The sequence below is a fragment of the Leucopleurus acutus genome (genome assembly GCF_964270905.1).
Source record: "Leucopleurus acutus genome assembly, chromosome: 10".
Taxonomy (NCBI): Eukaryota; Metazoa; Chordata; class Mammalia; order Artiodactyla; family Delphinidae; genus Leucopleurus; species Leucopleurus acutus.
The window spans coordinates 5,718,659-5,987,506 of record NC_139153.1 but is presented as its reverse complement, the minus strand read 5'-3'; the positions used below and the strand labels follow the sequence as shown (position 1 = coordinate 5,987,506).

The 268,848-nt window shown below is 41.8% G+C and overlaps 2 protein-coding genes across 2 annotated transcripts; one reads left to right on the top strand and one right to left on the bottom strand.

The window, feature by feature from the left end:
* Positions 1-54,496: 54,496 nt before the first annotated feature.
* On the top strand, positions 54,497-205,894 carry SYN2 (synapsin II; the record flags this gene model as incomplete). The annotated part of the gene is made up of 13 exons (XM_082848859.1): positions 54,497-54,885; positions 161,082-161,139; positions 162,413-162,504; positions 164,707-164,863; positions 169,598-169,687; positions 179,538-179,600; positions 180,230-180,372; positions 184,557-184,631; positions 185,062-185,164; positions 186,324-186,473; positions 199,314-199,374; positions 202,990-203,221; positions 205,759-205,894. 13 exons carry the CDS (start codon positions 54,497-54,499, stop codon positions 205,892-205,894), a joined length of 1,749 nt encoding a protein of 582 aa, XP_082704985.1.
* On the bottom strand, positions 171,282-177,376 carry TIMP4 (TIMP metallopeptidase inhibitor 4; the record flags this gene model as incomplete). Its single annotated transcript, XM_082847666.1, has 5 exons — positions 171,282-172,047; positions 172,705-172,829; positions 175,417-175,531; positions 175,944-176,041; positions 177,238-177,376. The coding sequence occupies 5 exons, from the start codon at positions 177,374-177,376 to the stop codon at positions 171,850-171,852; spliced, it is 675 nt and encodes a 224-aa protein (XP_082703792.1). The 3' UTR covers positions 171,282-171,849.
* Positions 205,895-268,848: the final 62,954 nt, after the last annotated feature.

Here is a 268,848-nt window from a genome sequence, read left to right as displayed (position 1 = left end):
TGATGAGGTGAAATTCATATATAACCTAAAATTGTACGCTTTACAATTCAGTGGCATTTACTGCATTCGCAACGTGTGTAACCATGTCTCTATGCAGCTCGAAAACTGCAGAAGATTTTGAAGGTTTAGGAAAACACAAATAAGATTAAAATCACCCCCAATCCCACCATCCAGAGATTATTACTGGTAAGAGTTTGCTGTGCCTTCTTGCCATTAAAGCCCTTTTCAGATCCGATAATGGGTATTAAAGCGTTCCATAAATGGTAAAAGCAAAAACAACAACAACAACAAAAAGCCTGCACCAAGGTTCTCTGATATTTGTATTTAATTTTAAGCATGGGGAGGAGTATTTGCCCCTTCGTTTTGTGGACTGGGCTCACAAAAGGGCACATTAAATGCAGTTTCTGGTGGAAACGGGACCCCAGGTGAAGAGCTCACTTCTTTGTGTATAACTAGAGAAACTTGTTCCAGGTCACAGGGCCATTCAGGATGTAGTTTGAGTCCCCAGACAGAGACTTTTCAGATACTCTTCCCTTCTTCCCTGATGCTCATGTCCTCTCAACAATAACAGAAGTAGTAATAGCTAAATTTGGGTAACGGTGATGCACTCACATGCATTTTTCACTGAGTTCCCTCTACTGCCTTGTGGGAGGATGTGATTGCCTTCATTTTACAGATGAAGCAGCTAAGCGTTAGAGAAAGCAACGTGCTTGGGATCACATCAGCTTGTGGCAAAACTGGAATGAAGAATCTGGCTCCATGTCCTACGACTCCACTCGGTCCTTGAAGGGTTTTGAGCAGGGACTTGTCAGGCTCAAACGTTAGCCTGGATCAGAGTGGGGAAAGAGAGGCAGGGAGACCAGTTAGGAAGCTGTTACCATAGTTTCATTGTGAATTAAGTTGCCTGGCCTGGGGTGATAGAGGCAGGGATGGGATTAATTCAATTTGAAAAATGATTATTGGAATTCAAACTCTGAGGTAAGTCAAGATGACTAGGAATGAAGCTTTGCAGGCACTCAGGGTCTATGGAGGAAACAGACAAGCAAACCCAGAATATAACATGCAGTGGTGAAGCTGGGTACTCAGTGCCCTGCAGGACCTATGATGAGGGAGCGTCAATCAGTTCTGGTTGTGCAGGGAGAGACCAGAGGAGATTTTGCAGTGATGGCATTTGAGCCAGGCCTTAAAGGATGGGTAGGAGATTATCAAGCAGAAGACAGATGGGAGATTCTACCAAGGAAGGATCGATCGATAGGACAATAATAATAGGTGACAATTGTTTATTTTCTATTCCAAGCATTCTCTATACTTATCTATTCTCTTCATTCCAAAGACCCCTGAGGCAGGTTCTCTTAGACTATCATCTTTCACAAGAGGAAACAGACCACCGAAGAGGAGAAGCAGATTTCCCCAGTCCCACAGTTAGGAGCGTGGCGAAGTCAGGATTTGAACCCAGGGCTCCTGAGCTCCAAAGGCCGAGCTCTTTACCACCTTGTTTCAGAGCCTTCTAAAGTGGGCAGCTTGTGGGCTTCCCTGGTGGCGCAGTGGTTGAGAGTCCGCCTGCCGATGCAGGGGACGCGGGTTCGTGTCCCGGTCTGGGAATATCCCACATGTCGTGGAGCGGCTGGGCCCGTGAGCCATGGCCGCTGAGCCTGCGCGTCCGGAGCCTGTGCTCTGTGACGGGAGAGGCCACAGCAGTGAGAGGCCCGCGTACCGCAAAAAAAGAAAAAAAAAAAGAAAAAGAAATAAAGTGGGCACCTTGTGAGGCAAGGGAAGGGAATGGGAAACCAGCTGGTTTTACTCCATCAACCAAGGTTGAGGAGCAGCTGCCATGGCCACCACAAGGCCAGAAAGAGGACGGCAGAAGGGGGACACAGTGCGGCTCAGTCTCCTTCTGGGAACACAGGCATTTTGGTTCATTCTGACTAAACATTACCCTTGCCCAGATGGCCAGAATCGGAGATGCACTCACCGTGGAATTACACTGACACCTTTCACCTAAAGATAGTGAATAAATCTCTGCAGGCGTACTTCTTTTCTTTTTTTTTCTTTCCTCCCTTGAGGAAATAATTCAGCTTATTTTATTTCCCCCTCTCTTTGCAAAAGTAATCCATACTCATAAAAATGTAAACATTACAAAAATCTGGATACCATCCGCCAGAGATCGCCACTGGTAATCTTTGGTACATATTCCTCAACATAATTTTCTATGAATATATTAACATTAAAAACATTTTAAAATGGAAGCACATGATAGATACTCTTTTGCAATTTGCTTTTTTTCATTTAAAATATCACAGACAGCTTTCCATACCAGAATATGTAGATCTATCTCATTCCACTTATTAGCAAAAGTTTCTAAAATATGGATATGCCATCCTTTGCTTAAACATTTTTATGTTGATAGATATAGATTATTGCCATTTTTTTGTACATGCAAACAATGCTACAGTGAACATCCTTTTACATAGAGCTTTGGAATATATGCAAGTATTGCTAAAAAGGAGATTCCTAGAAGGGGACTTGCTGGGTCAAAGTGTCAGGACATTGCTAAAGTCCCCTCCAAAAAATTGTCCCAATTTCCACTCCCACCAATGGAGTTCAGCCCTGGATATAAATAAAGATTCTGCAACGTTTCTCCGTTTTTTTCCCTTGCAGGCTTTCACACGTAATTATCAGTAATTTTCGTTTTCATAAACACTTTCCTTCCTGATAATGCAAAAGCACCAACTGGAAAGTTCCATCACGTTCCTGTGTGCATTTCGCCTCTCCCCAGAAAGAGGCAGAAGCAATGTAGCAAGAACACATTTGTATCCTTCATCAGAATTCTCCCTGCTCCTAGCAGCTCATCCACTTCCTTTTAAGTTACCGTGGCTTGCTAAGTTAGAAGCTATTAAGAAGCTCCAGTGTTCTATATAATCGCCTTAGGGTTCTATTGGAACTCTCATACCAATGAAATAAAAGCATTAGGAGCCATTTTAAAATATAGATAAATGCCACTTGACTGCACGTTGGATCTCATTTTTCTGATTTATCCCGCTGTTGGCTTTGTGCTCCTTAACAATGACCAAGTCAGGCTAGGTTTCACCAAGAGAATGTTCACCTATTCCATTTTCTAAACAACCCTGTGAAATCTCTGAAACTTTTATGCCTTAGTTTTTCTTCTAATCAGTGTTTAAGTAAAAGGCATAAAGTGTTTGGGAAAAGAAACTTCAGGTACTGTGATCCTTACAATTAACCAAATTTTCAGTTGACCTGCTAACGGACGTAAAGGAGAAAAGTCTTGATCTGTCTCATCAGAGGTGGGTCACCTGCCACATCTGTCCATTCTCAGCTGACGGATGTGTCAAAACTGGGCCAGATTGAGAGCATCTTTAATACATTTTTAGTCTCTCATCGGGGCGCTGAGAGACCACCTGAGTTTGAATCAGGGCCCCAGGAATTAATAGCTGTGTGACCTTGAGCAAGACAGCTGAAGATCTCTATGCCTTCTTTTCCTCATTTGTAGGATGGTCATGCAAATAATACCTACCTTTTAGCATCGTTGGGACAGCCAATGAAATAGTATCCAGAAAGTGCCTGCCACAGAGCAAGCTCTCAGTAAATGTTCTCCGTCGTGTTGGATTCTGAAGAGACAATGTACAAGAGGAATTAAGAAGCGTAAGAATACCTAGTATCTTCATGGCACTTAGCATTTCGCACAAAGAACTTTTCCAGACATGGTTTTATTTAATTGTTAAAACAAACCCTGGGAAATTAGCGTTTACTAGTCCAATTTTACAAATGGATAAATTGAAGTGTAGAATAATGAAGTCATTTGCTTGAAGTCCCAATAGAGTGCCAAATCTAATTCTTTTCCTCTTGTACCATAAAAATAACACAAACCGTTTATTTTCCCAAGGGATTCATTCATTCATTCATTCTCCCATTGAAATCTTCCTCTTCCTCAGTTCAAATATCACCGCCTTCTAATCAGAAGTAACTGTTCTGTCCTCCATGCCCACATGTAACCCTTTGCTTATAGCTCTCCAGCCCTGGTCTTAAATACGAAATGTGTCCATCAAGAACAGTTATAAAAGGCTTGGGGACTCTCCGAGGTCAGGGGCCATATCTTATTCATATTTCTATCCTTTAGTACCTAGCACAGTGCCTGAAACAAAATTTCTGCAATTGAGAACATCATAGACATGTATACAAACCAATTACAGTGAAATACAGAGATGGTCTGTACCATACCTGTGGTAAGACAGCTCTTCAAGGATTCTGGGAAAGCTTCTTGGCACTGTGTTTTCCAACGAAGTTCTGGAAGATCACACTCTTACAGTACTAAAGAAATGAATGAATAATAGTAGAATTTCAGGGAACAGAACAGGTGTCTCATCTGAGAGGTAGTATAATACAGTGGTCAAGAGTATGGACCCTGGATCCAGACTGCCTGGTTTGAATCCTAGCTCAGCCACATATTATCTGTGTGACCTTGGGCAAGTAGCTCAGTGCCTCAGTTTTCACATGTATAAAATGGGGATAATAGTAGTGCTTACTTCACTGGGTTGTCACAATGACTAAACTCGTCAACATACATAAAGTGCTTAGAAAAATACTTGACATGTAGTGAATACTATGTATGCATTTGCCATTATTATCATCATCATCATCATCATATGCTGTCCCTGAATTTCAAGCAAGTCAGCAACTGTCTACTTTATCTCTTTGTAAAACTGGCCCTGAATTTTGGGAGAAATTGAATTGGCAAAGAACCCAGTTAGAGAAGAAAGAATTCATTACTATATACCTAGTCTATCTCTAGCCACCAAAGTCTGCAATCTGGATTTGGCGTAGAGCTGCATGTCTCAAAGTGGGTTTCATTGAATTATTATTTGGGGTTATTTGAAAAAAAATTCCATAGTCACCTAAGTTTGGGAAATCAGATTAAGTAGAGATAAATAGACTTCTTTGCTGTGGGATTTCTCAGAGCATTAATATATTAATATGCACTGTGTAGTCAAGACATGGAAGCAACCTAAATGTCCATTGACAGATGAATGGATAAAGAAGATGTGGGATATATATACAATGGAATACTACTCAGCCATAAAAAAGAAAGAAATAATGACATGTGCAGCAACATGGATGGACCTAGAGATTATCATACTAAGTGAAATAAGTCAGAAAGAGAAAGACAAATACCATATGATATTGCTTATATGTGGAATCTTAAAAAATGATACAAATGAACTTATTTACAAAACAGAAATAGACTCACTGACATAGGAAACAAACTTAATGGTTACCAAAGGGGAAAGGGGGAGGGATAAATTAGGAATTTGGGATTAAAAGATACACACTGCTATATATAAGATAGACAAACAACAAGAACCTACTGTATAGTGCAGGGAACTATATTCAATATCTTGTAATAACCTATAATGCAAAAGAATCTGAAAAAGATGGATATATAATTTGCCCAGCACCAATTGTTGAAAAGATTGTCATTTCTCCACTGAGTTGCCTTTGCACTTTTGTGAAAAATCAATTGGTTATATTTTATGTGTATTTCTGGACACTCTTTTTTGTTCCATTGATCTATATGTCTGTTCCTTCTCTAGTACCACTAAAAAGTTGTCTTGATTAATGGAGATTTACAATATTTTAAAACTGGGGACTTCTCTGGAGGTGCTTTCACTGCAGGGGGCATGGGTTTGATCCCTGGTCGGGGAACTAAGATCCTGAATGCCACGCAGCACGGCCAAAAAAATAAAATAAAATAAAAATAAAATTGGATAGTGTGTTTTCTTCCATTTTATTCTTCTTTTTCAAAATTGGTTTGTAGTCTAGTTCCTTTGCCTTTCCCTATATTTTAGAATCAGCTTGTCTTTTTTTTTTTTTTTTCTTCTTCAAAAATCCCACTGGGATTTTTACTGGGATTATGTTAAATCTATAGATCAATATGGGAAGAATTGACTTCTTTATTCTGTTGGATCTTCTGATCCATTAACATGGTATGTCAGTCTCTCTGTTTATTCAGTTTTCTTTTGTAGTTTCTTTCTTTTAACACCGTAAATATTTTCTGGCCCTTAAACAGAAAGCTGGGGATTTATTTATCCTGTTCTACTGCCCACATCTGGGATCAAGAAAGAGAAAAATAAACAAGTTTGCCCCACCTCTTTGGGACCACTTCTGCTATAATCAGAGAGGAATTTTCCCCTCTCAGAGTTTTAGTCACCTGTGAGTCCCTTTTGCCAATGACATCACTGCCACTGCCGTGCAATTGCTTGGGGATGAGTACACACGAGCTGAGAAAAGAAAAAAAAAAAAGAAGTTAAAATTCCCAGGAGATTTCCCTCACTTTCTCTGAACACCAGGACTCTCTTATCCTGCTCCCAGAACCATAACTAGAGGACTTCTCTCTGTCCACGTGGATGTCCACTTGCAGGCTGAGGCTATACTGAGACCAGCCTGGGAGATACTGGAGTTAAAAAAAAAAGTAATATTTCAGCTTAGTGGTACTTCGAATTCTAGTCTCCTTTCCTAATTTGACTGCTAGTGTTTACTTTTCAGAGACCTCAAATATCTGTGCCAAGCATCATGCCTAAGTTTTACAGCTGTATTCAGTGGGTGAAAGAGGGTAGAATGTGTCTAATCCATCTTACCCAGAACAAAATCTCCTCTGATATTATTTAGGTGGTGAACTTAGGCCCCAAGAGATTAAGGAAACATCTTTGATGTTACACAGAAAGTGATGAAGACAGGATTTGAAACCAAGTCTGTGTGAATTCAGTCTATACAGTCTGCATGTTACAGACTGCATGTTTTGTTTTTAAAGCCAGGTTTATTGAGGTATGATACAATTATAGTAAAAGTCACCTTTTTTTGGGTGTACTGTTCAATGAGTTGTGATAAATATATGATTGTTTAACCAACACTGCAAATAATATATAGAATATTTCCATCACTCCAAAAAGCTCCACCGTGCTCCTTTCTAGTTAATTTCCTGCTCGTATCCCCAGCTCTTGGCAATGACTGACATGGTTTCTGTCTCCCTAGTTTTGTCTTTTTGAGAATGTTCCATCATGCTAAAAAACAGAATCACACGGAATGTAGTTTTTTGTCTCTTGCTTCTTTCATTGAACATTAATACTTTTGAGATTCATCCATGTGGTGTATGTATGAGTATTTTGTTCCTTTTTATTGCTGAGTAGTATCCTGATATATGGCTATACCACAATTTGTTTATCCATTGCCCTGCTGATGGAATTTGGATTCGTTTCTGGTTTTAGAAAATTATGAATGAAGGCTACATTCTTAGTCACTATACTATATGTCCTAGAACAACAACATAATTAAATTTAAAAGGAACCTTCAAGATGGACTGGCTTAGTTGACTCCAATAATCTTAAGGTCAGTTTTCATTTATTTACTAGGCACCAGATCCTGTGCTAGGCATTGTAGGTACACTGTCTTATTTAACCTAAAGCATACAACGTTTCTGTGTTTACAATGGTTAAATAACTTCCCAACCCTCTCACCACTAAGGACCCATTTTTATGAGTTTCTTGTGATGTATCCATTCAACACATATTTTATGAGTGTGTGTGTGTGCCAAGCACTGGCTGGACCCTGGGTCTTATAACAGAGAAAAAAATTAGAATTAAAATGTACTATAAAATACAAAATGTAAAAATTAAAATTTATAATGTACTACAGCCACATCCTGTGGAAACTTGAAATAACTTCTATCACAAACTGCATTTATTAAGTGTAACTCCGTTTCTTTATCTGTAGAACCCTTGGGGTAAGAGGATGGACACAGGATTAGCAAACAAACAACTTCTGCTCCCACCCTTATGCTTTAAGAGGTGCATCCATTTGGCTTCTTTCTCTACACATAACAGGTCTGGATACAAAGTAGCTTAAAATAAATTCAGCGGTTAAGTAGGCTTCAGGTATAGGACAGGGCTCTCGTTCCATTTTTCTCTTCTCCTCTAGGTTCTAGCCTCCTCTAGCTTGGCTTCTCGGTTTCAAGATGGTTGCTGGTTATCAACTGAACCAGCATGCTTCCTCACTCCACCTCTGGTGGGACAGATCAAAACTCTCTCTACCCTCCTTATTCCTTTCAGCCTGACTGGGTCACATGCCCACCCCTGGACCAATAACAGTTGATGAGAGAACAACATGCACTGATTGGCTTGAGCCTGGGTACCTGAACCAATCACTGGAAGGTGGATTGTCTCATCTCCTACATGGTCTCCTAGAGCTGAGCGTGGTATCAGCTTCCCCCTTCCCTGGGGGAGAAGTAAATCCCCTGGACAGAAACAAGGTCTGCTAGTAAGGATCCAGCCATTCCACTTCTGGATATACACCAAAGAAAATTAAAACAGGATATTGAAGATACAGATGCACTGCCATGTTTATTGCAGCTGTATTCACAATAGCCAAGATATGAAAACAGCTTAAGTGCCTGTCAACAGATGAATGGATAAAGATGATGCTGTTTATATATATCACACACAATGGAAAAAGGAAAATCCTGCCATTTGCAACGACACAGATGGACTTTGAGGACATTACGCTAAGTGAGATAAGTCAAACAGAGAAAGACAAATACTGTATGATATCACTTGTATGTGGAATCTAAAAAAGCCAAGCTCATAAAAACAGAGAGTAGGGCTTCCCTGGTGGTGCTGTGGTTAAGAATCGCCTGCCAATGCAGGGGACACGGGTTCAAGCCCTGGTCCTGGAAGATCCCACATGCCGCGGAGCAACTAAGCCTGTGCGTCACAACTACTGAGGCTGCGCTCTAGAGTCTGCGAGCCACAACTACTGAGCCCACGTGCCACAACTACTGAAGCCCGTGCGCCTAGAGCCCGTGCTCCACAGCAAGAGAAGCCACCGCAGTGAGAAGCCCGTGCACTGTGATGAAGAATAGCCCCCGCTCGCCGCAGCTAGAAAAACCCCACGGGCAGCAATGAAGACCCAAAGCGCCCAAAAAAAAAAAGCCTTTTGACTTTTTAAGATATTTTTCTTTCCATTTACAAAAGTAATTTATGTTTATTATACAACAGTACTGAGCAGCGAATAGAAGAAAATTACAATCATTTAGTACCTACCACACAGAGATAATCACTGCTGACATTTTATGCGAGCCTTCTAGTCTTTTATGAATAAATAACTATCAATATATCTATTTATGTAAGTATATATGTGCATTTATATATAATTATATGTCTTATAGGTTTTCTTTTACCAATAAGGGACCATAGTGTACAAATTGTTTTTTTTTTTTAAAGAGTAACGCTTTTTCTGATTAAAAAGCAACACATGTTCATGGGGAGATGTGGAAAATATAGAAAATTAGAAAGAAGAAAATAAAAGTCATCTGTAATGCTACTTTCCGTACTAGTGACCGTTCTGTAATCTGGTATTTTTAAGTTAGGGCTCAAATGGAGCTCTTGAATATTTACATGATCCTCATCTTTTTTATTGCAATCTAATTGATATATAACATTACATTAGTTTTAGGTGTATGACATAATCATTTCATATATGTATATATTGCAAAATGATTACCCGAATAAATTTAGTCGACATCCATCCCCACACAAAGTTACACAGTTTTGTTCCTTGTGATGAGGACCATTAAGATCTACTGTCTTAGCAGCTTTCAAATATAATACACAGTATTATGAACTCTAGTCACCATGCTGTATGTTACAGCTCTAGGACTTATTCGTCTTATATCCGGAAGTTTGTACCTTTCGATCTCCTTCATTCATTTTGTTCACCCACACACACAAGATCCCAGTGTTGACCCCACTACTTCCTATATAACCAAAGGCAAATTCCTAATCGTCTCTCTAAGCCTCAGTTTCCTTATCTGGAAAACAGGAATTACAAGCGTGCCTACCTCACAGGGATGTTGTGAGCAACGCAGGTCAGGCGCTTGCTTTAGAGCTTGGTACGCTGTAAGCAGTCAAGTGTGTTAGTCGTTACAAATACAATTATTAGCCATCATTATAAGAGGAGAACATATTTAAAATAATAACTGCTTTGGTTCCTCTTAGTATTGTTATTTCCTCCTTGACCCCTTCCCAACACACTTCACCTCGGCACTGAGCCATCAGCTAAGCAGTACTTTTCAAACTGTATCTTGTGTCAGCAAAGCCTAGAGGGACGTTCCAGCAGATTACTGAGCGGTACCCACCCCCCACCCCAAGATTCCCACTTGTACGTCAGGGGTGAGGCCCCAGAACTTGTACCTGCAACAAATTTCCTGGTGATACACTTACTGCTAATCACTTTCAGGGGTGGGTTAGGTTATTCCGGGACAGATTATCCCAGGGAGGGGATACGTTGGCAGAGGAAAGAGCGTTCTGAGCTCCTGGGTTTTGAGTCCCCAAAGCCTAGACTTTCAAGAGAATGAAAAGAACTCAGGGCATATTCAACACATTTGAGAGAAAAATTTAAGGCCTCTTGTCCTCAGAACTACAGAATGACTCTCTGTGCTAGAGAGGAGGAGAGAGACAGACAGGGCATGAGGAGGTGGTGAGGTGGGTGTGCGCCTGAAAGGACCCCATGGAGAGGCGCTGAGCCAGGCTCTGCCCACCACCCAGCTTCTACCTGCGTGAATGCTGGCCCTCACCTGCCAGCAGGAGCCCTGGGGCTACCCAGCCTCTGTTTTAAGGGCTCTGCTGTCTTGCTGGTAAGGAGTGAAGGCCTCCTTCAACAGCACCCAGCAGGGTCCTGCGGGAGTAATGCCCACCTCGGTCCCAAGACTTGGCTGGGTCCCATCCAGCTGCCTTGTCCAGGGCACATGGTAACTATGGCAACTACTCCCCTTTCCGCATCTAAGGAAGGACACTCCTGATCCTTCTCACATGGAGGGTGGAGGCCTTGATCTGAATGCCCAACATCCACGTGTAACTCCATAAACTTGCCTCCTTAGATTTCTTCTTCCAGGCCTGTGGCCTGAATGGGGGCAGGCGCTAGGATGATTCCGTTCCAGTCTAATCATATTAACAGGTGCTGCTGATTTGAGTTCCCCTCCACCATGGCACATAAACGAGCCATAAATATGATCACTACTTGCTCACAGGTGGATTGAGCTTTGGGAGGGCAGGGACTGTGAAAAGGAAGGGAGAGAAATGCTACATTTTATTGAGCATCTACTATGGACCATCTCCGTGTCAGGTGATTTCACATATGTATCTCATTAAATCCCCATCACACTCTGACAGGTATGAATGATATAATCTCATTTAACAGAGGAGGCCATGGGGATTCCAAAGGTGGAAGTAATAGGTACAGGGTCACACTCTGAATAATGGAAAACTCACATACTATGAAAACTGTTTACCTGTCAGGGTAGTTTTCACTCCCAAGTGTCTCCCACCCTTCAGGGCAGTGATAGCCTCTCTTCCTATGTGCCCTGACTGTGCACTGCATCACACACAGCCCAGGTGTTCTCCTGGCAAAAGAGGGTGGCTGCCATGCTTGGCAACGTGACCAGGACCAGTTAGCAGCGACAAGAGCTGGACGGGAGCTGTAGAAGAAAGTCACTCACTAGCCTCATGTGTTCTTGGGCAAGGGACAGCTCCTCAGTTTCCACAGCTAAAAGATGGGATGAGATTGTGTGCCTTGTAGGGTTGTTGTTGTGAGGGCCAAAGGAGATGGCATTTGAAAAACAGAATTTCTGACAGCTGGGGAAGGAGTGGGTGGACTCAGAAAAATTTGCATTCTTTTGAGTCCTTTTCCTGGGGATGCAGCCTGATATTCTGAATCTGAGTCTCATCATGAGATTGGGAGGATTAAATGAGAAATTTTAAATGAAAGTGTTTGGTCTACAGTACCAGTAGACCCTTAACAAAGTGAATTCACTGGTCCTTTTTCTCCTTGATCCCTACGTGATCAGTAGAGGATGGATGGATGGATGAATGAATGGATAGATGGATGGATGCAATGGCACTTTACCTATCCTACAGGTTATCCCAGGACACTGTACCTGCCTGAATTTACATCATCTGTTTTTTGCACTCACAGAAACCCCCTCAAAGGTGGATATGATTTTTCCTGTTCTAAAGATAAGGAAACCCCAAAACGAGACTCAGTGAGGTTGAGTGATTTGTCCAGGATTCATCTACTGGGAAGTAGCAAAGTGAGTTTCAAACCTAAGTCTGTTTTTGTTTGAGAAAACGGGGCGAGTAAAGGGTGAGAAAAAATAACATTCTCCGTGGATTTCCAGAGGTAGAGACTGAATAGAAATGAACAGAACTGAATTTACCATACATTGCCTTCTGCATTCTTCACGTTTACATGGCTATTAATGGTCTCTGGATGTTACAACCTTTTTCATTTTTAAAAATTAAAGTATAATTTACTTACAGTAAAATTCATCCTGTCTAGTGTACAGTTCTGCAAGTTTTGACAAATGTATACAGTTGTATAATCACCAACACAATCAAGATACGGAACAGTTCTATCCCCCCCAACCCCCACATTCCCCAGCCCCTCAACTCCCGGCAACTACTAATCTGTTTTCTGAACTTACAATTTTGCCATTGCAAGAATGTCATATAAATGGAATTACATAGGATTTGGCCTTTTGAGTATGGCTTATTTCATTTGGTGTATCTGCACAGTATATCTTCAAATGTTTCCTAGGCACATCCCTTGGTTATAATTCTCACAAAGTTTTTTTTTTTCCTTCCTTAGGATGCAGGAAAAAAAACAACTCTGTAATTTTCCAAAGGAAATTTCTCTTTAAACAGTGGGAAAAGGGGTGGAGGAGGAAGGAGGATTTGAGTTGTTTTCTCTTTAAATCTTCTATGCCTTAGGAAACACAGCAGACAGGCTAGTTAACTTTTCATAATGTCAAAGACAAAAACCCACATAACCCTAGGTCATTAGTCACTCCTGATTAAACCTTCAGGAGACTCTTAGGAGTTGGGGTGGCAACTAAAGAGCAATGAGTCTTGATTTTAAGCGAAATAAGGACTAAACCCCATAAATAAGGTTTTGCTTGGAAGCTAGAGGTGAGCAGAGCAGATGGGAGACGACAAGGATAAAGATGTGGACTTTCACTGGCCAGCAGACATGGAGACCAAGGAGGAAGCTCTGTATCTACCTATCCGTCCATCAACCCATTCATCATCCATCTCTCCATCCATCAACTCAACAATTATTTTCCGAGCACGTGTTATACGAGTGAACAGAAAGGGTCCTCCTCAAGGGGTCACAGGTAGGACTGCCAGATGCTGTATAACTTCAGGGGCCACTCTCTACATCATTGTTTCTTGTGAGTTGTACAATGTATAACCCATGCAGCTATGCCACAGTCTAGAGAGGAAGGCAAACCAGTAAACAGGCCATTGTGGTACTGTATTTAAGGCAAGTAGGGAGGGAGACTGTGGGAGCAGAGAGGAGGGGTATGTAAGTCATTGGACATGGAGGTGGATTTCACATAAGGCTTCTTGGAGAAAGGGATATCTAAACTGAGCCCTGTGGAAAAATGGGAGTTAGCCAGGTGAAGATGCGGGAGGAAAAGGTCCAAGCAGAGGGAACAGCATGTGAAGAGTGCTAGAGGCAACAAAAAGCTTGGTACGTTCAGGGATCTGTGAGTAGTTTATGCAGTCTGAATAAGGCAGGGCGGAGGGCAAGGAATATGGCAGGTGAGTTTAGAGAGGTCAGGCAGGGGCCACATCACAGTGGGTTTTGTAGGGCCAGCTAAGGAGCATGGACTTTATCCTGAGGCCAGGGAGAACCAGTTGAAGGAAGGATGTCATGTGGTCGGAGCTGCTCTTTAGAATAATCATTCTGGTTGCCGTGTGGAAGATGCGTTGGAAGGGGACCAGACGGGAAGCATGGAGTTTAGTTAGGAGGCTGAAACATCATGCAGGTGCAAGATGCGAGGGCCCAGAATAAGGTCATGGTAATGGGTTTGGAAAGAAGGGAGTGGAGATGAAATATGACAGGAGGTAGAACTGTCAGAATTTGGTGATTGGTTAGAAAACAGAGGCAATAGAGAGGCTAGGAATGAAGGGTGAGCCCAGGTTGCTGGCTTGAACTTTGAGTAGACAGTGGGGCATTACTGAGCTGAACAGGCGAGTGAGGATTGTGGGTAAGATGATGAGTTGAGTTTGAGGTGCCTGTGGGACCCACAGGTGTTGATGAAGGTAACATATATCCTGATGTTCAGGAGGGTGACCCCACAGTCATTGGAGGTGATCATCCAGGGACCTTGTAACATGTGAGAGGAAAAGAAGACCTAAACTAGAACTCCAAGAAGCACGGAATCTAAGGGACATACTGAGGTCAAGGACAGGAGATGAGGAGAGCGACCCTGCTTTTTTTCTTCCTGTGCCTCATGGGTTGCCAAGTTTGGCTTCAGCCAAAGTAGAGCGAGGTCAGGAGATCCGTGAAAATATTTTCATGATCTGTGAAAATATATGACCCAACTATAGGCACAGAGCCTGGAAAATAGAGGTATTCATCTGATGTTGGTTGAGAAACATGATTGAATGAATACATTAAGAAGTGTGACTATAAAGCACCAAGACTTTAAAAACAATATACCAGTGTTTACACATCCAAAACCATACTGCTCCCTGCAAAGCAATCTCCTTAATGAATATTTACCTCCATTTAGGAAAAGGCTTTTAAAGTATACTAGCAAAGACAGATAACACATAGAAAAAGATCTATCAATATGTATTTGACTACATGAAAGTAAAAACCATGATGCTAAAGAATCATTAAAGATTGAAAATCAAGTGACAAATTAGGGAAAGCAACAAGAGACACAAAGGGTTGCCTCCTCACTGGATAAGCATTCCTTACAAAAAAGAAAAAAGGAAAAGCTAAATACTTCAATATGAAAATAAGCCAAAGTTACAAATGGGCAACACATAAAAACAAATACAAATAAACCTATTAAAAATTCCATCTTACTAATAATTAAAACATTCATCTTAAAATAAGATAACATTTTCACTTACCAACTTGGCGATGAATTTCGAAAGTTTTAAAAATATACATACTCTTTGATCCAGAGATTCTACGTCTAAAAATTTGTATGAAGGAAATAATCAGAGATATGCAAAAAGTAGATGAATAGGAGAATTTATTGCATCATAATTTTAATAGCAACAAAATTGGAAACAACTAAACAATAACAGGACATGACAAATAATTTATGTTTTTGTTTTTCATCTTTTCTATTTTCTACTTTCTACAGTATAGATAAATGGCCTTTGCGATTCAGAAAACAAATAAACGTTGCTTTTTCTGAAAAGGGAAAAAGAAGTCACCCTGGCTACAAATATTTTTTTGGAAGGTTGCCACTACTCAAAATCTTCCAGAGCCCCGTCTCTGGCAGTCTTAAGAGCTAGGTCCTGAGACCCACAGGAAATTGATTATATTACTCTGTAGTCATCATTTCATTTTGGATCCAAAAAAAGCCGTTATTTGGTTCCATCACCCACCTAATTCAACTGCATCTATATCAAATGACTCTAGGATCTGGTGAAAAATCACTCACCCAAAGTATGAAAATTTTCCCTTCGTGAAGAAATGGCAAAGGAATGCTGTTTGAAGTTTTGGAATATATGTATTTTGGAATACATATATGCTTATCACGGAGCTCAGCATATGGAGCTCAATAAATAGTAGCAGTTGTTATCCCCATTTTCTTATTTGGTTTTATTGATTTCCGCAGCTGTCTAGGAGGCCAGATGGGTGAATTCTCCAGCCGATGCTTTTTTTTTTTTTTACCATCTTTATTGGAGTATAATTGCTTTACAATGGTGTGTTAGTTTCTGCTGTATAACAAAGTGAATCAGTTATATATAAAATGTTCCCATATCTCTTCCCTCTTGTGTCTCCCTCCCTCCCACCCTCCCTATCCCACCCCTCTAGGTGGTCACAAAGCACCGATCTGATCTCCCTGTGCTATGCGGCTGCTTCCCACTAGCTATCTATTTTACATTTGGTAGTGTATATATGTCCATGCCGCTCTCTCACTTTGTCCCTGCTTACTCTTCCCCCTCCCCATATCCTCAAGTCCATTCTCTAGTAGGTCTGTGTCTTTATTCCTGTCTTACCCCTAGGTTCTTCATGACTTTTATTTCTTAAATTCCATATATATGTGTTAGCATACAGTATTTGTCTTTCTCTTTCTGATTTACTTCACTCTGTATGACAGACTCTAGGTCCATCCACCTCATTACAAATAGCTCAATTTCGTTTCTTTTTATGGCTGAGTAATATTCCATTGTATATATGTGCCACATCTTTTTTTTAACATCTTTATTGGGGTATAATTGCTTTACAATGGTGTGTTAGTTTCTGCTTTATAACAAAGTGAATCAGTTATACATATGTTCCCATATCTCTTCCCTCTTGCATCTTCCTCCCTCCCTCCCTATCCCACCCCTCCAGGTGGTCACAAGCACGGAGCTGATCTCCCTGTGCTATGCGGCTGCTTCCCACTAGCTATCTACCTTATGTTTTGTAGTGTATATATGTCCATGCCTCTCTCTCGCCTTGTCAAGCTCACTCTTCCCCCTCCCCATATCCTCAAGTCCGTTCTCCAGTAGGTCTGTGTCTTTATTCCTGTCTTACCCCTAGGTTCTTCATGACATTTTTTTTTCTTAAATTCCATATATATGTGTTAGCATATGGTATTTGTCTTTCTCTTTCTGACTTACTTCACTCTGTATGACAGACTCTAGGTCTATCCACCTCATTACAAACAGCTCAATTTCATTTCTTTTAATGGCTGAGTAATATTCCATTGTATATATGTGCCACATCTTCTTTATTCATTCATCCGATGATGGGCACTTAGGTTGTTTCCATCTCCGGGCTATTGTAAATAGAGCTGCAATGAATATTTTGGTACATGACTCTTTTTGAATTATGGTTTTCTCAGGGTATATGCCCAGTAGTGGGATTGCTGGGTCATATGGTAGTTCTATTTGTAGTTTTTTAAGAAACCTCCATACTGTTCTCCATAGTGGCTGTACCAATTCACATTCCCACCAGCAGTGCAAGAGTGTTCCCTTTTCTCCACACCCTCTCCAGCATTCATTGTTTCTAGATTTTTTGATGATGGCCATTCTGACTGGTGTGAGATGATATCTCATTGTAGTTTTGATTTGCATTTCCCTAATGATTAATGATGTTGAACATTCTTTCATGTGTTTGTTGGCAGTCTGTATATCTTCTTTGGAGAAATGTCTATATAGGTCTTCTGTCCATTTTTGGATTGGGTTGTTTGTTTTTTTGTTATTGAGCTGCATGAGCTGCTTGTAAATTTTGGAAATTAATCCTTTGTCAGTTGCTTCATTTGCAAATATTTTCTCCCATTCTGAGGGTTGTCTTTTGGTCTTGTTTATGGTTTCCTTTGCTGTGCAAAAGCTTTGAAGTTTCATTAGGTCCCATTTGTGTATTTTTGTTTTTATTTCCATTTCTCTAGGAGGTGGGTCAAAAAGGATCTTGCTGTGATTTATGTCATAGAGTATTCTGCCTATGTTTTCCTCTAAGAATTTGATAGTTTCTGGCCTTACATTTATGTCTTTAATCCATTTTGAGCTTATTTTTGTGTATGGTGTTAGGGAGTGATCTAATCTCATACTTTTACATGTAGCTGTCCAGTTTTCCCAGCACCACTTATTGAAGAGGCTGTCCTTTCTCCACTGTACATTCCTTCCTCCTTTATCAAAGATAAGGTGATCATATGTGCGTGGGTTTATCTCTGGGCTTTCTATCCTGTTCCATTGATCTATCTTTCTGTTTTTCTGCCAGTACCATACTGTCTTGATTACTGTAGCTTTGTAGTATCGTCTGAAGTCAGGGAGCCTGATTCCTCCAGCTCTGTTTTTCGTTCTCAAGATTGCTTTGGCTATTCGGGGTCTTTTGTGTTTCCATACAAATTGTGAAATTTTTTGTTCTAGTTCTGTGAAAAATGCCAGTGGTAGTTTGATAGGGATTGCATTGAATCTGTAGATTGCTTTGGGTAGTAGAGTCATTTTCACAATGGTGATTCTTCCAATCCAAGAACATGGTATATCTCTCCATCTAGTTGTACCGTCTTTAATTTCTTTCATCAGTGTTTTATAATTTTCTGCATACAGGTCTTTTGTCTCCTTAGGTAGGTTTATTCCTAGATATTTTATTCTTTTTGTTGCAATGGTAAATGAGAGTGTTTTCTTGATTTCACTTTCAGACTTTTCATCATTAGTGTATAGGAATGCCAGAGATTTCTGTGCATTAATTTTGTATCCTGCTACTTTAGCAAATTCATTGATTAGCTCTAGTAGTTTTCTGGTAGCATCTTTAGGATTCTTTATGTATAGTATCATGTCATCTGCAAACAGTGACAGTTTTACTTCTTCTTTTCCAATTTGGATTCCTTTTATTTCCTTTTCTTCTCTGATTGCTGTGGCTAAAACTTCCAAAACTATGTTGAATAAGAGTGGTGAGAGTGGGCAACCTTGTCTTGTTCCTGATCTTAGTGGAAATGCTTTCAGTTTTTCACCATTGAGGACGATGTTGGCTGTGGGTTTGTCATTCATATATGGTCTTTAAGATAAAACGCTGGGTTTGGGGCTGTGCCTTGGTCTGCCCTCCACTGCCGCCTAGGGGTGGGGAGGGGAAGTGCTGCCTCTCCTGCCTGGTGGTAGCTTCTGGAGAAGACGGTGGATTGCATAGTGTCACCTCTAGAGGGAGCTCAAGCTTGTCTTCCCCGACTCCGAAACTGGGTCTGGATGGAGATGAGAAGATAAAGTGAATCAAAACACAGACCTTGGAGTGAGACAGACCTCCTTTGACTCCAAGCTCTATCACTCACAGCTCCGTGACTTTGCTCAGTCACTCTCTCTCTGAGTTTCATCCTCTGTTAAAACGGGGATAAAATAATGGCTATTTCATACGGGTGTTTCGAATTGAGACAGCAAAAATAACCACCTAAAATAAGGTCTGATCCATTGCAGGTGCTCCACAGATGGCATCTCTAGATTCAAAGCATGTGATTAGTACATACTGCTAGGGGGGTGTAAAGAGATCATTAAAAGCACTGGTTGCAGGGAAAACATCCTTAGATTTTTCTTTCCTTGAAATTTCAGGATTGCACTTCTCTCTCTTCTTTTCAGTGAATCCAGGGCTGGGCTGTCTCCTCTGCAGGCAAACTCTGGCCCCTTGGAAGACCTATCCATGTTTCAGAGAGTGGCAAAGAGGGGTGGAGTGGATGACTCAGGACAACAGCTCTGCACAGAGTCAGATGATCCAGGATCAGAGCGTGGGGCGGGAAAAAGAGAAGCAGGGATAGCAAAGAGTTTTCCTTTTGCACACTCAGTCTGATTTTGGGAGTAGGTGAAAGAGAAGGAGTCTGGGATTGCAGTCAAGAACGAATGTTGTGATCAGTTAGCAGTGTCTGCTGTAGTTGTGGGATAGGAGACTGAGGGCACTTATCCACCTATCTGCCCCTCAGTGGTCTGACAAGTGCTATTCAATCACAGACCAAGGACCAGGGCTGATCTGTGGGCTGTTTGAAACTGGTCAGCAACAAGGTAAGAACTGAAATTGAGAGTAAATGTTCAAAAAAGCTTTGTAGCAATTTGGCAGGGTAATTTTATCAAATCTATTGAATTTATTGAACCTAATAATAAAACATTTAGGCTTTTACTTGCATTTTTTTCCTTACTTTTTTTCTAGTAGTTCACTTTTATTGTATTTTATAAAATTATCTGTCCATGACAGATTGGAGGAAGTGGTCCTTCACCAAGGAGACTTTGAGAAGCACTTGCTGAGAGCTTCAGGAAAAAAGGGGGAAAAGAGGTCCTTTCTGTTCCACGCTTATTAGAATAGGAGAAAAGAAGGTAACGAGGAGCAGGTACTGCTGAGATTTCCACAGCCGTCCCTCAGGAACCTGTAGTGGTAAGCAGCTGGTGGAGAGTTCAGAAGTTTGCGGTCTTGGCTGCCTTTGCCTAAGAGAATGATCCAGAAACCAAATACTCCCATTTGTTTTTTTGCCTTTTGTCCTCCCAAAGGTTGATTGCTTTTGGGAAAACTGAGGCAGCTCAACAAATACGACATAAGTTCTCACAAAAAGTTTTCAAGGTGGAATTGTTGGAGTGCATACAGGCTCCCGTGGAGACTCTGGGAAGAGCACGCACACATGCGAGGGTCTTTGCAGCCCACTTGCGTGGCTGGTCCAGGGATGCATGTATGTCGGGCGAATGACACGGTGCATGTGCAGAGGCTGCCTACTGGCTCAGTCCTGCATCCTTAGAGCTAAGGGTACGTTTACCGCCTCTGTTCAACCTAACTGTAGATTTGGGCAATCCGATTTCTGTAGCAGCTGACCACTGTAGGGAATGACAATTCCCAGGAAATCATTTATATGGAAATCATGAAATAAGAAGCCTCTGGTAGGGGAAGGCAGAGAAAAGCCGAAGGCTTAGCAGAGGATTGTAATCATGTAGGCAGCTGATGCACAGGAAGGATGGGTGGGCAGATGACAGCCCTGCCCCTCACCCGGGAGCTCTTTCAACTCACCCAGAAGCAAGAGAATCTTCCCTGCAGCCGAGGCTTTGCACAGTGGCTCCAGAGGCTCCAGTCTCAACGGGTGTGGGACCAGTATTGTAGAGGCCACCTGTTGTGATCCGGAGCCTGGAAGAGAGTCAGATAGATCTGGGTCCAAACCCTGATCACTGCTTACTAACTGTGCCAGCTTGACAGTGCCTCACCTTTGAGCTGCACAGTTTCCCCATCTTTAACGTGGGATGGTATTGGAATCCTCTTAGGGTACTCGTGGTCTAAGCCGACAAACACTGAGGGACAAATACTGAGGGCTCACGGGGCATTCCCTGACCACAGGGGTCCCTAACCCTCAGGCTGCGGACTGGTAACGGTCCACGGCTTCTTAGGAACCTGGCCGCTCAGCAGGAAGTAAGTGGCGGGCCACTGAGCAAAGCTTCATCTGCCACTCCCCATCTCTTGTATTACCACCTGAACCTTCCCCCCTACCCCGTGGAAAAATTGTCTTCCATGCAACTGGTCCCTGGTGCCAGAGACCGGCACCAGGGACCAGTTGGGGACTGCTGCCCTAGCACATTCTCATCGGTGGGCTCTGAAGAGCTGAGCTGGGTCGAATGTGAGAGGCCATTTGGTCCAGCTAGCTCTCTTATGTTTTCAGGGGGGCACCGAGGCCCAGAGAGGGGCTTGGACTTGCCTGAGACTAATTTGCCAATTACTACCAGGATTGGGTCCAGACCCAGGTTTTTTGACTTGCCAGCTTGCTAAAAAAAAATTCAAAACTGCTTTGTCATCCATGTTCAAAAGTGTTCCAAAGCCAAAAGGGTTTCCTAGTTTTTAGCTTACTTATGTGAGTAGCCCGGGTTCCAGCTCAAGCCTGAGTGGGGATTCATGTCAGAATCCTGGCTCACTGGAAGGCCAGTGCCTCCTGGGAAAGAGCTCATCCTAAGGGGAGAGGGCGCCTAGGATAAGGAGCTTGGCTGGCCAGCAAATTCCGATCTTCAGATGGGGCCATGGGCACACATGGTGGTTCCCACTTGGCTTTGGCTCAGACACCTGTGTCAAGGTCCTTGCGAAGGAGAGGATTGTAAGTAATCTGTTTTACTAACAATTCTATAACGTTTTCAGCGTGATCCACACTGATCTGTGACACTTCAAACAGAGGGTAGCAGGAAAGGAGGTGAGAAGCATTCGCTCCACTTGGCTGCTACACACAGGGCAGCTTGACCACCTGGAGGCTTCAGTTGTGGGAGGAGATGGTGTCGTGCAGAAGAGGGGAGATAGGGAGAGAGAGCAGGTGGAAGCCTGTTAGCGTGGAGATGAGTCTATTCAGGTTGTAGTGGACGCGGCTCGTTGTCTATCCAAAACCGTTTCCTCTTTGCCAGCTGAATTAACATCGCGTTCAAAGAGGCAATGAATCTGGCCCAGATGATGGATTTCTAATAAGTTCATACCCCGCTTTCCCAGGTTCCCTTGAAGTTAAGGAATGACCATGTGCCCTAGTTCTGGTCAATGCACCCTAAGGGGCAATCCGCTCTGGATACTTCTGAGAACGTATTCAGGACATAAACACGAGATGCCCTGGTCCCTTTCCTTTTACTTCCTGCCAGGAATGTGATTTGATGGCTGGAGCTGCAGCAGCCATTTATTTAGAATCTCCATAAATGGTTGAGGCAAAACAAAGGAAAACAAAACACTCTCCTATTTGCTTATGCCACAAAGGTCAGGTTTTCTGTCCTTTGGGGCAAAAAGCATTCCTAACTTGATAAGTGAACACAAGAAAAGAATACCTGCTGTGGGTTGCCAGGAATGTTTAACTTGATAGGAAAGCAGGTTCTACAGAGAGCTCTGTTGTTCTGCATGGCGATTTGGGTTCTAGCAGAGTACTTAGGTAATGAGCTCTGAAGGAAGAAAGATAAATAAGAGCCATAGTTATTGGAAAGGAAGCAGCAAAAATGTGATCATTTGTAGATATAATTGTGTATGTGAAAAATTCTAAAGAATCTACACAAAATGATTAAATTAATAAGTGAATTTAGCAAGGTCACTGGATACAAGGTCAATGTACAAAAATCATTTTATTTCTAAATGCTAGCAACAAACAAATCAAAAAGGAAAAAATTTTAAATCTATATATAATGGCATAAAAGATATCAAATACCTAGGAATAAATTGAATGAAAGATATATAATACCTTAAACCCTACAAAACATTATTGAGAAAAAGAACATCTTAAAAAAATGAAGGGATATTTCATTCAAAAGACTCTCTACTGTGAAGATGGCAATTGTCACCACGTTTATTCACAATTTTAATGCAATCCCAACGACAAACAAACAAAATCCCAACACGTATTTTGGTGGAGATTGACAAGCTTGGCAAAGAGCTAAGAATAGCCAAAACAATTTTGAAGAAGAATAAAGCTGTCTTAATTATTATAGCTTTGTGTTACTATCGGATGTGAAGATGCAACAAAAAACTATAGTAATTAGGACAGTGTGGTATTGGCCCAAGGACAGACAGAGTGACAGAATGGGATAGAGAGGCAATTGTGAATTTCACAATTATGAAGAATAAAAGAAAATAAACACGAAAAGTTATATATTGTATACTTAGATTTATATAAAGTTCAAAACAGGCAAAGTGATTCATGGTATTAAATCAGGATAGTAGTTACCTTGGGGTGGCAGGAAGGGATTGGAACTGAGCAGGAAGTCACTTGGGTCTGATCATATTCTGTTTGTTGATCTCTGTTATCCTTCTATAAAATGTTCACAATTTAAAATATTAACGAGGGCCTTCCCTGGTGGCACAGTGGTTGGGAGTCCGCCTGCCGATGCAGGGGACACGGGTTTGTGCCCCGGTCCGGGAGGATCCCACATGCCGCGGAGCGGCTGGGCCGGTGAGCCACGGCCGCTGAGCCTGCGCGTCCGGAGCCTGTGCTCCGCAACGGGAGAGGCCACAACAGTGAGAGGCCCGCGAACCGCAAAAATATATATATATATATTAACGATTGTGGGCTCAGAAATCAGACTGGTTGGCTCTTATTGTCTGTGTCCTTGGAGAAGATACCAATGTCTGTGTCTCAGTTTCTTCACGTGTAAATTGGAATGAAAAAAGGCAAATCAGTTAAGACCTATAAACCCTTCAAAACCGTCTCTGGCAAACGGTAAGTACTCTATCAATACTGGGTACTTTATTCCAATAATAATGATAGTGGAACCCAAGCCTGCCGACAGCTAGGGAAAGAACTGGTGAAGGATCTGTGTTTGGGTTTTGTAGCCAAAATGATAGAAAGTCAAGATGGTCCCTCAAATTATTTGCTTGCGTGCTTGCTAGCTAAATAGTTTCCAAACCAACTTGAATCCCAGCCAACAAAAGAGCTTGAAATCCACCATGGAGTCCATTTATTCCCTAGCTTGTTAGCTAGCTCTGAACTTTGAAGAGGTTTCCTCATTAGCGTGCAAGTTAAAAAAAAAAAAAAAGAAAGAAAAAAAGAATTCAGATCCTTTGTTCGCCAATTTGTCAGCTAGCTAAAAGCCTACAATTGAAGACTGCTCCCAGCTTTTTGCTTACAGTTGCCCTCCCAAGGCGTTCCTGGTTGTGAGTCGCCAAAGGGCCTGACTCCTGGTGATTCTAGGCCTTTGCTTGCAGACAGGCTGGAAAGCCCTCACCTTGCCTTTCTCCTGGCCATCTGCCTGTAACCCTGGTCTCTAATGGAAGGAAAGTTTTGTCCCCCTGTGAAAGGGTTTTCAGGCTTCAGAGATCAGATAGGGGGGTAGATAATGCTGTATCCCGGAATCACCTTGGTAGAGGACAGAGAACCATGGTATGCCCTGCGGTGGAGAGAGCATAAAATAAGAACCAGCAACGATGCTGCTCTTTAGAACAAAAATCTGCCAGCTGGTTCAAAACGTCTCTGGATCCCTTTTTTTTTTTTTAAAGACAGGAAATTAAATGACCACACCTGTAGTTGTTTCTGCATGAAGCCTTTAGAACAGAGGGCTTGTCTTTCCAGATCCCTGGGGCAAATTAAAACAGCAGAAAGCTCTGATGAAAAACTAAAGACAAGGACTCAGAACAACCTCACTCGCTCTGTTATTGGCGCCCTGCAAAGCCGGGTATATTCATCCCTCCTTTGGGGCCCTGCAGGATCGCGGAGCCAGTCCCTTTCCTCGCTGGAGAGCAGGCATTTGGAGAGATGGATATGGGTACGAGGAACAGCTGGGCTCCGTGTCTCCATGGCTTAGTGGAGGTGAATAATTATCACCATGCAGAGTCAGAGAAAGAATATTTCTTTCTTTGTTTAAAGGCCAAAGTAGACAGTGATCTATGAGGTCCAGCTATACAGGGTGAGAAGGAAAATATAAAGTGGGTAAGAGCTAGGGTGTGGTTTAAACCTTCAGACCACAGCTCTGTCACTTACTAGCTGTGTGAACTTGGGGCTTGTGAACTTGAATCTCCTTGCCTATTCAGAGGGTCCAACAGTACCTATTTGATAGCGCGGTGGTGAGGATTAAATGAGATAATGCGTGGAGAGTACCTAGCCTAGAGTCTGGCGCACGGCGGGCCCTCGATAAATGATAGCTTTTATTTGTTATTATTCATGTCAAGTGGTACCACTCATGGCTTCTGAAATTACAGTTAGTCTCTTTTGACATCCCTTCTCTATTTGAGTCTTCCAAATGAATTTTGTGGTTGGAATATTTGTCTGTCTCCAGTGGTCTAGCGTTCTAGTTAATCAGGCCATGGACATCTGTCCCTTGGAGACGTTTTGCTGGGATAATTGGTACGAAATTGAGTTAGGGGCTGCTGCCCTTTTCTCAAGGCTGACAGATCGTGACTCCCATTTCGGCGCCAGGGCAGCCTGGCTTTTGTCTCCATCTTCAAAAAGCTGTCAGTGTGGGTGTGAGGTGAGCTCAGGCCTCAGCAGCTGCTCACGACACTTGGAGGGTTGCCAGCAAGAGAGGGGGTGGCCCACGCCCACGTTTGTCTGCCCGCAGCTGGGAGACTCAAGGCAGGGAGCTCGTGCCTAGACTGTAGGCTGCTCGCACCACTGGCCTGGCCCACTTGGTGCTGACCAATTACAGATTCTGACCCCAGCCTTATGCTACCTTTTTGTGCCCTATTTCTAGGGTCCCCCCTATAATAATAATATTAGTAATAATATCAATTACCATTTTGTATACTCTTCTCACAAGATACTTAGCTTGCATTTGCAGCAACATGGATGGATATCATATGACATCACTTATATGTGGAATCTAAAATAGGACACAAATGAACTTATCTACGAAACAGAAACAGACTCACAGACGTAGAGGACAGACCTGTGGTTGCCAAGGGAGAGGGGGGTGGGGGACGGAAGGACTGGGATACAAACTAGCATATATACGATGGGATTAGCAGATACAAACTAGTATATATAGGATGGATAAACAACAAGGTCCTGCTGTAGAGCACAGGGAAGTATATTCAATATCCTGTGATAAACCATAATGGAAAAGAATATAAAAAAGAATGCATACATGTATAACTGAATCACTTTGCTGTATAGCAGACATTAACAACATTGTAAATCAACAATACGTCAATCTTAAAAAAAGAAAAAAAATGGCTTGGCCATTTATTAGCTCTGTGAACTCAAACTATATGACTTACCTGAACCAGTGGTTCTCAATTTTGCTGTAGGGTAGAATCATCTGGGGAGGTTTTAAAAATTCCAATGCCCAGGCCACACCCCCACTAAGTACATCAGAATCTATGGGGGCAGGACTCGGGCATCAGCATTTTTAGTTGACACCAAAGAACAGCTGCCTGAGGACCAGTGAGCTCACTCTCCAGGCTCGCCCTTCCACTCAGTGTGGTCCTCAGGCTGCGGTGCGGACAACCCCTGGGCACTTGCTAGCACTCCTGGACCCCAGGCCCCAACCGAGACCTACTGAATAAGAGTCCCTGGGTGATTCTCCTGCCCATTAAAATGCTCAGAAGATGCACTGATCCAAAACTCGCTTTTCTTATCAGTAAAGTAATAGTAACACCCACTGTGTTTCTCGAACTTACCTGCTCACAAGAGTCCTCGGAACACCTGATGAAAATGCAGAATCATTAGGCCTTACCTCAGTCCCACTGGATCAGAATGTCCAGGGCGAGAGTTTGTGAATCTATAATTATACCATGTTCCCTCCTGGTGATTCTTATAACCAGGCACGTTTGGGAAACACTGAGTTTTTGGTTTTTTTAAATTTATTTTTGGCTGCGTCGGGTCTCAATTGTGGCACGCAGGCTCTTCACCATGGCACGCGAGCTTCACTCTAGTTGTGGCGCGTGGGCTTAGCTGCTCCGCAGCATGTGGAATCTTAGTTCCCCAGCCAGGGATCCAACCGCGTCCCCTGCATTGGAAGGCAGACTGTTAACCACTGGACCACCAGGGAAGTCCCAAGGGAAACACTGAGCTCTAATCCTCAAGGGATTATCATCAGGATTAAGTGAGAAAATAAAGCTCTTTTTGTTATTGTCATACATCGAGGGGGTTAACTATTATGTGACACGATACTAGCTGTTCTGTGCAAACTCTGAATGAGTGTCTACATTTTACAGAGAAAGAAACAGTTATACTTTTCAGCTCTTATGAAAAATTTGTTTCTTGGTTGGTCAAAGGTCACTGGCACCCACCTCCACCCCCTAGGTCAGCGTCTTGCACGTGACCTAGGCTGCTTCAGTTTTGTGGCTCCACCATTTCAACCCAAGACCTCTGCATTGACCAGGGTGTGGGCGGAGAGGAGCAAAGAGAACTCACATGAGCTCTTGGGTGCCTAGCCCTGGCAGTGACATATGTCACCTCTGCTGAAGCCTGCCGGCCAGAACTGGCCACATGGCCCCGTATAGTTGCAAGAGTGTAGTCTCCCTGTGCACCCAGAAAGAGGAAAAGGAAAACCAGAACCTGGTGAGCACAAGTAATGTCTATCCCAGGCAGGCTAATCATTTGGTATCCCTTCAAACCATTATCCTTCAAACATTTGCTAAAAGGGTATTTAGAGAAGAGGCTGAATGTTGTTGCGTGTTAAGAATGAAAAAAAATGAGTCCTCTTGGCAGTATTTAGTCTCTCTGTTGTCTAAGCAAAACAGCTCTCGATTCAAACTCACATCTCCATTCAGTGGCACAAAGGCCAGAATTAATCTGAACCTCCTTCCTAAAAGATGAGTTAGGGACCCATAATTATTGGACCATGTTTCTTAGGTGTCTTATCACGTGTCTAAGTGGTTCATCAGAGAATCGTTCCCAACCACTCACAGTACTCTCCGTGGAAGGAATTCTAAGGATGGAGCAGTAGAGATGGTTAACTGCCTACCCAACATCCAGTCTCCTTTTCTTCTTTCTGAAGATAGGATATCAGTGAGAGCGAGCTACTTACCCAGTTACAATTTTCCTTCTTTTCCTTAATAACAGGACTCTGTTGGGAGTAACAATGTGCCCACATGAAAAACTATTTCTCAGTCTCCCCTGAAGATAAGAATGGCCAGATGACGGTACTGAAGTGGGACTTCAAGGAAAGCTCTTTCCAGGATGTTGACTGTGCTGAGTCAACAAGGTTACCTCTTATAATCTTACCCTTTCCTACTACTTGGAGTATAGATGTGATGGCTAGAAATGCAGCATCACTCTTGTCACCATGAGGTGATTTTGATGATGGAAGCCATTAGACTTCCATCTGAGCTATCACAACTGCCCTGAACTTGATGACTGAGCTATCGCAACTGCCCTGAACTACCCATTTCCAGACTTCTTTTATGTAAGAGAAAGAGAAGAGAAAATAAAAATGTGTTTAAGCCAGTGGAGTTGGGTCTCTGATATAGCTGATGTTATAGTCTGTCCTCAGCTCCAGGCTTGTCACAGGGGAAAAGAGGTGGAGAAGGAGAAGTAGAGATAAAAGGTGGCAAGAATGGATAGAGGAGACAAGGACCTGTATCCTAGGAACACAAGGGAAGCGTTGGATTGTGAAGGGAAGGGGAAGCAATGGGGGAGGGGAGGAAATTAGAGGTGATGGATGTAGGCTGGTTAGGGGTTAGAAGTGCTGATTCAGGCTCAGACAGTGCTGAGGTTAAATCCTGTCTTCACTTATTACTAGCTCATGACCTTGGGCTCATAGTAGGTGTTCAATATGATATAATAATAGCATTAACAGTAGAGTTATGTAACACATTTGATCTGATATGTCAGGTTCTCTTCTAGGTGCTTTACATATTTTAACTCCTTGGATCCTCACAACAACCCTGAAAGGTAAATGCTATTATTATCCCCATTTTCTAAATGAGCAAACTGTGGCACAGAGACTGTAGGTCACTTGACCCAGGTCACAGCTGGTAAGTGTGAGAGCCATGATTTCAACCATCTCTGCTCAAAACTATGTGCTGCTAAGAATTCCTCCACTCAGCAAACTGAGTGGGTCCTCAAAGTCGACTCCTAAATCCACTTGCTTTAATCCTAAGTGACACGTACAAGTGACTGCTCTGTTGACAGACAGCAGAGTTGATGACCTTCTGCTCTGGCATATGCTTGCCCTAGTTCATAATAATGCAGGATTATAGGCTGAGATTTCAAATGTTGTTGAGCTTCCATATTATGACTATAATGACTAATATTGGCATTAATTGAGCATGTACTAAGTATCTGATACCACCCAAGAAACTTTCACTTATGTTGTTACGTAGAATTCACAAATTAGTCCTATGAGACAAGTAATACTATTTCATTTAGCAGATGAAGAATTGGGGACCCAGAGAGCTAAGCAACTTGCTCAAGTTGGGTAGTTAATTGGGGGAACGGGGACTCAGACTCAGGAGTAGCTGAAGGCACAGCTGGCACACTTCCACTGGGTGACATTCTGCTGGGGGTGGCAGGTGGGAAAGGCTGGGCGGAGAGTGTGAGGAAGGAGGGCTGAGGACAGAGGAGGCAGGAGGAGGTGAAGAGGCTCGGACGGTCAGGAAGGGCCTGACGGGACGTTGCTTGAAACATGGGGAATAGGCCTTTTGTGCTGTGCTTCACTAATCTCCAGTCGCCTCTCTCTCAGCGTAACTGCAACTGTGGAGTTTCATTTCTAAGCTTCTTGATCTTTAGCAGCAAGTTGGTGTAGAGAAAAATCAGAGGATTTGGAGGATGGATACCTGCTTTCTTTCTTCAGTGTTATCAATCATCTGCTATGTGTCCTTGGAAGTCATTTCACTTCTGATCTTCACTTTTTCCTGAAACAAGGGTAAGATTATCCAGGGCAAGGTGTTGGGAGGATCAAATGAGGCAATGTATTTGGTTTCTAAGCATTGTCTATTTGTTTAATTAAATATTGTACTTATTGGGACTTGCCTGGTGGTGCATTGGTTAAGAATCCGCCTGCCAATGCAGGAGACACGGGTTCGGTTCGATACCTGGTCCGGGAAGATCCCACACACCGCGGAGCAACTAAGCCCGCTAAGCCACAACTCCTGAGCCTGCTCGCCTAGAGCCCGTGCTCTGCGACAAGAAGCCACCGCAATGAGAAGCCCGTGCACTGCAACGAAGAGTAGCCCCCGTTCGCCGCAACTAGAGAAAGCCCACGTGCAGCAACAAAGACCCAGCACAGCCAAAAATAAAATTTAAATTTAAAAAATTCTCATTCTTTTAAAAAATAATAATAAATAAATATTGCACTTATTATAAATGTAATATTTGTCAATAGTGGAAAAATTAGGAGACACAGAGAAGCAAGAAGAAAAAAGACTGTAGCTATCCCTTGTGGTAGGCACCATCGGCTGGCTAAACCCATGCCAACCAGTCCCTGGGGTCTTCCCAGCTTCCCTTGCAGCTGGGGTGGCCATATGACCCATTTCTGGCCAATGAGATAAAAGTGGAAGGCTTTGGCTTTTCTGGCTCAGAGGAGCAGATGGAGCTCGTGCCATCCCTTCTCCCTTTTGAATGTGGGATGTAACGTGTGGTGTTGCAACCATCTTGAGACCATGGAGGAAGGCTGAGGGAACAGTACAGATGCTGACCCTGACAGTGTTGGGCTGCTGGGCCAACGCCAGCAGCTACCCACCTCCATACTTCTTATCTTGTGAGAAGAATAAACCCTTGTTATTTTAAGCCACTGTTAGTTGGGTTTTCTGTAACTTCCATCATAACTATTACATTAATGTACTCTCATCACCCAGGGATCATAAATGGTGACATCTCAGTTTGCATCTTTTCAGATCTTTCCCGATGAATATGCAGCAGGAAAATAATTTGAGACATTAAGATGTTTCCTCCTAACACATGCTACCTTGTACCTTGTGTTCTACACCCACCATTTGGGCATTTTTCAGGCACTACCCATGAGGGACAATAAAGTGTTTACAGAAACAAAAAGCCAAATTCTTGGCGACCCCTAGGGTGACTTGAAAACTTACAGCAGGCACAAAATCTGGAAGCCAGAGTACTTTTGGGTCACAAGAGCCAGGATTTTGAGGGAAAACAAAAAGTTTATCTTCAGATTTGCAATAGCCTGACTTAGTATATAAAAGAGCAAACCTGGGAGCCTCAGAGCACTGTGTTTGGAAGATAAGCCCCAGAATGAAGAAGAATGCAGGTCTGAAGAAAGAGATAAGAGTTGGAATATCTGGAGAGAAAAGGGAACATTGGAAGGATGAGACCAGAGCTGACACCTTACCTCGGTGCTGAGAAGGGGCTCAGAGTTCCGCCCCACACCTGAGACTGGGAGAGGGCCTTAGGGATCCTAAATAAGTTTAGTGAGAACAGGAAAACAGGAGGCACTTAAGCCTCTCTTCCCAGAATGTAAGTCCATTAAAGTCCATGTCAAACCTGGTACCTTGAGGGGCAAAGCAGCCATTGCTTGGGTGGGGGTGGTGAGGCTGAGGGCACCATTTCAGATGTGGGAAAGAATCTAAGAATGGTCCCCATGGACCCCTGTGAAGGGCACTAAACGGGCTGAGAATAAATTGGGACCAGGTAGACCAGGAGTGCATAGATTTCTCAACTAACAGTCAGGACAAGACCACAGACATTAGTAGCAGATGCCAGAGCTTCATGATGGGGACCAGAAAAGATGAACTGCAGAGGCCAAGAGAAGAACAGAGGGTAGCATAGGACCAGATGCCACTCCTCTGGATTCCAGGACAATGCATCTGTCCATGGAAGAACTAGAGGAGCAGGGGAGGAGGGAGAAATGGGAAGGATCTTGAACTGACCATCTTAAATCACGAAGTGTCTGAGTTACTTTGAATCGCAAGATTAAGTTTTCTGTAATCAGCAAGAATGTGGGATAGTAGGCAAAGCTAAGTTTACAGAAATAAAGTTTGTGGGGTTTTTGGGGGGGTGTGGCTCCCAAGTATGTATTCGGTAAATTTCAGCTCACCACCATGCATACATACATTTATAATATATATGCAATTTTTTCCAATGTGGAAGAATATTGAACATGCTGTTTTGTCAATTTCTGTTCCCCCAATAGATTGTGAACATTTTTCCATGTCTACAAATATTAATTTGAAATAGTGATACTTAAACTTTTTTTCTGAAAGCTTTGAGAATCTGAAAATAATGATGTACCTAGAAAAATGCATATATGCATCCACACATAATGTCTGTATGTATTTAGGGGCACCTGTTTACGAACACAAGTTGAAGAATCTCTTGCCTGCAATATAATTTTCAATAACTGAATAGTATACCTTATATAGCCACCCTGCGTTATGTTTCATCAACTTCCTATTGTTGCACATTGAGACTCCAGTTTTCCTCTATTATAGATGATCTTTATGATAAATTCCTAGAAGTAGAATTTCTAGTTATGTTAGGAATGTTTCCACTGTAGGTAACAGAACAGTCAAATGACAATGGTTTGTTTTTCTCCCATTATAAAAGATTCAGAGGAAGCAGCCTGGTGCAGACTCAATAATGCCATCGAGGACCCGTACTTTTGCTCTATTTCTGCTCTGCTCTGCTTAGCTTTTTGTCTTGTCACCTCATGGTTACAAAATGGCTGCTGCAGTACCATTGTCATGTCCTTGTTTAAGACAGGATGGAGAGGGGCAAAGGCAATGCTTTTTATCAGGAAAGCCGACTTTTGCTTAAGTCTCAATAGCCAACACTAGATCACATGTCTGTAGGTCTCTAAGGGAGGCTGAAAAAGTAAATATTCCATTTTTCCAGATGTTTTAGTGGAGGCAGTTAAGGGAAAAGAGTGTTGATGGTTAGTTTTAAGTTAATCAGCATGCCACGCAGGGCCAAAGTTTCTGAATATTTTAAAGAAGTTGATCTACAGAGGCAACATACTTGAAAGGGTTTTATAAACCAACCAAATATTCTGTACAAATGTGAGCTAATTTATTAGAAGTGGTGCTGTGTTGTCTTAGAGGATTGAATACGTAGTATTATTGCTAATCTCCGGGCAGCTGCCTTGCTAATTGGCCACCTCTGTTCAGAAATACGTTGTTAAAAAGCTCTTTTGTTTTTGGAAACAGCCTTTCCATACCCAGTGACAAAATTACTTGTTTAGACCCTGTTTTGATGCTTCAGTCACCTCCTACTGGGATGTCAGGGAAACAACGTTAGGCATGGGGTCCAAAGACCTGAGTTTATTTCTTAGCTCTGCCATCTGACCACAAGGAAGACATTTCTCCAGGCCTTGGATTCCTTACTTGTAGCATGTGAGTAATAATGTCTACTCTACAGCATTGCTAGAGGGGCAAGATGAGGTTTTGGGTGAGGAAGTGCTGTGGAGTGGAATATACATTTTGGTTATCTTTGCTGTTTAGCCCTCATTCTTATGGGCCATTTTCAGACCTGTTGAATCAAGGCCAAAGCCTGTGGTTTGCTGATAAACAAACTCTCCAAGGGGAAAAAAATTAACTTGATATTTAGTGTTTGGTGATATCCATGGTATAAATACTCTCACCATGGCCAATTTCAAACTATCAGTGGTTTAAAACCAGCTGCAAAATTCCCAGTTATTTAACAAATCCTCTTGTTAGCTGGTACAAGCCAGCTTCAGCACGCGGCTGACCCAGAGCACAGAATCAGCCACCTTGTAGCCAGATGTGCTGGCAGGGCCAGAGTCAGCATCTGGATCCACCTGGCAGGTGTAGTTACCAGTCAGCTCTCATTTTATCTCCTCCCCATCTCCACTATCTCTTTTCACACATACCCCTGGATTTGTGAAAGGTGTCTGTAAACTCCAGAGCGAGTTTGCATGCAAGTTGTTTGATGAATTGATTTCAAGTAGTGAACAGTTCTAAGCCCCCAAAGAAAGGATCAGAGTTACACATGGAAAGAAGTTACCGAGAACTAATCCTGTACGTGCCATTTATTTGGTTGATAAGTGACAGAACCCCAAGTCAAACTGATTTAAGAAATGAGGAAAGTTTATCGGCTCACATCAACATGAGGTTCAGGGCTGCTGGCTTCCGGCAAGGCTAAATCCAGGTGCTCAAACAATGTCACCAGGATCTCAGGCAGGCTTTCCCCAGGTGGTGGCAAAACGGTCATTTAGTTTAGCAACTTAGTTTAGCATTTAGTTTTTAGTTTAGCAACTCTGGTGAAAAGAGCACTTCTTTCCTGACAGAGCCTGTCAAACTCCCAGGAATTGCTGATTTGCCCAGTTGGGGTCATGTGCTAGTTGCCGCGTCAGCCACAGTTAACCAGAGAAGGTAGAACTCTCAATGGCAGGCCTGAGTCATGGGCTCATTCCTGGAGCTGGAGATGTGGTCTGCTGGTCTAAACCACATGGGCTGGGAATGTTGGAGGGTGTGCTTCCCCAAAAGAACCGTGGAATTCTGTTACTAGAAGAAGCAGGATCTGTGCTTGGCAGATCAAAATAGCAAACGTCCACTACAAATCTTATGTGCTTCCTGTCCTCCTGGGGAGATCTGTGTGGCATGAAAGACAGAAGTTCCAAATATAGCTCAGATCTTCCTGGGCTCCATCAGCCTGTGATTCCCAAGGAGGTCTTATTAACATTAATACTCAAATTTTTTCATTTTGAAAAACTGCTTTTAAAGACAGCCTCTATGATGTTTCTGAAAGTCCCTCTGGGGTATATACACGTGGCCTCACAAATCCATGTGGGCTACTGCTCCAGCAAAGCTGCCCAGCCAGTGCCCCACTGTTCACTGCTATACTCCAGGGCCATAAGGATGAAAGGGTGTGGACCCTGCTCCCCGAGCCCCGACCCAGGGAGGAGTTGAGGTGAATAAGCACTGTACCGGGAACAAGTACTATAGACAAGGTATTTTACCTGTCTTATCTCCTTTAATCCTCTCCCCTACCCTTTGAGGTATGTATTACAACCTGCCCTTGAGGATAAAAATGGTGGCTAAAAGCTACGTCCAGACTAACTCAGCTAGTAAGAGGGGGAGGTGGGATTGGATGATCAGGTCTTTTGATTTTTAGTCTTGCTGTCTTTCTCATTTTCCTATTTATTTCTGGCCAGAATCAAATCTAACTCAATTGGATATCACCTCCAACCCTAAAACATTGCTTCCCTCACAAGAGATGCTCAATTAAAGTTGAATGAATATAAGAACCTGTACTTGTTCCTCAGAGGTCACTGGTCTGATGGGGTGAGTTCATTGGTGTAGGGCACGGTTACGGGCTGAGTTGTATCCTCCAAAATTCACGTGTTGAAGTCCTGGCTCCCAGCCCTCAGAAACTGACTGTATTTGGAGATATGATCTTTCAAGAGGTAATTAAATTAAAATCAGGTCGTATGGGTGGGCCCTAATCCAACGTGACTGGTGTCCTTATAAGACGGGATTAGGATCCAGACATGCACAGAGGGAAGACCAGGTGAGGACAAAGGGAGAAGACAGCCATCTACAAGCCAAGTGGAGAGGCTTCAGGAGAAACCAACCCTTCAGACGCCTTGATCTTGCACTTCTAGCCTCTAGAATTATCAGAAAATACATTTCCATTGTTTAAGTCACCCAGTCTCTTGTACTTTGTTATGGCAGCCTAGCAAACTAATACAGCCAGGAATATCTTTGCAGAAGAGAAGTCAGAACTAAACACTCTTGAGATGGGAAATTGTCTAGGTAATAATACATGCACGTGCAAAAGGCATAAATTCTCCCTCCTGCCTCTGCCCCTCCCCCAACCCACCTGGTTTCCCTCCTGGGAGGTGAATGGTTACCAATCTCTCATGTTTCCTCCCAGAGTTATTCATTCTTTCTCCCTTCGCAAACAGACACAACTGTATATCTAAATAATTTTTCTCACCTTATACACGCTGTTCTGCACCTTGGTTTTTTGTTTAATTAAACATTCTAAAGATCCTGCAAGAATGACTTTAACAAAGCATGTTTGGAAAGTCAGAGAAATACCCTGATGAATCACCAGCGTGATTAAAAACTAAAAGCGATGCATTAAAACAGCTTTGCCACCCTGTCAGATATTTTAAGCCCGCTGCCTTCTGCGGAGCAGGGAGACAGGCCCCAGAAGCCTCTGAGGGGGCACTGACTGAATCATTAGCAGCTGGAGAGGAGCCTGGCTGCTCAGGAGGGCAAACCTTTGGTTTCTCGCCCCTGCCTTAGGCCTCCTCTCTGCCCTTCTCTCCCCCATACACAAAGTAGGTCAGCTTGAGAGATGCTTCCCTGAGCAGGTGGGAGAATGTCTGTGCTGAGTGGGAGGCCAGAGCTCTGGGCCCATATTGGGATGCCATCTGTAATTGTAGACACTCAGAGCTGCGAGAGATCTTAAAGATCTAATTCCTTCAGTTTACACATGGGGAAGCTGAGCCCAGAGCAAGAAAAAAAAAAAAAGGAACTTTGCTAATTGCTAAGGTCACTAGCTAGGTGGGGACAGAGCAAGGGACAGAATGTCAACGTCCTCCCTCTGACACCAGTGCTCTCTTCATGTTGCCACAATGTCCTGTTGGATCTGTAATCTTTGTCTAGATGTCCAGATTTTACTGTATCTTCTTTGTCATGCCCTATCTCCCCTCTGCCATTAAAAATAAGAGACCAGGGAATTCCCTGGTGGTCCAGTGGCTGGGACTCCGCGCTTACACAGTCTAGGGCCCAGGTTCGATCCCTGGTCGGGGAACTAAGATCCCACAAGTCTCACAGCCAAAAAGAAAAAGAGACCAGATCCTGAAGCCAGACTGCTTGAGTTTCAATACAGGTTCCAATCACTAGCTGGGTGATATGGGGCAAGTTAATTAGCGTTTTTTTGTGCCTCAATTTCTTCTTGTATCAGATGGAGATTATCAGGGTATCTACCCCTGAGGGTTGTTGACAGGGTGGCCTTGTCGCATGGCTCCCAGAAGCACCATTCACAGCTCAGTCCATAATGTAGATGATATATGAGTGGTACTACCTGGAGTTGTGCAGTGCACAGACTGGGCGGCAGTACACAGGAAGTGGCAGTGATGAGTTAAATGAAATTGTGCTTGTCATTCCTTTAGCATACTAAAAGAAAATTAAATGTTGGCTATTATTACCATCATTGTCATTTTTATTGTCATCATGAAGAACCAATTGTCTTGTCTTTAGAAGCAGAAAGGAATGGGAGAACTGAGGAGAAAAGTCATATTTTCATGTTTCATTTCTATTATGAAGGTAATAGGCATTCGGAACAGAAAACCTGGAAAACACATATAAAAACAAACCAAACAGACTTCCCTGGTGGTGCAGTGGTTAAGAATCCACCTGCCAATGCAGGGGACACGGGTTCAATCCCTGGTCCTGGAAGATCCCACATGCCGCTGAGCAACTAAGCCCGTGCGCCACAACTACTGAGCCTGCACTCTAGAGCCCATGAGCCACAACTACTGGAGCCCACATGCCTAGAGCCCGTGCTCTGCAACAAGAGTAGCCACCGCAATAAGCCCGTGCGCTGAAACGAAGAGTAGCCTCCCCTCGCCGCAACTAGAGAAAGCCCGCATGCAGCAACGAAGACCCAACGCAGCCAAACATAAATAAATTAATTAAAAAAACAAACAAACCAAACAACAAAAATAAAATAATTCCACCAACCAGAAATAACCTCTTTTGACATATGGTGTATGTTCCAGATTGTTTTTTTCCCACCTGTTTTTCACTTACCGATACATTGAGGGAACAATTTCCCATGGCAATAAATGTTCATCTACAATGTCAGCTTCAATGACAGGACAACCTAGCGGTTAAGAACATGGACTCTGGATCTAGGTGGCCTGTGTTCAAATGTCAGCTCTACCACTTACTAGCTCTGTGACTTTGGGCAAGATAATTAACCTCTCTGTGCTTGAGTTTTTCCATCTGTAAAGTGGAGTTAATAATAATATCTACCTTGTGCAGAGTGTTTGTCATATTACTATTTTTAGATCAGTCCATTTTGTGAAAATACTGTAATTTGCAAAGCTGGTCCCCCATTGTTGGCCTTTTAGATGATTTCCAATTTTTCCCTGTCATAGATAATGTGGCCAGAAATATTCACAACCATGTATCTTTGGACATATCTCTGGTTATTTTATTAAATTCCTGCAAATGGATTTGCCGATGTATAGAGGATATACTTGCCAAATTATCCAGAGTTTGTACCAGTTTACGTTCTGGCAGCATTTGGAAGGATTGAAGAGCAGTGTGAGTCTCTGGGGTCCTGGAAACAAAACGGGGGACTCTGGGGACGCAACTTAGGACTAAGACATGTACTTTAGCTGTCAGTAGACCCATGTAGCTCCCTGGAGATGCCATGTCTGCCCGTGCAGCCTGATACCATGTTTCCCACCTTCATGATTATTTTCCATATCGAAGAACCATATATATCATAATGTTTAATATCAAAAAAGACTTACTTAAAAAATACGTTTACTTTAAAAGAGAACTTTAAATCATGACTATCAATGTAAAACCAGAATCACTCAAGTAGAAAGAAAGTAACTGTAAAAATAAATATGACAGAAGCAAAAGATTACTAAATTGTAGCTAGACGCTGTTGCCTGGAAAGGCTCTGAGCTACAGGCCCTGCACTTTACTTTGCTGAAGGGGGATTAGCAAATTAGTAGGAGCCAGAGGGGTATTAAGATTTACTAACACCAAGCTGACGCTTTCTCTTTGGTATAGTCAGAAGGATCAAAGGAGCGTTGAAAAATGATTTTAGTGGGAGTGGAGGGGGACGTGTGATCTTATGTTGAAGGACCTGTGAATTTACCTCCTAAAATTGCCCTATAACCATTTTCTTCAGTTTAGGAAACAGGAGCCAGAATTGCCTCACTGAGGGCCAGCTTCCCAGGTGTGAAAGAACTCTTACTGCACGTGTCCATGTAATCTTCTCAATAACCCCATCAACAGGGTGCTGTAAGTAATTATCACCTCCATTTTACAGTGGATGAAACTGATGCATAGGATGGTTAATATCATGTCCACGATTGCTATAGTTAATCGACAGTAAGGCTGGAATTTGGAGCTCAGGTGTTTTGGCTCCAGAGTTTAAACTCCTAAATAATATTTTATACTGGCAATGGATGGTCCTATGACTAGTTATCAGCTGCATCCCTGGTTGCATCTCATTCTCAGAGCTGAAAAGGTATATTTAGACCATGGGACTCACCTTGGACCCCTTTAACCCTGTTTGTAACTGGCTTCTCACTCTGCTAGATTGACCCTGCTTTGACCTTGATTTAACCTTGACCTTTCTTTGTTACCTGGACTGGTGACTGAGACTCTGCAACCTTCTGCTGGCACTGATGGCTATAGGCCTTCTTGCACCAGGAGTGCTTGGGTCTACAGGTGAGTATTACATGGGCACGAGCTTTGTGGGGACTACAATGCAGAGGTGAGTGAGTTTGCCAAGGCTCGCAGAGTGAGTTACTGGCAAAGCCTGGACTAGAACCCAGATCTGCTGAGTCCTGCTTGGTCCACCACATCCTGCAACTTTCTTAATTACATAAACAATTTGTCTTCATAACAACTGTCTTACTTGCTTTTCCCAGCAATCTTGAGAGACAGGTAGGTATTGTTGTGAATGATTCACAAATGAGAAAGCTGAGGCTGTGCCCACGTCACATAGCTAATAAGTGGCAGAGCCCGTTCCGTACCTCAGAGGAAATTCTGCTGGAAAGGGGCGTGATTAGGACTAGAACACAGTCCTGTCCGGCTTTAAGTCCAGATCTCTTTCTACAAAATACCCCGTATCCATTTCTGCCTCTTCAGTTTCCCAGGTCCTCTCTCTCATTTCCTAAGACTTTTTTTTTTTTTGCGGTACGCGGGCCTCTCACTGCTGTGGCCTCTCCTGTTGCGGAGCACAGGCTCAGGACGCGCAGGCTCAGCGGCCATGGCTCACGGGCCCAGCCGCTCTGCGGCATGTGGGATCTTCCTGGACCGGGGCACGAACCTGTGTCCCCTGTATCGGCAGGCGGACTCCCAACCACTGCGCCACCAGGGAAGCCCTCCTAAGACTTTTAATTCTGTCTCTTTTCTCATTGGGATGGTGGTGCTGAGTGTGGGTGATTCATACTGAAGTGTGAATGACTATACCTAGGGTCAGATGTTTCTCCGTCTAGGTGTGTCTGCACTTAGAGAGATTGCTCTCAACTGCAGCTGAGGGTTCTTTCCTATATTTGTAATCTATTGCTATATAAAAAATTACCCTAAGACCTGGTGGCTTGATGCAACACCAATCATTTATCATCTCTCGTAAGCACTGTGAGTCAGGAACCCAGACAGGGCAGAACGGTGAAGTCTTGACTGTTCCACAATGTCTTGGTCCTCTGCTGCAGGACTCAAAGGCTGGGGGCAGAAGGAAGACTCATTCACTCACACGCCTGGTGGCTGGGGCCGGCTGTCAGCTGGAACACCCCCTCATGGCCTCTCCATCTGGCCTGAACTTCCTCTCAACTTGGTAACTGAGTTCCCGGGGCACATAACCCAAAAGAGAGTCAGACAGAACTCATTGCCTTTTATGATCTAGTCTTGGAGTTCGTGCAGTGTCGCTTCTGCCTCATCCCTCTGGCTGAGGGAGTACCAAAGGTCTACCCACTTCTCAATGCAGGAATGTCAATGTCACAGTATAAGAAGAACACGTGGGATGGACATGTACTGGTGTAGCTGTCTTTGGGAAGTACCATCTGGCACAACTTTCTAACAGTGGGATCTCACACACAGGTCAGGTAGGTTTGTGGGAACAGACCTTGGGTGTGGGCTTGGGGGAGGGTCCTCTCCTTGTGGCTCCCATCAGATCCCATTGTTCCCTGGGGTCTCTTTGCTCTAGCTTCCTGCATGTGTAATTCTGCTTTCCTCTGCTCTACATTTACACTGCAGTTAGTTTGTGATCCATTTTTCTCAAAAGGTTCAGACCGCCCTCACGACTGATAGGCAGGGGCATGATCTTGCCTGACAAGAGGACCTGACATTGAAAATAAATAGGAATAAAAAATGCTGATCTGCTTCTGTGCCATTGGATGGAGCCCAGGCCAACAATGAATAGAAAGTTTCCTGCTTTGGAGCAGGCCTTCCCTGGTCCCCAAGGAGGAATTTAAAGGCTGAAGATGGACTGAGCTCCAGCTAAGGGATTGTGTGAATTGCAGGGCGGGGGTTATCAAGATCTGTCCCGCAAAGTGGTGGCAGTTCCAGAATTCCTATATTGGCAGGGGGGTGCTTTATGGGCAGCAAACCTGGTTAGCAGAAGGGATTGGAAATTCCACTGGCATAACATTTTATGTATATTTGAGAAAGCGTTAGCTGTCTATTTCAAAGATTTGCGGAGGGGAGCTGTCTTAGTTTGGATTTGACCACGAGCAGACCCTAAGATAAAGATTCAAGAATGGAGAAATGTGGGCTTCTCTGGTGGCACAGTGGTTAAAAATACGCCTGCCAATGCAGGGGACACGGGTTCGAGCCCTGGTCCGGGAAGATCCCACGTGCCGTGGAGCAACTAAGCCCGTGCACCACAACTACTGAGCCTGCGCTCTAGAGTCCGGGAGCCACAACTCCTGAAGCCCTTGCGCCTAGAGCCCGCGCTCGGCAACAAGAGAAGCCACCGCAATGAGAAGCCCGCGCACCACAACGAAGAGTAGTCCCCTCTCGCCGCAACTAGAGAAAGCCTGCACGCAGCAACGAAGACCCAACGCAGCCAATAATAATAAATAAAATAAATAAATTTATTTAAAAAAACTGGTTCTAGAACAAGAAATTTCAGATAAAGTAGACTTTAGAACAAGAAATACTTATAAGGGATAAAAAAGGGCATAATAATAAAAGGGTCAATTCATCAAGAAGGCAACAATCCTAAAGATGTATGCACTTAAAATAGAGCTTCAAAATATATGAAACAAAAACTCACAGAACTGAAGTCAGTTACAATTCCAGTTGGAGTTCTCAACACTCCTCTTTCAGTAGTAGAAGAAATAGGACCCTAGAAAACAGTAAAGTTACAGAATACATAAACAAACCTAAACTCAGCCACTAAGCTGTCACACCCACTCTCTTCTAGCACACGCAAGGTGCCCTTCATGCACTTACTGTATATCAGACATTGCCCTAAGCATTTTTTGTGCATATCCTCTTTGAACCTCAGAAAATCTACGATTGTTCCCTTTTCACAGATGAGAAAATTGATGGTCATAGAATGAAGTTAATTGCCAAAGTCACACAGCTAGGACAAAGCAGTTCTGGAACTTGAACACCAAAGCTTGTGTGACTGATCACCCCACTATACTCCCCCACCCTTGCTTCTAATTTTAAAGTCCTCAGTTATCAACTTTGTTACTTGTTTTCCCACGTATGCCTTTGATGTCCACAGTGGTCCTTTCAGCTAGTACCAAGAATCTTATTATTATTTTAAAATAATTTTTGTTTGCTCTTTTCTTTTTTTTTTTTTTTTGAGCTTGGATGCTTTAAAAAAAACAAAACTGGGTAATATAGCCAAATGGTACAAAATTTAGAGGTACGAAAGAGCATCCAGGTATTTCCCTGTTACCCAGTCTCTTATTATGATGAAGTCTAGGAGTCATTTGTATTTTCTTTCTTTCATGTCTGTTACCTATTTTGCTGTAGGATTATTGGATTTTTTTTCCTTATTGATACATAGAAGCTTTTAATATATTAAGGGAATTAGTCCTATGCCTGTGGTATGAATTGTTAATATTTTCCCAGTTTGTCTTTTGCCTTTTGAAAATGCAGAGGTTTTTTCCATGGAGAAACATTATGGCAGTTGAATTTGTCAATTTTTATATCTTATGAGTGGGATATGTCATTCTTAGACAGCTATTAATTACCCCAAGTTTATAAAACAAAGTTCCCTACTTTTTCTTCTATTAATGTTATGGGTTTTTGCTGTACATTTTTTGCTGTAATGAGTGAGATATGGCTCCAATTTAAGTTTTTCCCATAATAGCAAACCAGTCATTCCAACAATATTTATTGGATAATCTTGTTCCTCGCTGATTTGAAATGCCGCATTTATTCTATATTAGATCTCTTGACATATTTAGGTTTATTTCTGAGCTTTATATTATTGATCTATTTGTCTTTCCATGCCCAGGTACCACACTGTTTAATTTACTGCAGCTTAGTACCATGTTTTAATATCTGGGAGAGTCAGTCCCTCTCTTTCTGCTCTTCCTTTTCAGAATTCACCTAGCTATTCCTGATTGTTTATTTTTCCATGTGAATTTCAGAATCCATTTGTCTAGTTCCCTCCCCACCCCTGCCACCCCAAAATCTGTTGGTATTTTTTCTATTGGAATTGCATTAAATTTACAGATTAATTTAAAGAGAGATGACATCTTTAGGAGTTGAGTCTTCCTACCCAAGAAAAAGATATACCTTTCTTTTTTAAAGTGTTCTTTGATGTCCCTCAGTAATGTTAATGTTCTTCAAATAGAATTTGCATACATCTTGTTAGATTTACTGATGGATAATGTATCTTTTTTATTGCTATTATAAATATTTTTCCCTTCCCTCATATTTCCTAACTGGATATTGTTTTGGCAACAATTGTAACAACAATATTCCAACATTGTTGGAATAACTGACAACAATACTCCACTCTGGCAGTATTGCCTCAAGTTGTCTTGGGAAACTTCACATCTGACTTGACTTGGGTTCCAGTTGCTGCCATCAGCCTGCAGGCAAGACCCAGACCCCTTGGGATAAAGATGGAGTCTGAGGGTTCTAGCAGGAGGAATGCCCTATCCATACAGCTAAGCACCTCTAGGATGGGTGCCATGTATACTAAAATAGGTTGATGATGTTATGCATGTCATAAACAACTACAAATCTGTATGAATCCAATGCCTTTTTATCCTCTATGAGGTGTCCGCCTACACCAGGGCAGAAGATGGCAAAGTAAAGCTTATGTTGCTTCAGTCTGAGACTCTTTGGATAGACTTATCTTTGGTGTCCTGACAGTTGATCAACTTGAGGAAACTGAGGCAGCATTCAGTATTATACTTTTCTTTCTTTTTTTTTTTTGCGGTATGCGGGCCTCTCACTGCTGTGGCCTCTCCCGTTGCGGAGCACAGGCTCCGGACGCGCAGGCCCAGAAGCCATGGCTCACGGGCCCAGCCGCTCCGCGGCATGTGGGATCCTCCCTGACCGGGGCACAGACCCGTGTCCCCTGCATCGGCAGGCAGACTCTCAACCACTGCGCCACCAGGGAAGCCCTAGTATTATACTTTTTAAGATGAGACTCCATTTTTTTCTCAAATCACAAAAGGCGATAGGGTGTCAGGCGTCCTCCCAGAGAAACTGAATCTTGGGCTGGTATTGGAACTCGTCAATATTCGTTAGCATTCTTGACCATCACTAATATTTAATGAGCACCTATTATCTATGTGCCATCTTGTGCTGGGCGTTGAGTACACAGAAATGAATAAAGTCACAAATCCTGCCCTAGAGGAGCCATCCAGTGGGGAAGATAGGCAGAAAATCACTATAATGAATAAGGACAAATATTCAATAGACTTGTGTTCAACATGCCATGGGAATGCAGAGGAGGAGGCTCTGGAATTTATTTGGGATTAGAGGTATTGGCTTTTGAGCTAGGCCTTAAAAGATAAGGAGTAGTTAGCTAGTTTGGCAAGAGTAGCAGATGGTACTAGTGCCCTGTAAGGCTCTACTTGAGAGCTAGCTCTGTTGGTGGGATGGGCCTGGCTCTTGCACAGGGCAGGATGCCAGGGTGTCGGGGAGGGATGGTGGTGGTAGTTAATGCTCCCAGGAGCAGTCCTCAACCAATCTGGAATGGAATTTGGTGGATAAATGCCCCAGTTTCTCACCCACTGAGTGGGACAGCTCCGAGACGTGTTCTACAATATCTACCAGGGTTGCTCAGTGGGATTGGGCTCCAGCTGCTCAAAGGGATAACTTGCTTCCTAATGCACATTTTCCTGGCTTCCTTCCCTTCCTGGGTCCCGCTTGTCCATGTTCCCACTTGTGCTTCCTAGGTCACCTCTTAAGCAAACTATTTGTGCTCGAATCCTAGTCTCAGGGTCTGCCTCTGGAAAACTGACCCCACACAGCGAAGCATGGGCAGAGTGCATTCCTGGAAGAGGAAACAGCATGAGAAAGGCCCAGAGGTATGACAGAGCATGCCTTGTTTGGGGACCAGAAAGAAGTTGAATATGGCTGCAGAGCCATTCAAGGAAGACCAGGAGATGAGCTAGTCAGGTGGTGTGGAGAATCACGGATATCAAGTGGCTTCCCCCTTGGTGGAGAAAGGGGTGTGGGATTAGAATGGAATTTTTTAGAAGTCTCCCCTGCCCATCTGGTGGTGGGCAGGGGAACTGTCTGGGGAGCAGAGAGGAAGAAGACCCTCCTCTCCTCTCCTCTCCCCTCCCTGATGCTTTTGCCCGAGGGTTGGGGCTCCCAGCTCCCGCTCTGGCGCTCAGCACACTCCACTCTAGCCAGCCAACACGGGCGAGCCTCCACCCTCCCGGCTGAGACGGTAGATGCCTCCCCCGCCCGCCGGGCTGAGCGGTCGCCAGGGCTGCAGCTGCCGGGACCAGAGGTGGGCGGGGCGCGGGGCGCGGCCCGCAGCCCGCACGCGCCATTACCAGGCCTGGGATGGCAGTCTATCCCCAGCGGCGGCACAGACGGAATTTTCCTTTTCGCAGCTGCGCCTTCCCACCGGCTCCACTCTCGATGTGGGGCTCATCCGAGGCCTCCTACTCCGGCGGTCCTTGATATTCTCATCCAGTTGTTGGCTCCCGTCAATGGAGGAATCGGGATGCGTTCTCAGAGGATGCTGTGGGGGACCAGGTGCCTTTCCTGTCTGCCTGGATATAGAGACGAGGCGTTTTGGGGTAGCAGATTGTCATAAGCAGTCCTGTGCCTTGTTTTCTTTTCCTTCTGTCTTTCCTTTTATTCTTTCCTTTTTCTTTCTTTTTCCCTTCCTTTCTCCTGCCAGGCCCTGGACTAGGCATTCAGGATTCAGAAATGACTCAGTTGAAATTCTTGCCCTCAGAAAGATCCCAGTCTAAAGAGGGAAACAGAGCACGATGACCCAATAATTACAGTATGGTGTGCTGAGCACTATGATTGAGTTATTTATGTATTTCAAATACTTGTTGAATGAAGAAAGAAAGAAAAAATGAATGAATGTTAGGGCATGGAGACAGGAGTTGCAGTCAGGGAGGGCTTCACAGAGATGGTGGTGCCTGAGCTCATCCGGAAGGGCTGGTTATAGTCACTAGCACCATGCTAGGCAGGCCCTTTCTGCGAGAATCCTCGTGACAATACTATGACGTAGACAGCCCTACTTTACGGAGGAAGAAAACCTCAGAGAGATTGGATAAATTGTCTGAGATCATAAAGCTGCAAGTGGTACAGACAGGATTCCAAAAGAGCTCTGTCTATTGCAGAGCCTGTGGTTTTTCCACCATGCCACGCTAGAAGGCGTGGGGAAGGGTATCCCAAGCAGACAGAACAGCTTGAGCAAAGGCTTGGAGGCACACTAGGGATGACATGGGGCTGATTTTCTGGAACCCACGGCTGCCACGCTCTCTTAAACTCTAGCACTTTCCAAAGCACTCACTATGGCTTGTGAGAAAAGCAAGTGGCAAGTGAGTGTTCAACACTTCCTCCTAGAGCTGGAAATTACAGTTTGCATCTCAGCTCTTCTATGACAGGCTGTATGATCTTGCGAAAGTCCCTTCCCCTCTCTGAGCCTCTGTTTCCTCATTTGTTTAAATGAGCATGTGATTCCTACCTTGTAGAGCTGTTATAAGAATTCAAGGCAACGTGTGAAGCGTTGAATTACAATCAATCTGTTCAAGGTGCCTTTAGGACACCCAGGGCTGGCTTTTGTTGGAGGGGTTGGCTGAATCACCAGGCAAAGGGACTTTTAGATAATTGGATGGGGGATGCCTTCCATTTTCCGAGAAATGAGGGTGCTGGCAGACAGCCTACTGCTAGTCTGCTTCAAATGGACCACATGCTATTTTGGAGATGAGAAAAGACAGTGGCAGTGTAGGGAGAAGATAAAAACCAAGAAATAGTAGTACTGACCCACTCCTGATCAGGAACAGAAGACAGGCAAGCCAGCCAGGTGTCTTCAGCCCTCGAGAGGGCCTCTAGTGCTGGCAGAGTCCTGAAGATGTACAGAGTGAAGGGGAGGGGTTGGAGAGAGAGTACTGATGGACTTTCAGGCTGAATCACACTCATTAAAACGACAGTCAAGTGTTGACCTTGGATTATGACTCTATTTTTCTCCAATCCCTGGAGCTGGCTGTTTTCAAGAGAAGAAGAAGTGGGGCCATCTGCTCAGAGCTGGCCCTGGCACCGAGGAACCTTTCCCTGGGGGACAGCCACGCAGGAACTCATACAATGTGTTGGAGGTGGGAAAGGTTCTTCTCAATGTACGGATATTTACGTTAAGGAGTAATGCCATCAATGCCTCATGCCATTTCACCAAAAGAGATGTCTTTTTCTTTTTAGCCCAGATCCTCAGGTTCTCAGCAGAGATATTATAACCATACCTTCTAAATAAAATCTTCACATAGAGTCTGAGTCTATGAATCTCATCCTGACCTCTTCAGAAAATGGGAGACTCAAAAAAAATTGACTGCAGAATATTACATAGCTCTTGAGCTATTAAGTGGTGAGCCAGGGATTCAAATATTAGTCTGTCTCCAAATCAGAACATAAGTTTCATTACATTTCTTTTTAAAAAATAATTGCTATCATGGATATGCACTTACCATGTGCCAGACACTGTACTGGGCAGTATTTTTACATGATCTCAATATTCTTCAATAACTCTGCAAAGAATGATTAACCCCACTTTACAGATAAATAAACTGAGTCTCATTAATGAAATTGCATGAGGCTGCCTTGCTAATAGGTGGCTGAAGCAGAGGATAAACCTGCATGGGTCTGACACTAAAGATCTAATTGATCCACAGTCTGGGAGTGGTCAGCAGGATGGGGAGTCAAGGGCTGCTCACTTTCTGTAAACAGCTAATTTACTGGCATCTTGTAAATATCTCTTCCTACCACCTGGAAGGCACCTCCCTGAAGAGGAACTGTACCAGAGGTAGAAGGAAGGGGTTGCCTTCTGCACCGACTTGTACAGAGAGCTCAGCTCCTTCCCTGCAGTGGGATTAAATGCTAAGTGGAAGGGATGCTCTTTTATTTATCCATGAAGTGGTGTGCAGATGCTGCTAAAAAGCAACCTCTGATGAATCCTCTGAGCTTCCCAGGCAGGGAAACCCACTCTGTGCTGCTCCTGCGCACATGACAGAAATGTTCCTCTATCACCATGGCAACAGCCAATACACCAGCATCCCACAAGAGGCCAGAGCTGCTCTGTGGGGAGCTGTGGTCCAAGCTTGGTGGGAGTAGGAGTGGGGTGCATGGGGGAGGGGTGTCTCATCAGCTAGATTCTTCTTGCTTGAGGCTAGCTTGTTGCTGGGGCAGGAATGTTTATACAGGATTCCAAGCCTCCTGTGTCTGAAGGAATCTGGGCAAAGGGAGATGGCAGGAAAGCTGAGGAGGGCCCAGGGGGCATATTACATTTTCCATGGCTTCCAATAAATGTGTTTATTAGGCAAGCTGCTGATGGATGACACCTTTCTAAGGAGGCTGTCAGTACACCCTAGTGCAGAATTTCATGGGCTTTGCGGACAACGAGACCTGACTTCTAGCTCTGTAACTTTTTAGTTCAAAGATCTCATGTTAGTTGGTGTACCCTCTCTGAAGTCTAATTGCTTCATTGGTAAAAGGGGGATATTTAACACCTCCCTTGTGGGAGATTAAATGAGATGACACACGGACAGTTTCTGGCAACTGGTCAGCATCTAATCAGTTGTAGCTATTATGATGTCCCCAATACTGTCAGAGAAATGGAGACTTGGCAAGGGGACCATCTCTGACTCCCTTAAGTCAGGGGTATTGGAATTAGAAGTCATGCCACCTGTGTTTCTTCTGGGTGCCCCGGCTTCTCTCTCTTCCTAAAGCCATCTCAGTGTTCAGTGTTCGCCCCTGTGTTCCCTGGCTCAGCCCGGTGACGTCAGGTGCTTATTTCTCCCTGCGGGGCCCCACCCAGAGAATCCCACAACACCAGACCTTGAGGATCGCCCAGCTTAGCTCCCTCTCCCTCATCTTCCAGGCCAGGAAATGGAAGCCTGGAGACAGAAGTGAAGTGTCTTTTCAAGGTCATCCAGAAAGGTAGAAGCCAATAGTTGAAGTGGTTGTTGCATTTATTTTGGGCAGGTATGACTAAGCCTGGGAGTAGCGGCAGAGGTCGACCTCGTGCCTTCTATGAATTCTCTTGGGTGTGTAACGTGGGGATACACATGTATGAGGAGAGTCCTTTTTTTTATTTAGTTGTGCTACTGGCAAGTTCTGTGATTCCCCTGGCATCAGAAATATTAATAGCTAACATTTGCACAGTGCTTTATGGCTGATAAAATACACTCATATACTTGATCTTATTTAGCTCTTGAAATAGTCCTTCCAGGTCGTTATGATAATTATCACCATTGTTTTACAGATCAGGAAACTGAGGCTGAACGTGACTTGTTCAGAGCGACACAGTTACCACTAGGCAGATTTAGGAGTTGAACTTATATTTGTGTGATTCGTGAGTATAGCTAAGTGGCCCAGCTGATGTGCCACATTCGGAGAATTCAAAGCTCAGGACATAGCCATCTTCTGTGCAGAGTGGAGGAGGAGGGCATCCCCAGGGCTGATGGTCACCAAGGCCCACCTGAATAGAGATGGCAAACCCTCAATTCAACCGGGTTCTCCAAACGGCAGGTAACAAGGTAGTATGGGAGCAATAATGATGGCTCTTCCAGGAAAGCTTTGTCGCCTTCAAAGTGTTCTCATATTATCTCATGAGAGGCCCGAGGAAGACCTAATACCCCCGCTTTACATAAGAGGCCCAGGGAGCCAAGCAACTTGTTGCAAATCTGCAAAGCCAACGAGTGACGGAGCCAGGACAAGAACCCACAGTTCCTCAACCCCAAACTCCTTCTACTTCTTTTTAGGGCAGCTGGGTCTGAAGGGGGTCCCTGATCCCGAGGCATGAGCAAGGGACAAGGTTGGCATGTTCCAGCAAACTTCCTTGTTTGGGAGGAACCAAGACAGTGTGCCGAGGTTTCCCTTTAAGCTTTGTGTTTGAGCTCTGCCTGTAAAAGGCACTTCAATTGCTCCTCCGACCTGTACCCAGCCTGGCTCCCTGTGAGCCTTCTCTGCCGCACTGTTGCTCAAGGGGAAGAGAGAAATCAGAGGGCGCGGTAAAGCATGTAAATTGGTTCCCGAGTTTAGCAGGATTCTTTCATCTGCAGTCGCCAGGTGTTTACTTGTGTTTACAATTCAGTGGGAAGATAAAGATTACACAAGGAAGGACCTCAAAGAGTCCCAGGCTTCCAGAACTGGAAGAGACTTCCGAGATTCTGATAGAATCAGAATAGTCCGTCAGGGCTTAGTCAGTCACTGAATGATTAGCACAGGGAGATCAGCTAGACAGGGGGGATAGGGAGGGTGGGAGGGAGATGTGAGAGGGAGGGGATATGGGGAGATATATATATATATGTACAGCTGATTCATTTTGTTATACGGCAGAAACTAAGACACAATTGTAAAGCAATTATACTCCAATAAAGATGTTAAAAAAAAAAAAGAAAGAAAGAAAGATGGGAGAGATCCCCCGTCCCCACTTCTTCACTGATTGTTCTGGGAGAAATGCCTTCTACCTGGAGATGGGGAATGGCTGGTTGGTCTCAGAGGGAGATAGGTAGAAAAGGCCCTAACTGCACCAGAATTTTATATTTTATAGCATTTCCCAATCCTGCTCCCTCTTCAATTCCAGAGAAAAGGCAGGATATAAGATAGATGAAGAGGGCTATATTCTCCCTGCATCTGGAACCTAGATCCACAGGTAAGGATACGGGAAAGATTTTCATTACAGCTCATTGAAAACCCAAGCCCATTTATAATACAGTGTCTTTGCACGCTAAAGATACTTCCTGGCAAGGACTCAGTGGAACACGGAGGATATTGTTTTAATCGGCTGTGATTTACATTTGTGCCAACTAACAAAAATCTTCTGATTATATTGAGCTGATTAATAACCACCCATGCCCAATCATAAGAAAATATTCTGTTCTTCCATAAGAGTAATATTCTTATTAAAACCTACCAGAAAATACTTATAAATTAGTGGAATATTTGATAAATATTTTTAATGGTCTTGTGGGCCTCCATTGTATCAGTGAAGGAATCTATAGGTAAGCAGTTCTCTGGGAACGTTCTGATCTATTACCCAAGACTGGGATACTTCCTGTGTGTTGAATGTTACATCAGGCTTTGCAGATCATTGTGAGAGAAGCAGCAGACAGAATTCCTCACTGTGAGGTGCTTGCCCTCTAAAACTATAGCTGGACAGACACCAACAAAATAAACACACACACAAGTACAGCCTCTCGGAACCCCTCTTACAAATATTGGAGTGCATTCTACATGCCAGGTGCTATTCTAAGGCTTAAGGAGTATAGTGATAATACAGGGAGGGTCTTTGCTTTCAAGGAATAGATCTATACATTCTTATGACTTATCCAACCCAACTTCCCTGACTTTGCTCTTGCCATCTCCTCCGTCTTGACTGTCTCCCCTATGCTGTCCTGGTTTTCTGAATTCCACCCATTTTACACGGCCTGGGCTCTACCGCTCCTGTGAACTCTCCTCCTACCCCAGAAATCTCTTCTTCCTCTGCCTCCTTTAATCCTCACTGCCTGCTCCACTTTCTGGTCACACACAGACGCTCTGCTATTGCTAATTATGTGTTCACGTGTTTCTGAGTTGTCTTCTTATGGGCAGAACTTGGATTTTCTTCATCTTGAATCTCCTTTACCCTCCAGTGCCTAGCATGATGCCTTGTGTGTATTAGGTACTCAAAACATGTTTGTTAATTGGTTGATTTTTAAATATTATACGTGCTCTACAAGCTTAATGGTTAGGGGGGAATTAGTGAAATTATAAAAAAAGACAACCCACTCATTCAAAAAACTTAATGTGATACAGTGTCTGAAATCCCATCAGTAGAGATTCATGCCTTTGGAAAAGATTCCTCTCATTTTCTAAAAAATACTCAGTTTAATACATTAAACTGAGTTTATTTACTTAAGTTATTAGTGACATCAGTTTTATTCTCCAATAAACACAAGAACTGAGTTGGGTAAGAGTAGAGCTGGATTCTTAAACAGCAGAGTCCTTGCTATGTATCAGGCACTGTGCTTGGTGTTGGGGTCCAAAGATGACTGAGACACAACCCCATCATTGAAAAGCTTATATTCTAGTCACCAGAATATTTTATTATCATTTCTTCAGGGGCTATGACGAAACCAAGCACAGGCATTGAAACAGCCCACCCTGGAGGACTGAGGGGAGGCTTCCTGGAGGAGTCATCAAGGAACATTCCGCAGGCCTTCTCTGTCTGACTGCTTTCCCTCTTCTCTGATTGTAAACCGTTTCAGATGCCTCAAGACCCATCTCAAATATCACATCTTCTGAGAAGGTATCCCTAAGCCTCACAGGCAGAATGAATCCCTCGCTCTCTGGTGCTCCTAAAACACCTCGCCCATCTTATTGTGGTGATTGTTTCTTTGTCTGTCCTCCCCACTCTCCCCCTCTAGCCCACATAGACGGTGAACTAGCAAACAGGGGACACTTTCCATTCATGTCAGTCTATCCAGCTCTAACCATGCCTGGCACATGGGAGATGGGAGGACCACTGTATAACTATCGTTGACCGAAGACCTCTTGGACATCACTGGGTCTCTGGCTCAGGGCTGGTTTGTCCATCTCCAGTGCCCAAGCTGAGTGCCAGCTGGGATGTAGGAAGCAAGAACTGCCTGCCAACATTAGTGACAAGCTGCTCATTGATTCCATTCAGCCCAATAAATACTTACTGAGAACTAGTTCCAATAAGAATAAGAATCTTGGGCTTCCCTGGTGGCGCAGTGGTTGAGAGTCCGCCTGCCGATGCAGGGGACATGGGTTCGTGCCGCGGTCCGGGAAGATCCCACATGCCACGGAGCGGCTGGGCCCGTGAGCCATGGCCGCTGGGCCTGCGCTTCCGGAGCTTGTGCTCTGCAACGGCAGAGGCCACAACAGTGAGAGGCCCGTGTACGGCAAAAAAAAAAAAAAAAAAAAAAAAGCATGAGAATCTTGCCACCACTACTAGAATGCCTACTGTTTGCCAGGTGCTTTACATACATGCTCTCACTTACTCTGTGTAACAACTTTGAAAAGTGTTATCTCCTTTTACTGGCTCAGGAAAAGAGGCTCAGAGGGCTGATTTGCCCAAGGTCACGTATCACGCAGAGTGGTCTGAATGTAAGGTATATCTGCTGAGCCCTGCTGCAATTCAACATAGGGATTAAAAGTATATCTCCTGAGAGGTGAAAACAAAGGTTCATGGGGCATACAAGATTCAGGGAGTGCCCATGGGAAGGTGGTAATCAGAAAGCCTTCATGGAGGTCGAGGCAGATCTGGCCAATGAATGAACTGGAAAAAACAAACAGAAAGATCTTAAAGAGGTGACCTTCTTGTTACTACATAGGATACACCAATGCCTGTAAGCAAGAACGCAGAAGGGGTGGCAGAGCCTTAGATATCCCACTCAGGGGTCCTGCATAGGGGGATCTCCAGACTTACACATGTTTCCTCTCTCTTGTGCAAGAGATGGGGGAGAGGAGTAGGTGCTCTGAGGTGAGCCATCCCTAAGGTTCAGGTGCTGAAAGCGCATCCCACACATCCTTCCAAGACAGGTGGAGAGGGTCTGCGTCCCACCCCCTTTCTCCCCAAAGTAGAGGAGACGACCCTTCGCTTCCCCACTAGGTCTTGTCTTGTCACCTTAGGGTAGGGGGGAATGTCTTTCTCTCCCAGCATTGAGGAAGGGATAGTTCTTTTTCATCTCACTATAGGGTGTGTGTGTGTGTGTGTGTGCGTGTGTGCATGTCCGCGCGCGCGAGGGGAATGGCTTCGTTCACACCTCAGGGTGGGGAGGTTGACACCTTTCTTTCCTTCAAAGGGAGTGGGGACAGTTTCCCGGACACGGTTCTTTTCTCCCCCAGTCAAAAAGGTGGTAGGTGCTCTGAGCTCTCTTGTCCCTATTCTTGGGGAGCAGGACTAGCTTCCACGCCCTCCCCAGAGAGCCACGCTCAGGTCTCAGGAGGCCTGGTGCTCCCCAGACCGCGTGTCCCCAGCCCCCGAAGGCCCGCTGCTCACAGCCGGCTGAACAGGCTTTGAGTCTGGGGCGGCGCCGGCTCTGCGGCGCGGGGCGGGGCAACCTGTGCCCCCGCCCCCGGCTCCGCCCTCTCCCTGGCGCTGAGCCTCGCACCTCCCCGCCCGCCCGGCCCAGTTGGCCGCGGCTGTCTGCTTGGCTTGCGCGCCTCGGACCGAGCCTCTACCGCCTCAGCCGCCTCAGCCGCCTCAGCCCCCGCCGCCGCTTCCGTCTCGTCCTCCGCGCCTCCCGGCTCCGCCGCCCCGCGCGCCCTCAGCCCTTCAAGCCAGATGATGAACTTCCTGCGGCGCCGACTGTCCGACAGCAGCTTCATCGCCAACCTGCCCAATGGCTACATGACTGACCTGCAGCGGCCGGAGCCCCAGCAGCCGCCGCCGCCGCCGCCCCCCGGCCCGGGCGCGGCCTCGGCCTCGTCTGCGCCCCCGGTCGCCTCGCCGGGCCCCGAGCGGAGGCCGCCGCCCGCCCCGGCGCCCGCGCCGCAGCCCGCGCCGCAGCCGGCCCCGGCGCCGTCGGTGGGCAGCAGCTTCTTCAGCTCGCTCTCCCAGGCGGTGAAGCAAACGGCAGCCTCGGCCGGGCTGGTGGACGCGCCCGCGCCCGCGCCCGCCGCCGCCAGGAAGGCCAAGGTGCTGCTGGTCGTCGACGAGCCGCACACCGACTGGTAGGTGCCCGGCCGGCGCCGCCCGGGGCTCGGGGCCGCTCCGAGGATGCTCCGGCTCTCAGGGAGGTGTCAGAGCAACGAAAACGAGGGTCTGGGGTCCCGCCGCGAGGAGAGGGGGTCCAGCGGGCGTGTGTGTGTCGAGGGCGGGGGGAGGCACTGGTCAGCCTGGAAAGGTGAAGCCTGCGGTAAAATAGTCCCTCAGGTGACTCAAATCCCCCAGCACACAAATGCTGGAGCTACTTTATCCAACAGGGAAGAGTCTTGAGAAATAGAGTCTTTTTTTTTTTTTTTTTTGAGGGAGGGGTGGAGGGAACAGACTTTTCTGCCTCGATACATCAAAGCTGACGTGAAAAGGGTCCCAGATCCCCCGAGGGACGTGAAGGCCAACAAGAAAGGTTCTGCCTTATGGGCCCCGGGGCGAATCAGGAATGGAAATGGGTAGTTGGGGGCGGGGAAGCGAGAGGGCGAGGGGGTATTTTTTCGCCTGGTCCGATTAAGGCTGGTGGGAGCCAGGTGTACATGGACTTGTTCCCGTGCAGCATGGTGAACTCGTTTAAGAGTAATACAATTCTTGTATTTTCTGCAGCCCCAAATATTCTTGTATTTCCCCAAATCTCCAATTTGTGGATTAAAAAAACATTTGGGGGGGTGGGTATGTGTTTTGGGGTGGAAGTGATGTTACTTTTTCCAGCTGGAAGGATGATGACCGAGGTATTCTGTATCATTAAATATTCTGGATCATTAAAGGGACACAAATAAAGAGATGTGCCTTAATGCAGAAGATGGGAAACTTAAAAATTTCTTTTTTGTTGTTTTAAGGGATATTCCAACTTGGAATGCTGAAGGCTGAGGGAATATGTGACCTCTGGTCGATAAAAGCATGAATGAGGTCTGTTTAAGACAAATTAGTTAAAAGAGGCTCTGTTTTATGGAGGAGGAAGTTGACCCAGGGGATGGTTAGGGTGGGAGGTGATAGTGGAATTGACTGGTGAAGGGCTTGAAGAAGTGAAGAGGTGAGGAAAAGGGGTTGCTTTTTCTTCTGGAACATGGCAAGGTTTTTTTTGTTTTTTGGGTTTTTTTCTCCTCTCCTCACAAGAGTTGGGGTTGGAGACTAGACCTAAGTCTTTCCTCCCAAGAGGGAGGCACAGAGGGACCACAGAGCTATTTATCTCCATTTCCTCTTCTGGCTGCTTCCCTGGTTTTCTCTCTCTATCATTTTCTCACTGGGAGACCCGGACGGAGAGAGTGCTGGCGTGGCTGTGATAAAAGTGAAATGTAGATGTGGAGATGCCCTCCTGCTGACTTGTGTAGTTGGCTTTTTCTTAGGACAGCAGAGTAGAAAACCTGAAGGGACCTTTGTAAGGAAATGACACAGACACACGCAAGAGTGTACTGGGGAAGGTAAGAGAGTATATGATGGTGCCATTGGCAGTCCCCTAGGAGAATTACTCTAACTCAGTTCAAATCAACAAGTGCTTATTAAATGGGAAGGGAAGGTAGCTAAGCTTTATTGAGCATCTGTTATATGCCAAACCCTGTACTAGGTGCACTAATATATATCTTATTGAATTTTCACCACCAAACTGAGGCTTAGAGAAAGTAAGTAATGTGTTCACAGTCAAATGGTAGAACCAGAATTTGAACTTAGGCCTACTTGACTCCACTTTTGCCACTCCATTATGTTATATTGCCTCATTATTATTATTATGTTATTAGCAATATTAATAATTGGCCCCCTCTAGGGGCTAGGCAGTGTATGGGCCTGAACTCACTCAGATTTGGGAGACAAAATGAAAACATGAAACAGTTAACAAAAAGGAATCTAGAATCATTAGTTGAGACTGGTGTTTCAGGCTTTCAATAAATGGTGTGATTAGAGTTATTGAGAGTAAGGGTCAGAGTTATTGGAGAAAGCTTCACAAAGGATGAGTCTTGAAGAAAGACCAGGAAAAGGAGGGGAGAAATGAGAATGAAATTGGTGCTTCATTTTTTTATGCAAGAATCTTGACCCTCCTGTACGTGGTCCTGATCTCCTTTCCTGTTGAAGGCATTTGTTCTGGGTGTAATTACTAGTTAGGTACCCGCAGGTAGGAAGACACTCATTTGTATGGGTATGTGTTTATAACTGCTTCTGTGGCTTGGGACTTGAAACTCTCCTTGGATAGTATTATTCTCTAGGAAGACTGCCTGCCTGGCACGAACGAACCACAGAACTTGCCTTGCCCAGGAGACTAGACTTCGGATGGAAGAAATAGAAGCCACTTTACTGTAGGCTGACTCCCAACTGTTTTCTGATTTTCTCTAAAGTAATAACATTGATTTATTAAAACTCATAAACCCAGTTTGAGTCTAGTGCTTGACAGCAGTTCTGTGCTTCTGTGTTTCTGTGCTTAATGGCAGTTCTCAGAATTTTGCAGAGTCTGTCTTCTTTTAAGGTGTCTGTATTTGTTAAAAACATCGCAGTTAAGTATTGGTGAGTGGCTTTATTGAAAGGTCTCTATGAGTTAAGGCGCAGATGCCTGTTTATGACAAGCTCAGTGACTTAAAAAGGTGCTTTTTGCTCTAAAGACTGATTTTAATAGATTAGTCTCACAGTTTTACCTACCTAGATAGTATTCTGTGAGCAGGTGTCATACATGCCTGATATTATTTTCCTGGTGCTTGCATAGGAAGTCAGAGTATAGCCTCCGAGTAAAATTTAAGAATATTGGTCCCATTTGAATTATGGAATGCTAAAATACGGAGGGTTTTAACAAGTATTTAAATAATTGGAGATTTAAAGGAGGGCTTAAAATAGGCAGCGTCTTAGAGCAGCCTTGATACACAGCAGATTCTTTTGAATTTCTGTAGTGTAATTGTGGGCAATGGAATCTGGGGATCATATCACTGACCAGGTTGATGGGAAAATCGGAGGATGTTCCTCTCTTTCTTTTGCTTGAAATGTGTTTTCATTGGTTGCCTGAGCTCTTTAGGTTAATTGCACATTTGCACATTAACGGATCACTGAAAAATATTTCTGTTCCACTAAAACGTGATATCAAGCTCATTATATACCTTTTTAGTTAATTATTACTGATATATATATATATATATATATATATATATATATATATATATATGCCTGAAATGCATGTCTTCTTTCAAGGTTCGTACCTAAATTAGAAGTGCAGTTAATATTGCATTTTAACGATGTTTGTGCTTAAACAAGGAACAAGCGTCCATTTGCATATGTTGTTTTTTCTGTGTTTTACCTTCTCACTGGTTATGAGGTAAGTTTTCTCTCAGATTCTCCCCTGCCTCTGTTCCAGTGATTCCAATTCCAGTGATCAAGTGAGCTTTTTCAACCTCGAATGTCTCAATGTTTGAATTTGAAAATCAGTATAACAGGCATTCTAGAGATTATCTAGAGTATCTAGAGATTGCAGATTTGATAAGTCCACAGATGTTTATTGCACACCTCTGTATAGAGTATATATGCTAAGAAAAATGAGACATAGTATCTCTCTTCTAAGATCTTTCCATCTGGCTGGATAGACAAGATAAATACATTAAAAAAAAGTTTACTAAAAACTTCCCTTTGTATTTGAACTATGGTCCTTGGATCAGCAGAATAGGCATCAACCAGGAGCTTTTTGAACTGCAGATTATCGGGTCCCACCTGACGCCTACTGAATCACACTTTGCATTTGAATAAGATCTCCAGGTGATTCACATGCATATTAAATTTAAGATGCACTGAACTAAAGGGTATGTGATTAGTGCTAAAGATGTGGCAACAACACCAAGTACTATCACTTTTTGAGCAACTGCTATATGTCACATGTGATACCGAGTTCTTTAGAAATATCATTTAATCCCTACCACAACAATGTATTGTACTGTAGACGTTTAAAAGAGGGAGAGATGGATGTGGGCTAGAATAGGAAGGGAATGCTTCATGGAAATAGTGAGATTTGAACTGAGCCTTGAAGAATTTAAATCAAAAGAGATAGGTTGGCTCAGTCCAGACAGTGGATGGTATAAGGAAAGTGCACTGGTAGAAAAGAGGGAGACAACCAAGAGACTCGGTTGATGCATTATCTGGGAAGCGCCGGTTCCCATTCTTTTCTGGTCAGTCTTTGGGCATTTCATTAAGAATAGGGGAAGCGCAGAAGTCTGGGCCAGTGCTTGTGTGTAGTTCTAGAAAAATATTTGAATTGAAACTTGGGGGGAAAGCTCCAGTGAGGTTTGAGGCTTCTCTCTGCCAAATATTTTATCTACATGTCCTGTTTCTAACACAAACATACTGATTACGTTGAATTTCATTGTTCATAGCAACAGTAGCTTATAGCTTAGAATTCTAGGTTATTAGAGCTGGAAGGTAATCCGGGTTACTTTATAAATGGGGGACATTTTTAAAATAAATTTATTTTTTTGGCTGCGTTGGGCGTTCATTGCTGCGCGCGGGCTTTCTCTAGTTGCGGTGAGCGGGGGCTACTCTTCGTTTCGGTGCACGGACTTCTCATTGCGGTGGCTTCTTATGTTGTGGAGCACAGGCTGTAGGTGTGCGGGCTTCAGTAGTTGTGGCACACAGGCTCAGTAGTTGTGGTGCAGGGGCTTAGTTGCTCCACGGCATGTGGGATCTTCCAGGACCAGGGCTCGAACCCGTGTCCCCTACATTGGCAGGTGGATTCTTAATGACTGTGCCAGCAGGGAAGTCCCATAAATGGGGGAAATCTTGTTCTGAAGAAGCAAAGTGGCTTGTTCAAATTTACTCAGAACTAGGATCTAGAATTTCAGTCTTTCTTCTAAGCCCAGAGAAAAGGAACAATTTGCCCAAGGTCAAATAAGAAGTTAGTGAGAGAATGGAAACCAGAATTCGCATCTTCTGACTCTTAAGTTACTCTATGAGTAGATTCTTTAAATTTAACCTTTTTTCTCCTTGAAAATTCTGTTTTTGTCTGCTGCCTTTTTTTTTTTTTCTGTACGCGGGCCTCCCACTGTTGTGGCCTCTCCCGTTGCGGAGCACAGGCTCTGGACGCACAGGCTCAGCGGCCATGGCTCACGGGCCCAGCCGCTCCGCGGCATGTGGGATCTTCCCGGACCGGGGCACGAACCCGTGTCCCCTGTATCAGCAGGCGGACTCTCAACCACTGCGCCACCAGGGAAGCCCGTGTCTGCTGCTTTTAAAGAGCCACTTACAACTGTGGAGTTGTAAGTGCTTAAAAAAGAACCACATGAGCATATTGCACTATATCCCCACTAGCAGTTTCACTGTCTTATTTGTGTTATTGTTGTTTCAGCAAAGGTCATTGTAAAATGGTTGAAGGAGACTCTTAATTAGAGACCTAGTCATCAAACTCCAACAATATAATAAAGTTAGTAGGACTGTGCTACTATGATGACCTTGCTTTCAGGGACCCATTTTTACCTTAGTGTCCCTGTCTGCCTAAGATTGTTTACTGTCTTTCTGTACCCAAGTTGAGGTCTATGGTAACATTAGCCTTTTCAATATCTTGCTAAGCAAAATGTAATGGAGGCCTAATTAGCAAGTTTTCCAGAATTGCCTACTTTCCCTCATATTTACAAAACAGTTTTAACGGGGATATGTTCAGTGCAGTGGAGCATCTAAACACAAGCCAGGTGCTGGGGATATAAGGTTAAGTTGGGCATAGGCCTTGTCCCCTGGGATCTTCCAGTCGAGTAGGGGAGACGACAGACGTTTAAGTAGGATTTTAGTACACTGTGGTAATTAGTATGCATAGGATGCTGTGGGAGCAGAGAGGAATGAAGATGTTGGGGTTAGAAATGTTTGTACCATTAAAAATGTGCCACTGTGTATTCTTTGATAAACCATTTTGCCTCTTTGGAGTTTGATTTTCTAAACTCTGTCAAATGAGAGGATTGAAACATTCTCTCAGATCCTTTACAGCACTACATTATTTCCATGTTACAGTTTTTGTGCCATTTTCTTTCAAAAGCTTTAGCTCTATGATTTATTCTATGTGGTAATGCTTGTAAATCTTTGGAAGGGGAGGCATAGGTCAGTACATGGCTAAACATGTCCTTGGATGAAAAGCTCATCTTCGAGTACTCTCCATTCAGTACCCCTTTCTTACAGTGTTGCTACCATGTGGTATCCTGAAAAAAAGGGGCTAATCCTATAATGCCCACTGTGTATGTTTCCTACTCAGTAATGGGAATTGTGGACTTGTGGTTGAATTCCTGTCTCCCTGATAGCTCTAAGAACTTTTGTATACATATGTTGAAGTGTTGGCTAACAGCATTTATTTCCTGATCCCTGCCGTGTGCACTGTGTTGTACAGTTTGCACAACATATTCATACCCAATGTCTCATTTTATCTTCATAATGATGAACAAACAGACTCATAAAAGTAGTCGCTTTCCAAATATTAAATAGCTATTAAGCTCTCCAGCTTGCCCTTTTCTGATGTGCATGAACACCCCACGCTTGCTCTTCCTTTCTGGAGAACAGCTATTGTGCTCTCTGCTTCTTCCCCTCTCTCAGCCTAGGCGCTAAGATGTCTTTTGTTTACTGGGGCCTTTCTCAGATTTTAGAGTCTGTTCTTTCCTTTTTCTTTCTGTCTAGGACCATTCTTCCATTCCATTCCTCCCAAGCACAGCTTTAATTCCTTTCCAGGATATATACCTCTCATCTATTTCTCCGCTCAAGGGGTCTAACAACTTTATGCGGTAACTTTAGCCCGATTTAATCCTACAAAAAGAGGCTTGGCCTTTGTTGGGGGGGGGGGAAATTGAAGTCCCCTTTCTCTATTGTGGACTTGAATCCTTAGAGGGCCCTAATATTACAATAGCACAGCTGAAAACTGTTTTCTTTTACACTTCCAGGTTTCAGTGATATAGAATGAGTTTTTTGTTGTTCTTGTTGGACCCTGTGATGTGACTCAGGGACACATATGGATATAATTCCCTCTGCAGTCCCTGTCACCCCCTGAGGAATAGCCAATGATGAGAATTTAAGTTCTAGAGAGTCCTATGTTTACTAACATTTTAACTGCGGGGCAAAAGGGTAGCAGTGAAAGATTGATCTGCTAATCAGTTAGCAAAGAGCTAGTAACTCCAGTGTGTTAGTTTCCATGAAGGCTACAAAGTAAGTGAAATACTTGGAATCAGACAATTATATAATACATGCTTTCACTTTTGAGAACTTGTAGGGAATCTCAAGGAAGACAAAATTAGCATTATCTAGTGGAAAGAGCATCGCAAACATTTAAAATATCTGGGTTAAGCCTCTACTCTGCTGTGTAACTTTGTGTCACCATAGGCAGTTTAACACTTTAAGCCTCTTTTTCTCTTTCAAAAATTAGGGATTTGAGCTAAATCATTTATCTTCAGAGTCCTTTAGAAACCACTTTAGAAGTCAAGTGATTTGTAAAGGTTAGATCGTTTGACGGTATAAAGACTTGTTCAGAGAAGGAAGAAATCACTGTGGGCTGGTGAAGTCAGAAAATATTTCACAGAAGGGGCTAGGTCTGAGCTAGGCTTTCAAGGCTGAGTGAGATTTAGATTGGTGAGGAAGGAGAGAGGCATTTCAGTTAAAAGGAAGAGAAAGAGCAAAATCATAAACAACAGTGAGTAAAATGTGTGCAAGGGAGCTTTAGGCTAGTCAGCACACAGGTTTCAGGGCAGGGAAAAGAGGGAGAGAGGTTTGGATAAGCGGGGTGGGAGAAATGATGGCAATAATATCTAATGTGTCGAGTATACAATGTGCTAGGTAGGTGTTCTAAGTAGATGTATTAACTGATTTACTAAGTTATGAAATAGATTACTGTTATTAACCAAATTTTGCAAATGAAGAAACGCATAGTGAATTCAGGATTTGAATCCAGGTAGTGCAGCTCCGAGACCACGCTCTTATCCACCATGCTCTATAATCACTAGGTAACAGTGTTCCAAATTTCTCCTTGCCACTTAACACCTTGGTGTTTCTTTTCCTCAGCAACACGGACACCTGTTTTACCTCGAGCAGTTTCTTGTTTTTTGTGAACTTGTTTCTTCCTCTATAAAGAGGAGATAAAGTATTTCTCATTCTTATGAGAACGTAAACTCTCAAAATGCCTAATGTGACTGGGACCTGGGAAATGTTCAATAAAAGTTCCACCACGACAAGCAGATCTTCATAGCAACTTTGAGGCAACAGCTTACCATGTGAGTCTTTATAGGAGCCTTCAAGTCAAGTAAAGTCATTTGTAGGCAGGTTTCTGTGACACTAAAAGTATTTTTGAAAAATAGGGCAAGCCTAAATGAATATTCCTTCATTTTGGTTTTGGAGTAGTTTGTTGCACATAGTTTAGAAAACAATGATTACTAATGTTTTGAAACAGTCTTGGGGGAAGATGTTTTTGAGATGGCTTATTTGTAGAAACTTTATACTTTGAGCACTGTCACATCCATTGTCTCATTTAATCCTCCATACGACAGTATTTGTGGGGCAGTAATTAATGTTATTTTCATTTACATATGAAGGAATTAAGATGGGGAGGTTACCCAAGGTCACATACTCAGGAAGTGACAAAGTTAGGACTCCCACCCAGGTCTCTGCCTTTGGATCTTCTGTATTTTGCTGTGGGCTTCCTAGACTGAGTTGCAGGTGCCATAGAGCTAGATGGTGAGCTAATTTAGTTGGAAGCTTGTATTAAGTGAACAATAATGTTAGTTCTTCCAGCCATTTATTAAACTTTGTTTTCCATGGGTGTTTAGTTTAATGATTTCCCTTTAGTGCTACCTTGGGATTCTCTTGCAGAAACTGCTAGATTTGACACAAAAAGCCAGTGAACAGAGCCATGGAAGGTGGTCACAGGAAGGATGGGACTGGTATTTATCTTCTCTGGCAAGACTGGAACCAGAAGACCTCAAGAAACATCGTGGTGTTTTGGACAGCACAGGAGATTTGGAGTCAGAAGGTCTGGGTTTAATTCAGCCATAGCAAGCTTCTGTTCTTCCCTGAATCTCAGTTTCCTCATCCTTAAAGTTGGAGTAATAAAAGCTGCCCTACTTTCTTCATAGGATTGTTGTGAGGTCAGATTGCAAACTGTAACATACACAACAGATTTAAATATATATGGACTGAAACTGTAGCAACAGGTGGGACTGAGAGTAGATATGAGGAAGAATTCCCCACTTAATTTCCTCTTAAGTTTTGTCATGGGCAGTTTTTCTAGTTAATTAGGAGTAGAAATTTGAGGGAGACAATAGGTTTTTCCCTAGTATCAGGGCTGCTGATTCTAGTTAGAACTGTGGAACTGGTGAATTTTGTTTTTTCACTTTTCTGTGTCTTCTCCCCCCACTGATGCCTTTCACTCTGTGTCCATGGACTCCTGTGACCTGGGACCCATTCCAGAGGTGAACATATTTTCTAAAACAAAATTGGGACATGAGGTCTTGTTTTTCAGTATAAGAAATAGTCTGAGAGATTTTTAGATGCTGCAATATGGGAATTGGGGGGAAATTTTAGTGGTTGGTGGTTGGAACCTTCTTGAAATCCAGAGGTTCCTGGGAATTGGCCAGATTGTTGTTGGCATCCTTATTTCCTAGCTTTTTATTTTCATCAGGCTGAGTTAATCTTTGCTCAGTGTGAGTTGTTAATGGCTGTTGGCAATCCCTTTTCACAGGTTTTTGCATTTTCATAGAAGAAGCTGGAAAATAGAAAATCTTCTCTGACCCTAAGTAATGAATAGTACAGTTTTAGCATTAAGATTGGGGGAAAAAGAGAATCATTCTTTATTGCCCCACACCCACATGAAAAGTCTACTCTTTAAAAGAAAAAACTTGGCAAAGAGGGATGAGATTGGTTTTCCTGTAGCCACCAGATGACTTACTTACACACTCAGATCAGGTTGAAAAATGCACTGAACTGAACTTTCATCCTGGAAGGAAACTGTAGCATGTGTGATTCTGTAATTAGGTCACATGTTTAAGTAAAACTTTATAATTTAGTATATACTTCCACTTGCATGTATCATCTAATTTAATTGTCACCTTAACCTTGTGAGGTAAGTTGGTATAGTTGCCTGTTTTGATTAGGAAACCAAGGCTCAGAGAGAGTGTGGTTTGCTTAGAGTTACTACATGAAATAGGTAGAGCTGTATGTAAAATCTAGATTCTTCTTTCTCTGTACCCTTTTCTCCTTACTCAGTGCCCCTTTTCTCTCTGCAGCTAAACTTTCCAAGCTCTGCGTTAATCAATTATGATCCTTTTGCCTCAAAGCACCAAGAACAGATAAGAAATTGCTTAAGCTGGAAAGTGCCTGTATGGTCTGTGACAGGTGCTGCGTAGGTTGGTTGAAAAATAACTTAAAGATTGTCTCCTTTCCCTATGTGTTTTTTGTTAATGCTTATAATACTCTGATGACTTAGAGTCCTTCTGGTGCCTCTGGTGTATTTCAGACTGATTTTAAGTTGTCAGGAGAGGGGATTTTCACTCCAGAGCTCAATTCCTTTAAAGCTTCTTATTATCCTTTTGTACCTGGAAACTTATTTCTTAGCCAGAGCTCAGGGTGGCATCAGACTTAAGTTCCTACTAAAAAGACTGTTCCCCGCCGATCAATTTTCTTCTGCCTTTTTTTTTTTTTCCCACATAGCCGGTCCCTCTCGCTACAGCCCCCTCCCTCTTCCCCTTAATTCCAACTATAGTTATTTGCAAGATTCTGGGAGTCAAAGGGCAGTGAGTTTGGGGTAGAGAAAGCATCTGAAGCTCCTGTCCCTTCTGACTGCTCATGTTCCCTGAATATCGTGGAAGCACCCTGCTGCTGTGTCCACTTAGCAGAACCTGTGCCTTTCTCCAGACCCTTCAAGAGCAAAGGTCTGGGTGGTGGCCTTGAGGGAAGAAAGACTTCCCAGAGATTCTTCAATGAGTTGATTTGGTTTTTCCCATAGTTAGAGCTTAAAAACAGGCATAGAGATCAGCCTTTTGTTTTGTTTTGGGTTTTTTGGCCTCACGCTTGTGGGATCTTAGTTCCCTGACCAGGGATGGAACCCTGGGCCCTCGGCAGTGAAAGCGCAAAGTCCTAACCACTGGACTGCCAGGGAATTCCCACCTTTGTTTGTTTTTACTGGTCTACTTCCTTTCTCCTTCTTGGGGATTATTTTGAGGTTTCCCATTTATCTCATTAATTCCTTCATGAAGTATTCCATGGGAACTAGTGCTATAGTGCTGAACACAAGAGACGTTGTCCTGTCTTCACAAAGCTTATGGTTTATTTGGGAAGATAGTCAATTAAACAAGCAGTGTAATGAAGTATGATTTATTATTATATCAACATGATTAAACGAAGTTTTAAATAGAACATGTTTGTCTCATAATTTCACCATAGCAATAGAGCAGCTGCTGTCACATTTTTATGTTCTCTTCCAATATTTGTCCAAATGCAGACATATTTTTACATAGTTGTGATTGTTGTCTAGCTATAATTTCATATTTTGTTTTTTCTACTTGTAAATAATGTTTACATATTGTCATTTAGTCTTAATAGTTATATATTTTAATAACTGTTGTACCATGATTTATTCAATTATGTTTCTATTAGAGAACTGTTGACTTCCAATATTCCAACATTATTACGTAGTACTACCATAGGCATTCTCAGTTTTCAGGAAATGAACTATTTGATCAGAGATTATGATAATACGACTCTTAGCGTGGGATCTCTTGGCTCAAACCTCAATGAAGAGCGCAATTAGTTGCCAGAATTAATGAGAATTGCAGGACACATTGATCCCTGACACTTCGAATGCCTTTGGGACACTGGGCTATGGCTTTCTGAGGGTTGCTTAAAAAAAAATTATGATGATATATGTAGCTTTTGATAGATACTGCTATATTGCTTCCTATAAAAGGTTTTTCCAGTTTGCAGTCCATCAGCTATATTCACTTCACTTTTCAGCATGCAGTATTATCTTTTTAAGTGTTGATATGATAGGTATGAAAGCAGTATTTGGCTATTTTACCATGTATTTCTATGAGTACACATGAGTTGAATGTTTTCCCTAATGTTTGTTTATAAATATAGTATGTGAAATGATTGCTCTGTTTTTTTGGCATTTTATTGGTTGATTTGCTAATTTGACAGTTTGATTTTGAATGGGATATTCATTGTCAATGAAGAGGAATGGATAACTGCGTAGAATGTCTTCTTGGGGATTTGCTCTAATTTGACAAAAAACTTCTGTGATTGTGACGTTAAGGGTCAGATTCTTTGAGCTAGAGTCAGTACTCTGTGTAGGACTGACACCTGTGGGGTCTGCACTGGGCTGTGAGTTCCTTCAGGGCAAGGGCCATGTTTTACTCTTTGGCTCAGCATTTAGCAGCCTGGCCAATGATAGGCCTCAAAAAATTGTTGAAGGAATATGACTTTCTTGGGACAATCTCCTTCTCTAAATATCATTCTCACATCTTCACCATTTAAAATTCATTCTTTGGTTCTTTCTAATCTTGGAGGCCTCTAGGAATTTATAAATACCTGTAAAGGATACCTCCTGGAATTTATAAATACTTCTAGGATTTATAAATACCATCAATGCCGTGGTGGTCTCAGGCAACATATCGGAGATTATAACCACAGTACGAGAGCAATACTCTATAGGGATGGAATAAAAAATAGATACCTGGTGATGGAGGAGTGGAGAGGGGGTGAGAGAGATGCTCAGAAGAGTAGTAGGAAGTTGTCAAGAATAAACCTCATCTATTGCAGAGAATCCCAGGAATATGAGAACAGGAATGTAATCTTAGCGGTCGCCTGAGCTTTGGTGTCCTTATGTGTAAATGTGGATGAGAATGCATACTTTCCAGGGTTGTTGTGAGACTTTATTTAAATAAAGTAGGTTATAAAAGTGCTTTGTAAACTCTAAAGTGCTATGTGGATAAAAAAATCATTGTTATCATCACCATCATGTAGGTAACCAAGGAGCAGAGGGATAAAGTTACTTTTATTTTTTGCCAGGAGCTAGATTTAGTCTTCATATTTTGCAGTCAATCTTTATCATTTGAAGATGAAATAGAAGTTTCTAAAGTATTATTTTCCCACCAAGGAAATAGTGAGGAAGGATGGAGGATGTGGTTGGGTAGCTTTAGGGACTGAATAGACTTTGTTAAGCTTTTTATCACTTTACCAAATGATTAGTTTCTTTCTGCCCAAGTCCTTTTCCTAGAGAATGAAGCACAGCAAAAAGAAGAGTAAAAACAACATGAACATGGCAAAAGCATGGGCTGTGTTCAGAGGCAGTAAGTGATTTGATTGAGGCAGTGGGTTACGATATGGAGGAATCATGAGCTGATCCTGGAATAGTAGATTAGGATCCAATAAGGACAACCTTGAATGCAAAACTCAGAGGTAGTCAGTGGGGAATAGTGAAGGTTTTGGAACAGGGGAATGATTTGATCAATGCTGTGCTTAGGAAGGTTTATCTGGGGACACTGTAGAAAGTGGGGAGGAGGAAGAACTTGTGCAGGGCTGGAGACCAATTTAGAGGCATGTTTTCGTTTTCCATCTATGAGAGACTGGAGGCTTCTAATAGGACCATGGCCGTGGAAAAGAAGGAGTAGATACAAGGATGTCAGAGAGTATAGTCCCAGGCTGAAGGAGCTCTGGGATCTTGTGACCTTCAGTCTGTTATATCTCTCAGAGGTTTGTTTTCCCTGTAAACTTTTTAAAAGTTGAAGTATAAAAGTGCACAAATACTAATAGTTCAGTGAGTTTTTACAAAGTATAAAGTATGACCCAAGTCGAGATATATCCAGCACCTGCTAAGCTTATATCCCCCTTCAGTCATTACTTCTCCTTCCCCAACAGGTAACCGCTATTTTGGCTTGCTTCAATATATGTTAATTTTGCCTGGTTTTGAGCTTTCTATAAATAGAATCAGTACAAACTCTTTTATGTCTGGCTTCTTTTGTTTGACATCATGTTTATGCGATTTTTCTGTTTTCTGGTATGGAGAATTAGTTCATTCTTTTTCAGTGCTCATTTGTATTTCGTTGTATGAATATATCACAATTTATTTATGCATTCTGCTGTTGATGGATGCTCAAGTTGTTCCCAGTTTGGGAACAACTATGAATAATACTGCTATGAACAGTTCCTTTACATGTCTTCTGGTGAATATAAGCTCTTGTTTCCTACCCAGGAGTAGAATCTGCTGGGTTATAGGGCATATGCAAGTTCAGCTTTAGTAGATACTACCAAGTACTTTATAGAGTTTTACAGAGTTTACCAATTTACACTGCTGTTAGCAGAGTTTAAGAGTTCCTCACCAATACTTGTGTCTTAGTTAGGTTGGGCTGCTATAATAAATACCATAGGTTGGGTGGCTTAATGAACAGTTACTTATTTCTAACAGTTCTGGAGGCTAAAACTCCCAGATCAGGGTGCCAGCATGATCAAGTTCTGTTGAAAGTCCTCTCCCTCGCTTGTAGATGCCGTCTGTCTTTATCCCCACATGGCAGAGAGAGAGAGAGCTCTGGTCTCTTCAACTCCTTATGAGAGCACCAATTCCATCATAGGGGCTCCATCCTTACAAGCTTATCTAAATCTGATTATCTCCCAAACTCCCCACCTCCAAATACCATCACATTAAGGATTAGGGCTTCAACATATGGATTTTGGCAAGGGACAAAAAGATTCAGTCCATAATAACTCAGTATTATAGTATTTTAAATTTCAAAGGCTTTCATGTTATAAGAAACTTGAACAGAGAGGGCTATATCTAGCATAAAGGAAGAAAGGAGCTACATTCTTCCCTCTGTATCCACAGGGGATTGGTTCCAGCCCCCCTGCCCCCCAGCAAAGTCCATGGATGCTCAACTCCCTTGTATAAAATGGTGAAGTATTTACATATAACCTATGCACATCCTTCTGTATACCTTAAATCATCTCTAGATTACATATAATACCTAGCACAATATAAATGCTATGTAAATAGCTGCTGCATGGTAAATTCAAGTTTTGCTTTTTGGAGATTTCTGGAATTTTTTTCCCAAATATTTTTGACCCCCAGTTGGTTGAATCTGCAGATGCAGAATCTCAGATACAGCGGGCTGACTGTACTGGTTATTGAAGGCCTGCCACATACCAGATACTGCCTAGGTGCCTTTTCCTTACATTGTCTCATTTAATGAAGATAATACTCCTGTAAACTGTGTGATCAGTGTTATCACATTGATTTTACAGGCCAGAAAACTGAGACTCACAGGTTCGGCAGCTCATATCTGCTGTCTAGAATGCAATCTAGATCTGCTTGAATCCAAACAATGACATCACATAAAACTGCAGTTTGTCAGCGCGGTGTTTTCGGCTTTTTGGTGGTTAGAGGAGGCTCTTCTTGGGGACCCTGAAGTCCCATCATATAGGTAGCCCCCTTCTGAGACTTAGTACTTAGCTGACGCTGTAAACAGCAGCCTCCCAACCAGGCACCTCCCCCGCCTTGTGCCCTCTCTGCTTCCCCACTGAATCACTCAGCAGCCGGTCATTAAGACTGTCTCAAGGTAGATATTATACTGGCACATCCTCTGCTCCAGCTGGCAGGATGACGGAAAAAGCTCCCATGGAATTTTTAACCCTAGCCAAGCCTCTTATTTCTCTCTCTTACCAGCTTTCTTCCTGTAGCTTTTGTCCCCCTCAAGACTAGGAAGACAGGAATGACATCACAGAAAGAGCTAGAAGGCAGGAGACCTAGGTCCTGACCCTAACACTAAATTGTATGCTTTTGAATATCACATCTACCTGCTCTTGACCTGGGTTTTTTGTTTTTTTGGTGTTTTTTGCTTTTTTTAATTTGTCAATTTGTAAAGGTTTTTTTTTCTCTATTATTTATTTATTTTTAAAATTTATTTTATTTATTTGGCTGCATTGGGTCTACGTTGCTGTGGGGGGGGGGCTTCTCATTGCAGTGGCTTCTCTTGTTGCGGAGCACGGGCTCTAGGCGTGCGGGCTTCAGTAGTTGTGGCTTGTGGGCTCTAGAGCGCAGGCTTAGCAGTTGTGGCACACGGGCTTACTTACTCCTCGGCACATGGGATCTTCCTGGACCAGGGCTCAAACCCATGTCCCCTGCATTGGCAGGTGGATTCTTAACCACTGCGCCACCAGGGAAGCCACGGGTTTTCTAATTTGTAGAAAGAGGGCATTCATTGGACTGGGGTTAGTGGTTACATGGGCTGTCCTTAAGGTTTACTGTGGGAAGACTCAAGCAGAAGATACTTTGAATCCTCTGTATATTATTATAAACAGAGCAGCTCTGGTTTTATTTGTTGTGTATGTATTGAGCTTCCTCCTGAGATTTTAAAGTGAAAGATTATATGACAAGTATATGCTTGAAATACACTAGACTAGGTGAGATCTACTAAGTCAATGTATTACTTTGTGAAAACCTTGTGAAAGATTATGAGTGACAAAACTGAAATGAGCAAAATTTTCACCCTTTACATTTTAAAAAAATATGTATACAAGGCTTCATCTTTCCTCTGTGGTCATGCTTTCCTCTGACCACTGTGAGGGAATGGAGGGGGTATAATGAATTTTGCCTAGGATAGGAGGTTGGGGAAGGATTCACCAAAGAGGAGGCATCTGAGCTGGACTTAAGAGAAGAGTAGAGTTTCACTAGGTGGATTAGGAGATTGGGGAGATAAGGCATTTCAGGTAGAGAAATAAGGCAGGAAGGCATGAAAAAACATTGCTATTTTGGAAATACTGTGTTCTTGGTATAGATATTGTATATGATGGAAGAAGAAGGAGGAAAGCTAGGCGACAAGGCCTCTTTGTAAAGGGACTTGAACATTTGAGGGCTAATGAAGAAGTGTACGTATCATTTGAATTAGCCCTGCTTCATTCATTTGGGGCTCCTTTAGACTCAGGATCCCTGATCCACACAGCAGTGTTTCTGCATAGGAGCTATGGCAGTGGTGATGCTCACATACTCAGAAGTGACTCTGAATAGAGGGAACCTTGGTGGCCTGGGTCTACATTAATTTCTTCGTCTTAATTGGCTCAGAGTGCTGGATATATATGTGTAATACTTGTGTAAAATGAAAGGGTAGAGGGGTGGGGGAGGCTCTGCTGCTGGGCAGTGACTTTCCACACTGTGATAAACTCAGTGGTGTCCTTTCCATTTAAACTCATCATCAGGGGTGGAAGTGGAAGATTGTAATTTTACCTCCTGTGTGAAAAATTAGAGTCAGGCTTATGGCTCCGACTTCCCAGCTCTTCTCCATAATGGATCTCCTCATTCTGTCCCTGGATGCGTATGTTTATTTGTAATGTATTACATTCGTGGTAATTGGAGCAGCGTGGCTTTTCATTCTCCTGTCAAACACTCGTCTCCCTGCCTAGAGAGCCTCAGAGCCTGATAATAATGAGCCTATGAATTGCATTAGGTTAGGAATTAGGTTCCCAGTTAAACATGTATGAAGGGTGTCTCACCCATTTGCCCTCTTTTTTTGTTTGTGCCCTTTAGGTGTCCCTATATCCCATGAGTCCTATCCTGGTTGAGGACAGGTTTCAGATTGGGGCACAGGATCCGCCCAGTTGGGACCAATGTCACCTTCATTCATTTTACAAAATAGTGAGAAGGAGTGAGCTGACATTGACTGAAAAGTTACTATGAGCAGGCACTTCACATACATTACCTCATTGACTCCTTGTACCTTAAAAGAGCTGTTATCACCATTTTACATATGAAAAGATAGTTAAGTAACTTCCCCAAAGTTGCATATAGCTGGAAAGTGTTAAGTAAGGATTTGAATCTTTGTCTGAATTCAAAACTCATGTTTTGTCCATTTCATGACTCTGAAAGCAGAATAATTGTGCGTATACAGTCATAGCAATTTTGTAGCTCGATGGAAAAATTATACGTGGGGGGGCCTTTAGGCATTAGAGCCAGAAAAGTGGCTTTGGAGAATCAACACTAAAGGCTAATCAGAAGAGTAGCCTTATAAAGTATAGAGTGTAAAGGGTTAAAGCAATTCTAGTGCTTTCCTCACTTTGGGAATGAAACACATTATTCTGTGGCCAGTGGTAAGTTTATATAATATCCAGGTGTGAGGCAGAGTAGGAAGCAAGAGAGTGATATGATATGTAGCTGGGGCTCTTTTTAAACACTGAGATATAATTTGCATGCCATAAAATTCCCCTTTCTGAAGTGTAAAATTCATTGGTTTTAGTATACTTATGAGATTGCGTAACCATCACCACTATCTAATTCCATATCTTCATCACTCCAAAAAGAAACCCTATACCCATTAGCAGTCATTCCCCAAACCCCCTTCTCGCAGGCCCAGGCAACTGCTTATCTACTTTGTGTCTCTACGGATTTGCCTATTCTAGACATTGGATATAAATGGAATTATATAACATGTGACTTTTTCTTCTTCTGCGTCCAGCTTCTTTCTCTTAACATAATGTTTTCAAGGTTTATCCGCATTGTAGCATGGACATAAGAAAGAACTACATAAATAGCACTTAGTAGTACTTACTTCTTTTTAATGGAAGTTTATTCCTCTATTCCTTTTTGTAATATTCCATTGTATGGATGTACCATATTTTATTTATCCATTCATCAGTTGATGGATATTTGGGTTTTTTCCACTTCTGTGCTATTATGAATAATGCTGCTATGAACATTTGTGTACAAGTTGTTATGTGAACATGTTTTCAGTTTTCTTGTGTATATACCCCGGAGTGGAATAGGAGTAACTTTATGTTTAACTTTTTGAGGGACTGCCAAACTGTTTTCCAAAGCTGCTGTGCCATTTTATCTTTTATTTTTATTTATTTTTTGCTGTGCCATTTTACATTCCCGCCAGTAATGTATGATGGTTCCATTTTTTAAAAAATAAATTTATTTATTTATTTATGGCTGCTTTGGGTCTTTGTTGCTGCACGTAGGCTTTCTCTAGTTGCGGTGAGAGGGGGGCTACTCTTCATTGCGGTGCGCAGGCGTCTCATTGCAGTGCGCTGGCGTCTCATTGCTATGGCTTCTCTTGTTGAAGCATGGGCTCTAGGCGTGTGGGCTTCAGTCGTTGTGGCTCGCGGGCTCTAGAGCTTAGGCTCAGTAGCTGCGGCGCACGGGTTAGTTGCTCCGCGGCATGTGGGATCTTCCTGGACCAGGGCTCAGACCCGTGTCCCCTGCATTGGCAGGCAGATTCTTAACCACTGCGCCACCAGGGATGTCCTGTGATGGTTCCATTTTTTTTCCACATCCTTGACAACATTGTTATTGTACTTTAAAAAATTATTATTCTAGCCATCTTAGTGTATATAAGGTGGTATCTCATTATGTTACTTATTTGTATTTCCCTAATGATTAATGATGCTGAGCATTTTTTCATGTGATTATTGACTGTTTGTATATCTTATATGGAGAAATGCCTATTGAAATTCTTATTTTTAATTGGGTTAATTGGGTTGGTTTGAGTCTTTTTGTTGGTGAGTTGTAAGAGTTTTCTTTATATGTTCTAGTTATAAGTACCTTACCAGAATATGATTTGCAGATATTTTCTCCCACTTAGTGGGATATCTTTTTACTTTTGATAGTGCTTTTTAAAGCACAAGCAACATTTTAAAATTTTGATAAAGTCCAGTTTATCTATTTTTTCTGTTGTTGCTTGTGCTTTTGGTATATCATTGCCTAATTCAAAGTCACCTGTTTTCTTCTAAGAGTTTTATAGTTTTATCTCTTACAGTTAGGTCTTTGATTCATTCTGCATTAATTTTTATAAGTATAAATTTTATGGTATAAAGTAGGAGTCCCACTTCATTCTTATACATGTGGATATCTATATTTCCCAGCACATTCATTGAAAAGACTCTTCTCTCCCCATTGAATTGTTTTGGCACCCTTGTTGAAAAATCAGCTCATTATAGAATTATGGATTCATATTTGGATTTTCAGTTCTATTCTGTTGATGACATGGAGTCCAGTGATCTACCGTCTATCCTTATACCACTACCACAGTCTTCATTACTGTAGCTTTGTAGTAAGCTTCGAAATTGGAAAGCGTGAGCTCTCCAACTTTGTTCTTTTTGTTCTTTTCTAAGATTTTTGGCTATTCTTGGTTCATTGAATTCTCTTATGGATTTTAGGGTCAGTTTGTCAATTTCTTTTATTTATTTTTATTTCTATTTTTTTTGGCTGTGCCATGTGGCTTGTGGGATATTAGTTCCCTGACCAGGGATTGAACCTGGGCCCCGGCAGTGAAAGCACTGAGTCCTAACCACTGCACCACCAGGGAATTCCCTGTTAATTTCTTTTAAAAAGGCAATGGGGATTTTGATAAGGATTGCATTGAATCTGCAGATTAATTTGAAGAATATTGGCATCTATTAAGTCTTGCAGTCCATGAACACTGCTGTCTTTCTATTTGTTTTGATCTTCTTTAATTTCTTTGAATAATGTTTTGTAGTTTTCAGTAGTCTTCCTTTTAAACATTTGTTACCAATAATTTTATTCTTTTTGATGCTGTTATAAATGGAGTTGTTTTCTTAATTTTTTAATTAGTCATTACTAGTATATGGAAATACAACTGATATTTTATATTGACTGTGTATCGTGCAACCTTGCCATACTCGTTTATTAGCTCTAATAGAATGTGTGTGTATATGTGTGTTCCTTGGAATTTTTTATATACAAGATCATGTCATCTACAGATAGCAGTAGTTTTACCTCTTCCTTTCCAATCTGGAAGCCTTTTATTTCTTTTTCTTGCCTAATTGTCCTGGCTAGAATCTCTAGTACAATGCTAAGTAAAAGTGGAGAGAGCAGACATCTTTGTCGTATTCCTGGTCTTTGGGGGAAAACTTTCACCATTAGTATAATGTTAACTGTGGTTTTTTTCATAGATGCCTTTTATCAAGTTGAGGAATTTCCTTTTGATTCCTAGGTTGCTGAGAGTTTTTAATGATGAAAATGTATTGGGTTTTGTTAAATGCTTTGTGTCTATGGTCATGTGGTTTTTGTCCTTTATTAATATTGTGTATTATATTGATATTTATGTGTTGAACCAACCTTGCATTGCTGGGGTAAATCTCACTTAGTCATCATATATAATCCTTTTTTCCCCCTGAGGTGTTTTTTTTTTTTTAAATTGAGGTCTAGTTGATGTACAATGTTATGTAAGTTTCAGATATACAACAGAGTGATTCACAATTTTTAAAGCTGTATTCCATTTATAATTATTATAAAATATTGGCTATATATAATTCTTTTTATGTATTGCTAGATTTGGTTTGTTAGCATACTGTTTGTATCTGGAGGTTTTTGCAAAGTGTTTTTAGTAGATCTGACATTATACAGAGAGAAATAGAAGGTACCTGCTACCATGCTAAAGGCCTCATGTATGCTCTCTTATTTAAACTTCTAGGTAGTGGTGTCCCTGTCTTGCAGATGAGAAAACAAAGAGGCAAAAAAAAAATTTGTTTTGGTTTAGCACTTATCTTCTCTTAAATAGGGATTGATACTGCAAGGAAAAGAAGTAAGGCAGGGCCAAATAGCCAGATAAAGCAGCGGGATTTTTGAAGGTGTGTTGTAAGTTATAAAGCTAGTTTTATGTGTGTAATAACAGAACTGGACCCGTCGTGGGTATAATCATAGGCTAGAGATCTTATATAAGGTGAAGGGCTGGGCATAGAAAGAAATACAAGATTTTCTTGGTTGTATGGCCACCCTTTTTTGATAGCAGATAGGATCAGGCCTTAACCCTTAAATGAAAACCGTCTTTAAGCCTCAGGGTTAAAGAAGACACTTTTCCTGCCCGTAAGTAGTTAGTGTTGTAGTGTGGATGACATGTAAGCTGTACAGTGATGTTCTGGGCCTTCAGCAATGCCCACATTAACCAGGTGGGCATTGGTGTTGGGGGAGCCTGGAATCCTTATTGTATACTTAGTTAATAATAATAAAGTATGGAATGATTAACTATAAAGTATGCCGATTTGGGACACCAGTTGGTGATTTGGGAGATTTGTGCCCGTGTTTGGGGAACACAGATTCCCTGGGTGTTCAACAGCTGGATTACCAAGTATTAGTATTTCATGGGGATTCAACTTCCGAAGATGATTGGAATTTGATGAGAGATTGCCTGGCAAGTCTGTAGCTGCAGACAGAAAAGGCAGTGAAAGTAGACTTTAGAGTGGAAAAGTTGGAGGTAGGAGGTCTTCGGATTAGCAGATTAATCTAGTTCTGATGAATATGAGAGAAAAATGGTTAACACAAAATTCTGCATAGTGATTACTTCCAGTGGAAGCCAAGGTGAGGCAGGAGGGTATGGTAGAGAGCTTTAATGGTATTGGTAGGTTCTGTTTCTTAAAATGAGTGGTAGATCCATGAGTGTTCTTTTTATTAGTAGGCTTTATAAATTCTTTGTACATCACATTTTAAAATATATCCAATATTTCTTCACAAAAGGGGGAGATGAAAGAAAAACAGGTGGAAGAATAAAGGAAGAGAATCAAGTCCCAGCAAGGAACTAATGCCAGGCAGCCTTTGCTTAATATATGTCGTGTTACAGTGATCTTGCCCATTTAGAGTTATTAGGAGAATATTTGTTTCTCTCTTTGCTTCCATGACTTAAAACTAAAAGGTAATTTCCTAGAGCTAAGCTTTGGGAAGAGGAGAAGAAAATGAAGCTTTGAAACAGATTTTGTTTCTGTTTCTCAGGGGAGAAAGTGGTAGGTGTTGGAGTGGGAGCTCATGTGTCCAGGCACCAAACTTGGCAGACAGCTCCCTCAGAGCAGATGGAGTGAGGATTTCACAGCCTGACTGACTGACTCAGACCTGCCTCCCTGCAGGCAGCCACTATTGGGGATGGCTTGAATCTCTGTCAAAAGCTGCAGGATCGTGTTATTTCTCCTTCTACTCTAGCAGTGGCAAACTCTAACCTTCCTGGACAAAGAGCTGCCCAGGACTCAGGCAGACCAAGTGTTTGGGCAAGGAGCTGAGTATTGATATCTGACCTCTATTGTTTGCAGGGACAGTGGCTTTGGTGGAATGGACGTTTCTTAGATTGAAGTGTTTAAACAGAGGCTGTTAACTCCCGGTGGATGACTCCACCAATCCATGTTGCTTTAGGGAGGATTTTTACATTGAATTGGATTGCCTGTGTGTTCTCCAAGCTTCTTTTCTGCCTGGAGATTATGAGAAATGTGAATTGGAAGCTTCTGTATAGTCCATGATTGGTTTAGTGAGGTCAGCATAGGAAAAAACCCTAGGAAAGACTTAGAATTATTGCCTAAGATGTAAACAGCTTTCCGAAAATGACAGATCTTGCTGCCAGTCACGATTTTAGCACCCAGTGTAGATGAACATGTGCTGGATTAGGGCCACAGCCTTTTAGTTGGTGTCCTTGCCTTTAGTCTCTCCCCTGCCAGTTTAGACTACAAATGCTGCCAGGCTTTTTTTCCTGAAACCCTACTTTCATCATGGCACTCTTCATTCAGGTAGCTCCAGTAGCTGCCGCTCTGCATCAAGTCTAGGCATGCTGTCTAGCTTTGAAATGTGTTATATCTGGCCTTCTTCTCTAGCTAAAACCTACCTACCTGTCCTATAAGTCTTAGCTCAATTTCTTCCTCTTTCAAGCTAGAATCGATCACCGTCTTCTGTGCTCTATCAACCATATATAGTAATTTCTAAATAATGTAGTGGTAAATTGTTTCATAATGGTTATTTGTATGTTAGTGTTGGACTCTGAGCCCTTTGAAGTTATGGACCATGTTTCCTCCTCTTCCCCATGGTATTTAAGGTGGCGCTGGGCACATGTCAGTACATTTTGTTAAATTATTAAACACTGAAAGTTTTGTAAGTAATAACTAGTATTTGTATATTATTTTAGAGTTTACAAATGCTTTTACATTTATTGTCTCACTTAATTCTTCCAGAAATTTTGTGATATTCCCATTTAAAGATGAAGAAATTGACGCTTGAAGAGATGAAGCTCAGCTCAGTGCTCTGTGACAACCTAGATGGGTGGGATGGGGGCGGGGAGGGAGGTCCAGGAGGGAGGGGAGATATGTATACATATAGCTGATTCACTTCATTGTACAGCAGGAAGTAACACAGCACTGTAAAGCAATTATACTCCGAAAAAACAGAAACAAAAAACAAATAAAATCACACATTTAGTATTATTGCATTGGTAAAAATACAATCACACTTAGAAAAAAATAAGAAAAATACATTAAAAGAATGTTAAAATAAGCTTTGTTTAGGGATTACAGGTGATTTATTTTCAGCTTTTTTATTTTCATAAATTCTTTAATTATGTATTACTTTTAGAGGGTAAAAAGGTGAACTAAAAGGAATAAAAATAACTTACTGCTAAAAAAACAAAAAAGAGTTGATATAATTTGCCCAAGGTCTCACAGTTGCTAACTGGTAGACAGAACTGGAGTCCAAGTTTTTAGTTCTGTTGAAAATGCCAACTTACCTCAGGTTTTCTTAAAATCCCAGTTTTCTTTAAGGGATTTGTAGACATTGTTATTCAATACCATGGAAATATGCTGGGAGTGCAATGAAAAAGTGCTGTCTTCCTGTGAACTGGATAGTTATAAAAGATGTTATGAATGTTTCACATTCAAATGGATCTGAAGAAAGAAGGTGTAGTGGGTTGAATAGTGTCCCTCATGTCTACCCATCACCTTAGAATGTGACCTTTTTTTGGAAATAAGGTCTTTGCAGAAGTGATTAGTTAAGGATTTTGAGATGAAATCATCCTAGATTTAGGGTGGGCTCTAAATTCAATGACTGGTGTCCTTATAAGGAGAAGAGAGGACACAGAGAGGAACAGGGACGAAAAGGCCATGTGAAGTTAGAGGCAGAGATTGGAGCTAGGTAGCTACACACCAGGGACCAGCAAGGATTGCTGATAGCCACTAGAAGCTGGAAGAAGCAAGGAACCGATGGTCCCCTGCAGCTTTCAGAGGGAACATAGCCCTGCCAACACCTTAATTTCAGATTTCTAGCCTCCAAAACTGTGAGAGAATAAATTTTGACTGTTTTAAGCAATGATGTTTGTGCTGATTTGTTACAGCAGCCTTAGAAAACTAATACAGAAGGGAAGAAAAAATGATTACCAAAAGTCTCTTATATACCAGGCTTATTCTAGGTACTACAATATGTTATTTTACTTTATCTGTCAACAGCTTTTTGTAGATAGGGATTATTTATCCATATTTTATTATCAGAAAAATAAGATTCAGAAAGGTAAAATAGAAAACTCATGTTTCAAAAATATTCTATCATTCTGTTTTCAGCTATATATCAATACTTTCTTCTGTTGGTTGCCTGAGGAACTTACTTTGTGGTCCTCACAGTGATTGGGCACTGAATTGTGATGGTCTATCTCTACTAGATTGGTTAAAGATGTGAACGGTGGATCAGTCAAAAGAGGGCCGGAAGTCTCATATGACCTTTCTAATGGGCCTGAGTTTTAGCCTCTCTTTCCCAACATCTTTACCTACATATTCACTCAGCCTTCATGAAACTTTCCGAGATTCCTCTTTACCTAATAATTTTCTCTCTCTCTCTCTTTCTCTCTCTCTTTCATCTGAAACTCCATAACAGTTTATCTACTGAATTTTATTACGCTTATCATAGTCTATATTTTATCATGTGATTTCTGTCTATGTCTTACTCTCCCAGGTACATTGTCAGCTTCTTGAGGATGAGGATCTTGTCGTATTCATTTTTATATCTTCCATGTTACGTACTGGGAATCCTTACTCATAACATCTGCTAATTAATTGTTAGTTGGATTTCTGTTTTCCTCTTCTCCCTCTTCTCCAGTTTTCAGGTTCCAGTGCCAACTTTTGGAAGGCAGAGTTCATCTTTGGTTTCTTCCTGTCTTCCTTTTCAGTGACGTTACTATCCTTGTGTACCTCATACCCTCGCTGGGCCTTGTTGTCCGCTGACTCTCATTTAATTCTATTCTGAAGTGTTGCTATGCTCTATTCTAAACATGTTTTAAAGAGGTCTATCATAGCATTTTCACAATGTTATAATCATGTTAGATGCCTGCCTCCCAAACTACAAATTTCTCTAAAAGAAGGGTTTTTCTTGCCCATTCTAATACCCAAAATGCCTAGTTTTTTGCTTCACATTCATTAAATGTTGGTTGAGTGAGTAAATTAATGGTGTTTTACTTCCTAGGATGTCTGTATTTTTCTAGGAAAACTGGTAGCCCGATAGGCCTTCCAAATCCAATTGAATTTGGTGGTAGAATTTTTAAAAATATTAACAAGTATTGAGGTAGAGGTCTGGGTTGGGAGCCTTTTGATTCCCCTAATATTCAACCTTATAGGTTACCCTCTATTTTAGATGGTTGGTCCTGCCAGGTATAGATGCGAAGTAGATCATAAGGCCAAGACCATCTTGAAAAGTGATGCTGAAACTCTCCATATGGAGCAGACTTATTTCCAGGAGAGTTTTGTGAACCTATCTTTTCATGAAAATAGCTTTTAAGAAGCAAAGTACAACATTTTAAGCTTCAGATAATTCAAGGCTTAGAGGAGGTTGAGATCCTCTTTTATAGTTTCTTCCTCTAGGGGAGTAGCGTAGCATGAGAGAAAGAACACTGACGTGGGGTTCACAGTGCAAGTTCTGGTCCCAAACATGAGTGTAATTATTTATATGATTATAGTGGACTTCTGTTGTTTTTGCCTTCCAGTGTCCATTTCCCCTTCTTTTAATACCATCATCCAGATTTTCCTCTGGAGAGCCATCTTCTCCCTAGAACTCAGGTCTTGTGCTTTGGGCAGAGCCCACTTCACCCCTGGCTTCAAGGATGGACATGTGATTCATGCCTTGCTAATTAGAGTATTATATTTTTCTGATCATGGAGATTGATTTAGGAATGGGCAGCAATCTCAGTTTGGATCTATTTTTGATCAATTTTTTTTAGAGAAGGTATGTATTCTTTTTATATTGGATATGAACCTGGGAAGATGTAAGACTGGGGTCCTCAGGAGAAGTTCTGCCTGGGAATGAAGCCAAAACAGAGATGAAAAGCAACCAGATCCTCTGAACTCCTAAAATCTGTTGAACTCAAAACCTGGACTTTTCATATATGTGAATTAGTAATTTTGTTTTTGCCTAGTTTACTTTTGTAAGTCACCTGAAAAGGTGACTTTAAACAAGCTTTTCAGGACTTTCCTGGTGGTGCAGTGGTTAAGAATCCGCCTGCTAATGCAGGGGACACGGGTTCGAGCCCTGGTCCAGGAAGATCCCATATGCCACGGAGCAACTACGCCCGTGTGCCACAACTGCTGAGCCTGTGCTCTAGAGCCCACGAGCCACAACTACTGAAGCCTGCATGACACAACTACTGAAGCCCGCGCGCCTAGAGCCTGCGCTCCGCAATAGGAGAAGCCACCGCAGTGAGAAGCCCGTGCACCACAACGAAGAGTAGCCACCGCTCGCCGCAACTAGAGAAAGCCCACACGCAACAACAAAGACCCAACACAGCCAAAAATAAATAAATTTATTAAAAAACAAACAAGCTTTTCTGAGCCTTTATTTTAGTATCTTTAAAATGAGCACACTGGGCTCATTAAGAGGTAGATTTACTTCTATGTTGATACCTGTTTGAAATAAACTAGATTTTTTTCCATTGGAATAACCCAGGTTGGTGGTCTGGATGTTCTTGGTGCTACAAAGTTGTGTTTCCCTGTTGTTAAATCTGACTATTGATATTTCAGTGGATTTATAAAATGATAGCATTGTCACTTATCATGTCTGTAAACTTGACCACATATTTTAGCCTCTTGAGTTTTAGTTTCCTCTTTTAGGGTGCTGATGCTGATAGCTGTCTTGTTCAACTCACAAAATCAAATGGTGGAATGAAATCAGAGGGTCAGAAGAAAAGTATAATTTTGACTATAGAGGATAGGTAGGATTCAGATGAAAAGAGAGGTAAGGCATGAACATGAATGACGTGAGCAAAGGCAAAAAAGAATGAGAATTCTTCTGTAGGTCAAACTTGTTCACATTCCTGGTGGAATATTGTATTTCATTCTGTCTTTCTCACTGCATGAATAATTAGGGTACTGAAAGATTTGAAATAAGATCTTTGTGGGAAAGTAAAGGGTTCCAGAAATATGACTGAAAACTTAGTAACTGTCTATAATTATCTTGCTCTGTCGAAAAAATTCTGAGCAATGGTTTTCCATTCTTTCAGAGGAGAGAACTAGGCGAGTTGATATGAGATATTTGGAGTCTACTGAAGACATTTTCTTAAACATTAGAGCCCCTCAAAATAGGAGGACTCTCTTTATCTTGAGTCATGATCATCTCGTTTTATGGAAATATGTGGAGGCACTGAGGTTTCTAGATGAGCATTTGGCATCCCTTTTAACTATAAGTCTACCTGGTTGTGGTTCTTGTCATGAACTACAGATATTTCTGCTATTGGGGAATAAGAACAATACCTATAAACAAGTTTTCTATATTTTATTGTACTTTATGGCATTAGGTATATGGAATTCATGGCACTTTAGAGCTGAAAGAGATAGTAAGAATAATAGAGCAAATGTTTATTGAGTACTAGTTGTGTGCTATCCACTGTGCTAATTTCTTTACATATATTAAAGATCTTCCTCGACTTACGATGGGGTTACATCTCGATAAACTTATGGTAAGTTGAAAATATTGTAAGCTGAAAATGCATTTAATACACCTAACCTACTAAACATCACAGCCTAGCCTGCCGTAAATGTCCTTAGAACACTTACATTAGCCTATAGTTGGGCAAAATCATCTCACACAAAGCCTATTTTATAATAAAGTGTTGAATATCTCATGTAATTGAATACTATACTGAAAGTGAAAAACAGAATGGTCTCTAGGTACAGAATGGTTGTAAGTGCATCATTTGTTTACTCTCGTGTTCCTGTCGCTGACTGGTTTTGGAAGCTGTGGCTCATTACTGCTGCCCAGCATCGTGGGAGAGCATCCTTCCTACCTGTCGCTAGTCTGGGAAAAGGTCAAAATTCAGAATTCGATGTATGGTTTCTACTGAATGTGTATTGTTCTTGCACCATCGTAAAATCAAAAAATTGTCAAAACATCATAATTTGGGAACCATCTGTGACTAATTCTCACAGATACCCTATAAAATAGGTACAATTATCATTCCTATTTTTTAAAAATGAAGTATAGTTGATTTACAATGTTTCAGGTGTATATATCATTCCTATTTTATGAGTGAGGAGATTGAAGATTAACAGGTTAAGAAATGTACCCCCAGGTCATGCAGCTAAGAAGTGGCAGAGCCGGAATAATTAAAAATCTGTAATTGTGTGCCTTAAAGGTTATGTGGTCTGGGGGTTCCCAGCCTGGGCTCCTCGTAATCTAGAGTCACAGTCCCCTTTCCACCCAGTGTCATTCCACTGTACCACTACCAGGGGGCGGTACTTGTGGTGTAACAAAATCTGTGCTAAAAATGAAATCTAGAGGGAGTTTACTACATTTAGTGGTTTTTTTTTTTTAAATTTTAACTTCAGTGACTGCTTAATGACTGAGATATGATTATAATAAATTAGGACTTTCAGCATTTTAAGATTTTTCTGATGCAATAAAAGAGAGTAAATAAAAAGCAAAATGCATAAATTAATTTTCCCTTTACTGCAAATAAGAGTTTTGTATTTAAAGTGATTTAAAATGAGATGCTAAGAATGAATGAGGAGAAATATATTTCACATTTTTTTCCTGGGCTAAGTGGCTATGCTATTTTTCTATTCGAGTGGGTGTGTGTGTTTTTTTTTTGTCCTTGGAGGATTACATTACTTAGGGAGACCACCACCACTAATAACAATCATTTGAGTAATGTTTTACATTTTACAGAGTACTTTCACTTATGTTATTGCCCAAACAACATTAGTCTTTCCATCTTTTGTGTTCCCATAGTCCTCTGCACAGAGCCCTGCACTGTATTGTAACATTTTTTGTGTGTTACTTACTCCCCACCCAACTATAGTCTCCAGAACAGTGTTCCTAGGGAACTGATTTGTGGGCCCTGTGGAGTTAGTACTGCCATGTTGAGTGGAGGGGAGCTCAGAGCTGCCTCCCAGAACGATATAAACTTTGAATCTGTTGGAGTTGAGAAAAAAGTTAAAATCAGTTTGCTTAGAAATAAAAGTGAAGCTTCTATTTATAGCATAGTGTAGCAGGAAAAAAGCGTAGAATTTGTACTCAAAAGATCTGGATTTGAATTCCTTCCCCTATTTACCAGACATTCATTCTCAAAGCACTCTTGTACTTCTCCTCAGTAGTATTTATTGCAGTTGTAATTAAATAATTATTTGTTTATTGATTATATTTTCCACTAGTATACAAATTTAATCAGGAGAGAGACTATCAGTATTCGTCACAATTATAGTCTCTGCACCTAGCACAGCAACTGATACAGTTTAGGTGCTTAATAAATACTTATTGAATGAATAAATCTGGTAAATTGGGACAAGGGGGATTAAAATTGGCTTGACGGAATCTGAGGAGTTGGAAAATTTTTCACTGAGGATGTTACATTTAAATTGAGACTTGAAGGGTGAATGGGAGTTGGCTAGGGAAATAATGAGGAAAACGTTCTGAGGGGGAAAAACATCTGGGAAAGGGAAAGAGCCTAGTTAGTTTGAAGAAACACATCCCTGTGTGACTGGAATGCAGGGAGGGGGAGGGTGGTGTGAAATGAAACTGGAGTAAACAGAGGCTAGATCATGCAGAGGCTTATAGGCTTTGTTAAGGCTTTTGCAGTTGATTCTAATAGAAATGGGATGCTATAAGAGTTTTCATAGAGGAGAGCCATGATAGATGTTCCTTTTGAAATGACTGTCCTAGCTGCTATCTAGTGGGGACTGGATTGGAGGAGGGGAAATGTGGATGCTGGGAAACCATTAAAATGCTTTGAGACGCCCAGGTGAGAGATGATGGTGGCTTGGACAAAGATAGTGGCAGTGGAGATGGAAGGAGGTGGAATAATATAAGAAATACTTGCTAGATAAGATTATCAGGTCTTGATGATTAATTGGATGTGAGATGAAGGAGAGGGAGGTAGCAAAGTATGTCTGATAGGTTTCTGATTGGGCACCTGAGTAGATCCGGGAACCATTTACTGAGATGAGGAACACTGGAGGAGCCTGAAGAAACAGATTTTAGAGTGAGAGGATGAGTGTTATTTTAGACATGTTTTTGACATGTGTTTCAAGTGCCTGCGAGACATCCAAGTAGAGGATGACTATGGGCAGTTAGGTATATGGGTTTGAACTTCAGGAAAAGCGTATTGTATTCTGTGACTACGAGGACAGAAAGAACTACCTTATTCTTTTTTTCATGACTGCATGTGTAAATACTAAGATACCAATTATGTGGCATAATTAACCTAAGGAAAAGGTAAATTATATGGAGAGAGAAGAGTAATTTTTTTTTCCCAGACTTTTTTTTTAATTGAAGTATAGTTGATAATACAATGTTGTGTTAGTTTTAGGTATACAGCAAAGTGATTATTATACATATATTTATTCTTTTTCAGATTATTTTCCAATATAGGTTATAACAAGATATTGAATATAGTTCCACCATGAAGGCACCCCGCTCGATCTTGTCTGATCTTGGAAGCTCAGCAGGGTTGGGCCTGGTTAGTACTTGGATGGGAGAGAAGAGTAATTTATAAATGTGAGTTTCCTTTAAGAGAAAGGGGAAGTGAGGTCCAGCTAACAGGTGGTTTTGGTCTTAGATTAGCGGAGGGCCACCTGACTTATTATTTGAACAGAAGGGATAGAGGAGAATGTACCGAGGGATGGAAGATACAGAAAGTTGTGTAGATCGAATGGTGGGAAGTTGAGGATGTATCCATCTGGTGGATTCTATTTTCTTTGTTAAGTAGGAGGCTAGGTCATCTACTGAGAAGGAAGAAGGAAGGGGTGCTATTTGAAGGGAATGAATAAGATTTGAAATCACCGTTGTCTTTTGACCAAACACATGATTTATCGACAGTCAAAGGCCTTGTTGAGGTGCCTTTCTGCAGTGTTGTGTGTTTTGGCATTCCTCAGCAACTTGGGGACATATTTGGAGAAGGTGTGTAATTGAGCTTATCAGGGGTTTTTGAGGTTTTACCAGGTAGAAAAGATGAAAGGCAAAGGAAATATAGCTTATTAAAATACTAGGTCATGGAATCGAGAGGCAGAAGAAGATAGGAAAGGAGCAATGGACTGAGGTAGTGGTTCTCAAACTTTAGTGTGCATCAGAATCATTTGGAGGATTTGTTAAGACATAGATTGCTTTCATTTGTAAAATAGGAAGGTAAGTTCGGATGCCTTTCTCATTTGATTGTTGTAGGATATAGGAGGATAAGGATAGGATAAGGAGGCAGCATGTGAATGTTCTCTAATTAGAAGAGAGCTATTAACATGCTTTTTGCGGTAAGGCATTCAGGTTTAAGGAGGTTCAATAAATTAGCAAGTAACTCTTGGTATAAGAATACTTTAGTTTCCTAGGTACCTGATTACATACAGTTTACACACTTTGTGTATTCCAGCTTTTTTCTTCTGACTTACAGGCAAAATGCCCATTATTTGTCTCTAGTGGATTGAGCATTTTCTGTGATCCCAAGTGAAAGATTTAGCCTCTCTGTGCCTTTTTAAAATGAGGCAATCAATATTTGCATTGTTTTTACTTTCCCATGAGGATAGTATGAGATTTCATTATTTTTTTCATTATTTTTTAACTACAGTTTTTTTGCATTCTTTTGAGACTGTTTTTCACATATAATGAAAAGTCTTCATTTTAGTTATAGAATGTGGTGATTTATTATAAAGATGATAATGATAGCTAACATTTATTGAGCATTAATTGTGTGCCAGACATTGTGCCAGTTACACAGTAAATAGGACAGTCTAAGGAAGTGCCTACTTAGTGTTTTAATACAGTATTTCATTGAATCCTTTCAGCAGTCTTATGAGGGTATAAATTATATTTCCCCTATTTTACAAATAAGTAAGGCTTAGGTAAGTGATATGACCAAGTCATGCAGCTTCTAAGTGATAGCTGGGATTCAAATCCAAGGTTGTCCAATTCCATATGCCTGTTCATAATCACTATACTAGAATTGCAGCAATCAACATAGTAGTGTCTACTTTTGGTCATTAAGTCAGCTGGTTTACTAATTTTGCAATTACATGCAGACTTAAGCTCTGGGAGCTTGTGTGTCCATCTTTTTGAGTTCTATGTAAGAAGGGATTGTCAGGGTTTATGAATATGCAGATGAGACTGGAGGCACTTGAAGTTTAGAAATGTTCATGGCCCCATCTTTATCATTCATTTTACAAAAACTTATTGAAGACTTAGGGTATGTCAGGACATTGTGCTAGGTGTATGGTACGTTAAGACAGTCTGAATTCTTACTGGTTTAGCATAACTTTGGGAAATTTAACATTGGGGCTCAAAAGAGAAGCAGAGAGGAATTGTGAGAAGAACATTAGATTGAAGCTTGAGAGATCTGGGTTCAAGTCTAATACCAGAATGCTATAGATGGCTTGGGTGATGTATAGGAAATGGTACAGTACTTCCTGTAAAGTGGCTAAAAGGTGTCGAATGAAAACCATGGTTTGGAACTAATTTTGTTTTGCGTCCTGTGATGTTTTCTGTTACGAAATTCTTCTCTTTTGTTTATTTATATATCCACTGGGCAGCGCATATGTTTGTGCCACACCTCTGCCTGGGTGGTTGATGGATTTGGAAACATGCTTGTGTCCAGAGGATTGGGAGAGCAGATGCCAGCCAGAGGTGGAATCAGTACCCTGGAGAGCTCCAAGCAGGCAGGAGATCCAAGCAACAAATCAATCCTTAGGCTGTCAATGATTATAATTCTCTGCAGGAATCTTAGAATGTTAGCAGATCCTGAAGTTATTCCCTTCATTTAGTGTAGATTCCTTGACAATGATGGCTCCAGTTTGGACTGATTTTGTAGGTTTGTAGACTTGGAAAGATCTTTGGGGTCACCTCATCTAACTTCTTCATTTTAAATATAGAGAAAACAGAGACCCAGAACGAGAATAGCAAAAGGACAAGTGCCTTGTCAAAGACAGCACAGCAAGTCATTAGAAAAGACTGGACAAGAATCCAAGTCTTTTGAGTGACAGGCCAGTGCTTCGTGTGTGATGATGGATCTACCTGTCTTTAAGTGTCTTCTTAATAAAAGCAGTTCAGATTATAAGAATAAAAGAAGTAATAAATCCTACACAATATTTTTAGCAAAAAATTATAGTTTTCTGGATGAACAGGGATTTAAGATGGCCTCATAGGACTGAGGCAAAGGGATATATAGTGTCAGTTTCTTTACATTCTCTTGGTGGCTTTCAGTGGATAATTTTTTTTTTAATTGGAACATAAGCAGAGGGTATTGTGCTGAGAGATGAGTTGCTACATTGTTCTACATCTCTGCAAGAGGCACAAGCTCTGATAATTTCTTCTCCAGAGCTGCTGCTGGGCTTCTAGTTTTGGGTGGTGGTGGTCTGTTCTTCACACTGCTGCAGCCCCAGTAAGTTTTCTTAGTACAGATAAATACCCAAATGGCAGAGCTGAAGGGTCTTACCTTTGGTCTGCCTCCTTTATTTTACGGATTACTTTTAGTTCTGAGCTATTCTTCAACATTAAGTATGTCTCAGAGCTCTGAAACTGTACCTTGAGGCTTGTTCTTGCATTAGCCCACTTGGAAATGCTTTACCAGAGATCTTCTCTGGGCCAGAGGAAATCTACCTTAAATGGGTCAATTGCAGAGAACATCCTTTGAAGCACACTCTGCAATAGCATCTGGCCTTATGTGTTAGGATCTCACTTCTTCAGGCAAAAACTTTCTCAGGTATTCATTCAGCTTCTCCAAGAAGGAAGGTTTTTGGAGGCCCGAAATCTTATTAAATCCACTATATGTTTCCCATGTGGGTTACTGCTGCTGGGCTGGCTTTCTGCTAGTTTCCTCTTCCATTCTGTTTCTTTATGTTGTTCTTTTTAATGACGATAGTTCTTTGCCTTTCACAGGTGTTTCGGTTTTAAAATTGTTGGCCCATCCTTATTTAATCCTCCCACCAATCATATAAGATAGATATTATACACATTTTAGCATTTAGATTTAGCAAACATTTGTGAATGCTAGATACATGCTAGACATTGTGCTAGTCTTTCACATATATCATTTTTAAACATCTCTGTAAAGTGTTATCCGCATTTTAGAGAAGAGAAATAGAATCTTAAAGAGATTAAGTAACTTCTATTCCATTCATTTTTGTTTTTTTATACCTACCACCGATTAGAACTGTCATTAGCACTTAGGAGAAGTAAAAGACATGTTTGCTGTTCTCCAGAACTCATGTGGGAGTGTCTGAGGGAGTCAAGGTTTGTAAAGACAGTGTAGTACTTAATCAAGTGTTAAGAGTTAATTGTTGGTTATACATCCAAGAAAAAAAATTAAGTTGAACTGTTAGAAGAGGGCAAGAAAAATCAGAGTGGACCAAAGAAACAAATACAATTTTATGAAGAGAAGATAGAACCTAAATTGAGGGATCTGGAGCCATTATAGGTCCCTGAACCATGGATAAGATGATAAAGAGTTAGGTTAGGAATGTGAAGCTAGCTAGAGAGATTAGTGGGAAGAGAGATTAGAGGCCAGAAAACAAGCTAGGAGATTGTTTTAATCTAGATTACCCATAGGAGCCAGGCCTGGTCATGTCTTTCTACTTCTAAGGGAAAAGAGAATTTTTTTTAATGCAAAGGATCATAGCATTCTTGAAATTCTTAGCTTTGCCCCTGCAGTTTAGCCTTCAAAGAAGTGGTAGGTTAGGGAATTTGGACACATATCCCTCTTCTCTTCCTTTGACCCCAAAATGCTGCTTTGAACTTGCTGCTGGTTCCCATGCCTCTTCTGAAAGATGACCTTTCTGTTTCTCAACATCTTCCATACACATTGTTTCATTTTACTTTTACAGTAGTTGTGCTGCAAAAGGCTTGGCAGATGTTATTCCCATTTGATAAATGAAGAGACCGAGACCAACGTAAATTAAACAATTTGTGCAAGATCACACACTAAAGTACCTTAGAGCTGGGAATAGGATTCTGATGAGTGATAGTTTTTTCTCATTACCTGGTAGAGGTAAACTTAGCTCTCACACTCCCCGTCTACTCTCCATCCATCAAATTTAATTATTCCACAATTTGTACTTATATCAGTGATCAGTGTTTATATTATTATAATTACGTAAATATTGTTTTCTGCAGAGCTGGATGATATATTGTACTCTGATTGTAATGCTTACCGTACACCTTTTTTCTAGAGTTAACAGTATTCTGATGTTTTTTCCTTGAATAAATTTTATAAATCTAAATTTAAAATTTTCATACTGTTTCATCAGAATTCATCATACACCTGTAACTTGGTCCATGTTCCCTAGTAAACAGAGCTTGAGGCGAGCATTAAATGCTGACTGAGAGGTGCAATCCCAGGGCAGCAAGAGTGAGGGTAAGGGGAAATGAGGCAGCAAGAATGGGAAGCAAATGCAAGGTGATGCATTACTGCACTGGCTACTGCTTAACAACAAGCTGTGAAGAGATAACAGCTGGTCATTTGGCAGGTGCACCTACTCACCCACTCAGGACATTTCCATATGGACTGTACTGAAAATTGTTAGAATAGTCCGTTCGAAAGAGGGAGAGATTTTGTCTATTGGCTTTCGTCTGTTTTGTTTCCCATTGTGTATAATTTTCCACATGAAGAATAACCTCCCCTTTCCTGGTTGCATCATCAGATGTGTCTTTGGCAATTTGGAGGGAAGCAAGATCCTACCTTCTGTAGTGTGACACCTTGTCTGAATCTGGAAGTTGTGGGAGGAGTCAGAGACTCAGGGAATGTAGCTAGTTGGCCTCAGATATGTGTCTAATACAATCAGTTTCTAACAATATCTGAAAAATCTACTGACACTCTCCTCTCCCGTCTCCTGTCTGGAGATCTCCCTCCCAGAACTCTCTATTCTGTTTCAATCTGTACTATTTGCTACCTAGGCCTATTGCATCTTGGGATTTTTTTTTTTTTTTTTACTGCTCTCCTGGGGAGTAGTTACTGTTTCATGGATCCCGCTTTTTTCTTTTTTGCTTTACTTTTATTCCCTTATTCTACAGGACCACATCTTCCAGGAGGTTTTTAAGAAAGAGTGCCTAAGAGATGAATCTTCTGAGAATTGCATGTTCAAAAATGTTGTTATTCCACTCATACATTTGGTTTACAGTTTTCTAGAATACAGAATTCTAGATTGAAAATAGTAATTTTTCCCCAAAATTTAGAAAATTATTGCTCTGTCTTCTGCCATCTCATATTACTTTGAGAAGTTTAATATTGATAGGTTAAGAAGGCAGAATTAAAGAATAAAAAGCTTGATGCTTGAACTTTAGGTTATATAGATTTTTATATCAAACAATTTAAGGATATATTTACATGGAACGTTTATAAAAATTAATATGAACAAGTTCTAGACAACACATTAACAGATTTCAAAAATAGAAATTATAAAGAATGATCTTTGACTACAACATAGAAGTTAATACAAAATGATAAATTTTTAAAATTCCCCATGTATTTTGAAAATTTAAAAGCATACTGTTAGCCTACTGTGGAGCACAGGGTACTCCACTCAGTATTCTGGAATAACCTAAATGGGAAAAGAATTTGAAAAGAAATAGATACATGTATATGTATAACCGAATCACTTTGCTGTATACCTGAAACTAACACAACATTGTTAATCAACTATACTCCAATATAAAATAAAAAATTTAAAAATAATTTAAAAATTAAAAAAAGAAAAAGAATAGATATATGTATATCTATAGCTGAATCACTTTGCTGTACACCTGAAACTAACACAACATTGTTAATCAATTATACTCCAATAAAAAATAAAAAATTTTAAAATAATTTAAAAATTTTAAAAAGAAAAGGAATAGATATATATGTATAGCTGAATCACTTTGCTGTATACCTGAAACTAATACAACATTGTTAATCAACTATACTCCAATATAAAATAAAAATTTTTTAAAAAGCATACTGCTAAATAAGTAACACAAATTTAAAATACCTAGAACTGAATGACAATGAAAACGTTACATAGCAATATTTGAGGGATAAAGCAAAGGTAGAATTTTGAAGAAAATTTAAATTTTAAATACGTAAATTAGGTAAGAAAACTTTAACGTGAATGCACTAAGTGCCATTTATGAAGTTAGGAAATGAAAAGAATAAACTGAAAGGAAAAAAGAAATACAGAGAAAAGCATGGATTCCCATATACACAGAAAAGACCTTCTGGGATTTTGTGATTGTGTTGGCTCTGTGGACCAATTTTGGAGAAATGACATCTTTGCAGTTATGAATCTTCTAGTTCATAACCATGATGTATCCCACCATTTATTTGTTGCTTCTCTAACTTCTCTAAATTTCATTATGTGGTTTTTCAGTGTGGATGCCTTTCACATATCTCATTGCCTTTATCCCTTGGTGTTTGGTGGTTCTTTTGATGCTATTGTAAATGGCATTATTCTTTGAATTTCATTTTTTATTTATTGGTTGCTGGCACCTAGAAACAAGTAAGTTTTTTCAAAAAAAAAAAAAGACAATTAGAATATTTCCATTTTGCAACTCCTAGTGAATTAATGTATCTAGGCATTGACCACCAACAGCTGTTAACATCACAAAAAGAGAGACTGCAGACATTATGAACTCCTGATAAAAGAACATAAAGGGACCTAACATGAGTCTGATGAAGCCTCTGGGTCCAGCTGCCAACTTGCAGGGAACAGAGACCCAAGGAACATGTTTATCTTCCTCTCGGAAAATTCTGCCTGTATGTCCAGTGCTCCAAGTTCTTCAACATAGCAGCCACAAGGGGAAAAAAAAACAGATGAAGGAGAAAACCTGTGGATTAAAAGGGATTTAGAAGACACGTAATGTTTTTGTTTTTTTTAGTGGGCAACTGTAAACTATAGTGTCTAAGAATGTATACTTGGGTGCAAACATAATGGAGCGATCATTATAAAAGTCAGGATAGAGATTACTTTTAGGGGAAGGGAGGAGTCTAAATTTGGGACAGAGGCCTGCGGGAGCTGCTGGGATAGCAGGCAAAATTCTGTTTCTTAACCTGGGTGGTGAATACATGAGTGTTTACCTTATAACAACTCATTAAGCAGTACATTTTTGGTGTGACTTTCTGTGCCTTTGTTTTATTTTACAATATACAGTTTAAAGAAAAGAATGTTTTCTGTGGTCTGAACTAATGAACAAGAGGATTAGTGGGCACAGAGGAGAAAAGAAGGGAGCTTTATAAAAAAAAATTTTTTTTTTTTTTACTACTCTATGCTGAGCTCTGTGCTAGGGCGTTTCACAGATAATATCTTAATATTCAAAACCAACTATCCCTGTTTTACTGAGTGTTATAGAGGTTAAATAACTTACTCATGGTAGTGAGTAGCAGAGTAGAAATTAAAGCCCAAACTTGACCTGGTTCCAAAGTACATATTGCTTCTACTTTTCTCATTGACTGATGTTGGCAAGCAGAAGTGTGGGTGGTACACTGATTTCTCTCTAAATGCAGTGTCTGCAGTATCTATCCTTAAATTAGTCACCCTTCTGAAAAGTTGTGTGTTTCATGTATATGAAAAATTGTATGGAAACATGTATGTTAAATTCTCTTTCTCCAACTGATGTATTATATAGAAAGACCAGTTATATTATTCATTCTAACAGAAAAAAAAAAAGATAGTTCTAAGAAGATAACATAAGTATCATAAGTATCATACAGTGATACCTTTAAATCTCCTGTTTTTAGGGGAATTTTCTAGTGAAACATGAAAAAAAGATATTTGAAATTTGGAATGAGTTTCAAATTTAGATCAGTAGCTGAACAGTACCAGAACAGTCTTAAACATATAGAAATATATGTATCAGGAGAGATTTTATTTTTAACATTTTGTGTTGATTTTAGCCCTGCACACTGTATAAACTTGGATTAGACTTGCCTGTAGATTGACCAGGATTCAAACTGTTATTTTTCTGGCTGCAGCTTGATTTTAGAAATTTTGTTTTATATTTAATTTTGACTTAGATTTATTTCTCTTAGCATTTTATCTGTTTATAACTTTATTTGTACTCTTAGTTTACAGGGAACTGATCTCTTCTACTCTCTCTTTTGTTCTGCTTTTCCATTCCCTTGGCATGCCTTTATTGTTACTATAAGACAATCAGGTAAGATTTTATGAAAATACTTAAAATAAGCATGTAAATTGAGTTGGTTTTTAAATTTTAAAAGCGTGTTAAAACTAAAAACCTAAAAATAATTATATAAATATATTGTTAGTTTTGATCATTTCAGAGCATATTTTCTCAAAGTGTGGTAGTCTGACTACCTACATCAAAAACACCTAGGGTGGGCTTCCCTGGTGGCGCAGTGGTTAAGAATCCACCCGCCAATGCAGGGGACACGGTTCAAGCCCTGGCCCGGGAAGGGCCCACATGCTGCAGAGCAACTAAGCCCGTGCACCACAACTACTGAAACTGTGCTCTAGAGCCCGTGTGCCACAACTACTGAGCCCACGTGCTACAGCTACTGAAGCCAGTGTGTCTAGAGCCCGTGCTCCACAAGAGAAGCCACTGCAATGAGAAGCCCACACACCACAACAGAGAGTAGCCCTGCTCGCCGCAACTAGAGAAAGCCCGTGCACAGCAACAAAGACCCAATGCAGCCAAAATTTAAAAAAAAATCTAGGATGCTTATTACTTTGAAAGCATACTCCATAGATCCCACTCCAGCCCTTCTGAATCAGAATCTCTGCATTTTTAAACAAGTGCACGTCTAGAATTTGATCCTCATCCTTTTTTCAGTTTCTGCATTTATTTCTTATCCATAATGTCTTTAATGACGTAGATATCAAAAGACCATCTGGAGGTCGATTTAGTAGACCATTTGCATGTTTTTGAAACAATAGATTTGTGACGTAAGTTGGAGATCTTGACAGCATAAATACATTTTCTTTCCAACAAATTAATGATCTCTTTAATGATAGTATATGATTTCTGAAGGATTCCCAGCTGCATTATCAAAGACATTAAATTAAAATATTGTTATGCTGTGTGTATATATAGACTAAAAAAGGAATCAAGACTCAGAATTTCTTTTTCCAGAATGAGTGTCAGTTATTCCAGTCATTATTAACCTTTGTATGTTTGTGTGGCTTAAGATAATCTAATTTACTTCTTTTCCTGACAAGCAGTTGTTCCCTTTCTGTTTAAATATGCCAGTGGCAGGAAACTCTCTCCTGAAGCAAACTGTTCCTTGCAATGATGGACAATTTGCCTCTATTATTTCCACTTATTCTAGTATCAGCCCTTCTGATAACGATTAAGCTCTAGCCTATAAAAGTGGACCCAGTGAATAAGTGAAGATAAAAGTATTGGGGAAGGAAATACAAGGACAGTGCTGAAGTAGGAAGAGTGGCATGGGCAGAGAAAAACCCAGAAAGGAGCATGGGTGCTGGAAATCTATCTGATAATTTTACTTTCCCTGACCTATTTAAAAGGTTCTGTTGGAGTGTCATAAGGTGCTGAGAATGGCTTCTGAAAAGAGCACTCACCTTTATCCTCGCCCACTGCCCTCCCTTGTCCCGAGAGGCCCTTCTCATTTCAGTTCCACGCTGGTTCCAAGTACTTTCTCATCTTATAAAACAATCCTCTAATAGTAGCACTTGAGCCCCACATCGCCATCAATTTGGATGAGGGAGCCTTAGTATTTGGCCAAGAGCTGGGTCTCACCACTAAGGCATATATTATATAAATCTACCTACCTGGTTACATGCATCTCAAGTATTATGTTGCCCAGGTGATTCCTCAAGAAAGCAATTGATTAAACCATACGGATGAAAATGCAAGCAGTAAGGTGTTGGTTCATGCATACAAAGCGCTTAGAAGTCAACATTCCCATCCTTACACAAGAAACAGCTGAGCAAAATAAAAATTGGTAACTTTTTTTGGACAGTAAGAAGTCAGTAATAAGTAAGTTTTCTTATCAGAGAACTGAAATCGCTGCCCCAAAATACGGAGAGACAGGTGGATCCAGAAAGTCACAGCTGAGATCCGCTTACTCGGAGCAGGAGCTGCTGGAGTCATGAACTGGTAGGAACACTTCGATGGTAATTGCTGGAGGCTTGAGTGTGGGCTAGCTCGACACTGAGAAACTTCGGGGGCCAGAGTCTTAGACATGTCCCACATTTTCATGGGTTTTACATCCAGGAACCTCACCAGGTTCTCACTGTGCGCCAGTGAGAACCCAAGTGCCAAGAAAGACGCTTTAAAAGCATACATTAAAGTTTGAAGCGCCAAGAAAGACCCCATCTTGATTCTAGCAGGAAGAGGAGAAGAGTAACCATTATGAAATATACCTAGAGCCTTCACCATAACGAAGGTCTGCTCTCCGGGAGAAAAGACTTTACCAGAGCCTTATTCCACTTGGGAAAGGACATTTCTCTGCCTCCAGCCCCTCGAGTCTTACTGTCTCACCTAAGTGAGGAGAGGGGAAGGAAACTGAGAAATACTTGTGAAGGTCACGGCCCAGAGACACAAGCCCACTAAAAGACTGAGATACAGTCATAAGACTATAGAATGCTTCCTTCTCCCCACATCTTACCACCACATTAACAGGGCTCTGATGTAATAACTGGATTACAGTCAACTGTCTAGACTTAGATAGTTGGTGATGTTTGTACAACCTTTGAGTACACTGGAACTCTCTGAATTGTACATTTTAAAAGGGTGAATTTTATGGTATGTGAATTATATCTCAATAAGGAAAAAACTAGAGAAATCTGAATAAAGTTTGTACTTTAGTTAATAATAATGAATAAAAGTGATTTATTAATTATAACAAGTGTATCATACTAATGTAAGATGTTAATAGGGGAAACTGGGATTGGGGGTTGTGAGAACTCTCAATCTAAAATTGTCCTAAAAAATAGTTTTAAAAAAGGAAAACAGCTGTTTCAACATCAGAAGTGAAAACAAATTCTCACTTATGAAAACAGGAATAGTTGGAGTCAGTTGTTTTACAAAAAAAAAAAAAATTCAGAAAGAGAGAAAAATCTAATCACACTGCAAAGGATGGATTGAATATGTTCACCAAAACTCTTGGAGGCATTGGTAGAAAATCTGGCTGATTCTTATGCAAACTGGGTATCTTATTTGCGTAACTACTGAGTTTTCCAGCCCAAATATTTCGCTCTCTCCTCCCTAACAACATTTGTATACTTATATCAGAATGTTTACAGCATGTAGGATGCGGAAATAAATAAGCTGGAGCCCTGACATCACAGAGTAACATGATAGTTACGTTCAGAAGCACTACATTCTGTTCCAGAACCTCTTCACCAGTTTTGTGAAATTCTGTTTCATGTCTCCCCAGGGAAGAAGGATGGATGCAAATTTTAGCAAGGGAAGAGAAACAAAACAAACCTATGTCAAGATTTAACTCAAGTCACGTTCAGTGATAAAAAAGGGAATGTTGTTCCTTTATTGTTTTGACTCTGTCTGATCTTACCTTTCCTTGTGAAATTCTTTCCATCCTCCAAGACCGTGTCTTCTATGAAACCTCTGTTTCTCTCTAGTCTGTATTATGTCTCTTTGTTGAGTTGCTCTAACTATAATTGACATCACTACTTTGGTCCTTAAATAAGAGTCTGTCAGAATATATATTATAATTATTGATTATTTGGGATATCACATGTATATATGACATGTTTCCTTTTTCTGAGAATCTGTGGGAGAAGTTCCTTTTAGTTCTTATCGTGAGGTGTAGTGAGGCTACTCCCAACTAACAGATTTGTTTTCATTTAATGATGCTACAAGTCATTGGTTTTCGCTCGTTGCTTTGTTTTACAGAAACAGAGTGCCAAGTTTATTGTCCATCGCTAGCAACTGTATGTAGGATCTTAGGGCATGCATCTGAATTGTTCTTCCTCCTGGCTTCATTATTTTCCGCTTCTGCAATTTTCCTTGCTTAACACCATCAATAATTTATTTTTTATTCTTCTCTATTGTATGTATGTTAGGAGGCACTCTTAAATCCTTTGTAAAAGGATTTAAACATTAAAATTACTTGTGGGTGTGTAGTTATAGCTGGTATGATAAGAACAGTAATTAGAAAGTCAGTAGACTTGGGTTCTCATGTGATCTGGGACATTAACTAGTCATTTGCATTTCCTAGCTTCCATTTCCCCACTTGCAATATGAAAGAACTGTCTTATACGATTTCTAAGGTCATTTCCTGATATAAAATAAGCATGTATGTCAGTCTCGTCCCACTATGTGAAAGTCTCTGATGGCAGAAATTGTCTTTCGTCTCTTATATCTTGCAGAGCATTTTACACAGAGCTGAATACCTGTTAGGATATTAATAATTTTTTTTAATTAAACATTTTTCCAGGCACTGTTTCTGTGTTTGGAGTCATTGTTATTTATATTTTCAAGTTGATATCACACTCATTCTTAGTAAAAGATGAGAAGGTACATTTATTTCACGTGACACTAAAGAGTGCAGACTTTTCTATGCTGCAGACATTGTAAACTGTTTACACATATCCTGGGGCCTTCTGTAGGGCCTTGGCAAGTAAGTGGCTGCACTTGTGCCAATATCATTGATGTTCTGTTTGGCCCATTTATTAGCTGAGTTACTGTAACCTCTGTAGTATACATTGATGTTGTAATATGGGATTGTCAGGCATTCAGGGAGGAGATAGCAAGTATACGAAGGTGTTATCATTGATCAAAGGCAGATAGGAGGACATGTAAGAGAATCGAACTTAAGATTTCTAAGTTCTGGTTCTGGCTCTGCCTCTGATTTTTATTTTTGAAACAATAAAGTTGTTTTTTAAATCTAATCCCAACATTATTGGTCCCAAATCATTTTACACAGAATTTTTTTTTACCTTCTTTTAACCTTAGGAAAATCACTATACCTCTCAGGTCTTTAGATTCTTCATCTTCACACTGAGGAGCTGGACAAGATGATTCTTGCAGTCCTTTCCAGAGCTAACATTCCAGGGCTTGTATGGCTTAAGTATTTGGTTGAAGATGATAGGCTTTGCTTGGAGCTCCTGATGGGTGATAAAAGTTTCAAGAATCACAGTCACATTCATAGCTTGAACCCAGAGCACTGAGAGAATCAAGATTTTCTCCCAGATAATTTGTAATGATTGCCTCTAGTGCTTTAGGCACTATGAGCAGTATTACCTCCCAGATAGACTCACTTCAGGGCCTTTGCAGCTGTACACAGGAAGGTTTATATCAGGTCACACAGGTCCAGCCTAAGGATCTGATTGCAGTTGGTGCTGTTATATTCAGAGGATTGTTAAAGATTTAGAGGGTATCTGTTTAGCTCCTTTGGAAGCTTTATGCTGCTATAAAAGAGACCTCACAGAGCTGATGGAAGGGGCATTCCAAGTAGCATCAGCTTCTTCGTCTCTACTGAATCATTTCCATCAGTATATAAAAGCTCTAGACTCATCTTAAACAAACAAAAATTTCCTTGACTCCCATACTCCAATTTCTTTGTTCCTTTCCTAGAAGAAAATCCTTGAACTAATTCTGTCTTCATGTCTTCACCTTTCAAGCATTCTATAAATATATTTTTTTAGAATTTAACTATATCACGATTTTATTTTATTAAAAAATTTTTTTAACATCTTTATTGGAGTATAATTGCTTTATAATGTTGTGTTAGTTTCTGCTGTATAACAAAGTGAATCAGCTATATGTGTACATATAGCCCCGTATCCCCTCCCTCTTGCGCCTCCCTCCCGCCCTCCCTATCCCACCCCTCTAGGTGGTCACAAAGCACCGAGCTGATCTCCCTGTGCTATGCAGCTGCCTCCCACTAGCTATCTATTTTACATTTGGTAGTGTATATATGTCTGTGCTACTCTCTCACTTCATCCCAGCTTACCCTTCTCCGTCCCCGTGTCCTCAAGTCCATTCTCTATGTCTGCATCTTTATTCATGTCCTGCCCCTAGGTTCATAAGAACCTTTTTTTTTTTTTAGATTCCATATATATTTGTTAGCATACGGTATTTGTTTTTCTCTTTCTGACTTACTTCACCCTGTATGACAGACTCTAGGTCCACCCACCTCACTACAAATAACTCAATTTCGTTTCTTTTTATGGCTGAGTAATATTCCATTGTACATATGTGCCACATCTTCTTTATCCATTCATCTGTTGATGGACACTTAGGTTGCTTCCATGTCCTGGCTATTGTAAATAGAGCTGCAGTGAACATTGTGGTACATGACTCTTTTTGAATTATGGTTTTCTCTGGGTATATGCTCAGTAGTGGGATTGCTGGGTCATATGGTAGTTCTATTTTTAGTTTTTTAAGGAACCCCCATACTGTTCTCCATAGTGGCTGTATCACTTTACATTCCCACCAACAGTGCAAGAGGGTTCCCTTTTCTCCACACCCTCTCCAGCATTTATTGTTTCTAGAGTTTTTGATGATGGCCATTCTGACTGGTATGAGATGATATCTCATTGTAGTTTTGATTTGCATTTCTCTAATGATTAATGATGTTGAGCATTCTTTCATATGTTTGTTGGCAATCTGTATATCTTCTTTGGAGAAATGTCTATTTAGGTCTTCTGCCCATTTTTGGATTGGGTTGTTTGTTTTTTTGATATTGAGCTGCTTGTATATTTTGGAGATTAATCCTTTGTCAGTTGCTTCATTTGCAAATATTTTCTCCCATTCTGAGGGGTATCTTTTCATCTTGTTTATGGTTTCCTTTGCTGTGCAAAAGCTTTTAAGTTTCATTAGGTCCCATTTGTTTATTTTTGTTTTTATTTCTATTTCTCTAGGAGGGGGGTCAAAAAGGATCTTGCTGTGATTTATTTATAGAGTGTTCTGCCTATGTTTTCCTCTAAGAGTTTTATAGTGTCTGGCCTTATGTTTAGGTCTTTAATCCATTTTGAGTTTATTTTTGTGTATGGTGTTAGGGAGTATTCTAATTTCATTCTTTTACATGGAGCTGTCCAGCTTTCCCAGCACCACTTATTGAAGAGGCTGGCTTTTCTCCACTGTATATTCTTGCCTACTTTATCAAAGATAAGGTGACCATATGTGCATGGGTTTATCTCTGGGCTTTCTATCGTGTTCCATTGATCTATATTTCTGTTTCTGTGCCATTACCATACTGTCTTGATTACTGTAGCTTTGTAGTATCATCTAAAGTCAGGGAGCCTGATTCCTCCAGCTCTGTTTTTCTTTCTCAAGATTGCCTTGGCTATTTGGGGTCTTTTGTGTTTCCATACAAATTTTGACATTTTTTGTTCTAGTTCTGTGAAAAATGCCATTGGTAGTTTGATGGTAGAGATTGCATTGAATCTGTAGATTGCTTTGGGTAGTATAGTCATTTTCACAATGGTGATTCTACCAATCCAAGAACATGGTATATCTCTCTATCTGTTTGTATCATCTTTAATTTCTTTCATCAGTGTCTTACAGTTTTCTGCATACAGGTCTTTTGTCTCCTTAGGTAGTTTTATTCCTAGGTATTTTATTCTTTTTGTTGCAGTGGTAAATGGGAGTGTTCCTTAATTTCTCTTTCAGATTCTTCATCATTAGCGTATAGCAATGCAAGAGATTTCTGTGCATTAATTTTTGTATCCTGCTACTTTACCAAATTCATTGATTAGCTCTAGTAGTTTTCTGGTAGCATCTTTAGGATTCTCTAGGTATAGTATCATGTCATCTGCAAACAGTGACAGCTTTACTTCTTCTTTTACGATTTGGATTCCTTTTATTTCTTTTTTGTCTGATTGCTGTGACTAAAACTTCCAGGACTGTGTTGAATAATAGTAGTGAGAGTGGACAACCTTGTCTTGTTCCTGATCTTAGTGGAAATGGTTTCGGTTTTTCACTATTGAGAACAATGTTGGCTGTGGGTTTGTCATATATGGCCTTTATTATGTTGAGGTAGGTTCCCTCTGTGCCCACTTTCTGGAGAGTTTTTATTTTAAATGGGTGTTGAATTTTGTCAAAAGCTTTTTCTGCATCTATTGAGATTATCATACGGTTTTTATACTTCAGTTTGTTAATATGGTGTATCACATTGATTGATTTGCGTATACTGAAGGATCCTTGCATTCCTGGGATAAACCTGACTCAATCATGGTGTATGATCCTTTTGTATCCATTTTGTATGATCCTTACTTTCCCACGTTAGGGAAGTTTTCAACTATAATCTCTTCAAATATTTTCTCAGACCCTTTCTTTTTCTCTTCTTCTTCTGGGACCCCTGTAATTTGAATGTTGGTGTGTTTAATGTTGTCCCAGAGGTCTCTGAGACTGTCCTCAATTCTTTTCATTCTTTTTTCTTTATTCTGCTCTGTGGCAGTTATTTCCACAGTTTTATCTTCCAGGTCACTTATCCGTTCTTCTGCCTCAGTTATTGTGCTATTGATTCCTTCTAGCATATTTTTAATTTCATTTATTGTGTTGTTCATCATTGTTTGTTTGCTCTTTAGTTCTTCTAGGTCCTTGTTAAATGTTTCTTGTTTTTCTCCATTCTATTTCCAACATTTTGGGTCATCTTTACTATCATTACTCTGAATTCTTTTTCAGGTAGACTGCCTGTTTCCTCTTCATTTGTTTGGTCTGGTGGGTTTTTACTTTGCTCTTTCATCTGCTGCATATTTCCCTGTTTTCTCATTTTATTTAACTTACTGTGTTTGAGGTCTCCTTTTCTCAGGCTGCAAGTTCGTATTTCCCATTATTTTTGGTGTCTTCCCCCAGTGGGTGAGGTTGGTTCAGTAGCTTGTGTAGGCTTCCTGGTGGAGGGGACTGGTGCCTGTGTTCTGCTGGGTGGGGCTGTATCTTGTCCTTCTGGTGGGCAGGGCCATGTCCGGTGGTGTGTTTTGGAGTGTCTGTGAAGTTAGTATGACTTTAGGCAGCCTCTCTGCTAATTGGTGGTGTTGTGTTCCTGTCTTGCTAGTTGTTTGGCATGGGGCGTCCAGCACTGGAGCTTGCTGGCCATTGGGTGGAGCTGGGTCTTACTGTTGAGACGAAGATCTCCGGGAGAGCTCTCACTGATTGATATTACATGGGGCCAGGAGGTTTATGGTGGTCCAATGTCCTGGACTCAGCCCTCCCACCTTGGAGGCTCAGACCCAACACCCAGCCGGAGCACCAAGACCCTGCCAGCCACAAGGCTCAGAAGAAAAGGAAGAAAGAGAAAACAAAAACCAAAAAATGAACAGACAGAACCCTAGCACAAATGGTAAAAGCAAACCTATACAGACAAAATCACACAAAGAAGCATACACACACACACTCACAAAAAGAGAAAAAGGAGAAAAAATATATATATATAAAAAGGAAGAGAGCAACCAAACCAATAAACAAATCCACCATGATAATAAGCTCTAAATACAAAACTAAGATAAACTTAAAACCAGAAACAAATTAGACACAGAAAGCAAACCCCAAGTCCACAGTTGCTTCCAAAGTCCACCGCCTCAATTTTGGGAATATTCGTTGTCTATTCAGGTATTCTTTGGATGCAGAGTTTATCAAGTTGATTGTAGGGATTTAATCTGCTGCTCCTGAGGCTGCACAGAGAAATTTACCTTTCTCTTCTTTGTTCGCACAGCTCCTGGGGTTCAGCTTTGGTTTTGGCCCCATCTCTGCGTGTAGGCCACCCTCAGGAGTCTGTTACTCTCCCAGACAGGAGGGGTTTAAAGCAGCAGCTGATTAGGGCTCTGTTGCTCACTCAGGCTGGGGAGAGGAAGGGGTATGGTAGTCATAATTGGAATGTGGGGGGAGCCTGTGGTGGCAGAGGCTGGCATGATGTTGCAACAGCCTGAGGCGTGCCGTGTGTTTTCCCAGGGAAGTTGTCTGTGGCTCCCAGGACGCTGGCAGTGGCAGGCTGCACAGGCTCCCCCGGGGGGTGTGGATAGTGACCTGTGCTTGCACACAGGATTCTTGGTGGCAACGGCCGCAGAGTTAGCGGTTCATGCCTGTCTCTGGGGTCTGAGCCGATAGCTACGGCTTGCACCCGTCTCTGAAGCTCGTTCAGGCAGTGCTCTACCTTCTCTGGGCACACTGGGAAGGAATCCCCTCTCCTCGTGCATCCCGAAACAAAGGTCTCTTGCCTCTCTGGCAGGTCCAGACTTTTTCCTGGACTCCCTCCCGGCTAGCTGTGGCACACTAGCCCCCTTCAGGCTGTCTTCACACAGCCAACCCCAGTTCTCTCCCTGGGGTCTGACCTCCAAAGCCCGAGCCTCAGCGCCCAGCCTCCACCCGCCCTGGCAGGTAAGCAGACAAGTGTCTCAGGTTGGTGAGTGCTGGTCTGCACTGCTCCTCTGTGTGGAAATCTCTCTGCTTTGCCCTCTGCACCCCTGTTGCTGCGCTCTCCTCCGTGGCTCCGAGGCTTCCCCCAACCCATCTCCTGTCTCTGCCAGTGAAGGGTCTCCCTAGTGTGTGGAAACTTTTCCTCCTTCACAGCTCCCTCCCAGAGGTGCGGGTCCCATCCCTATTCTTTTGTCTCTGTTTTTTCTTTTTTCTTTTGCCCTACCCAGGTCAATGGGGATTTTCTTGCCTTTTGGGAAGTCTGAGGTCTTCTTCCAGCATTCAGTAGGTATTCTGTAGGAGTTGTTCCACATGTAGATGTATTTTTGATGTATTTATGGGGAGGAAGGTGATCCCCACATCTTAGTCCTCTGCCATCTTGAAGGTCTCCCCTAAATTTTTTAAATTAAAGTTTGAATGAACTCAAGTGTAATAAGCTTTTTTGGCATGTACTTGATCTCTCTCTCTCTTTATAGAAACATTTAAATTTCCACTTTTCATGTCTGAAAATATCTTTATACTACCCTTGTACTTAATTGATAGTTAGCTGGCTTTAGAATTTTAGATTGGAAGTCATTTTCCCTTAGAATGTTGAAGGCATTGCTCAGTTATTTTCTGGATTCCAGTATTGTTCCCGGAAAGTTCAAAGTCACTTTGATTCCTGATCCTTTGTATGCGATCTGTTCCCACCTTCTTCCCGGAAAGTTTTAAGAATTTTCTCTTCGGCTTGCTCTTCTGAAATTTGTAATGATGAACCTTCATGTGAGAATCTATCTTCATTCGTTGTGCTGGGCTCTCTGGAGCCCTTTCAATGTGGAAAACAAGTCCTTTGATTCTGTGACATTTTCTTGAATTATTTCATTGTTCATTTCCAACCCATATTTTTCTGGTCTCTCTTTCTGGAGCTACTGTTATTTGGATGTTGAACCTTCTGAACCAATCAGCTAATTTCTTCATTTTTTTCTCTTCTCGTTTCCATCTCTGAGGTTTTTTTAATGTATTTTTAGGAAGATTTCCTCAACTTTTCTTCTAACCTTCCTATTTTTTTTTTCAGTGATACTATTTTTTTTCTCTTTAAAAAACCTCCCTATTTAAACTATACATTTCAGTGGTTTCTGATACGTCCACAGAGTTGTGCAGCCATCACCATAATCAATTTTAGAATATTTTCATTACCCCTAAAAGAAACTCTGTACCCATTAGCAACCATCCCATCACCCCTCACCTTCTCAGCTATAGAAAGCCACTAAAGTAGTAACAAGCTCAAGTCACATAACTAGGTGGAGCCAGGACTAGAATACGTGCCTGACATTCCGAAGTTCATGCTTTTCTCATTATGCTATGCTGCCTTCCAGGGTGAGAAAAAGCAGGCTCGTAAGGAGGCAAATGAAGTAATCTCAGTCTGAGTTGATAAGTGCCTGTGTTACCATAGCTCTTTAATTTTCTCAGTACTGATTTCAAATAGTCTCCTTATCCCATGAGCCATGAAAATGTTAGGCAAAATCCAGTGCTTGGGCATGTAAAATACATTTCTCAGGTTGCTTTTTGAACCTAGAGGTAATTTTTTTTTTAATCAGACCACGTGTACCAATTTTTTAGTATGATAACATGATCACCATGAGGAGTGAGACTGAAGAAAAAATAATTTCAAGGGAATATTGCTAATAGTGATTACTAGGTGCCAGACGCTATGCCAAGTGTTTTACCTGTATTGATTAATCCTCACAACAATCCTATTGGGTAAGTATTATTTCCTGACAAGGCTAAGAAAGGTTTAGTAACTTGTCTAGTATCACATGGTTCCTTAGTAGTGAGCTGTATTTTGAACCTATATCTGTGTCATTACAAAGTCCTCGAACCTCCCTTTACACTGCTCTGGAAACAAACTGGCATCATCCTTATAGCCCAGGGAGAGATGAATTCATGTAAGAATAACCTCCAAACCTGGCTACAGATTTCAAACAAAATTGGAATAAGGTGTTTTAGGGTTTTTGCTGTCCTAATTGTGGTGGAAGAAAATTGTTCATCCATAAGAATTTGAAGACCGATAGTTTAGAGGAAAGAATTAAATTGTAAATAGTATGAAGAAAGTAAATAGCATCACCTGTTAGTGTATTTTCACTGATGAGAGGATTTATCATATCTGGATTTTAGAGCATTTTTAGACAGCAAACAACAAAGTTTAGTCAAAGGTTAATCTGTACTGTTAGCCTGGTAGTACTTGGCATGTAAATGCTTGATGAATGCTCATTGGATAAACAAGTGAAAAGCTGGCTTTTATTTAAGCACACACAATTGTCTTTTCTAATGCAATGCCATAAGTATGTCCATAATATCAAATCACAAAAAGAACTACTTGAAAGGAAAATGGAATATGTAATATAACCTTCTGTTGGTTCTGAAGGAATGAGCTATTGTTCCAGATATTTTGCATTTCTACAATAAAAATGTAGCTGAAAGATGATTTGCTTTTTTAGCATTCCTTACTTTAGTGCACATTATCAAATTGTTCATTTTAGACATTTGAGCTTTTAGCTTCTTCCCTTAATTTACCTTTTTTGTTACCGATGCAAATCGCAAATGTACTGAAAGAATACTTGAGAAGGAAATTTAGTAGTGATCCGTCCTTCGTAATAGACCCAAAGAATATGTTCTGTACATTTCTGGGTTAGGAAATGTTCTGCAATTGAATTGATGATTTCTAACTGTGCTCAAAAATTAGAGGGTGAGAATCTGAGATGTATTTTTTTCAGTAGCCATCTCACCCATCCTTCTGCCACCAAATATGCCCCTCCCCCACCAATCCCCAGCCTTATACTGTGTCAGAGTGCTTGCCCGACTGTCTAAATGGATTGATTTGTAATTTATTTTCCACCTATCTGTATGCCACTCTTTCTTCAGGGCCCAACACAAGTAGTATTTCCTCTAGCGAGCTTTCCTATAGCTCATGCTGTTCTTTCTTTATATGCTTCCTGGTTTGTCATTAACTTTAGCATTTGTTCTAAGGTGTAGAACTGAAGAACCTATGGGCAGAAACTAAGGAAGGGAGAATTACGCTCCATCTATGTGTCAGGGGTCCCCAAGAGCACCCCCAGGTTTGGTGATTTGCTAGGAGGGAAGATTCCCAGGCCTCAGCATATAGTCATACTCACAGCAAAGATTTATTATAGCAAAAGGATACAAAGCAGTTATCAGCTAAGGGAGAAGGTGCACAGATGAAGACTGCAGGAAAGTATGTGCAAGCTTCCTTGGTGGAGTCACCCAGGATATACTTAATTCCTACAGCACACGTTGTACCAAGTGTGAAATGTTGTCTTCCAAGAGAGCTCGTTAGAGACTCAGTGCCCAAAGGTTTTACTGGGCCTGGTCACATGGGCACCCTCTGCTTAGCACATACATAATCCTAGGCCTCTAGAAGGAAAGTAGGTGTTCAGCGTAAACCACATTGTTTATACTAACAGTTTAGGCACAGTGATCCATTCTTATGAATTCTGAGAATGTTGATATCCTCCTGAAATCCAGGTTCCTAGATGCCAGCCAAGGGCCAGCCTTGCAAGCAGGCATTTCTCAGTATAGCAGTCTCAGACCTGACCTGCTATGTTAACTCTTTTCTGTATGGTATTAGGAAGACTTCTAAAAAGTGCTGTCAGAAGGTGAAATAGGCTAACTTAGGAGATTAATATTAACTTGTTAATGAAAGGCATTTACAAATAAATTGGATAGAAACCTGCATGAGACATTTTGTAGGAGATATATGCATTGCTGCTCTGCAATTCTGGGACTTTTATAGTCCCATAATATATGTTATTTTGTAGGTTCTTTGTTCCATGTGTTAGTCCCTTATTACACTGGAGAATGGCACTGGATTAGAAATCAGAAGACCTGAATTTTGACTGACTTAGTGCTTGACTTACACTTGACTTGTCTCCCTAATTTTTCTTACCTGTCTAGAAAGGACTTGAAGTTTTTGATCTCGAAGGTTCTGCCTAGCTCTCATATCTCTGCCACCTTGAGGGAGTCTGTTGGATTACTTTGATGGTTACAAAGTTCTTGATGATACTGAGGTAAATATCTACTTACGTATAATGTCTAACCATTCCTGTTCTTAATTAATGTCTTTTGGACACATCTCCATTTTTCACCTAGAATCCTTGTGACTAAGAGTCCCACCACCTGTGCCATTGGTGCTAACAAATCTTGCAGACTGAAGTTTGAGTTTAGCATCTTACCCCAGGTTGGTGGAACTGGGTCATTGAGGAATGGGAAAATTCAAGGGGAGAGCTAAGGACAATAGAAATGTTTATTTTTTCCCCCAACAATTCCCCCTTAGATTTGGAAAGTTCAGGTTTAGGAAAACACTCAGAAAATACTAGAAGTGCTGTATTTTTCTGGAACTCCTTATGTCCCTATAACTTCTGTTTCTGTGAACTGTCGTGACTCTCCCTGAGCATAAAGAGCTTATAGGTGGGCTACTGCTCCCAGTGAAGATGTTTCTTCATCATCTGTTCCACCAGTGGTCTCTGGTTAGGATGGTGCAGAGCCCAGCCATCTGCTAGTTTTAATCTGTGTGGAAACAGGAGCCCATTGGGGGTGAGGAAAACCTAACCCCTCCATCTACTTAACAGAATTACAGCAACATCTGAATTTTACCCCCATGTGTTGTCAATATTCAACCAAGTAGAAAATGACCAAAGCTAGGGAGCAAGAAATCCGTAGAGGCTGTGTAATGTTTTTCATGGGTTGGAGTGGGGCAGAGGAGAACACTGGGATCGTCCTTTGTCCAGAGATGTCTCTCCTCGCTGATGTAATTCAGAAATCCCATTTATGGCATCCCTATTAGGTAATCATCAGGTTTTAATTAAAACTATTCCTTGATCAGGAGTTTATTTCTGCCCCTTGAGATAATCCGTTGGGTCACCTTGGCTTTTTGTTTGTTTGTTTGGGGGTCTTGTTTATTGGTTTTTGTTTTGTTTTTCTGATCGTGCTGCGAGGCTTGTGGGATCTTAGTTCCCCCACCAGGGACTGAACCTGGGGCCTTGGTACTGAAAGCGCAGAGTCCTAACCACTGGACCGCCACTGAATTCCCCATTGGGTCACTTTGACTATTATTTATAATGTTAAGGTGAATGCTGCTTCCCTATAATATCTTCTCATTTCTAATTTTCTTAATTATGTCTCTTGATGTCATTCAGACTACTCCATTATTTTGTGAAGGGCCTTTCAAAATTTTAAAGAGTTTTATTCTCTTTTTGTTAATTGCTGTTCTCTTGTACTCTGCAGATGCCTCTGGGAAGTGTAATCCATTAAATCCATATGCAAATTAATCAGATTCTTTCCTCCTGGACAGTGAATCCGATGAGAATCTAGAAGGGATCACAGATTTTAGAGCAATCCTGGGTGAATTGTGTTACAACACAACTGCAGCCTATAGGAAGCCTAAGGGCATGAGGTGTCCAGGGGAGTTAGGGGGAAATAGTTGGAGAGTGCTAGAGGGTGTAGAAAGGTAGACAAGGTGTCCTAGCAGTTTCTTGTTACCTGAAGATGAGTGGGGGACAGGAGGAAATCCTGGGCTGGATTCAAGAGTCCTGGATCTTGCCTTGGTTCCTGACAAGTTCTGTAATTCTGGGCAGTCACTTCTGGTGCTTAGTTTTCTTATCTATAATGTGAGGTAGTTAGATTAGAGAATTTAATAAGCACTAGGTAGCCTGAAAGCACTATAGGCTGTGATTACCAGGAAATAGACTAACTGCATTTAAAGAAAACTTCTGCCTAGACTTGGCCTCCAGGGGCACATATCTTTGACACTAGCAAATGTAATCCCGAACTTTCTTTTGTCCTTTTGACGGGCCCCTTGGTCATTATGGGTTATAAAATCAACAGCTCCTTAAGAGATCTTTACCCAGAACTGATGAAGAAAGGAAGTCTCTGGCTGTGGCCTTCAGAAAGCTTAAGCCATTTTACTGCAAATGTGTTGTTATTTATAAAGGACCATGAGGAAACTCTAGCTTGTCTCTGAATAGCTAGGCAGCACTTGCCAGGTTTGGGGTAGACTTTATGACCACGTAACTGAAACAGGACATACCTAAGGTCCCATGGAAGCGTTAAATACAAACAGTGAGTTCACGTGAGTTAGAGGACTCAAAAAGAAAGATGACACAATGGGGCAGAACGAATATTGAATTGAGAGTCTGAGGACTTAAGTTTAAGTCCTGGCTCTGCCACATACTTATCAATAAGTCCTTGAGCTACTGAGTTTACTTCTCTGTGCCTCAGGATCTTCAGCTGTAAAATAAGATAGTTGGACTATCTTTCAAGTTAACTGTGACTTAGCAACTCAGAAATAAGGGACTAGAGCTGGAAGCCCCTGGACAGAAGGTTTTGTGGGATGACAGCAGGGATAGCAGGATGTTCCTGGCCAAGAGCCTGAAAATGGAGCTTTACTTACAATTGTACTTTGGCCTAGTTGAACTCAAGGAGCTGTATCTGATTGCACCCCTGACCGACTGGCCAGGTAGTGCTTTTCTAACTTTTCCTCCACGGTTATCCCAGATGACAGAGGAAGATGAACCTCAGGGTTTTGTGGGAGAGGGGAACAGTATAGCACTAAACAGTTTACTTCAGGTTGAGTGATAGATATATATTTTAAATGTTATATTAAGACAAGGTCAAGTAAAATTTTAAAAATCTATTCCATAATATATTTCTTTTTTTTAAAAAATATCAACATGTGTTTTAAATTATTTTTAGGGAAAAGAAAATTAAAACCTTATTTCCTCTGTCTCTTCCCCTCATAATCTTGGTAGATAAGTTAAGTTTGGAATAACGATAAACATTAAACTGTCTTTAGTAGTTTATCTTCAGAGGAGACATTGACGAGGACTTTCATTTAAGTTTACATTTTTATATTGAATTTATTACCAGTATATACTCAAAAAAAGTAGGATTTTAAAAAATAACCACCTTTCTGCCCAAAAATCATTGCGTAAAATTGGTACTGCAGGAAGAATCTCTGTGCACATTCTGTGGAGATATGTACTTTGGACACATTATTCCAATTTAAGGAGCATGGGACTAGGGGAAGGAGATGACAACTTTGCCCTAATCTTCCTTCAGAAATATTTTGACAGTTTAGGCTGAGTGAGTGATAACTTTTAACGTTAATGTTTCCCACACTGTTTACTGTGATATGTATGGTCAAGTTTGATTATTTCAACTGGGTGGGTATGGAGAGGAAGTATGATTGTTACAGTATTTTTGAGAGGCAGCGTGATGTAACAGGACAAGGACTGGGTTTTGGATTTTAAAAAGAAATCTATATGCAAAAACCAAAAGCAAAAAAACTTGAGTTCTGTTTATGTGTTATGAGGTCTTGGCAAGATATCTAACTTCTGTGAACTTCCATGGCTTTATTCAGAGATGATCCCTACCCCCCTTTAGGGTTGTTGTGAAAATTAAGTAAGATATGTATAAGTACCCAGCATAGCACTTAGCACTTAGCGCTTGGCATTTAAATACTTAAATGTTTTTTTCCTTGCTTCTTTCTTCTTATTGAGGAAACACTTTATTCCTTTCAAAGAGCTTTCATATTCAAGGTCTGTTTCGTGATCCTCACAGCTCAAGTGATCTCATCCTTATTTTATAAGTGAGACCCTACACAGGGAAGGTGACTTGTCTGAGATCACTTCCTGTGTAAGCAGAAGAACTAGGACTTGAAGCCATGCCTTTTGATTTGTCACAGGGCTCTTATTTTATACTTAATTTGGGAGGATTTTTTAAAAACTTAAATTGGATTATGGGTATTATTTATGCTATGTATTTACTTCTGTCAAAATAATGAAACATCAAGATTTACTGGAAACTTAGCAGTGTTCTAGCCTCTATATTTTGCCCATGACTCATCTCTGCTTGCTGATTACTGGAATAGAGGGCTTGACCATCAAATATAAGGCAGCAGCTTATGGGGAGTTAGGGAAAGGGATTGTTGGGCTAGAATCTGAGGTGACTTCAGAATAATCTTTTACGTTTCTTCATCGGTACCAAAGAACCACTGGAGCTCTGTGAGTAGCTCTATAATATTTTTACTTTTCCCCCATTTTCATTAGTATTCTCACCAGGGGTCTTATGTGACTCTCCTTCTCCAAGGTCTGTTGGCCATCCTGATGACCTTCTCTCCTGCAGGGTCCCTTTGACCTTGAACTTCTCACGTATCCCCTTTGGGCCTCTGTGTCTTCATTAGTAAAGTAAGACCAAAGTAATCTTTAAGTTTCTTTCCAGCTCTAATATTCTATGATGCCACTGTCCAGAAGCTCTGCTGAATGGTGGAACAAGTTATGTATCACATTTCATTGTCATAGAAGCCAAATTGGTTTATTAAACAGGCTCTGGAGAATTAAAACTTCTTAATCCAAGCCCCAGATGTAGTGGGTATATTAGTATTGGTGGTCTTTGTGGGGTTTTATCCAAGGATACTTTGGACATAGGAATGGTGATGTTTGTTGGTGTCAATTGAGAGATGAAAGCTATGAAAAGGTGATTGACTTCATTAGACCCATTTTGACAGTGTGATTTTATTCTCAAAGCATACCCCAGCATGTGAGTTATTTTTATCTCATGTGGGTTAGAGTCTAGGGCTTGTTCCTATTCCCTAGGAAGGCGGGTAGATAGTTTAATGATGGCTCTGCCTGCCAGGACATTTGGTCTTAATAATAGGCTCAAATTTTCCTTTGTTCCATTGGGAACTTAAATCGTTTCAAAGAAACTTAGTAGTAAAAATACTTCGATGTGGGGAAAAATAGTACCTTTAGCTGAAATCCATTTGCTCTCATCATTGACCCTGAGCATATTGTTCTCACTTCCACATCAGTATCTTTTTTTTCTGAGTGTCCTGCCCCTCTTTGCTGATATCCTTACTATATATCCTAACTGTTCTAATAGACCTTTCCAAAAGCCCACTCCCGTTCCCTTCCCCCAACTGCCCTTTCTCCTTTCTCTGAAATTTTATAGGAAGCCTCTGCAATGCCATGTAATGATTTGTTATCTACTGTCTTATATTATTATCTCATTGTTTTATTCGTGTTCATTTTGTCTCCTTAAATTATTTGCTTCTTGAAATCAGGAGCAATCTTTATTCATCTCTGTAATCCTAACATTGCTGAATTGGCCCCGGGGGGGAAAAAGTATAGAGGAAGGAGTAAAAGACTGTAAAGGAACTTAACATTTATTGAATTGATGCCCAGTACTAGGTATATGTACCTTATAGTTTATTTAAAAATTTTTATATTAGCCTAAAGATTGGAAATATTAGGTCCATTTTACTCCTGAAGAGACTTGGCCTCAGAGAGGTTGAGTAGTAGGAGTCAGAGGTAGTGTGGAGTCAGAGTATTTAGTATTAAATCACTATTCTCTGCCATTCACTTTTTGTGTTATCATAGTAAGTTATTTAACCTTTCTGAGCTTCAGTTTCGAGATGAGGATGATACCTACCCTACTGGATATTTGTGAACTTTAAGGAGAAAGCTAATGTAGATAAAGAGCCTTTGGATGTATGGCCTGTAGACAGTCTATAAAGAAGACATATTTGAAGGTGGAATGAACAGGACTTCCTACTGGATTAGTTGTGGTACACAGGGAGAGAAAAAAACGAAGCATGACTCCCAGGTATCTATCTTGAACTACTGAGAAGATAATGATATAATTTACAGAGAATCTGGCACACTGGAAGAAAAACAATTGTGGAAGCGGAATATTGAGTTTAATGATGAGATCTTGAATAGGCAATTGAATATGCAATTCTAGAGCTCAGAGGAGAGATCTGAGACAAAGATACAGTATAGAATCTGGGAGTTACTAGCATACATGTGATAACTGAAGCCCTTAGGTGGAAGAGAGAGAACAGAATTAGATGACCTAAATTCTGAACAACTTCAGCATTTAAAGGTAAGTAGAGTATAACCCAGCAAAGATGACTGAAAAGAAGGCAGCCAGATAGGTTGGAGAATCAGGAAAGTACAGTGTCACTGAAGCCAAGGGGAAAAAAACATTTCAAGCAATTTGTACATGATGTCTTCTCTTTCTCACCTTCCATTTACTCTTCAACTCAGTACAGTCTGGCTTCTGCACCACCCCCTTCAACTGCACTAAAATGACTCTTTTACAAGGACCACCACTCCTAACTGGACAAATTTAGTGGGCATTTCGCTCTCCACATTGAACTTGACGTGTCAGCAGCATTCAGCACAGCTGGCCATTCCCTCTTTCTTTCCCCTACCCCAGTGGCTGTTCTTTTGGAGTACCTTTCCTAGTTATTCCCACTCTACCTGATCCCTAAATGTTGGCATTCCTCAGGCTCTGTAAATTCTTTTCTTAGGTTATCTCAACCAATGCTGTAGATTTTATACTATCTTGATCTTATAACGTCCAAATTTTTATCTCTGATAAGACCTGTCCTTTGAGTTTCAATTATCTGCATGACATCTCCACTTACATGTCTTATATTCATGTCCAAAACAGAGTCCTTAAATATTTTCACCTTGAAACCTGTCTCTTCCTCAACACTTTTTTTCCCATCTTAATAAATAATACCACCATCTAATCATTCAAGCTAAAACTTTGGGATGAGCTTTGACTCTTTCTCCCTCATTCTTGACATCTAATCTAACACCAGATCAAATATGTTCTGTCTCCAGAATTTCTCACATCACCTCATTTCACTTTGGTCCAGGTCACTATCAGTTTTCAGCTAGACTTTTGAAGTAGCCTCCTATCTACTCTTCCTACTTCCTAGTTGTCTTCTTGTGATGCTTTCTCCATACAGCAGGGAAAGAGAACCCTCAAAAATATAAATATGATTGAGCATGTATGAGTTAAAGATGAAATTAATCACTTTCACATTAAAGGGCAGATTCTTTTTGGCTCCTTCAGAATCCTACAGCAGGTCAGGGGGTGGCTTGGAAGAGAACCCAGGTGTCCAGAGAACCAGTCCAGAGCACCAGAAGGACATTCTCACTAATCTGATTCCAAGTGACATTTTCTCAAAGTTAAACAAAAAGAAAGTACATGGCTTTTCTGTTTATTCTGTTAATTATAAGACTTCTGCTATTAGATTTGTATTATAAAATTCATTTGTGATCATCAACTTCTGCCTAGGTCTGAGGGCTCAGCGCCTTTGATGAAGTTGGTTCTTACTACCAGTGGAGTGATAACTTCTTTACTGAGAATCAGTTCAAAAAATATTTTCTCAATACCTTCTCTGTATTAGATTTTAAGTGTACAGAAATGAATAAGGTAGTGTATCTATTCTAAAAGATTTGCAGTCTAGTAAAGGAGATAGGATACATTAAACATTAGCTATAATAGATGCATGTAAAGAGGGCTATAGGAGAAGAGACAGGAATGAATGATTTGGTTCATGGCTAAATGGAGTGAGGAGGACCTAACAGAGGAGTTGATATTTGAACTAGATCATAAAGAATGAATCTGAGTTTGCCGTAACAGGAAGAGGGTATTTAGGAAGAGAAAATGCCCATAGGTGTAAGAATACATCAGAGGATGACTTGGAAGTGTGTCATAAAAGTGCACAGTGACTCTAGATCCAGGAGGAAAGAAATTGTGCACCAGGAGATGGAGACTCTGATGAAACAGGAATAAAGAAAGGTGAAGGGCTTCCCTGGTGGCGTAGTGGTTGAGAGTCTGCCTGCCGATGCAGGGGACATGGGTTCGTGCCCCGGTCCGGGAAGATCCCACATGCCACGGAGCGGCTGGGCCCGTGAGCCATGGCCGCTGAGCCTGCGCATCCGGAGCCTGTGCTCCGCAACGGGAGAGGCCACAACAGTGAGAGGCCCGCGTACCACAAAAAAAAAAAAAAATACATATATATATATATATATATATATATTTAAGATGGTAAAAAAAAAAAAATAATAAGGCTTCAAGGTTCTGTGTTTGTGTTTTAGATACTTCACAAGAGTGGTAGGGAGAGAGCAGATGTCAGTCTGGCCCATAGTAGACTCTTAGTAAACACATGCTGAACTCAACTGAGACATGCAATAGTGATTTGAAAAGTTAAATAATGCAGTACAAGAGTTAAACAGAAAAGACAAACCATCAGTGGAAAAAAAAATGAATTGGATTGAACAGCAGATTAAATACAGCTGTGAAGAAAATTAATGATTTAGAATGTTGATCTAAAGAAATTGCCTAAAATGAAGGACACAGACAAGGAGATGGAAAATATGAAAGAGAAGCTATGTGATATGGAGAATAGAATTAAAGATCTAAAATACATCTAAATTGATGTCCCAGAGATGAAGAGATGAAAGAGAAGCGTTATCCGAAAAGATAATAGTAAGAATTTGAGCTGATAAAAAAATCTGTAGAGGAATCACAAAACAGGATTTTTTAAAATACTTTAAAAAAAAAACCCAGAATCTTACACCTATACACATTTTAGTGAAACTAGAATACTAAAGAAAAAGAGAATATCTTTGAAACAACCAGAATTTAAGTGATAAAAGAACTACAGTTAGACTTGTAGGCAGCAACGTCTTTACAAATACTTCATTTCTTTCTTTGGGCCATGTAGTAGGATTGCAGTTCTCTATTCCTTGAAGTTAAGTGTAGCATGTGACTTTCTTTGGTAAATGAAATATGAATAAAAATGATGTCACTCCCTGAAGGACCTGTATGTGAGTCAGCACTTCCATTTTTCTTGTCTAAGCTATTATGGAAGCATGTGCCAAGACAGAACCTTTAAAAGTCTGAGTCCCTGGGTGACTGTGAGGGACAGGACCTTCTGTAACTTGTGTAGAAAACGTAGTGTGAGCACGAAATAAACTTTTGTTGTGTTAAGCCACAGAGCTTGGGGGATTGTTTATTACTGAAGCAAAACCTAGCCTATCCTACTTGATACAGATAATAGACTTCTCAAAAGTGATAATAAGAGCCAGAAGAACTGAAATGGTATTTCCAAAGTGATGAGAGAATATAACTGACAATTTAGAATTATGTACCAATAGTGACTAATACTTAGAGTTTACAATGTGTGAAATACAGTTATAAGAGCTTTATATTAATTCATTGAATCCTCACAACAACTCTCTGAAGTAAATGCTATTATTATCCTCATTTTACAGATGAGGAAACTGAGAACCAGAGAAGTGAGGTGAATTTCCTTAAGTCTACAATTAGTAACTAACAGAACAGGGATCCAAACTCAGGTAGTCCGTCTTTCAAGAATGAGAGTGAACCATCTAGCAGAGCTTTGTTTAAGGAACTTCAGGAATAAAGAAAGCAAAGATCCCAAAAGGAAAGTCTGAGATGTAAAAAAGAGAGGTGAGCAAAGAAATGAATAAACTTTTCTCTGTAAGTCTAAATGAACATTGTAAAAAAATAATGTATAATTATGGAATTTAAAAAAGACAATTAAAGGGACTTCCCTGGTGGCACAGTGGTTAAGACTCCACGCTCCCAATGCACGGGGCCTGGATTCGATCCTTGGTCAGGGAACTAGATCCCACATGCATGCCACAACTAAGAGTTCACATGCCACAACTAAGGAGCCAGCAAGCTGCAACTAAGGAGCCTACTTGCCGCAACCAAGACCCAGCACAAACAAATAAATAAATAAATATTTTTTTAAAAAAGACAAAATCCCAGACAACAATAGCATGTCAAACTAAAGGGGAATAGTTGAAGTATTCTAAGGTTGTGTTTCTCTGTGGTATTGTATCACTTGGGAGCTTAGAAATGCAGAATGCAAGGCTTACCTCACACTTAATTGGAGTCTGCATTTTAACACTCCCCAAATGATTCATATATACACTAAAGATTGAGAAACACTCTTCCAACATCCATGAATTGTTGGGATGGAGATTATATCAATTAACTTCAAATGTACTTAAAGTCAACAATATAATTTCAAGAATAATCACTAAAAAAATAATTAGCATGTATATACCTTCCAAATCAGCACAGGACTCAGAAAACTTGACTCAGAAAATTAACAAATTAAGAAAGAAGGAGGCAGGAAAAGAGAAAAAAAGACATACAAGGCAAATAAAAAACACAGTTGAGTTGAAACATAACAGTAATTCCAATAAATGTCAGTGGCCAAAATTAACCAGTTAAAAGAGAGAGTTTATCAAGTAGGATTTTAAAATAATTCAACTATATCCTTTTTACAAGAAACACCCAAAACATAAGGTCATGAAAATAAAAATATCAAAAAGATATACCAGTCAAACACTAAAGAATGCTAGGGGAAATAAAAATTTAAAAAAAGTTTTTTAAAAAACTGCAATGAGGTATCACCTCACATCCATTAGAGGGCTACTATCAAAACAAAAACGAAAACAAAAGTATGCTAGGGGAGCAATAGTACCTCGATAAAACTGTTTAGAAAGTAAAAAAAGAATGTTAGTGTATCCATATTAATATCAGACAAAACATTTTAAGGCAAAAAGGTTCAACTAAGAAGATTTAATAATACTAAAATGACCTCAAAATATATAAAGCAAAATTGATAGGATCACAGGGAGAAATATATAATGAAGTATATTTGTTAGGAGGTTTTAATACATCTTTCTCAATTATTTGAAGGTCAAGCATCAAAAAAGCAGTAAAGATATAGAACACTTGAACAACATATTTGCATGATCTAATAGGCACATATAAAGATCCTACACCCAACAATTAGAGAATATATAGTTGACCCTTGAACAACACGAGTTTGAACTGTGCAGGTCCACATACACACAGATTTTTTTCGATAAATACTTACTACAGTACTCCACAAGTACTACCGTGGATTGTTGAATCCTCAGATGTGGAACCTCGGATTCGGTTAGGAGGGCTGACCGTGTTATTCGCAATTTCCACTGAGCTGGGGAGTGGAAGGATTGGTGCCCGTAACCCCCCACATGGTTCCAGGGTCAACTATACATCCTTCTTAAGCACGTATGAAACACTTTTCAAAACAAAACAAAACTTAAAATAACTAAGAAGGAAGAGATTGGTGGTACAGATAAGTGTATTATAGATAAGATTGGCTTCAAAAGATTTTCCTTCTAAATCTTTGATTTATTTTGAGCATTGCTAGCACTAAGTGAGCACAATACATGTAATCACTGTTTCTGAAGCCTTGATCATCTCTGTGAAATTCATCTATATTTTAAATTTTCAAGCCCTGCCATGAATTGAGAGGGAACTGCTTGTGTCTTTGACAACAAAATTGAATTGTATGAGCAATCTGATTTCATCTGTTCATCAGGTTTAAATTAGGAGAATGCCAACTCATGCAGCAGCTGCAGTGTTAGGCAAGGGCTTTGCATCCAGTCACTAGAATGAGAGGAATAGAGATTTTGGAATTCTGGGGCAGAGCCCTTCTTTGAGCATTCTTGACTCCTAAATTTCAGCTTCTTTGCGTATGCAAAAGCCTGGTAAAGTAATTTTTGGCCTTTCCAGTATACCCCACCCCGTTATAGCCAGAAGTAACCTCCGCCTCCTCTGAGTCACTGCAGTCTTTCATCTATGCACAATGTTTGGCATGAAGTGGTCATCTAACAAGAGTTTGAATGAGTAAATAGAAGGGAAAGAGGGAGAAAGAATATCCACGCTTTCCAGGGGGTTTGGTCCTAGGTAGCCCAGGAGAGGAAAGAAAACCTGACTTATCAGAAAAGAGCCTTGTCCAAGGCAAATCTGGTGCTCCATGAAGAAGGAAAGCATCAGAAGCTTCGAATGAAATAATCCATGATATTCTCAAAGTCCTTTAGCTGTAGAATTCATATAGTGACACTTGAAAATTTTCTCTCAAGATTTTTGGAGAACACATGGACTCTGTTATAGTACAGGGAAACTTTTCTAGCCTGGCTTGAAGGGAAGCTATGTATTATTTCAGACCTACCTTGCCACCTTAGCAGACACGCTGAACTCATACAATTCCTATGGTAATAGTTTGTTGTGTTAGTTTTCTGTTGCTGCGTAACAACATCCATTTATTAGGTCACAGTTCTGTAGGTCAGTAGTCTGACAGGGTAGCTAGATTCTCTGCATGGACTATTGTAAAGTCAAAATCAAGATGTCGGCTGGGCTGAGTTCTCGTCTAGAGAAATCTGCTTCCAGTCTCTTGTTGGCAGAATTCACTTCCTTGCAGCTATAGGACTGAGAGATCCCTGTTTCCTTGCTAGCTGTCAGCCAGGGGCCACTCTCAGGTCCTAGTGTCCAGTTGAATTCCTTAACATGTGGCCTTCTCAGTCTTCTACCCAGCAGTGACACATCAAATCTTAATTGTGCTTCAAACCTCTGACTTCTTCTACTCCCACCAACTGGAGAAAACTGTGCTTTTAAAGGGCTCGTGTGATTAGGTTAGTCCCACCTAAATAAACTCCCTCTGTTAAAGTCAGCTGTTCATGGGAATAAAATCCATCATATTCAACAATCCTGGGGATTATGGCAGGAATGGGGCCATCTTAGAATTATGCCTACCGCATTTGTATGTATGTTTTATCTCATTTAGTAGGTCCTAAGAGTCTTGAGGACTCTTAGGAGTCCTTGCACATAACAACAATTAGTAAATACTGATATTTACATCATCAGTGACTAAAAATTAATGTTAGAGGTTATGTATGAGATTTATAATCTTATTCATGTTTAAATCCCTAGTGTCTGACATAGCATATGATTTATACTATAGTTTTAGCAAATATTTAGATGAATTAATGAAAGAATGAATAACTGTATAATTCAGGGCTATGAACACTATTCTGATTATTATGTAGCATGGTATATTTTTCTAAAATCATGTGTAGTTCAGTTTGTAGTTTTAATAAAATGATAGAGTACAGATAGAGTCTCCTAGTTTTTTGTTTTTTGGTTTTTTTTTTGCGGTACACGGGCCTCTCACTGTTGTGGCCTCTCCTGTTGCGGAGCACAGGCTCCAGACGCGCAGGCTCAGCGGCCATGGCTCACAGGCCCAGCCGCTCCGCGGCATGTGGGATCTTCCTGGACCGGGGCATGAACCCATGTCCCCTGCATCGGCAGGCGGACTCTCAACCACTGCGCCACCAGGGAAGCCCCCCTAGTTATTTTTTAATTGCTGCTTTAAAAGCAGAATTTTGCAAACTGCTTTTTCACATAAATATCTTCTATATTTTTCAAACATACTATTTCACATAACTCTGTGTCTTATCCTTTTTTTTTTAATTAATTAATTTATTTTGGCTGCCTTGGGTCTTCATTGCTGCAGGCAGGCTTTCTCTAGTTTTGGCGAGCGGGGGCCACTGTTGCAGTGCGCAGGCTTCTCATTGTGGTGGCTTCTCTTGTTGCGGAGCACGGGCTCTAAGCACGCAGGGTTCAGTAGTTGTGGCTCGCGGGCTCTAGAGCACAGGCTCCGTAGTTGTGGCACCCCGGCTTAGTTGCTCCGCGGCATGTGGGATCTTCCTGGACCAGGGTTCGAACCCGTGTCCGCTGTACTGGCAGTCAGATCCTTAACCACTGCGCCACCAGGGAAGCCCTGTGCTTTATACATTTTGTTTCCAGATACCCAGCAGAAATATTCCAAGTAAAGAAAGAAATACCTGAAGTTAGGTATCAGAGGGATTAACCATTTCTTCCTGGCATCCAGATGGATGCCAACAGTAGGTTCCAAGACAAGTTTATCTTTGGAATTGAAAGTCTGTTACCCTGGGACTATCTAATGTTAATGTTTTCCTTCCTGCTTGAGTAGCTTTTTAACCTGTAGTTTTGAGTGATGGGTATTATTGTTGCAATTTAATGACATTTGCTCGGCCCTTATTGATAATCTGTTCAAAAAATAGATTAGTGGATACTTATCCCGTCAGAGAGCTTGTCTGTGTAATGATGTCACTGTAATCAGACTGGGTAATGTAATTTTCTGCTTAGCTCAGTTGCTAATGGTCATCTAGAGAGGTCATTGCTATTTGAGATGACTCATGTGGAGGCTTCTGGAATACAATACTGTATTTCAAAGAATACTGTGTAAGGAGGAACAATATGACGTATTCATCCTCTCTGACTTTTCAGTGCAGGATGGATGTTAACCCAACATTTCCTAAAATCATTTGACTACAGAAGTCCTGCCACTGAACACCCAGTAAATTCCATAGAAAACAGTTTGGGAAAGGCTGGTTTTTTATAATCTAAGAAACTAAGACCAACTGTAAAGAGCATTATAGAGTGTTTTCATCACAAGTAGCGTTAGACGTCATTTGGTTGAACTACCACATCCAAGCTGGAGAATCTGAGGCTCTGGAGGGTTGAAGAGACTTACCTAGGACAGTGAGTTGGTGGCAAAGCTTGCATGAAAACTATTCAGATGTCTTGTCTCCCACTTCTCTGCTTCTCTTACTATAATGCAGTTCTTAGCAAACTGATAGGCTCACCTAGCAACTGTGAGCCATAAGACCTTTTTTGCTAAAGATGACCATAACTTTAACATTGACTGGGCTTCAGTTTGGGGGTAGGAGTGAGAAGAGCGCTTTGACTTAAAGAATATACTGGTTTTTGTTTTTTTTTTTTTAAAGAATGTCACAAAATAGCTCTTTTCAACTCTAGTTCCATTCTTCTTGTGTGCAGAGTCCCTGTCTTAAGTAAAAGCTTCTTATCTTCCCTTCTCCCTTCAGGAGTAAAAACTCTTACTAAGTTATCAGGCTCCAGCCATCTTCTTTTCTAACGTCTGCACTATAGGAATACATGTTACAAGAGGGGACTTGCATTCTTCATACATTAGTGGGTTTTTTTTTTTAGTTTTTTTGTTTGTTTGATTGGGTGTTTTTTAAGATACAATCCATTTAAGAGCCAATTCTCCCAGAGCTTTTCCGGACCATCTACTTAAAAGAGAAAGAGGGAGGAAATAGATGGAAAGTGGGGGAGAGAGAGATTATATGGAGAAAACTCAAATACCTATTCCTCATATTGGGCTGTTCAATTGAAAAAAGCCATAAAGACTCAATGAGGTTTGCAGGTTGCTCCTGCTTGTAGCCTGTAATTCCATCCCTAAATACCTATTTCTTATACATGTTGAAGATTTTTCATCCTTGCTTTGTCTTGTCCGAAAGTTTCATTATCAGAAATTAAGGGAGTATTTTATAGGAAGTAGAATAGAGTGGAGGCAGTATTGGAACATGATTGGAGGTCTGGGGACTTGGAGAGGTGTAAGGTAGGAAACAGGCACAGAAGATACAGCTGTCAGAGGCACAGCAGTGAAAAGGACCTGAACTTTGAAGTCACCACGCTTCCTGTTTTTGAGCTATGTCATCTTGGATAAGGTATTTAATCTCTCTAGGCTTCTTATCTGATCTCTAAAATGAAGACAGTGCTACCTATCTTCAGGCTTATGAAGATTACATAAGTCAAAGTACAAGTGTTTATTATGTTGTATTATGTTCATCACACCAATTCGAGTTTGCCTTTGGGAAATGAGATTGAGAAATTTTTTTACTTTCTCTTTTTTATTTGAACCTTTTATGTTAATTATGTGGTATCAGAAAACCAGTAAAGATATTTTTGCTTTAATGTGTTGGTAAAAGGAAATACATAAGTACCTGACATTTGCTAAGTGGTCAGTTAGTTCTCTTTTCATCTCTCCTTTCCTTCCTTCCCCACTGCCAAACTTCTTGATTTTTTTCCCTGATACCAGCTCTTTTCTCTGTAGGGAAGAGAATAAGACCCAACTCTACAGATAACTCCCCTCAAGGGTTTGAGGTAAAGGTAGGATGAGAGGAGGGAACTCTGCCTATCTGGGCTTTCTGTAAGAGGCCACAGAGTATATAGATTAAGGACTCAAGCTTGGGAGAAATTCAGGTATGAATTTGTATCCTGGCATCATTTACTAGCTGAGTAAGCTAAGGCAAGTTAATTTGATGAAACTTCTGTTTTTTTCCTTTTTAAAATGGCAATATTTATAACACTTACCTAATAAGTTGTGGTGTGTATATACTTAGCATAGTACCTGGTACATTATGATGATGCTCAATCAATGCTAGCTGCCATTGTTGTTATTATCATCGTCCCATACAGATCCCCTTCAGATCCTTAGACAACCCTAAATGAACTTTTAAAGAACTGGCAATTCCTAATCAGTCCTGTAGAATAGCTCAGAGAAAGTGGTTTTCATCTTTTAGGCCGTCTTCCTTTTTAGATCTTCCTCTTCTTTATCTTAAATGGGAATTCTGACTCAAAAGCTTTGAATTTGCTTTTGGTGTCAGTATATTGTCCAGTCTACTAGCCTACCAAATGGTCCTATTTAGTGGGCTTTTTTTTTTTTTTTAAGGAAGGGAAATCTGGAACTCTTTACCCATCAGTTCACTGCATTGAGCCATTCATCTCTGAGGATATTGACCACTGTTCCCTGTTGAAGAATCGGACAATCCTTGACATTCACAGTGTTGTGCAATCATCGCCACCATCTAACTCCAGAACATTTTGACCACCCCAAAAAGAAACCCTGTACCCACTGAGCATTTGCTTTCCATTTCCCCATTTCCTCACCTTGACAACCATTAATCTGCTTTCTGTTTCTGTGGATTTGCTTATTCTGTATACTTAATATAAGTGAAATCCTCCAGTGTGGTCTTTTGTGTCTGATTTCTTTCACTTAGCATGTTTTCAAGGTTCATTTGTGTTGTAGTATGTATCAGTACTTCATTCCTTTTAATGGCTGAATAATATTCTACTGTATGGGTATACCACATTTTGTTTATTCATTCATTGGTTGATGAACTTCGGAGCTGTTTCCATCTTCTTCCTATGGGAAGTAGTGTTGCTATGAACATTCATGTAAAAGATTTGTTTGAACACCTGTTTTCAGTTCTTTTGGGTGTATACCAAGGAGTGGAATTACTGAGTCGTATGGTAACTCTATGTTTAATTTTGCGAGGAACTGCCAAACTGTTTTCCAAAATGGCAGCACCATTTTACCTTCCCATCAGCAATATATGAGAGTTTCCATTTCTCTACATGCTTGCCAACACTTGTTATTGTCTATCTTTTTTTATTACAGCCATCCTAGTGGGTATGAAGAAATAGCTCATTGTGGTTTTGATTTGCATTCCTCTAATGACGTCGAACATCTTTTCATATGCTTGTTGGCCGTGTATACATGTTCTTTGGAGAAATGTCTATTCAAGTCCTTTGCCCATTTAAAAGAATGGGTTGTCTTTCTGTTGTTTTGTTGTAAAAGTTCTTTGTATAATCTGGTACTAGACCCTTAGCAGGTATATGTTTGCAAATATTCTCTTTCATTCCATGGGTTGTCTTTTCATTTCCTTGATGGTGTTCTTTGAGGCACAAAAGTTCTTCATGAAGTCAAATTTATTTTTTCTTTGGTTACTTGTGCTTTTGGTACATATCTAAAAATATTTTGCCTAACCCAATGTCAGGAATATTTATCCCTATGTTTTCTTTTAACAGTTTTATAGTTTTATATCTTACACTTAAGGCTATGATCCATTTTGAGTTAATTTTGTATACAGTGTGAGGTAAGGGTCCAACTTTACTCTTTTACATGTGGATATCCAGCTGTCTCAGCACCATTTATTGAAAAGGCTATTCTTTCCCCCATTGACTAGTCTTGGCACCATTGTCTAAAATCAATTAGCCATACATATTTGGGTTTATTTCTGGACTATCCATTTTACTGCATTGATATGTATGTCTGTCCTTATGTCGGTACCACACTGTCTTGATTACTGTGGCTTTGTAGTAAGTTGGAGTGTGAGCCCTCCAATTTTGTTCTTCTTTTGCAATATTGTTTTAGCTATTTGCAGTACCTTGAAATTCCATATGACTCTTTGGATCAGCTTTTGCATTTCTGACAAAAGGCCGTTAGGTTTTCAGTAGGGATTGTGTTGAATCTGTAGAACACTTAGGAGAGTATCGCCATCTTAATATTATGTCTTTCCATTTATTTAGGTCATTTTTAATTTCTTTTAGCAATGTTTTGTAGTTTTCAGAGGTACAAGTCATGCACCTCCTTGGTTAAATTTATTCCTAAGTATTTTATTTTTCTTGATGGCTTTATAAATGGACTTTCCTTAATTTCCTTTTCAGATTGTTCATTGCTAGTGCATAGAAATACAACTGATCTTGCATGTTTATCTTATATCATTTGATTTTGCTGAATTCATTTATTATGTCTAATTTTTTGGTGGATTCTTTACAGTTTCTTAAATATAAGATCATATCATCTGTGAATTACTTCCCTCCCTACTTTTTAAAATATATTACCCATTGCATTATATGATTTCACTTCACTGGGAGTATACATTATCCCAGTGTGAGAAACAGTGTAACATATTTCTTTTGTTTTTACAAAAGAAATTTGCAAAGTGCTTTTACATCTAATTTTATTCTTTTAGTAACAAAGTGGCTCATTTTTCTTTTAATAACAAGGTGGTTCATTATTCTTTTAATAATAAGGTGGCTCAAAATAATATCTCATTTTACAGATAAGGACACTGAGGCTCTCTGGCAAGTTTAATGGTTTATTGAAGGCTCACATAAACTTAATTAGAGCTGAGGTCTTCTCCCTAGAGATCCAACACTCTTTTGATTGAACTCTAATTCCTTCATATTTTTCCTGTAGTCGTTAGAACTTTTGGGACACAGTAGTTTTCTTATGAACTTGAGAGGCCTTTCTTATGACCTTGACAATTCGGTGGTTAGGGTCAGTATGCAGTAAAACAAAAAATGAAACCAATGTATGTTCACAAAAAAGACTCATACAAGAATGTTCATAGCATCTTTATTCATAAAGCTCCAAACTGGAAACATCCCATTTAAGGAGAATAAACAAACAAACTCTTATATTCATATACTGAAACATTACTCAGCAACAAAAAGGAAAACATTACTGATGCATAGAGCAACACGAATAATCTTTAAAAGATTATGCTGAGTAAAAAGAAGGCTTACTATCTTATTTCATTTATATGAAGTTCTAGAAGAGACAGTCTATTATGGAAAAAATCATATCACTGATAGCCTCCAGGAGTGTTGGGACAGGAAGAGGGTATGAAGAGGTTTTCTGATGTGACAGTAATATTCTATGTGTTTATAGGGGTTTGGGATACAGAAACGTATGTTCTTATAAAAACTCAGCAAATGCACTTAATACTTAGGCATTTCATTGTGTGTAAACTTTATAACAAAAGAAAGAAAAGAATCAAGTATTAAACTTAGTTAATGATATGCATGCTGAAGTATTTAGGAGGAAGTGTACAGATGTTTGAATTTACTTTGACACTGATCAAAAAAATAAAATGGGTTAATGGATAGGCAGAGATATAGACAGCTAGGCAGATATGTCATAAAGCAAGTACGGTATAATGTTAATGGTAGAGTCTAGGTGGTAAGTTCTCTGTAAAATTCTTTCAACTCTCAATTTTGCTGTATGTTTGAAATTCTTCGTAATAAAAAGTTCAGGGAGGGAAGGAAACCACATTTGGAAATCTATTAGTTCCTCTTTGAGCCCCCTCTCCTACCCACCTTCTCTTCAGCTTCATAAGATGGACATAATGAGATAAAGGATAATGAACGATAAGATGAATGTAGCAGGAATTCACTCACCAGGCTCCAAGCTAGCAAAACAACTTTCTATTAACCCTAACTCCTGTGTCAGCCTGTGACTCCTTCTATGTTGTCACCCAGAGTCTCTCCTCTACATATGCCCCCAAGAAACTTGCCCTTCCAGAGGGCAGACAGCAGAAGCAAGAACTACAATTCTGCAGCCTGTGGAAGGAAAACCACATTCACAAAAAGATAAACAAAATGAAAAGGCAGAGGACTTTGTACCAGATGAAGGAACAAGATAAAACCCTAGAAAAACAACTAAATGAAGTGGAGATAGGCCAACTTCCAGAAAAAGAATTCAGAATAGTGATAGTGAAGATGATCCAGGACCTCAGAAAAAGATGGAGGCAAAGATCGAGAAGTTGCAAGAAATGATTAACAAAGACCTAGAAGAATTAAATAACAAGCACCTAGAACAATTAAAGAACAAACAAACAGAGATAAACAATACAATAACTGAAATGAAAAATACAGTAGAAGGAATCAATAGCAGAATAACTGAGGCAGAAGAACGGATAAGTGACCTGGAAGACAGAATGGTGGAATTCAGTGCCGTGGAACAGAATAAAGAAAAAAGATGAAAAGAAATGAAGACAGCCTAACAGACCTCTGGGACAACATTAAACACAACAACATTCGCATTATAGGGGTCCCAGAAGGAGAAGAGAGAGAGAAAGGACCTGAGAAAATATTTGAAGAGATTATAGTTGAAAACTTCCCTAACATGGGAAAGGAAATAGCCACCCAAGTCCAGGAAGCACAGAGAGTCCCAGGCAGGACAAACCCAAGGAGAAACACGCTGAACACATAGCAATCAAATTGACAAAACTGAAAGACAAAGAAAAATTATTGAAAGCAACAAGGGAAAAAACAAATAACATACAAGGGAACTCCCATAAGGTTAACAGCTGATCTCTCAGCAGAAACTCTACAAGCCAGAAGGCAGTGGCACGATATATTTAAAGTGATGAAAGGGAAGAACCTACAACCAAGATTACTCTACCTGGCAAGGATCTCATTCAGATTTGGCAGAGAAATCAAAAGCCTTACAGACAAGCAAAAGCTAAGAGAATTCAGCACCACCAAACCAGCTCTACAACAAATGCTAAAGGAACTTCTCTAAGTGGGAAACACAAGAGAAGAAAAGAACCTACAAAAACAAATCCATAACAATTAAGAAAATGGTAATAGGAACATACATATTGATAATTACCTTCAATGTGAATGGATTAAATGCTCCAACCAAAAGATACAGGCTCACTGAATGGACACAAAAATAAGACCCATATATATGCTGTTTACAAGTGACCCGCTTTAGACCTAGGGACACAAACAGACTGAAAGTGAGGGGATGGAAAAAGATATTCCATGCAAATGGAAATCAAAAGAAAGCTGGAGTAGCTATACTCATATCAGATAAAATAGACTCGAAAATAAAGAATGTTACAAGAGACAAGGAAAGACACTACATAATGATCAAGGGATCAATCCAAGAAGAAGATATAACAATTATAAATTATATGCACCCAACATAGGAGCACCTCAATACATAAGGCAACTGCTAACAGCTATAAAAGAGGAAATCGACAGTAACACAATAATAGTGGGGGACTTTAACACCTCACTAACACCAATGGACAGACCATCCAGACAGAAAATTAATAAGGAAACACAAGCTTTAAATGACACAATAGAGTAGATAGTTTTTTTGGTTTTTTGTTTTTTGCGGTACGCGGGCCTCTCACTGTTGTGGCGTGTCCCGTTGCGGAGCACAGGCTCTGGATGCACAGGCTCAGCGGCCATGGCTCACGGGCCTAGCTGCTCCGCTGCATGTAGGATCTTCCCGGACCGGGGCACGAACCCGTGTCCCCTGCATCGGCAGGCGGACTCTCAACCACTGCACCACCAGGGAAGCCCTAGACCAGATAGTTATAATTGATATTTATAGGACATTCCATCCAAAAACAGCAGATTACACTTTCTTCTCAAGTGCACACAGAACATTCTGCAGGATAGATCACAACTTGGGTCACAAATCAAGCCTCAGTAAATTTAAGAAAATTGAAATCATATCAAGCATCTTTTCCGACTACAACTCTATGAGATTAGAAATCAGTTACAGGGGAAAAAAATGGAAAAAACGCAAACATATGGAAGCTAAACAATATGCTATTAAATAACCAAGAGATCACTGAAGAATTCAAAGAGGAAATCAAAAAATACCTAGAGACAAATTACAAGAAAAACACAACGATCCGAAACCTATGGGATGCAGCAGAAGCGGTCCTAAGCGGGAAGTTTATAGCAATACAAGCCTACCTTAAGAAACAAGAAAAATCTCAAATAAACCATCTAACCTTACACCTAAAGGAACTAGAGAAAGAAGAATAAACAAAACCCAAAGTTAGCAGAAGGAAAGAAATCATAAAGATCAGAGCAGAAATAAATGAAATAGAAACAGAAAACAATAGCAAAGATCAATAAAACTAAAAGCTGGTTCTTTGAGAAGATAAACAAAATTGATAAACCTTTAGCCAGACTCATCAAGAAAAAGAGGGAGAGGACTCATAGCAATAAAATTAGAACTGAAAAAGGAGAAGTTACAACGGACACCATAGAAATTCAAAGCATCATAAGAGACTACTACAAGCAACTCTATGCCAATAAAATGGACAACCTGGAAGAAATGGGCAAATTCTTAGAAAAGTACAACCTTCCAAGACTGAACCAGGAAGAAATAGAAAATATGAACAGACCAATCACAAGTAATGAAATTGAAACTGTGTTTAAAATTCTTCCAACAGGGCTTCCCTGGTGGTGCAGTGGTTGACAGTCTGCCTGCCAGTGCAGGGAACATGGGTTTGTGCCCCGGTCCGGGAAGATCCCACATGCCGCGGAGCGGCTGGGCCAGTGAGCCATGGCCGCTGAGCCTGCGCGTCTGGAGTCTATGCTCCTCAATGGGAGAGGCCACAACAGTGAGAGGCCCGCGTACCACAAAAAAAAAAAAAATCTTCCAACAAACAAAAGTCCAGGACCAGATGTTTTCACAGGTGAATTCTATCAAACATTTAGAGAAGAGCTAACACCCATCCTTCTCAAACTCTTCCAACAAATTGCAGAGGAAGGAACACTCCCAAACTCATTATACGAGGCCGCTATCACCCTGACATCAAAAGAGGACAAAGATACTACAAAAAAAGAAAATTACAGACCAGTATCACTGATGAATATAGATGCAAAAATCCTCAACAAAATACGAGCAAACAAAATCCAACAACACATTTAAAGTATCATACACCATATTCAAGTGGGACTTACCCCAGGGATGCAAGGATTCTTCAATATATGCAAGTCAATCAATGTGATACACCATATTAACAAATTGAAGAATAAAAATCGTATGATCATCTCAATAGATGATCATATGGTTTTGACATAATTCAACACCCGTTTATGATAAAAACTCTCCAGAAGGTGGGCATAGAAGGAACCTACCTCAACATAATAAAGACCATATATGACAAACCCACAGCAAACATCATTGTCTGTGGTGAAAAACTGAAACCATTTCCTCCAAGGTCAGGAATAAGACAAGGATGTCCACTCTCGCCACTATTATTCAACGTAGTTTTGGAAGTCCTAGCCGCGGCAATCAGAGAAGAAAAAGGAATACAAATTGGAAAAGAAGTAAAACTGTCACTGTTGGCAGATGACATGATACTATACATAGAGAATCCTAAAGATGCCACCAGAAAACTACTAGAGCTAATCAATGAATTTGGTAAAGTTGCAGAATACAGGATTAATGCACAGAAATCTCTTGCATTCCTATACACTAACAACAAAAGATCAGAAAGAGAAACTAAGGAAACAATCCCATTCACCATTGCAAGAAAAAGAATAAAATACCTAGAAATAAACCTACCTAAGGAGGTAAAAGACCTGTACTCAGAAAACTATAAGATATTGATGAAAGAAATCAAAGACGACATAAACAAATGGAGAGATATACCATGTTCTTGGATTGGAAGAATCAAATTGTGAAAATGACTATACTACCCAAAGCAATCTGCAGATTCAATGCAATCCCAGTCAAATTACCCATGGCATTTTTTACAGAACTAGAACAAAAAATCTTAAAATTTGTATGGAGACACAAAAGACCCCGAATAGCCAAAGCAGTCTTGAGGGAAAAAAGCGGAGCTGGAGAAATCAGACTCCCTGACTTCAGACTATACTACAAAGCTACAGTAATGAAGACAATATGGTACTGGCACAAAAATAGAAATATGGATTAATGGAACAGGTTAGAAAGCCCAGAGATAAACCCACACACCTATGGTCAGCTAATCTATGACAAAGGAGGCAGGGATATACAATGGAGAAAAGACAGCCTCTTCAGTAAGTGGTGCTGAGAAAACTGGACAGCTCCATGTAAAAGAATGAATAGAACACTCCCTAACACCATACACAAAAATAAACTCAAAATGGATTTGAGAACTAAATATAAGACCAGACACTATAAAACTCTTAGAAGAAAGCATAAGAAGAACACTCTTTGACATAAATAACAGCAAGATCTTTTTTGATCCATCTCCTAGAGTAATGGAAATAAAAACAAAAATAAACAAATGGGAGCTAGTGAAACTTAAAAGCTTTTGCAAAGCAAAGGAAACTACAAACAAAACAGAAAGACAACCCTCAGAATGGGAGAAAATATTTGCAAATGAATCAACGGACAAAGGGTTAATCTCCAAAATATATAAACAGCTCATGTAGCTCAGTATTAAAAACACAAACAACCCAATCAAAAAATGGGCAGAAGACCTAAATAGACATTTCTCCAAAGAAGACATACAGATGGCCAAGAAGCACATGAAAGGCTGCTCAACATCACTAATTATTAGAGAAATGCAGATCAAAACTACAATGAGGTATCGCCTCACACCAGTTAGAATGGGCATCATCAGAAAATCTACAAACAACAAATGCTGGAGAGGGTGTGGAAAAAAGGGAACCCTTTTGCACTGTTGGTGGGAATGTAAATTGATATAGCCACTATGGAGAACAGTATGGAGGTTCCTTAAAAAACTAAAAATAGAATTACCATATGACCCAGCAATCCTACTACTGGGCATATACCCAGAGAAAACCATAATTCAAAAAGACACATGCACCCCAGTGTTCACGCCAGCACTATTTACAATAACCAGGTCATGGAAGCAACCTAAATGCCCATCAACAGACAAATGGACAAAGAAAATGTGTACATATATACAATGGAATATTACTCAGCCATAAAAAGGAACGAAATTGGGTCATTTGTAGAAATGTGGATGGATCTAGAGACTGTCATACAGGGTGAAGTAAGTCAGAAAGAGAAAAACAAATATTGTATATTAGCGCATATATGTGAAACCAGAAAAATGATACGGAGCAACTGGTTTGCAGGGCAGACATAGAGACACAGATGTAGGGAACAAACGTATGGGCACCAAGGGGGGAAAGTGGCGGGGGATGGGGGAGGGGTGGGATGAATTGGGAGATTGGGATTGACATGTATATACTAATATGTGTAAAATGGATAACTAATGAGAACCTGTTGTATAAAAAATAAATAAAATTCAAAAAAATAAAATATAGTTATTAAAAAAATGTAAGCTACACAATAAAGCTGTGAAACAAACAAACAAACAAAAAGAAACTTGCCCTTCAGTCTCCAATTTTATCCCTCATTATTGAATTTATTTCTGTTGGAGGAAAGTCTAATTGCCCTGAAAAGATCTTGCTTTACCATTCCAAGGAAATTTCTAATTTTCATCCGAGCAAAGTCATTTTTGCAGAAAGAACAGTCGATTAGTAGGCAGAAGACTTGTGTTCTAGATTAGACTCAGGTAAATAACTGGTACAAGGTCAAACAACTGATATATGGCAGAGCCAGAATTTGCATCCAGGAGTGCCTGATTACAGTTTATTGTACCGCTGCTCTTTGGGACCTGAAGGAATGTGTGGTGAAGTTTCAGAAAGCAAGGGCGTATCTCACCCTTTAAATCCTGCTGTACGGACAAGCTACCTCCTTTAGAACCTAGCCCTCGAAGTAAAACCAACTTGTGAGGGAAGAAAGCCTATAGTGAATTTTCAGTGGCAGCCTAGGAACAGTCTCAAACTTCATATCCTTAGACTTTTTCTCCTTTACCTACAAAAAGCACTCCAAGGAAATCAGCTGTGAAAACCATGAATTTTTGTGTCATATGTCAGATGAAACCTTCCAGGGTTCAGGAATCCCCAGTGTTAAAGACCTCTTTAATTCTGCATTTTTAATAACCTGGTCTATGATCCTTCTTAACCAGTTCCTGGGGAAAGATGTGCAAAAGCACCTGAAGTTCCAGTTTACATGGGAGCTTTAATCCTGAGGGCTTCTGGCTTGAGAGTCTTTGATGTTTGCCTCCCTAATTTTACATTAAGGTGAGAGATTATGTTTGGGGAATATTATTTTGCTCCCCAGGATACCACTCTTTTTTCCGTGGCACATAATATAGTAAATAGTACATACTAAGCATTCTGTGAGCTTTTGATCTGTATATGCTCATCTCCTAGTACAATATCAACTAGCATAAAATAGATATGTTTAAAGAATTGATTGAATTGAGATTGTTACTTCACTTTGAGAGGACTGCCTGTCCTTTTAGCTACGAATTTCTGAGACAGGAGTGTCTAAATGACCCTAAATGAGTTATTGAGTTGGAATCAGAGGGTTAATGATAGAAATGATGTCAGCACTTTTTGGAGAGGTGGCCTGTGTAAATCAAAGACCAGAAATAATGAACCCATAGCCCCCAGACAGCAAATATTGTGGATCTTCCTGAACTACTAGGAAAAGTAAATGAAAAACTCCTCCTTAATCAGATTTCTGGGCTTGAAACTAGGGATTTTTGTGAGGATGTTGTGTTTCCGATTGCCAGCATGGAAAGGGGGAGTGTGTTCAGAGAAAGGTTGGGAGAAGAGGGGAAGAGAGTGGGGACACAGTTGGGAGAGGAAAAAGGGAAAAGGTATCTGGGAAAGCAGAGGGAGAGAAAGATGACTTGAAAGAATAGTGGCTGTGGCCTGACCCTGGTTTGGTGATTGGTTTGGTGATCTGGTGGCAAAGGAATTGTTGCTAGAGAGCCATGTTCTCTTCATGGCCAGGATATCCACTACCTTAGGTTTGACTTTAGTACTTACCATCCTTCTAACCCTTTTCTAGATCTTGTGGGACCTTACGATCCAGAGTGAGCTTTACAGCTTCTGTGGAGAAAGAGGGAAGGAGGCATTAAATAACAGCTGTCCTCCGCAGTAAAGATTCTCAGAGGAGTTCCTGACATTTTAGAAAGGGCTCCCTCTTGTTGATTAGAAATATTACTGTAAACTCCAGAGTCTAGGGCATTCTTGATTGGAGTTTAACCTCAAGGGGATGCAAAAGTCATTGCAGTTTCAATGTCACCCAAGAATTTTCTATAGAATAAATATATCACATGGGAGTTACATGAGATCAGTGCAGTTAGTTACAACCACATGCCCCTTTCCCCACCTTCGTGGATGTGTAAAAGGACTCACTTAAAATGTACCATCACCATGATTTCTCCTTGCTCACAAGCTTCCAAATACAGCGTCACTGGACCCAGTTTTTATTTGTAGAGAAAACTACAAAGCAGATTCTTTCAGTAATGACTACTGAGTCATTCAGCATATGTTTTTTGAGTGACAGTTTTGCTAGGTGCTTTGGATTCAGTGTTGAGAAAGATGGATTTAGTCTCTAAATTATGTCTTACCAAGGTACAAGCTTTAGGAAAAGGAATATCCTATTTTGTTTAAATCTGGTCTCAAAATCTACAAAGAATTGCTGAAAATTTCTAAAGATACACTGCTCTGGATTTTGTACTATTCAGTGCTGGCTCATATAAGATCTCATCATTCATTGTTTATAAAGGCCCTGGAAGACAGAGACTGTATCCCAGCCCACCCTCCCAAATAACACCAGGAACTGGAATCAACAGCACTCTGGATGGTATGAGTGGCTAGTGCCAGAAGCTGTAATATAACTTGCTAAAAATTCTGCCTTGAGGTCGTAGTTAGAGTTGTCCAGCTTTAAGTCCTCTCCTATTTATCTATGTTTTCTGTCTTTTGCCCTTCTGTAAAATGATAGAACATCCTGTCCAGAAGTCAGTGGCATCTTCCCCAGAGGCAGGAGTCAGCCTCCCTGGAGTGAGTTGGAAAATAGGGATTCCCAGATCTTCCTATCTTGGCCCTTTGTGCCACATTTTACTTAGTCTTAATTCTGAGTTCCTACTGCTGATGCGTATTAGATGATATGGTAGCTTCAGAGATGAATATGGCATGGATATTGCATTCAGAGAACTTAATCTGGTTAAGGAGATGGGACATATACAGGAAGAGCTAAGTAGATAGCAAGAGCAGCAAGTGTCAGACAAGTGAAGTTTGTGCAGTGAGAGGTAGCATAAAGTAGTAGAGGGAGCCGTGACCTTACAGTTAGAAGACCCAAGTTCAAAGGCTCAGTTTTACGTGCATGAGCAAATGAACCTTTTTGTGCCTTAGTTTACTCAACTATAAAGTGGAGAGAATGATCTTTACCCTGTCTAAATCTCAAGGTTGTAGTAAGGGTCAAGTGAGATACTGTATGAGAAACTTTGGAAAACACAAATTAAAATACAAACACAGGTGGAAAGTAATCTTATCTAATTTTACAGTAGAGGAGACAGGTGTAGACATGAAAAACCTTGCTGAAAGTCTCACATGCTTGCTATGAAACAGCCCTCCATTATTTAAGCACAAAATACATTTTTTTTCATTTTTCTCCCTCCTTCATAGACCTTGTCCACTGCAAGACTCTTAAGTAGCCTGTATGCTGTTGGCACCATATAAAGTGTGTTTTGTTAGAGTGTGAGGAAGTTTAGGGGTCCATATTTTCTCCTAAAGATATTGGTCAAAGGGATACACTGTCACCTTACTCGCTGGGCATGGCAGAGGTTTAACACAGCACTATCCAGTAGAAATACAATGCAAATTGCAAATGTGAGCCTTATGTGAAATTTTAAATCTTCTAGCAACCACAGTAAAAATAAATCAATAAAAGGAAACAGTTGAAATTAATAATATATTTTATTTAATACAATAAGACCAAAATATTCTCATTTCAACATGTGATCAATATAAAACAAATCATTAAAGAGATATTAACATTCTTTTTCATATTAAATCTTTAAAGCTGGAGGTGTATTTTGTCTCACAGCACATCTCGGTTTGCCCTAGCCAGCCACATTTCAGGTGCTCAGCAGCCGCATGTGGCTGATAACTGCTCTGTTGGACAGTGCAGCCTTCCACAGTCCCCATTCTTCCCAGCATTCAGTTCTGGCTGCCTCACCTTCATTCCTGTCCTCATTATTTCCTTTTAATGGATCTGTGTATTCTTCCCTTCCTTGGTCCCTCAAGAAACAAGCTTCTTTTCTAAGTGCCAGGTATCCTTCTTTGTTCAGGTAAGAAAATATGTTCCCTTCTAGCTATTATTTGAAATCAGCTAGTGTTTCTTGAACTGTGCCTTTCTTATTCTGTGAACTTTCAGCTATTTTGAACCAAGCTTCCCATCTCACTTTACTTGTTTGTCTCTTTCAAATTTTGTACTCCTTGAGGAAAAAAGATAGTGTTTTATTCATTTCTGTAATCCCAGTAACCTAGCACAGTTCTGGCCCATAGCAGAAATCTGATAAATTTTAAATAACTTGGCAAATAAATGAGCTTTTCCTGGATACCTCACCAGCTCTCTCTTCCCCCTCAACAGTGAGTTTTCTCTCTAACAATAGTTTTTGTTACAGAACCATATGCTGTGGCACCTATAGGCAATGCTTGTTGTTTGTGGTTTTTATTATTTGCAGGAAAACAAATTTTAAATTTTAGACCATATTCCAGTTCTTTCCAGAAGCCCTATCTTTATTCACTTTTCAGGTTACCTGATTTTACCTGCCAGGAAAGCCTTTGCTATCTATTAGCCTTGGCCCTTTAATTGCCTACTTCTTTTTTTTTTTTTTAAATTAATTTATTTATTTATGACTGTGTTGGGTCTTCACTGCTGTGTGCGGGCTTTCTCTAGTTGCGGTGAGCAGGTGCCACTCTTCATTGCGGTGCGCGGGGTTCTCACTGCGGTGGCTTCTCTTTGTTGCAGAGCACGGGCTCCAGGCGTGCAGGCCTCAGCAGCTGTGGCATGCGGGCCCAGCAGCCGTGGCTCGCGAGCTCCAGGGCGCAGGCTCAGTAGTTGTGGCACACGGGCTTAATTGCTCCAAGGCACGTGGGATCTTCCCGGTCCAGGGCTCGAACCTGTGTCCCCTGCATTGGCAGGCGGATTCCCAACCACTGCGCCACCAGGGAAGCCCCTGCCTACTTCTTGATTCCTGATGTTGCTCCCCAGTTCATTTCCTCTCCTTCTCGCCTTCTTACCTGCCTTTGTGCCCTCTGTCTGGACCTTCCCTTGACCATGAGTTTCTTATGCAACCTCAGCCCCAATTGATGTTAAGGTGGGAGCTCCCTAACAACAGCTTATCATGAAACCACAAATTCATAGACCACTGAAGTTAGAAAGGGTCTTAAAGATTCAAATCCAAGGGTCTTATTTTTTTTAAGTAGTTGAATTTTCTTTTTCAAACAAAGCTTTAGGCAGAACTCATTATATATAAAACTGGTTAAAATGCAGCTGCTTTAGTTGAAATGGGGTTAGGGTTCCCAGAGATAGTCTGGGGTCCACAGAACTCCACTAGTCTAGTTCAACTCCCTCACAATACAAATGGAGAAACAGAGACCCAGAGAAGTAAAACAACTTGCCTAATCCATACAGCAAGCTAGTGACAGGATCTGGACTAGAACCCAGGTTTCCTCGCCAGGTCAGTGCTCATTCAGCCACAGTTTACTGTTTAGAGACTGATTTCACAAGGGGAGAAAACAGTAACAATGAGTCTTTTATTATATTCTCCTTGATGAGACCTGACAGGGTCCACCTCTTCTTCTCTGCTAGTAAATGCTAGTAAATGAGGTTGGCCCTCCTCTTGTTATTGTTTTTCTCTAGAACCGAGGCTGGGGCTTGCCTTAGCCTTTGTTCTGTTCCCAGTTTTTATAGTGCCAAAGTTAGGGGAGAGAGCAGATTCAGACAGGTCAGGGTGGCACAGATGTTTCCTGTCCCTTGGCTAGTCTGGCTGTGTCTTTCAGAGGCAGCTGAATGCCATGGCCAGGTGTGTCTTTCAGGGTCTTCCAAGCCCTTGGAGGTGGTGGGTGTTTATAACCACAATTTCCTGATTAGCTTCTGTTTTTCACAGGCTTCTAGCCACTACCTGAGGGAATACATCTAAGCGTCTTCTCTGGGAGTCATCAGTCATTCAGAGCTTTCTGTAGTCTGGCCATAATCTACCTCTGTATTCTTATTTCCCAGAGCCCCCTTCACGCATCCTACGTTTTCTCCCAGAGTACTATGTTTTCTACCCTTCCTCATCATCTTCACCTATTAAAATATTACTCATTTCTCCAGATTAAGTTTAAACACCACTTCAAAAAGCCTTTTTCAAAAACTTCCACGCTTATTCTCTCTCCCTCTGTTGTAGTGTTATAACTTTCTAGCCCCATCTCCCATCATTCCCTGCCTCATATTTTATATACCACAACTTTGCACCATGTTATTTCTCACTTCCTTACCTTTGCTAATGCTGTCCGGGTGCCCAGAATCCCTGCTTTAATTTTTATTTCACTTTGCCTAGCTAAGTCCAATTTAGGATGGGCTCAGGCATCACTTCTTCCAAGATGACTTCCCTGACGCCTCCAAGCTAAGTCAGGCTAGTCACATAATAGAATACACCTATCTGTATCTGGGTACTTACAGGCTATATTTTATCTATTTGTACCTGACTCCTAAAGTAGTGTTTAACCAAAAAGCAGGGCACCATAGCCTAGCCAAGTTGACACGTAAAAATTTAATCATCACAGTAAGTGACCAGTAAATGTTTGCTGAATTGAAGTATGCTTTTGAGCTTCTTATCTGAAGCTCAGAAAAAGAGAACAATCTTACTTCTTTTTCCAGCAGTAATTTGGACTCAATAACCTAAAAATCTTCCACCACTAAACTCCTAACAGCTCTGAATAAAAAGTAACAACATTCTAATGCATAACTGAACTTGCAAGAAAGTAAGGGACTCTCCAGAGGCTGAAAATAAAGACAGACTTGAGTAGTAAGTCTGTAAGATGATGTTGTATCAGGCCTCTTCAGATATCTGTCTTGGTAATCTTGGGACTTGGATTTAAATACCCACACAGGAAGAGAAAATGAAGACTTGAGTCTTCACAAGACAGGCATTAAAGCTGAAACCCACAAGTGAGATGGGACTTTCAGTAACATGGTAGTCAGAAAAAAAAATCTTTTCATTAATACATGGACACAAGAAAGTTGTCTTTCTCAGCCTAGTCTCTGGGAAGAAGAAAGTCTCTCAGAATTCAGAATGATAGGTCTATCTTCAGGTGGGTTCTGGTGTTTAGATTTCTACTCCCTGTGTGGTCTGAGGTCCTTCAAGCTGATTAATTAACATAAAAAGTATACCCAGCCAGTGATACCCACCTGAGGTGCCTTGCAGAAGAAACCACAAAACCTCTTAAGATTATAAAAGATCTAAAACTATGAGATGATTTTTTAAATCTGTAAAATTAATTTATTTAAATGATAAAGAACAAATAAAGAGATAAAACATAGATATGTTTTATCTATGGTAGATATGACAAATAAAGTTTTCAGAAATAAAAAAACATAGTCATCAAAATTAAAAAACATAATGGGCTGTTTAAACATGAGATCAGACACTGCTGAAGAGAAAAACGGGTAAACTGGAAGATAAGGCAGAAATGATCCATGATGCCTGTCAAGGAGACAAAGAAAAGAAAACTATGAAAGCAAAATTAAGAGACATGGAGGATAGAATGAGAGTACTATCCTCAATACATGTTTAATAATAGTTCTAGAAGGGGAGAATAGAAAGAATGGAAAAAAGACAATACTCAGAGGTAATGGTTGAAATTTTTCCAAAATTGATGAAAGACCTCAATTAGGAAGCACACTGAGTTCCAAATGATAAATTAAAAGAAGGCCACTTCTAGACATTACTGTAGTGAAACTGCATAGCAGCAAAGATTCAAAGTAGGTCTTAACATATATGCACTACCAAATGTAAAATGGATGGCTAGTGGGAAGCTGCTGCATAGCATAGGGAGATCAGCTTGATACTTTGTGACAACCTAGAGGGGTGGGAGGGAGACTCAAGAGAGGGGGATAGGGCTTCCCTGGTGGCGCAGTGGTTGAGAGTCCGCCTGCCGATGCAGGGGACATGGGTTTGTGCCCCGGTCCGGGAAGATCCCACATGCCGCAGAGCGGCTGGGCCTGTGAGCCATGGCCGCTGAGCCTGTGCATCCGGAGCCTGTGCTCCACAACGGGAGAGGCCACAACAGTGAGAGGCCTACGTACCGAAAAAAAAAAAAAAAGAGAGAGGGGGATATGGGGATATATGTATACATATGGCTGATTCACTTTGTTATACAGCAGAAACTAACACAACATTGTAAAGCAATTATACTCCAATAAAGAAATTAGATGAATAAATAAATAAATTAATTAATTAAAATTACACAATTTAAAAAAAAAGTAGGTCTTAAGAGCATCCAAAGATAAAAGAGATACCCTACAAGAAAACACAATTAAACCAAGAACAGTGGCAAAATAAACAAAAGAATAATGCCCTCAAAAGCTGAGAGAAAAAAAGAAATCGCACCCAATCTAGAATTTTCCACCTAGGTAAACCTTTATTCAAGAGTGAGGGTCAGGGCTTCCCCGGTGGCTCAGTGGTTGAGAGTCCGCCTGCCGATGCAGTGGACACGGGTTCGTGCCCCGGTCCGGGAGGATCCCACATACCGCGGAGCAGCTGGGCCTGTGAGCTGCCACGGGAGAGGCCACAACAGTGAGAGACCCGCGTACCGCAAAAAAAAAAAAAAAAAAAAAGTGAGGGTCAAATAGAGACAATTTTAGACAGATAGAGGCGTCAATTTTACACCTCAGAGATCATTTCTGAAAGGACTGCTAAAAACAGATATTCTTCAAGAAGCAGGAAATTGAATCCAAAAGGAAGTAGTGACATGAAAAAAGCAATAGAGACTAGAGAAATTGGTAAACATGTGACTAAATCTAAAACAAACAAAAACAGAAATAACTTGACTGTACAGAATAACAACAAAAATAATGATTAATTTAGGGAGTATAAAAACAAGGTGAAATTAAGACACTGGGCTGTAATATGTGACATGGCAAGGGAGTAAAGAGAAAAGAGGAGTGATCACTCTTAAAACATACTAAAACTTGGGAGGACAGTAGAGCTACTGATTAAATTTATACTTGATAAGTAAAGTGTGCATGTTTAAAAAAAAGTTAATGGTAACCACACCAAGGATAGAAATAAAATGTGTAATAAAGCCCTCACACAAATTTTGTCCCATCAGCTGTCTGAAAATGAAAAAAACAAAAAACAGAAAAACCTGAAAAATAGTAATTTTTCCAGTGAGCCCTTGTTATGAACATTACAGTGTAGATTCTTGCATTGGGATGGAAGTTGGGATTTGATGACCTAGTTTGAAGTTTCCTACACATGAATGTTAGAGAGACAGACTATTAAGTCTCTAAGCCATTCAAATGAAGATCCGCCACATATCAGAATTGTTGACACAAAGGGAGAAGCTACTTTGGGCCTCAGGAGTTCAGCTTTATCTTAGGAAATAATCCCCAAAGTACAAAATCAAGAACCCGGGAAATAAACAACATTCAAGTAGAAATCTGTCTTCGAGAGAGTACTTGTTAAGGTTTCTGTTTCATCATTCCCAAGATTCCAAATTATTAGCTTCACAGGTCTTCAGAGGCCCCTCTCCTGGTTATTGGCAAACCAGGCAAGGAACTGGCTCCATCCTACCTTTCAACCTTATCCTCACTCCCCCTCTGCCATATGCATATCCTATGTTATACCATAACTGCACCACCACTTAGCAGGGCTTTGTGAATTATACTTTCATGCTGCAATACTTCTGTTTAAGCCACTTTTCTTTTTGAAGTGTCCTTTCCACATCACATATTGAAATCCTACTAACTGTTTAACTCCCAGACTGTCAGAACCTAAAAATGCCTTTAGAGACCATGTGGTTAAGGGAGGGGCAAGGTAGGGGAAGGGGATTAAAAGGTACAAATTACTATGTGTAAAATAAATAAGATACAAAGGTGTAATGTACAGCACAGGGAATATAACCAATATCTTATAACTTTAAATAGAGTATAACCTATAAAAATATTGAATCACTATGTTGTACACCTGAAACTAATATAACATTGTAAATCAACTATACTTCAATTTAAAAAAGAAAGAAACCATGTGGTTAAATTTTATCAATTGCATATGAAGAAAATGCAATTCAGATGAATTCCTAAGCTACACAAAATTTCTCTCTATTATTTACCCTATAATCAAAATTTATCACTCCTTTCTTTGTACTGTAACACAAACAGAAAATCATATATGTAGAATGTCTGGGACCTTATCTGTTCTAAGTTAACAATATCTTTGAAGTTTACATATTCTAACTCTAAAAGAGCACAAGAAATTTTTTATTTTTAATTGTGGTAAAACACACATAAGGTAAAATTTACCATATTAACCATTTTTAATGTTCAGTAGTGTTAAGTAGTGTTCACATTGTTGTGCAGCCAATCTCCAGAACTGTTTTCATCTTGCAAAACTGAATCTCTATGTCCATCAAACAACAAATCCCCATTGAATTGTAAAGAGATGTTTTATCATGTAAGGTGTGATAAAAGAAATAAAGAAATTTAAAAAGTCTGCATGTCTTAACTAAAAAGAAACTGAAAACTTTAATTTCGAAAGTTGAAGAGTTATTTAGGAGCCTGATGAAGAAAAGATTTTTCTTCTGAAAGCCACTATGGGAAAAAAGAAGAGGATTAATATTTATAGTGGTTGATTATTAGTGAGAAAGCCACCAAACTGTATCTAAAGGTATTGGTTGTCTTTACTGTCCTGTGTGAGTATTAAAATATGAATCCCCTTTTAAAATTTTTTGAATAATTCCATATTTCAGAAGTAGTGTGAAGTGATGAATAAGATCTGCTCTGGAGTCAGTTTGCAAGGTCTCAAATCCTGAATCCACCACTCTGTAGTTGTATGACCTTGAACAAGTTAATTAGTCTCTCTGTGCCTTAGTTATCTTATCTGTAAGATTAGGAGATAATGCTAACTGGCTTGTATGACTGATGTGAGGATTAATTGAATAAGGTGTTTAAAGTCAGCACAGTAAGTAGTGCTTACTAAGTACTTAATAAATATTAGCTATTATCAATTTTACTGTAGTTGATATAATTTTGATACCTGAACTCTGGGATAAATAATCTCCTGTACTTCTGTTAACACTATTTTTATTCTTTGTGGCAGAGCTGGGTGAGGTCTATAGTCTTTCCTTCTCCTACCCTCCACCCAGTGATTTGCATACTGCTGGAAAAAGAGTAGGTACCTACTCTAATGAATCTTTGTTGAATGAATAAATGATGAGAATATTTTTAAAGGTTGATAGAATATATTTCATTATAAAAACACTGGATAGTAAACTCTATTTCAAAGGAATGTATGGAGACACTAAGGATAAAACTAACCAGGTTTTCAGGCAAATCAGTTTGGGTTGGTTTTTAAAATTATTCTTCGGGCTTGTTGAATGTGAGGACCATGTATCCTCAATGGCTCATTAGAGGTGGTTGAGAAGATAGACAAATTCACTGAGGAGAATAGAGCCAGAGCAGTACCATATATCTTTGTGCTTCGATTCTAAGGCATGAGCTTCAATCCAGATCCACTGTGAGCTCAACTTGGTGTAACGAAAAGAGCACTGTTGAGAAGAGATGAGGGTTACCACCTCATGACCTTGGGCCATTTTTCCCCTTAAGCCTCAGTTTTTTCACCTATAAAAATGAGAGTATAGCATCTAAGATCCATTTCTCCATTCAGAACACATTTGGTACCATGTTGCTAAACTTGGGTACATCTGGGAGCCTGTGGCATGTGTTCGTCTCCCAACCTGCCAAAATTCAGTTGTTAGTGCCTATTCTGGTGAATAATGTCTCCCCCTGAATTGGTGCCAGCTGGAAAATGGTAGAATGGAATGTGCCACCTGGGTTTGGATTTGGAAATCCAGAATGTTGTTACCTTGAGGTACGAGGATGTTTCTGCCCAGCCATGGTGGTGAGTAGGCTGATAATACCAGTCATGGCAGTTTGCACTTGGACTGGGAAAAGACGGTCAAGTCTCCTTTGCTAATGAGAGCAGAATGAGGGGAGAGCTCTTTTCTTATTTCCTTCCAGCAATTTGCTGTATGAACCGTGCCCTGGTGATGCAGTATCACAAACAGAATCAATGCATCAGCAAAGTGATAAAAATAAAAAATTTCTTATGCTTCTGTAATGCTTAGCTGTTTATCTTCTTTATCATACTTGATCTCACAAGCACTCCAAATGGAAATCAAATCCTCAATTTCCACATCCTATAATATCATTTAGGGATCTCTGTCTTTGAATTCCACTGTTCTTCGATTTTTGGAAGACTTGCAGTTCTTACTCTAAGGAGGCAGCATGGTAGAATGCACCTGCCTCTGACTAGGTGTTTGACCTTGAACTATCAAGTGTCTCCTCTCTCTGGGCCTCTGTTTCCTTATAAATAAAAGACCTCTAAGCAAAATCTTCCCTCGCAGAAGGCTGAGAGAATATTATGTTATTAACGTCTCATATGAGAGTAAAATCTATAAACACTTCAATAACTGGTATGTTAATTTGTACCTAAAATAGAACATTAAGGCGGAGGATAGTCTCATTGCACATGGAAGTAAATGACCATACTTCTGTCTACATTTATAAATGCCTGATGAGCATTCAGTGAATTCATTTTGTTGAAGTGCTCTCCATTTCAAAGGACTCACACAGGCACATTGTTTAACCCAATGATTTTTACATAAAAAGGGGGAAGAAAAGAATCTAAATGTGTGAATGGGTGCTGTGCTAGATACACATTTATATACCAGATACACATTTATATACTCATTAATTCTTTCAACAAATATTATTGGGCACCTAATATGTACCAGGCATTATAATAGAGCTGAACACGGGATTGACACAGCAGTTATCACAACAGCAAGGTCTCTCCTCTCAGAGAACTTACATTTTGGTTGGGGAAATGAATAATAAATAGTCAAGGTAATTTTGAAATAAAGATAATATCTATGAAGATTATATAAAGAGAATGATTGGGAGGGGTGGGGACTACCTAGCTCAGGTAGTCAGAAAAAAACATCACTGAGGAAGTAATGTTTGAGCTGAGACTCAATTAGTGAGAAGCAGCGGGACATGCAAAGATCCCGGGGAAGGAGGTATCTGGCAGCAAGTGCAAAAGCCCAGCAGAGATGGTGAGTTTAGCATGTTTGAGGAGTATGGTAAAGGCAGCGTCATTTGAATCTAACAACCTTTAGAAATGGGTATCATTCTTATCTTACAGGTGAAAATACAGAGAGGTAAAGAGCCGAAGTTTAGGTAGTAAGTTGGTCACCTGAGATTTAAACCCAGGTTAGTCTAACCCTAAAATCCATGCTCTTTCCACTGTGCCATGCCACTCAGCAATTGATTAAAATGCAAAGTTTCTGAGTTGGCTTGAATAACTGACTCGTTTCTATGTGACATGGTGGGGAAGGTTCTCTTTCTTCCTTTTGATTCAGGGAGAGTATATCCCACCTGAAAGGAGGTAAATGGCTATTTGTTTCTGGCATTTGAGGAACATATACTATTGTGTATTCTTGTGATACTCTTTTATGTATTGTGGTTCCTCATTCCCTCAAGTCCCAGGTTGAGTGGGTGTCCTCTGCCAGGAATCAAGTAATAGGTTTTTATTAATGGTGCTGTTATGGGGTGAATGTTTGTGTGTCTCCACCCCCGCCCCCCTACCAATTCATATGTTGAAACTCTAACTCCCAGTGTGATGGTATTTGGAGGTGGGGCCTTTGGGAGGTAATTAGGTTTAGCTGAGGTCATGAGGGTAGTGTCGCAGTGATGGAATTAGTGTCCTTATAAGAGGAAGAGAGACCAGAGCTCTTTCTCTCTCTCGACCATGTGAGAACACAGCAAGAAGGTGGCAGTCTGCAAGCCAGGAAGAGTCTTACCAGGCCAGCACCTTGATCTGGACTGGTCAGCCTCTAGAACTGTGAGAAATAAATGTCTGCTGTTTAAGCATCCAGTCTGTGATATTTTGTTATAGCAGTCAAGGAGCTCTATATCTATATGCATCCATCTATTATCTATATATAGACAACACATAGATAATATAGATAACATATAGATAATAGATTATATATATTCTTTATATATCTATTTATATAGATATATAGAGGGAGAACAAGAGAGAGATACAAGATTATAATTATATGTAGAAAGAGAGAGAGAGAGATTTATCATGAGGAATTGGCTCACGCATTTATAGAGGCTGAGAAGTCCTAAGTTTGGCAAACTGGAGACCCAAGAGAGCCGAAGGTATAGTTCCAGGCCAATTCTGAAGGCCTGAGGACCAGGAATGCTATATCTTTCAGTCTGAGACTAAAGGCAGAAGACTGATGTCTCAGTTCAAAGACAGACAGAGTAAATTCTCCCTTACTCCACCTTTTTGTTCTAGCCAGGCCTTCGGTGGATTGGATGAGTCCCGCTCACATTGGGGAGGGCCATCTGCTTTACTCAGTCTTGATTCAAATGTTAATCTCATCCAGAAACACCTTCACAGACACACCCAGAATAATATTTAGGCAAATATCTGGACAGCTGTGGCCCTTTCAGGTTGACACATAAAATGAACTAACCCAGGTGTGCTCTGTATAAGGCAGTGGTGAGCGTGACGGTGAGTAGTGGGGGACTCGGAAGGAAGTATAAGACAGTGTGCACCCTCAGAGGGTGATACGGTAGGGAGGAAGAGACACAAATAAAGAAAATCAGCAGATGATACTAAGCTGAGTCTATTTAAAATGACAAGTGAATAGGTTTCAGACTAAGCTTTCAGAGGAAGGAGAAACCACCACAGAGGGGAGAACAGGGAAGATTTCAAAAGGGAGGCAGAACTTGTTTGGGACCTTTAAAAATGAGGAGAGAGGTGATTTCTTTTTTAAAATGTTACTTTAATAAGCTTGAGGATACATGCTAAAATAATACATAAAATTTGTACCAGAAAAGAAAATGGAAGACTCTCCATCCAATTTTCTTGAGGCTAAAATAACCTTGACAATAATTTGGATAAGAGCAATAAGAAAACAATATCTGTCCCAGTGCACTTAAAAATCTAGATGCATTCATTCTTTGTCACATATTAACTAATCGAATCCAATTAAGTATTAAAAAGCACATTATATGATAAAGTAAGATTAATTCCTGGGCCCGAAGTAGAAAATCTATGATTGCTTCACAGATGAACTCTCTCAAACATTTATAGTAGAGATAATACAAGTTCCACAAAACTTCTTACTTCCCATCTCCTTCCGTGAAGCCAAAATTATTACTTTTGACACCAAACCAAAGACCCCATAAGAATAGAAAACCACAAACCAAAATCCCCAATAAACATAGTTGCAATAGTTCTTAACAGCATTTTAGCAAATTGGATCCCATGATATATAAAAAGGATCATGCATCATGGCCCAGTGGAGTTCATCCCAGGAACTCAAGTTTCATGTAACATTTGAATATCAATCAGTGTGATTTACCACACAAGCAAATTTAGTAAGAAAAACAATGCCTTTGAGATTACCTTTTTCTCCTCCTTCTTCTTCTTTTCTTTCTTCTTCTCCTTCTCCTTCTTCTGTGAGAACTCAGCAAATTTCAAGTTTACCATACAGTATTGTTAACTATCATGCCGTATACATCAGATCTCCAAAACTCATTCATCTTGCATAACGGAAACTTTGGATTCTTTGATCAACATCTCTTCATTTCCCCCTCCTCCAGCCCCTGACAACTACCATTCTATTCTCTGCTTCTGAGTTTGACTATTTTAGATTCCACATATGAGGTCATGCAGTATTTATCGTTCTGTGTCTGACTTATTTCACTTAGCATAATGTCTTCCAGGTTGATCCGTGTTGCTACAAATGGCAGTATTTCCCTTTTTTTAATGGCTGAACAATATTCCATCATATGTATATATCACATTTTCTTTAACCATTTGTTTGTCAATGGACATTTAGGTTGTTTCCATAGAAAAGGGTGATTTCTAAATGGACCAATACACAGAAGCAGTAGTTTGACAAGAGATAGTTGGGAAAGAGTGTCTGAATGGCAGTTTGACCTAGTAGTACCATTCAGTGTCTGAATGGTAGCAGGACAGGGCGCCTGCATATGCTTGTTCAGGTTGTTCACCACACAAGGGCATTTGACTGAGGAGACAAGGCGGGGTGAAACGCAGACCCACACTCTGCTTGCCAAGCCAAGAACCCTGGTGTAGGAGTGTCCACCTGCAGGAAAGAATGCCTTTTTCTAATTCACACAGACTCTGCAGCAGTCTTGCAGGAGGGAAACAGTGGGAGATTAGAATAGAAGGATGGGGTCAGATCATAGAGGACATTTCTCTGTATCTAGAGATGGATGGCTTTGATGGTAGTGGTGATTGTGGGTATGATTTGTGACCTGACACTGGAATTGAACCTGGACATTTGTCAATGCTAGGATCCCTGTTTTTCTGGTATAAAAGAAATCCATATCTTTCAAAAATTATACTTGCTTGATATTTCTCCAAAGCAAACTTTAATACTGACCTACTTGAATATCAAATCAGCCTGATTTAATTTTATAAGCCAGTCATGGAAAGTGAATCTGTCCCATGACTCCAAAGCATTCTGTTCTGTAGCTCCACTGTAATTACAGACAAATGCAGCTAATCTGCCCATCATGTGTTCTCCTGAGTTACAGGATTCTTTTTTATTTCTTCTGTGTTTGATAATCTTGTTATCTTGTGATACTGCATCATTTAATTATTCCCCAAAATAGAGATCTTCAGAAAATCTGCTCAGAAAAACTGATTTGCTGTTACCAACTGAAGTCACAGCTGGTGTGTTTACTCAGAAATTAGTCATTTTCAGAACTTTGAGATTGCTGTTTTTCTTAAGGGGTCTCATGTGCCATCTCAGTCTGTTGAAGCCCTCCTGCAGGTCACTTGATGGAATTTTATGAACTCCAGGGAAGGACTAAGTAGGTGTCCTCAGAGATCTACAAGCCCAGGACTCTATCAGATTGAGCATGGTTACTCTTTCTGATATTAACCTCCAAATGTCTAGCTGTATTCATTATAATAACTCCATAAACATTTTCTGAGCATCTGCTGTGTGTTGAAGAGTAAGACAGGCATTGAGGCTACAAAAATGAGTAGAGCCCAGTTCCCATCTAAAATATACGATTTCTAAACTTGATCATCAGAAGTGCTGAAATTTAATTTTACTAGCTCTGCCACCTACTCACTGCTACTTTTAAGCAAGTCACTTATTTTATCCGAGCTTCCTTTTCCTATAAAACCAGAAGCATTGAAATGACGTTCCTGTAAGGCATGAAATATCGTGAGATTAATTTGGATATCTGGGATGAATAATGTGTGTAGTATGTAGTCTCTCAAGTTCTCTTTCCCTCCTTTACACCCTTCTGTGCCCTTTGGATCTTTACCTTTACAGACTGAAGAAGACTCATTATATCAGCCTCTCCTAAAATCAGAGCCTTTTTATTTTGTTCTGTTTTTCTCTGGGCCATTTCTACTTTCATCATGTCATTTGTGTTTAGACAAGTGGACGTGATATGCTGTATCACAAATATGAAAGTACTATGACTTGTACAAGGTGAGTTCAGAGTGTAAGAAACCCTTTATGTTGAGTTTCCAATAAACTTTCTGATGATAATCAACATGATTTTTCACCTTTCACTCTCAGTCTTTTTGTGTTTTTCTGTTACATCTCACAGGACTAATGTCTGTCTTAAGGAAATAATTTTCTTTTATTTCAGGTTCTTTTTTGGATTGTAGTGGAACACTCATGATCCCCTGATAAAATCATTTTCCATTGAATATAATATGTTTTCTTACACTTAGTCACATTAAAACTCCTCTGCCACTTTTCTGCCCACGTCCACATCTTCTTTCACTTTATATCTAATCAACTTGGCATTTTAATCCCTGGAAGTGCTGAATGCCATCTGCAAATTTGGCAATTTCCCCATGCACTCTTTTCCAGATCATTTATATGAATGTTAACTAAGACGCCATGCAGCTTGCTTTCTATCTAAGAAGTAGCAGAGAATTTGATTTAACTACTTAATCACTGAATTAATAATATCAAGGACCAGCCACAGAACGTTGCCTTTATCCAGAAAACTGTTCACTTCTTCCAAGTCTTTGTATCTTATTCCTAAACCAGTTATCTATAACAGGCATTTCTCCATGTACTGAAAGCAAGTTTTATGGTTTATGAATTAGATTACAAATCCAAATTTGAGTTAAGAACCCCTTTACCAATATAAGGCCCGCCTATTTTATGTCTCATTTATGGCTTTGTTCCAGAACATCTATATGAGGTGTCTGTCCTATACCACTTTCTATCACTGTCGTTTCCCAGCTAGCTTCTAAATTCCTAGCCCTGAGCAGTCAAATGATCAATTGAGTTGCCTGATGAGTGTTGTACAGTAGCTATTGGTTTGCCATGTATCAGGAAAACAGCAAGTCCTGAAGTCTAATTACTGCACCAGCTTCCCAAATGATCTCAAGCCCTGGTTGGCTCCCTGCCATCTCTTCTGTGTCCCAGACAACGTGGCCTATCAGATCTTAGGCACATCTGATCATGTCACCTCTCTGCTTAAAATCTTTGACAGTGTTTTGGGAGACAGTTGGGAAAACTTGAATATAGACTCAGTAAAGATGTTTTAAATTATTATTAATTATTAAATAATAATAATTATTAAAAAGTCATTTCCCTGGGATAAAGAGAAAGTAAGTTAGAGGTTATCAGGGACTGGGGGGTGGATTTGGGGGGGATGGGCAGTTACTGCCTAATGGCCACAGAGTTTCTGTTCTGGATGATGAAAAAGTTTTGGAAGTAGCGATGTTGGTTGCACAACATTGTGAACGCACTAAATGCCACTGAATTGTACACTTGAAAATGGTTAAAATGGCAAATTTTGTTATATATATTTTGCCACAGTAAACAAAAATTTTAAGGCATTACCAGTTAGAGATATTACTTAAAATTCTACACGAGAAATAACATGATGTCTGGGATTTGCTTTAAAACAATCAAACAACAGTCCTAACAACAGTGAGGGTGATAAATGAAAAAGACTGGCCAAATGTTGATTACTGAGGATGGAATTTTTCATAATAAAAAGTTAAAAAAATTCTTTTGGAAGCTGGCCATTACATCCCAACTACTCAGCCTGACATTTGAAGTTCTTTGACAGGCCATCCCTTCCCTTTCTCAGGAGCCTCAGCCTGCATGCCCTTCCCCCAGTCAGCTGGGCCGCTGCAGCGCTCTGTACTCAGGCAGCCTCTGTGCCTTTCAATTCTGCTCTCTGCTTCTTGTGTGGCAAATTCCTCCTCATTCTTTAAAACTCAGCTGCGTCCTTGGAGCCTTCCCAGGCTCCTCCAGGCAGAGAACTCCCTCCTTTGGGTCCCCACAGTGCCTTGTCCACACCCCTACCCTGTATTATGATCTTTTATTTATGCTTCTGCCCACCACTAACCTGCGAGCTTCATGAAGGTAGAGGAAACTTACTTTTCACTGTACATCTTTCTGAGCTAGATGAAACTTTTGTTGCTGTTGTTTTAGTCGTGTGCATTAAATTCTTTTTTTTAAGGAAAAGATTGAAAGGTGGGAATGTGAATATTAGCTATAAATCTTAAGAGTTGAAAGGGTCCTTAGCAATTACCGACATGCATATTGGTCTCCCTTCCTAGACTGTGCTTTCTCTACTTGGCACCTACTAATGCATTTTTACATTTCCAGCACCTACCACTGGGTGTTCAGTAAATTGTGGCTGAATTTATTGATAAATCACATCCTTTCTTTCTACAGATGGCAAAAAGCCAACTATCTAGCTTGGGGTATGTGGACACACACTTTTTAGGAGAAATAGTGAATTTTCAGGCATGGTTTGTCAGAGCAGCAAATAAGCACCTGGAGGGCTATCACTGAGCCAGTGGAGTCAGCTCAGTGGGTGAGTGAGCTAGGACTACGGCGTGTCTGCAGTACACATCCTGCCAGGGGGTGGCGGCAGGCGCCCACAAACTCTCTCCAAGACCAGCAGGCCTGGTTTACCCTTTGAGTGTAGGGTGGGGAATAGATTCCTCTACTATTTCTAGTTTATTTTCTAATTTCTTGATGCCTTGAGATGCTTGACCAAAAGAATAGGGCCTGAGTTATAGACAATAAGACCCAGAAACTAAGCACCTTGTCTGGACATTTATGTCTAACCCGTGCTAGGCATTTACTAGGTGCATTGTTAGTGCTTTTATCTTCTAGCTTGAGGATTTGATCCCTGTGCGAGCCTCAGGCACCCAGGGAGGATTTACACTCTAGGCTGTTTTTAGGTCCTTTAGTTCCAGTGTGGATGGAGATTGAGAACAGATTTTCATGTGGGGAAGAAGAGAGAAGAAAGAACATGACACCCTGGGACGTGCGCCTGCAAGAAGAAAGGAGAAGACGGCTGGGGCTGCAGAGACACACTCAGTCCACTCAGTCCTGAGGGTGGCCTCTTCTGGTTTTCTGCATCTGTCCAGCCAGCACCATCACTCCTAACATCTCCAGTCAATAAGCAAGCCCTGATTGTGAATAAGTACACAGTTTAGGGAAGTCGTTGGAAATTTATAATATGTTGATTATATTTGTACAAGCCTTAGCTCAGAGCATGTAATATGACAACAGGACATAATCAATATTTAAAATACAAAATGATGGAGAATCCAGGGCTCATTTGGATAGTCCTTGCTCTGAAGTATTGTTGCATAATCCAGTGATCTGAGGCTGGTGTGGGGGAGGGGTATCACAGATTATTAGACAACTGAGTTTGAAAGGTGGTATCAGATGATGATGCTATAAGCCAGATATCAGGAGTAGACAATAAATGGGATGCAAGTTCAGAAGAGGAAGAAGGCATGTTGGCTCTGGTCATAGTAAAACAGCAGTAATACCTGGTACATGAATGTTTGTTGCATTTTGCTAATAGTACGTTATATTTGCATAATATTTCAGAGTTTCCAAAATACTTTCATGTCATTTATTCTTACCTGGCTTCATTAAGTCTTCACAGCAACCTGTGAGTCAGGTATTATTAAATGAGGTAAGATACATAGAATACTTAAGATAGTGGTTAGTATGTAGTAAATGTTTGCTATTATTATTAAAATCATTATTAGCCCTATTTTATACATGACGAAACTGAGGCTCAGAGAGGCTGTTACTTGCCCAAAGTCACACAGCTGAGAAGTGGTAGAACTAGGCCTGAACTCAGCTCCCCTGGCTCCTAATTCTAGACCTTTCTCCATTTCCCCATGCATAAAGAGGGAGTATTTAAGCTGGGCTTAGCAAGATTGGGCCAAGTTTTGAGGCAGCCTTAGCAGAGAAGTCTCTGATGATGTCTCCTCAGCCTCATGAGCCCTAGTTTGCAAGAGCATGGGAATTCCTGAGGGTGTTCTGTGCCTTGAGTAAGAAGAGTTAAACCTAGAAGCCTCCACTCATTTTAGCAGTAAGGGGAGGTGGTTCATTGCCTGGGCAAGCCATTAAACTCACAAAGATCCTCAGCTGGTAGGCTTGTTAAGAAAATGTTACAATAGGGGGAAATTGACAACACACGCACCATAGATATTTTTAGTCCGTGCTTCAAGGATGTACATCTTGGTTTCTGTTTAGACTGAGCACCAGGGGGTGAATTTGGATTGATTTGACAAGACTGGCTGTTGGAAAGTCCTTACTGAGCACCTTCTCCGTGCCCAGCTTAAGCAAGGGACTGTGGGGGGGGGGGGGTAACTAAGGGAGGTGAAGTAACTTTCCCAAACTTTCAAACACTGGGGAGAGTGATATAATCTTTTTCTTGGGTGGGGGGCAGTGTGCCGATATCAGTAAAAACTCTGTCTGTTCCTTACACCAGCAATTCTGCAATAAATTAGCCTTCTAATGTACAATGTGGTGACTGTAGTGAATGATACTGTATTGTATACTTGAAATTTGCTTATAAGCGAGTAGATCTAAAGTGTTCTCACCACACACATGCACACAACACACACACACACACACACACAAAAGGTAGTAATGTGAGGTGATAGGTGTGGTAATTAATCTGTGCTTATCCCATTTCACAAAGTATACATGTATGAAATCATCATGGTGTACACTTAAAATATTATAATTTTGTTTGTCAATTATAACATAATAAAGCTGGAAAAAATAATTTATCTTATGAATATATTCTTAAATGTAAGCCATTGTAGCTCTGTTTGTAATAGCAAAAACAATCCAAACACTGGAAATCTCAACGCTCACCAGTAATTTTTTTTTTAAGATTTATTTATTATTTATTTATTTGTTTGTTTCTTTATTTATGGCTGCATTGGGTCTTAGCTGTGCTACGTGCGATCTTTGTTGAGGCATGCAGGATCTTTTGTTGCAGCCTGCGGGCTCTTCATTGTAGTGCTCGGGCTTCTCTCTAGTTATGGCGTGCAGGCTCCAGGGGGCATGGGCTCTGTAGTTTGCGGCACGCAGGCTCTCTAGTTGAGGTGCCCAGGCTCGGTTGCCCCGTGGCATGTGGGATCTTAGTTCCCCGGCCAGAGGTCGAACCCATGTCCCCTGCGTTGGAAGGTGGATTCTTTACCACTGGACCACCTGGGAAGTCCCTACACTTGGGGAGTTTTTTTGTTTGTTTGTTTTTAACATCTTTATTGGAGTATAAGTGCTTTACAATGGTGTGTTAGTTTATGCTTTATAACAAAGTGAATCAGTTATACATATATCCCCATATCTCTTCCCTCTTGCGTCTCCCTCCCTCCCACCCTCCCTATCCCACCCCTCTAGATGGTCACAAAGCACCGAGCTGATCTCCCTGTGCTATGCGGCTGCTTCCCACTAGCTATCTATTTTACATTTGGTAGTGTATATATGTCCATGCCACTCTCTCACTTTGTCCCATCTTACCCTTCCCGCTCCCCGTATCCTCAAGTCCATTCTCTAGTAGGTCTGTGTCTTTATTCCCGTCTTGCCCCTAGGTTCTTCATGACCTTTTTTTGTTTGTTTTTTAGATTCCATATATATGTGTTAGCATATGGTATTTGTTTTTCTCTTTCTGACTTACTTCACTCTGTATGACAGACTCTAGGTCCATCCACCTCACTACAAATAACTCAATTTCGTTTCTTTTTATGGCTGAGTAATATTCCATTGTATATATGTGCCACATCTTCTTTATCCATTCATCTGTTGATGGACACTTAGGTTGCTTCCATGTCCTGGCTATTGTAAATAGAGCTGCAGTGAACATTGTGATACATGACTTTTTTTGAATTATGGTTTTCTCAGGGTATATGCCCGGTAGTGGGATTGCTGGGTCGTATGGTAGTTCTATTTTTAGTTTTTTAAGGAACCTCCATATCACCAGTAAATATTGGTTAAATTACTGTATGACCTTCAAATGGAATTTCATGCAGCTATTACAAAGAAAGAGGTCTAGGGCTTCCCTGGTGGTGCAGTGGTTGAGAGTCTGCCTGCCGATGCAGGGTACACGGGTTCGTGCCCCGGTCCGGGAAGATCCCACGTGCCGCGGAGCGGCTGGGCCCATGAGCCGTGGCCGCTGAGCCTGCGCGTCCGGAGCCTGTGCTGCGCAACGGCAGAGGCCACAATAGTGAGAGGCCCGCGTACCACAAAAAAAAAAAAAAAAGAAAGAAAGAGGTCTATCAGTATGTGTTGAAAGCATATCACTAAGATGTATTTTTTTAATTGAAGTAGAGCTGACTTACAATATTAGTTTCATGCATACAACATAGTAACATACAACATTTTCATAGGTTATATTCTATACAAAGTTATTATAAAGTAGTAAATGGAAAGATATCCCGTGTTCATGGATTGGGAAGAATTAATATTTTAAAATGTCTACACTACCCAAAGGACTGGTATATTTTTAAGTGCAATAAAAAATTAAGGTTCAAAAAAGAAGAGTTTATATAGCATGATGCCATATGTTTGAAACATATATGTATGCAGATATATGCACACAATTTCACACACTGGAAGGATATGCTTGCAACTGATAATGGGGAGTATGTATGATGAAAGAGAAATGGGAAAGGTAAAATGTATTTTTCATCTTATCCATCTTATTCTTTTGAAGATAGATAGATTTATTGGTTTAACCATGTGACATACTTTTTTTTTTAAGCCACTTGCTTGTGTCACACAACCAAAAAAGTGTACAGCTAGGATTCCCACGCAGACTGTGATTCCAGAGCCCTGTGATCCAGAACCCCTCTGAATTCTAGCACGCTGCTTACTAACAGTGCTCTCTTAGGATCAGGAAGGAATTCTGTCACTTGCTTGTAAGTTACAAAATTTTTCATGAAAATACCTGGGAGAATGTGCTCATTCTCCAGAAGAAGACTCTGCTCCATCGCCTGCCACGTTGGCTCCTTTTCTATAAGACTGTGGCTCAGCCAAGAGAGGTCCATCACCCAGAGCCAGAAACACTAACATTTCCAAGAGGACAGATTGCCTTAAGGAAAAGGCTTTAAGATAATCGGAGAGTTGGGGGTGGGCACAAGGCCTGAAAACAGTATCATTAGCCAACTTGGTCAATGGGCAGGTGCAGAAAGTGGCAGATAAATGCAGACAGAATCTATATTTATACTTCAATATCAGTGTTCACAACCCACAAAATAAATGAGTGAATTAAAAACCTTGGCAGCACCTAAGTACCTAGACATAAACTCTTAGTTCTAAGCTTAACTCCTATGAACTTCTCTGTGATTTGAGCATATTACTTAGCTGCTCTGGGTTTCTTTCCCCATTGGTTAAATGGACAGCACTGTCTGTCCTGGCTGCTTCACAGAGTTGTAAGGAACAAATAAGGCAAGAATGTGCTTTGAAAATGCAAGGCATCATACAGAATGAGAGGTTATTGTTAATGCCTCTGAGACTTACCTCACAGAAGGAGAGCTATTTTGAGACAGGAAGATGGGAGGAAGCATCAGAAAAGCGTTGCTGGTAACAGGGTAGGCACACCTCACCAACACAGGGAAGGAACCTCTTAGATCATTTACTCCAGTTCCTTCTGTTTATAGTCGTGGACAAAGACCTACGGAGTCCTCAAGATCTGCAGAGCAGTGATAGTGCCATGCATACACTATTATTTAAACCCATAAATAAGATGGAACCCTAAAAGGAATGGGATGTGCTACAGACCCCTTGCCCAAGGGGCTTGCTGAGCTGTGAACGTTGAACAGCGTTCTGGAAGCAAGCTGATGAAGCTTAGTAAGGAATTGGGGCAGAGGTAGGGGGATGGACTCCAGTGCTCCAGCTCCAGGATGGCTGAATGCCTCTGAGGAGCAATTTGAGGGTAGCCAGGGACTTGGATAGGACAAATGACAACTTCCTAGAACAGACTGTTCCAGAACCAGATCGGAAAGGAAATAGCCTGGCCTCGTCCTGGGTAGTTCACAGGAACCGGTGTAGGAAGTATTTGTAGTGGAACTAGTGCTCACAACATCAAGTCCCTTTTGCACAGAAGAGAGAAAATGGGGAAAGACACAGGCAATGCAGCATACATGACAAGTCAGTTTTTGTAATGGTGGGAATGAGGATGGCAAGAATGAATAAGCAGAGGGAGACAGTGCTGTGCAGCGCCAACGACTCTGGACTCAGACTTGGGTGTGAATATTGGTTCTGTCACTAACTTGCCATATGACCTTGAGTGTGCCATTTTTATCCCCTGAGTCTTGGTTTCCTCATCTCGAAAATGAATGCCTTTCTCCCTATCTCATAAGTTGTTATGAGGACTAAATGAAATGTTCTTGAAAGAAATTAGCACATAATTCCTAGAACATGATGCCCAATAAATGTTAGTTTATCCCTTTGTTTTGGAAAGGGACTTTTAGAAAACCTCCAGTGAAACATATAATTTGAAATTTCAAGCACTGGGAAAGCAAGCCCAACCTAGGTAGCATGTGGAAGGGCCCTTTTTACAGGTGGAGAACCAGCCTATAAAGGCACATAAGAAACTCTTATGAGAGGAAGGGGAGGTGAAGAGCAAAGTAGCAATGGCTATAAATATAAGCATAAACAGTCCTCTTACCAGCAGCTGTAACGTGAGGTTCCTCCAGCTCCGTGACAAAACGGGAAGATAATAAGTACAGTGTATCTAGGCTTGACTCATTCTCTTGACTGCCCAGAAACACAGGATAGGTTTTGTGTTCAATTATAGTAGCTTTCTTCAGCCTCTCCCCCTGCCCTCTGCTTTTTTTCTGGTATAATTAACTCTCCTTCATTCATTGATTGTCCTTTAATCCTTGTTTTGTTGGCTATATTTGCTTTTTAAATTATTGTCTCAAATCCTTTTTGGAAGTATGGGTATGAAGAGGTAAAATAATAACAGTTTCCTTAGAAACTAAAATTCCAAGGGTGGAAACCAACTAGAAAATCAGAGTGAAAGGCAGGATGGGGGAAGATAAGGAAACTATAGGGATGTATAAAATTGACCTAGTCTTTACCAGGAGTAACATTAGGGAAATTGTTACTTCTAGCCTCCTTTTGGAAAGACCAAGGATGTTATCATAAAATGACAATGCCTGAGAGTGAAAGGCCTCTTGGTTTATTTTATAGAGGGGAGGCCGTGGTTTGACTGGAGGCTGTCTCATGGTGATCCAATAGCAGACTGACCCAGGTCTCTTGACTCTCATTCTGGGATTCTGTCTGCCATGGTCCTCGTCTTTGTGAGAGTGAATTTCTGACCACAAACACCTGTACAGAACTAATTTGTGTGGGTTTTTTTCCCTTTTTTTCCAGGGCCAAGTGCTTTCGGGGCAAAAAAGTCCTTGGAGATTATGATATCAAAGTGGAACAGGTAACCAGCCTGGAGCCCAGGGTTGCATCTGCATCATTGTTGGCCCCTCTTGACATTCCAGAATGAACCATTTAGTTCTGCCAAGTGGAGATCAGTGTCCGTCACTAGCTTCTAGGCTCTCCATCTCCTCCCCCAACCCTTTCCAGGACTTTTCTCTCTATGAGACATGGTTCTGAAGGCTGCATCTTTCAACTTCGCTGACTTCTCTTCATGGCTCTGGTGTCCGTAGAGAGGCAAGCAGCGTGGCTCTTGGGGCCCTCTGGGTGCAGGGTTCTCAGGCTGAGGAACACTTTAGAGGAATGTCTTCCTAGGACATGGCCACACCTACGTATTGCTGGTGGCATGGTCTTGCTGGGTAGGCACACGTCTGCCATTCAGTTGTGTGGCCTCCAGTGGTGCCTCCTCTGCACGCCTGAGGCTACACTTCAAAGAGAACTTAGAAAAGCACACCTCCTGGTCTTAATGCAGAGAAGTCCTGAAAGGTCATTTTTTATCTTCCTGTACTGTTTGCTTCATGATAAATAAGATTAGGTCCATTCGAGTGCATAGGGGGATGTCCAGTTTAAACAATGCATGTATTTTATATGTAATGATAGAAGTTACTCATCATTCCTTACATGGTGTGCTATGATTGATACAGAGTACTTTTCCTATCCATTGTTGCATTCAGTTCTTAAAATAACTTATTAGATAGGCAAGGTTGATAAAAAAAATTATTCCCATTTTATAGATGGGAGAAACTGTCCACCCAGAGAGAACAAGTAACTTGCCTGAACATCTTATGCAGCTAGTTGGGCCGGAGCAGAACTAAAAACCCAATTGCCTAAACTAAAACTTAGTGTATTTATGTTGAAATTGATAAAGGGCATGTTTGCCCCAGTTTGCATTCCCGCTCTGTAGAAAGGCAGCACAAAGGACGCTGGGTGGGGAGTCAAAAGGCCTGAGTTATGCTCCTGTCTCTGCCAACAATAAGTTTTGTTTGTCCAGAAAAGTCACTTAGCTGCTCCTTTGGTAAATAAGGATAATTATCTCTGCCCCTCCTGCCTCATAGAGTAGCTGTGAGAGTTAAATGAGATCAGTTTGGGAAAATGCTTTGCAAACGGTAAATAAATGTTTGGTGGAAGGGATGCTGTTGCTGCTATGCGGAGGGCCCCGCAGAATCAGGACTGTGGGCTTACTCCCCTACTGTTATTTTTATTTATTCATTTTTTATCATAGTAAAAAACACATACCATGAAATCTACACTCTTAATCTCCTCCTGTTATTCTCCAGGCAGAATTTTCAGAGCTCAACCTGGTGGCCCATGCAGATGGGACCTATGCTGTGGATATGCAGGTGCTCCGGAATGGCACAAAGGTTGTCCGGTAAGGTCCTTTCTGTCCTCTGGGTCGCTGTCACTGTCACCACAGTCACCATCTCTGGCTTGCAGTGGGACAGCACTGCTATGTATAGCATACAGAAGTTGATGATGTGTGCTGTGCGGCAGTGGCAGAGGAAGGCAGAGGAAGCCAGCTCCTGCCTTTAGGGAGGCCATAGTCCACTGGTAGAGAATGCTTCATGGGCTCAGAGCTCTCTGAGCGGTACCTGGATTCCTGTGAGAGGTGTTCCAAGACTCCCGCCCTACCTCAGCCAGTGCAGCTCTGGGCTTTTATCTCTGAATATATTTCCCCTGGAAAACAGGGTTCCATTGCTTTTTTTAAAAAGTTTGGAAACCTCTGCTCTGGTTCAGCCTCCTTTTTTACATTGATTTGCTTAGATTCCCTCAGTAAGTTGGTAGCAGAGCCCTGTGTTCTATGTGAATTCTCTTAACTCCCAGCCCTGTGTTCTTTCTATGTTCTAAATTCCTGGGAACTCATAAGTCTGATAGGAAAGCCTGGGGTGGGAAGGGACATTGTGGGTGGAAGAAAATTTGCGATTACAAAGCACTTACGTGCCAGGAGGGTGCTGGGTGACTTACAGACATCATCAATTGTAACACAACAGTTCTGTGCGGGAAGTGATGGGAATTCCAGATGAGGGAGAAAGGATCCCACAGTGTTCTTCTTCCCTGGGGCTCAGCGTGGCTTCGGGTTTTCAGACATCAGGGTATTGCTCCAGGAAGAGTGTTCACTTCACCCTTTTCCCTACCTCAATCTACGCTACCCTGACACTGAGGCTGCCAGTGTCCAACAGGACCTGGGTCCGTGACAGGGAAGGCAGAACTCAGGTGTCTGGAGCCTCAAGTCAGGAAATGTGAGCTCATCCATCCTGGAGACTGAGGAGGACAGAAAAAGAAACGTCTGTCCACATGGGGGTGAGCTCAGGAAGCTCCTTCTAGAGAGAATGGTGGGCTCCTCCAACTGCAAATGCAATGAATCACAGGGACGCATGACACAAGAGGGTGGTGACAGGAAGGCCCATGTCAGGGTGCTGGGAGGGATCTGGCAAAAATAAGGCAGGCCCTTCCAGTTGCAGTGTGGGGAATCAGGAGCTGACCGCAAGCCTAGAGCTCAGTGTGTGTGACTTGGTCTCAGGCATACAGCCGGAGCCAGTTTCCCAGAACTAGGGCACAAGGAGGTCAGAGCACATGCCACCTGACTTGATGCTAGCTCCCCTGAGCGACTGAGGAGGGGTCCTTCCACCCCCACTTTAAAAGACCGATCTCTGAGCCCAGGTGGGGCTGGAGCTGTAGGTGGGGATTGGTCGGGTGCCTGGGAAGAGAACCGGGTAGGTCATTACACATGTGTGAAATGGCCAAGGCCTAGAGCCTTGAGGGCAGATGCTGCCAGAGAACTGACTCTCCAGGAAGGTGGGGTTCCTCTGGAATCAGGGCATGAAGATGGGGGCCCTGGTCCTGTGGAGCAGCTGGGGCTGGGAGCTCTGCTGGCTAGAGGTGAAATGCAAGGAGCCTTTCCATGCATGGGAACACTCTGTACTCTCAGTGCTTCCTGTAGCCAGTTGCTCAACCTCAGTTCTGCAAAAAATATTTGCACCCCTCCCTAGCATCCGCTTTGGAAGAATAACATGGGGACGTCTGGTATCTGTTCTCAGCCAGCCGGGACCCTTGCTCACCCGGGGACCTGATGAGGGCACTGCCTATTTTAAGGAGCAGCTTTAAAGAGTCAGAGCAGGACGCTGAGATCAGGGATCTACACGGCAGGGCAGTGAAGCCAGCCAAGTGTGTTGTCTTCAGAGTCTGCTGGGACCCCCTTGGGGTACCAACTCTGGAGCCACAGGAGCTTCAGCTCTTGTCATATCCCATAGGGACAGGGAAAATTCTTGTTGACCTAAGGTGTGAGGGTCTAAAGTGTTTCTTCCCTCCTGAGGGCTTTTGCACCTTAGAAAAAGACAGTGCTTAACCCAGAGGAATAAGAGAATTTCAGAAATCTGTTCAAATCTCCTTTGAGAAGTGCCAAACATAATACCTCATTTCCTAGTCCATAAAAGAATAGTAATGATAAAATGAAGGGCTTGGCTCGGGTAACCCCTAAGACTCCTTCCCTGTCTTGGTCTTTGGAGATGGGAGGAGACAAGAGGATGTATGACCTGAGGTTCTGGTTGATGGCAGACTTCTACGTTCTTCCCAGGTCCTTCCGACCAGACTTTGTGCTCATCCGGCAGCATGCGTTTGGCATGGCAGAGAATGAGGACTTCCGCCACCTGATCATTGGCATGCAGTATGCAGGCCTCCCCAGCATCAACTCCCTGGAATCCATTTACAACTTCTGTGACAAGCCGTGGGTGGTGAGTGAGTTACCCTTCCACCAGGTAAAAGGGTAGGACCCTGGTCCTCTTATCTCCCAGTCCCGAGGAGGACCACTGGTGATCCAGGTGCAGTAGGTGCCAGCTGAGAAGATGTGGGAGGAGCTTCAGCTGGGACACAGGGTAGGGTAGGCTCTCACAGTAGGACTTTGTCATCACGGGCTGGGCCGCCTTTGCTGCAGAGTGGACCTTTGGCCTCACAGCAAAGTCACACCAAAGATTCTGTGAAGACGCCCTTACAGGTCTGTAGGCTCTGCCCTTAGCCATAGGATACAACAATAAAAGTGCCAGTTTCTTGTCTGTGAAAGGTGTAACCGTTGGAAAGGCCTGAGGCCAGTGGGGACCAAGGGGATGGTCCATCTCAGAGGGATGTTCGTGTCAGAGTCCCACCAAGTGTTTCAACAACCTTAAAATGAGATTCATCCACACATATATCAGTCAGACACTTACATGTGCTGGAAGTGCCCTTAGAGATCATCAGCTCTCACCCCTTCACGTAGAGATGTGAAAATTAAAGAAGGAAGGTAAGGAGTATAAAACCACTTACTATGTGATGCCATGATCTGAGATTTTCCTACATTAACTTCATTTAATCCTCACAATAACCTTACAAGGAAGTTATTATCATTATTATCACTTATTACAGAGAAATGAGACCCAGAAAGGATTAAGTAACTTACCAAAGTTTCAGGGCAAGGATTTCTCTAGATGACAGTCCCTCTCGCATAAATTGGGTTATCACGTGAGGAAGAAGCTGGTCTGGTGTTCTCCTCCTTGGCTAGTCTGGAATTCTTGGAGGCAGTAGAAACATTTGAGCAGAGAGAAGAGTGACGCTAGGAGGGAAAGTGGCCTGTGATGGTCCTGGGCTTCTCTGGCCTCCCTTCTGACAGCTGGGGGATCCAGTTCCTATAACTTTGCTGCTCCAGGCTGGTCGTCTTGGAAGGAAACACCTGCCCGTAATTACATCCTCCTCTTCTTGTTTTTCAAAAATCATTTCAGGTCTCACATACTGGCTTGCCAAGGGTCATGGCACTGGTTGCTGATTGTGAAGTTCCCAGACCCCAAGCTCCCAGACTCAGGGAGCTGGAGGGGGTGTTTTTTAACTAAATGGATCCATCACCTCTACTTTTACACCTGAACTCAGTTTTCCTGTTCCACTGGAAGCCAGGGAGACCTGACAGTGTGAGAGAAAGACCAATGAGCAAGGAGTAGAAAGATCTGGGAGCTGCTGTAGTTGCCACTTGTTCAGCCTTTCCCTCTGTCTGGCCTGAGGTTCTGGAGTCCTAAAGTTGTGCAGAAACAGGCTACAGGAATTGTGTGATTTGAATGAGTTGCTAATCACAGAAGAGCACATATGAGGCCTTCACCAGGTTTCCCCTTAGTCACATGACCTTTCCTACTGCACTCATGTCCTAGCCCTTTCCGCCCTCACCCCTTCAATACCTGTTAGAATTTGGCTCCCTCATAGCCACACAGGGCGATTCTGCTATTATCAGCTTTTTTCTGGGCACCCTCACTAATCAGCCTTCTGACTAAACCTCTCTGTGCTCTGGTTTGTCTGTAAACTAGGAATAATCATAGTACCTTCCACCAGCTTGCCAGCCTGGTGTTACGGTCCCCTAGTATTGGGGATCTGAAAGAAACTAATTCCCTGCTTTATGTTCCAAAACTGTGCTGGAGGCCAGGGAGGGGCAGATCAGAAAGCCTGTGCCTGGGGCTTTGCCCCTCCTGGGATTTGGGATCTGGTGCGGGTTCACATTCTCACCCCTTCACAATCCAGCATATTGCCGTTGGCATCGCATGAGAACAGCGGGGCTCCCTGGCAAAACACCAAGCTCTCCCTTCGTTTTCACTAAGCAGCTGCCACACTGATGGCATTTTATATATCGTTCTCTGTCTGTTAATGGGAATGAACAAATCTGGTGACTGTGAGGGGAGGGTCCCTCTGAGGTGATGACTTTGGTGTGTATTTTCTAAATTTCTTTATTGTGGCTGCTCTTGGTGTGAGGAGAGGCCTCAGCTGGATTGGGAAAGGCTCTACGTTGTCTCTATCACAGTGTCTCTGAGCATATCCACTATCTCATAAATTGGTCAGGGCAGGCACACTGGGATTTTGAAAGCAGAAGTAGACCTACCAATGAAAGTAGCATTCCAGAGAGTGCAAGAATGCCACCATCACATATTGCTGCAAATTTATCTGAAAATCCTGTCACTCTGGGTGTTTTTTAGAGACAGATGCAGATGAGTTGAATTAAAGCATTTTATTTCCAGGAGGGATAAGGATAACATTAAATTCAGACTGATCGTGAAATCCCATTTCATCCAAGAAGTCTTTCCTGATACACTGGATAAGTGGTTATATTGAATGTTATCTTCCTATTCATTGCCAATACCACCCCCAGCTCCCAAATCCATTCTTTTGTCTAGGCATGGTGGAAATAACCCTTATCAGATATTCCTTTTGTTTAATTGGTGACTGTGTGCTTGTGACTGAATCTAAGTTTCCAAGGAGGCAGGGGTTAGATGCCAAGCCCAGTACTTTGAGCAGAAGGGACTGCAGGGGGTGGAGGAGGGTAGTATGAGCTCCCAGAGGCCCAGCTAGTGCCTGGGAACTGGCTGCCATTTTAGTCTTGGCTGTGCCGGGACTCTGAGAACCTGCCGTGGGCCTTCTTGGCATCGGTGTGGTGTCTGTTTAACAATCCCACATGCTGGGAAGATAGGGCCCCACATGCCTTGGTGCCGTGCCAGGGCGTGGGCTGCAGCAGGACAGAGGTTGTGAGGCAGGGCTGGTATCAGCTCTTCGGGGAGGCTGGAGAGCCTTGGGAGCTCAGGCAGGTGTCCAGACACAGAGCAGGAGTCCAGCCAGGCCGAGGTGGGCAGGCAGGACTTAAAGGTCAGATGAGGTGGTGGAGAGAATCAGAGAAGGCAGGAAAGGTCTGAGGGGTGGTCTTGACAGTCAGAGAAGGTTGAAGAACCAGAGAATGGCGAGGACAGCAGGGTACAGTGGAGAATGCACTGGGCAGGAGGAGACCTGGGCGCTGTCCCAGTGCAGCCCCGAGTCCAGGCACGATGTGGGAGCCTGCGCTTTCCTTTGCTTCTATAGCCCCAGTCTCCTCATTTGTAAAATGAGATGTCTGGCCTAGAGACTCTCTCAAGTCTCTTCCAATAATAAAACCTTTGGGCCTTGAGAGTCCATCAATCATACTTGCAGCCCTGGAGGAGGCCGTAGAGATCTAGAGTCACCAACTGCGTGTCACTAAGGGAAGTGACCCGGAAATTCCACTGTTTTTCAGCATTTCAAGAATAACAGATTCTATCTCTACTCACAAAAGGACCACAGCAGATGATCACTTAAACAACAGTTTGATCATGGAGTTTGGGAGGAAATGTAATAAAAAGATGTTCTTTTGTGGTAAAAAGTTTGAGGAACTGATCAAATTCAGTTCTCTCTTTTTATATATGAAGAAAAGGAGGCCCGGAGAGGAGATATCATTTGCCTAAGGACACCTAGCAAGTTCGAGCAGAACAAGAAGAATCAGAAGACTGCAGTTTTCTAACAACCCAGTTCTGGCTTTTATCGTCTCCCCCGAACTGACTCATGCGCTAACATCCCTGATCAAAAACAGAACCCGAGCTTTTGAAAAATGTTCTAGCTTTTCCTTTCTCTAATAAATAGAAGGTAGATTTGATCTGGCAACTTTTCCTACTAGCAGTTCCAGATATCAGTGGCTTAGAGCGTGAACCCAGTAGCACTAGAGAGAAGAAGCTGGATTACCCCTGCTGCCAGCACACTGGGGTGGATGTGGGGAGCTTGTGTGTGAGTGGGCGGAACCGGAAAGCTTCCTGTGGGAAGAGCGTGATCTCTTTAGAGCCTGAAAGGCTGCTGTGAGTAGGGAGAGTTACGGGTTAGGAATAAAGGAGCCTGGCTATGAGTCTGGCTCAACTACTGTGTGACCTTGGGCAAGTGACCTCTCTGGGCCTCAGTTTCTTCACTTATAAAGTGTGGGGGGCAGGGGGCACCAAGGGGTGCTACATGTTTGCCAAAGGCAAACCCTGACACTTAAGTCTGTGTACTTCATCTCTTCTCCATGGAGCTGTTCTGGCTTCTCATAGGTGAAGGTCCAGTGAGTTCAGTTCGTAGATGAGTAGTAAGTCCTAGAAGACTGGGTCTGTCTTTCCTGCATTCCATGACTCCATTCTCCCTACAGGAAAAAGCTACCATTCCTTTGCTTGGCATTTGAACTTCCATGACTGGGCCCCATGTTACCTATCCAGCTTCATCACTTGCCGTCTCTAGAGACGAAGGTGTTTAGAGTTAGAGACCCAAATTTCAATCCCAGCTTTACAAGCTCTTTGCAGCTCCGTGACTTTAGGCAAGCTTCCTACCCTCCCTGAGCTTCATATGTAAAATGAAGATGATAAAGAACCTAGTTCATCAATTTGATATGAGGATTAAATGAAATATCATTAAAATTGAGTAGGCACTGAATGAATGTTAGCTCACTCTCTCCCTTCCCCAACTAAAGCATACGTTCCTGGAGAATAGGAATGGGACACCTCTTTTATATCCTCAGAGCGCTTTGCACAAAGCCCTCAGTGAGCAAATACTCAATAAATAATTGTTTGACTGACAAACAAATATTTGTTGGATTGACACTTGGTCTGTCTGTTCCAGAGCTGTTTAGGGAAACTGAAACCTTTGCTTCTCTTTTGCAGTTTGCCCAGCTGGTGGCCGTCTACAAGACACTGGGAGGAGAAAAGTTCCCACTCATTGAGCAGACATACTACCCCAACCACAAAGAAATGGTAGGTGACTGAGTGCGGGCTTCAGTCTCTCTGCTGTTCGCACTCTGAGCTTAGCCACGTGGTGACTATGGGGCTCTGAAGAGGGCCTCAGCCTCCCAACCCCAGAGACTCTGTTGAGGTTGAACTGCAGACCTGCTTTGTGAAACCAGGGTGGCTGGGTTTTAGCTGACAGCCCCTTGTCTCCAAAACCTGGAGACAGCATAGGAAAGAGCAGAAACAAGGGCATTTTATCGAGCAACAAATCCATGAATCAACAATCAGAAGATCCAGCTGCTTCGGGTCCAAGCCCAGCCCCACAAGTCAGGGATGGTTGCATTCCCTCACTGCATGTCAGTTTCCCAGTGCGAAAGGCAAGTGGGCATAATTATTCCTGGCCAGGACATTTAATATGGTACTTGCATAATTTAAGTGAGATTCTTTAAGTAACAGTCTGTGAAGAGTGTGAAGTGCTCTTCAGATGTAAGGTGTTGTTCCTGTTGTTATTCATCAGGCCCTTCCATTCCCTTGGCTTCCTCAAAATTTCGATAAGACTAGGGTTGCACTGTGCCTTCTCTGAGGCCATCCTAGGATGGCAGAAGGAGCAGAAAAATGGGATGGATGGTTGGTACAGAGGCTATTACTAATGTTTTTCTCTCGTGGTGACCTGGGGCTTAACCCCCTTCTTCTTCTCTGGCCCCACGTACTCTGCCTCAGGCCTGCACGGTCAGTTGGTGGTCCTCCCCAACCCACCAGCGGAGACTCTCTCTGCCATAGCTTTCCAAGTCTGGTACTCGGGGACAGAGACCTCCAGAAGGAATCTCCATTTGCACCATTTCTGTGAATGAGGAGCCTGCTCCTGGCATTTTGTGCGTGGCCCAGCTTATAAGCGAGCCACGCACGGAAGATGAGTAACAACCCTGGGCCTCGAAAAGAACTGCCTCCTTCATTTTTGTCAGAGCTTCCCCAGGAGAGGCCCTGGAACCTTAAGCCCTTGTGTTTAATAAATCCTTGAGACTGTCATCAGGGCTTTCCCTTTTAGGACAAGTCAGGAAGCCCTGTAGAGGCTGAGGAACCCTAGGGGTCTGTGCTTGGCGATTTCAGGGAGTCCAAGAGGGGACTGAGCTGAAGACTGAAGGGGCTCTCAAAGCTGGCTTTTTCCTGCTGTAGCGTCTAGCAGGCTGACCACTGAAAAAAACTGCAACACGTGCAAAGTGTATTCCTCATCTACCATCCTTTTGCCCCAAGGGCCCTTGCGTTACTTTTCTCCCGTCCTCTATCCTGATATTTGCCTTCAAGAGAGGACCCCTAAGATCTCTCTGAGGTGTCAAAAGCTAAGTGGGAATTTCAACTCTATAAGAGAAAGGCTTTTTTTAGCTTAAAAAAAAGTTTTGAAGTAGGAATGAAAACATTAGTAATCTAGTAGAGAAGGACTTTCTAAAAGAGACAGAGGAGAAGCCTTTTGGACATCAGTTGAGGGCATTAAGTATAGTTAACCTAGAGAGACAACCCAAGTCTGTTCTTATCTTGCTAATTGGGCCAGGCCCTCTGCCAGGAATGGTATAGAGGGAGGTTAGGCCATTGTAGGCTTCACATTGGATGATTCTCTGTCCCCCAAGTCACTCCCCCAAAGCTGGGATTGAAGGATCAGAATGAGGTGAGACAGGAGGAGTAGAGGATACACAGCCAAAGGATGTTGTTCTTTTCATTTCTCCAAATCAGCCTGTTTATGATACTGTCAACCCACCTTCTGGTCTTGTACGTCACAAGGCCGCCTACCATCTCATATGTACAATAGTCACCATCTCTCCCCTGTCAGATCAGTTAAGACAAAAAGAAAGCACATTTATCTGGGGAGAAAAAGGAATAGTCCTAGCTTTGGAAAAGAAACTAAGCCAGAATCAATAACAAATACCAGCTCAGCTAAAAGGGTTTGGGAGGCAGGGATGAAGGGCTGAGGACAGGAGAGAAAAGTCATGCTACTTTCCCTAGCCCTTGACAGGTTCTGGACTGGGGTCTTGGACACAAGCTGTAATATGCCCCATCCCTGCCCTAATGCTGGCCAGACCATCCACTTGTTACTTCCCATTGTCTGGCAGTGATGAGGCAGGTGGTGACAGCCAGAGCTCTGAGGGAAGGAAAATGACTTGGTTTTCAGGATTCTTGAAGGTATGTGGTGGTCCCTCCTAGGGCTGGATGATATCAACAAACTCCTTCCTGAGGGGCAGGCGTCCCTGGTACCAGCTGCAGGTGCCATCAACATGCTTCATGCAGACATAGTGCCGGGCCTGGTACCCATAGAGCTTCCGTTCCAATAGCCAGTCTGTCCAGAGGCACTCATTGGGAGTCGAGATGGTACAGGGCACCATATAGCAGGTGGTGATCTAGAGCCATAGCCACACAACATCAAAGTGAGTAGGGTGTCCTTTTTCCATTATTGCCTTTCAGACTCCTACATGTTCTCCTACAGCCTAACTCAAACGCCCCCTCCGTTATGAAGCCTTTCCTAGTCTCCAGATTTCTCCCTTAGTTCTCCTTCCCCCTGTGCTCTGCATATATAGTATTGCCTCCCTAATGGCATCTCTGGAGTCAGAAAGACCTGAAGGTCCTTACTCTACCACTGACCTTAAGCAAGTCACTTCACTTCCCACAGCATTAATTTCTTCACCTTAAGATGGAAATCTTAAGTCTTCAAAAATTTGTTTTAAAGACTAAATTAAATATTTTAAATAAATTAACCATTACAGGTCCTGGCAAAAAAAGTAGACTCTCTTTAAACGGTAGTGTGTTATCCCAGTCTGCCTAATACGATGGCTGCCTTCCCAGCTAAAATGTAAGTACTCTGAGATCAGGGACTATGGGCCATCTCGCTTTCCCATCCCCAGCTTCATACGATGCCTGGTCCATCGCAGATCTCAAGTATAGTACAGCAGGTGAATAGACCACGCATGCATGAAGGAAGGAATACATGAAAGGTGAGGCTGCACGGCTCAAGACCCTTCCCCCACCCCCAAAAGACCTTGGAAATGGACATTCCTTACTTGGCAACCACAGTTCAGATGGTAGTGGTGATTCAGACTTTCTCTCTGCAAAAAGGACAGGTTCTCCCAGGGCTCGATGTAGTTGCACAGATGGATGAAGACTTTCCCATCATTGAGGATCTGACCTTCAAGGGGAGATGGAGGAGAGCCTAGCATGAGGAATCTGCTCATGGAGCTCCAGGAGTCCGGATTCTTGAAGGAGCCCCAAATCACAGCCTCTTCAATATCTTTTGGTGGCAGTGGTGACATGGGACTCAGTGAAGGAACCAGAAATACCTCTATTGTCTTTATATCGAAGCTGTTACCAGATGATGTTTGTATGAGGGAGAACTGTGGGGTGAAGGCCTTTACGTTAGCATGGTGTAGACAGAGGGATGTGGGCTTTAAGTCAGAATCTTGGTGGAACCCCCTTCTTTTCTATCATTTACTAGTGTGTGACCTTAAGAAAGTCACATAACTTCTCAGCTGAAAGATGAGAATAATGAGGTTATTGGCAGGATTAAATGAGAGAATGTCTGTGAAGTTCCCAGCACAGTTGTGGGCCCACAGAAGATGTTCAATAGATAGTAGGTCTTTCTTCCTTTTCAACCCTTTCCAACCCTTCCCAATATCTACACAGGCCAGTCTTCTGCCCCAGTGATACCTATCTTGGTGAGTCTTTCCCCTTCCCTTTCTTTACTTATCAAACTCTTTCCTGTCTCCAAAGACCCTTTTTAGTACTATCTCGTCCGCAAAGCCATCCCCGACCGTGCTAGCACACACCTCTCTTAGAACTTCAGTCGCTCAGTCATTTACTGACTGAGCAACTACTATGACCTGGTACCAGGAATCCAGAAATAAATATGACAGGATCTCTGCCCCCAAGGAGCTTAAACACTAGTAAGGAAGACAGATAAATAGGCAAAAATGACACTGTTGTGTGATTATATACAAGATGCAGTATAAGAACAAAGGAAAGAACAATTATCTCTGTCTGTGGAAGGGCTGGGGGCAAGAAGGGTGTCTAAGAGCAGATGATGCTTGCATTGGGCCTTGAAGGGATGGGTAGGAGTTCACCTGCCAGACAAGTGGGGAAGAACTTCTGGATGTTGGGACAGAGGGGCGTAGCCCAGCAGTATACCTACTGCAACCATAAGTAGTTTCATTCAGCTCTAGGAGAAGCGAGGGGCTGGGAACAGTCACTGACAAGTGGCGGGAGGCGAGGCTGGAGAGGTCGGCAGGGTCTGGTCACAGAGGGCATTCGGTATTGGGCAGAAGAGCTTGTGCCTTCTCCTGCAGGCGCCACTGATGACTTTTCAGTACGCTTGTGCTTCGTCACCTAACCCCACCTTCGTTTAGACTTGACCTCTGTGAGGGCAGCCAGCACGTTTGCTGCTTCCCCTGATGCACCACCGTACCTAGGAGAGGGCTAGGCAGGCAGAGGGCAGGTGCTCAGGAAGGAGGTGGCCTCGTTGGCTAGTCCTGGGACCTGGAGGGCTCAGGGGCATGCCCCGCCTCTGCCTCTCCCACCCAGAGGCGCCCCGATCAGCACATGCTCAGAGCTGGGGGCCCCTACCAGTGTGGCCTCCAATGCCTATGACTTCTCAGAAGTTTGAACTGTGAGCTCTTCGAGGACTGCGACTTGTTACTGAGTCTCCACTCTCCTGCCCCAGGCCAGGCAGTGAGTAGGTGGTCATTCATTGCTAAGGGGATGGACAGATAGTGGAATTCCTCCTCCTGTCCTCCCCACCTGCTATGTTTTTCTTTTCCTGGCCTTCTCTCTAAATATTTTTCATCCTTTAGGGCCGATTCAGATCCCTCTTAGACAATGAAGCTTCCCTAACTGTTTACAACCACACAAATGCCTTTCCCTGAACTGCAAAATAATTCAGTACTGCATTCATTCACTTATGGATTATATTCTTGTGAGGTTCTTTAACTGTTCTATCCCAACCAGTTCAGTATGAGGGATCTGCCTGGGTCCAAGGTCATGGAGAGAGAATCACGTTAGAGTCAAGGCTCCTGTTAGGGCCTGTGCTTTACTGCACCCCCAGAATAGGGCCTCGGATGTGAGTCAGCCACGAGCCAAGAGTGTGACCTGTCCTGGCTGTCTAAAGCTAATACATTTGTAGGCTACAGTGACAATTATGTGTGTATTGCAGGGGGAGTTTGCAAAATGCACAATCCTCCTTTGCTCTGTGTAACTAAGACCTCCCCTGCAGTGTGGTGTCCAGTTCGGGGTCCTGTGCTGGGGAGGGACAGGGACAGGCTATATCCCTTTGAAGGTGGCCAGGGCAGGAAGGGGTCTGGGAACCACAACCAGTAGACCTGGAGCTAGAGTGCATGTATCTGTCGTCCTCAGCCCTCTGAAGGGTCATCGTAGAATAGAGGGCAGAGCTGAACCCATAAGGGAGAGTTTCAGAATGGCAGAATTTGGCTCAAGATACCAAAAATCTTATACCAATTAAAGCTGTTTGGAAATGGAACCAGTTATCCTAGGCTGGGAGAGCAACCTGTGAACTAGCAAGCCAGTGGCAGTGAGGACTCTTGCACTGAAAGGGACGTTACCAAGGCTCCTCCCAACCTAGGCTGCCTCTTCGTAACACAGCTCTGTTTTATGCCCAAGAAAGTGCCACCTGGCTCAGCTCACTACCCAGGGTCAGCCCGGGCTCCTCCTTGACTGCCTTCCTTAGGGCAGAGACTCTCAGGGCCGCTTGCTGGTCTTTCACTTACCAGTCAGGAGATACTGCTTCTGGCTGTTAGCTTCTAGTTTCACCCCACAGAGGGAAGAATCAAAAGGTGTATAGATATACTGAATATTGTTGACTTTCTCAAACCCTTTGAACATCTGAAAGCATTTACAAAAGAGCAGTACTGGGTCAGTGAGTGTACTTTATATCTTCACAGGAAAAACTTTTTCTTAATCTAAAAAAATTAAGCGAAAGTCTAGTTCAGGATTTGTTGCACACAGATGGCCCAACTGGGTCTTTCCTCTCTAAAACAATCTAAACCTTGGTTGATTCCAGTGAGAAGGGAGGTGCCTCTAGCAGCCCAATGCACAAGCGCTGAGGGCCTGTCCCGCACTGTGCCTTGGCTCCGGTGGGCCTGTTGCCTACATGTCATCCCCTGCACTTGAGCACCTGTGCCCCAACACCGCTGAGCCAGGCCGCCTCACCTATCGGCCCCACCGCTCCCAGATCACAGACTCCACTCCTCCTAACAGCCCAAGGGGGTGATCGCCCTGGCCTGTCCCCATGTACCTTTATCTGTTTGATTTCATACCGGATCATTTTTTGAGTGTCAGCAGGGTCTGCGCTGGCAGGAACTACCTTCTCACTGGAGATTTTGGCCCGGATCGCTGCACAGGAAGAGAAAAGAGGGAACTTTCAGCAACACGTGGGAGTGGTCCATCTGGGATCTAGATGATGTGGCATCACCCTGGAGAATTGTGCAGGGGAATTCTGGGTTTAGGTCTTGGTGGATTATGGGGAGAATGCTGCATGTGAGGGAAACTCCTCTGCACTTGCTGGAAGTTCCAAAACCCTCGGGCCTGTTGGGTCCTGCACTTTAGCAGCTGGTTTGGGGAGTCTGGTTCTCCACAGCCAGGTGCAGTGGGGTGGAGGTGCGGCAGGTAGAGGAGGAAGCAGGAGCCACCTGAGGGCAGTTGGTGTGCGGTCATCCACTGCTGTAGTCCAAGGCCTCAGAGAGAGACTGACCGAGTTGATGTTGGTAAATGTTTATGAATTAATAAATGTCCTGACCCTGCACAGAGGTAGTTCATCTCTTGCCACTTGGGTATTAATCAAAACCTGTTTATGAGTTCCTCCTCTGTGCCTGGCCTAACGCTAGATACTAGACCCACAAACATGATTAAGACAGGGTCCGCACCCTGCAGAACTCTTGGTGTGGTGGAGAACACCCTTAGAAAGACCAACAGCACAGCATGGTAGGAGCACAGAAGTGCTGTGGTGGCACCAAGGAGTCAGGAAGCCTTCAGAGAAGAGGAGACACCTGAGTAAGATCTTGAAGGATGAATAGGAGTTTGCCAGGAATTTAAGGGTTTCAAGGAACGGCATTCCAGGCAGAGGGACAGAAAGGGCAAAAGCTGTGTGTTGAAGTGAGGGCGTGGTGACAACCTCAGTTATAGGCTTGGACACCCAAGGATGTTTATAATGAAAGCGCAAACCCCTGGCCCCTGGCTTTCCCTTCCCCCATCCAGTAGATCAGAATAATCACCGGAGAGTTCCGGAGACTTGTTGTTCAGTGACAACACCCCCCCGCCCCCCCCCCCCCGTAACTGCAGTAGGCAGGGGAGACGGGGTCGCTGCGGAGGCCTTTTATGCAGTCTGTTCCCTCGCAAGTCTCCGGGTCGCGGCGCTTGCAAGGTGGCTGTGGCGCCGGCGCTGCCCGACCCACGGGGCCCCAGCAGGAGGCAACTGGTGCGGGATTGGAGCTCCTCCCCTTTTCTCCAGACTCCAGGTCTGCCGCTGGGCCCCGCCTCGACCCCACACAGCCACCCCCTGCCGTGGACCTCGAGGGCTACCCCGGACTCACCTAGCGCCGAGTGGCAGACGTGCTGCTGGGGGTGCGCGGGGGCGCAGCTGCACGCCTCGCCCAGCCCCGGCGGCCGAAGCAGCGCCAGCAACCGCAGCAGCAGTGCCCAGCTCGGCGCGGTCCGGGGGCTCCGCGGCATGTCACGGCAGCGCCCTGACTCAGCCTCTGGGGACTGTCAGACCAAGCAGCTCCTCCAGGGCTTCTCCAGAACTCGTCGCGCCCCTCGCCCCTGGTTTTATGAGGTGGACCTAGGGCCAGTCCCGCCCCGATGGGCTCCGCCCTCCTTTGGCTGTAGGCCACCCGCGGCTGCGGGACCAGCGGCCCTCCTGGCCGGCGGGCTCAGTGGCAGGCGGGCTCAGTGGCAGGCTCAGCAAGATGAAGAGGGAAGCCAGGAGAGTCTCCTAGCCTCTATTTCCTTGCCTGAGTCTTCTGGAAGTAGAGGGAGGGGTGGGAAAGGGGATGGTGTAAGGATCGAAAGACAGGGCAACAAAGACAAATGCACCGGGACACAGAGAGCAAGCGACTGTGATTCAGGCAGAAAGGACAAGAGTGTAGAGAGGCACAAACAGAAAGAGACAGGCGGAGTCAGAGAGAGGCAGACGGAATTACAACAGGCAAAAGAGACAGTGACAGAGAAGGACGGATCTCTTGCTGAGCTGCACGCTGGGAATGAGACAAGCTACTCAGGGCTTCTTTCAGCTGCAGGAAGTGTTTTCAATGCCCTATTTATGAGGCTCCAAAGCAACAGCAAACAGTAATGGAATAGGACAGAGAAAGTTGGGGTGTGTGTGTGTCTTGGCTCTGTCGGCTGGGGGGCGGGGAGAGATGTCCGAGAAAGCAGCCAGTGCTTTAGAAACCCTTTCCCGTGCCCAGAGCTCAGACTCTGCAGATGTCTGAGGACAGTGCTCTTGCTGGGGGCTCAAAGCACGGGGTAGCCCATCACTTAGGGCAAACCTGGGTTCTCAAAGCTCTCTCCAGACCCTAGGCCACCCTTGTTCCTATCTCAGGCCCCTACTCAGCTGAGAGACTACATCTTGTTATAGAGGGTGGGGCAGCTTAGAAAACAAAGAAGCAAGGCACTTGAGGCCACGGACTGGAGTCCTGTCCACTGTTTGACAGAGGGCATAGTTCTCCGACCCTCCAAACAGAAAGAAACCCACGGGATTGTTGTCGTAGCATGTTTCCACACAGCGTTCCACCAGAAGGTCGCAGGCTGGGTACTGATTCTGTCACTAGGTAGCTTGGCAACCTTTGCCTCTCTGGGCCTCACTTCCTTCTCCTTAAAGTAGGATTGAACTACGTGATTTTGCCCCAGTCTCAACTGGCCTCAGCCAGGAATACTGAAATCCTCAGGTCAGGTACTCCCAGTATCTGGTCACACTCAGGATTCCCGTGGGGATCTGACTTTTCATCAGAGTCAACATTATTTCCTTTGAAAGACATGTTTTCATCTTGATGTGGTGGTGATGTTTGAAAAGAAGGAAACTGAAAGAGAGCTGAGGCCTGACTAAGAAGGATGAGATTTGGTGTCCAGGTTGGTTCTTCACGCAACACCGGATCAAGATAGAGTCTGATGTGTTATTGCTCGGGATCTCGAAAGCATCCAGTCCAGTCTCTTCGCTTGGCAGATGTGAAGTCTGAGGCCCAGGGAGGTAAAGGGACTTGCAGAGAGACTGGGATGCAAGTCTCCTGACGTCTAGTCCAGCGCTCTTTCCCCTCCACCATGTTATTTCTTCCATCGCCATTTTGTAACAGCTTGAAATCCTGCCTTTGAAGGGTAGTTCTTCTTCTTTTAACTTTTCATAGTTCTTCTGTTAAAATATGGCTACCTCAAGGTAATGTTTACTCTCTTAAGGATCTCTTTTGAGTGATAAACGTGTTGAATTCTTATGTCAGCTCTCTTCCAAACCCCAAACTGGGCAGAAATGGGCCTTCACATACTAAGTAAGCTGTGTTTGGTGCTGAGTTTGGGGTGTTGGTGAGCAAGGAAGAGAGTGTGAAAGAGGGGAGAAAAGCCAGGTTCAGTGCAGGAAAGCTGGACACATGAAGGATGAAGCGATAAGTTTTAAAGATGTAGAGAGTACCAAGTCGGAGAGCAGGGTCCTTATGGTTCTGCTACTAATATTCTGTGACCTTAAGCAAGTCACTGTCACCCTATGGGCCTCAGTTTTTTAATTTGCGAGGCAAGTAGGTTGCATTAGTTCTTTAAAGAGCCCTTCCAAGGGTGTTCCCAAGAAAAATATTTGTAAGATTCCACACGTACACTCTGACCAATTCATTCCTTTCTCCTCTGCTTTCAGCTGACTCTGCCCACGTTCCCTGTGGTGGTGAAGATCGGCCATGCTCACTCGGGCATGGGCAAGGTAAGGCTGGGGCTGCTGTGCTCTGGGGTTGAGGCCAAGAAGGGCACTTTTCAGAGAGCCTGGTTGTGGACTGTTCTTCTGCCTCTGTTGCTGATGACTTCTTTTCAAGGAGAAGACCGTTTGGCCCCTCTGAAGCCATGAGTGTTACCCAAACGGTCCTCTTGCAGCAGGCAGAGTGCAGGCCACCTGACTGGTCCCTGTGTTCTTTGCAGCAAATGTGGCTCCTGAGCCCTGGGAAGGGAAGCTCAAGAGTAGGGACTTCCAGGGCTTCCCTGGTGGCGCAGTGGTTGAGAGTCCGCCTGCCGATGCAGGGGACACGGGTTCGTGCCCCGGTCCGGGAGGATCCCACATGCCGCGGAGCGGCTGGGCCCGTGAGCCATGGCCGCTGAGCCTGAGCGTCCGGAGCCTGTGCTCCACAGCAGGAGAGGCTACAACAGTGAGAGGCCCACATACCGGAAAAAAAAAAAAAAAAAAAAAAAGAGGAGGGACTTCCTAGGGAGATGTGGCTCTCAGGTCTGCATCTGGATAGAAACATCTTGATGGGTTTGGGGGCTCAGGGCTCTTGTGACTCTCGTGTGTGTGTATGTGTGTGTGTGTGTGTGTGTGTGTGTGTGTGCTTTCTCCATTAGGTCAGAGTGGAAAACCACTACGATTTCCAGGACATTGCCAGCGTGGTGGCCCTCACCCAGACCTACGCCACAGCAGAGCCTTTCATTGACGCCAAGTATGACATCCGGGTCCAGAAGATAGGCAACAACTACAAGGCTTACATGTGAGTGGGGGTGGGGTCCCCACAGATGCTCTTCGCTGTCTCCTCAGCTCTGGGGAGACTCTCGGCCTCCAGGTGGTAGCCACCTCGCAGTTTAGCCTCCTCTGGCCCACAAGGCAGAGAACAGAGAGCGGGCGCCATTCCAGTCAAGGGAGTCTTAGCCTGGCTTCCTTTCAAGGCAGAGGAGGGGTTCCTGAACTGAGATGAGAAATAAAATGAGTATTTATTTTCATTTTAGCCTCTGAGTGGAATCTGGCATTCTCCTGAGTTATGAGCAGACTGGAGTATCAGCAGCAGCGCATGTGGTTTGTCACTAATGGGCAGCACAGAGGTTTCTGTACACATACACTTGTCACAGATATCTCTGAACACCCGTTACTTTTATCACTATTTAAGAATCATGGTAGTTAGACTTGCCACTGCATTCACACCTGTAAATACATTTGTTATTTATGAAGAAACATATTTTTTACTAATCTGAGATTTGTTTACTGTTTTTGATAACTCTTTTGGTAAATTCTTTTAAATAATTGAGTTCCTTTGTTGTCCTGTGTAGTTTATTTTACATTCACACGTTTTACATATTTTATACATTGAAAGGAATCCATAGGCTTCACTAGGCGGCCAGAGCACAGAAAAAGTTAAGAAACTCCTGACGTAACGATATAGCCCTGCAAACACTACAGAACGTTAAAAGCCTAGTGGTTATGAGAATAGATGACTTCTCCATGTAACTGTGTCCATTTGCCAGAATGGAAAGGTAAACGTTTCCTCCAGTACAATTTAGAAAAAGAAAAGATTTCAAGACTACCTGATCTTCCATAAAATACATAAGAATGCAAATGGCTTACGAGTCCAGTTTTGGAAATATTAACTTCACACTGTAAAAAATGTTAAGGTAGTGTTTTTCTTTACAAAGAGAGAACATTACAATATATGAATTTGATCTTTGCCACTCAGGACTTGAGCAGATGTCAGGGTTGAGCAGCTTCCCTCTCTCACCATCTATTTTCATTTTTCTTCCCTCATCTTTCATTTTAGTGTGTACACTCCCCACCTCTGGAGTTAGTTAGGAGTCCCTTCCCTGCACTCCCTTCTTGTAACCCTTTGCACACCTCTAGTTGAGCGCTTTTCACACGTTGGGTATTTGTACCACGCTCCTCTGAGCTCTCTAGGCGGAACCGGAGTCATCTCTGTGGCCCTGCTTCCTTGTACAGTAGCAGGCGTGTAGTAGGCCCTCAGTAAGTATGCAGGGAAAAGCCCTTATGAAGAACTGAAGCACACAATCTTTTTTACCTTTATTCATCCGATTCCTACTTTATCTAAGTTTATAATTTTTTTTTTTAGTAAATCCTTATTGGAGTATAATTGCTTCACAGTACTGTGTTAGTTTCTGTTGCACAACAAAGCAAATCAGTCATATGCGTACACTTCCCCATATCCTCCTCTTCTTGCGTCTCCCTCCCACCTCCCTATCCCACCCCTCTAGGTGGTCACAAAGCACCGAGCTGATCTCCCTGTGCTATGTGGTTGCTTCCCACTAGCTAGCTGTTTTACATTTGATAGTGTATATATGTCCATGCCACTCTCTCACTTCATCCCAGCTTACCCTTCCCCCTCCCCATATCCTCAAGTCCATTCTCTATGTCTGCATCTTTATTCCTGTCCTGCCCCTAGGTTCTTCAGAACTTTTTTTTTTTTTTTTAGTTTATATGTGTTAGCATACAGTATTTGCTTTTCTCTCTCTGACTTACTTCACTCTGTATGACAGACTGTAGGTCCATCCACCTCACTACAAAAACTCAGTTTCATTTCTTTTTATGATTGAGTAATATTCTGTTATGTATATGTGCCACATCTTCTTTATCCATTCATCTGTCCATGGACATTTAGGTTGCTTCCATGTCCTGGCTATTGTAAATAGAGCTGCCATAAACATTGTGGTACATGACTCTTTCTGAATTATGGTTTTCTCAGGGTATATGCCCAGTAGTGGATTGCTGGGTCGTATGGTAGTTCTGTTTTTATTTTTTTAAAGAACCTCCATACTGTTCTCCATAGTGGCTGTATCAATTTACATTCCCACCAACAGAGCAAGACGGTTCCCTTTTCTCCACACCCTCTCCAGCATTTATTGTTTGTAGATTTTTTGATGATGACCATTTACTTACTTTTTTATTTGCAAGGGACCGTCAGTTATTTGGGGGAATGTTTAGGCCCTCTCAGTTCCTCTTCTCCAAACTTTTGGCCATTCTCTTGCTCTCAGAAGAAGGAACTGACTTGGCAATAGTCAGGATAAGGTTTGAGATTCTTCCCTCCTGCCCCAGCCCTCACCCTAGAGACCTAGAGGCAGCCACGGTCGGTGAAAAGAATGCGCAGCTCCTGCTCCGCTGTCAGTAGGCAGTAATGTGGGTCCCTCTGTGGAGGTCGGATGACCTGTGAGTCTCCCTAAATGGCTTCTCAGTTTCCCTTCTGCTCCCACGTGCCCCAGGTAGCCTGCATGGATCTGTGCCCTGCATCCTGTTGTTAGAGAAAGGTGTAAAGTATAAGGGACATTATTATTACTCAAAGTTTCTGAGACCCTATTATGTACCGTGGCCTTGTGCTGGGGACATGGAAGTGAGGGACTCTCTGCCCCTGTCCTTGAGGAGTCCATCCTCGCCACAAGAACACACCTGTGAACCACCACTGTTAGAAAGACAGCATTATTTTTACTATGATCTGTCTTTGTGTTTCTATTCATATTTTGCAAGCCACTCAGCTGTCAGTTGTTTTCCTTTTCTGAACTAGGTAGTGGGGTGTAGGGAAAAGCGCAGCACAATGAAGGAACGAAGAGTCCTGAGTTTTTATCTTGTATCTACTTTGAGTAGATATACAATGCTGGACAAGTCATCTAACCTTTCTGCGTCTTCATCTCCTTGTCTGTAAAGTGGGGGCAGGAATCGCAGCCTATTCACAACAGGGCGGTTGCAGTGAGGCTCTGGCGAGGGATTTGGGAAGGAAGAGCCTTGGAAGGTAGTCAGTACTGTACAAATGTGAGGAGCTGTTACTGCCACATCGGTCGGCTCACTGGGCTGGCTCAGGGCTCTGAAGTACCAGCCGTGTGTCTCGGTTTCTCAGTGTCTGAAATCAGATCTCTGCGAGAATACTCCTGAGAACTGCTAAGCAGAGAAGCACATCATCCTGTCTTCAGTCATAGTGAGTGATAAGGACAGCAGGTGAAGGGCTCTGTCAGTAGTTGAGCTGGGCTTTTCTGTCCCCTAGGCCATCCCCTTCCTCTTGACTGTGTCTGAGTGAAGACTAATAATTTAAAAGCCATATTTTTGGTATTTTACAGTTTATTTAAAACTGTATCAGTTGGTCCTCATGACAACCCTGTGTTTACAAAGGGATAAGGGAGGCACAGAGAGTTGAAGCGATTCACCCAAGGTCATCGAGCCAGTCAAGAGCAAATCCAGAACCAGAAGCCAGGTCACCTGCCTCCTATTTAGTCCAAGACTAGTTGACTCTAACACGTGCTCTTGGAGGGAGGGTGCAGAGGGCATGGAAGAGAAGGGGTTGGGGACCTGACTCCATCAGCTGCATGTGGTGGATGAGGCAGCTTAAGCCTGAAGAGGTTAACTGACTTGTCCAGAGTCATGTTGCTGATACTGTAGGCCCTCAAAATTAACTGCTGAATTAATAAGTGAGCTAGTAAGGAAGCCATGGGGAGATATTCACAGGAACCCTGAGGGTATTTCCAGCATCAATAGAATTCAGTTCGTATATACCAACTCAGCCTAGATACCAAGTGGGTAGGCTGCTGGGAATACAAGACAAAATATATACCCTTAAGTGATTAATAGACTTGTGGACAGAAGACTTAGCTCAAATAACTAAAGTAAAAAGTAGACGCAGGATTTTAAGTGAGGTGTAGGCAAAGTCCTCTAGGTGTTCTAAAGAGAGCAAGTGCTCATCTGGTTGAAAGGATCAGGGAAGGCTCCGTGGAGCCAGAGCAGTCTGGGTGGGACTCTTGTAGAAAGGAGGAGAGCATTGCAGGCCGGGGTTGGCGGAGGCAGCCAGGCTCTAGGCTCAGCAGACAGGTCCCCGGCTGTTTGCGGGAGAAGCAGGTGGGGAAAATGGCGGTGAGCCCTCCTCTTGCTGGCCCGGCTCACTGTCTGTCCTGTCCTGGCGGGACCTTGTTGTAGGAGGACGTCGATCTCAGGGAACTGGAAGACAAACACTGGCTCTGCAATGCTGGAGCAGATCGCCATGTCAGACAGGTAAGTAAGGGGAGGTGTCCGTAGATGAGGAGGTGTAAGAAAAGAGCCCTGCCCAAAGGGAGCCTCTGATCAGGCCAGACAGATGGAACCCAAAGGCCCAAGCACCCAGTTAACAAGATCAGGCAGGAATGGGTTATATGCTGAATTGTGTAGATAAAAGACGGGACATGCCATAGAAGGTCCGGGAAAGGAGGAGTTACTGTGGGCTGGCATTGCCAAGAAAGGCCACCTGGAGTAGGTGAGACCTGCCCTGAGCTTGGGAAGGCAGGTAGGATCTGGAAAGCAAAGCAGGAGGGCCCTGTAGACAAGGCAGTGTATTTGATGGCGGTGGAGGGCGGGAGGGATGGGGCGGGGGCTGGGAGAGGTAGAGACAGCAAGGAGAGCATGGGACTAATGCCCCAGCCTCGGGACACCTTCCCCTCCTTTCCAGGTACAAGCTGTGGGTGGACACCTGCTCTGAGATGTTTGGTGGCCTGGACATCTGTGCTGTCAAAGCTGTGCATGGCAAAGATGGGAAAGACTACATTTTTGAGGTGAGTCTGGCCCACACAGTATCTCAGTAAGAGACAACCCCCTAGGCTGGAGGCCAGACTTTCGGCTTGAGACCTACATGGGCAGCACGGACTGCATTTATGTTAGAGTCTCCTGAGCCCTGGGAAGGTTTCCAGATGACACAGCCAGGGGGTATGCATAGCAAAAACACACCTGCCAGTGGGAGATGTTATTTCTAACCAGCTAGGCTGACCCACACCACTAGTAAGAGATGCCAGACTTGGGTTCCTGGGTCCTAGCCTGCCACTCCTCTGGGAAGACTTTAGTGGTTTTGCCATTCTTGGTCTCAGGAAGCTGGTTTTGGGAATCATTTGGTCCAGTCTGCTCATTTTGCCAGTGAGACAACTGAGGCCTGATGCCATGAACATGTGCCCAAGGCTACATAGTGAATCGGTGTCAGCCTGGACTAGAACTCCTGGGTGCAGGAGATTCTTCTTAGCCCTTCTGTGAGCCTTGAGACACTTGACTCAGCCTGAGCCTCCGGCACAATTTTGCTGACTCTTTTCCTGTATTAAAGGGAGAGTCAGTGGCCATATAGTCTTTCACACACATTCCCATCCAGTCTTCCCAGGAGCAGGAGAGGCTCCTTGCCAAGAATTGGTGGTATTTGCAGAGGATTCATGTCAGGAGCCCAAAGTGGGCTCGGCATCTGCTCCATGGTCTGCTTGGCATGTAACTTCTGGATGGTCATACCTTCCGCCTCTCGGTGGGCCTCAGTTTTCTTATCCATGAATGAGAGAGTTGGACTCCAGAGTCTATGATCCTGGGCAAGCAGACACTCCCTCGAGGAGGAGAGTATTGATCTGGACCTTGAGGTACAGGAAAAATTGGATTGGTGGTGAGAAGAGAAGGCATCCTCTCTCCTTGCTCTCTCTTTCTCCCCACCACCTTCAGCCACCAGACTGAAGTCTCCCTGAGCCCTGGCATGGGTGAAGTCTGGGGGAGGCCCAAGGCAAAGGCTTGCAGGAGAAGGGGATAAAGGCCAATATATGCAAAGGAACATGCTTCTAGCCAAAGACAAAAGCACCAGCTTCACCCCAACCTCTCTCTGCTGGCTTAAGTCCTGCTCATTCTGAAAGACTGTACCAGGCCTTGGATGTTTCCAGGCCCTTTCCTAATCTGGGCCACTTCCTCCACCAGGTCATGGACTGTAGTATGCCGCTGATTGGGGAACACCAAGTGGAGGACAGACAGCTCATCACCGAACTGGTCATCAGCAAGATGAACCAGCTGCTGTCCAGGACCCCTATCCTGTCTCCTCAGAGACCCTTAACTACTCAGCAGCCACAGGTAAGCAGGGAGGAGACAGAGGAGAGCCAAGAACCATTGCCAAGCCCACTGCTCTGGACTGGTGGCTCTAGGATGGAGCAGAGGTCAGATACCTAGAGGTCTGCGTGGGCTCTGTGTAGTCTTTTCCTTCTCCCTCTCTTTCCCTTCCCTCCCCTTTGGACACCTGATTATCTTCTACCACCCCTTACAGAAACCTTCTCATTAGCAAGCTGCAGGATCAGCTTTAGAACTTTCCAGAGATGGGGCACTGGCTCCCTTCCCTCTGAACTTGAACACTCCAGGGAACCAGAACCTGTTTCCCCTGGGACTTTTAAACTGGGAGGTATCTGAGGAAGGGCTCGATCAGATCTCTCATTAGCTGTTCACTGCCTGAGAGGTCTGCCGCATTTGTAGAGAAAGAAGGGTGATTCTGAGAAATCTCCTGGTCTGGAGAGAGGGGAGAGTCAGGTCTCTCATTCTGAGCGAGTGTGACAGGGTAGAACTCATATTCGAGTTCTGCTTTCCTTCCTGAGGGAGACGAGGCAGCTTTCTCCAGTTGACTGTGGTGTATGACTCCAGGCAGTCACATTCACAGTGACAGTATTCCAGCTGCAGGTCTAGTGGGAAATCCACACTGAGGTTTCTGTGAAACCTCAGGCCCCGTGGCACCAGAGTGGGCTAAAGACAGTCATCTAGGAGGTAGCTCATTTTTCAAAAGTATCGCCAAACTCTTCTCTCCACCGTATAATAGAGTAGTAAGAACTTGGGACAATGAATCCAAGAACTGAGTCCTAGACTAGCTCTTCCCTTAAACAGCTCTGTGACTCTGGGGGGAAGTTACTACCCTTTCCAGGGCTCAGGTTTTATCCCTTATAATGAAAATCTCTCAGCAATCTTGCTTTCGAGATCCTACTTCAGTTAGGGAGGTGGAATAGAATAGTGATTCAGAATGTGGGCTTTGAAGCAGGAACTATTCAGATTTGAATCCTGGACCCTCCATTTACTGGCTTTGTGACCTTGCACGAGGACCATATCCGTGGCTCAGGAGAGATCTAAACAACAGCCCTTATTTTCTAGGGCTGTTACAAGGATCAGATGAAGTGAAGAACCTAACACATGGCACAGCACATGGTAAATGCTCAGTAAAGGCTACCTGTGTTGTTACGTAAGCAGCCTCTGGGTGTGGGTTCCCTACAGCCTTAGGCTTTGAGATCATCACTCCCTTTTCTAAAGATGAGTGCTGGGATTATACTGCAATCAGGAGCCAAGTAATTGGATTCTTGAAATCTTTCAGTAAGAAAGAAGAAAAGGAGGGGGAGAGGGCAAAAAAAAAAAAAAAAAAAGATAAAGTCTGGATTATTTAGTATAGAAGCAAATTAGCCCACATTTATCTTTTCATCATTTGAACATCACAGAATCATAGCATAGAAACACAGAAACATCTGTGCTCTCTTTGGGTATCCAAGTTGAGAGTGGCCCCATGTGGCGGGATGTTACCATAGATTAGCTCTTGTGTTTGTTTCACGCCTTCTATAGGTGGCTCACGCTCTGGGGGCCTCTGACCAAGTGCAAGAATCTGTTCCTGTGCTTCAGGAATGTAGTCACTAGATAATTAGGTAGGGTAATTAGGAGAACACACTTTAGTTGCTTGTTAGAGATACAAGCCCATTATTTGAATATTGTACTTAACTAGAGGTGATAAAAAGATTTTCCCGGTTAAAATAATATGAGGCCTGCAGTAGATTCTATGATTTTGTAAATCTGATGGGATCAAGGTGTTTGAGCCCTAGTCTTGCCTTTCAGTCCACACTGTCTCAGTGATGGGATTGGCAGATTGATGTTCATTCCTGCTCCAGAGGAAAAGTGACAAGAGCCCCCTTCCCCCCTTACCCACTGAGAAATACAGAGAATATCTGGTAGCTGCTTAAACAATTTATGACAGAGTAAAAGAGCCTGTTGCTGCCCAGGCAAGATAAACAAAAATGGGCTGCTCTGGGATTCTGTGAAGGTTGCTTAAGTACTTTTATAAATGTGTGCAACACTGTCTTGGCCTCCTAAAGGGAAATCATCCTGACTTGAATGAAGGCTACGCTGAGAGTCAGGAGACCTGAGTTCACCCTGTCCTTGCCACTGACTCACCAGGTCAGCTTGGTAGATTTCTATTTCTCTGCCCCAGCATCTTTGCGTGTATAATGAAGGGTTGAACCAAAAACAAATCGCTAAGATCTCTTCTAACAATAAAATTTAGATTATATGAAAATGATAGAAGTTCAATAACAAAGAAAGAATTTACCAAAGTGTTTTCACCCAATGAAAGCATTGATTCTTCTTTCATATAAGTCCCTTACTTTGTAAACATTACATATTTCAGCTTAAATATTTTAAAGAGAAGTATGTCAGAGTCAAGGCAGGAAACCTTGTAGGGAATGAGCTTCCCTAAATACAGGCACACCTGCAAAACTTCCTTGTAACAAAGCCAGTCTGGCTTCAGGGTAAGTTGTTCTCTGCTGAGCCTTACATTTGAAGTTACAACAGAAACTGTAAAACTGTGGAAAGCACACCACGCTGGCAGTCAAGACACTCAGGAGCTAGTCTCACTCTGCCGTGACATTACATGACCGTGGGTAAGTCAGTTCCCATCTCTAGACCTGTTTCCTCACGTATAAAATGGAATTGGATTAGATGATCTTTAGATCCCTTTCAATTCTAAGGTCACATGAAACCTGGAGTCAGCCCAGCTGCAAAGTCTAAAGGCCCTTAAGTCCTCCACAAGACTACCCTCACTCCTGACAGCAGCAGGAAGTTCAGATAGTTCCCCAAACCACCCTCGGGTTCAATAATTCTCTGGAAGGACTCACAGAACTTCCTGAAAGCTGTTATACTCACAGGTGTATTATTGGAAAGGATACAGGTCAAATATAAGTGAAAGAAGGATGCATGAGGCAGAGTCTGGGAGGGTTCCAAACACAAAGCTGCTTTTGTCCTTAGGATGCATTATCCTTTGGCATCCGTATGTGATAAGGCACATGGAGTGTTGCCAACCAGGGAAGCTCACCTGAATTTCAGAGTTTTTGTTGGGGTTTCATTTTGTAGGCTTGCTTGATTGATTGATCACCTCCTTGAACTCAAGTCTCCAACTTTCCCCTCCCTGGAGGTCAGTCTAATACCAAGGGGCCTGAGGGGCCCACCATGAGTCACTTCATTATCATGCACCATCAGGTGGGCTGAGGGGCGCCCACCTTGAATAACAGACACTCCTGTCACTCAGGAAATTCCAAGAGTTTAGAGGCTACTTTCCAAGGGGGGAGGGGGGTGTGAGTAAAGGCCAGATCTGTCTTTGGGCAAGGCCAAATTCTTTACTACATACATAATTTAATTAATTTAGCAAATGTCTCTCAGATACTTTCGAGCCTTATTTGTCTGTGTTTTCACTGACTAGCACAGGCCTACCCCAAAGTATGTGCTTAAAATTAGTTAATAGACTTAGGACCACAGTGATAAATGCAGTGCCCTCATACCATCCTAGCTCGCTGTGCCCTCGCCATGCTGGTAAGGGCCTTTGCATTAGCTGTGTCTTCTCTCTGAAGTGCTCTTCCCGTATTTTTGAATGGCTGGCTCTTTCATGATTGTATAACGTATTTCCTAAACCCTCCAATCCAAAGTTGCCACCTAGTCACTGGCTACCACCCCTCCCTTTTTAAATTTTCTGCACATCACTTGCTGTCAGCTACGATCATTCTCATCTGTGTCTCTTTGTCTCTTCCACTGGAATGTCGGCGCCTCAAGAGTAGGGCTTGTTCACTGCTGTGTCCCTCAGGTGTGGCAGAGTAGCCAGCCCCTGGCAGCCACTGGATGTACCCTGGGTACACTAAGGAGGGGTGGGGGCATGGTCTGCCCAGGTACAGTCCATCGTGGGTAGAAAAGTTGAACAACAATAACAAAAGTAATCTGTCTGCTTTTTATTATCACCACGTGACAGCAATTCTATATAAACAACAGTGATAAACCACTCCCACCTACCCCTTCCTTGATCTGCCATTGCAATACATATTTGTTGGACGAGTTCCCGGTTGGAATAAGTGTCTTTAACAGCCCTAGCAGCATATTGGAGTTGGTGTTGGGATTCTATGAACAATTTTAGTAGAGTGCAAATGGAAGAGAGGTAAACCAAAGCCTGTTACCTAGGTCCCCGCCAGGACTTTGAATGGCGAGCTGAGCCCTCAGGTGCTGCCACTAACTCACGTTTCACTCCTTACGTCAGGCCCCTCTTGCTGGCCTCTTTCTTCTATAGCTCAGGCTGCGAGAGCTTCTGGCCTGAGTCACAAGCCCTAGATGCTACTTCTTGCCCAGTATTCTAGGTCAAGACCAGGACAGACTTATGACTAACCATTTGTCTACCTTTCTCTCTTTCTCCTTCTCTCTCCTTGCCTACAGCTCCCCTATTAAAGCTTTCATTTCTTTGACTCTAAAAGAGAGCCTACAGGAGGTTAGGGACAGGGGAGGTGAGCAGAGGGCCTCCCTTATCTTGTTGTCAGCCAACTGCCTAGACCAAAGTGGGTTAATTATAGGAAACAGAGAGCAAAGTCATGGGGCTGGGCCCAGGCCACCTGCTGTGCCCAGTTCTGAGGGTGTAAGAGGCGCTAAGTCTCTGAGAGCAGGGAGTGGGTGAGTGGCAAAGCCTTCTCTGGCTGATGACAGCTTGGTCTCAGCCTGGCTGGCCTGCCGGCTTTAGGGCTGCCCTGAGAGTTGGCCATGGCAAAGGACCCTCTACTCTGGAGTGCCTTAGGGATACTGTTCTCAAGGTGGCAGTGACACCTGGTGGCCAGTGGTGGCCAAAGCCTCTAGGCTATTTACCTACAGAACCTCCTCCCTGTAGGCCTGCTCTCCCCTCTCTGTCACACTCACTGATCCTGGGGTCTGTCGTCTGGAATCTGAGCTGGGCCTTACATCCTGGGGCTCTGGAGAGGTGCTACTCCTGAGACTCGGGGGAACCAGGGAGAGAACTGCAGGTGGACAGAGCTTTCAGGTCATGCCTGCAGAGGTGGTGTCCTAGGGCTCTTCTTCATGCGGCTAGTCTGTTTTCATTTCCTATTACATGGCTCCCTTTTTATTTTCCTGTAAAATCTTCCAGAGCCAAAGGGCTGAATTGCTAATGAAGGGGTTTCGGACACCATGGGCTTTCTATTTGGCTATGGGCTAGACCCATGAGGAGTGATTCTAAGATTCAGCCTTTGGAAACATTAACACACATAATGTGTCCAGGAGGAAGATGAGGCTCCTCCCCGATCTTGATCTGATCAGAGCACACCTCCAATGTTGCTTCCTGTCTGAGGGTCACAGCATAACAAGGACGAACTCTAACTGGACGGTGCTCAGAGGAGGGAGACCTAGAGGTTGGGGCATTTGGCAGATCTGTTCTATGAGTAAAAGTTAAAGGGGCTGTCGTGAAGCAGCAGTAGTCTCAAGGAGCCCATGACTCAGTATCTTCAGCTCTCCAACAGCCGTCATGGGGCAGAACTGGTGCCAAAGGCAAACCTACTGGAAGACGTGAGTAAAGTCTCTGATGCTAAGAGAGGAAATGGCTGCTCGGCAAAGCGGTATGTGGCTGCCACGTCACTGCTGATGTCCAAGCCACTTGTCAGGCACATTGTGAAAGGCTGGGCTGGGGGCTAGGGCTGTTGGAACAGGCAACTTTTAAAAATCTCCTTCCAGATCTAAGATGCTGTGATCCAGGCCGTGTGCTAGCCACAGACCTGGGAAAGGCAGTGATGAGTGTTCCGAATTGAAGGACTGAGGCCTGATAACCTCTGGCCTCTGCCGGGGCATTATGCAAGTCCTTTTTCACTGGCTCTCTGGTCTAAAAAGATACTCAAAAACCTTTCCAGCCAGGTCTTTCAAGCTACAAAGGGCTCATAAAGATGAAGTCTCTTGAGTACAAGGAGACCAAGATTGAGAAGGGGTTTCATTGGCGTCTAAAGGGCCATGCAGTTAAGGAGGAAACACAACTCACATCCCGAACGCGGGACTAAGAGGGCTTCGTTCAGTTTAGAAGAAGTAAATTTCAAGGAAAGGCCTTCCTGCTTCCCACAGCTGGACTGCTCTAGGGAATTTGTTCCCCTGTGAGGATAAGCTGAAAATGTGAGATTTGAGGCAGGTTCAGATAAAGTCACTAGTGACCAGGTCCCTTAACAGACTATTCAGGGAAACTGACTATTTTGGGGCTATCTTAACTTTTAAGGGACATCTTTAATCACTTGTAGCTGACATTCTGACCTCGGGTGACCTGGCCCTCTGGGTCCCCATAGGTCTCATGGACCGCGCCACAGGACATTTCTTGTGTCGTTAGGAAATCACTGATTATGGGAGGGCTCCAATCCGATGAGCTCTGCCCTTGGAGCAGCAGTTCCCCTCACAAAAGGAGGAGGAGCTCATCCTTGGGTGCCTTTTATACCCTTTCAGAAGGAGGCAGTTGGGCACTGGGGACTGCAGGAGTGATCCCAGAAAGGTCCCAAGGTGCCTGAAAACACGCTGTCCCCTTTGCTCTGGCTGAACCTACAGCCTCCCGACCACATTCCTTCCCGCTGCCTCATTCCCCCTGGGGTCCTGGACCGGGGGCGTGGGGCCTGATCAGAATAGCTCTGTGGCGTGTCCGGCGAGGCGCTTGGCCTGGCCTCTTCCCTGGGGCCAGGCCCTGAGACCCTTTCTCAACTTCCTGCCTCAGATATGCTGAGCAAGCACAGGCTTTCCTCCGTGGCGGGGCAGCTGGACTCAGGCCAGCAGCTCTCAAGGGTTGAGTCAATGTCTTTCCTCCCTCAGCTTTCCAGCCTGCTGGGACCTCAGATAGGAGCTCCTCTCTCCCAGCGTGTCTGCTGAAAGCCACAGGGTGGCAAATTAAAGGTGCCTTTGGCAAAAACCCACAAACCCTCAACCGTGGACTTGGTTTCTCGCCCAGACCCGTGATTTCCTTTCCCGTCAGCTCAAGAGCTGACATTTACTGCTTTCGAAGTGACTTTTCTGCATCTTCAGGGACCTCGCTGGGACAAGTCAGTGATACAAGTCAGAGGGCATGGCATAGCTTAGCCCAGAGTCCACACCCTACCCCGCCCACCCAACAATATCTTCTCCACTGATGCATGAAATCCTACCATTAAAGCGTCATGCCTTTGGATTGATATTTATTATTACTCAAATAATAGTAATGATGCTCAGATCATTACTTTACCTGGCACTTTATGACTTACAAAGCACAGCCATTACTTTAAGCCTCACAACTTTTACGTGAGACGGTTTGAGCTGGTATTTCTGACTCTGTTTTACATATCAGCAAAGAGAATGCCAATGATTTGTCCAAGGTCACACAGCCTATAAGCAGGAGAGCTGGATCTTCTGGTCCCCAGTTCCAAGGACGCTCTGCAGTAACCTGCACTGGGCCCTTTTGATGCGCCACCAGAGCATACAGATGGTAAGAATGGAGAGAGCTGGCCCTTGTGCTGTGTGGGGGAACCCTCGCCCTCCTCCTCGTACAGCCCCGTGCTGAACCTCCCAACCTGGAGGCACCCGTGCTTCACCAGCTCTCTCCTACTCCCCTCTCCCTGGCTTCCCTGGTCACTAAGGCCAGTGGCCTCAGCACAGCGGGACCCGAGCCCGGTCGGCTTGGGTGGGGAGCAGCAGCAGCCTCCCCTCAAAGCCTGTGCCTGCAGGACACCTCCCTGCATTCTTGCTGGGCTCGGGACTCCACAGCTAAGGAGGGCTCGTCTCTTACCGCAGACACCTAAAGACCCGAAAAGTGTATGCAGGGCTTCATGGAAGCCCAGAGCCAGAAGAGCCTGTAGAAGTCGCCTGCCTGCAACTGCATGAGCCCATCCACAGCATCTCTGACAGTTCGTCCAGGCCCTGCTTAAACACTAATGCCAGGAGGCTCACTACTACCCACACCAGCCCTTGACCTTGGTCAGATTTACACTTGACTAACCTTGATCTTCTGTTCAGTCCTGGAGGCTTCCCCATTTACCACATTTAATCCTTAGACTTGGCTCATTTGGGAAACTGAGACTCAGAGATTAAGTAACTTGCCCAAAGTCCCACGAGGAAAGATGTCATTTCACACTTCTCACCATCCTGTCTGCTCCATGTACCCATTTTATTCCACTGGTGTCCACCTTAAAGAAGGTGCCCAGAACTGATGATTACAGTGCTCTCCTGTGAGGCTTAGCCGCCCAAAGAGCAGTGGACCTGTGGCCTCCCCTTGCTGGGACGCTGATGCGCCCCCAGCGGCATCACATTTTTGGCAGCAGCATTACAAGCTGGCACCCTCTGAGCCTGTCGTCTCTCTAAGCCCAGGGTTGTTTGGGGGTTTTCCTTATGCTGCTCCAAGGCCATTTATTCTCCTTTTTTGTGTGCAGCTGGGCACAAGCATTGGACCTCACATTCTTACCTGTTTGAGTCAACTCAGCTTCCTGAGGGAAATGCTGCAGCTCAATCTGGCCCTGAGTTCCTGCTGTGGGCTGGCTACAGGCCAGACTTTGGCAGTGACGCCAGAGTGGCCAGACTTCTGTGGAATGCGGCATCCCAGGCGGCTCTTGGTGACTGGAGACAGATTCCATGGTAGCCAAACCCCATAGGGAATAGGCCCCCAGCCCCAGCAGACAGAAGGCTTGTAGGCAGGGCCAGAGAGTCTCAGCCTGGCAAGGGACAGTCCTGGGGGACTCTCCTGGCTCCCATAACCCCTGGGAAGTCTTCAGTCCACAGGCTCCAGGGGGCGGGGGCAGGAGAAGCTCCCTAGGCGCCAGACAGGGGTGGCCAAGGCACATTCCCAGGCTCCAGTGCAAAGGAGGTTTCTGGGAGCTCTTCCGCTGAAGCTTTTGGAAGGGAACTTTTGGGCTCAGTTCATCCTTGGGTGTCTTGTTTGTATATTTCTGAGGCTGAGGAGAGCCAGGACCAGGCTTCGTGGTATGACTACCCCTATCAGCTCATGCTGTGAGTTTCCCCATCAGAGCTTAATCTGTGGGATTTTTAAAGTTTTTTCCGGACTCATAGGTTCTCAGAGTTGGAAGATAAACTGTAGTGGTCATCTAATCTATTTCATATTCAATAAAGGTATATTCCCTACTGTATCTTTGTCAGGTAATTCTCTAGCCTCTGCACGAACATACCCATCTCCCAAGACAGCCTCTTCCACTGTTTTTACTATAGGAAGTTCTTCCTGTAAGTGAAAGTCTACCTGTTGGAGCTTTTGCCCACTGGCCCTTCTTCTAACCTTGTGCCCTATGGTCTTCCATAACCGTCTCTGAAGATAACAGTTCTCTGGGAGGAGAGCATCTTAAGCTGCTCTTGATCAATGTCTGAGGTGAATCATTGGCAGCTGTCAGTGGTACAAAGTGAGGCCCTGGGGGAGGGGACTGGCAAGTGCCCCTAGCGGCTGCACAAACTGTATGAGGGGGTATTCCATTATGAGAGTGAGACCTAAGAAGCAACAAAGCTTCAGAGGAAAAGGCCCCGTCAGCATCACCATTACCATCATCTGTCGTATCTTTTGTAGCACCTGCCAGGAACAGGTACTTATAGATATCTCTCGATAGATGTCTCAATAGATAGATAGGTAGGTAGGTAAGTAGGTAGATAAATAGGTAACCTCACTTTATCTCATAGAAACCATTTGAAGAAAGGCAGGTGCAGGAGGGAAAATGACTTGCCTGATGTCACAAAGCTAGTAAGTGGGAGATTTAGATTTAACCCACCGTCTTCCTAACCCCAAAGCCCAAATTCCTCAGTCACTCTGCTGCCCAATCTTAAAGACTTACTATTGGAGACCCAACAGCAGTGTGTGTGTGTGTGTGTTGGGTGGGGTTGACACCCAGCTTGGGTAAAAAGGCAGCCCTGGTATCCTGTGCGCCCATTACCAAACACCATCCTGCAGACTTCTCTTCCAGTTGGCAGCCAGGCCAAGAGAAAGTAGAGCTCACAATGGGAAAGAACTCTTGGGACTGAAGTATCCCTACCATGACTGGATTACTCAGGCTTGATGTAAGAAAAGGAAACAATTTCTGCTTCTTCGAGACTTGTTTTGACTTTCCCTTCTGCACCTAATATGCAGGCACATGGAGCAGGCCTCATGTTTAATTCGCTAACCTGAGCATTTTCAGAGCTGCTAATCAGAGTTGATATCCAATACAGTGTGGTTTAACATCTATGGTTTAATAACGTTTTTCTCATAAAAGACTTCTACTCTACTCCGTTTTGGACTTCACTGTTGTTGCATGGTCGTTTATCTAATAAGCATTTATTAAGGACCTCTTACGTGCTCAGTCCTGTGCTTGATGACATTGGTAAAATGGCGATAGTCTTAAATTTTCCAAAATACTCCCAATTTTAAGTATTTTTACCTTTTTAATAAATAGTTACCATATCAGACCATATATCCCAATTTTTCTTTGGAAAGGAATGGGCACTGTAATTGTTAGGAATTCATGAGAAGATGAAGACTCATAGCCCATGCCCTCAAGGATCTGGCGGCCTCCCTAGCAGCAGCATCCCAGCCTTCAGGATAACAAGACAGTCTATTAAGTGCTATTGTAGGATTTCAGAGAGGAGATCAGAATTGAAAGGGACAATCAGAGGAGAGATTTCATGGATGAGGTAGAATTTGACTTAGACCTCCAGGATATGTTGGGTTGGATTGGTAGAAAAGGAGAAAAGGTATTTCTGGAGGGTATTTAGCATAAACATTGGAGTGGCCTAAGTTTAGAACATGAGGGAGGTAAGTTTAGAACATGAGGGAGAGAGGCTAGAAGGGCCAGTCCAGCCATGCTGAAGCAAGTTTCTGGTGTCAGCCTGAAGAATGTGGACGTCATCCTGTGGGCAATGGGAAGAGAAGGTCAAACTGCCTGGGCTCACATGCCAGTTGCCTCAGTACGACCCTGGGCAAATTACCTGCCTTAGTTGGCCCTCAGTTTCCTTATCTAAAAATTAGGGATGTTGATACCTCGTAGAGCTGTTGTGAGGTTTAAGGGAAATACTGCATAAAATTGTCCATCATGTTACCCAGCTATGTAGTGTTAGCTATAAATTATTTAGAGCAGTAAACTGATACAATTAGAGAAGGGGTTTAAGAGGATAATAGGTATCCAGAACATCGATTGGAGAAGAGACTGAAGATTTGAGAGACTGTTCTAGTAGTCTAAACAGGAAATGATACAGGCCTGACCAGAGTTGGTCAAGAGGAGATGGTGAATCTTAGATGCCAAGAAGGAAGAACTGATGGGTCTCGATTGCTGACTGGATGGTGTGGGCCCTAGCTGGCTTACTGGGTGTGGGTGTTTCATTGCCGGGGTTCAGACCCACCTCGTGGATCCCATGAAAGTCCCTGGAAGAAAGGAAAGGAAGTGTGGGTGTTCTTGCTGTGATCTGTGAGAGGTCGGGATTGTAGATAGAATGGGCACCCTCTGATGCAGTGGCACCAGGACCTTTCAAAGGCCCCCTGCCTCCTATCTGAGATCCTGTTAGTAGAACTGTGACAGCAGTGCTGTCATTAACAGACCATAATACTGGAGAGGGTAGCGCTTCTGCTCTCCCAGTAGTGGAGCTGAAAACGGGCCTGAAGGCCAGATCGGAGGCCCATGGGAATGGGGAACAGTTTTAATATGGGAGTAGGGCTGGGGGGCCTGTCACAAGGGAGAGGAGCAGTGAAAGAGGAAGTGGGGTGTGCTGAAGACACACTGAGCCTCTCACAGCCTTGCCTCCGAATCTCCCTCCTTTTTTTTTTTTTTTTGCAGTACGCAGGCCTCTCAGTGTTGTGGCCTCTCCCGTCGCGGAGCACAGGCTCCGGACGCGCAGGCTCAGCGGCCATGGCTCACGGGCCCAGCCGCTCCGCGGCATGTAGGATCTTCCCGGGCCGGGGCACGAACCCGTGTCCCCTGCATCGGCAGGCGGACTCTCAACCACCGCGCCACCAGGGAAGCCCCCGAATCTCCCTCTTTGGCATCACCATCTGCACGCTCGGCAGCCCCCAGGCTTCATGGAGCGTTTCCCCCTTGCCAAATTCAAGCCCCAAATGCTCACTGCCTTTGGTACAAATGTTAGACAAACTGAAGTCACATGCATCTTTGATCCCGTTGGGGCATAATCAGAATCACAGCTGGGAGGAGAGGAAGCCTGGGAGGAGAGCCATGTTGTTGGGTAAAGTGCAGTTATGCTGTTAGAGAGGGAAAAACAGCTTGGCCTTGAGCACTTTTACAAACATTAACATCTTACTCCTTCCCTCTGGTTAAGGAGGGTCCTGGGACACAAAAGACTGCCCCCTCCTTCAAGTCCCTCCCTGTGGGAGTTCCAGCCCAGCCCAAAGAGTGGCTCTGACCCCTAGGTCAGCCCCAGAGCTGATCCCACCCCAGAGTTAACTCCACAGGAGAAGTGAGCCAAGTCTAGGCTAGCCACCTGGTGCAGCCCCCGCTGGCACTCCAGCCACTCTCGGGAGTTTGGTGTTGATCCTTCCTCAGGAAGCTGGGCCTGTGAGTGCCCGGGGAGCTGGCCCTTGGGCAGCCCCCAGAGAAGAAAGCAGATGCTGTTGGAAGTCTCAAAGCTTCTAGAAAGAGTGTCTACAAGGGAGTGAAATGAAAAGAGGGTAAGGAGGTGTCAGACACTCCTGTCAGAGTGGTTCTAAGCCCCAGGCTGCGTACACTTGGGCCCCGGCAATAACCCAGAGGCTGAGAGTCCCTTCGAGGCGTTTCCGGAACAGCAGAAGCCCCTGGGCCAGATCCCGCTGGATCCCACCAGATCCCTCTGCAGCCTTGCCACAGAGCCACGGGGTTTCTCTTTGGAATCTGCTTGGAGTTTTGTTTGTATCTCTTTTGCATTTTTGTCTTCCAGAGTGGAACACTTAAGGATCCGGACTCGAGCAAGACCCCACCTCAGCGGCCAGCCCCCCAAGGTTGTTTACAGTATATTCTCGACTGTAATGGCATTGCAGTAGGGCCAAAACAAGTCCAAGCTTCTTGAAGCGATTGGTAGTTAAGTTTTCAAAGCAGAAATTTTAAGCCAAAAACAAACAAGGAAAGAAAGGAAAGCGGGGAGGGGAGCAACAGACCCTCCCATTGGTGCCATTTCTGCGTTTTTTCAAGGCTGACTGGACTGTGTTTTTCCTATGCAGTGTCAGTGCCTCTGTCTGGTTGTTTACCTGTTCCTGTTCGTGCTTGTAATGCTCACTTATGTTTCTCTGTATACCTTGTGATTCCAGGGCTGTTTGTCAACAGTGTACAAAAGAATTGTGCCTCTCCCAAGTTCAGTGTGACTAGCTTCTGGGTGGTTTGATAGTATATTTTAATTACATAATGTGGGGTGAAATAGGACTGGGTGGGGGGGGTGGACAGGGGAGAAACAAAGACCACAAAAATAAAACCCAACTCCCCTCCTTCTCCCCCCAGACTCAGATAAACTGCCCCCCACCCCCTGCTTACCTCCGTGAGTGTGCTTGGGATCTTCAATGAACTGTGCTTTTTGCTTCCTTTCTGCATGACTAGGGTAAATAGATAGAAGTTTAAGAGATTTTCGAGGTCTTATTTCCGTAGCTTCATCCGTTGAATCTGAAGGCATCCATCTTTTTCTCCATTTGCTAAAGTTTGGTGCATTTGAGTTTATGTGAATAAGCTGGCCGTGCCTGTAGAGCTCTTGTGTTTTCAGTGATGACGTGAAATATAAAGAATAAGCTATTTTCAGGAGCGTGTTCTGTATTTGACATCCCAGTATACCCTTCGTTTTATTATTAACTAATTAGCTATGAGATTAGACAAAAAAAAAAAATGGGGCCGCTGATGTGCAATATCAAAGTGAACTTGTGAGTATTTTCCCTGTGTTCATCTTAGTCCCTGTAAGTTGTTTTTACTTTGCCGTTTCTGAATTGGCCATCTGTGCGCTTCTGTGGAACTGAGGCTGCTTCGTTTTCCCCAAAGCTTACTGTGTACAGAGATAATTCTTTAGCAATTTGGGACATAGAAGGCAGGGAGCTACTGAGAAGTCTGGGAAGGATTCAACCATTCTTCTCTTGGCCTCTCCTGAGGCATCACGACATGGGAGCAAATCGAAACTGTGCCGTTTCCCTCGAGTGGGTACACTGCCTCCAGAGCTCTGAGGTGGGCACCTGCTTTCGCTGTCAGCTGTTCCAAAAGCCCTCCAGAGTCCAGAGAATGAAGAGCTTTATCTTTCCTGAGAGGGACTGTCTCAGATTTTAGCTTGTGTGTTTGGGGCCGTGGTTCCACAGCGGTGGCTCTTAAAGAGCCCTCACCCGTTTGTCCTCTTTCCTCCGCCATGCAGCTCCTGGGCAGGGATGAGGCAGTTACTAGACCAGGCCTCAGGTCAGTGCCTCATCTTGCCATGTCCTGGCCAGACCAGGATCGGGCATCAAGTGGCCTCCTCTAGCACCATGGGCTGTGGGAGTTCACGCCAGCAGTTTGCCTTTTAGAAGAAGGGCTTCTAGCTCTACTTTTGCATTCCCTCTCACTTCTGTACTGACATGTCACCTTTCTGGATTGCCAGGTTTGAGGAATAACTGGTGTTGGTGGTGTGTAACATGATTTCTGTGTCGAGGGGCACGTGCCCTGGTTTCTGTCTTGATTGCTGGCAAATTCTGAGCTACAGGGAAATGCACTGAGTGTGAATGTTCTTGTCCGCGATTCCTCCCTTAGACGATGTAGATGCCGATGGTGGTCGATCTGTTGTAAATATATACATATAGATGCAGTTAAGCACTTCCAGGTGGGTTGCATAAGAATCAGGTCCTTAAATACCTCCCAATCTGATGAAATGATAGAAAGGAATAAAGAAACATTTCCCAGAATGGAGGAATACATTTTATTTTTTTAATTTATTTTTGTCCAAGCGGTGAGCTGACGGTGGTGTTGCTTCTTTGCATGTGATCAGTGTGAACATTCAGGTGCTTTTCATGTGACATTTGTGAGCCACAAATACGAAGTTGCCGTTTGAATTTAGTCAGGCTCCAGGGTGATGGTGTCAGCCACGGACTATCAGGTGAGGGAGAAAGGGACTAGGGCTCCCTCCCAGGGCCGAACACAAGCAGACAGCACACCCTGACTGTCCTGTGCCCTCAGGCAGCATGCTGAGGACAACTCTGTGGCCTGGGGCATCCGTGTCACAGTATAGGATTGCCGTTCAGGTGTTTTGTACCCATTTCTTTTCTGATGTTGTCGCCTTTTTTTGTACCAATCTAGCGGGGAGACCCTCAGCCAATGCTGGAAGTGTGATTGAAGTACCTCTCTTTTGTGACTCCTGTACAGCTTAATGTGCAATAAAGGAAAAGTTATATCTGTCTTCAGTGTTAAGTTGTAAAGTTTCTGGCTACTCAAGCATCTCTGTGCAGTTGGGAAAGCACTCAGGTTTCTGGTACAAGAGGCTGAGCTATCAACCTGCAGTACTTTACAAGAAAATGCTGATACAAATGATGTCAAACTTTGGAAGAGGCAAAAACTGGTTAATATGAAATGCACTGCTAATCTACCATCTTCACTAGTTTTCTGATTTGAACTTAGAACTTCTTCAACATGCAAAATTTCATTCATTTACTTATTTACTTATTTATGTGTAACTCACCCTGGTATTAATTGGTCATTGATGATAAAGAGGAGTCCATGCCGTGTAGAGGGGAAACTGGCTTACAATCATGGATGTACTGTGGTATAGACATACAGTTCTGCCTCTCCAGGGGGTACAGGTGTCCTGGTGTTTCTAGAAAACTAAGTTACAGTACAACTCTTAGCTGTCGTTGAGTTTCTGTAAGCCAGCTCCTTCCAGTGGGCACGTGAACGTGGACTCTGGGATTGAGACTGAGAAATGAGATCTCCAGGTCACCACATGGTTTTCTGTCTCATGTTGGGAGAAGGGGATCCTGGTCCTTTTGGGGGGGCCTCTTCTTTGCCAAATGGTGCTCACAACATCTCCAGGGAGAGAATGGGACTTGGATTTCTGGAGAATTTCACCACATACACCTGGGAGGGACTGGAGCCCCTGAGGATGGTACTAAGAGGCAACTGGACACGAAAGGTCCCAGTCATGGGCATGACTTAATGCTGAAAGGAAGCCCTGCTGGGGGTACGGCAATCAGACATGCAGGCGTGGAGCAGGACAGACTAAGGCCGACTCCAAAATAACGGTGTGGAACTTGAGACCTCCTAGTACACCGTGGGCCAGGTTGGCCTGTACCTGAGGAACCTCTGGGGGAGAGGGGTGGTCCCTGTGGTCTGGGGGCCTTCCGTAAGAGATCTCACCTCTGATGGGGGCCGCTCATCCCACGGCTTCTTCCCCATGCTCCGACTTCTTTTGTGACTGAGCCGCTGTGAGTGTGAGGAGGAGCGCGTAGCGGCGACGTCTGAGGGTAACCGGGGGCCTGCTCTGGAGCCCTTCAGAGCCTCGGATGGCTTCTTGTCATGAGCTTATCCTTTGGTAATTAAATAGCCACACCCTTTGGGACATAGATTCTAATAAGGAAACCCTCTGATATGGGTAAATTATGAAGTTTTTCTTGTACTGAACCTAGGGGGCCCTGGGCAACCCCAAGGAATGCCACCCCCAGGCAAGGTGCTACGTCCACGCCGGCTCCCCCCTGGACCGTCGCTGCCACCTTCCTCTTCTTCCTCCTCCTCCTCTTCTTCCTCCTCGGGCGGCCCCACCACCCACGGAGATGCACCCTCCAGCGGCAGCTCCCTGGCAGAGGTCCAGCCACCCCCGGCTGCTCCACCACAGAAGCCCCAGCCTCACCCACAGCTCAAGTAAGAGATGACTCAGCAGCTCCTCCCTCCCCTCTTCCTGCCCCTCCTCTCAGGCCTTGGGCTCCAGAGCTGCTAGGAAGCACCTTCAATCAGACCTCCTCCTAAAGATACTTTTGTGGGGTTTTTCGGGGGTTGGGTTTTGGTGGGTTTTTTTGTGGGGGGCATGGTTGGGTTGATTGGGGAGGGCAAGAAAGAGGGAAGTGAAAGTCTTAAGGTCTAGCTAGAAGCTCAAACCCTCCCCTTTCTTCCTGGGGAGTGGCAATAAAGCAGTTACTACCCCCTCTCCCATTCTTATATGAGCTTCGGGTTTGGGTTTTTTTTTTTTATTTTTTAATCCTCCTCCCACTCTTTTTTCCATTCCTTTTCTCTGTGTGTATATGTGTCTTTCTCTTTCTAAAAAAAAAAAAAAAAAAAAAAAAAAATTTTAATTCTCTTTTCTGCCTCTGACTCACAGTTTAGGGTGTGCCAATCAGCAAGGCTGCCCAGAAGGAAAAGGGGGAAGTAGTTAAATCCATTTCAGCTTTTTACCTTCAGCTTTGTCAGAAGGAGGTTGGTTTCTGGTGTGGTCATCAGAGGAGAGACCCTGAGGAACTCCATCCTCTTGGGTTCGCTCATTCCCAACAGTAACCCTAGAAACCTCTGTCACACTATCCTGCTTCAGAGGACAGAACTGAGGGCCCCTAGAAAACAGTATAGCTGCATTTGGTAGGGACAGCACCTGGGTGCTCAGCTCCACCCTCCCCCAGAACCAGAGACGGCTCTCTTCAAGGTCTCCAACCACAGACCTCTGTCATGACTGTCAGCACAGACAGCCACAGCCCGGGGGATCGGAAGCGTTCCGTGAGTGCATCTCAGTAAAGAGATGAAACTCTCAGGGACAGAGAACAGGGAGCTGTCGAGTTTGGGGCTCAGATGAGCCACTCAGAGATCATCTCTAGTCACTGCACAGATGAGAAAACACTGCTGAGAGAGATCTGATATTGTCAAAACCCTTCTACTAGTTAGCGGCAGAGCCAGGATGAGGGCTCGGGTGGTCCAGATGACCACTTCCGTTGGGTCTTCCAGTCCTGTATGATGGGAGGGCCATCCCCCAGCCTTGCATTTCATGTCTCGCCTGCCTCACACTTTCCCCTCAACCCCGTCGTTTTCTGCAGCTGACTTTTTAATCTCGCCTACCTTCTCTTGAGCCAACTCTGGCCCCAGTCTAAGGGCAGATCTGTGGGCTGTCACCGCCTTTGGGCTGAAGCTGTTGAGTCGAGCCAGCCTCTGATGACAAGCAGGAGGCTTGTACCTGTGCCCCCGGCCTGTGCCTGCAGAGGAGTCGCCGCTCCCAGAGGCCAGCATGTTGGGGCTCATCCCAGGCAGGCCCAGTGAGAGGCAGGGCACCTGTTCAGCCACTGCGGGAGAAGAGACAGGCTCATGCCCCTGCAGAAGGGAGTTTCTGGGGCTGTGTCCGAGTTCAGGGGAGGGCTGGGAGCGCTGAGATACTGGGAGAGGAGTTCTGGAGCCAGGAACCAGCAGGAAGGAGACAAGCAGAAGTCAAGAAGGAGAGAAGACGGCCATGGAGACGCCAGACCATGTGTCCTCTCCTGCAGTGTTGGGCCTGGCCTCCTCTCCACCTTCTTGCCTTCACAGTTTTTCTCTCTGACTCACTAGTGTCTCAAGGGAAAAATTGGTCCCTAAAATGTGGGCAGTTTGGGTTTTTTCATTAGAAAACTACCCAGTAACCTTGTGTAGGCCTGATGTGTATCTCTGTTGCCCCGGACACCCTGAAACTCACACACCTCATATTAGGCTCCTCTGAGGAAGGCTGCAAGGGCGATTACGCCCATTGTAAGGACGGTAAATGGAGTTGTTAGAGTTCGTGCCAAGTCAAAAGGTTCTTCTGGAATCAGAGAAAAAAGCAAAAAAGAAAGAGCTGAAAAGGCCTAGCGATCATTTTACCAGACATCTACATAACACAATTAAGAAACCAAACAAGAAACCGAGTCTCAGAGAGGCACGTGGCTTCCTAAGGTCAAGAGTGAGTGAGAGGCGGGACCAAGGCTTTGACCCAGGTCTTCTGATGCTGGCTCCACTACTGGACAGTTGATGAGAAAGAGAGCACAAGAGTCCACTGGCCCCTGGTTGCTACGTTTCATCCAAGGGGAAGGGTGTGAGATTCCTGGATTAGTTCTTGCCAAGTTGGGGCCCTGAAATTTAGCCTGTGGGCCCTTTAGCATTAAGTGAAAGGAAGAGCCTTGAGCCACCCCTTCTTCCTCTTTCCCTTCTCCTTCCTTCTCTTCTCTCTTTCCCCCTTCTCCCTCTCTCCCACGCTGCCTCCATCCTTTCCTGTTTGAGCAGCACTGCAGGTAAAGAAAAGAGCACAGGGACCTCCCAGGGGCCTGCTAGCATGCCCCATGCTGGCTTTCTCCTCTGCCACCCAGTCTCCCTGGGGTGGGAGTGGGCGTTCCGGTCGTGTATCCTCGTGTCACCGTCCTTCCCTGCCTCACTGGGAACACCACCCTCTCACATTCTCTCTGGTTTTTATCTTCAAGCAAGTCGCAGTCCCTGACAAATGCCTTCAGCTTCTCTGAGTCCTCCTTCTTCCGGTCTTCAGCCAATGAGGATGAAGCCAAGGCAGAGACCATCCGGAGCTTGAGGAAGTCCTTTGCCAGCCTCTTTTCAGATTAGCTCTCCAGACACACAGGGGCACCCAGCCCAACCGGGAAAGGAATCCAAGACATTTGCCGACAACAGTCAGCCACACTTGGTGGTGATGTCCCATGACCTTAACGTGTGTGGCCCCCTCCTCTGCTCTGTTGCGCTCAGTGATGTGCTGCAGCTCAGAAAGGACCAGGTGAAGGTCTCAGAGCAGGCGCCTACCCAGCAAGGGGCACCTGACGTCAGAGAGGATAGAGCTGCTTCCCTGTAGTCGTGAGAGCTTCCTCTGAGATCCTCGTTCGCTGTGACTTTAGTGGCCTTATTGTGATAGCACCATCATGTCTTATTCTTTCTTTGAAACCAGGATTCCCTTCACTGAGGACACCTGGTTGCTTAACCGAGCTCAGATGCAGTGCTAAGCATGCCCCCCTGTAGTCAGTGCTACCTGTTTGGGGAGAATATACTTACCCCAGAATAACTCTTGGCTCTAAGTGTTAGGGACTCACCCACACCTGGATCCCTTGTCACACCTGTTTAGCTGTTGAAAACACACCTGCCCAGCACACAAGATTCCTCGATTGCTATGGTAGTGAAGCACCTGTAGTCTGCTGACCAGAGAGATCAAGAACCTACAGTCCCCCTGCCACCTCCGGCGTTGTTCTCCTGTGTGGGATGCAGTGATCTTGAGCTTCTCCAAAACTGTGCTGTAGAGAATGCATGCCAGTGTGCCAAGTTTTGTGTTCCTCTCCAAATAAATGTTAAGACCTTTGGTGTAATAAAAAGCAGCAGCATTAACCAGCATTTGATTCAGCCATGAGGTCTCCCCTAGGCCCCCCTTTTGACTGAGAGACTGTACGTGAGGCACGTGCGTGTGTGTGCGTGTGAGTATAGGGAAGAGAAAAACCCAGGAGGGTGAAGCTGTTCGTGTTGGTGTGTGTGTGACTGTCTTTGCAACGGTTGAGAATACGGCTGTCCTTTAGATGCCCCCCAGGCTGCGCTTCCTTACACCTCCCCAGTAACTCAGCAGTTCTACCAGTTGTACTGAATGTGGAGCCTTTCTAATAAGCATAGCATCTTGGCTTCCGTAGTGGCCCAGTTGGAGCTACTTGTCTGGCCCATCAGTCTCCTCAGCTAAAACCCACACGGAGGTGCCCATGAGGCAGGATGGGCCTGCTCTCGTGAGTGGGGTCCGCCAGTCTCCCGGCATCCTGAAGAAGTCTGTGATAGAGGGCGGGTTTCGAGGGATTTCACTATGGCTTCTTTGGGACTCGGGAGTATGTTCCCAAAAAGCCACAAATGCTGTGAGAATGCATACCACATCTGCGTTGATATTAACATCTTATCTAAATAATTTCCTACACGTGTTCCCATCCTACTAACAACTCGACAAAGTAACACCCATCCTAATGCCGCTGTCTTGCTAACGCCTCACAAGTAGTAGGTGCTGAGAAGTCAGAGAATGAAGTTCTCTGGTGCCAGGGTCTGCTTTCTAACTCAGCCCATGCTTCCAGGGTTTGAGGATGTAGACTTGTGCCTTCTTCCTACGCTTAAAAAACAGCAAGTAGAACCTCCATTGAGTGACACCTGGTGGGGGCAGCCCTTATCCCACCACAGTGCACATAACTAGGGAACAAACAACTAACAAAACAAAAGTGGGGCAGGCAGGTAATATCTGTGCTCAAGGGAATTGATCTTTATGGTTCCTTCCATTTCCACCCAAGAGTCTACCACTTGCGGTCACTTCTATCCCCCAGTTCCAAGTATGTTTTAATAAGATGAATTCATTTCATCTAAAAGCATTTATTGAGCATTTAACATGAGCATAAACATTGTGATGGATTCAAGGAAATATTTACTAATATTTCCATAGTGCATACTAAGTTCCAGGCACAATCCTAAGTGATCCATATATATGAGTTCATTTATTCCTCGCAACAACCCTACATTATAGGCACTATTATTGTCTTTTGATTATTTTACAAATGAGGAAATGGAAGCAAATCAAGAGTCAATAACTTGCCCAAGGTCACCCAACTGGTATGTGGTGGAGCTGGGATTTGAACCCAAGCAGCGGAGCCCCGTGGCCTTGCCTACTTTGCTATATTACTTTTACTTAATCTAGCAGAGGCAACAAGACAATTTTATTAAACTGTACATAATGTGATAACAAAATTAGAGATGTACACAAAAATTCTTCACATCCATACGCACCTCCTTCCTTCGCCTTTTCTCTATCCCTTGGCCCCAGGGAAATGAGGGGTGGGAGAACGTTAGGGTACTTGTTACCAGTGTTGACCCCTTGTCCTAGAACTATGAGTAACATACACAGTGTATCTTATTCTGATCCAATATAACTCTGGTTCTTGAAAAATTACTCATTCTTCCACACGTGACGTCAGACCAAAAGCCACAAGTGGCTTATTTAGAAAATGAGTCAGCCTGGAACTGCTGGGGTGTCAAAAGGGGGAGGCAGCTTCCTAGTCCAAAGGACACATGGATTCTATCCAACCCTTAGTAATGGGGTGGAGCCAGAGGTGGGGGAGTTCCATTCAGAAACAGCACTCTTGGTATATAAAAAGATGGCCCCAGAGACTGGGAAATTTGCTACTCCCAGAAATCAATAAATAGCTGCTGAATACCATGATAAAAAATTTTCTAAAGCTGGGATCTCCAAAGGTTGGAGAGAGTCCTCTATAGATCTTGAAACCTTTGGTCTGTCAGCCACTTCTGACCACTGTGCAACCAGCACTGCAGCTGATGGGGATTCCCTACCCACATCCTCACCCCAGATGAATAGAGATAGACACTTTATCCCTGCCATCATCGAATCCGCATCTCCTTGGGTCAAAATGAATTCAGTTTGCTTATCATTTATCTGTTCATAACTCTTTATTGTATACTTACTAAGCTCAGTAAATTCTTGGGGACGAATATAAAAATGAATTAAGCAAGAATTCTGACCTCACAAAGTTTACAGCCAGTAGGGGAGGTAGCATATAAACAGATTTAAAGTAGAAAGTGCTGAGTGTCATAAGGCAAATGCAGTCAAAATGCTAGTTTGGAAAGATGTGAAGCTTGATAGGATTGGTGAGGATGTGAGAAAGAGAACTCGTGCACATTGCAAGTGGGAACGTTTGTCAGTACTGGCATTTCAGTGGACAATTTGGCAGTACCTAATACACATACCCTGTGCCTCAGCAATTCCATTTCTAGACGTTCATTCTGGAGAATCTCTTGTACAAGCACTCAAGGAGGCAACTAAAAGAATGTTAGTCACAGCATTGTTAGTGAAACATGGAAACAACCACTGTCTCTCGTGGAGGAATTAAAACATAAATTGGTTTATTCATACATTGGAGGACTACATAAGAGTTAAAGAAATAAGCAAAAACATTTGAGGAATTCAGATAAGATATGGAAGTTAAAATGGAAAAGATAAGGCAAGTAAGTGTAAAATGGACAACAGCCGTACCTGTGGTTGGAGTGGAGCATCCTTCTAGCTGGGCGGTCAGAGAAGGTGGCATCCAGTGGGGAGCGGTGAGCAGCCCACAGGATCGGGAGGCCTGCCAGCTTCAGGGAATGGGGTGAGTGCACAGAATTCAGTCACTGAATTTTTCAGCTGGAAGTTTCATCCAGTTCTATCCTCTTCATTTTACAGATGAGAAAACCCAGATCACTCAAGGAGCTTGCCAAGGTCAGGAAGGAAGTTAGTAATAGAAGCAAATGAGGCTTAGTCCCAGGTGTCTGATGGGCAGGCCTTTCGGGACACTGTCCTTGGTGAGATAAGTGAATGGCTTTCATTTCCAGGGGCCCCCAGGGAGGGCGGAGCTCATGGGAACATTTCCCAGAGGCTGGGAAGAAATGGGAGAGTCAGTGTTGGGCAGCAGAAGGAGTTCTGAGTTTAAATGCCTGCTTTGCTAATTGTTAGCTAATTGACTTTGATTATAAGTTCTTTAGCTTTTCTGTGTCTCGAGACACAGAATGAGAACAATACTATCTTTCTGAGGAGGTTAAGAGTTAAATTAACTAATTCACCTAAAGTCTGTTTCTAACAGTGGTTGGCATGTGAGAGGATCACAAGATATCCCCTCCGTCTCAAAAAGACAACAGCAGTGTAAGCTCCAAACCCCCTTGGCCGGGACTCCTCCGAGAGCGAGAGCGAGAGCGGCTACACAAATGCCAATCATGCCTTTCTTTCTCTCCTGTAACCAGGTGGTCCTCAAGGGCAATTTCAGCCCATCTGATTCCTTTTCCTAGGGCTATGGCTCTTTCAGGTTGAGTTGGTTAAATTGAGTTGAGGGTAGACACCTGGGGAGGCAATTGCTGCTGCCTAAACATCCTACTAGCAATGAACATAAACACACACACACACACACACACACACACACACACACGCACACACACGCCAAAAACCACTGCAGCTACAGAAATGATGACACAAACCCCATATGACTCTTAACGGACTAATTTTTAAACACTCGTACCATATGATCATTCCTACGGTGGTGTGGTTTCCTTCAACCAATTCCTTTGGGAGGCTAAACATTTATTCCAACAAACCTGCTGCTTATGTTCAGAAAATAATTGCCCTCAGATCTGTAGCCCTCAAATTTGAATTTCTATAACTCTTGGAAGATCAAGAGTTCTTTACCTTGGGATCTAGAAATTCCCATGCAAACTGCTCTGTGCATTTTGGCAGGTCCTCAACACACACACACACAGAAGATTAAGAATCATTGCTTTAGAGAGTGAATTTTGATTTTTAAAAAACACTTAAAATTCTTTTGGAGTCAGCTCTAATGATTAAGCTAGATAATATGTAAGGTTCAAAACACAGTGTGACTATAAATTAATGAGATAATTTTGTGTGGCTTGTAAGCTGGTTCTGAAGGAAATTAATCCCAGAAAAGGAATCTCATATGTTCTGAGTAGTTTCTCTTTGAAATAAATGTCAAGCCCCCTCAAGATTATTGATTCTGAAAGAGAGAAGATACATTTCAACAGGCAAATTCTGTTGTTTGTTTAAAATAATTTTCTTACCGTCTAATTCTCAAGTCACAGACTGCACTCAGAATAATGTTCTCCTCTTCAAATAATTGTCATCAATCTCCCTTACATTTGTGTAGTATTTTACGGTTTATATAGCACCTCGTAATTTAAAGGCACTTTACAGTTTATAAAGCACTGATTCATCTCTCAATTAGTCAGATTCTGACAATAGCCCCCTGAGCCTAACTAACCCTCATTATAAGTGACTTCTGAATGTCTGAGCTTTGGGCTCATGCTTGAATAGTACTCTTCTTCCTACAAATCTCCTTGGACTTCAAAGCCTGTTGGTTGTAAACATGTGGGAAAGTAATGCAATTCTTCATTCCCTCTGGTAGACCCTCCTCTTATTCAACACCCTCTCACTGTCTGAGAACTTGCTTTCCATCTTGGCTATTGATATAGTCACGCACACACACACACGCATATGTGTGCTTGTCCACTGGTCTGTATTTTCAGGAGTCTTTTCTTGTTTCATGGTCTGTACTCCCCAGCATGTCACTTTGTCAGGGAAATACTGGAGAGACAGGGCAGGAGGGAACACCAGAGAGCTGTTTCAGGGACCCCAACCCACATGTAAACAAATGCTCCCCAGGGCACACCAACTCCCTGGGCATTTTCATCCTCCTGCATATGCACACACATCTCTTTTGATAAGAATTCCCACCCTTCAGCTAACTCCTCTAGGCAGCTCACAGCAGAAAGCCACAGCCATCCCAGTGGATCAGGTTAAGTGGCAGCCTGACCAACCCTAGTTGCTCTAGATCCAGTTCTTGGGGAAGAGAAATTAGCCCTGTCAGATTACTGATGGGACAACCAGGTTTGGACCTCTTGGATCCATTCTGGAGCCCGTCGGTAGTGATAGAGAATTGCAAGAGTAGGCGCCAAGGATCCCTGTGGGCAGCTCAGACAAGCCAGACCTGTCAACACTCTGGAGACCCTCAAACCATCCCAGAGGCCTGAGTGGCTTGGCAAGTGGACGGGAATGACATTTGGGCTGCTTATTTGTCTGTGGAGTCTCACTGGGCTAATACAGTACAACATTTGGGATCTAAAGATACTTTTAATTTGAATATTTGATACCAAAACAGTGAATGTCTCGATATAATATTACTAGGAAGAGGTCAGTAGATTATTTCTTCTTAAAGACTTCTTATTCCTTTATTCTGTCCCCACAGCAATTATTCCGGATTAGGGCGTTTATTCACACCTTATTGTGACAGCTCCCTAATTGGGCTTCCTAGCTTCAATCTCTTGCCCATTTCTGCCAATTTTCTTTTTAAAAATCTCTGATCATCAAAAATCTTTCAGTGGATCTCCAGGCTTAGGGAGTAGAGCCCAAACTTTTTACCTTGGTATTTAAGGCCCCCTAGAGCCTAGCCTCACTTTACCAGGGAGGCAGTATGTCTAATGGTTAGGTATTTGGGCTTTGGGGTCAGACAAACCTGGTTCTACTGCTTGTTAGCTGTGACCTTGGGCAAATGACTATATACTTCTCTAAATCTTAGTTTCCTTACTAGCAACTATTGTAACTGTAATACTTCATACGTTTGTTGCGAGAATTAAATGAGAGAATGCATGGAAAGTGCTGTGTGCAGGTACCTCAAATATATACAGAAGATCCTAATAAATTTTGTTTATCATCATTACTTTCCAACCTTAACTTTCCCTATTTAGTTGCAGCTAAGCCAATGTGAAATTCACTGTCCTTGCTTGTTTTCTTGCTCCACACGTATGCTCACTTTATCATTTTCAGCTGTCCTCAGTCCCTTAAAAATTCCTCCTTAAACTCATTACCCATTCAAATTATGCATAACCTTCAAGGCCCTGCTGAAATATCACCTAGTTCTTGAAGCACTTTCTGCCCATCTTGGTAGTCCCCCATGATTTCTCTTTCTCCTCTAAACTCTTACATAAATTTTTTGCAAGTTCACACAATTCTATTAAAATGTGTACATCTATTTTGTCTCTTTGGTCTTTTTCTAATCCTGAACTCTTGTTGATGACTTTTATATTGAATTACTTTCTTCAGCTTTTTTTCCTACCGCAGTCCGTGTTTTGGGCTATTCTGAACCCCCCATTTTTTCCCCCAACATTTTATTATGAAAAACTTTATAACTACACAGAAAGTTGAAGTAACTGGCAGTGAACATCCATATACTCACTACCTATATTCTACAATTAACATTGTATTATGCTTGCTTTATCCCATATCTATCCATCCCTCTATGCATTCAACAATGCATGAGATTCAAAACAATCTTATGTTTTTAGTGCATTTCACAGTAAGTAGCAGACATCAGTGCACTTCACAAATCATGATACCAGTTAGTTCCATCTGGTAAGGATTTTGAGGATGATTTAATTTATCCACTGATTTTATAGATGAAAAAACTAAAAGCCCTAAGATACTAAGCAATTGGTCTAACATCGGTCAATTGATCAACAGACATATACTGATCATCTACAGTGTGCCTGGTGTTCTGCTAGGGAATATAGTGATGAATGAAACAGATAAAGGCTTTGCCATCGTGGAGCTTGCAGCTTCATGGGGAAGGTAGGTGTTGAACAGGTTGTTACAAATGGTTAGCTAATGAAGTATACGGGGATCCAACTAGGTGGTGGGTTAGAAAAAGGATTCCGAGAGGAGTCATTACTTACTGTTCTGATCTTCAGACCCTCACTGTTACTGATTTCCAAAGGTTTTCACGTATAATAATGCTGTACTCTTTTTTTTTCCTATATGAATAAGTGGCTATAGTGTAAAATTATTCTAAAAATAAGAGACACCTCACAAATTCCTCCAGAAGAGATCAGATGCTATAGGCAGTTGAAAGTGAAGCCTCCGTGAAAGAAAAGACTCTCAGGACCATGGAGATGTCAGCCTGAGCCCACTCAGTAAAGCTACGAAGTAGAAACTTTGGCCTCTCGGGAGCTACGGCAGAGATGCTCAGGTCAGACTGCAGGAAACATATGAACCCAGGCAAAGGAATCTTAGACCCTCAGGAAGGCCCATATAGGGTGGGATCAAAGAATTACAGATATAAGGATTTCAGAGTGGCCTCCTGAGCTGGACTTGGTACCTATTTCTAGAGTTGTAACTTCCTAGTAGACTATGTGTGAGTGAAACATGACTTTTCCTTAGGAAATTTCTAGAAGTTCCTCTCCTATTGAATGGTTTATGGATTTCAGTTTCTCTTCCATGTTTGTTCTGTTGGGATCTATTTTACTGTTCTAAGGTAAAGAAATGGGTCCATGGTTGGTCTCAAGACAAGGGAGTAGGTCAGAGATTTATCAAGGCTTGGTGTCTCATCTTTAGACTTCTGAAGCCAGTTTGGCCCTAAGCTAAGTTCATAGATTAACTGAGGACATTCCCAACAGGATCCTTTTCCCTAAAACTGCCATTTCACAGGACATCATTATATCTGGAGGGACTTGCTTTCTTGTTTCTTTTTTGAAATTTATCTTATATTTTTAAGTAGAGCTTTTGTAGATAACTCTAAAAACTTGCTGAGTGAATGGTTGTCGTCAACAGGGAGGACCATGAGTACTTTGTATTATCATTCCCCATTATTATTTATTAGTGTCCCTTTACCCCAGGGTCATCTCTGAATTCCTTGCATGGAATGCCCAGTGTCTAAAAAAAACAGTTTATCTCTGGTCTAGTCCAACCCTGCTCTCTAGTCTACAACATCTCTGATGATTGTTCACCCAGCCTGTCTTCAAATATAAGATTTTAGACTTCCTGTTTAGCTGAATTGGAGCTAAGGTCATATTATAACCATCATCAAAATGAAGAAGTAGGGCTTCCCTGGTGGCACAGTGGTTGAGAGTCCGCCTGCCGATGCAGGGGACATGGGTTCGTGCCCCGATCCGGGAAGATCCCACATGCTGCGGAGCGGCTGGACCCGTGAGCCATGGCCGCTGAGCGTGCGCATCTGGAGCCTGTGCTCCGCAACGGGAGAGGCCACAACAGTGAGAGGCCCGCGTACCACAAAAAAAAAAAAAAAAGAAGAAGTAAAAGCTGCTTAAATCAAGATCCCCCTGGGATGCACAGGTCAGGAACTGTCAACCAACAGTCAGGGTGCGTGTGGGCCAAATCACTCAGAGTGACAAGGGGTGGCTGCAATGTCCACCTCTGGGTCAGAGCCAACTGCCTCCAGCCCAGGGAAGGCAGGCAAGAGGAGTCCCACAAGAGGGTACCTTGGAAAATGGGGTTGGGCTCTTTGGCAGTATTTTATTCCTTACAATTGTTTTAAACCTCGGGGCCACTGGCTGTTGGAAGTATCAGTTTAATTAAAACATTTACCCTAAGTGACAGGATCAATCTAATGAAAGGTTGCAAAGACTAAGCGTAGAGAAGATTAAAAATGTGTTTCATATTGTTTTTTCACTAACGCCCTCTCAGGTCTCTCTCTTCTGTTACGAAGTTCAAGGCTTCAATAGATGGGATCTTCCAGGATCACAAAGTACATGTATTTTTCCTTCCGGAAAAGGGAGCTTCTTAACAACCAATAAACATTTAGAGATGGCAGTGTGGCAAGAGGGATTCCTCATGCCAGGTTCCACAACCAAATGAACTGAGGAAAAGTACTGTGTGACAAGTAATCATGGATAAGCACAAATGGGAAGCTTGACTTCCTACTGGTGGTTGTTCAGAGCCTCTTGGTGTACCCACAGGAGGGCCAAACCAGAGTTCCCACTTCTGCCCCTGAGTTAGGTGTTATGGTCTAGGAAACACCTGATAAACCCTCAAAGCCCAGGCTTGTGAGAGAGAAGGGCGGAGAGAAAGGCATAACTCCATATGAAAGGAAGTGATTCATTTTAAATATACCGTATTTAAATACAGTATTAAATCTAGCATAGGATTCCACACTCTACTGTGAGGAAGGGTGTGGCTGCTAGAAACCAAACTGGGAAGAAACAAAGCAACCAAAGTTGGATTTTGGTAGACACATACCAGCCCAAGAGTAAAATGCTAGCAAGGTGCCAGCTGGATGGCGTAATTATCAAAGAGTGCAAAACAGAGCAGTGTTTCTGAGAAAAACACCTGGTGAACCCTCAGAGCATAGAACTCAGGAGATCAAACAGAACCCTGAAACACAACACAAAACCTAGCATCAATATCTTTGCTTTGGGGTTTCCCTGGCGGTGCAGTGGTTAAGAATCCGCCTGCCAATGCAGCAGACATGGGTTCGAGCCCTGGTCGGGGAGGATCCCACATGCTGAAGAGCAACTAAGCCAGTGCGCCATAACTGCTGAAGCTCGCACACCTAGAGCCTGTGCTCCGCAGCAAGGGAAGCAACCACAATGAGAAGACCGCGCACCACGACAAAGAGCAGCCCCTGCTCGCCACAACTAGAGAAAGCCTGTGTGCAGCAACGAAAACCCAACGCAGCCGAAAATAAATAAATTAAAAATTTAAAAAAAATCTCTTTGCTTCTTCTGAATTGTGCTGTTAGTGGCAGCATTCTTCCAAATACAGATGGTTGGTTATTGAATGGTAGAAGCAAGGCGCTGGCATGGGTGGTTTCAGGTTGTCATTGTATGAATAAGAGGCAGTTGGGTCCTTGCTGCATAGTTCCTGGAGGAACTTGCTGGAGGTAAACCATACGTGCGATTTCTGTCCCCAACAGAACACAACGTGAAGTGTCTTGAGTGGGATGAAGTGACACTGGGTGGTGGTCCTGAAAGTGGGGGGCTCTGGTTGGCAACGGTCAGAATTGTGTTCCGTTTCCTGCACTTTTGCTACTTCCACTTTTTTCTAAATTCACCTCGTTCAAGAAGCTTTCTACTTGCTGGCAGTCAGTCTAAATGTGAGGCACAGAACGAGGACATTTGCTTTCTGCTTGAGAGCTGTAAAATCTTTCAGAGAGAAACATTCACTAAAAAAAAAAAAAAAAAATTAAATCTAATTCACATGTACATATAGAATAATTGAATCTTAAAATTGGAAGGAATTTCAGAGGGCACCTAATCTTGGCATGGAGCAGTGCATGAGGCTTGCAAAGTACAAACAGATAAAGATAGAGACAGAGATATAGACTAGAGATATCCCAGTCCCCAGGCTACCATCTTATTTAATGGCAAACACCAAAGGCACACCCACTAAAGTCAGGGTGAATACAATCACCATTATTATTTAACCTGGTATTGGAAGTGTTAGTCAATGCTGTTAGATAAGAGAAACCAACCAAAGGCATAACAGTTGGCAAAGAAGCATAAAATTATCTCTTTAGGGAGAAACCAAGAGACTTGGTGGAAAGCTACAAATATTTAGAGAATTTAGTTAGGAAGCAGGAAATTAGGTCTTTCCCCCCCACTTATTTAACATGCCACATTTCTGTTTACTCTTTGTTTTATTCCATTAGTCTATTTTTAAATTTGTAGACCAGTGTCACACCATTTTAATTACTATAACTTTACAATATGTTTTGATGGTGTTAGGAAAATCCCAGCATTTTCTTCCTTTTCAAAGTCATCTCAATTATTTTCTCTTGCATTTTTTCCTGTTCAGAATGAAACTTAGGGCCAAATTGTCAAGTTCCATTAAATGTCTTTTGACGTTGTGGTTGGGAAGGCCTTGAATTTGCATATTTATTTGTGGGAGAACTGACATCTCTATGATATAAGACTTCCCACTGTGTAGCATACACTGTCCCTCTGAGCAAGGCCTTCCCTGACCACCCTATTTTAAATTGCATCTCCTCTTTTTCTTTAATTTTATTAAAGTATAGTTGCTTTACAATGTCATGTTAATTTTTTCTGTACAGCAAAGTGACTCAGTTATATATATATATATACTTTTTCATATTTTTTTCCATTATGGTTTGTCACAGGATATTGAATGTAGATCCCTGTGCTATACAGTAGGACCTTGTTGTTTATGCATCCTATAATAGTTTGCCTTGGCTAATCCCAAACTCCCATTCCATCCCTCCCCTACCACCTCCCCCATGGCAACCACAAGTCTGTTCTCTATATCTGTGAGTCTGTTTTTTCGTAGTTACATTGATTTGTATTGTATTTTAGATTCCACATATAAGTGATATCATATGGTATATGTCTTTCTCTTTCTGACTTACTTCACTTAGTATGATAATCTCTAGGTCCATCCATGCTGCTGCCAAAGGCATTATTTCATTCTTTTTGATGGTTGAGTAATATTCCAATGTGTGTGTGTGTGTGTGTGTGTGTGCATGCGTGTGTATTTACATATATATGTATACACACAAACATATATACCACATCTTCTTTATCCATTCATCTGTTGATGGACATTTAGGTTGTTTCCATGTCTTGGCTATTGTAAGTAGTGCTGCTATGAACATAGGTGCATCCCCTCTTTTACCTCCTTAGCTAGGTTTATTCGTAGGTTTTTTTCCTAGGTGTTTTACCATAAATCTCTGGAGGTCTGTTTCTGAACTCTCTATTATGTTTTATCGGCATATCCTTTTGTAAATACCACATTGTGTGAATTATTGTAGCTTTGTAGTGAACCTTGTTATCAAGTAGCTTTGCCCTGCAACATTCTTCTTCAGAATTATCTCTCCTATCCTTCACCTTGTCAATTTCCACAAAAAGCCTTCTTTTTAATTAGAGTTGTATCAGTTGTGGAAGAATTGGTATGTTTACAACATTGAACCTACTGATCCATGAATATGGTGTATCCCTCTGTTTATTTAGGTCTTCTCTAATTCCTCTAAGTAATGTTTTGTATTTTTCTGTGTAGTCTTCCACATATTTTGCTAGTTTTTTTTTTTCCTGGATATTTGATTTTTTTTCATATTATAAATAAATATATTATATTTATAAATATATATTAAAATAATCATTTAAAATTTTGTGTTCTCTAATTTTTTATTTCTAGTATATGAAAATACAGTGGATATTTTTGTATTGTATGTTGATCTGATATCTAGCAATTTAATGGTTTGTCTGTAGATTCTTTTGGATTCTGCATGTGCAATCCTGTCATCTGTGGATGATGATAGTTTTATTTCTTTTATTCCAATCCTTGTATCTTTTTTTTCTTTCTGGCCTTATTATGCTGCTAGGGCTTCCAGTATAATGTTGGCTGATGTGATAGCAGATATTTTTGTCTTGTTCCTGATTTAAAGAGGAAAGCTTTCAATATTTCTCCAGTAAATATATTTTATATTTATATATTAAATATATTTGCTGTGTCTTTTCTTATTTGTTTAGTTGGTTAATTTTTACTCTTTATCAGATTATCAGGGTTCCCTTATATTCCTAGTTTATTAAGAGTTTCTTTTTTTTTCGTTTTTTTTTCTTTTTTTTTTCTTTTGTGGTACGTGGGCCTCTCACTGCTGTGGCCTCTCCCGTTGTGGAGCACAGGCTCTGGACGTGCAGGCTCAGCGGCCATGGCTCATAGGCCCAGCCGCTCTGTGGCACGTGGGATCCTCCTGGACCGGGGCACGAACCCATGTCCCCTGCATCGGCAGGCAGACTCTCAACCACTGCACGACCAGGGAAGCCCTCTTTTTTTTAATGAAGAGTGGATGTTGAATTTTATCAAATGCTTTTTCTCCATCTAGTAAGATGATCATATGAATTTTCTTTTTTATTCTGTTAATGTGTGAATTACATCATTTGACTGTCAAATTTTAAATCAACCTTGTATTCCTGGAATAAACCAGACTTGGTCAAAATGGATTGATTATCCTTTCTATATATCAATGGATTTGCTTTGCTAATATTTTGTGTAGATCTTTTTTCTGTATTTATGAGAGAGATTGATCTGGAATTTTCTTTATTCATGATGTCCTTGCCAAGTTTTGTTGTCATAATTATACTGACCTCATAAAATGAGTTGGAGAATGATCTCTTTTTATTTTCTCTGTAAAAGTTTTTCATTGGAGTAATATTATTTCTTCCTTAAATACTTGAAAATTCACTGATGAAGTCATCTGAGCCTGAAATTTTCTTTATGAGAAAGTTTCAAATTATAATTTAGTTTCTTTAGTAGGTATACTACAAGTCATATTTTCTATATCTTTTTGTGTCAGTACTGGTAGTATGTGTTTTTCTAGGAGTTTGTCCATTTTACTTAAAATTTCAAACTTACTGGCATAAAGTTTTTCATGATTCTTTTATCTGCAGTACCATGTATTTATGTACCTTTTTTCTTTCCAAATATTGATAATTCTACTTTGTCTAATATTATTAGAGCTACAACAGCTGTTTTTTGTTATCATTAGTATATTAGTTTGATAAGGCTACCATAACAGAATACCACAGACTGGGTGGCTTAAACAACAGAAACTTAACTTTCTCACAGTTCTGGAGGCAGGAAGTCCAAGATGAAGGTGTCGGCAGGTTTGTTTTCTCCTGAGGCCTCTCTCCTCGGCTTGTAGATGACTGCCTTCTTGCTGTACCCTCCCATGGCCTTTTCTCTGTGAATGCACATCCCTGGTATCTCTTGTAATCCCAGTCTCCTCTTCTTTTAAGGCAGTGGCCCCCAACCTTTTTGGCACCAGGGACAAGTTTCATGGAAGACAGTTTTTCCACGGGTGGGGTGGGGGAGGGGAGAAGGTTCAGGCGGTAATGCAAGCAATAGGGAGCGATGGGGAGCAGCAGATGAAGCTTTGCTCACCTCGCCAGCCGCTCACCTTCTGCTGTGCTGTCCGGTTCCTAACAGCCCCTGGACCAGTATCAGCCCCCAGGGGTTGGGGACCCCTGTTTTAAGGACACCAGCAGATTGGATTAGGGCTAACCCTTATGGCCTCATTTTAACTCTTGTAAAGCCCTGTCTGCAAATACAGTCACATTCTGAGGTAGTGGGGGGTAGGACTCTACCATACGAATTTGAGGGGACACAATTCAGTCTGTAACAGCATAGCCTGTCTTTTCCTGCTTACTTGCAACTTTTCTGTGTCCTTATAATGAAGGTGGATATTGTATAGGCAATACATAAGTAGATTATTTTTAATTTACTTAGACAGTCTCTCTTTTAAAGGGAGTTGTTAGTCTATTTACGTTCATGTAAGTGCAGTATATTTGGGTTCAAATCTACCATCTAATTTTTTTTTCCTATTTGTTGAATATGTTCTTTATCCTTTTTAACCTCCTTTCATGTTTTATTTTGGATTAATTAAATTTTTATTATTTCATTTTATCCCTTCTCTTAATTTGTATTTATTTTTTAATTTTTTTTCATTGTTACTTTAGAGATTACAACACACATTTGTTAACAGCTTTATTATAAGAGATGTAATTTCATACCATGCAATTCACCTACTTGAAATGTCCAACTAAACATTATTTAGTATATTCACAGGTTTGTGTAACTATCACTGCAGTCTAAGTTTGAAACATTCTCATCATCCCCAGAAGACAGCCTGTATCATTAGCAGTCACTCCCCACTATCTGCTCGGCCCTAGGAAACCACTAATCTGGTCTGTGAGTGGGTTTTTTTTTTCTTCCTATTTATTCTTTATACATGTATATCTTTCTGTCATTACATAAAATTTTGCATGTGAGAAATTTATGGATTTGTTTCACATTTATTTCACTATCTTAATCTATATAGGTCAATAATAAAAGGGGTTTTATCAAGAAATGGTTTTCTACTATATGTAAAATAGGTAACTAATAAGGACCTACCTACTGTATAGCACAGGGAACTCTACTCAATACTCTGTAATGACCTATATGGGAAAAGAATCTAAAAAAGAGTGGATATATGTATATGTATAACTGATTCACTTTGCTGTACACCTGAAGCTAATACAACATTGTTAATCAACTATACTCCAATAAAATTTTGTAAAAAAAGAAATGGTTTTTCTAGATAAATTTAAAATATAAAGAAGATCTTAGAACATTTAAGACACTAAAGAGAACGCTATCATACACTTTAGGGGCATCCAATTATGTATAATTGGCATTACTAACTGCAAATCATTGAGCATAGGGCCTAAACAGTGCTTTGACATAACTGAAATACATTAGATATTTGCTGAATGAATGATAAACATACCATATAAAAATAGGGCAGTCATCCTAAAACTTAATAGTACATTAGAATCATCTAGATTCCAGGGATACAGAGATTTAAAATTCAGTAGGTCTGTATAGATAGAATGTGATCAAGGAATCTGGTTTTCACAACCACTCCTCTAAAGATTCTACTGGTAGCCAGCTTTGGAAACTACTCTTTTAGGGAAGTCTTAGGAGTTTGAATTTTACATACTGAATTTTAAAAACCCACAACTAAGTTTCTACTCATATCTCTGTTCCTTTATAATAATTTTTTATTCATTTTTTTAATTTTTAAATTTATTTATTTTTGGCTATGTTGGGTCTTCGTTTTTTGCACGTGGGCTCTCTCTAGTTGTGGCAAGCGGGGGCTACTGTTCATTGCAGTGCGCATGCTTCTCATTGCTGTGGCTTCTTTTGTTGCAAAGCGCAGGCTCTAGGTGTGTGGGCCTCAGCAGTTGTGGCACGTGGGCTCAGTACTTATGGCTCGTGGGCTCTAGATCACAGGCTCAGTAGTTGTGGCACACGGGCTTAGTTGCTCCACGGCATGTGGGATCTTCCTGGACCAGGGATTGAACCTGTGTCCCCAGCACTGGCAGGCAGCTTCTTAACCACTGCGCCACCAGGGAAGTCCCAGTTCCTTTATAGTAATAATCAGAATTTATATAGTGTTCTGTATGTATTTTGCAAAGGACTTTTATGTAATTCTGTCATTTGATCCTCATAAGGTCCTATGTTATACATGTTATGAATTAAGTGTAAAGTAAATAGGAAAGAAAAACTAATATTTATTGTATTCCTTCCAAATACTGTGCTAAGTGATTTATCTTAAATAATTTCATTTAATATTTTACAACAGCCCTTCATAAATTATTCTTGCCCTGTAAACAAGAAATTGAGGCTCACAGACCTTATGTTACTTGCCAAAGGACATGTAACTATTAAGTACCAAATTGGAATTTAAGGCAGTAAAGTGGTTGGGAGTTTAGGTTCCAGGATCAATAGACTTGAGTTCAGTTCCTGGCTTTGTCAATTATAAGCTGTGCATACTTGGGCAAAGTTACTTAACCTTTACAATCCTCAGTTTCCTCATCTGTAGATGGGTAATAAAAATAACAATACCGACTTCACAGATTAATTTATTATGAAGATTCAATAAAGTAAAGCATGAAAAGAGCTTAGCACACTGCCAGGCACCTGGTAAGCCCTCATAAATGCTAGCTATTTTCATTATTATTACTGTCATTATTATTATTATTAGATCTTACTCCAAAGCCCACACTTGCTCCATCATGCCAATATCTGCATAAAAGAATGTGATAAAGAAAAGAATATATAGTACCCATTGATTCATTATCTATCAATTATACCTCTAATGTCCTAAGTTATATAACTTCCTAAGTTATATATTCAGTAAGAATTTCATAAATATACTTCACATATTGTTACAAATTTATAATTAATAGGATCTGAGCTAACATGTTTAATGCTTTGTCGTACACGGTTGTATGTAGGTTTCATGGTGAGTGTCCTGCCCTGATCCATGATCCCACCAGCTGAATCCACATTATTTCTGTAAGATTTTGGAAGGCTAGAACTAAGTTTTGTCCCTTTATAGAACTTTGAAATCATAAAAGGAAGTGATCACAGTTTGTTTTGTCCGATAATTATCTGTATACCTATCTGTCTTAAAGGTATATGAGGGCAAGGCCACATCTAATTGAACTTTGTGTTTCCTGGGCATATCGTAAAAAGTTGCATTGCTCTAAGTCACTATGACTGTTAACTGAATATTAGTATTATAATCGGCTTTTTAAAAACTTTTAGAAATACACTTTGTTGAGGTATAAAACTACTCATTTTTAAAAGATACAGTTTGATGAGGTTTGGCAAATGTATACACTCATGTAACCCTGCCCCCAGTCAGGATAGAGAACATTTCTGTCACCCCAAAAGCTCCCTCGTGCCCTTTGCAGTCAATTCCTGGTACTTCAACACCCGCCCACCCCCAGGCTATAGGCAATTACTGATCTGATTTCTAATACTAAAGATTCGTTTTACCTGTTCTACAATTTCATTAAATGGAATCACGTAGCAGATACTCTTTTGTGTCTGGCTTCCTTTGCTTAGCATAATGGTTTTGAAATCATCTGTGTTGCATATACCAGTAGTTCATTCCTTTGTATTGCTGAGTGGTAGTTCATTATATACAATTGGTTTATCCATTTATCTGTTGATGGACATTTGAGCTGTTTATAGTTTGGGGGTATTGTAAATGAAAATGCCATAAGCATCCATTTGCAAGTCTGTGTGGTTTGGTTTTACTTTTCTTGAGGAGTATCTAGCAATGAAATTTCTGGGTCAGATGGTAAGGATACATTAACTTTATAGAAGACTGACAAATAGTTTTCCAAAGTGGTTGAACTATATTACACTCCAGCCAGTAATATATAGCAGTCCAAGGTGTTCTATCCTTGCCAAAACTTGATAGTATGTCTTTTTAATTTTAGCCGTTCCAGAGTGTATAGTGGTATCTCATTGTGGTTTTAACTTGCATTTCCCTAATGCCTCATGATATTAAGCATCTCTTCATGTGCTGATTGGTTCTTTGTATATCCTTTTTTGTGAAGTTTTTATTCAAATCTTTTATCCATTTACAAATAATTAGTTTCTTTGTCTTCATAATATGTATAACTTCTTTATATTTTCTGGATACAAGTCTTGTCAGTTATACGTATTATGAATATTTTCTTCTATTCTGTGGCTTTTTTCCTTTTCTTGGTGGTATTCTATTTTTTTTTTTTTTTTTTTTTTTTTTTTTTTTTGCGATACGCAGGCCTGTCACTGTTGTGGCCTCTCCCGTTGCGGAGCACAGGCTCCGGATGCGCAGGCTCAGCGGCCATGGCTCATGGGCCCAGCCGCTCTGCGGCATGTGGGATTGTCCTGGACCGGGGCACAAACCCGTGTCCCCTGCATCGGCAGGCGGACTCTCAACCACTGTGCCACCAGGGAAGCCCTTGGTGGTATTCTTTTAAGAGCAGATTGCAATTTTGATGAAGTCAAATTTACGTTTATTTTTCTCTTATGGCTAGTTTTTTCTGCATCTTATATAAGAGATCTTTGCTTATCCTAAGGTTATGAAGATTTTCCTCCGAATGTTTTTCTAGAGTTTTACAATTTTTGATTTTACACATAGATCTATGATCCATTTCAAGCTAGCTTTGCGAGATGAAGGTTGAGGCTCATTTTTTTCCTCAGAGATATCCAGTTGTTCCAGCACCATTGGTTGAAAAAAAACATTTTTATCCCCTTTGAGTTACCTTGAAATTTTTTGTTGAAAATTATATATGTACATCTAGGAACACACATACATATATACATATTATTGCACTTTGCTTTATTGTGCTTTGCAGACACTGTTTGTTTGTTTGTTTTTACAAATGGAAGGTTTGTGGCAGCCCTGCATCGAGCAAGTCTATTGGAGCCATTTTTCCAATAGTATTTGCTCACTTCGTGTATGTGTCATATTGTGGTAATCCTTGAAATATTTAAAACCCACCACCAGCAAAAAAAGATTGCAACTCACTGAAGGCTCAGATGATGGTTAGCATTTTCTAGCAGTGAAGTATTTTTAAAATAAGATATGTACATTGTTTTTTGTAGACATAATGCTATTATACACCTAACAGACTATAGCATGGTATAAACATAACTTCAATTTTTTAATTTTTATTTTTTTAAGAACCATTGTTATTTTATTTATTTATTTATTTACTTACTTACTTGTTTATTTTGGCTGCACAGGGCCTTAGTGCACAGCACACGGGATCTTTTAGTTGCGGCACGTGAGATCTTTTTAAATTGTGGCATGCGGGCTTCTTAGTTGCGGCATGCGGGATCTAGCTCCCTGACCAGGGATTGAACCCAGGCCCTGTGCATTAGGAGCGTGGAGTCTTACCCACTGGACCACCAGGGAAGTCCCTCAACATAACTTTTATATGCACTGGGAAACCAAAAAATTTTTGTGACCCGTTTTATTGCAGTATTCACTTTTTGGTGGTCTGGAACCAAACCGACAATATCTCCAAGGTCTGCCCGTAGATATAATGGAATATTATTCAGCCACAGAAAGAAATGGAGTTCTGATACTCCATTTCATCCATTTCAACATGGATGAACCTTGAAAACATTGTGAAAAAAGCCATATACAAAAGGACAAATATTGTATGATCCCCCTTATATGAAATAACTGGAATAAGCAAATTCATAGAGATCAAAAGTAGAATAGAGGCAACCATTGGCTGAGGGGTGGGTGATGGGGAGGGTTTTTTTTGTATTGAAGTATAGTTGATTTACAATATTTTGTTAGTTTCAGGTGTATAGCAAAGTGATTCAGTTATCCATATTCTTTTCAGATTATTTTCCATTATAGGTTATTACAAGATATTGAATATAGTTCTCTGTACTATAGAGTAAATCCTTCTTGCTTATCTATTTTATGTATAGTAGTTTGTATTTGTTAATCCCATACTCCTAATTTATCCCTCCCCCATCCCTTTCCCTTTTGGTAACCATAAGTTTGTTTTCTATGTCTGTGAGTCTATTTCTGTTTTGTACATAGATTCAATTGTATTATATTTTAGATTCCACATGTAAGTGATATCATATAATATTTGTATTTCTCTGTCTGACTTACTTCACTTAGTATGATATTTTCTATGTCCATCCATGTTGCTGCAATTGGCAATATTTCATTCTTTTTTATGGCTGAGTAATAATCCATTGTATTAATATATACCACATCTCCTTAAGCCAAACATCTGTTGATGGGTACTTGGGTTGTTTCCATGTCTTATAGTTCTGCTTTGAACCTTGGGGTGCATGTATCTTTTCAAATTAGATTTTTCGTCTTTTCTGGATAATATGGCCAGGAGTGGGATTGCTAGATCATATGGTAGCTCTATTTTTAGTTTTTTAAGGACCCTCCATACTGTTTTCCAAAGTGGTTGCACCAACTTACATTCCCACCAACAGTGTAGGAGGGTTCCCTTTTCTCCACACCCTCACCAACATTTGTTATTTGTAGACTTTTTGATGATGGCCATTCTGACTGGTGTGAGGTGATACCTCATTGTGGTTTTGATTCGCATTTCTCTAACGATTAGCGATGTTGAACATCTTATCATGTGCCTGTTGTTCATCTGTATGTCTTCTTTGGTGAGCTGTCTATTTAGGTCTTCTGCCCATTTTTTGATTGGGTGTTTGGTTTTTTTTATATTGAATTGTATGAGCTGTTTGTATATTTTGGAAATTAAGCCCTTGTCAGTCGCATCATTTGCAAGTATTTTCTCTGATTCTGTAGGTTGTCTTTTTGTTTTGTTGATGGTTTCTTTTGGTGTGCAAAAGCTTTTAAGTTTGATTAGGTCCCATCTGTTTATTTTTGCTTTTATTTCTTTTGCCCTGGGAGACTGATCTAAGAAAATATTGCTCTGATTTATGTCCGAGAATGTTTTCCCTATGTTCTCTTCTAGGAGTTTTACGGTGTTGTGTCTTAGTATTCAGGTCTTTAAACCATTTTGAGTTTATTTTTGTATATGGTGTGAGGAACTGGGCTAATTTCACTGGTTTACATGTAGCTGTCCAACTTTCGCGACACCACTTACTAAAAAGACCATCTTTTCTCCATTGTATTTTCTTGCCTCCTTTGTTGTAGATTGACCATAGGTATGTGGGTTTATTTCTGGGCTCTCTATTCTGTTCTGTTGATCTACATGTCTGTTTTTGTGCCAGCACCATGCTATTTTGATTACTGTAGCTGTGTAGTATTGAGTGAAGTCTGAGAGTGTTATGCCAGGGAGTTATTATTTCATGGGCATGGAGTTTCTGTTTTAGATGATGAAAATATTTTGGAAATAGACAAATTTGTGTTATATATATATATACACACACACTATATATATACATATATATTGTATATATCTCTATAGGCACAATAAATTCAAAAATGATATTCCATTCCTCCTCCTGCTTTTGTATACTTTTAAAATTCTATGCATTATAAACACTCAATACATTGTTGTTAGTTTTCCTTCAAATAGTAAATTATCTTTAAAAGAAATAAAAAAGAAAAAAATCTTTTATATTTACCCACACATTTATTATGTCTGAGACTCATCATTCCTTATCTAGATCCAGATTTCCCTCTGATATCATTACCCTTCATCCTGAAGAACTTCCTTTATAATTTTTTGCAGCACTGCAGGGAGATCAGCTCGGTGCTTTGTGTCCACCTAGAGGGGTGGGATAGGGAGGATGGGAGGGAGACACAAGAGGGAGGAGATATGGGGACATATGTATATGTATAGCTGATTCACTTGGTTATAAAGCAGAAACGAACACACCATTGTAAAGCAATCATACTCCAATAAAGATGTTTAAGAAAAAACAAAAGCCACTGAACTGTGATGATAGGCTGAAAAAAAAAGAATTTTTTGCAGTGCTGGTCTGCTGCTGCTGAATTCTCCCAGGGTTTGTTTGCCTGATAATGTCATTATTTCACCTTTTTTTTTTTTTTTTTTTTTTTGCAGTACGCGGGCCTCTCACTGTTGTGGCCTCTCCCGTTGCGGAGCACAGGCTCCGGATGCGCAGGCTCAGCGGCCATGGCTCACGGCCCCAGCCACTCCGCGGCATGTGGGATCTTCCCGGATCGGGGCACGAACCCACATCCCCTGCATCGGCAGGCGGACTCTCAACCACTGCGCCACCAGGGAAGCCCTCACCTTTATTTTTTAAGGATACTTTTTAAGGGTGTTTTCTGTTTTGTTTTTTTTCTTTCAGCATTTAAAAATCATCTAGTTTGCATGGTTTCTGAAGAGAAGTCAGAAGTCATTATTATCTTTGTTTCCTCTATATTAGAATGTGTCTTTTTTCCTCTGTCTGCTTTTAAGATTTTCTCTTTATAACTTGTTTTCAGCAATTTGATTATGATGTGCCTTAACGTAGTTTCCTTTGTATTTATTTTACTTGGGATTCATTGAATGTCTTTGATTTTTGGACTCATAGGTTAGTTTTGTTTTGTTTTTAATTTGAGGGAAAATTGGCCTTTATTTCTCCATATTTTGTTTTCTGCCTCCCCTCCTTCTTGGACTTTAATTACCTTCATGTTTGACCACTTAATATTGTCACACAAGTCACAAAGGCTCTGTCCATCTTTTTCCTGATCTTCTTTTCTTCTGTATTTAGTTTACATAGTTTCTATAGCTATGGCTTCAAGTTCCCTGATCTTCCTTCACATTTTTAAAGCACTGTTAATTTCATCCAGTGAGTTTTTCATTTCAGATATTGTATTTTTCAGCTCTAGAATGTTTATGCAGTCCTTTTAGGTATCTTTAATTTCACTCCTCACTGTGTTCATGTTTTTATTCAAACCCTTGTATATTTACATTAGCTTTCAAAGTTCTTGTCTGTCCACCATCTCTGTCATTTTTCGGACTGTCTTTATTGACTAAGTTTTACTATGGCCACAGATCACATTTCCTGTTTATTTACAAGTCGAACAAATTTTTATTGGGTAGTGGACATTGGGATGTTTTGTGTTGATTGTTTGGGTTTTGTTATCTTCCTTCAAAGAGTATTATGGGCTTCTGGCAGGGAGTTAAAATACTTGGAGATGAGTTTGGTCTTTTCAAGCCTTGGTTTTTAAGTTTTGTTATGTGCGTATAGAATAGTCTTAATCTATAGTTAGTTTAGCCCTATTTCTAAGGCATGGTCTTTCTGGGGTCTCTACTGAATGATCTAGGTGCTTAAAGAGGTCTACATTTGAATGTCTCCTAGCGTTGTGTGACCTGTATGAACTGTGTTCCCTGCTGGTTATGTTTTCCCCAGTAATTGTCATAGTTGTTACTAGCCCTGCCTTGTGGTCTCATTCTATGCATGCTCAATTTAGTATTCAGGCTCATACAACTTCTGGAGCTTTTTCTCAGTGTAGCTCCCACCTCACTATTACTCTACCCCATGAACTTCAGCCTCCCCAGGCTCCTAGAACTCCAACCTCTGTCTCCTCACTTAGCAAGACCTATCGATACATGTTCTGCCTACATGCCCCCTCCCTACACTGTAGTCCAGAAAGTACATTGGCGGAAACCTGGGGTGAGCGTAGGAGTTACCTCTTTTGTTTGTCTTCTGCCAAGGATCACAGTCCTGTGCTCTGTGTTGTCTAATGTCTGAAAAACAGTCTCATAAATTTTGCTCAGTTTTCTAGTTGTTTAGTGGGAGGGCAAGTCTAGTACTAGTTATTCCATCATGGCTGGAAGCAAAACTATGAACTGTTTTTTAGTCTCATGGAACAATGATAGCTTATAGCTGTGTTCCTGCCCAAGGTTAAGTAGGAATGAATGAAATATAGTAAAAATAAATCACCATTCATGTAATCAGATCTCCTATAGACTGGAGAAACTTTAACTTCTCACTTTAAACAAGACTACTTTAAGTTATATTGCCAGTTTAATTTAAGGTCCATTCTTCCTCCCAGGCATATTGTAGAAATTATCCCTTCACAATGGGCCTTTAGTTGATCTTTAACAACAATAGAATTCTACCTCCAGTGACATTAGCTGTCTTCTGTGATTCCCTTCAACATACAATTAGGAAGACGAGTATGTTCCAAATGTGTCGTAAATCACTGAGGTGCAAATAATAAGCTCCAGTTTGCTCCAAGGTTATTGTAATTAGGTCATCCAATGATATTTTTGAGGTCAAGTATACTAATATTTGTATATGATTTCATAGAGAAAATAAAGTCTTTCTTTATAAGATGTAAGATATAAAAATGTAAGATCCTGCTTTTGAGATTATGGCCAGTTTCCTCGATTTAGTTAACAGAGAGGTTGCCAGGGTATAACGTGTTATGCTTTTCACACTGTGAAAACACAGCAATCAGTGCATGTGCTAGAAATGCCATATAAGCCAGAAGGCTTGTCTGAGGACAAAGAAGGATGAGGGGAAGAGAGAGGCAGAGAATGGATACGATTTTGATGCATTTAAGATTAGAAGACTTGTAGGATCTCTAAGAGATATCAGCACTTCCATCCATGTTCATTGCAGCACCCTTCACAATAGCCAAGATATAGAAACAATATAAATGTCCTTCGACTGATGAGTAGATAAAGAAAATATGACGTATGCATATAATGAAATATTATTCAGCCCCCCAAAAGAAGGAAAGTCTGCAATATGAGGCAACATGGATGGACCTTGAGGACATCATGCTAAGTGAAATAAGCCAGTCGCAGAAAGACGAATACTGCATGATTCCACTTATATGAAGTATTTAAAATAGTCAAATTCATAGAATCAAAGAGTACAATGGTGGTTGCAAGGGGCGGGGAGATGGAGGAAATGGGGAGTTACTAATCAATGGGTTAAACAGGAGGAATAAGTTCTAGATATCTGTACAGCCTCATACCTGGAGTCAACAATACTATATTGTACGCTGAAAAATTTGTTAAGCGGGTAGATCTCATGTTAAGTTTTCTTACTATGGTGACAATTTTTTTTTTTTTAAATAGAGGATTCCTAATTGTTTTCATGGTATAAAGGTCCTACAGAAATTTTTTTGTAAGATTTTTTTTTTCATGTGGACCATTTTTAAAGTCTTTATTGAATTTGTTACAATATTGCTTCTGTTTCATGTTTTCTGGGGTTTTTTGGAGCAAGGCATGTGGGACCTTAGCTCCCCGACCAGGGATCAAACAAGCACCCCCTGCATTGGAAGGCGAAGTCTTAACCACTGGACCAGGGAAGTCCCCAGGAATGTTAAAAAGAATTCAAGGTTAAAAAAAAATTGAAGTCCAGTTCTGTAACGACTTTCAGGTTTTTAGCACATGCCTGGTTCTTTGAGTTTATGAATGGAAAAAGATGGCATGTATCCACTGGCTTAATCTAAGGTGTCAACAGTCCCTCTCTGAAGCTATTGAAATAAGAGGAGTGCCCACAATTACTAAAGATCTTCCGGTGATAAAAGAGAAATTGCATAAACTTCTGGCTCCATGCATCAGAATGATTCAGCATTTCATAAAAAAAAAAAAAAATGGACTTCCATTGACTTTCCAGTTAGGTTAATTTTCAGGAATACTTTCTCCTCACATTTGGCTGAGTCAGTTGAAAGGCAACAACCGCTCACTCCCTCCCCCGGCTACAGGCATAGCTTCTGAAAGCTGGTTAGGTATCTGCTGTTACCATGTCTTCTTTATATGTTAGAAAAGAGGGTGGCTGAATGGCTGAGCTAGAGCAGAATTCTACCTGTTGGCAGAAAGTTTTCCCAAGCCACGTTAGCAAGGGCAAGATGACTGATGAGGCAAAGAGCATGCTCCAAACTTAACAACTGACCTGAAAGAAAGAATTCACCTAAACGAATCTGTACCTGGACTCTTGCTTCTCAAGTGTACTCCCTAGGGGACCTGATCAAGGAAGAAAAGAAATAGGATATAGAGCTGCTGCCACAGATCTTCACTAGGAACATCTATGTAATAAAGCCTTTGTTGAAGCCATGCCTGTTAACCTTTAATCGCCACGTCCATGCAAATAGTAAAAACTTGGCTACGCTCATCCTTCAGAGAAGGGGGTGGAGTCTGAATAGCTGTAAGCAGTCATGTTTTTAAACCATTAACTATTCTGGAAGGAAATTACTCTGAAATCTGTTTTTCCTTTTTAAACAAAATGTAAGGAATTCTATTTTCTTGAAGATCTACTCATTATAAATGTCAGTCACAGTGATGGGCCGTCAGGCATAGTGAGATGCTAGGACAAGTTTTCACTATGACACTAATTCCAGACACCTGTGCCCTTTAAGTTGGATTTTTTTTTTTTCCTCCCTCATGTCATTTTTCTTTAGCTCCTCCCTCACAGATACATTGTTAGTGGTCACAACTTCCCGTTATTAAGACATTTTAAATTCTTCTTTTAATGTGTTATTTCTCATTGGATATGGGCATAGACCACGTATTGCCAAGTTTCTTGTGCAGAGACTCCTGTGAATAAAGTTCATTATCTGTGGTGCATAGACTTGTTGACATCTAGTGTAGGACCCCAAATCCCCTTCCCCCCAGGTCAGGACTGTTTCCCCCAGCAGCTGACAGTATTGGCTACTTAAAACTCACAGCTGAGTTTCTCTTTGGGCATTGCCCTCAGCCCCAGGGAGCTGCTTCACCCAAGGTTATGCTCTCTTCCCAGGTGCAGCTTATATCCAGTGACCCGTTCAAGTGATTGTACAAAGGCCAAGCCTTCCTGCTTTGACTTGAGCCAACTTGGAAAGGCCATCCCAGCTCCAGAAATTTCCTGTGGGATTGGCTGAGGCCTTCGTTGTAACTGCATCACAGCTCCACTTCTCCTCCTGCCCAGTCCTGCTTCCCTCACTCCCTTCCAGGTGTCGCTCCTGAGAGAATTCCCACTGACCCTCCTGCAGGCAAATCTCCATCTCTGGGTCTGTGTCCCAGGGAACCCCCACTAAGACAGACCGTAGTGATCTGGGCTGACTGCAGCCTGGCCAGTGTCCTTCACAGTAAGGGGACATGCACGTATGCCTCAGGATAGGACCTCTCTCTTGCCTCCCTTCAGCTCCCACTTCTTGACTTCCATATTTTCTATAGAATTCCTTCCTTGTGTGGAGATTTTGAAGTTGACTAGTTGAGGTTATAAAAATTAGGCTTCCAAAGATAGATTATAGGCTAACATTTATTCAGTTAACCACCTTTATTGAAGCGGCTTCATGCCTTTGCTTACAGACTATGAAGTGTCAAGGGTTTTTTAATGTTATTTTATTTCTTCGATGTTAGAAATATTTATTTTGATCATCCTCCGTGTTTTCTTTATTCTTTTAAACCAGAGTTTATTGTCCAAAAGAAAAGAATATTTATGAACACATATTTTCCTACTGTGCCCTTCTTCAAATTCCCTAGCTCTCATATTCCTGCTGTTAAAATGTAGACAAGTATTATATACCTTCATTCTTCTCTTTGATTTAAGGTCTCCATCCTGCTATTATTTCTTTGTTTTTTGGCTGCGTTGGGTCTTTGTTGCTGTGCGTGGGCTTTCTCGAGTTGCGGTGAGAGGGGGTTGGGGTTACTGTTTGTTGCAGTGCACGGGCTTTTCACTGCAGTGGCTTCTCTTGTTGCAGAGCATGGGCTCTAGGTGCCTGGGCTTCAGGAGTTGTGGCTCCCAGGCTCTAGAGTGCAGGCTCAGTAGTTGTGGTGCACAGGCTTAGTTGCTCCGCGGCATGTGGGATCTTCCCAGACCAGGGCTTGAACCGTGCCCCCTGCAATGGCAGGTGGATTCTTAACCACTGCACCACCAAGGAAGCCCCATCCTGCTATTTTGACAGTTTGCTCTGATAATCTCCCCACCCCATTAATTTTTTTCATTGAGCTATAATCGACAGTCCTACACCATTAATTCTACCGGAAGTTTCTAGTTTTAAACTATTTAAATAGCCTGGTTAACCAAGTTGAATGCAGGGATTGGAAAAGCCATTGAAAAAACCCTAAGCATGCGACTATGGTACAAATTTTCATTTAATTAAATCATGTATAAACAAAAAATGTGTAACTGATCAAAACCACCATCCTCTAAACTGATGTCACCTATTTACAGACTAATAGACACAGAAGGGACCTCAGAGATCATATAATCCAAGCACCTCGTTCTACGGACAAAGCCCAGAGAGCAGAAACAAATTCCCCAGGGTGAGGCGACAAACACTGAAATCTGAAGTTAGATCCCTTGACTATTGATTCAGAAATCTTACCACTCTACCACATAACCAATGAATTCCTTTGACTTTCTCTCCAACTCCCTCCATGAACCCAGAGCATTTTCTTGAGTCAATACTTTGGAGACCACAGTTATTTTAACTTCATCGCCCTTTCAACCTCAAGCGGGTTTCTGGCATTCCTGCTTCCTAATTCGGTTATGCAATCCGTCAGCATAACTTAACCAACACGAATTAACTTGGGTAATTTGGCACTTTCATCAATATCAGGGTTTTTTAATTTTTTTGAATATTTGAATTTAATTTTATTTATTTTTTTATACAGCAGGTCCTTATTAGTTATCTATTTTATACATATTAGTGTATACATGTCAATCCCAATCTCCCAATTCATCCCACCACCACCACCCCTCTGCCGCTTTCCCCCCTTGGTGTCCATACGTTTGTTCTCTACATCTGTGTCTCTACTTCTGCCCTGCAAACCGGTTCATCTGTACCATTTTTCTAGGCTCCACATATATGCGTTAATATATGATATTTGTTTTTCTCTTTCTGACTTCACTCTGTATGACAGTCTCTAGATCCACCCACTTTTTTTTTTTTTTTAAAGAATAACTTTAGGGCTTCCCTGGTGGCGCAGTGGCTGAGAGTCCGCCTGCTGATGCAGGGGACGTGGGTTCGTGCCCCGGTCCGGGAAGATCCCACATGCCGCGGAGCGGCTGGGCCCGTGAGCCACGGCCGCTGAGCCTGTGCTCCGCAACAGGAGAGGCCACAACAGTGAGAGGCCCACGTACCGCAAAAAAAAAAAAAAAAAAAAAAAAGAAGAAGAAAAAAGAATAACCTTATAAGACCTTTTTATAAGCTCTACTTGAACCCAGTGTACTAAAATAATCAGAAAATATCAGGTTCCTTTTACAAAGTGCCTTACATACTATGCTTCTTTGTGTGAATTTTAGCCTCACTTGTGGTAGGATGAAACTCTTATTCTGATCAAAAAGTACATGCAAATTGGTTCACACCCCATACACTTAGGCTGCACCTGAAATAAATTGGTTAGCTAAATGAGTAAGAAACGAACAACCAATTATACGAATATTCATTGTGGAAAAGCAGGGTGAGCTTTCAACTTGAATAAGAGTCTTAGAATTACTCTAGAAAGATAAGAGTGGTGCCAAGTGGAGGGAGCAGGGACTCTGATTTAATTTCACAAATATTTTCCTTTCATATCTCTGGTCTTTGTCAATCTCTGTAGAGTCACCAAGACAGACAGGCAATTGATAGTTTCTTGCAGTAAATCATTTTGCTTAGAAATCCTGCATAGCAGGTATTGCCTGACTTCACTGGAAATGATAAACTAGCAATGTTGTTATTCGAGTTAGAAGGACCTGAAGGAGCATAAAGCTACCTGCTCTGCTGTCATGGTATCTCTTTAAAAGAGTGATAAAGAACTTCAGTTTTGGGTGGGAGGTGGTTTGCAACGTTTTTGGTTTTTTTTTTTTTTTTTTTTTTTTGCCTTCAGCATGACACGAAGAACTAGAACTCTCCAGAGCCTTCAATTTGAGTTAACCTACCCAGTAAAGAAGCCGAACCCAGTCTTGACCTTATCTATAACTTCATCCTCTAGCAACATCTCCAAAGATATCACAGATCTACAAAGGTTTCAATTATAGAAATATTTCCCAGTTCCCTGGCTTCTCGTGAAGTTTTCTCACAAGCCTGGCGTGGGTGGATCTGCTCTTGCTTCTTTTTTAAAAAAAATTAATTTATTATTTTTTAAATTTATTTTTGGCTGCATTGGGTCTTCGTCGCTGTGCGCGGGCTTTCTCTAGTTGTGGTGAGTGGGGGCTACTCTTTGTTGAGGTGTACATGCTTCTCATTGCGGTGGCTTCTCTTGTTGCAGAGCACAGGCTCTAGGCACGTGGGCTTCAGTAGTTGCAGCACACGGACTTCAGTAGTTGTGGCGCACAGGCTCTAGAGCACAGGCTCAGTAGTTGTGGCGCACGGGGCTCTAGAGCACAGGCTCAGTAGTTGTGGCTCACGGGCTCTAGAGCGCAGGCTCAGTAGTTGTGGCGCACGGGCTTAGTTGCTCCGCGGCATGTGGGATCTTCCCCGACCAGGGCTTGAACCCGTGTCCCCTGCAATGGCAGGCGGATTCTTAACCACTGCGCCACCAGGGAGGCCCCTGATCTTGCTTTTTATATTTGTGTGAAGTGAATGGACCACACCAGAATGAACCACGTCCTTGCCACAGGCTTGGTAGGTGCTGATACCTGATGGCAGTGCCTCAAGCTGCTTTTCTAGAGCCAGGTGTTCTCATTTAGAAATCCTTGACTCTCCTTCTGCACCACCACCACCGTCACCACCACCACCATCACCACCACCATGAAACCACCAATCTCCTGGCATTCTTTACTGGGGCACTGAGATTCAGGCTGAGACCTGCTTCCTTACAAAAGACTTGTTTCCTTCCTATATGACATATCCCAGGTAGCAATCACATTTCATAATGTTTTTCTCCTTTTGTTCTCAGATGTTCTAAGTCGGCTGGCTGCAGTGCATGTTAACATTAGAACACCTGGGGCAGAGCTGGCTCCCAGATCAACAGGAGAGACTTGCCAACAAGCTTGCTTAGGGTTTCTCTGCAGTGGAAATTTTAGGACTGAGGCCTGTTTGGAAATACCAGAGATAACTTGAGAAAAAAAAAAGTGTCAGTGCTTCCTATTAGAACAAGACAGAAAACCACACAGATCGTTTTGAAGAAGCCAAGCTTTTGACTGGACGTAAGAGGAAATGGTGTAGAAGAGCCCCCTTCTCGCTGAGCGTACTTTGGCTTGTTTCCTTGGTCATAATTGGAAAAAGCTTTGTTGATCTCCTGCCGACGTGCTCACTGCATAACTTGGGTCCCGGTATCAACTCGAGGAAAGGGAAAAAGCACTGACTGCATGTAGAAAAGGAAGTCCTTCCCTCTATCTTTTCAACCACTAAGTATGTTGATTCATTAAAGTCCAAACTTTTGCTGGCACCAGCTTGACCTCCACTGCCCTACCTTGGCTTCTCGTGATCACCTCCATAAAATCTACAGGTGAGTCAGCTGAAATGGGAAGGAGTAAAGAGGTGTGTTTCTGGCTCCTCCACTCAAGACTGTGAGCAATGAAGGACTGCAAACAAAGTCTTTCAACCTGAAACTCTCAAGGGTAGGGTGTGGGAAAGCGTGCAGCCCAGTGCATGTTCAGCAGGTTGGACATGTGTACTTTCCTTCCCTTTAATAATTAGAAAGGAATTAACTCTCCCCGCTGCGCTGCAGTGCAGCTTCTGATGCTCCTTGTGGAAAATGCCACCAGGACAGCGCCAAGCTTTAAAAGCCTTGTGTTTGCTGGCCAGGGATAAAGAGTTCTGTCTTTCTCTGCACTGATGTTTTCCCCTAGTTTCTCATGTTCTAAAACGTTTAGTAATTCAATTTGGCTTCTCTGGTTGGTTTTGTAGAAAGATTTTTGTCACACGTTGAAGTCAAGCACCTGCACACATGTTGGGTGATGGTCCGTTGGCAGCCAAGAGCGCAGTCGGAAAAGCCCTCTGCCTGCACGCAGAGCCTGATCTTTCCTGCAGCTCTTCGTGTCCCTCATGGCTAGAAGGAGTTATCTGCAGGCCAACAGAGAAGACAACATCGCTCCCCTCATACCTCCGTGGAATGTTGCTGGGTAAGAAATAAGAATTATTCATTCAAAGCCCGGGGAGTCTGACGGTCTGCCTCTCAGGAAGGACCAGCAAATATTTTGCAGGAATCCTGGATTATTTTCCTTGATGTGAGGCTTAAAAGTCTAGAAAAACATTATGAAATGTGATTTCTGTCTACTTGGCAGTGAGGGAAGGTATGATATTAGATTTAAACACACTCTCTCTCTCTCTGTCTCTCTGTCTCTCTCTCTCTGGGGAGACAGGTTTTAACCTGTATCTTGGAACCCCTGGTTAAATCCCAGGAGACGAAAGAAGAGACACAGTATGGAGTGGGGTTTCAGCACATGGACTTGAGTCAGGCTGGTCAGGTTCACATCCTGGCTCCATTACTTACCAAGTAGGAGACTTTGGGCAAGTTGCTTAATCTCTTTGTGCTTTGGTTACCCCGTCTGCAAAACGGGGACCAGAGCAGTCCCTACCTCATAGAGCCATTATGAGGTTTAAATTAATATTTGTAAAGTGCTTAAAGTGTGTCTGGCACATAGTAAGCTCTAGATAGGTGTTTGTTAAATAGATGAAAAAAGATGTGTGTGACGACTGTGTTAGTCAGCTCAGGGCACCATAAATATAGCACAGAATGGGCGGCTTAACAGAAATGTATCGTCTCCCAGTTCTGGAGGCTGGAAGTCCAAGATCAAGATGACCTCAGGGCTGGTTCCTTGTGAGGGCCACGATGGAAAGATCTGTTCCTGGCCTCTCTCCCTGGCTTGTAAATGGCCATCTTCTCCCTATGTCTTCACACCGTCTTCCTTCTGTGCCTGTCTGTGTCCAAATTTACCCTTCTTATAAGGACATCCGTGATACTGGATTAAGGCCCATCCTAATGACCTCGTTTTAACTTCATCAGCTCTGTAGAGGTGCTGTCATCAACTATGGTCACAGTCTGAAGTGCTGGGAGTTAGGACTTCAATATATGCACTAGGGGATGACACACAATTCAGCCCATAGAAACAACAGCTTCAACACGGGCTCCTCATCTCCAGAGGGACCACATGGAGTTGAAGCAGCCACATGTAACAGCAGCTGCCAAACCACGTGGGAGGGCGGGTCTCTTATCTACATGTTTTCCTTTAAGCCTGTTGTATTCATCTATCAAACTCTTACTTAAAGCTGTGCTTACAGCCTCTGCCTTGCCTCAAGACTTAATGTGTTCAATAAGCCCATACTATTTGTTCAGAGTAGCACATTTCTTAAATGTCATTTGGCTTATTTAATTGGTCCAGAGTCCATTTTTGAGTTCTGTTGTATCTCCCTAGTTCCAGTATCCTTCATTAACATCTATCAATATTTATTAACTTTGATGGTATGCTCATAATCCTTCATCTCTCCAGAGTAGGAGACTTAATCCTTTAAGACTGCTTGCATACACTCAACACTTCTTCTGAATAATTTAAAAATTTTGTTTCCAATTTTCTTTTTTTAATATTTATTTGGCCGCACTGGGTCTAGTTGCAGCATGCGGGGTCTTTAGTTGCGGCATGCAGGCTCTTAGTTGTGGCATGCAGAATCTAGTTCCCAGATCAGGGATCGAACCCAGGCCCCCTGCATTGGAAGCACGGAGTCTTAACCACTAGACCACCAGGGAAGTCCCTCCAATTCTCTTTATGACATGCCTTCATGGGTGAAATACACAACACTCCATACAATGCCATACCTGCAAGGACTTTAGCTTATGAAGGACTGCATTTCTGTTAGTGTCCACCAGATCAGAAAATACCTAATGTTCTAAATGGGGAAGGGAAACCAGAGAAATATCCCAGGATTAATCAATTTTAGGAACAGTAGTGAAGATAAAATCCAGGTATAACTTAGGATAACTTGAAAGGAAATTTTAAAAAATTAATAATCCCCTAAACCTGGGATGCAGTTCACTAGGTTTTGAGCTTCTTAAGAGCAGTACCATTGTCTTATACTGCTCGTTTTCTCTCTCTTTTTTTTTAAAGTCTCCATGGTGACTAACATAATTCCAGATATACATAAGTGCTCAATGAATATTTGTGCAATAAAAAAACTTGATTGAGGCTAGGTTTAAAACAGACAAATTTAGAGTTTATCTATAGGAAACTTAGGAAACTCATTACAAGTCAAAGGCAGTACAAGTGGAAAATATAAACAGACTCATAAAAAGAGTTCAGAAGTGGAGACTTCTTTCTTAAGATATTTACTCTAAGGGAAAATATCCAAAATAGTCTCATATAAGTGAGGAACTATCTACTTGATTTGAGATAATAATTTAACCCTCCTGCCTTAAACACAAGAAGAGAGAACAAAACATCATGGACCTTAGGAGGACATTCATCTAGACCAAATCCCTCAATTTACAGAGGTACAGAGACTTAGCGATATTAATTAACTTGTCCAAGGTCATACAGTTAACTGGAAACTAACCTGATTTCCATATGTTATGCTTCCTGCCTTTCTCCTGATGATTTATTTAGTAAATAAATAATGTAAAATATATACTTCAGTTTCCTGATGTATACAATTAAGGAAGAGGGAAAGGAACTGCTGGAAATAGAAAGCATGCCCAACAGCCAAAAGGTGGAAGCACCTCGAGTGTCCATCGACAAGAGAACGGAGAAACCAAATGTGGTCCATACACACAATGGAACATTATTCATCCTGAAAAAGGAAGGAGATTCTGACATTTGCTGCAACGTGGACATTAAGTTAAGTGAAATAAGTCAGTCGCAAAGCAACAAATTCTGTTAAGACTCCACTTACAGAATCCCTAGAATCATCAGATTCATAGAAACAGAATATAGAACGGTGGTTGCCAGGGACTGAGGGGAGGGGGAAATGGGGAGTTTTTTTCAAGGGGCGTAGTTTCAGTTTTGCCAGATGAAGATGTTCTGGAGGTTGGTTGCACATCAGTGTGAACATACATAATGCTACTGAACTGGACACTTGGAAATGGTTAAGAGGGTAAATTTTGTGTCTTTTTTTTTTTTTACCACATTTAAAAGAAACAAACAAATAAAAAGGAAAGATGAGACAAGCACAAAATGACAACAGAGAAAAAGACAAAGAAGGCACAATGCCAAAAAGAGCAAAGATCAGTAGAGCTTTTCCCAGCCACTGAACTCCTCACCACCCATCCTCTAACCCCCAAATCCAGCCTCTGTTCTGATTCTTAGTGCGACTTACTGTGAGTTTCTGTTTGCTTACCAAGATGACTCTGCTGTTCAAACCAGAAGTGCCTGCTCTGCTGTCAAACTCCTGATTCCGATTTCTATACACACACATGCACACATGCACACACACGTGCACGCACACACACACATGCACACACACACCATGGCAGGCCAAAACCCTAGTCCGTTCTGCAGTCTTCTCCTCCCCAGAGTTGACCTGTCACCAAAGCTAAAATCTTTGTCATCCTGTCTACTCTCTAGGTGGCCAAGAGTCAGAACTAAACCAAACTGTGTAGATAAAATCTATTTCAGGGTCCCCTTCCTCTCCTTCCTCCCCTTGCTTTGGTGGCTTAGCAGCCCATGCAGCTCCCAGGCAGACAAGACATGCTCACTGGGCTCAACCCAGAGATTCCTGGGTCAGTGCCTTTGCTTTGCACCACTTTCTCTACTTGGTTCGTGTACCATCTCCTTCACTCCATCTCTACCCCGCCCCACTCCCCACTAGGGTCCCCATCACTCCTACACGCTCTTCAAATTTACTCTCAGGCAATGATTATTCCAGAAATAGAATCAGACCTACAGAAGTCAGCCTGTGGCAGTATGAAGAGATAACAGTGCATTAATATGTGATCATTTCTCAGGGAATATTTGCTTTATGGTAGGTTATAATTCAAATGGCCATCTCTTTAATGGTGAAACTTTAGCTGTGAGAGACAGGCCTTTGGGAATGTGATTTTAAGGTATTTACTGATTTGCCTGTCTCAAAATTCCTGTTTGATCCGATGGTCAATTCTGAAAAATTCTCACTGGGAGACTTTGAAACAGTTAAAACATAATTCTCAAATTCCTGGTAAATAAAGTTTCAGCCTCTTCCTCATAGAACCTTTTCCCAAACCTGCTGCTTTTGCATAGGATTCAAATTCTTGTTTGAACACCATCTTTTAAAATGTCGTCTTTGTTCTGTTGGAGAAGCTAGTGAGCAGGGATATATGGCAAAAAAAAGAAAACAAAATTCCTAGGGAAGGTAGAAGAGAAATGATTACAAGCATTATGGAATGATCAGCTCTTTATTTCACTGAAGTCCAACTTGGCAGAAGGGATTTTTTTTGAACTATGTGTTTCTATTATGACGGGGTACACATGGATTGTGAAGGTGAACCCCTGAAAAGAAATTCTCCTCTGAAAAGCATTTCGATGAATGCCACATATATCCTTCTAAATTACCAGAAGACGTTCAGGCACTGTGGTCAACTCAGAGCTGGCCTTACGGTTGACAAGGAGATTCCCTAGTCATTCTGAACGCAGTAATACGAAGGTTTGTGGCTCCCTGTATGTCTTTTTAATGATAGCTCATCTTTTATTCTCTAGCAAGAGACCCAAATATCTGCATGTCAGGCTTCATCCTAATGAATGGACTTTCTGTTCTCACTCACCGTGAGTTGTGAGGGTGAAAGATCAGATAATGTTCACTGGTTTTCATTGCACTTGGCTTAAGAGTTCCCTCCTGCCATTTTTCCTTTTATTGCTTGTTCCTTGAAGTGGCATGCCAAATAAAGCAAGACCCTCTCCCATGGCATATTTAAAGCCACCCCCATGTTCCTAGCACCATCAGACAAGAAAAAAGCGGTAATTGCCAATAAACCAGTGAAGCCACACTGCCATGCCAGCTAGCATGGTGCCTAATAGCTAGAATGTCTTCAAAAGGCAGATCCAGTTCTGTAAGCAGAGGAGATGCACTAACACTCCGGATAATCCAATAAAGCTTCCAGTAACTCTGCTTTTTTCCTGCTCTCATTTAATTTTTGTCCTTTGCTTATCATTTAGAAAGATGACTCACGTTTGCTATTGGGCTGTTACCTTTGACGACTCAAATTCATTGTAGACTGGAGGCATACTGCACACTTTCCAATAGCATGGAATTCCTTTTCCAGGGAACATGTTATGGCAAATCCTAGAGACCATAAACCTAAGTAAGTCTTATTTATAAACCAGTTACCTCCTTTCATCTCCTAAAAAGGTGTTTCTTTTTCTTTTAAACGCACTTTTAAAAAGAAAGAAATACCATAGTCTTCCCAAGGGCCAAAATCTTATTTAGCCTCTCTCAAATATTTCTTTTCTTTTTAAAGATTTTTTTTTATGTAGACCATTTTTTTAAAGTTTTTATTGAATTTGGGACAATATTGCTTCTGTTTTATGTTTTGCTTTTCTGGCCACAAGTCGTGTGGGATCTTAGCTCCCCGACCAGGGATCGAACCCGCACCCCCTGCATTGGAAGGTGAAGTCTTAACCACTGGACCGCCAGGGAAGTCCTTCAAATATTTCCTTATCCACTTGAATTCCAGTTTTTTTTTGAAAGGATTAAGCAAAGCCTGGCTATTAGGGGCCAGGAAAGAAAGATGCCTCTCCTAGGATCCCTCTAAACCTAATTAACTTAACAGTTTGGCTAGGGATAGACCCTAAATCAATTTAATTAATTTTCTTTTGCCAAAACCAGTGTTTTGAAAGGAGAAGTAAAACAGAAAGATTTTTAAATGTCAGGCATTAAAATGTCAACGTTTGCACTATATTTTATACTTGTTGTCATCATCACATTGAAAAATACTTATTAAGCTAATGAGACTGGATGGTGTCACGGTATGCAGTGTATAAAGAGAACTACCTAGAGACAATTCCCATGTTGCTGGGTGGGAAGGGAAGCTGAGACCAAGACACTACATGAAGAATATAGATTTGTTCCAGCGGGTAAGGAATTATGAAGATTAAGAAAAATCGTTTTTTTCCTTTGTTTCCGTAATTAAATTTATTAAAAAGCAAAATAATCATACATCTATGGAAATAGAAAATATTTAATTTTATAGATCAGAAAACTGTGTAGGAGAAAGGCAAAGCGACTGACCCAAAGCTACAGAAAATTAAAGACATACTCAGGATTACAACCTAGGTTTCCTAAATCCAAACTTAATATTCTCTTCATTGCACTATTTTGCCATAACGTTTCTGAAAATGCATTAATAAGTTGTTTATAGATGCTATCTCAGCAAAAATTCAAACATTTTAAGGTTAGACGCTACAGGATTCGTTTACGAGGAGAATCAGAAAAAGATCAGAGGCAAGCCAAGAGCATGTCTGGGAAAAAGTCACAAAAGTCAAGTGGGAATGAGGGAGGGATGGAACTGGGCGATGGAACACCGCGCTCTGCTTCCCGTTAGCTCTGGGACCCGGCATCAGAGACTTAACATCTTGCTTCCCTCGTGGAGAGGGCAAAAGAGTTGAGCTGAATTTCCTGAGGTGTTCTTTCCTGCTCTCATGTGTTGCAATTTCATTATTTAATGGGGACCAAACCATAGGTAGCTGTGGAAAGAGAATCCTATATTGTTATGGAAGAATTGTAAGCTTCCCACAGGGTCACACGTGAAAAGGTAATAGTCCAGAGACAAGAAAGATGCTCTCTTTCACTGAAGACCTCAGGAACTCAGAAAACCAGGAAGTATTTTTGTTTGCTTCCATCTCCGTTACTTCTTTACCACATCGGAGGATTTGATTTGGGCCTTTATTCAGTTAGATGTTAGAACTATATGAGGTAGATTTTTTGTTGTTGTCTCTAGATCCATATCTATGTATGTATATGTACCTATTAAAAACTTTAGGAGTTATTGGTAAGGGAAGCGTTTCTTTTTTTTTTTTTTAACTGATTTGGTTAGATTCTCCCCCCTCTCTTAAATAGCAAATTTGGGGTAGTAGGTGAGTTTAGGAAAATGTTCCTCTGGTAGACTGAGTGCCCCTCATTCTCGAATCTCCTAGGGGAATACTGTCATCTGAGAGGGTACTCATTCTTGTGCTATCCTCAGTTCAACCAAAAAAACCAAACAGGTCACACCTGATTTCTGTAATGTTTAAAAATTCAGCTACCAGGTTGTCCAGTTGAGACCAAATTGATCACTAAAATAAATGTAACAAACTCCTGACCCAGGTTTAGAAACCCCAGGGTACAAATCTTTTTTTTTTTTTCTTGATGTGGTAAACAACACAGTCAGACTTGTGCATGTGATTATTAAAGAGTTGCAGTCATAACTCATTTCAGCAAAAAGCCAAGCTAACTTAAGACAGATTTAAATAAAGTCATGCACTTTGCACAGCCCACTTCCTCAGGCCTGAGATAAGAGCAAGGCATATCTAGTCATACCATCTAAATATTTGGACACAACCTACAAGTTTCTGTGAAATGTCTGTGTGTTTGGGGTTATGTCATTTGTATGTTTTGTCTACATGGCACTGAATATCTAGATGTTTGGAAACATCCAGATCATGGACTCGAAAACTTTCTTTTTGATGGGATATTTGGCGTTATAACCAAGAAGCATTTCCAATCAATCACATTGACATCATCAGCCTTTGAAAAAGCATATGCTTCGTTTTACTTCAGATTGACACGAGAGAGTAAAAAACTCCCAAACCATAACATTTTAACTCAGTTTTGCATGTTGGCTTCCATTTGCCATAAGCTATAAAGCAGTTAAGATGCCTCTCAAGTTTTTAGAGCATTCTTACTCCTTGTCTGCTTGCCTGTCTTTTCTTTTTTACATTTAAAATTTGATCTTTGCCTTATTGGAACTATGAAGAAATCTAAATCTGAATAGCCCTTTTTATAATACACAGTCACTGTTTGTACTTGCAAAATTGGATTAAGAAATCACTGGTGTTCTTACACATGTCTTTTTGGCAAAGAAAATTCGACGTATTTCTGCCTAGCCGTGAAATTTCCACCAACCAGAATGAGTGACTTGGTACCGCCCACACTCTTCTCCTTGGTGTCCCTACTTCCCTAGGGAAATATCAGCTTGAAACCCATGTAACATGTAGAACCTCCTCTTGCGCCCTGCTCTGTTACACCTGTCCTGGAGGTGAAATAATTCCCCAGCTGTACCATATCATGAGGTCAAGCGCCTAATCTGTAAAAATCAAATAAACATCTTTTCTATGTTTCCCCCTTTCCATCCTGTTCTGTACCCCAAATTAAAGACAACAACCTCCTATTTGATCAGAACCCCTCTCTGCGTGCTTCCTTTTCTTATGCTTAGGCATCAAACTCCACTTGGGTCCTAATTACTCTCGAGCACGAGCATATTATAAAGCAGGTAAATGACTAGAGGTTCCTTCTTGAGTTTTGAGAATACCTGAATTATTCAAAACCCAAACCTTTCTTTTTCTCTCCCTTTCAATACCAACACACACACACACACACACACACACACACCACCCCACACTCACAGTTTTAAACAATTAACGTAAGAAACAAAGTTTTATCATGAGTATAACGATCACCTTTTTTACTTGGCAGCTCCCCTTAGCTTTACCTATATCCTAAGCTTTACCTATATCCTAGTACTATCAAAAAAGGAAATGCAAAATAGATTGTTAATCATCATACTGAGCAGAAATCTGGAGCTTTAAAATGTTTTTTTATCTAAACAATACATGTATATAAATCAAATAGTATTACAAAGTTTATTACAAACAAACAAAAAACCCCAAAAAACTACAGTTCACTTGTCACACCACCATCTCTGAGTTCTGCTTCTCAGAACTTCTCAGTCTTTCACCTCTTTCTTCAGCTATTCCTCTGTTTCTTCTGATATTTCCCCCCATATTTCTTTTTTTTTTTTCCGGCACGCAGGCCTCTCACTGTTGTGGCCTCTCCCGTTGCGGAGCACAGGCTCCGGACGCGCAGGCCCAGAAGCCATGGCTCACGGGCCCAGCCGCTCCGCGGCATGTGGGATCTTCCCGGACCGGGGCACGAACCCGTGTCCCCTGCATCGGCAGGCGGACTCTCAACCACTGCGCCACTAGGGAAGCCCTGCCCCCATATTTCTAAATGATTTGCTTATGCTGCCTTTTCTTTATCAGTCAACTTGGGCATTAGCTCACTTGCAACTATGGAGGCTGTGAATTTAGTGCTCTTACAGCCCCGTCTGCCCACGTCCATCCCTTTCCTTCACTCCCTTTTTTTTCATTTTTCTCAGTGCAGTTTTATCACAATTTTTGGACAAATGAACATTCTGTGTCCCCATGTATTGTTTCCAGGTAAATATTGTTCACAAGTGAGCCAAGTAGTATACCATTACATTCCTTTTCTTGTACAAAGTTATTTTCCCCTAGAGTTACTAATTGCCTTTTTTTTTACTACCACTAATTCTTCCCAGACTCTCTAAAAGAACTGTAAACTCCTTTCAACGCAGTCAGGTAATCTATTGATATCATTTTGGGGGATAGGGGGGATATCTTTCTGGAATCTCTCCGTCCTCCTGCTCCAGGTAGGATTAGTGGTTCTTTTGGTCTCCTGTGAACTTGCCAACCTTGCCTTTACCATTATCCCGGGAATTGCCCTTCCTTTCCCCCATGGTGGCTCCCAGTCTTCTGGATTTTTTGTCTTCTTTGTAATTGTTTCACTCCATTCCTTTGTTGGAGTTACATCATCTATTAACTTCCTAAGAAAAGGTGAGTGCGAGGCAAGTTTAACAACTTTTTATTTGTAAATGACTTCAAGATTATGTAAATCTATTTTAATTTTCCCCAGATTCTCCTATTTGTAACATTTTGCCCCATTTGCACACACACACACACACACACACACGTGTGATGTGTATACATATAATAAAAATATTTTTTCTGAACCATTTAAAACTTAAGTTTTACACATGATGGCCCTTTATCCCTAAATACTTCAATATATATTTCATAAGAATAAAGATATTATCTTATATATTCATAGTTTTATTATCAACTTTGGTGAATTTAACATTGATACAATACTTTAATCTATCATTCATATTCCAATAGATCAATTGTGTCAGTTGATCCAAAGATGTTTTTTGTATTATTTTTTTCCCTCTAGTACAGGATCCAGCCTAGGATCAGGCCTTGCATTTAGTAGTCATGTCTCTTTAGTCTCCTTTAATCTGGAACATTTCCACAGCCAATCTTTATCGCTTGTGATGCTTTGTTTGTTTTTTAAAGAGTAAAGTCCCCCTCCCTTTTATTTTAAGTAGAATGGTCCACATTTTGGTTTCCCAGTGTTTCTTCGTGGTGAGATTCAAGTTATGCATTCCTGGTCAGAATACAACAAAAGCGATGCTGTGCTTTCCAAGTCATAACATCTGGAGACACCCAATGTCCATCCACTTCTCATTGATAGTGTTAATTTTGGTCACCTGGTCCAGGTGCTATTCAGTTTTTCCCCCACTGGATAGTTTTTTTTTTTTTGCTTGTGACAAGAAATCTGCAGGAAGACACTTTAAGGCCATGCTAATATCCTCTTCATCATTGAAATTTCCCCCTAGATTTCCCATCCATTGATGACTCTTGCCTGAAACAATCTTTACTTTGATAGTTGCAAATGATGATTTAACTCCTGCATTTAGCAGCCAGCACTCAGCATTCCACCAAGAGCAAGAGCCCTCCCTTCTCTCCCCATCTATCCATCCATCCTTCTGTCTACCTACCCACCATCTATCTATCTGTCTATCTATCTATCTATCATCAGTTACCTATCCTATCATCTCTTTATCCTTGGTATGGATTGACTCATGGATTTCTTCCCTTCCCTCCATGGTTTATAATTCATTACTGTCCCTACTCTCTTTCTAGAATTCCTATTCTTCAAATTCTGCCATGATCTTCTAATTTTCTTATCTTTTTTCTCCTATTTTTCACCTCTTGATCTTTTAATTCTACCTTCTGGGACAGTTTCTTAACTTTATCTCCTAATTCTTATGTGGAATATTTTCAATTCTAGCTATCATTTCAAGAGCTTTTTCTTGTTTCTGATTGTTCTTATTTCATAGACGCAATGTATACTCTTTTGCCTTTTGGAATATTATTGAACCTGTTTTCTACTCCCTATGTTGTTTCTGTTTCTTTTCCCTGAGCTCCTTTTTTTCCAGATTATTTGTTTTGGGTTTTTTTGTTTTTTTTTTTTAATTACTGGTGCGCCTTTCATGCTCCTCACATGTTTAGTGATCTTTGACAGAGTATGTTTAAGAATGAGACACGAGCAGGGTTGGCTGCCTGGTGGGCTTCACTGTGATGTGTTTGGTAGGGCACATTTGTTTCTTGAGATGCCCCTAAATCTCAGTGTCTATAGATTTCTTTTTCTCTTGAGGTAGTTTCTCCGGGGGCATATCATCCACTCTTTACCTTGGGGGAAAGTGTGTTGGGGGAAGGGGGGAAGATGGGGAGTTGGAGGGATGATTGGCGAGATGATTGGAGGGAAGAGGACAGTATAAGCTTAGATGCTGGAGAACAAAGAAGGAGTTTTTGCTCAATGCTCCCCCACACCCTCCATTACGCCTACAGTCCCTGTGTCTCTTTCTCTCTCTTTCAATTTCTTCGAAGAACAAATCTCCATTGTTGTGCAGGGTAAGAGAGGAGTAGTCACTTAACTGGGTGGAGTAATTGAGGAGATGTGGGGAATTAGGTGTTCTTGATACAGACTTTCAACCAGTCCTCAATCCTCCCCATCCCAAGTTCACCTGATGCCTCCAATTCCTGAACTTTCTACGGTTCCATAGAATGAACTTTCTTCTCATTGCCCTCTGCCATCTGTAGACTTAGGTTTTAGCTCTCTCCACTCTACTAAGTCAATTATCACAGGTCCTTCTACTTTCCATCTTTTAGAAATTTGTGGAATCCTCTATCCATTGTTGTCTCCTCTCCCATTCCCTTGTGCTGTAGAATTTATGCCATTTCAAGTTCCTATTCTGTCATTTTGAAGATGCTTCAAAGGGGAACAGAGTAAAGATATGGATTTGATCCACCTTGTTAACTGGAATGCAAACAAAATTTTGAATCGGGATAAGAGAAACAAAGTCCAAGATTACAATCAACATTCTAGCTACCTTCACTTAATCCTTTCCAGTTCAAGTGGAAATGGCTTCTGGGTATGAGTTCTGTGCACGTAAGTTTGTTCTGTGATCAAGGGGAAAGACATGATCCTAAAGGATTAGTGTAGGGGAGAAATGTGATGTAGCTACTCAGGGAAGGGCATCAAGAAGAACTATTTACATCATATTTCTTTACATAATAGGTAAAATTGTATTTCATATGCATTGACCCACATACCTTCACAGGACGGATCTAGAAAAATGGAACCACTTTAAGAAGACCCAGTAATGGAGATTATCATACGGATAGGATACAAATGACCTACACTTCACCATTTAAAATGACAATTCAAATATAATATGGAATACAAGGATAGATTGAATATAAAATTAAATCAGAAAACAAGACTGAACTTTTGCATGTTCAAAACTAATGTTCAACACCTATTATGTGCCAGGCACAATATTAGATGCTTACTTCCTAGATTTCCTTGCTACATTATCATTAACATCCTCATCAGGAGAAGATGAGTTTTTGGCAGAAATGCAGACAAACCCAGGTTACAGTGATGAAATAGGGAAACTGTGGTTGACTCTATATAGTAAAAAACAAAACAAAACAAAACTGGAGAGTGACTATAAAATGTAATCTGCCTAGGGTGCAGTTTGACTTATCACAGCAGGATTCATTCAGTAAAATATGACCTAGGTATTTAAGGAAACTATATTTTATAATCCCGTGACTAACTGGAAATTAAGCAATTTGACTGAATCAATAGTGTATTTATAAATATTCGTACGTGTGTGTGTGTGTGTGTGTGTGTGTGTGTGTGTGTGTGAAACCACAGCCAGTTTTCAGGTAAAGTTTATCTTCTCAGTGATGTAGTGTAGGAAAAAGAAGATCCATTGGATGGTCTACTAGATCAACAGGAAGAAAATCCATATATTGTTTAGGATTTTCAACTTGATGCTGCATTAAAACTTTACTGAGTTTTAGTTGAATTATGTAATAAAGGAAGAAAGGAATATTCTTCCTGCACAATTTCTTCACAGAATATTTTGTTGATGAGGGGTAGAGGGAAAGGGGATTGTGGAATCCTCCGCAATGCCTAGTTGAATAAAAAAAGGAGGTCATGATACGTACCACACCATATCCACTCTGTTTAAAATGAGGGCAATATTCATATATTTATAGAGAGGGTCTAGAAGTATTTACATGGTTAAAAGAGTTTATATCAAATTTTCAGGCTACGTCAGGCCAACTGGTGACCATCATTGTTCCCCACATTTCAAGCCTGGGCAACATATGGGTCAAGATAAATGCTAATATGCGTCTAATGGGAGTGAAAGTTGGTACAACCTTTTGCAAAGCATTGTAGAGCTTCACATCAGAAAAATGCAAAATAAAACAGTGCACATCAGATTGGAAACAATTTTAAAATCTTGCCGTACTAAGTGTTGGCAAGCAGGTGGGAAAGTTGATACTGTGTATGCTTGATAGATACAGCATAAATCTAAAGGATCATTTTGAAAAGCATTTTGGCAATGGCTAATAAAGTTGAAAATAGTCATTCCCTGTGACTCAGACACTGCAGCTTTTTATTTTATTTCACCTCTTTTTTTTTTTGCGGTACGCGGGCCTCTCACTGTTGTGGCCTCTCCCGTTGCGGAGCATAGGCTCCGGATGCACAGGCTCAGCGGCCATGGTCCACGGGCCCAGCCACTCCGCGGCATGTGGAATCCTCCCGGACCGGGGCACGAACCCGTGTCCCCTGCATTGGCAGGCGGACTCTCAACCACTGCGCCACCAGGGAGGCCCTATTTCAACTCTTCATTGACTTAATTATATCATCAAGTAGACTTTCTAGAAATGGTTTATCTCCAGAATCTTTGCCTATCAGAGGCGATCTATTCCCTGTATGTTGCTTGTGTTTATCTGTTGCCTGATGACACTTGGGTACAGAGTTTTTCAGTCAAAAGTCCCTTACGACGCAAAACATTCAGATGTTGCTTCACTGTTTTCAGATGTTCCTGTGAAGAAGGCTCAAGGCAGCCTGATTCCTTTTCCTATGTAGGTAAGATCTCCTTGACTCCAGACCTTGTTATCTGGGTAATATTTGGATCCTCCCCTCAGAACATGAGTTTAAGGGCTCATATTAATGGGTTGTGGTTATGTTCTGTCCTGTGAGAATGGGAAGGGGCTTGAGAGGGTTGGGACTTGGAACAGAGGAAGTCATGGAGCTTTATCACCACCCTTCCTAATGAGTCCTGTATAAAGAGGTCATTTTATTGAGTTTGTGGGGAGATGGGCTGTCCGTGTAGACAAAGGGTTGAGACAGTGAGGTTCTCTTGAGTTTCAGTATGCTTCCCTGTTTTAGGATCATCAAGCTAGTGTATTTCGGGTGAAAGCATTGGGTGTTTTAACTTTTAGTTTGGTGTGGCCTAATAGTCCTCCCTCCCACCCACCATCCAGAGACTTTATTTCCTACTTAAAACAAAACAAAAAACGTGTTTCACTTTCTATGTGGCCGCAGGGAAAAAGAGGCAAATCCTATGAGTTTTTCTAAATTAGGCTCATGAACTATTTATCTAAGGTCGGAAGGAGGAGCTTTTAGTTAGAAGTTCTCTACATTTTGTTATCTTTATTCCCAGTCTTTATACCAAAACCTCACTGAGGTTTCCCAGAATTTTCTCTGACTACTGATCATCCCACTGCATTTCTCTCCTGAGAGAGAAAGTCAAGCGTCTATTCCCTGTATCTCCTTTTAACTTGGCAAAATTTGTGTTCTATCTGATGATGTTTCTTGAAGTTTGCAGAATGAGATGGAGACCCTTGCACGGGGTCTTCGTAAGTTGTATATTCCTTGCTCTTGTACCTTTGGCTTAACTTAGGAGAGGAAAATTCTTTTGTGATGTCACATTTTAACTACCATCTAAAATTCTTTCCAAGTTCATATTGTATACATCTTCCCTGTTGTGGTTGAGTTAAGTACAGAAGATTATTTGCATTGAAATTTTCTATGGGAAATCAGGTCTTCAAAATTTTACTTGAGTGTCTTCACCTGGTCTTCTTTAAAAAATCTTTTGTGGTCATTATTGCTATTTTTACATACTTATTCCTACAAACAACCTACAGCCCAAAAGAAGATGGAAGAAAGGATCTTTTAAGCAAAATACATTAGACTATTTTTAAGCCTTGAGGAAAGGAGTAACTACAATAACAGCATACTTAGAGCAGACAGTTCTATTTAGGTTAGTGAGTAGCATTAGCTTAAAGATTCTTTATCCACTATTAGTTTACCTTTAATATAAATACATAGAGCATGAAGAAATGTAATAACTTCCAAGATATTCATAAATTAGGTTTTCAGAGAACGACTTTTGTCAGATTTTTTTAAAATAAATTTATTTATTTATGGCAGCGTTGGGTCTTCGTTGCTGCGCGCAGGCTTTCTCTAGTTGCAGCGAGCAGGGGCTACTCTTCGTTGTGGTGCGCGGGCTTCTAATTGTGGTGGCTTGTCTTTGTTGCGGAGCATGGCCTCTAGGTGCACGGGCTTCAGTAGTTGTGCCACACGGGCTCAGTAGTTGTGGCTCTCAGGCTCTAAGCGCAGGCTCAGTAGTTGTGACACACGGACTTAGTTGCTCCGCGGCATGTGGGATCTTCCTGGACCAGGGCTTGAAACTGTGTCCGCTGCACTGACAGGCAGATTCTTAACCACTGCACCATCAGGGAAGTCCCTGTCAGATTTTTTTAACAAGTATATCTTCTACTTAGATACACCCAACTTATGCCACACATTAAAAGGTCAGTTGGGCATGTATATTAATAGTCTAACACTAAAATTTCAATAGGAAAATCAGAAAATGGCATTAACAAGCCATCTAAGGGAAAAAAGTACATATAGTCATTAAAAATGTTCACCTCAGTATTTATCAAATACGTCCAAATTAAAAGAAGATACCATTATTTGCTCATCAAATTCACAAAGATAAAGATTTTATTCTAACTGTTGAGAAGAGTGTAATGAGATACTCTGATATAAATAAAAATGAATGCAATCTTGATGGAATGTAATATGAAAATTCTTAGAAAGAAATATTTGAGGATTTTGCACTTAGATCTAGACGTTCTGTTGCCAGGAAACCACCCCAAGGAAATGACCTGAGGAGAATATAGGTATTTGTGTACAAGAACATTTATTGCACTGTTACTAATAAGAGGAAAAAAATTGAACACAACCTAATGTCAAGTACTAGGAAAGTGCGTGAGTAAATTTTACTACTTTAGGTATAATAATATTTAATCATTAAAATTGTGTTCTGGAAGAATTTTAGCAGCACGGGAAAAGTACAAAGTATACTGTTGAGCGAAAGAAGCAGACTATTCTACTTATGTTAAATCATGATATATTATACACAAGAAATGAATCTGGAAAGAAATACATCAGAATATCCTCAGTGTTCTAAGAATAATATAATTCAAACATGCTTTTAAAGCAAACAAAATATAAATTATTTTAGATACTTAGTTGTTTGGGTTTTTTTTTAGATACTTAGTTTTTAAATAAATATTTCAAGCACACACACACACACACACACACACACACACACACACACACACACACACAAAAGAGTATCCTCAGTGAAACTACCTGGGTAATGGGATGATAGGCGATATTTATTTATTTTTCTTTAAATTTCATTATATATTCCAAATGTTCTTTAATGAGCACACATTATTTTACAATAAAGTAGATTTAAAAATATGTATTATATTTATATATGCCGTATATAATATCTATATATCCACAATGTGTCCCTGGCAGGATAGGGACATATACATCCTTAAAAATGTAATATAAGGGCTTTCATGATATGTTCTCTACTTACTTTACTAATTTTATTGTTTACTCTTTGCAGATCTTTCCCTTCATTTCAGTCATGCTGAAACCTCTTGCTAAATCTCCCTGAACGTGCCATGTTTATCTACAGATGCTGGATTTTTTTGTTGTTTTTCCTGGAATGCCCTGGGCTTGATTTCAGAAGCAGAGACATTCATTCCTTTGGAGAAAAGACTTGTAAGAACAAGACAGGGCCTAAGGTGGGGAGGGTCTGGGGTATCAGGCAAAACACTAAGACAGGAACTCAGGCACAGGGGAACAGGGAGGAACCCCAGTTATCAGAATCAGGATGCCAAGAAACACATTAAATTAGTAACTAGAGCTACTTGATGCTGAGTCCTCTGCTGCTGGGCTAAAACCCTCCAATTCCCACTCCTAAGGATACGGGAGATGGCTATATTTTGTCTAAAAACAAAATCAAATTCTAAAGCTAAATTTAAAAATGACTTGCAATTAGGGAATTCCCTGGTGGTCCAGTGGTTAGGATTTGGCGCTTTCACTGCCAGGGCCGGGTTCAATCCCTTGTCAGGGAACCAAGATCCTGAAAGCTGTGCAGTGCAGAAAATAAAAGACTTGCAATTGTTGTTTTCATCATTTATCTTCATGAGAAAGCATGATGGAGAATTTAGTATATCCTGAATCCTTACTGAATAATCATCTACTTCAACCTCTGGCAAGCTTTGTCTAAATTCAAGCTTCCCAAACTTTTTCGTATTGTGGAGCACATGGAAAATGGCATTTATATGGCACACAGGGCTAACTCCAAGAGGACACTTGTGGAGAAAGATGGTCAACCTTAGGTCTCTGTGGGCCACAGGCCCTGCCCAGCTTCCCTTAGGGCTGAAACGATCACTATCTCTGCACACCCGAAACACATTCCCTGCACACCAGCTCTGATCGACATCATTTAGCCAGAGGTACATCTATTTTGTTTAGAAATGTCCCTGGGAAAAGACATTCTACCCCTCTTGCAGAGGTAAATTTTTCCTTTGGCTATCAGATTTCCCTGTTTGAATAGCAGCCAGAGATCCCTTATTTCAGACCCCATGCTAATCTAGGCCACCACGATCATTTAGGTACTTTATTTTGGGTGTATACTCATGAGTGCATTCTTTAAAGAAGCCATTTCCTATCACACTTTCTTCTTCTGTAAACCACCCTCCGTAACGCATACCTTACTCAGTGACCAGGCTCTGACTTGTACTTTCACAGATTGCTTAATAAGTATCTTTTCTATCAGGGGACAGCAAAACTCTACAAGTAGATACTGAAGTAAATCAGTTAGCATTCAGCCAACAGTTATTTTTCTCGGTTGCGTGTGGGATTTGGGGAGAGAACAAAAACAAGAGAAGACATGATGGGTTTGTGTAGACCACTATTTTCTGGTGTTTTATTATTCATTAAAAACAGACTTATTTCCATTTTTCTTATTCTCTGCTGTAAGTCCTTTCACTGCTAAAGGACTAGGCCTGAAAGTGTCCTGCTTGATTTTGCGGATATTTCAAAGGAACAATGGATATGGTCAAAGGCATTACATAGAAGCACTGACAGACGGCTTATTTTTTAAGGGAATAATTTAAATGATATCCACTACAAACTACTTGGGTTTAATTTCTTTCCACCAAGAAGAGGAGAAGAATGATCTTTTGACTTTTTAAACATGCCAATCAATAACTGAACTAGTTCCTACCATGAGTGGTTATAGGGAGTGGTATTCTAGATTGTAGATTCATTGTCTTTTTCTGTCTCTGTGTAGCAGTGTCTATACGTAATATCTGTATAAGCATGTCTTTTTTGCCTTCTACCAAATGCTTCCTTAAAATGATGTGTACATCTCTTGCCCTGGAAAGTACTAGCTACTGCCCCTTCCTTAGTTCCTGTTTTCTTTACAAATAGTACTTAGTCCTGAGACTTCTCTGGTGGTCCAGCTGTTAAGACTCCAATGCTCCCAATGCAGGGGGCCGAGGTTTGATCCCTGGTCTGGGAACTAGATCCCCCATGCCACAACTAAGAGCCCACGTGCCAAAACTAAAAGAGATCCCTCCCGCGGCAACAAAGATCCCACGTGCTGCACCTAAGAGCCGCTGTAGCCAAATAAATAAATAAATATTAAAAAAAAATACTTAGTCCTAATAGTGATAGTGGCAGCCTTAGAAGAGTTTCAAAAAGAGGATTTTGGCAAACAACTTACTCTATGCACCTTGAAGGACATCTAGACCTAGGACAGACAGAGCTTTCTCATCATAACTTTTCAGCACCAATGAGTGATAAATGGGATTTGTTTTTTTTCCAGTGCATATAAACTGTGTTCTTCGCCATAGGTTTATAGAACAGGATGTGTAGGCAGGCTTTTATGAAGCTGTTTTTGTTCATCTTAGTCAACATGCTTGCAGTTTGGGTACCTGCCAACAGATTAGAGGTGGGGCCTTGTTTTGGCTTAATAGGGCACTTGGCTAGGTTTTCCTAGCCCTCTGGATGGCTGAAAGCAGGGACAGCCCACAGCCTAGTCAGCCATGTTGCTCTTATTGTAAAAATAGCTCAGTTATACCCAGCAACTGCAATCCCAGGTGTTTAGCCAAGAAAAATGAAAACACATGTCTACATAAAAACTTGTGTACGATGTTCATACTGACATTATTCACAGTAGCCTAAAAAGGAAAGCAGTCCAAATGTCCATCAGCTGATGGATGGGCAACAAAGTGTGGTGTGTCCATACAGTAGAACTGTATCAAGAGCAATCAAGAGCCATGCAGTGTACTGATACATACTACAACACAGACGCGCTCCAAAACGTTATGCTTAGTGAAAGCAGATAGTCCCAAAACACCATGATTCCATATATACGAAATGCCCAGAGCAGGCAAATCCACAGAGACAGTAGATTAGGTTGCCATGGACTCGGGGAGGGGGACAAGCGAAAAAGGGGAATGACTGTTGATGGGTATGCGTTTCCTTTTGGGGTGATGAAAATATTTTAAAACTGATTGTGGTGATGTTTTCACAACTCTGTGAACATACTGAGACCTACAGGACTGTACACTTTAAATAGATGAATCATACAGTATATGAATTATGTCTCAATAAAACTGTTATTAGAATAATAGCTCAGTTATAACTCTCCACCCCTTATGTGTGGGTGGGGAATAGTGACTTCCTTCCAAAGAGGGCAGTGTAGAAAGAGGGAAAAAGGAATCACTTCACAGTGGAGAAACCCGACAAACACTAACCCAGCCAGAGATCAAGGTTGACATGATATGATGAGAATGGCAACAGGTAAACCTCTATGGTCTTCCTCCCCAAAATCCATAATCCTAGTCTAAACAGGAGAAAAACATCAAACATAATTCCCAGCTGAGGGACATTCTACAGAATACCTGACCAGGACTCCTCAAAACTGTCAAAGTCATTGCAAACCAGGAAAGTCTGAGAAACTGTCACAGCCAAGAGGACCCAAAGGAGGCATGACGACTACATGTAATAGGATCCTGGAGCAGAAAAAGGACGCTAGGAAAAACTAAGGGAATATGAAGAAAGCATGGGCTTTAATAATAATATGTATTTTGTGACAAAGTACCCTGCTAATGTAAAATGTTAATATCAGAGGAAACTGGGCGTTACCTAACTTCCCCTTGCCTCGGTTTCCTGATCTCTAAAGTGAGGATAATCACAGTACCCACCTTATTGGTTTGGGGGATTTAAATGATTTAAGCCATTTTATATACAACGCTTGAACAGTGCCTGTCAAATAGTAAGTGATCAATAAATGTTAGCTATTATGATTACTATAGTCAGTCACGCTTTCTTTCAGATATTTTATTTTAAAATGAGAGAGAGATTAAGAAAAAAAATGGACCTAGTGCAATTTATAAGGCTGACTTTTATAGGAGGTTCAGAAATGCTGCCTTTTACAGTGTTCATTAAGTAAATGCATGCCTGTTTCAGCGGAAGGTGATCTGGAACAGAAAGGAAGTGAAATTTAAAAAATATATATCCAAGGGGGAAAACATAAAGTCAGGACATTCTTTTGAATACAGAATTAGTGGGGGACAAACAACTGAGAAATTTACTGTTTGCTCTCACAGAGCCTCATGCTAGAAGTAAATAGGAAAATTTAATTAATTTTAATTATAGTTTTTTTCACTATCACTCATCTTTATCCGGTGGCCAGCCACAGGAGTAGTAAAATCTCAGTGGGAAACTGCACCAGGGAACTCCAAATATAGAAGCAGCAAGGAACTCTAAATGCAATTAGTCCCCAAATTAAAAACACCCAGCTTACAAATATTGCATATAGACATAAAAGGTCAATCATAACATACCCAGTTAAACATACCCAGTTAAATTTAAATTTCAGATAAATACCAAATAGTTTTTTAATATACATATGTCTCAAAAATTGCATGGGACATACTTATACTAAATAATTATCTGCTGTTTATCTGAAATTTAAATTTAACTGAGTGTCCTGTATTTTTATTTACTAAATCCAGCAACCCTACCCAACGATAATTTTGCTTTTCAATGTTTATGATAGTTTCTTTCTAAAATTATCCTAAAATGCTTAGAAGAAATTAACAGGAGCCCCTTAGAATATCTATCTCATACATTTCCTAAGTGGTAATACTGTAAGCTGTAGTGAGAATGCTTTCTTTCTGTCAAAGATCACTGACTCATAGAAACAAAAATTAGAAGTTACAACAGCTATATCTTTGCAGAAGTACATATTTATCAAGGCACCAGCTTTCTCATCTAAATTCAAGAAAGAAAATGTTTTAAATAATAATGTAGAGGTTTTTACGAGAAAAACAGAGAAAATCTTAGTGAATGAAAGAGAAACAGGGAGAACAGCAGAATAGAGACAGAGGGAGGCACGCAGACAGATGCAGAAAGAAAAACACAAACGTGGAAGACAGAGGAGGGAACAAAAGGGGGAGGGAGAAGGAAATACAGGAAGCGAGGCACGTGGGCTCTGAGATGTGCATTAGTGGAGGCACAGCACTGTTCAGAGGCCACAGTCTTCATGTTTGGGGTGCAGTGGTCCTAACAGCTGGATCAACAGCTCCCTAAGGACCAGATGCAATTAAGCTGAAGGTTGGATGAGTAGGTGTCCCCTACCCTGCTGCCAAAGAATCCTGTGCTTTCAACTGAGATAACACTTTTGCAAAGGAAGGAAGGAGGGAGGGAGGGAGGGAGGGGGAAGAAAAAGGAGAAAAAAGGAAGAATTCTTCCTGGGGAGGGAGGAATGGAAGGAAGGAGAAAGAAAAGGTACCCAACTTTCTTCTTAGTTTTTTTTTTTTAACTTTTTAAAATATTGCAGTATAGTTGATTTATAATGTTGTGTTAATTTCTTCTATACAGCAAAGTGATTCAGTTATACGTATATATGAATTCTTTTTCATACTCTTTTCCATTGTGGTTTATCACAGGCTACTGAATATAGTTCCCTGTGTTATACAGTAGGACCTTGTTGTCTATCCATTTTCTTTATAATAGTTTGCCTCTGCTAATCTCAAACTTCCAATCCATCCCTCCCCCACCCAGCCCCCTTGGCAACCACAAGTCTGTTCTCTATGTCTGTGAGTCTGTTTCTGTTTCATAGATAAGTTCATTTGTGTCATATTTTAGATTCCACATATAAGTGATATCATATGGTACGTCTAGCTCTATGTAATTTTTTTGTCTACCTCAGCAAAAGAGAGACCTTTTTTTAAAACATGGACAATCTTGAGTTTGACTTGAGAATTAAATCTGTCTCTGTCTTTCTGTGTGTCTCTCTGTCTCATACACACACACGCACACACACACACACACGCACGCACACACATCCCACGATTTCATTCTGCTTGTTTGACCCTGACGCAGTTCAGCTTCCTTTCAGTATCCTTGAACCTGGCTTAGGTGGCAGAAGTGAGAAAGAGCTGAGTCACCAAAGATAAAGTATAATTCAAGTAATCCATGTATAAATCATAAAGATTTAGCTGTACATTAAGTTGTTACCAGGCCTAAAGACTCAGACTTTGAGAAAAGAGTTTGACTTGCTATAGTTTGGATCATTCAAAGAATGAAAAATGGTATAATAGCATTTTATCACTAAGGATGGGGTGCATAAATCTTTTTTTTTTTTTTTTTTTTTGCGGTACGCGGGCCTCTCACTGTTGTGGCCTCTCCTGTTGCGGAGCACAGGCTCCGGACGCGCAGGCTCAGCGGCCGTGGCTCACGGGCCCAGCCGCTCCGCGGCATGTGGGATCTTCCCAGACCGGGGCACGAACCCGTGTCCCCTGCATCGACAGGCGGACTCCCAACCACTGCGCCACCAGGGAAGCCCAATCTTTTTAAGAAAACACAGATATGGAAATTTTAGAGGAAAATTTCCTTATGTATCATTGAAATCAGAAATAAATGTGGTCCTGGTTAAAGCATAGACATATCAAAACTCTTTCTTACATGTGCCCTAGTTCTCTAAAGAGAAAATGCCTAATATCAGGAAGCAAGGATGGTGAGAGTAGTCTTTGGGGTTGTTTAATTTAGAAAGAAGCCTGGACAATAGCCAATAAATTTCTTGGCTTTAAATAAGACCCTGGTGACATGTTTCATTCTGATTTCTGAGATTAATTAATTATGGGAAAAATCTTAGAATTTATTTAAAGGGTCACAGGGGAAAACATCCACTAGTAGAGGGGTTTGGTCTGAGATTGAGGAGTTCCAAGATAGGATAACTGGCATGTGCAAAACCACTAAGAAACAAATAACAGCTAATGTTCTGGTTATCCAAACTAGAAAAGAGAGATTATTTTTGATACCATTGTAGAGATGGTTAGGACCTTTACAAGCTTTTTTGGGAAAGAACTTGGTGTACAGTGAGAATGGGAAACTTTTCTGAATTGTTCAGCATTTTGTCTCAAGTGCCTAGCACAATGCTTGGCATATATATATATATACACACACACACACACACACACACACGTATATATATTTTATATTTAATAAAACAATGGATTGCCTGATCAGACCTTCAAATGGAAGAGTGCAAATTCAAGAGCAGCTTCAAATTCTGATAAATGGAAGATTAATAAAAAGGTTCAATGAAGAAAGAAATACAGATCATTTTACTGGATTGGAAATGATTTTAGCAATTTAGGTTCCTTAAGCATTTGCCAAGATTATGGCAAAAAGGACTGCAAAAATAAGAGCAGCAGAAACGTCAGACTCTAACCACAACACTTCTGTTGAACTTTGAAATGCAAAGGTGAAGATTTATTTTGGGTCTCTCCTCTATCTATATCTGAGAAGAATTCCACATATTTCATTTGCTTTTCAATTTTTGTTGTAAACTACAGACTATTTGAGAGATTTTTCTACCATGAAATATACTCCAAAAAATGTGTTTTTTAAAAAAGGAAGAATATAAAATCCAAGCAAAAGATCTCATCTAGAGACCTCAATTCTAGCTTGTCTTCTCCTCAATCCTCTTTCCTCATTAGTCTGAGGTTTTCTGCAAAGATAATAAAAATATGACAAAGTCACATGTCTAGTCACATACTTATTCTTCTTTCTCAACTTCCCTCTTTATCTCATGCCTCTCCTGCACTGGAATTCTTTTACAACTTCTGATTATTTTTAAACAGTTGTACTATTAGTTCATCCCCCAAAGTTTTATTAATAGTTTGGTTCCATATATTAGTTACTTCTGTCAAAAAAAACCTTTAGCCATCATTTAATTCTTTTTACTTTACTACCAAATGTCCCTTGCTTAATCTGCCTGTAACTCCAGTCTGCAGCTTTCCACATACATTGCTTCACATTTTCCTATGAAAAAGATCATTTTTTTTAGAATTGCCATTCTATAAATGTTATTTTTCTTACAAAAAATTCCGCTGAAGCTATATTCACCCCCACCAAGAGCATCTGTTTAGGTAAACAAATCCTCAAATACACAATGTTTTCTGTTTGGTACGATTAGCAGTTTTGAGGAAAATAATTAATCAAGTAACTTTTAAAACTTGTAAATAGCTACAGTTTAATTCAAAATCATCAAGTTTTCAGTTAAGCACTGAATTATATTCTGCAATATCTATTCTTCCATGTAAAAACTGTTCAGTATAATAAAACTCTGAACAAATACCTTATTACTAATAATTACTATCTCACAAATTCTATCATATTCATGCCAAGAATAAAACTTTCACTTTTGTGTATAGCAGTAAGTGGAAAAGTGGGCTTTAATTCTTTTCTCTAATTTAGGAAGACTATTTATTCAGTAGCTACATTTTTTTGGCGCTGCATGGGGATACAGGTGCAGTTCCTTTCTAGATTTCACATTGTCTGGAATGTTCCATGTCTTGATCCAAAATATACTTTATGTTCCACAAATGAGAGGAAGAGCTTGGAGGCCTGGATTATTTTTACAAAAGTAATTTTGTAATTTGTAAAAAGTGATTTACTTTAGAAAACTCAGTGTTTTACATATTTTATTCACATTTTCATGATCAATGGGATACTCTTCCACCTCTTTCTCCATACTGGGCTAAATATAAAAGTAATACATGAATTTCTGAAAAGTTCAGAAAATGTCAGGAAAAGAAAAATCACCAGTATTCCGTACCCCAGAGATAAGACCATTTAACAATTTGGGGTATTTGTCTTCAGGTTATTAGTCGATTTTAAATTTTATGAAAGTTTTGCATCTGCTTTTTAAATAATATATTGCATGCCCTTTATTTACAACTTTCTAAGATGGGAAAACAGTTTTATTAGCTACTATTTCTCCTCAAAAAAGTCCTGGAGGACTTCCCTGGGCGCAGTGGTTGAGAGTCCGCCTGCCGATGCAGGGGACACGGGTTCGTGCCCCGGTCCGGGAGGATCCCACGTGCCGCGGAGCGGCTGGGCCCGTGAGCCATGGCCGCTGAGCCTGCGCGTCCGGAGCCTGTGCTCCGCAACGGGAGAGGCCACAACAGTGAGAGGCCCGCGTACCGAAAGAAAAAAAAAAAAAAAAGTCCTGGATTTAATTATGTGAAATGGGGAGGAGGGTTCAGAAATAAAAATATCTGTTGTGACCTAACAGAGGGAAGACCACCAAAGGGAGTTAGCCTAAAGACAACATATGCAAATTGATGAGCCCTAAATACATAAAACAGAGCTCACAGTGCTTTGAATCCCTGCAGATGGAAGTTGCTTAAATAAATTTCACTCTGTGAGCCCTTCTAATCCTTTCCAGTTTGGGGTTTGTTTTTGTTTTTGTCTGAACAGTTACTTATGAGCTTGGAAGTGTTCAGTAAAGTATTAGGTTATAAGAAATGTTCTTTGGTATCAGTATCCTAGGCTTAAATAATGAGTGATAATTATTAAATATTTTCCAAATAACTTTTTAGTTTGAATAAATCATGGCAAATAAATTCTTTCCCTCAAAATATAGTAACCAAGTAATAGTGATCAAAGTCCAAGATATTTTATCCTATGATGTGTTTAAGGTTCATAAGCTATTTATTATGTTTCAATATTTAACTAATCATTTCTGAAGACAAACATTTACTTCCTTTCAAAATTGAATGAACAAACATGAAGTCTTGTTTAAGATTTAAATTGGGTGACCTGAAGCTTGTTATTTCTTTCTAAGACAGTACATTTAGGGTGGGTGCTGAGCTAACTTGTTTATGACTTCCATTGGCACGCAAAATAGAATGTTTGGGGGTTTGTTTAGTTTGGTTTTTGACAATCAATTCCCTGCACTGATGGTCTGGTCTTAGAATTTTTCATCACAATTTTCAAAATTCAAGTTATTAAAATGACAGCACGTGTCACCCTTGCTCTTTTTGTTCACTAAACATTAGCTAATCCTCTAAACTGGAAATTTTTTGCAGAGATCCAGAAACACAGACAAGGGGACTATCTGTTGCCAAATATGATGGGATACATTGTAATCATACTTTCATACGTAACTTATAAATCTGTACTGCAAGTTCCTAATACATATTACTTGATTTCTCAGGCAATTAGCTTCAGAAATTACATTCCCTCCCACAATGCAAAAAAATAATGTCACAAAGGTGAATTCTAAGATACATATTGACAATAAAGGGCCGTAAGCACACAGTGGGCAAAAGTCCTAGCAAACTTGAAAAATATTTAACTGAACAATAATGGAGCAATGCCAAATGCTAAAAGTCACCAGAGATAATTTTAATTGTTGTAGATATAATGGTGTTCAATGACAGCTGTTTGGGAACAAAAAGGTTATTTCCTGCGAATTTCAGTAAGTTTTCTCCTAAAATAAACTCTCATTGATTGTTAAAATTACCAATTGTCCTTAATGGCAAATGGACACCCAAATTGGCTAACTTTGAATATGGAGTCACTGCTACATGTTGATTTGTAAACACTATCTGGAGGAAAAATTAAAAAGACATAATGTAGCCCAGTGTTATTTCTCCCTATGGAGATATTACAGGACTCTTATGTAAGAGAAGTAGTTGAAAAAAATATCTAAAGCAAAAAGCACTTACGAACTGAATGTTGCAACTTTCCCAGTAAACACAGCTTCCTCTCTCCTTTCCCCTTGTCTTTTTTTGGAAATGACAAGAATAAGCTTTTTGAAAAACTGAATTCTGCTAAATTATAAATTAAAAATAGTAATTATTTAACAAAAGAGATTTAACGTATTAGTCAATAAAAATGTATTTTGTGAGCTGGCCTAACAGTACTAGAATAAGCTACTTTAGATGCTGTGCTTATTTATACAAGTCTATTTCCGAGTTTATTTGACATGAGGTTATAATTTTATACACTATACTTAATGGTCCAATGCTACTTCTGTCTTTATAAAATTTTAAAGTTTAACATCTACTTGAGTAAAAGTAATGTGGGGAAATATAAGGAGGGCACAGTTCTTTTTCTTAAATCTAGAGATATAGTCATTCAGTTCAATTATTTTTAATTCATTTTATTTTGCTTCAATAGTTTTTCTAATTAAGAAAATGAATATGTATTCATTATTTTTTTAATTGGAAAGTTCAGAAAAAGATAAAGAATAACAATCACCTTGAACGCATCCCACTACCCAGCCATAACCACTGTTAAAACATACACTTATTTTTCTCTAGGCATTTTTCTGTACATGTGTATGTAAATATTTTTTTAAACAAGATGTATGTAGCATTTTGGGTTTTGATTTTAAAGATTTTAGTTATCAGTTTAACAATGATGAGAAGAGAACTGAAAAATTTAAAAAGAACCCCCATTGTCCTTAGGTACCATTAGAATTACCATTATTATTAGATATTTAAGAATTTTTTTCTTTTATTTCATTCTGTTTCTGCATCGTGGGATCCACAGCATTCAATTATAGCTTATTATGGCTTGTTATGTAGTATTCTAGTATATTCTACTTAAGTATTCCTTTCAAGAATACTCTGTTTTGAACAAAATACTTATGTGTGGTCTTATATATCAAAATAATGCATTAAATCTATGTTCTTAAAAGATGGAAAAGTTAAGAGGAAATTCCTATGAGGTTTAGTTTTCTCAAACATGAAATTAAACATGGAAGTAATTGAATATAATCACTAATGTTTGCCAACCAAAAGTTTTAGAACTTAGGCATTTTGTTTCACGCACTTAAGATACATTTAAAAATGTATTCTACATTGAATTTAAACAGAATAGATCCGTATGTTCTGACATGAAAGGCCTTATTGAGTAAAAAATTCACAGAACAATGCATTTCAAATAATTTTCGCTAAACAACTATAAAAGTGTGTGTGCTAAAGTCCATATGTACTTCTATATTTATGAAAATGCAAAAAATGCCTCCAATCTGGGAAGGGAAGTGGAAGTGGGGAGGAAGTAAGAGGCAACTTTTACAGTTTATTCTAGATATTTCTGTATTCCCTTCAACAAAAATCCTGCATTACTGCTGTAATTATTTTTAAATGGAAGAAATTAGAGTGACCTAACATCCTTTCACCATTTATACCGGCCCTTCAGTGCTCTGAATTCTAGTCACTTCCGTAACCAGCTAATCTCTCCTAAGAAAGTTGAAAGCTCCTAGAGGAGATACATGCATGGTACTTTGCATTTTCCCCACAGCCCTGGCACTAGCGCCTTGCACAGGAAGTCCTAGTGTGTCTGTCTTGAATGTATAAAATAATGACCTAGACTATGATTTTTAAAATTTTTATTTTATATTGGAGTATAGTTGATTAACAATGTTGTGTTAGTTTCAGGTGTACAGCAGAGTGATTCAGTTATACATATACATGTATCTGTTCTTTTTCAAATTCTTTTCCCATTTAGGTGATTACAGAGTATTGAACAGAGTTCCCTGTGCTAAGCAGTAGGCCCTTGTGGGTTATCTATTTTAAATACAGCAGTGTGTACATGTAAATCGCAAACTCCCAATCTATCCTTCCCCCACCACCATTCCCTCCTGGTAACCATAAGTTCGTTCTCTAAGATTTAGAAGCCACCAGCGCAGCAAAACTATGATCTTTGGGAGAGGAGTCTACCAAGAGCTCTGGTGGGTCTCGGTAGGCAATTCACTGTAAGTCCTTTGTAAACTGAACACATTGAATTTTATTGCCCTTTCTAGTATAATTACTAGAAGCTCAGTTTAAATAAAGTTTAACCACACATGGCATATTTTTTTTGAAAAGAAGATCTGGGAGAAATGAAAGTAGTGAATTCTAGTACCACAGCAGGATCACCTAGGAGCTCTACAATGGGCACCAATTTTTCTGTTACGAAAGAAAGAACTCTGGGCATTCCACAGGAGCACAGCAGCTGATGGCAGGAAATAAGATGCTAGATTTTATAGTGTGAACATAGGAAGGAAGGTGTAAATGGGGCCTATCCCTGACTGTTAGTATTGATCTTAAACCTAGATAGATAGGGCCGAGTTTGATATAGTGACTACAGTTGCGAATTGTAGTGAAATAAGAAATTCAGTCTACTTCATCATGAATTATATTAATTATATTAATGGATTCCAAAGTGAGAAAAATCTGGATGGACACTTATTGCAGGTGATTTCTTTCGTAAAACATACTGATATAGTACCAAATAGCTTCAGTTATTCAAGCTGAGAGCCTCTTTCCAGATATGTTTGTTTGTTTGTTTGTTTGTTTATTTTCCCCAGATCTGTTCTGATCTAGCCACAGAAATAGAAGTCTGGCTAGAAATGCATCAACCCCTTCATTCTGGAGACTTCCGTGTCTTTCTTTTCACTAGCTCTTTCTCCTCAGCTTATCATCATGTGCAAACCTCTGTCATCTTAAAAAACAGAAATAAAAACCACCTTGTTTAGACTCAGCTTCTCCTTTGTAAAATCAACCCTCTTCCCTTCACAAACATCTCAAAAGAGCTGTCTACATTGATTATCTCCACTTTTTCACCACCACTGGTAACCAGCAGTAGCTGAGAGGCTAGACCCCGGAGTTAGGTAGAGCTGAGTTATCTTTCATCTGTTGCAGGCTAGTTGTATGACTCTGGTCAAGGCCTTTCAGTGCCTCCATTTACTCATCTGTAATATGA